This window comes from Lycorma delicatula, chromosome 1 (genome assembly GCF_047948215.1).
Source record: "Lycorma delicatula isolate Av1 chromosome 1, ASM4794821v1, whole genome shotgun sequence".
Classification (NCBI taxonomy): Eukaryota; Metazoa; Arthropoda; class Insecta; order Hemiptera; family Fulgoridae; genus Lycorma; species Lycorma delicatula.
Genome location: NC_134455.1, coordinates 335,566,949 through 335,855,306, shown reverse-complemented (window position 1 = coordinate 335,855,306; position 288,358 = coordinate 335,566,949). Strand labels below are relative to the sequence as shown.

The following is a 288,358-nucleotide window of genomic DNA, read 5'->3' as shown; positions in this document are numbered from 1 at the left end:
GCAAGAAAAAGTAAATACGTTTTGGAGGTCTACAGAATTTTGGGAATTAAAAGATGTATTAAGGGGCAGAGGACATGACCCACCAGGTTGGTCTAGTGGTGAACGCTTCTTCGCAAATCATCTGATTTCGAAGTCGAGAGTTCCAGTGTTCAAGTCCTAGTAAAGGCAGTTACTTTTATACGGATTTGACTACTAGATCATGGATACCGGTGTAATTTGGTGGTTGGGTTCCAATTAACCACACATCTCAGAAATGGTCGACTTGAGACTCTACAAGACTAAACTCATACATATCATCCTCATTCATCCTCTGAAGTATTACCTGACGGTGATTCCCGGAGGCTAAATAGGAAAAAGGAAGATGGGGCAGAGGACGGTGCAGAATTCGGAATATCAGTGCTGACAAACGGTTAGTTACTTTATATTATTGTGTACTTATACACTTGTCTGGAGTCGAGGTCATACATTATATTCAGCACCTACTCGGACAGAAGGATCGAAATGAAGCAAACAATTATACTAATGTTACCGGCTAATACAGCGCTAGGCGAAAATAGGTTGCAGCCAAATTTTACAGATAATTTTAAAGAGAGAGCCGTTTAAATAGAAAGAAGTAATGTTAAAATTGTTAAATAATATCTCTGAAAACGAGTTATTTTCAATTGACCCTACTTTATCAATAATTTTTCTATTATAAATTTAATTTCTCTTCTGCAAAAATTACTGATGTGTATAATCATAACGTCATCTCGTTTATGGACTTTATTGACATTGTTATGTGAAAGTTTAATTGGATAAGTTAGTTAAACGAGACTGAGAATGGGGAACAATAATGGAAAATTAGAGTGAATAAGGGGAATGATAATGGAAAATTAATATTTGATGTTACTTGTAGCATAATTAATTACAATTTGAGAGCTTTTCAAAAAAAAAACCTTTTTTGTGGACTTTTTCGACTGCTTTCTGATAGCCACTAAAAATTCTAAACCTTTGATATATATATATATTGAAGGCGGCTGTCAGAAAGCTGTAAAGAAATCGATTAAAAAAATTCTTTCTTTTGGAAAACTCAAATTATAACTAATTATGCTACAAGTAACATAATGTATTACTTTTCCTTTATTATATATATATATAATATGGCGTTAATAGAGTGTGGTGAAAATTAATTTTAAATGATAGACCTGCCTCGACTAAGTGGCAAGTTAATAGTGCATATAGAGAGCCAGCTACTTTATCGTACCGGCGCAGCTGTGGTTAATAAGAAAGGGAAGACCTAGAAAGTTTTCTAAGATTTACCAACATTATGTATATTGATTATACGTGGATTATATATTGTAACTGGAAAGTAATGTAGGTGTTGTACTGTTATACTAGACTGCAAAGCTAAATTCTAATTACATTATTTATTGATTAATCTACTCAAAAATAGATTTCCGCCAAGAATTTCCTCTCTCTTCATCGATCAAAATTTGATTGGAACAAATATTGGATGGACTCTATTGGATGCTCAGAAGGATTACAAAAAAGTATTAAGATATCGTATTATTTAAAATAGGAGTAGTTAAACAATTAAGTATGAGTTAGGGGCAATAGGCGAAGTGATAGGGACTATGATTATTTAAATAATTGCAACAACAGGAATTTTTTTTAATGCCATTTTTAGGATAAATTTAATACCACTTAATTTCAAGTCAGGAGGGGAAGCCATAAGGGTGTAGCAGTGTTAATTGTGAAATTAATTGAGAAAGGAGAAGATATTTCTCATTTTTAAATAGTTGTAAGACTGTAAATAAATAATGAGGTTTACGTTCTAATTTAGAAATGTTGAAAATTACAATAGTGGTAAAGATTTTTAATGGGAAAATTTTAAAATTTTAAGGATTACTCTTAAATTACAGGATCGGCATTAAATTACTATAGCTTAGCATTGGAATTTTACTACTACGAACTTAGGTGTTGGTTCATGTGTTTTGGTGTTAATCTGTGTTGCTATTATTACTTTTATTCTGTTACTATTTCATTCCTACTACGATGACAGTAGAATGAGTGATTGTGTGTGTGTATGTGTTCTAGCTACATGGTCTATACGAAGATGATTTTTGAATAAAGTAATGCTGAATAAGAATGATGTTGGGATAATTATTGCTAAGTTATATATGTATATATTATTTACATATAAACATAATATATACACAAACATAATTTTTTCTTTGTTTTTTATAATTTTATTTTCCCTACCACGTTATGAGCTGCATAACTTAAGTAATCCTAGATCATTTTTTGTTTTTTTGTTAGTTTTAATTTGAATTACTTAATTGGCAATCACGTAATTCATGTTTCCTTTTTAATATTAATTACTGGATCACATATTCCATTACAAGATACCAAGCAATTCAGTTTATGTGGCTTATTATCTACCAGATTAATTTTATTAATGCGTTAATTTATTTTGTTTCTATACTTCCTTTTCATTAATATTAATTTTTTATATTTATTTGATATTATATTTTTACTGCACATTCCACGGGTGTAGTATTATGTGTCTGTGTGTGTTATATCTGTAAATAATAATTTTAATACTGACCCGGGTGGCGAACTTGTCCAAACTAAAGAATTAAGAAATATTGAATACGAAGTGATCTGAAATTTTATTAAATGTGTTGTATAGTATGTAAATATGTTTATCTACTCACAGCATACCCAAAGGGAGACAGCCCTGTGCACCCGACTAAGAATTGGATGGAGGATGAGGAATTTTCAGGAAGTTTGTGTGGACTGACGAGGTGCAATTCAAACTTAACGGTACTGTGAACCGCCACAATTGTGAGTACTGGGCTCCTCACCTTTGGATGACAGGGCGGTGAATCTATCGGGGGTTACTATGTGGTGTGTTCTATCAGTGTGTTTTTGGATTGGTCCCTTCTTCTTCGACGGTACCGTAACTGGTGAGGCGTATCTTGATATGCTAAAAACAAGGATTATGCCTGCCATTCAAAACCTGTATGGTGATGAACTTTTTTACGCGCAACAAGACGGAGTCCCGCCTCACTACCATCGAGATGTCAGGCTGTACCTCGATAAAACGCTATTCGGACGGTGGGTGGGTCGAAGAGGTGCTGTTGACTACCCACCTCGGTTTCTTGATTTGACACCAAATCAAGAAACCGAGAAACTCAGAGAACCGTCAAGACCTCTGAGGGACCTAATATGAAATAAACGTGCAATAACTCGTGTAAATTAGCAAACTTCATTTAAATAATATTTCGTTTCTATAAATTTTTTAAGAAGAAATCGCTTGATAGATATTGCATAAATATATACGCAGTGATAATATTTCCAAATCCAAAAGAAATGGATAGTATTCTATTTATTAGTATCGATTAAGCGCGTCATCGAGTTTAGATTTATAAAACCATATTAAAATTAACTAACAGAGATGTTTATAAAATATTAACTCGATGACCATAGTTTACAATTACGTATTAACAATTTAAAGTTATTCTTATCGTGATGGTGCTTCGCTTAGAAAATAATTAATATAAATAACTATAGAATATAGATCGAAACGGGTTTTATCCAGGAATTAAAATTTATTTCCAGCGGTTTTATTTATTAGTAAAAGAAACTTTCCATTAAATCTAATCTCCTTCGGGATACGGTATTCACATCTTTTCATCTCCCTTCGACGTTTTTAGAAATTTAGTTGAATTGACTATTCTAAGACACACCCGTCCTTATCAAGTATCGCGATAGTAGCTTAAACCGTTCTTAAAATTCATACGAAAGGTTAAATACATACCAACGTACAACTATTTTTATAAACTCTTTGTAATTAAGATTTTTTTACTATTTTGTTCAAGACTACCACAACTACCCACTTCTGCTGTCATTAAAGCTATGACTGTCTTATTTATTTGCCACTGCTTCAACAGTTTTATATCTTACCAGTTGAAAATATCGACTAGGATGTGATATAGATGAAGAGAACATAAACTGTAAAGAAGGCCCATTCTAGATGAGCTTTCCGCAGCCTTCACTGAGGCAAATGTATCGTCGCATTGGGCACACTAAGTTCACCGAAGTGCGAGTGATATTCAGTTTAAAGTAACATCTTACCTATTCACTTAAGAAACTGCCAGAATAATGAATATCATTATGCGGCAATAATTTTAAGTAATTATTTTAAATTACTGTCAGAAAAAGAAATTTAGATAGTGTCTGTTACACCTCAGATTCTTTAGGTGTGGAAGATCGGGATGCTTAGAGTATAGACGTGAATTATTGTACTCCTTTTTATCGAGAAGTAACACATTATGTACATTATCTTTACTCATTACGGGATAATTATTTCATAGAAGTAAAATTCTTGCTACTATCAAATATAGTTCGAGGAAGTGATTTTTCAAAATATTTCTAAGGGGGTCTTTCAAACTGAGCAAAAAATTGAGAGATGCGATGGCGACATTGATTTTATTTTTTTAATCTTTCAAGCGTAATTTGCTTTTTGTAGTTGATGACAAATCATCACGGAACGCTATAACCCTCAACAACCTTTATAAATCATAAAAGTTTATTATCGAAATATGTAATAGGTTACAGCAAAGCATTGTGCACAATATTTATGGTGTACATTCAGAGAAAAGCACGATTGATATTTTGATTAAAACATTTAAGAAAATTTTCTCTATACGGAAACACCACCGATTCACAAAAAAGTTCAAGGAGTCAAGAGAATATTGTTGCTATTAGTGCAAGTGTTAGTGAGAATCAAAATTTATCGGTTTAACATCGTTCACAAGAATTGGATCTTTCTTCAAAACATCACGGCGAATTTTGCGTCAAGATTTTGGGTCTATACCCATAAATAATTACATTTCCCTTCTACGTTTATTATTTACTGTATTAGCATCTCCCAACAAAATAAAAAATAAAAAATAAAAAAAAATAATTTGTCGGGATGAATACGTTTCAGTTAACTCAAGAATTAAAGCCACGTAAAGATTTTGCTGATGGGACTCTAGAGCAGCTCGAACTGAATACAAACTTTCATAAAAATAATCATTTTTCAGATGAGGCTCATTTTTGGCTTGATGGTTTTTTAAACAAGCAGAATTGCCGTATTTGGGATGATTCTGATTTTACAAATGATTCAACAGCAACCATTGCATCCAAAAAATCTGATGTGGACACCACATAACTTCCTTGTTCGCCTATTAAATTATATATACACATTTTTTTTTTTTTTAGAATGAAAAGTACATAAACTTTTATTTCATTAATAAATTCTGATATTTTTTCATTTTATTTTTATTGTTACTGTTTATTGTAATTTTTTAAATAATCAGAGGTTAATAGTTATTAATATATCAATATATTTAAATTAAAAAAAAAAAGGAGATGAAGTCTGATTCGAACCGATGTGCCTTCCCCTTACAGATCCAAATATTTCAGTAATTAAAATTTAATCTGGCTATAACTCTGAAACCAATGAAAACAAGTTACGATATATCGTTGAAAAGATCTCAATGAGGGATTATTACTGCAATTAAGAAAAAGTCTAAAATCCAAATTTTTGGGGATTTTGGGCTTTTTTGGACACTTTGGTTCAGCCGATTGCAACCAAAAGGGGAGGTGCATAACTAGATGTTACAACAGTCCTAAATATAAAATTTCAACATTCTACAGCTAATGGTTTTTGAGTTATACGAGATACATACGTATGTACAAACGTCATGCCGAAACTAGCCAAAATGGATTCAGGGATGGTCAGAATGGATATTTCCGTTGAAATCTGAAAACTGAATTTTTCACGATCACAATACTTCCTTTACTTTGTACAAGGAAGTAAAAATCACTGTTTGGCGTGGATTATGACCTGGTGACATCATTGTGGCATTTTCTTTTCGAAAATTGGCAAGGAGATGCTAATACAGTAAATAATAAACGCTATCGAACTATGATTTGTGATTTTTTGTTTCAAAATTTGAAAAATTTTATTTGAATGAGATGTGATTTCAAAAGGACGCCACATTCCACACAGCTGTTGAAACCATTCAATTATTGCGTCAAAAGTTTGGTGATCGATAATTTCAATAAATGGTCATTTCAATTTTGGCCATCGAGATCGTGTGATTTGATCTGACTCCCTTTTTTCTCTATCACACCGGGTTTGTTAAGTGGTGAACGCGTCTTCCCAAATCAGCTGATTTGGAAGTCGAGAGTTACAGCGTTCAAGTCCTAGTAAAACCACTTATTTTTACACGGATTTGAATACTAGATCTTGGATACCGGTGTTTTTTGGTGGTTGGGTTTCAATTAACCACACAGCTCAGGATTGGTAGAAGTGAGAATGTACAAGAATACACTTCATTTACACTCATACATGTCATCCTCATTCATCCTCTGTATTACCTAAGCGGTAGTTACCGGAGGCTAAACAGGAAAAAGGAAGACGTTTTTCTCTGGGGTTATATTAAGTGAAAGTCTACAGCAACAAACCGCTAACGATTGATGAATTAAAAGCAGATATTCGACGAGATATTAGTGGAATTCAAGCTGATTTTTGCGAAAAAGTTACGCAAAGTTTTGTTGATAGACTTGGCTATATCAAACCAAGCGATCGAGGCCATATGAATGATATTGTTTTTCGAACTAATGTAAAGATATGTTCGAAAATAAATAAAAAATTGGTTGATATTATGCATACTTTTTATTTTATTGCAATTTTACTTTTTGCACTGAAAATGCCAAATCCTTACAAGGAGTAGTGCTTTGCAGTAGAAACTTTTTTCTTTAGGAATTCCTGAAAGGAAACGGGTGTTGTTTTCAGAAATGTATAGCAGAAGGATATTGAAAATTTTAATAAAATTGAAAAATTTAATAAATTTTGAAATGAACTACTGGTCTTATGAGTAAAACAGAACCATTTGTAACAGTTCTTATAAAGTACACTATCGTTCACCATTGAATGGTTTTACCTGTGACAGTAAAGTAGCTGTTACAGACGTTTAGGAAAAATTAATTTGATAATGGAAAAAAACATTGTAGAAGGAGATAGCCAGCTGAACAGATGTATTAAATAAATAAATAATGTAGCTATTTGTTAAAGTGAAAGATTATCTAGGACAGAAAAGGATGAATATCTTCAAATTACTTTAATTACTGATGACAGAAAAATATTAAAATAGTATTGAAACTAAGTGAAATACAATTTTATCTTATTTGTACAGTTCACTATAGAATTAAATTGTGTTTTTGAAGTACTCTTCGTGAATTTCATTTAATTTTTTAAAAAGAAATTATTGAATGAATCTGTTACGGAAGGGATGATTATTGTTATCATTATTGCAGTGGGAATAATAACAGATGATTACTTTTTTAAAGTAAAGAAATTACATTTCAAAAAAAAAATTAACTTAGTCAACCGCTGAAGTATTTTACTGATGACAGGCAGCAACTTTTATATGGCGAAGTCATTAGTTGACAATAGAAGTATAAGAAAGCTGTTATTTAATGGGACTAAAGGTGTCAAATTTCGTTGTGATTTCATATAAGCAGCAATTCTTACACGGATAATAACAGAATATTCCAAATCGTGCCTCAGTTTAGCCTTTATCTAAAATTTATTTTATTTTTAATGATACAAACTTAACCTCGTCTTGAATTATTTTTAATTTCTTTAATTACAAGTAAGTAGTAAATCAATAAATACTTTTTATTCTTTTAATTATATTATTTTTCATTATATTTTTTAATTCGGAGAATAGTTCTAGTAATGGTTGAGCATTGAGTTAGAAAATTGAATGTAACAGTTTTTTGAAGGTTTTTAACGGAAGTTATATTTTTCCGATCGTTGTTAATAAATTGCATTTTGGATCCCGTTTGGCTCAACTTCATGCTTTCTTTTTCTTTTTTTTTTGTTTTTGGGCGAAAAACACCTGGGCGTTATCATCGCCCGGGATTTTATTAATAAAAGGTTAAAACTGAAAACTAATATCGCAGACGAAGTCTTTAAAATATAAAAGTTAAAATAATAGAATAAAGAAACTATATAAAACTTACCTAATTCCGATGGGTTGTGCAAAAGGCTCCCGAATAATAAAATTAAAATTTTATTATCCGTGAAGGGATAATTTCAATCAAAATTGAAAGTAAAGATTAAAAATTATCAAAAACTCTTCTAGCATTAAAATATATAGGATAATCTTAAATTTTTTGCAGTATCCTGGTACTAAAAACTAACCTTTTTACTTAATTGTACGAAGTAAAGGAAGTATTGTGATCGAAAAAATTTTCGGTTTTCAGATCTCAACGGAAATATCCATTTTGACCATCCCTGAATTCATTTTGACTAGTTTCGGCGTGATGTCTATATGTACATACGTATTTATGCATGCATTTACGTATCTCGCATAACTCAAAAACGATTAGCCGTAGTATGTTGAAATTTTGGATTTAGGACTGTTATAACATCTAGTTGTCGACTTCCCCTTTTGATTGCAATCGACTGAACCAAAAGTGCCCAAAAAAGCCCAAAATCCCCATTTTTTTTTTGTCTTCAGTCATTTGACTGGTTTGATGCAACCCTCCAAGATTCCTTATCTAGTGCTAGTCGTTTCATTTCGGTATACCCCCATCCCACATCCTACATCCCTAACAATTTGTTTTACAAATCCCCATACAAATTGAATTTTTTACTTTTTCTTAACTGCAGTAACAAGCTCTAATTGGGAGCTTTTCAACGATATATAAAGTGGTACTTATTTTCATTGGTTCCTATGTTAGAGCCAAATGAAATTTTAATTAATGAAATAGTTGGATCTATAAGGGGAAGGCACATCGGTTCGCATCAGACCTCATCTCCTTTTTTTAACCTTTTTTTTATAATTTACTTTTTTAACATTTCTTTTTCTTTAAATGAAGTATATTGATTTATTAATAATTATTAACCCATGATTGTAAATAAAGTTTTACTATAAATAATTATTCAATAATAACAATAAAAAAAAAAAATGAAATAAATCAGAAGTTATTAGTGAAATAAATTTTATATACTTTTAAAAATGAGAATATGTAATTTAATAGGCATTATTAGGTAAGTGTTACCTAATAGAGTTGGTGAAACATCATGGCATGGCATTTTAACACGCGCTACAAATCATTCATCTTATCCTCTGAAGCAATACCTAATGGTGGTCCCGGAGGTTAAAAAAAGAAAAAAAATCTGGTGAAATATCTGATTATTTAATATTAATTGAAAATTAAAATTTAGAATCGTATTATTTTTGGAAAGAAAGGTTAACAAATGAAAAAGAAAGTGTAATTAGAGTGGTACAAGAGATACATTTAATAAATTTAAATAATAGTCAAATATTGTATAAGGATAGGACACTACAGTATATGATTAAAAGTTATGGGGTTCCTAAATTTATTGACGTAAAAAAATTGAATATGTGCACACTGAATTATCAATAGACGTTAAGAAGTTAGAATTAAAAAAAATAAATTTAAACAATTTGTCGATGGTCAGGAAAAATAATATGGTCACAGGTGACATGCCGATTTGGGTAATAATATTATATTGTATATTAATTGTAATTGTTATTGTTGTACAATATATTGAAATATTTATAGGAAAACATACCTGTGCCTGATAATCAACCCCACAGCGTTTTATTTGGGGATGGGGGAGTTATGTTACAGTAAAATCCTGACGCACTGCATTCCATAAGCCACGTGTGCTTCATATCACTTAATATTGATGGAATAGAGGGCCCGGCAGGGGTCCTCTGAAGAAGAAGACTTCTCACCAGACAGTCTGGGGAGTCTTATTTACCAGCTTGGTATAGCTATGCTCTCCTTAAAACAACATATGGGGCCAGGTTTGGCCAAGTATATAGGAACTCATGAACAAGAGTTGAAAAAGATCTATGAGGGACTAAATGCTCTTACTGAGCTGTCATCCCCTCTTGAAAAAATCACACAGGCCACACAGACAGACATAGTGGTCGCGGAGAGTGATTTAGAGCAAATACTGGCCAAAGAGTTAGAAGAGGAAGAATTATTAGACTTTTTACCAAGAAAATGGCCTAACTTCTTGAGAGAAAATCTGAAATCTGTTACAGAGTTGCCCTCAGAGGTGGGTGACACATGTAGTATTAGCGATATAAATAAAATGAATACAGGAGAAGATACTGAAACACGGAGGCCAAGATATAAAGCTGGCGAAATCCTTCGTGATGAATTAACAATTATAGGTGACAATTTGTTCGATGTAAGAAAATGCAAATATAAAATTTTTTACGATTCATCAGACTCTGATAAAGTCACAATGGGTGTTGTTTTAAGAGCCATAAAAAAGATTATTGCACAATCAAGCAATGTATCATTTATATTGCCTAATAATAATATAGTCAATTATGCTAAAAAGATAATTTCTTACTTAGCAAGGGACAGACAAGAACCAGTTAAAGTACTGACTATGCACACGGTTGGCAGGGTGGCACAAACTAGGCCCGGCCAAAGTCAAATTAAAAGGGCTACTCCTCCGGCGGAGGACAGCCGTACAGTTGTAGTTAAGGCTGCTGGAAAGTCTTATGCAGAATTATTAAGAACTATGAAGTCTGCTGTAGACAGTGATGAGGCGAAGGACGTCATATCATTAAGAAAAGGTAGAAACGAAGAACTATATGTGAGGATTCAGGGCGCACAAAAGGCAGCAGACTTCACTAATATTCTTCGTGACAAGGCGGCGGATATGCAGGTTGATCTCAGGAGACGTGCAGGCAGACGCACTGTGGTTCACATTAGAGACATAGAACATGATATGTCTGAAGATGAGATATTGGCAGCGGTTATGGCCAGAGTTGAAGATAAAGATCAGACGAGGATCTCATCTGTTAGGCCAGGTTATGCGGAAACGTAAAATGTGACAGTTGTGACAACGCACAGGTCTGCCTGCAAACTAGTTGAACAAAGAATACGTATTGGCTGGGTCAACTGCAGAGCCTTTATTAGGGAAGAAGAAGGTTTTCGATGCTGGGGTTCAGGCCATCGTAGGCAAGACTGTAAGGGCCCTGATAGGATGGACCTCTGTTTTAACTGTGGAGGGAGGGGTCACAAAATAGTGGACTGTCGGAAACCCAAAAACTGCCTGAACTGTGGCAGTCAGGACCACAGAGAACGGAAGCCTGGGCATGCACTAGTAACAGTAATGCTTAAAGTACTTCTAGCAAACACAAACAGGAGCTCGTTGTCCCTTGACTTGATAAATGAACTGGCTATAGAACAAAGTATAGATATAATAATAATTACGGAGCCTAATATCTACGAAGCAGCCAAAACCGGTTGGATGGCTGACACTGTTGGAGATGTAATAAAAAATATGAGTGGGAGATTGGCATTGAGCTTCAAAACAAGAACAGAGGGATTTGTAGTGGCAGAGACGGACTCCACAATTATAGCAGGAGCATATGTATCACCCAACATAAGTATTGGAGATTACGTGAAGTATCTGGATAGTATTCATAGAATAATATCTTGTGATAGTAAGAAGGTCATAATGATGGGTGATTTCAACTGTAAATCGAGGTTAGCTGGTAGCTCCTATAATAACCGGAGAGGAGAGTTACTTGCAGATTTAATGGGGTCCCTTGGATACTATTGTATAAATGATAATACTCTGACGTTTGAAGCTCGAGGCCATTGCTCAGTATTGGACTTGGTCATCATTGATGGCAGATGGGGAAGTGATCAATATGAGTGGCGTGTATTAGATCAGGACATTGCAAGCGATCACTTTGCTGTTAAGTTAATAATGAAGGATGGAGTATTTGTAACCATGGTTAGACAGCTTCCAATAAGACCTTCGGCACAACAGATTGAAAGCATAGTAGAAAGGGTCGCATATAGGCTCAGTAATATATTAGAGGCAACATCTGATACTCTAACGACGATCATACAGCAGGAAATGGACAAGGAAATTAGAGCCACCAATCGCAGGGGACAAGTATACTGGTGGTCTGATGAAATAGCGGGCTACCGGAGAGCATTAAAAAAAGCTAGAAGAAAAAAACAAAGGCTTAGAATTAGAGGTGGTCAGGAATATGACATGGCAGTCCACTCATATGTTCAAACGAGAAGATTGCTAAACAGGTCCATCAAAAAGTCGAAGAGGGATCATTGGATGAGATTGTGTGAGGACTTGGACAAGGATCCCTGGGGCCAAGCCTACAAAATAGTGATGAAGAAATTAGGCAGGCGTCTACCAACACTCAGTAAACGTCAAGCAGAGGTTCAGTTTAAAGAAATTTTTCCATGTGAAGAAGAAATTGGAGTTATTTTACCAGAGTTTGAACCTAGACGATTTACGCCTGCCGAGTTGGCTTGTGCAATTGGACAGCTAGGTGATAAGAAGAGCCCTGGCATCGAAGGCATAACAGCAGCTATACTGAAAGGCTTAATAAAGAAGTTGCCTTGCGAAATGACGGACTTGGCCAGTTATGGGCTTGAAAGGGATTCTTTTCCCAGATGTTGGAGGGAGGCCAGAGTGGTCTTCCTCCCAAAAAGTAATGATGAACAAGGTCAAGTGAAGTATAGACCACTTAGTCTATTGAACAATGAAAAAATGTTGGCCGCTAGAATTACTAGAAAAGTCGAAGAAGGTGAAGGGATTAGCCCAAATCAATTTGGTTTTTGGAGGGGACGCTTCACCGTATTAGCTGCCAACAAGGTAATAAATTGGGCCCTTGCGGTAAAAAGCGGTACATGGAGAACTAGAAGAATTCCGCTTCTTGTCTCCTTAGATGTTAGAAATGCTTTCGGCACAGTAAAGTGGAGTCAGATTCATAGGGCATTACAGGCAAAAAACATCAGCCTGTACATGAGGAGACAGGTGGCGAAATACCTTTCAGAAAGGACTTGTACAGTGAATTCACAAGAAGGAGAATTGATATTCAATATATACGGTGGAGTTTCCCAAGGTTCGGTTTTGGGTCCTCTTTTGTGGGTCCTCACCTTTCATGATGTTCTACAATTGGACTATCCGCCTGGTGTGGAAACAATAGCCTATGCAGATGATTTGGCAGTCCTTGTACAGGGCAAGACGGGATTGGAGGTGCAGGAGAAGGCCAATATGGCGCTTGCAAAGATACATGAATGGTTGCAAGAAAAGGGACTTATGTTATCAATTAATAAATGTAAGTTCATCACGTTTACTGGTAGAAGAGTTATAGAACGTCTGAACATTGTTGTGAATGGACAGGAAATAATGGAGACAAGCTGCCTGAAATATCTGGGAATTCTCTTTCAGAGAAATTTTCTCTTTTCTGAACATATTAATAGTATATGCAATAAAGCGGACAACATGATAAAAGGTTAAATATGATCATGTCAACAAAGAAGGCTCCTAGAGCGTCCAAAAGAAAGGTGACAGCATCGGCAGTTGTATAATCTTTATTTTATGCAGTGCCTGTATGGTGGACTTCATTACGAATCAAGAAAAACAAAAATAGACTTGTGAGAACGCATAGGAGGCTGTTGCTGGGAGTGGTTTCCGCTTACAGAACAGTCTCCTATGAGGCACTTTGCGTTTTGGCAGCAGTACCTCCAATTAATGGCCCATTACAGGGTAGAGATATCGCAAGGAATGGAAACTCAGGAGGCTAAGTATAAGCTGATAACTAGGTGGAAAGAAAGGTGGAGAGAGGTAGGACCTGCTAGCAGGACAAAACAGCTAATCACTGACCTTGAGAGTTGGATCAATAGGAAACACGGGGAGGTGGACTTCTTTTTGTCGCAGTACTTTACGGGCCACGGTAATTTTAATTATTACCTTCACAGGGTTGGGAGAAGACAAACGCCGGCCTGTATGTACTGCGGCATTGAGGACGATGCAGACCATACCTTCAAGGAATGCATCAGATGGATACAAAATAGACGGCACTCAAATTTATCAACGATGAGACCTGAGGAGATTACGAGTAACATGCTATATAGTGAGGACAATTGGAAAAGAATTGAAGGAACTATCAGGAATATCTTAACAGTAAAAAACGAAGACGAGAGGAAACTGGGCTTCTGAGTGAATAGATTAGGGTAGGGTGGATAGCCCCAGTGGTGAGGGCTGGCATGCTTAGGTGTGTCAGTTCCAAGGATCCACTGGGGACTCCGAGGGAGAATAGGTCTATACAAGTGTAAAAGACCCATCGATGCGTCACGACTTTCCAAGGTATGGCGTAGCGATACAGAAGGGCAAATGAGACTCACAAGACCTGACCGGTGGGCCGACCTGCCTTGCCGGACATACAGCCGGTAGGTGGGGAGGCCCATTAGAGTATAACAGGCACTCCCCTGGGTGGCGTAATACCAACCAGTCGGACCGGCCCAGGGGAGCATTAAAAAAAAAAAAAAAAAAAAAAAACTATTGATGCAATGCAATGCAGCTGCATTCTGTAGCAAGTGTACAGAATAATTATTCAGTTCTGAATGGACTCTCGTCGAGTAAAGAGTATTCGTTCGACGCACTTCATCGTCCTATTTAATTCATCATTAATATATACGCAAAATGATGTTAAAATTTAATTATTTACAGTTAATGTATACCGCTTGTAATAATGTTAATTGTATAAATAAAGTTCACGTTTGATTTATTAATAATTATTATCCTCTGATTGTAAAAAAATTACGATAAATTAGAATTCAATAAGTTATTAATAAAATAAAATTTTATGTAGTTTTCATTTTTTTAAATGTGTATGTGTAATTTAATAGTCGTACAGGGAAGTCATGTGGTTCCACATCAGATTTACTGTGAATACTGCGGAGAAAAAATCATTGCCTGGATCAGCGTTGAAAGAAATTTTCAAATATTTTTAAATCTCCATGCAGGTAACTATTGTGATGGTGTGAAGGTCTAAAACCGATTGCTCTTTTTAAAAAATAAATTAGAGTTTATATTTTTTAGATTTAAAAAAAATATATACTTCCTATTGTTACACTTCCAAATCAAAGATCAATTTTCATCGGCGCAGATTAACTCCAACCTTACTACATTTATCTAAGTAAGATTATCTCTCGTGGAGGTTAAAAGATTGCAGCTTCTATTAACATTTTAACAAAAATACTAAAATTAAAAAAATCTCGTAAAACATTTTGTGATGTAAACAATCTGAATAAAAAAGGATCCCGCTCATTTTGTTGAAATAAATTTTTTGTGTTAACGTGCAGCTTTTTATACAAACTTTTTTTTAAGTATTAATTATTTAGTTTAATTTTCTTCACTTAGAGGAAAAATTCTTTGTATAAACAAACTACTATATTTCATTTCTTATTTTTTTTTTAGATCGTATAATTATTTTAACTAAGTTAACGAAATAAATACAAAAATTATACTTTTATATAAAAATATTTTTAAATCTAATTTATGATTATTTGGTTTGTTTTTCAGCCTTTGCTGGCAATCTAGAGTTTTCTTGAGAGATTTCGGTAATCTAAAGTGACTGTAAAACAATGGATAATTATTTCCATTTTTTTAAAACTTAAATGTGGCTTTTAATTTTCTATGTATGGATTTTTATTTACTTGCTGTGAGTAACAATTTTGTTATGATTTTCTTTTTTTTTTTAGCTTGTGATAAATTAAATAAAATTTACTATAATTTTGTTGAATAATATGATAAAATCTTAACAATTTGGGACATTATTGCGTGTTGTACCAATGTCAGTTTGATATATTCTTGCTTTATTGGAAGTAGACAAGCAAATTTTATGAATAAATCTATAGAATTTTAAATAAACAATATTTTAAAGAAAAAAATGAAGTTTTATAACATTGTTATTATTATAAAAATTTGTTCATTTATTAGCTTATTATTATTTATTTCAAAAATTCTAAAGGTTATTTGGTATCGGCTTTAACGTAAACGGATCAAAGTTTTAGTTGAGCCTTGCCACGTGAAGTGAATTAAGCGCATGTAAAAGTTCTATGAGATCAAAGTTTTTATTAGTATAATCAAAAGCTGATCGTTCTAGGTTTTTTATTCTTTTAATTTACATGAGTACTAAGAACTTTTAAATATTACGTTTCACTTAGTTTTTTTAAACTGATATTCCAGTCTGCGAAGTCAACTTTTAAATGATTAACTTTTTTATGTAAAAAATATTAATAAATGCAAATTAAACAAAAAATTTTATTTTTTTTGTAAATAAAAATCTGATGTGAACACCACATGACTTCCATGTACGCCTATTGAATTACATTTATTGTTGCGCTTCATTTGAAAGTGAGATACGATCCTCCAATTCTTTAGTAAAGTGAAGTTATACAATCGCTAAAACTATTAGTTTTTATTAACATAAAATATTTATACAGCTATTAATTCAACAATCTTACATTAAATATTAGGATAGAGTAAAAGTCTCTTTATTACTCTTTAAATATATTTAAGCCTTATATCTATCTAATACTATGTTTTTACATTATTATGATGTAACCAAAAAAAAATAATGAAAACAAAAACGAAACAGGAGAAGGTTACTAAAGTTGATAGCGATATTTATTATAAGTAGACTGAAACAAATGCATAAATAAATTAAAAAAATATGTATTTATACAGGAGAAATGGAGAACCAAGTAAGTGTTACCTATTCTCACGCACATAATATTTCATCATCATAGTTTCTATATATAAATATATATATATATATATATATATATATATAGTAAATATCGTTTATAGTAATCTCCAAGGAACCGATGATTTTAGGTCATTATAACCTATTGTCACAATAACCGATGTTTAGGTAACTTAGTGGTACTACTTTAATATGCCATCTACATATATTGTAATACAGCAAAATAATAATCGTTAAAAATAATAATAATTTATTTCCGTAATAAAATAATATAAAAAAACAAAAATATGCCATAATAAATACAAATACGGTAGAGTAAAAGAAGATAGAGAAAATTTGTAAAAATTACTTTCTCTGTAAAAAGTCGGTTATTTTACTTTGCTTCAAACATTTCGTGCTGTAACACAGTTTTTGAAGGTTCTTTTCTAAATCAAAAAAACACTCTTTGTTTCTTCATTAGAAACTTCTGTGAAACTGAGAAACCGCCAAACGGTTTTCATTGCCGCTAAAACTTCTGAAAGATTTGCCGAATTGATTTCATCGTTGTCGCTATCGTTACCTTCGTTGTCATTACCTACAACCTCGTCTATTTCTGCTAGTACTGAAGCCACTGCATCATCATCTGTTACAGTTTCATGCGTTTCTAAATCTTTGTCAACCTCTTGATAATCTTCAAACAATGCATATGACAATGACTGGTTTTGCAGACTATTGCCCCACTCCGCTAAAGATTCTTCTTTGTTTTCGACGTCAGTAACTTCGCCACCTGTGGAAGAAATCCTGCATGTCGAAAGCAATTTTTTAAGTCAGCGGAAAACCTCGTTCCATGATCTTTCTAACGTAATTATAGCATCCAGAATAGTTATTTGTGTTCCTTTTTTTGATCTAAATCCTGTTTTTTTTTTTGTTTTTTTTGTCTTCAGTCATTTGACTGGTTTGATGCAGCTCTCCAAGATTCCCTATCTAGTGCTAGTCGTTTCATTTCAGTATACCCTCTACATCCTACATCCCTAACAATTTGTTTTACATATTCCAAACGTGGCCTGCCTACACAATTTTTCCCTTCTACCTGTCCTTCCAAAATTAAAGCGACTATTCCAGGATGCCTTAGTATGTGGCCTATAAGTCTGTCTCTTCTTTTAACTATATTTTTCCAAATGCTTCTTTCTTCATCTATTTGCCGCAATACCTCCTCATTTGTCACTTTATCCACCCATCTGATTTTTAACATTCTCCTATAGCACCACATTTCAAAAGCTTCTAACCTTTTCTTCTCAGATACTCCGATTGTCCAAGTTTCACTTCCATATAAAGCGACACTCCAAACATACACTTTCAAAAATCTTTTCCTGACATTTAAATTAATTTTTGATGTAAACAACTTATATTTCTTACTGAAGGCTCGTTTAGCTTGTGCTATTCGGCATTTTATATCGCTCCTGCTTCGTCCATCTTTAGTAATTCTACTTCCCAAATAACAAAATTCTTCTACCTCCATAATCTTTTCTCCTCCTATTTTCACATTCAGTGGTCCATCTTTGTTATTTCTACTACATTTCATTACTTTTGTTTTGTTCTTGTTTATTTTCATGCGATAGTTCTTGCGTAGGACTTCATCTATGCCGTTCATTGTTTCTTCTAAATCCTTTTTATTCTCGGCTAGAATTACTATATCATCAGCAAATCGTAGCATCTTTATCTTTTCACCTTGTACTGTTACTCCGAATCTAAATTGTTCTTTAACATCATTAACTGCTAGTTCCATGTAAAGATTAAAAAGTAACGGAGATAGAGAACATCCTTGTCGGACTCCCTTTCTTATTATGGCTTCTTTCTTATGTTCTTCAATTGCTACTGTTGCTGTTTGGTTCCTGTACATGTTAGCAATTGTTCTTCTATCTCTGTATTTGAACCCTAATTTTTTTAAAATGCTGAACATTTTATTCCAGTCTACGTTATCGAATGCCTTTTCTAGGTCTATAAACGCCAAGTATGTTGGTTTGTTTTTCTTTAATCTTCCTTCTACTATTAATCTGAGGCCTAAAATTGCTTCCCTTGTCCCTATACTTTTCCTGAAACCAAATTGGTCTTCTCCTAACACTTCCTCCACTCTCCTCTCAATTCTTCTGTATAGAATTCTAGTTAAGATTTTTGATGCATGACTAGTTAAACTAATTGTTCTGTATTCTTCACATTTATCTGCCCCTGATTTCTTTGGTATCATTACTATAACACTTTTTTTGAAGTCTGACGGAAATTCCCCTTTTTCATAAATATTACACACCAGTTTGTATAATCTATCAATCGCCTCCTCCCCTGCACTGCGCAGTAATTCTACAGGTATTCCGTCTATTCCAGGAGCCTTTCTGCCATTTAAATCTTTTAATGCTCTCTTAAATTCAGATCTCAGTATTGTTTCTCCCATTTCATCCTCCTCAACTTCCTCTTCTTCCTCTATAAAACCATTTTCTAATTCATTTCCTCCGTATAACTCTTCAATATATTCCACCCATCTATCGACTTTACCTTTCGTATTATATATAGGTGTACCATCTTTGTTTAACACATTATTAGATTTTAATTTATGTACCCCAAAATTTTCCTTAACTTTCCTGTATGCTCCGTCTATTTTACCAATGTTCATTTCTCTTTCCACTTCTGAACACTTTTCTTTAATCCACTCTTCTTTCGCCAGTTTGCACTTCCTGTTTATAGCATTTCTTAATTGCCGATAGTTCCTTTTACTTTCTTCATCACTAGCATTCTTATATTTTCTACGTTCATCCATCAGCTGCAATATATCGTCTGAAACCCAAGGTTTTCTACCAGTTCTCTTTATTCCGCCTAAGTTCGCTTCTGCTGATTTAAGAATTTCCTTTTTAACATTCTCCCATTCTTCTTCTACATTTTCTATCTTATCTTTTTTACTCAGACCTCTAGCGATGTCCTCCTCAAAAATCTTCTTTACCTCCTCTTCCTCAAGCTTCTCTAAATTCCACCGATCCATCTGACACCTTTTCTTCAGGTTTTTAAATCCCAATCTACATTTCATTATCACCAAATTATGGTCGCTATCAATGTCTGCTCCAGGGTAAGTTTTGCAGTCCACGAGTTGATTTCTAAATCTTTGCTTAACCATGATATAATCTATCTGATACCTTGCAGTATCGCCTGGCTTTTTCCAAGTGTATATTCTTCTATTATGATTTTTAAATTGGGTGTTGGCAATTACTAAATTATACTTCGTGCAAAACTGTATAAGTCGGTCCCCACTTTCATTCCTTTTGCCCAGCCCGTATTCACCCACTATATTTCCTTCCTTGCCTTTTCCAATGCTTGCATTCCAATCTCCAACTATTATTAAATTTTCATCTCCTTTTACGTGTTTAATTGCTTCATCAATCTCTTCGTATACACATTCTACCTCATCATCATCATGGGCGCTTGTAGGCATATAGACGTTAACAATCGTTGTCGGTTTAGGTTTTGAATTTATCCTTATTACAATGACTCTATCGCTATGCGTCTTGAAATACTCCACTCTCCTCCCTATTTTCTTGTTCATCACGAAACCTACTCCTGCCTGCCCATTATTTGACGCTAAGTTAATTACTCTAAAGTCACCCGACCAAAAGTCGCCTTCCTCTTCCCACCGAACCTCACTAATTCCTACTATATCCACGTTTACCCTATCCATTTCCCTTTTTAAATTCTCTAGCCTACCAACCTTTTTTAAGCTTCTAACATTCCACGCTCCGACTCGTAGAATGTTATTTTTAACTTTTCTGGTGACCCCTTCCTTAGTAGTCCCCACCCGGAGATCCGAACGGGGGACTATTTTACCTCCGGAATATTTTACCAAGGAAGGCGCCTCCATTATTGCTTTTGAAAATGCAGAGCCACATTTTCTTGGAAAAAAAAACAGCTGTAGTTTTCCATTGCTTTCAGCTGCGCAGTACTCAGAGGACTGAGTGATGTTGATACGGCCGTTTAAGTCGTCCTGACTCACGCCCCTAACAACTACTGAAAGAGCTGCTGCCCTCTTTCAGGAATCATTCCTTAGTCTGGCTCTCAACAGATACCTCTCCGATATGGTTGCACCTTCGGTCCAGCTATTCTGTATCCCTGAGCACTCAAGCCCCCTCACCAACGGCAAGGTCTCATGATTCATAGAGGAGGCTAAATCCTGTATCGTTAGTAAAATTAGGTGATTTTGTAGTGGACCTTTACCGACATTGTTCACGCCTTGATCTAAGGGCTGCAAGACTGCTGTTATTTTCAGTGGTAAGAACACTAACTTTATTCACGAAAGATTTCCATCGTGTGGATGAGCCCGTCAGTTGTCAACGAGCAGCAGTATTTTGACATTTTCAATCTTTAATTCACGGTCCCATTTTCGAAACCAAGACGTAAAAATATCACTTGTCATCCAAGCTTTCTTGTTACGGAAGCGATTTAAAATTTTAAAAACGTCGGGGTTTAGCGCTTTTCCCTATAACCAGAAGTTTTTTTTGTCAGTTCCAGTGATGTTTAGCAGTTATATTTGTTCAGCAGTCATATTTGTAGCACTTAGTACTGTTAGTCTTTCTTTTGATAATTTTCCTCCGCAACACGTTTCGCCTTTAAACCGAAGGATTATTTCTGGCGTCAGTTTAAAAACAAGACCGGATTCATCAGGATTATAGGTTTTTTCGTCCGATAGTCCTCTTTTAATTTTGGCCAAATGGTTTCTAGCCGTTTTTCTGACACACCGGTTGGAACTGCTGCGGTCTCGCCGCTTATCCTCCCCGACACAATATAGTGACGCTGACGTAACCGTTGTATCCAAGCTGAAGTTATTTCACGTGGTTTACCGAATTTTTCAGAAAAATCTTTCGGCTTAGTTTGTAATATAAGGCTGCTAATACGGATATCATTAGCCCTCTGATATTTAAACCGTTTAACAGTGCTTGGTCTACATCATTATGTTGACTAGGTCGTGATTTTTTTTAATTTCGTTGAATTTGTTTCAAATTTTTTCTAAAATCTTCACGGTTCTTCCATAAAATCTCCGATATTGTCGAATGACCTACGCCTGATTCTTGAGCAATGTCCTTATTAGTTTCACCATTCTCTAACCGCCAGACAATGTGCGCCTTTTCCTCTATCGTGAATATTTTTCACGAAGTCATAACTAAATCGCTATTAAATGAATTACAAAGGATACGTAAAATAAAATAATGTACCCGCACGATATGATACGCTTACAGCAAAAGATTAATAGCAACTGAATGTGGCTGCTTCAGTTTACAATAATCTGGTACAGGAAGAAGGTAAGAAAAACAAGAACAATATTACATATGCAGGTAAAAAGGAAAAGATGACTCATTTTAACCGTCAAAATATCTCTGTAGCTACAATGCAGATGTACGCGTTACTGACGAATCACTTCCGTCCGTCATTATAAGCGATAAAATGTTGCATCGCAGTAGAAAAAATAAGTCATAATAACCGATATCTGGCTACAACCGATGTGATTATAAATAATATACCTACTGTATTTATGTATTAACAGCATATCAAATCAACCAAGAGACAAGTTTTTGGTCACTATATCCGATTTGTCATTGTATCCGATGTATGTACATATATCCGATGTACATTCGTTATGTACATATATCCGTTACATTGTATCCGATGTACTGTGTGCATATATATATATTTTTCATTAAATTCAATGAAAATAAAAAAAAAATCTGGAAAAGGTTACTAAATTTTTAGTTTACATTTTTAATGTTTTAACTGGGTTTAAAGTGAGTATGGTATTGCAGGGTTTTTGTCTTTGTATATTTATTCTGAATTTATAACACTTGTTACTTCAGTTTGTGAATTTTCAGTAGGTCTCACATCTTGTCTACACAAATCATTTTTATTATAAATGAAAATAATTTTTCCATGAATACAAATATTTAAAAAGTTATTTGAATTCAAATGTAAACGGTAATTAATAAAATCATTTTCAACAATCACTTTAAATTGAATTCAATTAAAAAATGTATAGTTAATACCAACAAAACATTGTATTTTATTGTTCTTTCAAATAATTAAATAAAATTATTTTTTTTAAATAATATATAATTTTTAGAAGATTTTGCTAAGAAAATCCAAAAATAATGCGATTCTAATTTATAATATTCAATTAATATTAAATAATCAAATATAATATTACACATGGTTATTACCAACATAACATTCAATTATTCTAAATTTCGATTGCAATCAAAAAGAGAGGTGCACAACATCTACTTGTGCACCTCTCTTTTTGATTGTCCTCTCTTTTAGGACAATAGTCCTAAATAAATAATTTCAATATTCTACGGGTAATCGTTTTTGAGAATATGTAAAAGGTAAAATAAGTAGGCCCTCGGAATAAAATTATTCTAATGTAAAAAACTTAAAATTAAATTTAAAAAAACAAACGAAAAAAATTTTTAATTAAAAAAAATATATTTATTTATTTATTAAATTATTAAACTGATTCGCCAGATTATTTATTATTATTTTTTTAATTATTTATTTTATTAAATTTATTTTTATTTTAATTTAAAATTATTATTATTTTATTTAACATTTTTAATTTTGAATTTAAAAAATTAAAATTATTCTAATATAATATCATGCTTAACGTTAAAAAAATTGTTTTTCGTAAGAAAATTATTTCTAATTCTCAAAGGAAATAACTATAGTTACCTTTTACTATAAAAGGTTAAGTCAGCATAACGCATCTAAGATCCGTATCACTGAAGCTATCAAGGGGAAGGCACGGGCTTCGGGACACCGATTTGAACCACATTGCGTGTGTGAATAGTACACCGTTTACGTGTCTTCATCATAAAATACTAACACGCAATATTCAATTATACTCAAGAAAAATGGCCCTAAAAATTTCCTTATCATTTTGTATTAGTTTATTTATTACTTTTGTTTCACGTCGCTCAAGTAGATATGTGGTGTACGTGAGAACGTATCGCATTCGTAACCACACATCGGTTCGAATCCGAATCCTTCATATACATATATTTTTTTTACTTTTTTTAAATTTAAATATATTGATTTATTAATAATTATTAACCTCTGTAAAGATAATTTAATTAAAAATAAAAGCACATCAAATTTTATTTCACTAATAAATTCTGATTTTTTCATTTTTTGTATTATTATTGAATTATTATTTATTGTTAAAAGTTATTTTACAATAAGAGGTTAATAATTAATTATTAATAAATCAATATATTTAAATTAAAAAAAAAGTTAAAAAAAATATATATGTATATGAAGTCGAATTCGAACCGATATGCCTTCCCCTTGTAAGATCCAAATATTTCATTAATTAAAATTTCATTTGGCTATAACTCCGGAACCAATGAAAATAAGTACTAATGATAAGCGTTAAAAAGCTCTCAATCAGGGCTTATTACTGCAGTTAAGAAAAAGTCTAAAATAAATGTTTCAAAATTGAAACCCCGCTTTATTTAGAGGTCTCTCTATACCCACTTTTGACACAGTCAATTGCAACCAAAAGGGAGGTGCACAATTAGATATTAAAACAGTCCAAAATACAAAATTTCAACATTCTACGTCTAATCGTTTTGAGTTATGCGAGATACAGACGTCACGCCGAAACTAGTCAAAATGAATTCAGGGATGATTAAAATGAATATTTCCGTTGAAATCTGAAAACCGAAAATTTTCCCGATTACGATACTTCCTTTACTTCGTACAAAAATCACGGTGGTTTTCCACCGTGGAAAAGAAATTCTTGCATGAAAGAGAGTAAATTACATCCCAAATCTGCCAGTATGGGTTTTCGAAATAGGTGATAAAGATTTTAAAAATATTATAGAAATACTTAAAGAAACAACCACCCAGTTATGGTGCCAATCAATCAATATCTTGTATAAGCATTTTTATATGGATCATGACACAAATAAAGAATAGAAGAAAATAATAAAAAATCTGATGCGGACAACTCATGATTTCCTTGTACACCTATTCAGTTACATTTACACATTTTTTAAAATTAAAAATACATCAAATTTTATTTCATTAAAAACGTCTGATATATTTTTGAGAGGTTAATATGGTTATATTGGTTTAAAGGATTATATTGGATTTGGATTACATGATTATAATGGATGAGAGGTAAATAATTATTAATAAATCGATATATTTAAATTAACAAAAAAAAAAGTTAAAAAAAAAAGAGATTAAATCTGATTCGAACTGATGTGCCTTCCCCCTGAAATCTAAATATTTCATTAATTAAACTTTTATTTGGCTATAACTCTGGAACCAATGAAAGTACTACTTATGATATATCGTTGAAAATCTCTCGATGAGTGCTTGATACTGTAGTTAAAAAAAGTCCAAAATCCTATTTTTTGGGGGGATTTGGGCTTTGTGGACAATTTTGGTTCAGTCGATTGCAATCAAAAGAGGAGGTGCACACCTAGATGTTATAACAGTCCTAAATCCAAAATTTCAACATCCTGAAGCTAATCGTTTTTCAGCTATATGAACGAGATCCATACATACGTACGGATCTCGTTCGTATAGCTCAAGATCTAGTTCGTAAACCAGTCAAAATGGATTCAGGGATAGTCAAAATGGATATTTCCGTTAAAATATGGAAACCGACATTTTTACTTTTGACGATCACAGTACTTCTTTACTTGGTACAAGGAAGTAAAATTATGATAATGTATTTATATACAAAGATTCAATGTACTTCGGTGTGCTCTTATGTTAATTTTCAATATTATATATTCAAAAACTATATTTTTTATATATGTTTTATATATATATACATGTTTTATATATTCAAAAACTATTATTATATGTTTTTAAAGATTGAAAAAATTACTTTACTTTTTTCTTTTAAATAATAATCATAATTATAGGAATGGATATATATATAATTGAATTTAGTCTCTTTGGCCCAACATCACAACCACACATCTCAGGAATGGTCTACCTGAGACTGTACAAGAGTATACTTCATTTACATTCATACATATCATCCTCATTCATCCTCTGAAATAATACCTTACGGTGGTTCCGGAGGGTAAACATAAAAAGAAAGAAAAAATTTGGTTTATTAAGTCTATTTATACTTATATAAAATATATTTAGTATATTGATTTAGTTACTAAGTAGTGTTAAAATAAAATTAAACTAATTTATCAAGGTAATTTTGATTAGTTCTGAGCCAAGTAATTACGTCCTTCTGTGGACTTTGGTCTTACTCTTCTGTTCATAGTTTAATGAATACTTTACGTAAATTTATTAGTTAACGAGGCAATATCAATAATAATATCAACAATTTCTGATGTAATAGAAATAACATAAAATTATTTTTCGAACACACCATAATTTCTTAAAAACTGTTCATTGGATTAACATAGTTTTTTACGAGGTTGTTCCTTAATATTTCTCAGAAGCAACTCAATAAATACATTTAAAAAAAGGTTAACAAGTTTTAGTTAGGGGACAGTATGTAAATAAGATATGTAAAAATGTTTAACGTAGCATGGAGAGGTCAAACAGAAAACCGTTTGATCGTTAGAAAAAACAATGTGTATGATGCAGATGAATTATAAAAGAATCCTAATTAGGTTTTCTGTAAAATCAATAATTGAAATTGAACATTCCCGAGCTCGATTGAAAGTATTAAGTTACTGTGAAAATATTCAGTGACAGATTACCGTGTATAAACTCGCTAATCGTAGGTTCTTTGTTAATAAATATTGTGTTTAGTAACGTTCATATTTTTTATTTATTTATTGCTTTACGATGTGATTGGTATAAATTAAATTTTGTTAACAAGATAATTCATTATCATCTTTGTTACTAGAGGTCTTTAATTACTAAGAGTCTTCTCTAATTAATTTACTGCGGGAACGTTATATGATGAATGGTCTAAAAATAAATATACATTCCTGGCCGATTCATTATTGTTTTAGCCCACTTCTGCTTGATGTGTTATATACATCGGTTAATGAATACGATAATACAATGAAATAATTTCGGCCTAGCCTCCAAAACATTTTCGTAAAATGTTACGAAAGGTAGACCAGTTATTAAAGTGAAGGAATTCACTGAGATTGCAAAAGAAGAGACGAATTATTTAATCGATAAAAATAATAGATCGAATGAAAACAGTCACATTTTTAACGATCTGCTAAAATAAAAAAATTGCTATGTAATACTACTAGCTGTTAAAAGTGTGATCTTAACCCGTGGAATTGCGTTGTGTACAGTGTAGCAAACGGTTCAAAAAAGGAATAAATAATTACTTCGTTACAGATAATAACATTATACAGATCATTTTATTAACAATGAATTTGCTAATACCCGGGTAATAACAAAGAACTGCTCTAATATTTTTCTGAAAAGATCAAGAGAAACGTACAGAAATCTTATTCAGAGCAGCTTACCAAATACAAAATTGTAAATAAAATAGAGAAGTGTGTAACCGATACAAAAAATTAATTATGAAGTAATTGTAATGCAATTATGCAAAGGTATAAACAAGTTAAACTGATACATAATAAGGAAACAATTCTAAGGGTGTTAATTTTCAAATACTAGAATACACATTTAAGTAAAATTTGACGGTCATGTAAAAAATTAAGGTTTATCTAATTAAATTACTACTACATCAACACTTACCAAAGTAATATTATTTATTGGTTCTGTAAAATATATCTGTTAATTTAATTTTAAATAAATAATTCAGAGATCTTTTACATCGTTACGTAATTTATTAAGTATAGAAACTGAGAATAAAATGGTCCATTCTCATATCCCGTTGTATTATGCTGTAAAACAAAAAAAAAATAGTTCTATTGTGTAATTTAATGCAAGTGAAGAGTGTTACTTTTATTCTAGAAATAAACCTCATAGATTTTTTTTCAGCAAACTTTGCATATTCGTAAATACAAACGCGTGAAAATATGAGAATTTGTAGATGGCGAAAACTCCATAGATCTCGTGCTGTATTCTGCGAAATTTCACAAAATAAGATTACTTTTTGTACAGAAATTGTTGGGAAGCTACGTTTTATTTAACCAAAAACCAAGCTTTTGATTTTATTTCGATTCCAACACTACATCTGTGTATATGTACGTACAGGTCCGACAATTTCTTATTATTATAAATATATTTTACAGTGAGGATTTAGTATTTTAAAAATTAAAGCGCTGATAAATATGTAACTTCAATATATAAAAAAAGTCATTGTTTATGGTATATAGAATAAATTAATTTTACAGGATAATTTACTTACTTATTAATACCGCAAAACCTTTGCAGGACTAAAGTAATGAATAGATGTAGCGGAAATTCCGAGGCAATAATATTCGTTCATTTCCCCTTTATTCATTAGCTGCTCTAGAATTCTCTCTTCATAAACTTCCTGTATAAATCATGACTGTTCGTTGTATATAGAAAAACCTCACCCTTAATATTAATAGTTTAAAGGAATGAATAATGATGTAAAATGCATCTCACAAAAATAAAAAAATAATTATTGACTATATTAAATTTTCGATAACTAAGGACAAAAAGTCGTGTTAAAACCATTGTGATAAATTTTAAATTTAATTATACACTTCATAAATGTAACTACATTTATAAAAAGTCGTAAGAAGTCCTATTTCGTTACTTTTCTGCAAATGCCAGAAATTCTACTTTATTTTTACAATTTGTAGCAAAAAATTGAAGCGGTATCAACGAAGTCAAAATTAATTTCAATATGATGAATCAAGGGTAATCGGAAATTTTCAAACGGAGCTCTAATTGTTTAAAACGTTAAAAAGTCTACTATAAGTGTTTTTTTATTTGTTTGTGCGACTTTTTTATTATGCGAGTATAAACGGAAAAAATAAACTGAAGTGCATTAACAATTGATTACGAGTAAACAGTGCGTGTCATTATTGTTACAGAAACAACTTCTGTTTGCTAGTAGTGTAAAACATTCTCGTCAGTGAAAATGCTAATGTACCTTAATATAAGTTAATGTAATGCATCTTAATTTTCCTTTTGAAAATTCGCTTTGTCGGCACGGTAATGATAGTGATTTTCAATTGACTTATTTAGCTGATGTAAATAACCGTGAAAGATGATGTTATTTTTTTCAACTATCTTCAATCATTTCAATAATTACTACCGACCTAAATCAGTAGTCCAAAAACAATATTCAATTTTCAGCGGAGATTACTAGAAAAAAATGATCGATTAATAAACAATTAATATGCAACTACTACAAAGAGGAACATAGAAGAAAAATCGACGTAAACATAAAAACTCTTTTGAATAGTGAATTTTTCAGAAACTTGAATAGAATTAAACGTAGTACTTTTTAAATATCCGATGAGTTAATAATCCCATCTTCTTAAAAACGGAGATAAATGTTAAAAGAGCCAAAATGTTGTTTTCTGCAAAAAAAAAAAAAAAAAAAAAAAATTATTTCGATTTTGTCCGCTTAAAAGACCAGGTATCAACCTTCAATTGTCTTTCTTTTGTCTTTTTAATGTTTTCCACATTTAAAAACATTTTTCCTTTATTTTACAAGTCAAATATTCTCTTTTGATGTATTATTATTGTTATTATTCATTCTATAATTGTAGTCGTAACATTGGAGTCAATTCCTTTTAAATGTATTAGAAAGTTTTTTGGTTTGTTCATGTAGTTTTTAAATTAGTTTTATTAAATAAAAAAAAGTAGTGGAGAGTACGGTTTTATTGCAAACTTGACCTTTAAACCCTTGTTCAGCGCAACTATACAAATCAAAAAACCGAACTATATAGTGTAATAGAAAAAGCAACCCGTTTTTGGTGTGGACGGTTCTGCGGCAAACTCGACGTTTGACCCCTGTTCAGTGCAACTAAAAAGGTTGCAGCTGTACAGGAGTACGAAGACCAAACTAGCCGTAGAATCGCAATATAACTAACAAAGATACAAAAAAATGAACGACCAAATATAAAATAAAACATTTTATACTACACGAACAAACCGTATTTGCTTTATTTTCGTTTGTCTTCTATAGTAGTATCATTTGGACTCGTTTTCGTTAGATCCTAGTCAGTTGCTGATAGTATTATAACTAACTATAAAACACCATCTCCCGTTCGCAACCGGTAGCGTTCAAGACGATGATACTTGAGTATGCTTAGGAATGTATTTAGATAGGTTATAGACAAGTTTATCTAATCCGGACGCCATAAACTGGAAAGTGTCGACATAATTTACTTTCATGTTGTCAGCGACTGTTTTACTAATTGTTATGATTAATCTCTCGATTGATTGCTATCATATCAATCTTTTGACTGTAGTAATTAAGTTCCCTGACGATGAAGTGTATGTCATAACCGGGGAGATTATGGATAAATGTCGGGATACTGGTTTGATTCCTTCTAAGTAAGTTGCAACCACCACACTGTGCAGCTCTGTGCTTTCCAGAGAGGTGGCAGTGGTATCTGTTTTTTATTATAAGTTTTTTATTTATCGGATCATTACCAAATTTCTTTTTACATTCTCACAGCATTCTGCCGTTTGAAAAACGATCTTCTGCTCTAGGGTCATATATATATTTAAATCGCCTTTACAAATTCGAATTTTTTTTCCATTCTTACACAGATAATTTTGTTTCTTTTTCCAGCGTTTTCATCGTGCTTCTCTATCGATGCTACTTGTTTAGTCCTAAAAAATCTGTTAGGAAGGCGAACTAATAATACCGGTGATGACAGTGTGAAATGCTTTAAGGTAACATATTATACATTAAAATTGGAAATATATTACATATGGAAACTCTTACGTACCGTTTACAGCTGTTACAGGCTTTAAAGCCTTCCCCTACGCTGTAAGTACCGATTTCGCAGTCGAAGCGTTGCAGCATGAAAATGACGACTTTCGTGATCGTATTATGTAGTGATGATTTAGCATTTTGTCTTAATATTAAAGGTAACGCACACAGTTTCCGTATCTGGAGAGAAAATTTCCGTGAACTATGACAACACGAAAGGATTCTCGAAAAAATTAAATGTTTCCTTTGCAATACAGCTACGATAAGTTTATGAGCCGTTTGTTTTCGATAAGCAAGCGTAACAGGAGTTGTTTGTTTAAATGTGCTGCGTTCAGGGCTCTTTCCTCAACGACAAATTGGACCAGAGAACTTTATTTGGCAACGTGATGGTGTTCCTCCTCACTGGCATAACTCTCTTGGGATAGGTTGAATGACTTTTCCTCAACGCTTGATCGCTCGGCATGAACCCGATGACAGAGTTTGTCTGCGGTAGCCTTCATGCTCATTCGATCTGATCCCATGTGATTTCCTTTGGGGTCTTATAAAGGATCTTACGTATGCCCTTCCGCTACCTACTGATCCATCCAATTGAGGCACAAGATTGAAGCAGCTTTCGCTTCCATTACTTCAGACGTGGTTAAAATAAGGAAAGAACTCTTCTATCGGTTGGATGTATACCGCGTGACAAAAAGTCCTCTCATTCAACACTTATAGGAAATAATTGTAAGAGTTACTCTTTAATTTTATTTGCGATTCATTACTGTAACTGAAAATTAAGTGGTATTAAATAGCTTTAAAACCGCGATATTCTTCTTTTGTACACTCTATATAACCGCAACTTACATCAGTTCCACTAGCCGGTTCTGTGCCCATTCTCATTTTCCGTAAATTAATGTAGAATCTAATATTTTAATCGAATTTTATATATGATATTGAAAGAAATAGATATGTTTATGAAAACCGTCCACGACTTTCGATGATAACACAACAGACCGTGGTATCTGGACCTTTCTTGTGCCGTTGAATGTTTAATTTAATTTTGTAAGTTGATGGAATGATAGTTACTAGCATCGACGATTAGCTGTTTTGATTAGGGCGCGACCAGCATTCTGCATTCTCCTCTAACAAGTAATTAATTTTACAGGATTACTGTCATCGGAACTATTTTAATTTTTGTCAGAACCGGTCAACCTGGGATCAGACAAGATCAATTACCTACCTAAAGTTGAGGTTGAATTCTATCTATAAAGAAGTTTTTTTTTTAATATCTATTAATGATTTAAAAATAATACCTTCTAATGTAAATCAATTCATTTGCAAAACAATATTTACTTTTGAACGCGTATAGTTAACTACGGAATATAATTCACGTATTCCATAGTTGCCCAAGTGCTGGGGTAATCGGCTTTTATATCTTGGTGATGAATGATGACATTTAAGATGGAAAACTGGATGATACACAAATTTCCAAACAGACTACTCTAAATTGTAAGTTTTAAAAGTTATATAACGCGTTACTTCCCGTTCCAGCTAAAATCCCTACGTTCACGTACGTCCTCTTGCTTGAAGAAATATAAATTGATCTTGTTACCAATATGAAAGAGAAATTGAGTTATCGCATTTACGAATAGCAAGTCTGTCAAATAATAACATCGAGCGAGATGAAGTAAGTAAAATGTACTTCAAATATTTTTAAGAACGTTTCATAATGTTTAAAAGTGTTTTAAATTATTTTTTAAATTCTTCAAAATTTTTTGTCTTGGTTTAAAAAAACTAATATTTAATGCAGAAATTAAAATAAGACTTTATACTACTTGCCTCGACATCTGAAAATTATAATCATTCCCAGGTCAGTTAAGAATCACATCGCAGAGCGATGTGTCTCGACCTTTCATCCGGAGGTCCTGGGTTCGAATCCAGGTCAGGCACGGCATTTTTCATACTCTACATTTCCATCATATCCCACGCACAGGCTTAAAGTTTATGTGGCGATATCATTAAGAAAAAAAATTTACATATAAAATTTACAAACATAGATATTTTCTATAATATTATTTTGGATATGCCTTTCAAACACTAATTTAATAAAAAATGTTATACGTAAACGCTAACAGCGTGAATTCGAGAGCAAAACTTTTCATTAGGGTTCCTTTTCATTAAAAGGAACCCTAATGAATGATCCTACATTTAGTGAGTATAAGACTCAATAATAACTACGCAAAAGACAAAGGCCTCAACATAATAACATTTCCTAGAATTACTGCATCTCCAGGAATACGTTCCAGTAATAGTGCTTACATGTGCTAAATATATATATATATATATTAGTATTAAAAATAAGTATACTTACTGAATAGTCATTCCTTTCTTACGTATATTTTGAAACAGTGATATTCATTTAATACCACAATTTTAATATGACAAAAAAATTAAATATTAAATTTTAATTTATTAATTTAACTTATTAAATTAATTAATTATTATTAATTTAGTTTTAATTTTTTAATTTATAGATTCTAATCTATTTAATAAATAAATTAAAAACCTTTTTATATTAATACTGATCATTTTAATATAATTTTTCAACAATATTTTCGATCTATTAGCAAACACGGAGACCTAAATAATACTCGGTTCGAACAAATTGATATCAATCCGCCAAACTAACAGGACACAGATAAGCTTGCTTCATGTATTTAAATTCTGCATCGCCTCATTTTGCACATAATTGTATTTCCTATTATAAAAAATCAATAAAACGATGTTGCAATTGACCGAGGAGGCTCGTACAAATGAATCCTCATATTATCTGCTTAAACCCAAAACAATCCATGAAATCAATCGATTAAAGTAGTCTGAAAAAACCGAATCATCTTCAGGATTGTTATCACAAAGAAATTACTTTTACTACGTTTTAGATATTCTTTTTTACGGTATTTTAAAATCCTAGTACATATTAATCAGTAAATGCCCATCGATCTATACGATGAAGTGCATAGTTACTTTTTCTAAATTACTGAATTAATTGTTTTAAGCACTGTATTTAAAATATAAAATAGAGTTGAATTATAAAGAAAAATTTACTTAAATTATCCGAGAATAACTCGACTAGAATAAGAAAAGAAACAAAAAAAAAAAAAGAAGCGAGATACAATATGAAAAGGAATGAGAGAGGAAGACGCCATTGCTTTATAATTTATATATGAAAGAAAAAAATCAATAAAGAATTTGAGAGAAAGGAAAAACTTTTAAGGGTATAGGGGAAAAAATTTACCTACGAACTATAGGTAAAGTATTTATACGCTACTAGGTTTGCAGCAGAGGTTTATTTTGCAAAAGTGACCTCAATAAGTCAACTTTGTCCATCAAATTTTACTTCAATAATAAATTTACGGGCTACGTTGAATCAGCGATACAAAACTAATTAATAATTATGGCTGAATCACTTAAGATGGCAGCAGGTGGGAATGAACACTTTTTAAATAATCTATTAAAAACGTTTTATTTATAAAATTTGTTTCGGTTATTATTAACATTTTTTTCTGGTTTTTAAATAATTAAAAATTTTTACTCGCGACAAAATCCGCATTGTTTTTACTAAAGCAATCTACGAACTATTATGAAGAACATCCAATTCTATCTATACGTTTCAATAAAAGAAGAGTCCTGTTCTGTCAATTTTCCTTTTTTAGTAGAGAATGTAATTTTAGGCATAAAGATTATTTAGTTCATGATTGTTTGGTTCACAGGAACCCTTTAGTGAGTATATATTGTCCTACAGGTTTTCATAATATTTTTATTTATACAAAAATTATATATTTAATACAATAAAAGTGCAACTTAATGCCCGAAAGCCACTAATACTTGATTTAAATTTTGATATGTTACGTCCGTAATATTTATGTTTGTATTAATCAGCACCATATGTTAGCTGCCCTAAGGCAGACCTTACTCCAAGCCCGTTCATTTCGTCTTCTTTTTTCAGCTTATGCTGATCCTTCCAATAGCGTTTATACAATCCTTCTGATTGAATTTCTTAATCTGTCATAGCGTTCATATTCTGGATTGTTCTGATTTCTAAGCTAGCCGCTTAAGCCTTTTAATGACTGAAAGTAGGCGTGTTGACTGCTAGTCCCGGTGAGAGTAGATAATTTGATTCCGTTTATTAGAACTCATGAAGGAACTCACTCCGCTCTCTCTCTCTCTCTCTCTCTCTCTCTCTCTTATTGTATCTGTATGCACGCGCGCGTGTGTGTGGATTCACTTTGAAAGCGGCCCAGACAGGAGCTTAGAATGTTTTAAATTTAAGTAAATGGTTAGTTTAAGGGAACTAATGAAGATATTTATGAAAAGGAAGAATACGTAAAATATTACGTAGATGTTTATGGAAAGGACTTCCCATTTCGCTTAACCTAGTAAAGTGATAGTAAAATACATTGAATGTATAGTGCAGTTGGAATAAGGCTTAATTAGTTGCGTTAAGTTGTATTGTAAGTGAGCTCTGGGGCTACAATAAGGGGGAGCGGGTAGTCCCTTTACGCTTGTTATGAAATTTTTAGGATAGGTACAGCTTACCTGCTATGGATCTAAAACGTCTGTGTGGGTTCCACAAAGTTCAAAGCTCAACTGTATGCGCCTTCATATCCGGTTGCTCATCAGAAACCGCACATCAGGAGTGATTATTTCAAATGCTGACCGAACAGCGACTTGGAGCTGCCTGTTGTTGACGTACTTGTGTTTTCGGATTTTTTTTTACAAAACCACAGAGTGCATTGTCAGATGCGGTGAGGTCAGGACTTCATGCTGGTCAGGGCAATGCAATGGAGCCGATAACTGTTCTGATCCATATCTCATCCAGTAATTCGTAAAAATTTCATTGAAGCGTCTGCGGACATTCAAAGCAAAATGCTCTTGAGTACCGTCTTGCTGAAACGTGATGATGTTAGCGATCCTTTTTGCCGTTAATTCTGGAAGCAACCGCTAGTCGATTATTCCCAGATAACTGTGTTGATTAACTGCGCCATCGAAAAAATAAGGACCAAGATGTTCAGCAGTCATTCCAGCACAAATTACAACATGAGGCGGATGGTGTTTGATTTCCTCAAAAACGTGAGGATTGTCTTTCGCCCAGAAAAACATTTCGGTTACCAGAACTTGATAAATCGCACAGTCGTCTGAGGATCATAACGTTCTTTTTATCGTTTGTTCTCGGAAAGAGTTCAAGCAATAACTGAAGTGCAGAAACATGTCGTCCATCAAGATTATTGTCAGTTAACTCATTAACTGTGGCCGGACAAAACATTTAATTTCCAAGTTTTTCCGCATATGGTCTCGCATTGTCGATCTTGGAATGTCTAACTCTGCAGAACGTTTGCGCGTTGATTTCATCAGTGATCGTTGAATCGGTACCCCCACAGCAGCACAGGTCTCAGCCCGAGTGCTTGGCCTCCCACTGCGCATCAAGAACACTTTCCGATGTCACTTCTCTCATGTCAGTAACGTTTGTCGTGATGGTGACGATTTCCCAAAACGCACAAAGAAATCATTCATAACATTCTCCAATGTTTTACCAGTGTGTGGACTTTCGTGGACCCACACACAAACTAAAAAAACGCTCTTCGACAGTGAATCGACTCGTATCCGCTTTCGTTCCACACAGATTACGCTAAGATTATCCCACCACAAATGAACACACTGGACGATCTTCATCACCGCTTATCCTCCCCACCTTTTCCAGCAGCAGTGAGCGATATCAGCGGTGAGAATTGGCAGCAGTAGAGCCTGATTAAGTTGGGTTTATTAAAAGGTAAAGGGACTTCCTTTCATACCTAGGTCAAAATTCATCGCTGTTTCATAAAAACACGAATTGTATGAACACAAATGAAGCATGTGTTGTATGAATTTGAGGCCAAATGTTTGGTTAGATATCACGATATCAGGAATATCTAATTAATTTAAGGTTAAAAATTAATTTAATTCTTGAAGATTTAGCAAGTTTTATTATAGAATTCTTAGTGTACTGTATATAGAGTTATGTTCCTGCTTCCGCGGACACGGTTAGTATTTGTGAGAGGAGCGGTGTAAGAAAGAACAGAGAAGTTGTTCGAAAAGCCTAAGCTAAGACAAAAGCATTAATCGTTGATTAATTCAATTAAAACATGATTTATCTACACAAATAAATGTATGCTCAAAATAATGTTCAATAATGCCTTCTGAATGGAGGACTACTTTGTAATTATTTTTTAAGAATTTACTTTAACGTTATTTCATGTGTTTGCGTTTAAATAATTATATGAAGTTTAATCCATTTATTTTTATGTTGTAATTTGTTTTTGTATTTATAATTAATCTATCTTATAATAAAATGTATTATTATGTAATGTATGTAATGCATTATTATTTAGCTATCAAAACAAAAAGTTTATTTATTTGAAACATTGTCATTTACAAACCTTATTCAATTTATTCCCCTTCCTCCTACGCTGATTTACTAATCTTTTCCTAAAGTATATTTGATCATATTTTTACTGTACATACTAAAATTGAAGATTGGTAGAACCCTTTCCTTATTTTGTTCCTGGATCAAACCAATAAGTTTGGACATCCTTCATTTTCACACCCATTTCCTGACTCGGATACGATTCTTTAATTAATCTTCAAATATTTTAATATATTCTTGGCTTCTTAATATTACCATTAGTTTATCCCATTAGGTGGTCAAATACTTTTCCCATATCAGTAAAAACCACTCTTATTTCTTGACTTTTTCCTACATTTCTCTCTGATTTGTTAGAGGAAACCTATAATAGAGGAAGAAGTCATGGATTTTAATTTCTAGTTCAATCACATACCTTGTCCGCCTTCTCTTCCTGAATCTTATCGTTCTTCTATTTGTTCAATTTCTTTACTTCGTTTCCTGTTCAAAATTCATAGAAGAATTTTTCTTGATTATGAAATTAAACCAATTATTCTGTGATCTATACTCCTTATTGCATTGTATTTTTAGAATTGGAATCATGTTTATTTTAAGTATAGTTCAGACCATGCCCCACTGTAGATCATATTATTCAATTTCGCCATCTCTTATAATTCTTCCACATTAAAATACTTAATTATTTCTGGCTTCTAATGGCAATTTCATTCTTCATTTTTTTTTATTGTTTATATAACTTCCACTTTTAAAATTCTTCCTCTTACTTCATTCTCTTACATTTCATGCTGATCTTCTATGGGAAGATCATTTAGTTTTCTGCCAGGTTGAGTTAGATTCTAATGTATTCCTTCCATCTTTTGAATATCTTTACTTTTTTGTATTACACTATCATCACAACTGACAATTTCTTCAGTGCTTGTTTTTATCCCGTGTTACTGATTTTACTCTTTTATACTTTTATTATAAGTCTTCTATGTACTTGAAAAATTACTACATTCTTAGAACTCTTATTTCTCTTTGCAGAAAGATAGAGAAATATACTTTTTATCTGTGCACAATAAGTGAAGTGAATACAAAGGAATAAATATTATGTAGCATTTAATTTATGCTTTAAAAAAGTGGAGTGAATAAATAAATGCTAGTGCTAAGTACAATAAAAGGAAAAAGAAAATCTGAAAAAACTGAATTTAAAATTGCAAGAAACTGAATAACGTCCTAGAACAGTAAGTACTATTCTGGTTAGAACATTATCTTAAAGCTCTAAACAGTAATGTTGAGATTTGTTTCCTTTTCTTTCCATTCATCTCTCCTCATTATGTAGAAATCAACTGTTCTTTGCCGTTCATGTTACATCACTTGCCATAGTTAAGTCGCTTGGTTAATTGTTTTCTATACTAAAAAAAATAACAATATTGTAAAAAGTCATCAAACGATGAAGAAGCTGATGTTGAAAAAAATTTCCGATTGATCATTCTTTGTTCATTTGATTTCTGAACAACCGATCTTGATTGAAGAATTGATAGTTTGTAAGTAACCGCTTTAAAAAGAAATCACAGTAGTAAATATCAGAACAGTTTCACGTGATTGGAATAGAAGTTACTTTTGTAAAAAGCATATATTTAAAGATACTTCTGTCACACATACCTTGCTTATTAATACATAACATTCATTGTGATTTACATATTCATCACTGAAGAATGATATATACTTTGTTTTTATTTGGGTATAGTTTAAGGCACTTATTACAGTTTGCATTTTCCCACAAAATTTTTCCATTACTTATTTTTACTGTGATCTAGGAAAATGAATCCATTAAAGCAGTTTTTCAGAAATCTGGTCCACAACTAAATTCACTGTTTTATAGACCGTTGATATATCAACGCATCGACCACATGATCTGTAAATCAGAATCACCAACAGAATGTAAAAATTCTCCATTCACTCTTCCGGTGACAGACTTCTCCTCATGATATAATATGATATAATATCATGATATAAGTGTAAATTAAAAACTTTAAACTTTTGAAACCACACAAGTTCTTTATATTTATGAACTTTCCTTTGCTCATGATGCATTCTTCTTTCACGAAAGTATATGAACATCATAATATTGGAGTCTATCAAAAATTCTACATCTTCTGTAGGCTCGAACTTAATGAAATACTTAACTACATCTAAATAGTACTTAGTAGTCTTCACTACAAATTGAAATAAATACTTCTGTTATTATTTCCTTTTTTAACAGCTAATGAAGTATTTACTAAGAAATAAAGTAGTAGTGGCAAATACTACATTTTCCCAATTTACTGAATAAATGTCCTTAAACTTAATCTGATATGTGTGAATGCAATTCATTATGGTACTGCATAAATGCTATTGAAATTGCCATTATGAAACTATTGAAAATGTCAGTACAAGATTGTCATGAAGAAATGATCCTTTGTGATTTGCAGTGCACTAGACAAAAAAATTACAAATGTGAATTGATTTTCATTATGTACCCAATATTCTCATTTCATGTCATTGTGCAGCAGTAAGCTCATTGTGTAATTATGAGACATTTCTTCAAATCTTGCACTTACAACCAGTGGTACAAATTCCAGTTAACATAAATATATAAGGATATTTGAGTGAGGGTGTAGATAAAATAGTTAAAGATAAACATTTTGGAATTAGTAGTATCTACTAATGAGGTGGTCTAGTGGTGAACTTAACATCGCAAATCAGCTGACTTCAAAGTCAAGAGTTCTAAGGTTAAACCTTAGAACCTTACTTTTACTAGTAAACCTAGTTACCTTTACTAGTAAAGGTAAAATTTGATAGTTTGTAAGTAACTGCCAAGTAAAGGCTTTATTTAGATTTGAGTACTGGATCATGGATACCAGTGTTCTTTGGTGGTTGGATTTCAATTAAGCCCACATATCAGGAACGGTCAACCTGAAATGGTACAAGACTACAGTTCATTTACATTCATACATATCATCCTCATTTATCTTCTGAAGTAATACCTTACGGTGGTTCCTGATGCTAAACAGAAAAGAAAGTATAATATGATACTTTCATATTATAAAATACTTCTTATTACTAATGAAATACTTTCATATTATTACTTTCTGAGTTATGAAAGTATAATATGATACTATACTATGAAGAGGCATTTTATTTGTTATCTATAATGATAATAACATTGATTTAAAATTTTTATTCAGCTGGAAACTCATTTCATTCTTGTCTTAATAACTTATTTTTAATATTTATTGTTTTTTTATCACGATGAATAAATTTAATTACTATTTGTGATTCTAATAATCGTATAGTTAATATAATCTATTTTTCAGTACGTCTCATTTCTGTATATAGCATTTATTATCACTTCTGGCAAAATCTTTACTTACGTTGTGCTGCTTAAATGAATTCTGTTTTGTGTGGACGTTTGCTGAATAGCTTGTTTTCTTTTTTAAATCTTCAGGCAATAATTATCAACACGGTGTTATCAACATGGGTCTTCTTTAAGTGTAAAATTAGTTTTTCTTTGTGTTTTATAGAAATATTTTATAGGTCTATGCATTGACGCTTGTAGAAAGAGTTGTATTATTTATGGGTATGTTAAATAAAGTGGAAAATATATTGTATAATAGACCATAAAATCGACTAATTTTTATGAGACGATAAAAAATAACATCGCTCCTGTAAAAGCTGTACAGGTACTGTACATGTAAACAACTTACATTTCTTAAGGTTGATCCTTTTTCAATACTTCAGGGATCGTAATAACTCCTTTCTTTATTTCATCAAAAGATTGTTAGTTATGTATGTGTTTATACTTTATCAGTAATAAAATATCATGAATACGAATTACCTATTAAAGTATAATTACTTCGGGTAGTCGTAAATAGCAATAATCTTTTTTTTTCTTGTTTAACCTACGGGACCACCGTTAGGTATTGCTTCAGAGGATGAGATGAATGATTTTTAGCGTGTGTGAAAAATGCCATGCCTGACCGGGATTTAAACCCGGGACCTTCGGATGAAAGACCGAGACGCTACCACTCGCGCCACGGAGGCCGGCAAATTGCAATAACCTACATTTGCCAGACCGCACAATCGGATTATTTCCAAAACAAATACTTTGTTTTTATTTATGTATAATTATTCATTTTTCTTTGTAAAGAATTTTCAACTTTTACATAATTCCATGCAGGACATAAAAATGCACGATCAGATTATACAATGCGACTGCAACGTGTAAATTGTAACAGAAAAACATCCTGATCTCTGTAGTGACTTCCGCTTTGTAACGATCCCGGTCGCCACGTCACTCTCTCCATTAGTAGCTCTGATGGGCTTTACCGGAGGTCGTCTTTTAGACTCTCTAAACTTGATAACATGCACAACCTACTACCGCTGTCGTACAGCCTCTTCCAACCACGACCACCTACCATAACTTACAACCCTCAACTATCAAATTAACCGATATAGCGGAAGCGCGATCCCCGCGCTATCCTCTTACACTGAAGGTTTTAACAAAAAAAGAAGCCAAAAACTAAACTGTACGTTAAAGAGTGATAACGTACAGAGTCCGTAGACTGCACTACATAATTAAAGTAATCGATCTTCATTTTAATCGTATACATTTATCATTATTTTCGTGTATCTACATGGAATGTTTAAAATAAATTACTTTTTTATATTTTATTCAGGTGGATTGCTAAAATGAAAAAAGTATCTTTATCTAAACATTCATATCGGCCTCGATGGGGTCGTATACTTAGAATTCGTGAAATTACAAAAAAAGAAAAGGAAGAAACTCTCGGAGATAGATCAAAGTTTATAAAAGTATTTCTTAAGGATCTGTGCGACCACTGTTCTCTTCACGGCCTTGCTCATATCGCACACGATGGGAGAAAGCCGTACGAAAGGTAAAAACAATTTTTTTTTCTTTTTATTATTGAATATTATTTTGGTTAGTGATCGTGGTCATATTTGCAGCCGGGTTTTAAAGATTACGATGAAAGATAAATGTACTCGCTCATCTGTCGACTTGGTCGTTAAAGATCAAGCCGTTTCTTCAACAGTTGTATTAATTATAGCTTAAAATCCATTTTAAATTTGAAAGCTCTAACCAAATCAGAGTGGGATCGATCGTATAAACTACTTAATCAGGTCCTTTACGCCTAATCTCTACGTGATATGAGGGTGATAAAATAAACTGATCAACGACCGCGGTGGTGCACTCAAACTCTATTGCAACATTGCGAGCAAGTTTTATGTACGTATTTACTCGCACTGATTTATACCAATTTGAGTAAATCATTTTTGATTATTTAGTTTTCAATAGGAAAATTAATATTTAATAATCAGAAAAATAATTATTGGACCTATTAATTTTTTAGATATAAAGATATTTAATTTTTAGGTATGAAGAGAGTTAATAAACGTTTATGTCACCAGTTACGGGTAAATAATAAAACTGTTAATAGTACAAAAGAATAATTTTTTTTTTAGAATAATTAAACCTCTTCATTAAAATTCTATTTTTGGTTAATAATGTCAACTAGACCGTAAGTTTATGACAATATTACATAGCAATAAAATCTACACGTGAACAATTACTAGAGACCTCTTTAAGCCGCATATTCATTCTGATACAATAGCAACATATTTCTATTTAAAACTTCAGACATTTATCGATTTTACTCTCTAACCAATACGATATTTTAAGAATTAACAAAATTAAACAAACAAAAGGAACTAAAACAACTCTTAAATTAAATTTTTTTTATTATTCAAATGAGTTCTTTTAACGATAAAGATGTGGACTTAGATGAAAATAAAAGGAAAAAGATATACGACAAAGAAGAAATGGCTAGAAGAGATAAAGAAACGTGAATAGTTTAGATAATATCTAGGAAGACGGAAAGAAAACTGTGAAGTTTTAAACAGGTGTGGTTTAATGGATGAAGAAGGTGAAGCCTTTACCCTCAACACAAAGATTGATTTTTAAAACGGGAAAAATAACAACGTAGCAATTAATTTTCAAGGCTCGTTAATTTATACAACGGTCTTATATCTGTTTTACTTAAGCTTTACGCGTGAAAAAATTATGAATAAATATTAGGTTAAAAATTTAATCATAATAAGAATATTTTACATTTTTCAATCTCCTGATTGTCATAATATGTGAATGTGAATTAAAAAAACGATCGATTACTGTTAGAACAAAATATTATTTATCTTTATTTCGTTATTCGTTAATTAACATAAACGACAAGAAAAAAAATATAATTCTTTGTAAATGACAGTAAAATATGTCTACTTTACTACGGCATAAACAGCAGCAGTTTTTACTACTGTACATTAAAAATTATGTAAATTATAAAGAATATTATTTTACCCCGTCAAATTATTAACTACCTCGTAAAAACAGAAAATTTTAATATAAAATGAAGTGAAAAAAGAACAAAAGTTTGAAACGCCACTGTAACTTGTTAGTATAAGTGTTACAAACTTTATTTTCACATATTTTACACGGAAAAAGTAAGAACCAAGAATTTTATACGCAATGCTTTATGTCTTACAAATATGAGCTTGAAACTAATAATCCAGTTACTGGTTTGTTTATTTTACGGGAACGTAACAAGATTTTGTTAAAATAAACTACTTCATTATAATTATGTGCAATCAGTGCTCCTAATTTTATCGTTCTTACATTTTAAAAACAATGTGGAATATTAGTAAAATATTTATAAAACTGAGTAGGTAATAATATTTACTGATAATAAAGAGATCGGTCAATAAAAATAGATGTTGAAGAACCAATTTTTAAATAACGATAGAATTGCACATTAAAAAACTTCAGATCTTATTAAGATAACCCGAAAATATTTTTTTACAACTGATTACTGAAGAAATTTGACTGCTACAAAACATTTTAGTGATATGAATTAATAACATTTTTACTTTCCCATCTAGATAGCGCTATAGAAGAGCTGTAGCTCTACAAGGGAAAGTATTGTAATCGGCCCAATTTGGGCATATACAGTTTTCACCGGATCTTGACTTTTTCACACCTAAGAACCCCAAAAATCAAAAAACCAGATGGAAATTTTCCGGATGTTAATGTTCGTATGTATGTGTGTCTGTTTTCGGTGTTGAACTCAGAATCACCTTATATCTCCAGAACTACGGAACCGATTTTGATCAAACCTAGTCAGATTACATCTATATATGGGGCATTGATAACATTAAATTTTCAACTTAAAAGTTCAAGGGGGCTGTAGAACAAGGTTACCCTCAATATCTTAAGATTTCGTATAATTAAGACCATATTTTTCTTAGGCACATTTGTTAACAATTAAAAAATAACAATCAAAATCGCACCCCCACCCCAAAAAATCTGCTATGTTGTGATGTCAGAGGTGAGCGGTAGAATTAAATAAATAATATTTAAAATGTAAAAACGTAACTCCGCCTGGTTGAATCTCAAACTTGATCGCCTGGTTGACTCGGTACCTGGTGGGTTAAACATCGCGGCTACACCAGTCTGTCGACAGTAGAAGTGAACTTTGTTCTACGAAAATTTTGAAATTACATTAGCTTAGTTAGTGCCGACCATCACCGCTAGTACCGCCACACCTGCGCGAATGAAATACGGTATGCGCGTGCTCTTTAGTTACATCATTGAATTAAATAAAAGAAAAAAATATTATATTTAAATAAAGTAATAAATATTTTAAATTAAGTTGTGTGTGTGTAAGCCGTGCATCAGAAATAATCCACAGTTGTCAGCTTTTTACTTCCTTGTACGAAATAAAGGAAGTATTGTGATGGCGAAAAATTTGGGTTCTCATATTTTAACGGAAATATCCATTTTGACCATCCCTGAATCCATTTTGCTAGTTTCGGCGTGAGGTCTGTACGTACGTATGTATCTCGCATAACTCAAAACGATTAGCCGTAGGATGTTGAAATTTTGGGTTTAGGACTGTTGTAACATCTAGTTGTGCACTTCCCTTTTTGATTGCAATCGACTGAACCAAAAGTGTCCAAAAAAACCCAAAATCCAAAACAATTTGGATTTTTGAACAAGTTGGAATTTTTTTTTTAACTGCAGCAATAAGCCTTCATTGAGAGCTTTTCAACGATATATCATATGTGGTATTTATTTTCATTGGTTTCAGAATTATGTCAAATAAAATTTTAATTAATGAACTATCTGGATCTTACAAGGGACGGCACATCGGTTGGAATCAGACTTCATCTCCTTTTTTTTTTAATTTTTTTTTAAATTAATTTTTTTGTTTAATCTTCTCTACATTACAGTTAACTACAGAGTGACTGAAAAATAGACCCTCACAAGAACAACATATACACTGAGGCATATATGCCCGATCTTTAATAAATTGCAAAAAACTCTTATCTTTTAGTTCATTACTAAAAGAACATTCTCTTGTAGCAATATACATTCTCCTGTAGCACCACATAATGTGATGCTACAAGAGAATGTTAAAAATCAGAAGGGTGGATAAAGTGACAAATAAAGAGTTGTTGCGGCAAATTGTTGAAGAAAGAAAGATTTGTAAAAATATAGTTAAAAGAAGAGACAGACTTAAAAACCACATATTAAGGCATCCTGGAATAGTCGCTTTAATATTGTTGGGAGAGGTAGAAGGAAAACATTTTACAGGCAGGCAACGTTTGGAATGTAAAACAAATTGTTAGGGATGTAGGATGTAGGAGGTATACTGAAATGAAACGACTAGCACTAGATAGGGAATCTTTGAGAGCTGCATCAAACCAGACAAATGACTGAAGATAAAAAAAAATTCATTACTCCTCTGATATTGTCGAACAATATTCTTCCTAAGTCGGAGTTGATCATCATTTCGTTTATTTGATTTTTGTTGTCAGTCATTTATTCGCTCTTTGGTTTGATATAATTCTTCTGATATTATTTTGTGTACACGTTATCCGGTTTCAGTAATTGTCTAACTGTCGACTTTATTAAAGAATTGGAGTATCGTATCTCATTTTCAAATGAATTAAATTTAAATGAAGAGCAGAAAAAATGTGTATATATAATTTAATAGGCGTACAAGGAAGTCACGTGATGTCCACATAAGATTTTTTTAATTTTTGGTTAAAGTAATCGTCGTTAAGCTGAATATTTTCATTCAAACAAAGTAAAATTAAAAAAAAATTAAATTGCGTTTAACTAATCCTTTCAATTATTCTTCTTGATTATCTGAAATTTATATCTCCAGTAATTTTTATGTTTCTAATTAAAAAATTATTTACTCACACACTTATGGGTGTACGAACTTCTACACTGAATTGTGTGTTTAATCCCTTGCGAAAAATGAATTCTCTGTTATTTTATGGAAACTAATTATTATCAGAGTGTAGCTAATGCAAAAGTTTTGTTCTTAAAGAACCGAGTAAATGAATTTCTTTAGTTAAGCAACAACCTTTCTGAAGTTATTAAATCAAAAATTGTAGAGCCTGTATTATGCGTCAGCGTAGGGGATAACAATTTTAATTAAATTTTTCAGATATTTAATGGTATATTTAATTTCAATAGATCCTGTTTTAAGAAAACTTGAGACAAGAGTTTACTAGTAATAATTTTTCATATTCAGTAAAACTTCTGTTATCTTCAAAACTGATTATTGAACATCGGTTATATAAAATAAACGGTTATATAAATTAGATACTTTCAGGATGTTTTTAAAAGGACTTATGGTGATTCCGAATCTTAACGAAATACAAAATGTAGGACGAATAGTAAACATTGCAGTTATCGTAAAATGGAGAAGAGTAAAAAAGGACGGTAAAACTTTTAAATAATCAAAATATTCTAGACCTTATGGGTTTGTTTACGAAGGCGTTTTTACAAAATTGAAAACAGAGACTTGCTAAATACTTTACTTTCTTATTGCTTTCAGTAAGAAAGTTCTATTATTATTATTAGAAAAATTATTGCTCGTTTATTTTTAGAAGACGTGCGGTTTTCTAATAACAAAAAAGCTAAACGTAGTGTACGCAGAAATAGACACAAATTAAAGCACTTCCTATAATTGAAGACAGTTGCCTAATACATTAGCAGAGATCGAAATCCAAAAATGGACTCATCTACATAGTAACAACAATGTACCGTTTGTTAAGATCGAATCAACTTACACGTCTTCTTTGATTCCATAATAAAATTATTAAGTTGAAAAGCTCTTTTCTCCTTCTCATCCTGATCCTTTTACAAACATATTCAACGCAGTATAAAGTTGCATCCATACCATACTCATCCTTACAGCTGTTTTAAAGCAGGCTTTTTAAAAAAGAACAATCCTCAATACCAAGTGAAAAGCGTCCGTTCAAAAAAATAAAAAATAAAAAAATAAAGCAGTTTAGTGTTACGATAATAAATATAAGTGATTTTTGTATATATTTTTTTCAATTTTTAGTTTTTGTGAGTGTGAGTACTACGAATTTAAACAAGTTTTATTCGACTTGAGTTTAAGTTTTCATTAAATTGTTCGGCGCGTTAATGATTTAGGAGTACAATATTAATATTTTGATCGTGAATTTAAGTACAAAAGAAAAGAAAGAGTCCTTTTTGCAAGTATTTGTTGTAATTATAAACAAATCCTGTTCACCCGATTAAGATACGATTTTATGCAGGATGGATAAAAGTTTTATCAGAAATTTTATCAGTAATAGAATTTTTTTTCACCAATCCAAGTAACGGATATTCCCGGAAGGAAATGTTTTGAGATCCTAGAAACCCATGTTTAACCACTATGAGTCTTGCTAATGACTTTATATCATTCGTTCACAAAAATCTTGTTATCTAAATAGAATGTCCAAATCGAATAATAATAATAATCTTTTATGGCCTCCACATTCTTGTTTTGACCATCCACATTCATTTATTTAATAATTAATTCTGGGAAGCTGAATGATCTAAATAGTAAGTGTAACAGAACAGCGTATATTTTAATATGTTGTGCAAAAAAAAATATATATATATCGCTTATCTGAAAAAGAACTCCGTGGTTTTAAATTAAATTTACTTTATTACAATTAGAATGACAAATGTATGAGTTATATTTACACGAAAGTACAAACTCTAAAGTTATTTTACATCTTAATATATTTTCATTTGAGCAGTATGAGTATCATTTACCTCAACTCCTGAAAACATTTAATCATAGATCGCAATAAAGTGCAAGAATTAGACTAAAAAAGGAATAAAAATTATAAATCTGGAAATAGAAAGAATATATTTATGAAAATAAACGCAATCAGAAAAATTTTACATATATTTGATAGTGTCGTTATAAAAGCGCTTTTATTCAAAGGCATACAATTTGAAAAGAAGCCTAGTTAATTCTAACGAAAGATGAACATCAAATTATGATACGTAGGTAGAGAAATAAATATTTTAGGACGTAGTGGGTCTTTGGAGATAATTTAAGAGGAAAATTACATCGAGAAGTAATGAGAAATAACTTTATTCAAACTTCTGATGATTTAAATCTTTTTTTAATGTAAAAAAAAAAAAAACTTAAATTTATATTTAGACTTTTTCTGTCTTTTAAGACATTTTTAATATTTTGTAAACCGCAAAAAATTCGTCTCATTTTATACAGGTTTACTCTCGAGAAGAAGTGATATTTGTATCGTGAATAAATTTTATCAAAATAAAAGCTGATAAAAAAGTTATTATTACAATTACAACGATTTAAACAAAATATATACGATTACAATAAAATTTTTAAAACATTTTTCATGGGAGAATTAAGAGAAACTAGTTACTAGATTACGTTTCCATATAAAATTAACCTTACATTAGCGTTTGAGTAAAACCCCGTTACCCGTAAAGCTTAAATTTTCCATGTCTGTTCCGTAAAATAGTCTTCTATTCTCTACACTCTACCCTCTCTCCTTTTACAACATTTTATTATGAAAAATAATTCCCATAATCTTCTTCTAAATTGGACAAATTAATTGCATTTATAATAATTAAAAATATATTTCTAAAAGCTTCCTTTTTTTTTTTCTTTGTACGTAATATTTTATAACAGAAAAAAATAATATTTTTAATTCTTTTTCTTTTATCCCCAATTAAATTCATCGCAATCGTGCTAGTGATATATAAATTTTTATTTATTTAAATTAATTGATACAATCGATTACCAGATAATTTCTATAAAGTTCTAATAACCTTTTAAAATGGAACTGGTAGAAAAAATATATTTTTAAGTGAGAGCAATAAATAAGGTGTTATCATGTAGTGAACATTTTTCGTCACTATATTTTATTGACTTACATCCTAGAGGGATATTACCGAAACAATTCTGCAATTAAATGTCTTACTTTATAATATAGTCAGGTAGAAGAACCGAGAAAAAATGCAAAATTTGTTCAGTATCTAGGATGGCAGCCAAACTTAATCGTACTTGTAGCTATCAAACCGAGTATGTACGATATGGCTAAAATCATGATAAAAAAATCCCTTTCGGCACGCCGAAGGCGGAGGTAGATTTCACCGGTGCTAAGTAAGGAACAAAAAAATTTCCACCTTAAAGTTAAGAAAAGCTTCAAATTTACTCAATACGACAACGGTTGCATGTCTAAAAAGTTCACATATTTAGCATACAAGCCCCACCTCACAATTCAAGCAACATTTTGGTTATACCTTGCCGTAAGAGTTGGTCATATCAGAAATCATTTCAGACGAAAGTTTTAGGTAATGTTTAGCGGACTAACAACCACTTTAAACCGATTCGATACTGTGCCTATTGAGGGAGGTATGATTTTGTTTGTCTTTGAAATCCCTGTTTTTTCCACCTCCTGGGCCAGTGGTTGGTTGTATCAAAAAACTTTATTTACATAAGTTTTAAGCCCTTATTCAAAGAGTAGTAGGAACTTTAAAGGAATTCGATATTTTACTTAATAAGAAAGTTATAGCGATTTTTTTTCGAAAAATTACCCCCTTCCATGATTCAATATCGATCGAACTCTATCGATATTTTGGATCGTTATATTTTATGTATCGATTTAAAAGTGATGGCGCAAAATTACGGTAGTTATAGTGTTCACAAGAGAAAAAAATATGTATGTATATATATATATATATATATATACATACATATTTTTTTATATATATATAATATAATAATAATTTTATATATATATATTGTTTATATATATATATATATATATATATAAACTTTTGAACTGACGGTGGTTTTGTTAGCTTTCTTATGAAATCTACCTAAAAATATTTTTTTTTTTGTCTTAAGTCATTTGACTGGTTTGATGCAACTCTCCAAGATTCCTTATCTAGTGCTAGTCGTTTCATTTCGGTATACCCCCTACATCCTACATCCCTAACAATTTGTTTTACATATTCCAAACGTTGCCTGCCTACACAATTTTTTCCTTCTATCTGTCCCTCCAATATTAAAGCGACTATTCCAGGATGGCTTAATATGTGGCCTATAAGTCTGTCCCTTCTTTTAAATATATTTTTCCAAATGCTTCTTTCTTCTTCTATTTGCCGCAACACCTCTTCATTTGTCACTTTATCCATCCATCTGATTTTTAACATTCTCCTAAGATAAGTTAATTTTTGATGTAAAAAAGTTATATTTCTGACTGAAGGCTCGTTTCGCCTGTGCTATTTGGCATTTTATATCGCTCCTGCTTCGTCCATCTTTAATAATTCTACTTCCCAAATAACAAAATTCCTCTACCTCCATAATCTTTTCTCCTCCTATTTTTACATTCAGTGGTCTTAAACAATTAAGACAACTTAAATACTTGAACAGCGGGAAAAAGTATACCGACCATCTTTACTGCTTTTTTCTCAAACAACTTCAACTTTCAGGTGGAGTAGTAGCGTGTCAGCCTTTCATCTGGAATTCTTGGATTCGAATCTCGGTGACGCATGGCGTTTTTCATACGCTTCAAAATTTCTATTAAATATTCCCATGCACATCTTTAAGCTTATATCATCGTCAATTAATCATAAAAAAAGAAACTTCAACAGCTTTCAAAAGTATTCACCATCTTCTGCAACAACTTAAAATTAATCTTTGGAATATTTACCAGCGCTCACTAGAAATGTTTGACACCCATTATCTTACAAAGAAAACCGATATAGCCAGCAGCATCCGACTATCACATCATCAAATCTAATTTTTAGATCACCATTACTCAATAACAAATAATATTCAAATATTCAAATTGTTTTCATGTTCGGTAGTAAAGCGATTTAATTGCTATCATTTCATTCGTAATCACAGCACACATCAGCTGTCAAAGAAATCGACTCGGGTACTACTTCATTAAGGGATATATATAGTCTACTACAATCTCTGCTCCGACCCCTTTTAGGATCTTATCACACAATTCAGACTTTTGTTAATCACTATGAAAACTAATCTTCTAAAAGATAATTATTTTCAAATATTATTATTGAAAAGAGTTCACCGGGTTGTCTACTTTATCACGTTTTTGTACACACTTCATATTCATCCCGTTTATATTATTGTATACAAAAATAAATAAATATGGAAAGAGCGAATAAATGTGTGTCTTTGATAAAATACCCGTACCTAGCTTTGGTTTCTACTAGGATACACACGAAAGTTTGATGCCACATTTATATTAAAAAAATTGATAAGAAAATATTCTCTACGTTATAAGTAACTCCTCATCTTAATTTCATATCAATAATCCTCCGGATAAAAGATGAAATGACAGAATTCCTCTACGGGACTTCATAAAAATACTTGGTTGATGTGATCGACCACGTTGTGGAGGTTGTATGTGGTGCGTGTGCAAGACTGTATAAAGTTTTTTCTATCAAATATTCCTTTTCTAATTGTGGTAATATTAATTTAGTTTGAAATCTTTTAACTTACGGATCCAAAAAGTTGAATTTAAACTGGAGGAAGAAACGAAATATTTGTTTTTCAAGTAAATTTCCCTCAGGCAAAAGTTTATCTTGATTTAAAGGAATGCTAAATTTCTTGAAATAAACTGATGTCTTAAAAAATTCTGTGAACTCGAAACAAGTTTGTTTTTCCAAAAAAAATTTCACGTCCGTTTTTCACTTTTGCGAAATTTTAAAGGGTTATATAGGTTTTATTGTTTAAAAGCAAACGAAAAAGTTCATTAAAAATTGAGGTGATATTAGTTTTTCCAATTTTATTAGTTAAGAAATTATTTTTTCTAGAAAAATGTTTGGTGCTACTTTAAACAGGCGTCACTTACCAATTGTTTTAATAAAAAATATTACAATCGATTCAGTAATATTTTTTGTCATGTAGTTTAAGACGTAGAAATAAGTTAAGCATATATATAATAACGGTATTATGATTTATCGTGTAGATATCTTGGTTAGACCTTTGCTCCAAAAAGCCTTTCGTACTGTGTTCACCTACAAAATGTAAAAACCGTGAGATGCGGACTACACTATTTCACCAATTCTGAGTCGTTAGATAATAAAATTTTAATTACTAAAAATTATGATCGTAAAGAATCCAGGTAATAGATAAATAAGAAGCTCACAAAACAGATTAAATGAGTCGAGAGGGTGTAATATAAATACTTTAATACTAAGGAAAACATAAAACTAAACAACAGAAATAAATTTAAAATAAAATAGACGAAGAAATGGAAGTAAAAGGTTTAAGCTTTATAAAAATACTTTCAGAACGTTTATAAAAATCTTTTATTCATAGAATCTATATTGCACAATATTGGAAAACAGTTTATAATTCTCTTTATATTATTACAGCAAAGAAATTGTAATTTCTGATCGAGTTAAATTTTTATTTAAATCCGATTAGTGATCGAGTTAAAATTAATTTTTTCCCGATTCTTTTTAAATTGATTAATTCGGCTATGATAACATATTAATTAATGTAAAGGGAAAATCAAATTTTCACGATAGATTTTATTTAAGTGATTATTTCTTTTTTTGAATTACCTATCATCGTTTTTAGTATCACCAAGACTGCCGATGAACAAACCTCGTTTACATATTGCATTATATCTAATTTTGACGGAAAATAAAAACTGTCACAACCCATCAGGTTGGTCTAGTGGTAAACTCGTCGTTGTAAATCAACTGATTTCGAGTCGAAGTTCTCAGGTTCAAATCCTAATAAATCCTAATCCTGAAATGGGCAACAAATTTTAAACTTTCAATATCACTGGCTTCCAAGAAAAATGGCACTTTAAGGAAAGAAGCGATTAGGTATTCAAAAGTTTCAGTTTTAAATTAAAGGAAGCCAGACGTCCTCAGAAGGCAAGTACATCTTTATATTTTTGTCGAAGTTCTCAGGTTCAAATCCTAATAAAGGTAGTAACTTTTATTCAGATTTAAATACTATGTCGTGTCTATTCTTTGGTGGTTGGGTTTTAATTAACCACACGTCTCAGGAGTAGTCGACCTGAGTTTGATCAAAACTAAACATTTACCGGTACAATTACATTACACTGATAAGTCGCTAATAACTTTAATTGTTGATGCGACTACAAATAGAACTATTAAAAAAGAAAAAAACTGTTACATTATTCACAAATAACATTCAATTAAGGATAAAACAAACAATTTTTCATTTAATAAATTTATCTTAATTGTTTTATCTGATTGTTGATTTCTGTTTATTTAGAGTGATCTGGGTGTTGCTGACAGCGCTAGCTACAGTAGGAGCATACACTTTTTCTGCAGACGTGTGGGAAAAATACAAAACGAGCACGACCGAAACCGTGGTAGAAACGACCCAGCACGGCTATGCGAATGTAGCTTTTCCATCTGTTACTATTTGTGATGTCAGCCGGGTCGACTGGGCAAGGGTTTTAAAACTGACTCCCAGGTTTGTTTTTACAAAAATTTATTAAATGACTTCTTGATTTATAAATCGATTTATGTTATATTGTTGCCCAGAAAAAAATTAATTACAATTTCCAGTTATTTCTTCCGTAAAAATAAGATATTCGTAAAAATAACAATTTCGTGCGTTTTTATTTACTTCGTATTTCTGTATCGTAAATCCGATTTATGAAACCCACATAAAAGAGAATTCTTCCAAATATTCGAAATTTAAAGCATTTTCTTGTTCAATGTATATCTATGCGTGAAAAGTAAGATGAAGAGTTAGGTGGTTAAGTAACTCGTTAGATTAATCTCTTTATAATTAATCATAAATAATAATGAATGGAGATATCATCAATGTGATCTAAATTAATTGCATTTTAATTCATATTTGTAAACCTATTACTTTGGCTCACTTAATCTTAAGCATTGCGTACATTGTAATTATACTCTCTCTTTCTGTTTAGCCTCTGGAACCACCGTAAGTTATTACTTCAGAGGATGAATGTAGATGATATGTATGCATGAAAATGAAGTGTAGTCCTGTACAGTCTCAGGTTGACTATTTCTGAGATGTGTGGTTAATTGAAACCCACCGTCCAAAGAACACCGGTATCCACGACCTAGTATTCAAATCCGTGTAAAAATAACTGACTTTACTAGGAGATTATTGAAACCAGTTAAAATCGATCGTTACAAAAGGTTTTCAACAGATATGGCAACCATAAGTGACTTATTTTAATTACTAAATTGGTCGGTCTAATGAAATTTGATGAAAAAAACAATTGGTTTTATCATCAGAAAATAAACCATATTTCTTATGGTTTACTTAAGAAGATGGGACGGGGTAAACGTGGAGATTACTGCACGATCAATCTCCTGCGGTAGGAATTACAAAAAAGCCACAAAAAACTACATTCATTATTACTTAGCAGTTATTGTATTATCGAATATTTGTTGCAGTGATGTTCCTGTGGCAAATAATGATTCCATGTGGAAGGTGCGTTTACTTTTAGAGGCTTTATCAGTAATCACATTCGGTGATTTTGATGAAATGGTTCCCCTTAATAGTTTAAATGAGACAATGGAAGACCTGAAAGATATTAACATCACCGGACTTCTTTATAAGGTCAGATTTTTTTAAAGGAACCTCACGTGAATTAATCTAGTTTACCTAATTTACAAAGTTATTTGTAAATATTAATACCAATCAAAGCCTTCTTAAACAACATAGCACAAAACAATTAATATAAGCAGTTAATTGCAAACAGGAAATAAACTAATTTTTAACAATTACGAGATAAATCTTTATTAACATTAAAACTTTTCTCACTAGAAGTATTAATTTAAAAAATATATATTACCTTTAGCTTATCAATAATTGATTTCTGAAATAAAACAAAAATCTGTGATCACTGTATGCTAGAGTTTTACCAATCTGGTATGAACTTTTTACGATATTTTTTTTTGTTACAAACATTTTACAATTCCACCTTTCTTATGCAGTAGTCGGAGTATTACAATACAATAGCACAGGAAATGAATATTGTGTAGACGTCAGAGCTCTATTCATGTGAGTATTAGGATTGTAGAAGTCAGATAAATTCAACACAGTGTCTTTTAAGTTAATATTTGATTTCTCAAATTAAATCTCCTGGAGATTTAATAAATAAAAGCCTTTAAAAAAATAAAAAAAGTATATATATATGATTAATCTAATAATCAAGGTTGGCAATCATATTATTTATTTTTGTTAGGTAATGAGACCATGCTCAGAAGTATTCTTATATTTATGCTGGTGGCGCAATAAGGAATTCAATTGCTGTGATATATTTGAGATTCAGAAGACCGAGTTCGGATTCTGTCATGCCTTCAACTCGGATGTTTCAGAACAATCCATACAGTAAGTAGAACATGTATTTTTAAATTATAATCATAAAATATAGTAGCAGGTATATAAATATAAATACAGTTCAATAATGTGAGATGATATTCACCTCTAAGTTCTGAATATTGCAAGCGGGTAGATCTCACTTCATAAAGAGGATGTTTGTTTTTATATAAGTAAGTAAACACTTTATCCAAATCAGAATATAATCGTCATTATATAGATTATGTTAGGAATCTGACATGTGATATTTTACAGATTAACATAAAATGTGCTCTGGCATATGTCTGGAAGAATCAAAGGAAGCTTTTATTTCAGTGGTATTGCTCGAATAAAATCTCTGTGAAATAAAAAATCAATGGCTAAAACAGGTAAGTAGCTAAAATTCACATCGATACATAAATACATTAATTACACGAAATAACAATGGTGAAATCGAGTGAAGGTGCACATGACTAAAATTGTCGCATAATAAAATATCTATTTTTTCAGAAGTTAGTTGATAAACATTAAATTATGTTAAAGTACACGTAAAATTATCATGCAAAAAATTTAGATTTTTCTAATTAGTATCATTAAAAACCTCATCGACTCAGTAACATCTTTTTTTTTGCAAAAGGAAATCTTTAATTTAATTATCAGTAAATCGATTGAAGGACTTTTTAGAACTTCATGAATTACACATTAAAAATAGATACCGAAGAGTAACAAAGTCTTTCTCAGAGGCAGAAATATTATGTTGCATAAGAGAAACTTCTTTCGTTTGATAAAAGTGACATTTGCTATTTTACAGCAATAAATAATACTTTTTTCAACAGAGGTTGAGATTTTTAAACTTTAATGTAAGAAATTTCAAAATTTTAACTTACAAAAAATAAGCCTACACGAATTGTTTTTACCATCACCAAAAACAAGATCTTGACAACCCATTTTTTGAATCCTGGAAATTATTTTAATCCTGGAAACTCGTTCTGAGCGAGGGCCAAGTAGCCTTAATTTATAATATAATTTTAGAAGGAAGTACACCTAAGCGTAATAAATATCAAATAATAAAAAAAAGAAGCTATCTGTTGGATTAAGATGCTTCATATCAAAATATTATTAATTTTTTTCAATCGAGATGAATTTGGTCATCTGACGAAAATTTATCATCAAACAAGGAGCCAATGATTTTACCCTATAGACAGTAAGTTTTACCATTGTAGTTAATGAAAGTATTATGTACACATCCAATTTATTAGCATCTTCTTCTTCTTCTTCTTCTTCTTAATCCCGACTTCTCCTCGAGCATAGTGTCTCCACTGTTCCTCTCCTCCTGTTCCTCCACCTCACTCCCAATTATTTCCTCAAGCACTTTATTGACATATACTTGAAGCTTTCTTCTGATCATTCTAGTCAGTTTACAGGATTCACAACCGTACAACACACTCTTCATATTTGAGTTGAAAATCCTTATCTTACTCTTTCAGAAAAACTATTTGATAACCATATCTTACTCAACATACTGATTGCTCCAAAGGTTTTAATTATTCTCATTCTTAAATCACACTTGTACCCTCCTCTCCTGACCACAACACTCCCCAAGTAAACAAACTCCTCCACCACCTCCTGTTCAACTCTTATCATATCTCTTCCCTCAACATTCACTCTTTGTCTTCCCCCTATTTATCCTGATTCCCACCTTCCTGGCCTCTTCACTAAGCTTTTCTGCTTTTTGTTGTAATTGTTGTCTCATTTCTGGTATCAAGCATACATCATTCGCAAACTCAAGATCCTCAAGCTGTTCAAAAACTCTCCAAGAAATTCCTCTGATATCTTCCTCTGATATACTCTCCTTCAACATGTGAATTATGGCAATAAGAAACAGTGTCCTGACAATGAACATCCCTGCTTCAACCCACTGCTGCATTGAAAACTTCCCGACAACATTTCCTCATGCAGCGCTTTCACTGGCAAATCCCTGTGCAGTACCCTCACCATTCTCACTATCTTCTGCGGCATCCCACATACCCTCTCAACAATCTCTACAATTCACACTTTACTCTATTGAAGGCCTTCTTTAAGTCAAAAAAAAAAACAAGCGCAGTCTATTTCTGAACTCTACTGACTGCTCAGTGATAATCTGTAATGTTATTTCATCAGTACAGCTAATATTCTCTCTGAAACCAGCTTGATTCCTTCTTAAAACCCCTTTGGGAGAACCCTTGATTCTCTTCAGTAATACTTTAGGAGATATTTTATTTGCTGTGCTCTGGAATGTAATGCCTCGCCAGTGACCACACTGTGCCAAGTCACCTTTTTTTATGCAACTTGATTAATTAACATTCTCCAGTCATCAGATATCTCTTCCTCGTCCTATGTTCTACTGAGGAACTTATGCATCATTTTAGCCATGATCAACAAGCTACTTTTGAATAATTTAGCTGATATTCCATCTACCTCTGTCTTGTTTTTCTTCATTTCCTTTATAACTTTTTTAATTTCCTGCTCTGTTACTTTTCAATTCTCCACTCCTAACTCAGGCATTACTTCCTAAACTTCAACTTGAAGTTATTAGCATACATCTAACAGGTAATATGACTGTATCCATATCAACATTATTATTAGTGCATGTAAAATAAACATTTATATTCTGAGACTTAGTCAATTATATTTCTTTGTAATATATTCATATAATTCTCAATTACAATTAACTAATCTCTCTTCTGGAACTTGTCAAATTTCAAGTAGTAATGTTTTACACCTTAAGCCTCTGGCCCTCAAGTTACACGCAAATAGAAAAACTACTGGTTGACTTTAAAACCAATTTCTTTTTAAATTGGATCAAAACAAGTTTATCGGTTATAGCGATCTAATTTGCATTTAAAATCTACTTTTTCTACTTTATTTTCATATGGGATACTAATATGCTATCGATTTTGAATTCTTTTCAAAAGAAACGATTTTAAACTCAGAGCCTTGTAGCATTTTAGAATTTTAAAGTTCCTCAGAATTGTGAGGTCTAATAAGAACATGGAAATGTAAATGAAAAGATTAATTAAATATAAAAACCGTGGAATCAATAGTAAGTATAAACAGTCATTGATGGAATGCTGATATACCTAATAGTTAATTTGTAAAACGTTCCTGAAAAATTTAATATTGGGCTTAGCATCAACATAATGTGGGGTCGTGCAGAGCCTGTCTTAACGATGACTGACCGAAATAATTATCACTAACTTTTCATCATATAACCATTGCTTAATAAAACAAAAAGAAGATCCTTAAGATGACACTTTAATAACATACTACATCGAAAACTTAATAATGAGGTAAGTGTTTTTAAAAGTTTTGATATAAAAATTTTAAATTTTTTATCATATTTAAACTTAACATAGCAAAAAGATATCTTTACTAATTTCCTACTAAAATGTGAAAAACTAAAAAAATGAATTTTTCGGTTTTTTAATTGATTTCTGAAAACATAATCAGAAAAATTTTTAATTTACTCCAAAACAAAGGGATTATTATATCACATCTGAGAATAGATAGAATTCATTTAAAACTAAAATGATTGTAATCTGTTAGGCACAATACCTCCTTGTGCAGATAGAAAAATATTCTTACTATAGTGGCAAAAGAAAGTGAGAATGTGTTAAACATGTAAATGAAATGCATTTCTATAACTTATAAACAAGCATTATAGGTTATGCACAGTTTATCTTTGATTTGGATTTCTCATTGTAAAAAGTCTGCTGTTTTTACAACCTATTTGAAAAAAGAGAACAAATTTTTCAGTTTTATTATTTGTATTTTATGCTCCATAATAGAAACAAACATTGGTAATAGAAATGAATAAACACCCACATACTCATATTCATTGTTTGTTAAGTTAATTCAATTTAGATTTTAATTAAAATATGAAATAACCTCAATTAAATTATCGTGAACATAAAATACAATTGGAAATTCCATTACAATTCCGTTACAAATCTTTTCGTTAAGGTATAATAATTTACTGAATATTTACTGAGTGTCTGGAGCTTTTTTAAAATGGACATCTTAATTTTTAAAGATTAGTATTAACTAATACTAATTGAAAACATTAAAAATAATTTTTAATTCAGCTTTATTAACAATATAAAAGAATCTCATGACCAGATATTTTTTACTAAAAATGTTTTGTTAATTAGTACACAAAGTAAAAAGAATAAAAACTTTTTAAATTTACTTATATTTACGTATTGAGAATTCATAACTGAATACATTGTTTATTCTGTGATAAACGCATAATTTTTTCTCTTCAGTCATTTGACTGGTTTGATGCAGCTCTCCAAGATTCTATCTAGTGCCAGTCATTTCATTTCGGTATACCCCCCTACATCCTACATCCCTAACAATTTGTTTTACATATTCCAAATGTTCTGCCTCCACAATTTTTCCCATCTACACTACCCTCCAATATTAAAGCAACTGTTTCAGCCTTGATATGAAGCCTATAAGCTTGATATGAGGCCTATAAGTCTGTCCTTTTAACTATATTTTTCCAAATTCTTTCTTCATCAGTTTGCCGCAATAGCTCTTTGTTAGTCACTTTATTCACCCATCTGATTTTTAACACTCTAGTATAGCACCACATTTCAAAAGCTTCTAATTTTTTCTTCTCAGTTACTCCAATCGTCCAAGTTTCTTCATTTTCATATAAAAGCTATGCTCTAAACATATACTTTCAAAAGTGTTTTTCTGATGTTTAAATTAATTTCTGACGTAAGCAAATTATATTTCTGACTGCAAAGTCATTTCACCTGTGCTATTCTGCATTTTATATTGCTCCTGCTTCATTCAACTTTAGTAATTCTACTTCACAAATAACAGAATTCTTCTATCTCCATAATATCATCACCAAATCGTAGCATCTTTATCTTTTCACCTTGCATTATTACTCGGGATTTAAATTGTTCTTTAACATCATTAACTGCTAGTTCTATGTAAAGATTAAAAAGTAACAGGGATAGGGAAGATCCTTATTGGACCTCCTCTTTTATTACGGCTTCTTTTTTATGTTCTTTCATTATTACTGTTGCAGTTTGGTTCCTGTAAATCTTAACAATTGTTCTTTATCTCTATACTTGAACCCTAAAGTTTTTAAAATGCTGAATATTTTATTCCAGTCTACGTTATCAAGTGCCTTTTCTAAGTCTATAAATGCTATGTATGCTGGGTTGTTTTTCTTTAATCTTCTTTCTGTTATTAATCTAAGTGCTAAAATTGCTTCCTTTGTTCCTATACTTTTCCTGAAACCAAATTGGTCATCTCCTAACACGTCTTCCACTCTCCTCTCAATTCTTCTGTACAGAATTCTAGTTAAGATTTTTGATGCATGAGTAGTTAGGCTATGTTTTGTATTCTTCACATTTATGTGCTCCTGCTTTCTTCGGTATCATAACAATAACACTTTTTTTGAAGTCTGACGGAACTTCCTCTTTTTTGTAATTATTACAAAATATTACATACACCAATTTATAATCTATCAATCGCTTCCTCACCTGCACTGCACAGTAATTCTGCAGGTATCCCGTCTATCCCAGGAGCATTTCTGCCATTCAAATCTTTTAATGCACTCTTAAATTTAGATCTCAATATTATATCTCCCTTTTCATCCCCTTTGACCTTCTTCTTCTTACTCTATAACACCAGCTTCTAATTCATTTCCTTCGTATAACTCTTCAATATATTTCACCCACATATCGACCTTTTCTTTCATATTATAAAACGGTGTACCATCTTTGTTTAACACATCATTAGATTAAAATTTATGTACCACAAAATTTTCCTTAACTTGTAAGCTCTGCCTATTTTACCAATCATCATTATTTCTCTTTTCACTTCTGAAAACTTTTCTTTAATCCACTCTTCTTTTGCTAATTTTCACTTCCTGTTTATAGTATTTCTTAATTGTCAATAGTTCCTTTTACCTTCTTCATCACCAGCATTCTTATACTTTCTATGTTCATCCATTAGTATAATAAAACCAACACGTACATATAAGTAGAATTAATTAAAAGTACAAAAAAATAAAATAAAAATAAAAATATACTATTATTAAAAATGCTTAATTATTTAACATAAATTATTATTTTTTTTTAAAATAAAAAAATGCCATAATCATTACATACGAAGTACAAAATTTTTATTATATAACTAAATAATTTTTTCTAATTTTTATCGGAACAAAATAATTAATAGACAAAAAATATTATTACTTTATGCATTTTTTAAAATTTGAACAAGGAAAAAAATTGACTACAAAAAAATATTGATCATTTAAATTTAAAAAAAAAACAAGAACATTTTTATTTAAAGTATTTTAATATAAAATAAAAGTTTAAAAAGTATTAAAATATGAGCTATTTAAATATTATACAAATTGTAACCACAATCTCAAATTTATACTACAAAAAAGTTAAACAAATTTTAGAAGTTTATAATAATGGAAGAAGTAAAATTATTCATATATTCTTTTACAACCATATAACTGGGATTTGATTCTTATCTAATTACATAAAACTTTTTATAGTACATCTATGTTTTTATTTATTTATTATTTTTTTTATTTATGATCGATGACAAAATATTTCAAATAAAACAATTTTGTGAATTCATCTACTCATAAGATTAGTTTGAAATTTCAGTATGCCAAAATAAGTAGAAAAACTAACTGCAAAAGTGTGCAATAGTAATGTAGCATGACGTAAAAAATTGGTGTACCTAAACGAAAAGATATCCCTACCTGGTGATTAAAAAACACAAGGACATCAAACTATCTACAAATTAAAATGAAAAAGACCATTAACTAATACGAATAGTATTGTTGATGTCTGCTAATGTTTACTTGCAGAGTACTGGGTTTCACTCAGCTAGTGATCACTCATAGAAGGGGTAATTGTTATTGTTCTCGGAAAAGTTTATACTTTAAAAAAAAAAAAAAAGTTAGTAAAAGTTTTACTTTTAATATGAGCAGGAGGAGTTGAACAACTCTAGACTGAGGAATGACCTCCCGTATAAGCTTTATATTAAAATATAGAATATACCTCAGTCATGCCTTATGGTTACCTTCCTGAGGAAAATTTATTATATCGTAACTGGAACTGCTTCTGAATTAATGTAATTAGAAAAACAGCAGTAAATTAATGATTCTGTTTGCATCAAGTTATTTTCTAAACTCTAAGATATGAAAAGACCAAACCGATGGAAATGTGTGTACAGAAGTTAATTTTATTTTGGGTAATTAAGTATTCATTTTTTCAACTAGAATTATTAAGCAAGTACTATCAAAATTTCGTAACTGAAATCTGCGAGGGAAAAAGATCCTGGAGGACCTCAGATCCAGGATTTTACTCGTTCCAAAAAAGACGAATTAGAAAATTGTGAGAGCGTCAAAATATTACTTATATTTCCATAATTTGATGTCTGTAAATAATTTAAATTCAATTTTAATTAATTCAAGGATCAAGTTGACAAGGAATTTGACGTGCTTATCACTGAGATTTGTCGTTATTGAAAATCGTTGAAGGTTAAAGTCATAGAATTTCTTTTTTTTTTCTTTCTTGAAAGTCCTGTGTATGACTAATTATGGATTGTTCAAAATCCGAATTGCATGAAATAAATAAAAAATAAATAAATGTTCATAATTCAGACAACAAACGTATTTATTTAAACAATGTGTGGACTGTAAAAAGAGTAAAATACGAATTTATAAGTATTCATAAAGAGACTTGCTTTGAAATGAAAATAAGTTATATAAAGATTACAACAAATAAGATATACAATTGTTAATGATGCCGCTAGACGGGCGAGTTGCGTACATGGCTGATATTCTTTTCTTTCTCTTTCTCTTTTTTCCTGTTTAACCTCCGGTAATTAATACTTCAGAGGATGAATGAGGATGATATGTATGAGTGTAAATGAAGTGTAATCTTGTACGGTCTCAGTTCGACCGTTCCTGAGATGTGTGGTTAATTGAAACCCAATCGCCAAAGAACACCGGTATCCACGAACTAGTATTCAAATCCGTATAAAAATAACTGACTTTACTAGGACTTGAACACTGGAATTCTCGACTTCCACATCAGCTGATTTGGGAAGACGCGTTCACCACTAGGCCAAGCCGGTGGGTTACGTGACTGATATTGCGCGACGACTGCCTGGTCGAGCTAGCCGGCGCGCATACCCCCACTACTTGATTGACAGTACGAGCGCAACCATCCTGAAATGGGCAACAAATTTTTAACTTTCAATATCACTGGCTTCCAAGAAAAATGGCACTTTAAGGAAAGAAGCGATTAGGTATTCAAAAGTTTCAGTTTTAAATTAAAGGAAGCCAGACGTCCTCAGAAGGCAAGCACATCTTTATATTTTTGTCGAATGATAGAACGCTTTATATATATGAAAAAAATTCATATTTCATATCTGTTAAGTTAGGGTATGAAATCTTTAGAGAGAAAGAAGGTATGAAACTCTAATTCTCCTTTATGAGATTAATTATTTTTTGAGGTTACGATATACTTCGAAAAAGATCGGTTAAAATACAAAAATACTTAATATTTATAAAATTTAGAAGGCCGAAAGTAAAGATATGTGGGTTCCCGTTTGAACTTGTCGGTCTACATTATGATGACCGAGATACCGAATACATCTATTTTTTTTTTTGGATGGTAGAACGTATTTTGAAAAAACTATCGGACTACGATCGTATGTAGTTCAAGTATCATTAGTTGAGGGATGTAGGATACAATTACTTTTTTTAGGGGGCATGAAAAGCGTGATCACATTAAAAATTATTGTTACTTTCTTTAAATGTAGAACGCATTTTGAGAAAGAAAAATTCGATTATCGCAATAATTCTTTTATTAATTTAGGAGCTAGAAAAGAGTAAAGCCGGTGGAGGTAAAGTAATCAGAAAGCCATAGGCATCGTAACGTGTTTTAATTTTTTTCTTAAGTAGTAGACCGTGTTTTGAAATACTGAATCGGGTTAGGTTAATAATAAAAACAGATAAACGTATAGAAAGTAAATAAGTTGATACGATTAAGGAATACAGTCAGAGCAAGAATGTAGTATATGAAACATAATATTTTACAAGTTTATAATATTTTAGTGAATCCAATATTATTATAAATATTAACATAAAACCGGATAAGTATTAATATTAAGTTAAAATAAGTAATTTAATTATTCTATTTATAACATTTACAATTACTTAATATTTTTTACTATTTTTTTAAATTTATCAAACCACTGCGTAATAATAATAAATCAACAGCTTAAAAAAAGGGTCATGGTCCACGTAGACATACGGGATCGTAATCATATTTACGATAAAAACGGGTAGTATTCTAGGTAGCAAATTCCCCCAAAAAAAAGTTACATAACAATATAAATAATGGGGAAAATTTATCAGTAACTATTCAGCCTCTAATGCTTTGTAAGAGATACAAAATCTACTCATTGGTTTTATTCATTCGTTATCTTAAATATACAATCTTAAAATAAGCATACAGAAAAAAATTTAACTTAACAAATAACATACCATCATTTAGTATTTTCTTCTATCGTTAATCACGCATTTAAATTTTTCATTATTACTCAATTTGTATAAAAATTCAAGTCCCTAAAAATTTAATTTTTCATTTACAGTACGTTTCCTTCTTTTTTTAAGGAAACACTCTCAATAGAGTAAAATTCTCTCGTTTTATTATTCGATACCAATCTGTATTTTATATCCTCTAACCAACTCACCCAAGATCCAGAACCGATTCCTATATGGACAGGATCCACAGAAATTGGTACTTATATTTCGTATTTTAAGGATAGAGATAGATGAATTTGCATCCTAAATTAGAGGATGTATAGACTATATGTCTAATAAAACAAGAGCAAATATGTTAGGCTACATGATAGTGATGAGTGAACGACCTGACTCACAGGACCCTTTAAATTGGCGTGATGTTAGAGTTGGCTAAGTCATTAGGGACTTACACGGATTTGAATACTAGATCGTGGATACCGGTGTTCTTTGGTGGTTGGGTTTCAATTAACCACACATCTCAGGTATGGTCGAACTGAGAATGTACAAGACTACACTTCATTCACACTCATACACATCATCCTCATTCATCCTCTGAAGTATTATCTAAACGTTAGTTACCGGAGGCTAAACAGGAAAAAGAAAGTAAGTCATTAGGGACGCCGGCCTTCCTGGCGCGAGTGGTAGCGTCTCGGTCTTTCATCCGGAGGTCCTGGGTTTGAATCCCAGGCATGGCATCTTCAGACGCTACAGAAATTGTCATTCATCTCATCCTCTGAAGCAACACCTAAGGGTGGTCCCGGAGTTTAAAAAAAATCATTAGGGACGCATAGTGAGGCGATACGACTTGCTCATTCATGACGGCTGAAACAAGAAAACGAGTTATTTTATATTTAATCAGGATAGATATATCTCAATTTATCACCCATCTCCCATATCAACCGTTGAAAATCACTCGAACGCGAAGACACCGAGGAGCAGAGACGTATAGAAAAAAACTCTGGGTGAATCGAAGCCTGCGATCGCTGAGACGATGAGACGAGACGATAAAGATTCAACCAAATGCATTCAATTTACTTTGAATTTCCTCACCGATTTTATATATACATATACACGACTACAAATCAAAGAGATATCCCCAACCGTGAAAAAAATTTAAGGGAGAGGACAACCGTGTTTACTGTTCCTAGAACATACCGATTTTATGTCGATCACCGTTATACTTGTTCTATGCCGTCTTTTATGATATTTGTTTGATGTTCTTATGCGATCTCCTTGGTGGAGTGTCAGTGTCTTAGCCTTTCATCCGAAAACTCCCGGATTCGAGACCTTCAGTCCGATACGGCAATATTAGTTGGCTAAAATATTTCCGTTCAACGTTCGAGGTTACGCGGTGAATTATTCATCGACAAAAAAAATATGCGTGATATGTAACACTGCACACAAATCTCGTTTTACATGATATGTATTTATTCTAGTCAGTTTTCATATTAATTTTTTTCTTTTTAATCTTACAGAAATAAAATTTAGGGGAAATTAGTAATTAAATAATTATTGTTTATGATCGAATTAGTTTAGCCGTAATAAGAAAGGGAGTCCGACAAGGATGTTCCCTATCTCCGTTACTTTTTAATCTTTACATGGAACTAGCAGTTAATGATGTTAAAGAACAATTTAGATTCGGAGTAACAGTACAAGGTGAAAAGATAAAGATGCTACGATTTGCTGATGATCTAGTAATTCTAGCCGAGAGTAAAAAGGATTTAGAAGAAACAATGAACGGCATAGATGAAGTCCTACGCAAGAACTATCGCATGAAAATAAACAAGACCAAAACAAAAGTAATGAAATGTAGTAGAAATAACAAAGATGGACTACTGAATGGAAAATAGGAGGAGAAAAGATTATGGAGGTAGAAGAATTTTGTTATTTGGGAAGTAGAATTACTAAAGATGGACGAAGCAGGAGCGATATAAAATGCCGAATAGCACAAGCTAAACGAGCCTTCAGTAAGAAATATAATTTGTTTACATCAAAAATTAATTTAAATGTCAGGAAAAGATTTTTGAAAGTGTATGTTTGGAGTATCGCTTTATATGGAAGTGAAACTTGGACCATCGGAGTATCTGAGAAGAAAAGATTAGAAGCTTTTGAAATGTGGTGCTAAAGGAGAATGTTAAAAATCAGATGGGTGGATAAAGTGACAAATGAAGAGGTGTTGCGGCAAATAGATGAAGAAAGAAGCATTTGGAAAAATATAGTTAAAAGAAGAGACAGACTTATAGGCAACATACTAAGGCATCCTGGAATAGTCGCTTTAATATTGGAGGGACAGGTAGAGGGGAAAAATTGTGTAGGCAGGCCACGTTTGGAATATGTAAAACAAATTGTTAGGGATGTAGGATGTAGAGGGTATACTGAAATGAAACGAATCTTAGAGAGCTGCATCAAACCACTGGACTAAAAAAAAAAAAAATGATCGAATTTAAAACGAACCGTGATTTAAACAATTTAAAACCGAATTGATTTTTTCTAACTTGTATCGATATATTAAAAAAGATGTTAATTATTCAACAATAATTTAGTTCGAATATAAATTACTCCGTTTTCTATCGATAGTTTCTGAATGATTAGTATATGAATTCCCGGTATTATATTTTAATGAGCTCCGTAGTTCTGCAGCCACAGAGTGGCAGAGTCTGTCTGGGGAATTCCTGTACAAATTACCTCTCATACACAGAGAAAACAGCATATTACCGTCTAATTTTCATATTCTGAATTTTTTTAGAAAATTCGGTCTCATGTTCCTTTCGAAAAGTAAAAAATAAATTCATCTACAAATTACATTAGTACGAGTATTTGTAACTAAATATTAATAATAAATAATAAAAGTGACTAAAACATAATAAACAATATTATTATTATGTTATTTATTGTAAGACAATTTTTTGCCATAGTTATTTGTGTAATTAGGCAAACTTGTCATTAAAAACAATGTGATTTTTTAATAAAAATATAGTACAATTTCATTTTAAAAATTTTAATTTATAATCGGTTACATAAACCGATAGGTTAGTATTAGATAAACAATTTCAATACTGTTTAATTTGTTAATTTAGGACACCATAACTTAGATAATAAATTGTACTTTTAAATTAATCCTGTAAACCCTTTATCCAAATTAATTTACACAGCTGTTTGTAACATTGTTTTTAGTACTTTTTAATCATAATAACCGCATGACCGACTGATTATTTTTATACGGATCTTAGACCAATATTCGGTAACGACTAAGCCGAACTAAACCATTTTTTCCTCTTCATTTACTGAATTTTGAAAAAGGCTTTAAGAAAAAAAATTATAAAAATAATAAAGGTATTAGACGAGCAGATTTATTCAACTGAGAGGATATATTATTTTACAGACGTTTTAATGCAACAATTTGCTAAGTTAAACTTTTTTCTCAGAGAAAGAGAAAATCACCTTGCAAATCAAATTTAGAAAATTGACTGATTTTTATTTTGGTATTTCATTTACCAAAATAAATTAAACTGCACTTGGGGTAACAGCAGTTAAAAAGAAAATTTTATTTTTTTACACTTTTCTAGGTAGGGGAATGACGTAATTTTTCGCAGCTGATATATTTATACACTTAAAGTTATATCATAAATCGGTAAGAATTGCTTTATTAAAACTTATCTTTATGTTTCATACTTAAGGAAATTCAAGTTATTTCAACTGTTTATTTATTTATTTGTTTGTTATTTCTGTTTAAATTGAATTATAATCGAACCAAAATCTAATCCAACGAAATATTGGTTTAACATATTCTTAGCAAACACAGAAAATTTACAATATTAAAATCCTAGACCTTTCAAGATTAAAATCATTCGAAATATTTATCTATGGAACCCCTTTTAACGAAAAAAGTTTAAAGTTTTAAAACAAAAGTTTAAGAGTCACTTAAAAAAGTCAATAAAAAAGAGGTCATAGAACAAAAAATATGCCAACTCCCGTTATGATGATTTTTATAAATTTTTACGCACAAGATTTTTACAGAACCCTCCGCTGATCGATATAATTCTTAACAAAACTTTCCTTGAATTGAATTTTTGATTTCTAACAAGGTGGTAGCTTGTTTTTAGTGAAACCATTTTACATATTATATTTGTTGAAAATAGTTTTAGGGACACATTTCGAACGCTGAAAATTATAACAGTTTCATACAAAGGTTTTTGAGATTTCTTTGCATATCTTAGAGAATTTTTAAAATTACAAACCAGGTGTATATTTTAATAAAACTATTCACCGATGGTAAGTATTAAATAAAATAAATTTTAAAACAATTTTGGTACGAAACATTTGTCGGAATCTTTAGACTGAAAATTCCCATCTGTTAAACAAATAATTTATAGGTAGATACGTTATCCATCTATAATAAACGGTTTGTAGATATTACACCCAACAGGTACCAGGAGAATTTTGGATTATTCTGTATGTAACTGGATAATTTTGGCATTTGTAAATAATATTATATTTTTGTAAATTGTTGTTCGTTAAAAATTACTAGCTAACAATTACTATAGTATTTGATAAAATAAAAGATAAACCCTGCCTTTGAATCACTTATCTCATCCGCGGGGTCAGAAAATCATGGATCATTCAGATTTAAAACTTTCTTTTTTTTAAATTAATTAATTTGCAATGCCGTAATAAAAATGGATCGGGCCGTACTCCAACAGTTCATAAAAAAATTACTCGATTTTTAGTTATTCTTCCCCGTAATTCTAATTTCAGAATACGTAACTTATACAATTAATCCATTAGTCCATCGAAGTTATCCTTCGCTAACAGAAATCCCCGTATTATCATTTTAATATATCAAGTTAATTATAATCTTATCGAAAAAAAAAGGCATAACAATTCTAAAAACTAAATCGCACAGTTTTACGAATATCAGTAATTTATTATAATCGTGTATACATTTGTTTAGATTTAGATTATGTTTATTTTACTACCTTACCTTTACTTTCGAATGTTATCACACAATAGAAAAAATAAATTAATTACTGATTTTACTGGATTTTTTCAGTTCTAAATATATTCCAAATTTTTTATTTCACGTAAAATGACATCTAACAATTTTCTTGTTATGAATTGGGCACTGTCGTCTACAAATCTAAAAATTAGGTATTTGTACGTTATTATTTTTTTGTAAACACATTAAGGGAAGAAAAACGGGTTTAACTGATTAAAGGATAAAGTAACCTTAGATAACAATTAAGTAATTTTCTGTAGTTGAAGAGAGTAGATTAAACTAAGAAATTATCGTTTTTAGAGAGTTAAAGATACTTAACTGCCTTGTAGTTGTTCTGTATAAATTTAAACACTAACTGAAAAATAAGATTACACTTAAAACCGACAAAATAACTTTTAATAAAAATAAAAGTAAATGAGCTATTTCGGTTGTTAAACAATCATCATCAGTAGATTCTGAGTAAAAGGTTACCCGTAAGAAAATACATAAATAGATAAAAAAAAAATAAAAATAATAACAGGTTATGCCTTCTTTTAAACCACGCGTCAGACCGATGATATAATTACACCGAGTGCCTTGTTAATACTTTACTGTTTTAAATGCGCTGTAAAGAGGTAATCACAGAGAAGATGTAATATTTTAATTTATTATAAACAAAACTTTTTCAACTATTTAACTGTATATTTTTTATCCCTTATTTCAATAACGTATTTTAGTTCTGTTGTTCTGCTGATAATAGGTGCGATGTAGTTATAGTGAATTATATTTTGGGATTATTTTCATACGAGTATAAAAATATGTTTAAAAAAAATTATTGTGGTTGTAGTTACGGCCGTAACTTTTGACGCACACATTTTACACGTAATAAGGTGGTCTTCGTGCGAAAAAAATGAAAATCTTTTTGTCGGGCGTAATTCGTTTAATGGTGGTAATTTATTTTTCACGATCCTATCTTCTTCAAATTTTTAGGGATAAATCACCCGGATAGGATTTAATGAGCTGTTCATATACCCTGGCTATCTACCGCTGCGTAGCGTTTAACCGCAGACATTACGGACCGAGACCGTTGTTAAGCCTCACTTCACCTAAGGCAGATCGAGAGAATGACTACATTTGGACGGTTCTATAATATCTCAGGGATCACAAAGATTTGATACACGAGATACGTGAACACATTAATAAACAGTCGAGTAAATAACACCTAGCAGTAGAATATAATTATTTACCGTAATTAATGTTCATTCACTTACTACTTAATCAATTATTATCGCTGCTTCCTCAAAACGTATTTTTAATCCGATTCAAATATTGGATTAAAAACTTGTATGAAAGTTAAAATACGGAGAGGTATGCTTACCAACTTTGTTATTGATGTAAGATCAATGATATACTTCAATGATTCAGATCTCTCCGAAAGCGCTCGACGAAGTGAAAAGAAAACGATGTACGAAGCAGTAAATAAATAATAATTAATTTTCACAAACACCGATCAACTATTAATCTTCTACGAAATAAGATAATATGTAAGTAGATAGTTTCAAAGTATAAAAATCTTAATTTAAATTTTTCACTGTTGGGCGTATCTGTGTAGTACCAATTGACCTCATAGAAACGAGAGAGAGACTTTGGTGAAGACCAAAAATCATTTTTCACAAGACATTTACAAATTCCGTATACACATCACACGTTCGTACTGAATTTGAGCTAAATTTATTGAAACGGGATATAAAATAAGTTCATTCACGGCGACCTTAGACTGTTTTTAATAATCTTCTGTTGAATGAAGTACCAAACCATTATAAGAAAGGTTTTAATAATGAAAGGATTATTGAAAAAAACTTTATACCGTATTTAATGATACTATTAATCACTGCATAAAAATTTACATACGATATTTGCCATTAGGAAATGTAAATATGATATATACGTAAAAAATGCGCATATAAAAGTATAACAAAGTGACAACTAGAATATTTGCAATTCAGCGGTAAAAATTGAATTTATGAAACTGAATAGGGGAACGTTTTTATTATGATGTAGATGAAACTATTAGTAATTATTGTTTTTCTGTCAAGTACCATAACCGTACGTTAAGGTAACCTGACATGCGACACAAGTAATTTACGAAAATTAGATAAAAATTCTCAAGAATAACAAGCATTATTACTTAAGCTTACCAGTTAAAGTAATTTGTGTTGGGTTTTACATTGCATTTCTTGAGACGGAAGGTAAGCGACAGAAATTTTTCCGATTGCTTGACATAGCAAGTTCTTCGGAATGCTGGAGATTTTCAGCCCTGCAAGTGACAACATCACTCTGTTCAACAGGAACCTGTTGCAAGTAAAATATCATTTCGATTATAGAAAACGATTGTGATATCTTTTGTTCCTTAACCGGGTTGCATATGTTATACTATACCAAGACTCGAAAATTTAGCGTAAATACTCAGTAATGCTTTCAAACAAATTATTTCCATACACTACCAGCTACCTCTATTCTACCTATACACAATTCTTTAGAGCTTTAAGAGGGGGGAATAAGTTGTAACGTATTTTATACATGACGATGAACAAGTCGAGGACAACTTGTTAGTCGCATTTTATATTTCCGGTGATGTGCTCATGGAAATTATATATTCATACATATATATATGAGGTCTGTAAATAAAGTAATGAGACTACATTTTTTTGGCAACCAAGGTGGCAACACTGTAAAGTTACTAGTAAAAATATGGTTACATGAACAGCTAATTTATATTAGGTACTAATATTTTTAGTCTTTATTTCCACGTGAGACGTAAACAAACTTTTTGTGAAATGAGTTTTTGTTATGCGTGACAAAAATGAGTGATACTAATTATGAGCAACATTGTGTAATCAAGTTTTGCGTTAAAATTTGTGAAAATACTAATAATTTTTTTCAAATTTGAAAAGGGCGTATGGAGATGACGCTCTGTCACGAACCCAAGCTTTTAGGTGGTTTAAAGCATTTACAGATGGCTGAGAATCAGTTGCGGACGATCCATGCTCTGGAAGACCGTTAACATCAAACAGTGACGACAATGTTGAGCTAATCAGAGACTTTTGGAGTTGTCTACAGGACAGACTGTAAATCAATATGTTTACCGAGAAATTCTTGAAAGACTGCGGAAAAGAGTTGCTCCCGTTAGACCAGCCATCAAAGACAACTGGATGCTGCATCATGACAATGCACCTTTTCACACTGCACTCTCAATCGATGAGTTTTTGGCAAAGAAAAACATTACTGTAATTCCTCAACCGACTTATTCACCTGACTTGAGTCCCTGCAACGTTTTCCTGTTTCCGACTTTAAAAAACACCTCAAAGAACACCACTTTGGAACAGTAGAAAACATTAAAAGAAATGTAACCGACCGTCTGAGGGATATTCCGGTTTCTGAGTTCCACTGCTATGATGAGTGGGAAAACCGTTAGAAGCGTTGCGCGGCCTCCCAAGGAAACTATTTCGAAGATGATAAAGTCCATGTATAAATGGATTGTAAAATGTTTTTTCTGAACCAGCCTTTTTATTTATAGACCTTTATTACTTTACTTTATTTGCAGACCTCGTAGATATGTGACAGAGGAAGATACCACGTTACTCAAGATTGGCAGTCGGGCTATTCTTAAAAGAACCAATATTTTATTGTATTTCTCTCCATAGTTAAAAGCAACATTTACTACCGTTCTAGGGACTACTTTAAGCACACTGCACTGTAGATTAGTCATATGTAAAAATAATTAAATTCTTATATTATGATGTTTAGGATTTCTAGAAGTAGCAGTTTTAATTACAAGTACAACTATTCTTCATTAATTAACTGTAATTGCAATTATAATGGCTTACATTTTTCACGACTAGTGTAACTTATTATCGTCTATTATTTCATTTTTGTGTATACAGTAATTTAAAGTTTACGTATCTCTTTTTTTTAAATTTAGTTTTAGCAACAACTACGGACTCGATAGTGACCCTCCGTACTGGCTATCTCCCAACGGTGAGTTGAGACCTCGTAGAACTGCAGGAGCGGGTCCGTGGACTGGACTGCGTGTAACTATAAACGTTCCAAAACGGCAGGAACTGCCTCCAGATATTGTTGTAAAACCTGGAGTACTGGTAGTAAACTATTGTTAGATCTCTCTTACTTTAAATTAATTTTAGTACTGATATCCAAATATTTACTATTTATTCTGGATCGTACAGTTATTTGCAAGGCAAACAAATATTACATAAATTAGAAAATCAGAAAAACTAAGAGAGGAAAGTGAAAATGATTGGAATTAACTGCAGAAATTTATTTATCTTGTAAAGTGAAGTTTAACTCTCACTTTAAAACGTTCCTTGGATTATTAAATACAATTAGTATATTTTCTTGATATGTATTAATCTGCATTATAATTGAAATTATTTAAAAATTTTAAGACATTTATTAGGCATTAATAAAAACGGATACTTCCTGAAATAAAATGTAAAATATATCCGATCTAAAAATATTGAATAAAATAAAACTGAAAACTGGAAACAATTAACTCTGAAATAAAAAAATAAAAAAACACATGAAATACTCTCGCCTATTTTTATTCCCTCAAATAGAAAATTAATGGGTATTTACTCAGTGAATAGGGAACATATTTTTACACGTAATAGGAAACAGAAAAAAAAACCGTCATGTACTTTAAATGTATCTAAGATGATATTTTTTAATTAACAATAACTTTCTCCTGATAAGAACATCAAACAATTCAACAAATTTGTTCTGTAGCATATTTCATCACAAATAATTACTCTTTAAAGCGGTTGTATTATTTGATAGTATTTCAATAAACCATGAGTAAAAGTAAAACCATTAATAAAAATTAATAATATTAAAGGCTTAACTATTATATTTAAGACTATTACTATATTTTACCATTATTTATAGTCACGATAATCCGAACTTCGATAATTTCAATTTCTATAAAAAAAAGGAAATGTACACTATTAAAAAAATATATTTTTATAGGCCTATTGTAAACTTTGATTCCCATCGTTTGCTGTACAGGCCTAACTAAAATTTAATTTTATTGCAAAGGCTATTTAAAACCCTGTTGCTAAATAGAATTTTCTCAGTGTCTATCCGAACTTACTGAAGGAAATGAGTCGACCAAACTCATTTATGTTATTTTTTAGTAAAAGACATTTATTTCTGAGAAATTTTATAAAATTTCTCAGAAGTGATTTTATTATGGCGTTCGGTCAGTGACACGATTAATGCCGCTTGATTGTGTTCTTTACCATATCACTGATGCACCGCATGTTGTTCGTTGGATGCAATTAAATGTACGTTCAGCTTTATTTACGCTTTTTTATGAGTGTTTTATTGTGTACTGTACGGCCATAAATAAATTTAAATTCAACATTTTTTGTCTATATTGGAACTTAACGTAAAATGAGTTCAAAGAGAAGACGTGTTATTGCCGATAAATGTAAAATTTGACACATTCAAAGGTATAGATAATAGAAAAACATTTAACGCTAAGAAACATTTATTGTCTAAGATCTTGGAATAAATCCCGTAATTGTAGGTGACTGGAGACGCAAACGAATAAAATTAGAATAATTCGAAACGATTTCAGAAAACGATCGCGTCTAGATCGCGAATAAAGGAGAGTGAATTTGAAAAAAATAAGCGAAGCATTATACGTTTTCTTCGGTTCATAAAAAATACTGGCCAATTTTTGGGCCGTATAAAAAGGATCCATATTTTCAATACCAACTTCAGGATGGTAAAAGTTTCGCTTCCGGGATCGCTTGGTAAGACAAGAGGAAAAAGAAATATATGGCATTAGGCAGTTACTTATTGTGGAGAAAGATCTTCTGCAAATAGCGAAAGAGCCGATTCATTTATGAGAAAAATTAAAAATTAATAGATGAAGAACAGTGCTCTCCAGATGAAATCTACAGTTGTGTTCGAAACGGATCTGAATTTTTATAATGCTTCCAAACAAACTTTAAGCTCACTCAAAAGAAAATAGAGCGCCGGATTTTAAAAATGTAAAAAAACGAATTACATTTAGCCTTACTTAAGCACATCAGAGAGTTGACCGAGTTGAAAATTACGGCTTCTTGTACTAGGGAAATGTAGAAAATCAGGGATTTCAAAATATTGTTGTTTAAGAATAATATATAGGCTTCTTATTTCGGTCAGAAAAGTGTCTGGATAGATCGAAATATTTTTAAGGCCTGTTTTATCGATGAATTTGAGGTAGAAGTTAAACGGTATCTAAATTAAAGAAAACTATTTCAGAAGTCATTACTTTTAACTGATAATGTTCCATCACATCTAGATATTGAAGTACTGTGAAGCGGCGATATTAAATATAAATTTTTCCCATAATAGTCCATATTTTTCCCATTATATAATTTCTCCCATAATAGTGCAGACTACGGATTAAGGGATCTTTAAAACAATAAAGATCTACAAACGAAATATGATTACGTATATCCTGGGAGAAGAGAGTCAAAACAAGTAAAGTGATCGGATTTTGAGAAACAAAAATTAACGTAAAAGATGTCATTTGTTGGATAACATATGACTGGTGTGAAATTAAGATAAGTACTAAAAAAACATGGAAAAATATTATTTCTTTTGAAGAGACGAATTAAATTTTCGTGAAGATAGTTGATAAATAAATCGAATAGAGCTCGTTATTTTAGTTCAAAAAATATCAGATTGAAAAATTTAAGTGAAAAATAAATTAAGGAGTACCTAGATCCGACGGCAAAGAAGAAATTACTGACAACGACGTAATAAGTATGGTATATCACCGGGCAACAAGCAACGCAGATAGTAAAGAGGAAGATGAAAATGACCGTTAACAAAAATTCGGACAGGCGTAGTCATACTCAACCCACCGGGTTGGTCTAGTGGTGAAGCGTCTTTCCAAATCAGCTGATTTGGAAGTCCAGAGTTCCAGCTTTCAAGTCCTTGTAAAGGCAGTTATTTTAATACGTATTGGAATACTAGATTGTGGATACCAGTGTTCTTTGGTGGTTGGGTTTCAATTAACCACACATCTCAGGAATGGTCGAACTGAGACTGTACAAGACTACTACACTTCATTTACACTCATGCATATTATCCTCATTCATCCTCTTTCAGGAAGTAATACCTGAATGGTAATTCCCGGGGCTAAACAGGAAAAGAAAGACGTAGTCATTTTCGTATGTTTGTTTTGGAAAGCGTTCTACATTGCATAGTAGTGCAACTCAAATTAATGCCACGTGAAATTTTATTTCTTAAAAACTGGAGTCATGTTGAAGAAAAAGATTATATTTTTTCCAAACAAATAAGCAAATATAGTGGTAGCAAAAAAAATAAGGTATCCTTAAGTTTATAATTTTATTTATATAACATAATATAGTTTACGATCGTCAAAAACATTAATAATATTATTTATTATAAGGTTAATTAAGTCCGCCTTTCGTATGATTACATAGTATCTTCATATTTTCCGTAATCCGAGAGGCCTGCGGTCATTAACTCGTATTTTCGAGACTGTACTACACTGGATAAAAGTAAATAAATAGAAGTAACTGTAACGGTTAATTCGGATTTAAAACTTTGGAATTTTTGCTCGTATCGTAACAAAGAATATTTGGGTGAATGAAAAATCCTAGATATGCAGATCCTAGTGGGCGGGAAAGGATCTCAAGGTCAGCTGAATTAGAAACCAACTTGTTATATATTTTAAACTGTATATATTTTTAAAAATTTTGAATTCCAGAAAAATTCTCGCTTGTTTCTGTTGTTTATAAAAAAACCCAAACCCAAAAGGTAAATAACCCAAATGGTGTCATTTACTTGAGATCTTACATGTTTTGGTGCATCTTTGGGAAAAAAATCCCTTTCGGCACGTCGGAAGGCGGAGGTAGATTTCACCGGTGCTAAGTAGGGGATAAAAAAGATTTCCACCTTAAAGTTGAGAAAAACATCAAATATACTCAATACGACAACGATTGCATGTGAAAAAAGTTTCACATGTTTAACAAACGACAAGCCCCATCTTCTTACAGTTCCAGCAGCATTTTGGTCATCTCTTGCCGTAATGGTTAGTCATATTAAAATGCGTTTCAGATAAAAGTTTTAGGTCATGTTTAGAAGACTAACGACCAATTTAAATCGATTCGATACTGTGCCTGTTAGGGAGGTATGATTTTTTTGTCTTCGAAACCCCATTTTTTCCACCCTGTGAGCCAACGGTTAGTTATATCAGAAAACTTTACTTAGATAAGTTTTAGGCCCTTATCCAAAAAGTAGTAGAAACTTTAAATGAATTCGATATTTTACTTGATAAGAAAATTATAGCGATATTTTTTTTTCGATAAAGCTCCTCCATTTCCATCCCCATGGTCCGATTTTGCCCATTAACGAACTCGATCGATATTTTGAGTCGTTATATTTTATGTATCAATTTGAAAGTGATTGGCGCAAAATTACGGCAGTTATCGTGTTAACGATAAAGTGATATATATATATATATATATATATATATATATATATATTGAACTGACGGTGGTTTTGGAGTCTGGGGCATGTGAAACGCGAAGACATATCGGAATTTTCCGGAAGTCGTATCATAATATTCATTACAATAGGTATTTCATTATGAAATCTACCTAAAATTATACGTTCGCACAAAAGACTTATGTTTATTTACGCAAAACTATGTATAATAACACACTGCTTACATTCCTAGACAGAATATAAAAAAACACAAACCGATCAAAACAAAACATATATTACACAAAATTTTAAGTGAAAATTCTGAAAAATAATCTGATAATTGATAAAATATAAAATCAGGAAAAGGTAGTTTTCAGACTAAAACAAGATAAACTTTCGCACACAAAACGATGTAGATTAAAATTTTTAATTTAAAAAATTATATTATTATTATTTTTATTTGTCTTTAATTTTTTTTAACGTACATTGCTCAGCTAAAATCTTTTAATTCTTACTTCTCCAGAATTTGTGAATCTGTGTAATTTATAAAGTGACGTAGTAATTTAGCGTTATATGTAGTTATGTGTAGCTTACTGAAACTTTTTATGTACATATCTGATACGTTTTCAAACTAATAAATTAATATGAGTTGTTGTTTAATTATTTTACAAATAATTATTTGACTCCAGGTTATGGTGGGTGATCCGAAAGCTTTTCCGAGCGGAAGAAGCATGGTAGTAACAGCCGGAACATTCGCTGATATAAATGTATGGGGAGATGCGAAATACCCTACACCAAGAGTTCGAAAACTTGCTCCATCAGTACGCCGCTGCCTTTACTCTTTTGAGAAAAAGAGCCTAGAAAATTCACGATATGTTAATAAGAACTGTCAACAAGATTGTTGGCAAGATCATGCGGTACGCTTCTGTAACTGCTCTCCTGACTTCCTTTTCATTTCCAAGGGTAAATACACAAGTATTTATTTTAAAAAACAAGTAAACAATTTGTCACATCGGTTTGATCTATAATCACACGCATGAATTTATTTTTTTAAGAGTAAGTAAATACTTTTCACTAATATCTGCGGTTTGTTTTTTGTCATAGATCCAACAGAATATCCACCGTGTGATGTCGACGGCCTTATTTGCCTCAACGACTATAACGGTTAGTATAATAAGTGCAAAAAGTTATATATAGGCTCTGTGTAACATTATATTCTCCGATCGGACAGTAGGAACTTGGCCGAAAGATTTGTTTTTCATTCGGATACGACCCCATGTAATAAGATTTCAGAGGTAACAAAAGTGTTTCCATAGGAACTCTGATCTTGCTCTCAAATGGCTATTTACGGGAGGTTATCTCAAAGTAAAGACCGTTTCATTCTAAAAAGGTTTTTCTGAAAACTTGATAAATATTTTTTAAATCTCTTTAACTACATACCTTACACTACTTCTCTATATAATCGCCACATGAATTAAACATTTATCGTAGCGATACACCAGCTTCAATATACCCTTGTCGTATTCTTCTGCCGCCAGTCTATTTAGCCACTGATTAACAGCATTTTCAAGTTCATCGTCACCCGCGAATCGATTACCACTCAAAACTTCTTTCAATTTCCTAAACAAATGGTAATCAAAAGGAGCTAAGTTCGGACTATATGGCGAGTGAACGTAAATATCCTATCCAAATGTTCTCAGTAAATCACGTGTCGGACCCGCAACATGTGGACATGCATTATTGTACAGCAGGACGACGCTGTTGGTCAGCCGTCCACGTCGCAGATTTTGAATGGCGTATTCAAAATGGCCTATGGCCATTCAAAATCTGCGACGTGGACGGCTGACCAACGGCGTCGTATGGTCAAATATGACCATAAAATATTCAGTACCTTTAACGGTATGCTTTTTTATTTAAAGGTGTAATGTTTTTTCTACTTGATTTTACGGTAAACTCACCACATACATAATAAAAGGCATCCACATTGTTTACACAATTTCTAGGCATTTTGACACTGCACTGTTAGCAAACTTAAGACTGCAGTAAGACTGAACAAAATTAATTCATTTCTAAATCCAGTGCTTAACACAACAACACACAGCTGTGTTTTCAGCTACATGTTTTGACCTGCACAGACATGACTAATCTTGTCCATGAAGGCTCATTCTTCAATATTAGATATGATGTCGTAATGTGTGATTAAAAATGAGCTAACAAAATACAATATAGGAGCTTAAATTGCTAACTATACATTGAAAAAAAAATTTAATTAAAATTAAAAAATTTTTCAAAAATGGTGGGTGATAGAAAGATTGTGAGTTCATATTCGTTTTCATCATAAAAAAAAAACAGATTAAAATGATATATCGCATGTTAGGAAACAAAAATTATGTTTATCAGTGTAATTTTTAAATGTTAGAACTGGTAACATTTCGTTTGATGCCGTTTATTTTTTGGGTTCATCAATCTTTAAACTACACACATCAATTTTATACACACCAAAATATAAAATGCAAATAAAAAAAACTTGAAACTGTTATTCCAGCAGTACTCCTAAACATACTGGGAATGTATATAATAGCTGATTCTAAAAAAATATTCATGAAATATAAATAAAAACGATATAACCAATGGGTTACTTTCATAAAAAGCAGAATTATTATTAAAAAAAAATATTATTGATTTATCACACAGAGTTAATACTCATAAACAGAATGAAATGTGAAATAAACACGGTAAGCGATTGTAATCCTCAAAAACTGTATTCCATAAAATATTCATTACCTATACATTGCAAAAAGTAGGCGTAACTGAATCCAATTAACTTTCATCTCCATCAACATGGAACTTTTGTGAAGAATAACAAAACTGAATTGTCCAGATAAGTCGGGATACGCCTATTTCTAACCGATCACAATATATTATTTTTTATCTAACATTAATGAAAGCATTTGACCAATCACAGCAATGATTTTTTTTTGTGTTCAGTTAGAGTGCGCTAGATTCCGGCTAATCATACGAATGAAAGCTTCGGATAAATCGGAATACACAAACCCCAGACCGATCACAATACGTAATTATTTTAACCAATCGCAATACTGAACGGTGCTGATACCATATTTTAAAGTAATATTACCTTCATTTTTATCATTCATAAGATTGTGTACATATAATCACTCAGAAAACGATCAGTTTTGCCTTACCAATATACAGAATTACTTTTAATACCATTAAATACAATTTTCCGATAAGGCTGAATGAAGTGTTAAAATACTTATAATTAACGCTTATAATTAGAACGAATTATACATGTACTTTGGTTTTTTTTCAGTACGACTTTATTATTATAAAATCTGCTACCTCTACAGGTTGAGTTCCTTTTGTTATTTATAAATTAGATGTTATTTTATCTTCGATCTTAATTAAGTCTTTAGGCGGTTTGATTTTGTTTATGCTCACAACCTGTATACAGAAATGTACAAATTGTTTTTTGCATTTATGTAAGTTTTTGAAAGCTATTTTTGTTTTCTCGCTTGGTTTCGTGTATATCTTTATATATATGTCGGAGAATAAAGTACAGTGGAGTATCTTCCGACAAAACGATGAGAATATTCTTTAGAATATCTGTATTTTTAGTAGTTTTAAGAAATGTACTATTACTTGTAATATTTTGTAAAATAAGGTTTAAATTGTTTTATTGCGGTAGGCTTAGGCCTAGGTAGGCACATGGTTGTCAACGTAGTCGGGATCCCAGGACGATAGGGGTATCATAAAATTAATAAGGAAAAGGAAATATGCAGTAGGCATATTATTTGAGAATATTGAGAAAAGGCAGTCTTGCTTTGGAACCCAGATCGAACAGACGTCCTGGTGATCGCGAATTCGTTATTTCCCTGAGCCTCGGTCTATCGCAAGTTGTTTTAATATTATTTGAATTCTAAATTAAATTAATCTTATATTATAATTCGTGTACTACTGAGTTATTGATAAGTGATAATTATCATTTGTAATTATTTCATTGTACGAGTTATCTACTCATTTTTATTAATTGAACTTTATTATAATCTTATATATTCTCCACTTGTAATAATAAAAATGAGTGAAACACAAAACGTTGAATCCCTGACAAATCTCCTCGCCTCTCCGACATCAGAAGTGGGATCGTCTCCATCTGGTCCATCACCTGATCAGTGGAATACATTGTTTGAGTTTATGAAGTGTTGTATGCAAAAGCCATTATCGACAAAGAAAAGTGTTGCGTTACCACGATTTAATCCAGAGAGTGCGGGATCGGATTCTGTTGCTTGGTGCTTTGCAGCAGAACTGTGTCTATTAGAAAATCCTCTTCAAGGCAGTGAATTGATATCTGCGCTTAGTAAAGCTTTGGAAGGCTTAGCAGCTCAGTGGCTATCCCAAGTGGCAATTCCGGGTATACAGTGGCCTCAATTAAAAGAACTTTTGTGTCACGCTTCGGGGGACAAGAAACTGCGACAGCGGTTGTGCTGAAAATTCATCAGGAGGCACCAACCAAGGATGAAGTGTCGGCGCCTTTGGCATTCGACTTCGATCATCGCTAAAGGCCCGCTGGAGGTCTTTAACAGTTGACGAAATAGTTAATGCGGTTGTGCTTGCGCGATTGACCCATATTGATAATCGAGTGGAGCGCGTAGCATTAACTAGCGACATCAAAACGGAAGCCGAATTTTTGAGCGAAATGCGAGGCTTTTCCTACACCCGAAAAAGACCAATATCAGCTTCAGATAACTCATCTACATCCGATTTGAAGCGTTTTAAGCCAGCAGCTTCAGGGAAGTGCTATTTCTGTGGGGAAATAGGTCACAAAAAGTTTGAGTGTCCTAAACTTAAGAAGAAGCAAGCGGAGCAAAGCAGTAACCATCGTGGCTCCAAAGAATCATCCTCTTCATCGCGCAATGTGACGTGTTTCAAATGTGGGGTAGCTGGTCATATTGCGCCAAACTGTACGGCTCCAGGTAGCAGCCGTAGCGGTCCAGGGAACAACAAGGAGAATGGTAGCGTCGAACGCCGTGTGAATCTTTGCACAGTTGCAGCTCCTACTGGTATTCTAAACCATCTTGGTGAGTCGTTTCCATATTGTTTTGATTCAGGAGCGGAATGCTCATTAATAAAGGAATCGATAGCGATTAAGTTTTCTGGACGTAGAATTAATGAATTAATAATTTTGAAAGGCATCGGAAATGTTGTAGTAAATTGTAGCATGCAAATTTTATCTATTGTAATTATGGATTTGTTTACATTAGAGATCCTTTTTCACGTTGTCCCAGATGAATATTTGAGTTATAATATTTTAATTGGTCGAGAAATTTTGAGCTTGGGTTTTGAAGTAAATATTTCTCAAAATAATTTTAAAATCTGTAAATCTAAAGTAGTAAATGAATGTAGTAAATTCGAAATTATAAATTTTGATAATGTTGATACAGATGTTGATAAAAATGATAAAATAAGATTAGTTTCAATCTTAAAAGAGTATGAAAGTTCTTTTATTACGGGTTTTCCTCGTACTCGCGTCAACAGTGGTGAACTTGACATACGTTTAATAGATACAAACGTTACGGTACAGAGAAGACCATATAGACTTAGTGTAGAAGAGAGACAAATAGTTAGAGAAAGAATAAATGAGTTACTTGAAGCTAATGTTATTCGTCCTAGCAATTCACCGTTTGCTAGTCCTATCTTACTAGTCAAGAAAAAGGACGGATCGGATCGTTTATGTGTCGATTATCGTGAATTAAATAAAAATACAGTTGCAGACAAATTTCCTTTGCCACTTATTTTAGATCAAATACCGAGACTTAGAAAGGCTAAATTCTACATTAGTTTAGATATGGCCAGTGGTTTCCATCAAATTCCTATACATTCGGAATCTATAGAACGTACGGCATTTGTTACTCCTGATGGTCAATTTGAATTTTTAACAATGCCATTCGGCTTGAAAAATGCTCCTTCGGTTTTTCAAAGAGCAATTTTAAAGGCATTGGGTGAGCTCGCGTACACTTTCGTTGTAGTTTATCTAGACGATGTACTGATAATTGCAGATACGATAGAAGAAGCGTTTGAAAGACTTCGAGTGGTATTAAAAATTCTTATAGATGCGGGATTCTCATTTAATTTTTCAAAATGTTCTTTTCTCAAAACATCTGTTTCATACCTTGGGTATGAGATTCAAGAAGGACAAGTTCGTCCAAACCCTCGTAAAATAAACTCTTTAACAATGTTACCCGCTGCAAGGACCGTTACTCAGCTTAGACAGTTTATTGGCCTTCGAGTGGTATTAAAAATTCTTATAGATGCGGGATTCTCATTTAATTTTTCAAAATGTTCTTTTCTCAAAACATCTGTTTCATACCTTGGGTATGAGATTCAAGAAGGACAAGTTCGTCCAAACCCTCGTAAAATAAACTCTTTAACAATGTTACCCGCTGCAAGGACCGTTACTCAGCTTAGACAGTTTATTGGCCTTGCATCTTATTTCCGACGGTTTGTCCCTAAGTTTTCACAAATCATGAAACCATTATATGCTCTTACCTCAGGTAAAAAATATATTGAGTGGACTGAGACACATGAAAACGCCCGACAAAAAGTAATTCATACTTTGACCAACGAACCCGTCTTAATTATCTTTGACCCGGATTATCCTATAGAACTGCATACCGATGCTAGTTCCGATGGGTACGGAGCAATACTCATGCATAAAGTAGACGGTAAAAATAAAGTTATTGAATACTTTAGTAAAAGGACAAGCCCAGCCGAGTCCAGGTATCATTCTTACGAACTCGAAACTATGGCCGTTGTTAAATCTATTAAACATTTTCGGCATTACTTGCATGGACGACAATTTACTGTTGTAACTGATTGTAATTCATTGAAATCTTCTCAAAATAAGATTGATCTTAATGATAGAGTCCATAGGTGGTGGGCTTATTTACAGGCTTTTCAGTTCGATATAGTTTATAGAGAAGGCAAACGTATGTCGCACGCGGATTTCTTCTCTCGAAACCCTTTGTCCGATTTACCAAAACAGGTTAATAAAATTGAAGAGAAACGCGTTAACCTCGCGGAAATATCGGTTGATTGGCTTCTTGCTGAACAACAGCGTGACTCGGAAATTTCGGAAATAGTCACCAAATTGCAAAGCGATGAGCTATCGGAAGATCTCTTAAAATCTTATGAAATTAAAGCCGGTACGCTATAACGGAAAATACAGAGAAAAGGCGAAACCCTTTGTTTGCCGATTGTACCCAGAGCATTTCGGTGGTCCGTCATTAACCATGTACATGAATCTGTTATGCACTTAGGTTGGGATAAAACACTCGATAAGGTTTATGAGTATTACTGGTTTGAAGGTATGTCTAAATACGTACGTAAATTTGTTGACAATTGTATTACTTGTAAACTCTCTAAAGCTCAGTCAGGTAAAATTCAAGCTGAATTACATCCCATCCCTAAGACCCGCATACCTTGGCATACTGTGCATATAGATATTACAGGTAAATTGAGCGGTAAAAATAATACTAAAGAATACATTATTGTTATTATAGATGGTTTTACCAAATATGTTTATTTACATCACACCAGAAAAATTGACTGTAATAGTGTTATTAAAGCTTTAAAGGCTTCAATATTTATATTGGGAGTTCCCGCTCGTGTAATTGCCGATCAAGGTAGATGTTTTACTGGGAAAGATTTTAAAGACTTTTGTAAATCTTTAAATATTAATTTACATTTAATAGCTACAGGTACTAGTAGGGCAAATGGTCAAGTAGAGCGTGTAATGAGTACGTTAAAAAATATGTTCACTGCTGTTGAGTCTAATAATCGTCCATGGAAAGACGCCATTGGTGAAGTTCAGCTAGCTTTAAACTCAACCGCGAATCGTATTACCAAATCTAGTGCGTTAGAATTATTAATTGGTAAGAAGGCAAGACCTTACGGGTTGTTAGTTGATGACAACGAAAATGAAATTGATATCTCTAATGTAAGACAACGAGCGATTGAAAGTATAGAGGAAAATGCTAATTATGAGAAGATTAGATTTGATAAAAATAAAGCGAAGGTTAATAAGTTTAAAATAGGAGATCACGTTTTGATTAAGAACGAAGAACGTAATCAAACGAAACTCGATAGGAAATTTAGAGGTCCATTCGTAGTAACAGAATTACTTGATAACGACAGGTACACACTAAAATCTTTAAGTAGTAGTAGAAGTTATAAGTATAGTCATGATAAGTTGAGAGAAATGCCTGAGAATTATATTCCTAATGAGTTGGATGTTTCCTCGGACAATGAAAGTTGTGCCGAGGAGACTGTTGATGTTGGTCCTGAAACAGGGACTATGGTTTAAAAAGAGACCACCAATGACGCAATGCACTAATGGCTGGCAGCAGGTCGTGGACCTGGCATTTTTATTTTTCGCACATGCATCAGTGTGTAGTCGTAACTGCAAACTAAATTAGTGGCTAATGTTAGTTTGATCAGGGCGCGATGGGCACCTGATGATGTGTCGGGCAGGTAGTTGTGGCAACTACAGAATATGTATGATACTGTATGTGGCATACAGGGTAGCCTAGAGATAGTGCAGAGGTCTATTGGTGGAGGAAATAAAATCTTATTTGACAGTTAAATGATAAGGAATAATGATTGACGGCTTTTCGATCTCTTGAGTACTGTACGATGACTCTTTAGGATAATGAATAATTAATGGATTTCTGTTACTCGAGAGGACTTCTGAATCTATCTTTTGTACTTTAACTATTGTAAAATGGTTTATAATGACAGAGGTCAGTTGAAAACAAAAATTAAAATACCACTGTAACTCAATGTTTTAGATACACCCGAGGGCGTGTGATTGTCAGAATGGCCGTGTCGGAGAATAAAGTACAGTGGAGTATCTTCCGACAAAACGATGAGAATATTCTTTAGAATATCTGTATTTTTAGTAGTTTTAAGAAATGTACTATTACTTGTAATATTTTGTAAAATAAGGTTTAAATTGTTTTATTGCGGTAGGCTTAGGCCTAGGTAGGCACATGGTTGTCAACGTAGTCGGGATCCCAGGACGATAGGGGTATCATAAAATTAATAAGGAAAAGGAAATATGCAGTAGGCATATTATTTGAGACTATTGAGAAAAGGCAGTCTTGCTTTGGAACCCAGATCGAACAGACGTCCTGGTGATCACGAATTCGTTATTTCCCTGAGCCTCGGTCTATCGCAAGTTGTTTTAATATTATTTGAATTCTAAATTAAATTAATCTTATATTATAATTCGTGTACTACTGAGTTATTGATAAGTGATAATTATCATTTGTAATTATTTCATTGTACGAGTTACCTACTCATTTTTATTAATTGAACTTTATTATAATCTTATATACTCTCCACTTGTAATAATAAAAATGAGTGAAACACAAAACGTTGAATCCCTGACAAATCTCCTCGCCTCTCCGACATATATATATATATATATATATATATATATATTTCTTGTGTGCGTGTGTATGAAAGTGAACTCCTCCTAAACGGCTGGACTGATTTTGATGAAATTTTGTGTATGTTCAAGGGGATTCGAGAATGATTTAGATTCACAATTTGGTGCACTGGAAAATGTTTTTTTAAATTAATTTTTATTTATAAGTAGTTGTTGATTTTGGAATGTTTTACATTGGATCCGGCAGACTGCACTACCATCGCAGTATCGAGCATTCAATAATATTCTGTTTTAATTTTAGTTTGTCCCGACAGTTGGTGCTGCGATCAAATTGAGAAAAATATTTCGTAATTTTATGTTATTATTGTGTTACAAAAAATCGCGTGAAAACAGTTTTTTAATAAATAAGAGGCTAATAAATCAAATGGAAATGTAAACAAAGGAAAACCAATCAGATCAATGCAAGATGGCCGCTGTCAAACACAACGACCAATCACAAAGAGCCCGTATGGCCGTTGCCAATGTAAACAAAATCACTACTGATTAAGTAACAAGTAGGCAGCACTGCGATCGCGTTTAGAATTGTGCGTGTATAGAGAAATATTATATTACTATTTATTGGAATAACGTTTTAAAGTGTAAATAAAAAAATATACATTGTGCAAATTTGTAAGGTACAGTATTGAAGTGAAAATGTTTTTTTAAATTTATTTATGTGTTGCTGATCTTGGTATGGTTAAGGTTCACAATTGGGTCCGGTAGGCAGAGCTGCGATCGCGTTTTAGAAGTTTTTTTTTAATTTTTGGTTTATCAGTCAAACCCGGTAGTTGGTGCTGCGATCGGATTCTAGGAATTTTTTTTATTTTGTTGCTTTTTTGCATATCAGTTACTTGCATCGTAGCTTAGTGTTGTTTTTACGTTAAAATTCGTATTTAGAGAATAGTTGGAATTAAATCCGATAGGTAGTGCTGTTCTGACAATTGGATTTATTTACATTCTGAATTTTATAAAGTTAAAGGTGAAATTTTATAAGGTTCCGTAATGTTCAGTATTGATTGTAATGATTTTGCAGCCACAACACTTTTCGTTAAAAAAAAATTATTTTCCACCGAATACTGTGATTAGAGAGTGGTGTGAATTAAATCCGATAGGTAGTGCTGTTGTTTTGCCATTTGGATTTATTTACATTCTGACTTTTATAAAGTGAAAGGTTAAATTTAGTTAAATTGCTAATGTTCAGTTTTTTAAGGTTTTATGAAACTTTCAATTGTTGTCATTTAATCTGTATGTATACTCAGATCTAGAAATAGTGAAGCATTGCCGAGTCTGCTAGAATTGCGCGCTTATTGAGAATATTATATTATATTATATTATTATTTATTGAAATAACGTTATAAAGTTTAATTAAAAAATGTACATTCTGCAAATTTGTAAGGTGCAGTATTGAAGTGAGTATTTTACATGATTTTTCATGAATTGTAATGATGTATACACGTGCATTCAATAACAATCAACTTAACCTACAAATTTAAATTGTCAGTTCTCATTTGATTCTATGCAACTTATGAAGTATTGAACGGCTCTTTGAAAATAAAAATTTACAATTATCTAAAATTTGGTAAAATAGATGTTAAAATAAAGAACGAGAAAAATGATAAAAATTTCTACTAAAATTTTAACTACGTTGCTTTTTTACAGTGCTTCAATTTTTTTATTAATTGATTAATTAAGCTGTTACATGATTATGAAACATCAAAATTATTAAATAAAAAAAAAATATGTAGGAGGTACTTTTTTAGAATGATGTTAAGTGAAAATTAGAAGCAATGTGGATGAAAATTACACCAATTACACCGATTATTAATTTTACGACGTTTGAATTTTTAAATCAATTTTTATCGGACATCTCAATATTTAGTGAAAATAAATATTAACCATACTACACATAATTAATCAATAAACCCATTACAATAATACAACAATCACAAACTGATAATAACATACTAATAAGTCATTTTAATGAAATTTAGAACACATTCCTGCTAATTTTAACTTAATTAAGTTACTTATATTTATGTGTGTGCATTTATTACAGAATAATGCCGCGTCAGGACAACGTCTGTCGGGTCCGCTAGTCTATCTATAGATTGCTGCTATTCAAACTGAGCTGAGAGTACGTTTTAGTGATACAATATTAAATTTGCCATTTTTTGTCTCAATTCCATGTCGTTTTGTCGAAATCGGAGAATTTTTCCTGTACTAGTCATATGCAAAGTCAAATCTAACAATAGCGAAGCATTGCCGGGTCTGCTAGTTATAAAATATAACTCAGTGTGTTTTAAGTAAAAATTGGTTTGGATGTAAATTTTCTGCATGCTATTGGCATTTTTAGAAGCTATCGATCACAACGGTTCATGACACTTAAACTTTATTACTAAATAAAAAACACACTAAATGATTCTGCCTAGGTCAAAGACCTCCATTTTCCATTTTCAATATTTCCCCTTTCTTATTTTTCTGTGTTTCCCCTTTTCCCCGCACGTAAATTGGTCCAGTAGTTTTTAGTCTATAGCGGACACATATACGAACATTGCCTTTTATATACATAGAAGAAAAAGTCCTGTATATTTATTTGTTTGTTTCATAAATATCTTTACACCGGTGCCACCTAGCGGGTATAGTTTTTGCAAATATTTTTCTTTTCACGTAATTAATACATATTTTGAATATAAGCCAAATCAGTCCGTAAATACTATTTTTCTAAATATCTTAACTCCAGCGCCATATGTAATCTTGTATAAGATTACATATTTTAAATAAAAACTAAATTATAATTTTTTTTTTATGTGTTCTACTGGTTATCTCATGATAATTTCTAACAGAAAAGGAAAATCAATTTTTTGAGTTAAACTGTTTTTTTTTGTTTTTTTTTATTTTGTATACAAATTAGCGATATATTTTTTCTAAACGTATACAGAAAAAGTTTACTTAAACTTTTTTCTTCTGTAAAATTAACCCTGCAACAATCCTTCAAATGGCCCACTTCATACGTGAGAAGATTCAAATACAAAATTTAATGGAAATAGTCAGGACACAATATACAAAATAAAAATTGTGCATAATAATTATTGCATTTTAGGATAAAAATCCAATGAGCACTCCAATCGTTAGGCTTATAATCCAAAAAATAATAAGAAAACAGAGTTCTTGTATTCGCATAGATCAGTTCTCACCTGATGGCCACAAGGACACCCCAGTACCATAGGTCCTGTCAGTGATCTTAACATTGACCCGATCCAAACGCAAAGCATCAATACTGGGTGAAAAGGGATCAAGGATGAGGAAACTAGGTTCGATGATAAAAAAGAAAAATTTCTTCATAAAATTTCGCAGAAATTTTATGTTGTTTTTTGTTGTTTGTTGAGACAAACAACATTTTCCACCACAATTTCATTATCTACAGCCCTAATATGGAAGATAATATATTTTTATGTGATGTCTATGAGTCAATGGATAGATTTTCTGAATATAATATGTTCTCCTTGAAACGATACTTTTTGTAAAAAAATTTCCCATTAATACTAAAAATAGAACACTTCGAAGATGAATATCTACTCCTTTCAGCAGGCGCTCATATTTTGTACAACCCCTTGGGAGATCATGATATTTTTTCAGGTGGAGTAGGCAACATCGATTATTAAATTGATGATCTTGGTTTTTGTGTGGAACGGATTAACACAGCTGTAACACAGCCGACATCTTCTCGTAATTTTCCCAGCAGTCTTTACTTTTAGAGATATGCCTAAATTCACAATAAAATTGTGAATTCTAGTGTAAATGTCAGCGTAATTAGGATGGAAAAATTCTGCTGGTGACAATTTCTTTGCATATGACTAGTACAGGAAAAATTCTCCGATTTCGACAAAACGACATGGAATTGAGACAAAAAATGGCAAATTTAATATTGTATCACTAAAACGTACTCTCAGCTCAGTTTGAATAGCAGCAATCTATAGATAGACTAGCGGACCCGACAGACGTTGTCCTGACGCGGCATTATTCTGTAATAAATGCACACACATAAATATAAGTAACTTAATTAAGTTAAAATTAGCAGGAATGTGTTCTAAATTTCATTAAAATGACTTATTAGTATGTTATTATCAGTTTGTGATTGTTGTATTATTGTAATGGGTTTATTGATTAATTATGTGTAGTATGGTTAATATTTATTTTCACTAAATATTGAGATGTCCGATAAAAATTGAATTAAAAAATTCAAACGTCGTAAAATTAATAATCGGTGTAATTGGTGTAATTTTCATCCACATTGCTTCTAATTTTCACTTAACATCATTCTAAAAAAGTACCTCCTACATATTTTTTTTTTATTTAATAATTTTGATGTTTCATAATCATGTAACAGCTTAATTAATCAATTAATAAAAAAATTGAAGCACTGTAAAAAAGCAACGTAGTTAAAATTTTAGTAGAAATTTTTATCATTTTTCTCGTTCTTTATTTTAACATCTATTTTACCAAATTTTAGATAATTGTAAATTTTTATTTTCAAAGAGCCGTTCAATACTTCATAAGTTGCATAGAATCAAATGAGAACTGACAATTTAAATTTGTAGGTTAAGTTGATTGTTATTGAATGCACGTGTATACATCATTACAATTCATGAAAAATCATGTAAAATACTCACTTCAATACTGCACCTTACAAATTTGCAGAATGTACATTTTTTAATTAAACTTTATAACGTTATTTCAATAAATAATAATATAATATAATATAATATTCTCAATAAGCGCGCAATTCTAGCAGACTCGGCAATGCTTCACTATTTCTAGATCTGAGTATACATACAGATTAAATGACAACAATTGAAAGTTTCATAAAACCTTAAAAAACTGAACATTAGCAATTTAACAAAATTTAACCTTTCACTTTATAAAAGTCAGAATGTAAATAAATCCAAATGGCAAAACAACAGCACTACCTATCGGATTTAATTCACACCACTCTCTAATCACAGTATTCGGTGGAAAATAATTTTTTTTTTAACGAAAAGTGTTGTGGCTGCAAAATCATTACAATCAATACTGAACATTACGGAACCTTATAAAATTTCACCTTTAACTTTATAAAATTCAGAATGTAAATAAATCCAATTGTCAGAACAGCACTACCTATCGGATTTAATTCCAACTATTCTCTAAATACGAATTTTAACGTAAAAACAACACTAAGCTACGATGCAAGTAACTGATATGCAAAAAAGCAACAAAATAAAAAAAATTCCTAGAATCCGATCGCAGCACCAACTACCGGGTTTGACTGATAAACCAAAAATTAAAAAAAAACTTCTAAAACGCGATCGCAGCTCTGCCTACCGGACCCAATTGTGAACCTTAACCATACCAAGATCAGCAACACATAAATAAATTTAAAAAAACATTTTCACTTCAATACTGTACCTTACAAATTTGCACAATGTATATTTTTTTATTTACACTTTAAAACGTTATTCCAATAAATAGTAATATAATATTTCTCTATACACGCACAATTCTAAACGCGATCGCAGTGCTGCCTACTTGTTACTTAATCAGTAGTGATTTTGTTTACATTGGCAACGGCCATACGGGCTCTTTGTGATTGGTCGTTGTGTTTGACAGCGGCCATCTTGCATTGATCTGATTGGTTTTCCTTTGTTTACATTTCCATTTGATTTATTAGCCTCTTATTTATTAAAAAACTGTTTTCACGCGATTTTTTGTAACACAATAATAACATAAAATTACGAAATATTTTTCTCAATTTGATCGCAGCACCAACTGTCGGGACAAACTAAAATTAAAACAGAATATTATTGAATGCTCGATACTGCGATGGTAGTGCAGTCTGCCGGATCCAATGTAAAACATTCCAAAATCAACAACTACTTATAAATAAAAATTAATTTAAAAAAACATTTTCCAGTGCACCAAATTGTGAATCTAAATCATTCTCGAATCCCCTTGAACATACACAAAATTTCATCAAAATCAGTCCAGCCGTTTAGGAGGAGTTCACTTTCATACACACGCACACAAGAAACATATATATATATATATATATATATATATATATATATATGTCGGAGAGGCGAGGAGATTTGTCAGGGATTCAACGTTTTGTGTTTCACTCATTTTTATTATTACAAGTGGAGAATATATAAGATTATAATAAAGTTCAATTAATAAAAATGAGTAGGTAACTCGTACAATGAAATAATTACAAATGATAATTATCACTTATCAATAACTCAGTAGTACACGAATTATAATATAAGATTAATTTAATTTAGAATTCAAATAATATTAAAACAACTTGCGATAGACCGAGGCTCAGGGAAATAACGAATTCGCGATCACCAGGACGTCTGTTCGATCTGGGTTCCAAAGCAAGACTGCCTTTTCTCAATATTCTCAAATAATATGCCTACTGCATATTTCCTTTTCCTTATTAATTTTATGATACCCCTATCGTCCTGGGATCCCGACTACGTTGACAACCATGTGCCTACCTAGGCCTAAGCCTACCGCAATAAAACAATTTAAACCTTATTTTACAAAATATTACAAGTAATAGTACATTTCTTAAAACTACTAAAAATACAGATATTCTAAAGAATATTCTCATCGTTTTGTCGGAAGATACTCCACTGTACTTTATTCTCCGACATATATATAAAGATATACACGAAACCAAGCGAGAAAACAAAAATAGCTTTCAAAAACTTACATAAATGCAAAAAACAATTTGTACATTTCTGTATAAAGGTTGTGAGCATAAACAAAATCAAACCGCCTAAAGACTTAATTAAGATCGAAGATAAAATAACATCTAATTTATAAATAACAAAAGGAACTCAACCTGTAGAGGTAGCAGATTTTATAATAATAAAGTCGTACTGAAAAAAAAAACCAAAGTACATGTATAATTCGTTCTAATTATAAGCGTTAATTATAAGTATTTTAACACTTCATTCAGCCTTATCGGAAAATTGTATTTAATGGTATTAAAAGTAATTCTGTATATTGGTAAGGCAAAACTGATCGTTTATCTGAGTGATTATATGTACACAATCTTATGAATGATAAAAATGAAGGTAATATTACTTTAAAATATGGTATCAGCACGGTTCAGTATTGCGATTGGTTAAAATAATTACGTATTGTGATCGGTCTGGGGTTTGTGTATTCCGATTTAAACGAAGCTTTCATTCTTATGATTAGCCGGAATCTAGCGCACTCTAACTGAACACAAAAAAATCCTTGCTGTGATTGGTCAAATGCTTTCATTAATGTTAGATAAAAAATAAGATATTGTGATCGGTTAGAAATAGGCGTATCCCGACTTATCTGGAAAATTCAGTTTTGTTATTCTTCACAAAAGTTCCATTTTGATGGAGATGAAAGTTAATTGGATTCAGTTACGCCTACTTTTTGCAATGTATAGGTAATGAATATTTTATGGAATACAGTTTTGAGGATTACAATCGCTTACCGTGTTTATTTCACATTTCATTCTCTTCATGAGTATTAACTCGGTGTGATAAATCAATAATATTTTTTTTTTATAATAATTCTGCTTTTTATGAAAGTAACCCATTGGTTATATCGTTTTTATTTATATTTCATGAATATTTTTTTAGAATCAGCTATTATATACATTCCCAGTATGTTTAGGAGTACTGCTGGAATAACAGTTTCAAGTTTTTTTTATTTGCATTTTATATTTTGGTGTGTATAAAATTAATGTGTGTAGTTTAAAGATTTATGAACCCAAAAAATAAACGGCATCAAACGAAATTTTACCAGTTCTAACATTTAAAAATTACACTGATAAATATAATTTTTGTTTCCTAACATGCGATATATCATTTTAATCTGTTTTTTTTATGATGAAAACGAATATGAACTCACAATCTTTCTATTACCCACCATTTTTGAAATTTTTTTTAATTTTAATTAAATTTTTTTTTCAATGTATAGGTAGCATTTTAAGCTCCTATATTGTATTTTGTTAGCTCATTTTTTATTGTTTAACTTTGTTAACATAATTTGTAACCTACAAATAAAAAATACTAGAAACAGAATTAAATCATATCATAATCACACATTACGACATCATATCTAATATTGAAGAATGAGCCTTCATGGACAAGATTAATCATGTCTGTGCAGGTCAAAACATGTAGCTGAAAACACAGCTGTGTGTTGTTGTATTAAGCACTGGATTTAGAAATGAATTAATTTTGTTCAGTCTTACTGCAGTCTTAAGTTTGCTAACAGTGCAGTGTCAAAATGCCTAGAAATTGTGTAAACGATGTGGATGCCTTTTATTATGTATGTGGTGAGTTTACCGTAAAATCAAGAAGAAAAAACATTACACCTTTAAATAAAAAAGCATATCGTTTGTACTTACAGTGTAGAATTGGTGATCAGGATAAGACGTGGGCTCCTCATTTAGTATGCACTAATTGTTCTGTATATTTAAGATAATAGCTGAAAGGTACACGGAAGGCTTTGCCATTTGATGTTCCTATGATTTGGCGTGAATCAAAGGATCACGTAACCGATTGTTACTTTTGTTTAACAAGTGTGTCTGGAATTTCTAGAAAATCTAAACATACTGTAAAATATCCTTCATTGCAATCTGATCAGGCCTGTACCTCACAGTGAAATTATTCCAGTTCCTTAGCCACCTGTCAATGTATGTTTCGAAAGCAGCTATGAAGAATCAGGCAATACTGAAGAAGACACAACGATTTTGATTTTGAATTATCTACCAAAAAGCCACATCTTGTATCACAAGATGGATTAAATGACTTGGTTAGGGATTTAAATTTATCAAAAAATCAAGCTGAACTGTTAGGATCAAGACTGCAATGTTGGAATTTATTCTAAAAAAATAGAAAAATTTCGGGCTTTCGAAGCCGACAAAAAGAACTTTCTCAGTTCTTTATTGATGAAAATAATTTGGTTTATTGCACAAATATTGATGAGCTTATGTTGCACTTATGCCAAGTTCATAAAACTCAGGACTGGCTTCTTTTTATAGATTTGTCCAAGTATAGTTTAAAGTGGTTCTACTACACAACGGTAACAAATATACTTCGATACCAATCGTTTATGGTATTAATTTGAAAGAGACATATGATGTGATAAAAGACGTTCTTGAAAAAAAAATTGTAAAAAACATAGCTGGGACTTATGTGGTGATTTGAAAATTGTAGCTATTTTGTTATGCATGCAGTTTTCTGAATTCATAACAAAAAATACACGTTATACATGTGAAAACACAAGTTGTACATGTGTTTTCTTTGCGAATGGAACAGCCGAGCTACTGATAAACATTATGTTACCAAATAGTGGAAGAAACGAGACAAAACTACAATTGGGAAAAATATTATTCATGAGCCATTAGTTGAATCCAAAAAAAAGTTTACCCGCTCTCCATATCAAGCTAGGACTACTGAAAAATTTTGTAAAAGCAACGAAGAAGGACAGTCCCGGATTTTTGTACATCAATCAGAAATTTCCGAATGCAGTAAAGGAAAAATTAAAAAAGGAATATTTGTTGGTCCACAAATAAGAGAGTTGGTCAAAGATGATGTATTTAACTGAATGTTAAATAATGCAGAAACGGTAGCTTGGGCTACATTTAAAGACGGTTGCAAAGGTTTTCTCGACAAGCAAAAATCCGACAATTACCGCGATATTGTTAATCACCTTCTTATTTCAAACAGAGCTATGGAATGTAATAAGTCTTTGAAAATACATTTCCTTCACTCTCATCTGGATTTTTCCCGGACAACCTCGGAGACGTAAGTGACAAACACGGTGAATGTTTCCACCAAGACATTCGGTGATGGAAAGCCGCTATAAAGGGAAATGGAATACTAACATGCTAGCCGATTACTGTTGGACATTAATTCGGGATTTTCCTGAGGCTATTTATAAAAGAAAAGCATCAGCAAAATCATTCTAATACAAGTATGACCATGCAAAATTACGAATTTTACAAATTTGAACTATATTTTCCCTTAATTTTTTTTGAAGCGTAATTTATTTAAAACTAAGGGTGATAGAAAAATTTTATTTAAAGATCTGTAATGTACGCAAAAAAGCAATTCAAGAAATGGTATCACACTTAGAAAAACATCAAAAAAACATTTTTTGTCTATCAGTGTTATTCTTTATTATTATATTAAAAATGGAAATATGAATATATTTGCGCAAAACTGAGGTATAGCTGAACCAATGTGTTTTCATGCTTGTGTTGAATGTATGTGCGCGCGCGCGCGCGTGTATATATATCTCAAAGTGCGCGTGCGCGCGTTTGTGAAGGATTTATTAATTTTAACCAAAAAAAGCTGATATCAGTATAAAAAATACATAAATTATACATAAATAAAATTCGAATTTTTCTAACTTTCCTTTGTTTTATACCATATTGTTCAGAATTAAATTCTCTACAAGTTTTTTTTTATAAGTTTTATGTATTTATTACCCCTAACAGAGTTATTGTACGTCAAACTTAAAAAACAGGGTTTTTTACCCCAATTTATTAATCACTTATTTTGATCTGTTCATAAGAAAGTATTATATTACTGCAACGAAATTAATACATTTCTTTTTTATAACAAATTTATTATAGTTTATAAAATAACTGGCGCATTTGGCGTAATACCTCAAAAATTAATGAATTAATTTTTCATTTTTGTTAGTGAAACGGTCGGAACCAAAAGAATCTTTTATTATCAACCATCTTCATCATTTCGTCGTTTCATCGTCTTCTTCGTCATCGTCATTGTCATCAACATTTTTATAGTTACTATTATGGAAAGAACATTATATCACTTAAAATTTTAAGACTTTAAGAATCAAGACTCCATTTTTAACTGAATATTTAAAAAAAGAAAATAGTACAAAAAATAATAATATTAAAAAAAGTGTTAGGTAAAAATAAAAAATGAATATTTAGGTATGATACCTGAATTTTTAGGGTAATAAACAATTTAAATTGATTTATTTGTATTTATGTTAAGATAGTAGTTAATTTTCCATTATCATTAAATCTGATGATTTTCAAAAAGAATATTTACTTAGACAATTTTAATTAATATAAAGGTGCCGGCTACTGAACTGACAACTAGTGTTAATACTTAACCTTGACCAAATATTAGGAGAATATAGTTAACTAACTATTTAGACAAAAAGAGACAGTTTTTGTTGAAACACCATTTCTATTTTATTAGAGAACTGAGAAACTATTGAATTTATAAATTCATATTTTGTTAATAAAGAACTAGTTCACGCTGATACATTATATGGATATGGGCAGAGATTAGCTTTAAGAGTTTTATTAAGAAGTCTCTACGAAGTACTATTCTGTAATAAAAACGAAAAATCGTGTTACTTACAAGAAAGTTAATAAGTTAACCGATGATCTCCATTTTAAAATAAGTAATAGGGGTGCACAATTTATTTAATAAGAGCAACATCACTCCTAACGGTCAAAATAATTTTGGTTCACGATCCCAGAATTTAAATAAATCACGAAATTTTAATCGAATTAAATTCCTTTTTAACCGACAGCAAGAAAACTTATTAATAAATACCAGATTTCTTTATTTTACATTTCTTTATAATTTATCCAAATTTCTTTATATTCAGTTCCTAATCTACGGTTAACCTCAGGAAAGTAAGATTCACCGTTCTATCAATAATAGCAACGGTAAACCTAGACGTTAATCACCCCAAACCCTAATCCTACGAGTACTCGAATGAGAGGGTAGGAGAATATACAAGTATGGAACTTAGATGGTGATAACACAGGGAACATATTTTCTGGAGCGTGTCAAATGGCCGATTCAAATACAAACGATTCAGGTACTCGTAATGATTTCAGCACACTGACGAAAACCTTGAACGGGATTTTCTGAACGATCTGAGGGAAAATTTTTGTTTTACTGTAAACGAGCCTGCAAACCGATTTCGATCATGAATTTACAAGTAGATAGAAAGTAAAACAAAAAATAAACCAAGTATATATATTTTTGACTCGACCACCAATTTTAAAATTTTAATAGATATCGATAGTTCTATAAGAAAACGAATTTTTTGAAAGGCTTTGGAAAACAAATTTCAGAATATAATTAGACAAAACGGAGTTTCTTAAAAAGGAAATAGAATATCTAGGTCACTTAGGACGGTGTTAAACCAAACCCGGAAAAAGTAAGGGTAATTAAATGCTACTCTATTCGAAAGGAAATAAAATAATTTTTCAGATATTCGGACTAATGTGAAAAATTTCGCTAATGTTATTAAACGTACAATGAAAAAAAAGATCCCAAAATTGTTATAAATGATTCAGAATACGTGAATTGTTTTAAAACCTGAAAAAACTATTCTATCAAATGAATCCCTATTGAAATACCAAGAATCAAAAAGAGATTTGGTTTAATTACTGATGCAAGTAATTTTCGCAATCTTGACCGTATTTAGAAAAAAGAATGGAGCGAACCATTCGATCGAACATTTAATAACAATACGACAAATTATTTAACAATAGAAAAGTAAATACCTGCAGTTGTTTGGGTAGTTAGGAAGTTTAAAATATTTATCAATCAAGTCATAACAATGGTTGTTGTGAATTGAGAAACCAGAATCAAAACTCTTAGCTTGGAGACTAAAATTAGAAGAGTAAAACCATGAAATACGAAAAGGAAAAATGAATCAGAACACCGATGCACTTACAAGAATACAGTTAAACCTCAACGATAACAATAAAAAAAAAAATATTCGATACCGAAATACAGTACCTGGATAATACGATATCTGGACGTACAATTGAAGAAGAGGTAAACGAGTCAGTGAACTTGTACTTTCCTGAGTTAGAAGACCGGTCCATAGTAGCCTATGTAGACGACATGGAAAACCACAGCGGTGACGTTGGAGCGATAAAGAAGACAATGATCTAAGAACGGTATGCGGTAGCGAAAATACCAATTTTTAGATGAGCGATTAATTTCGGGAAATGTCAAGTAATATCATTCCTAATGAAATATAACTCGAAAAATTCAAATTCAAAAGTTATCTAATAGAAGCAAAAGAGAAGGTAGAAATTATCCGGAAAAAATTCAATAGCGATATAACACCAAAAACGTATCGTTTTTACTTTAAGAAAGACTTTTAAGAGAGGTTTGTGACAATCGTACCTTAAAAGTACGCTTCAGCGGTTAGTTAGGTGCACAAAGAATTCATTAGTTGTAGCTGGGGAAGACGACGAGGTAGAAGAAATTATTAAATAATTTATCAAATAGAGAAAAATAATCGTGGAAATTAAAAAAACACATGAACATATTAAAAGAAGGTGCTGTTCGAAATTAAGAGTCTATCTAAAAATTCATCAGAGGGTACATGTTCGAAGCATAATATGAGAGGTTATCATTAGACTTAGAAGTGGATTTAACACCAAAAGTCTCAAGTTAAAGCCATTACAAATTTATACGTTGTGTGACTTTCGATAACAAAAAAATCCTAATTATAATTGCTATCTTCACAACGTGCGAAATGGCGATCGTACAAGAAGCGGAAACAATCGATAAAATTTTGAATTATTTTTCTCATTACAAGATTCGGACGTCCTGACCCCGTAGGGGAAGACACCCTCCATGTGGCAGTTTCTTCGGTCGTCACGCCACCTTCTCCGTACCTAGCCTTTATGGGCTTTATCGGAGGTCATCTTCATAACCTCGGCAAAAGGCATCTCTCAGCCTTGTTCTTGCCTCGGTCAGGATCCTACCGATTCGAATATCACATGTGGTATTCCCATCGGTGTACTGCTAGGAAATGAACTCTTTAAAACAAAATACATCTATGTCGAGTCTTCAACAAGGCTGAGTGACATGAAGGAACTGAAATTAAATCCCAACTACCTACCTGATAGGTTAGAAGTTGAGTTCAATACGCAACCGTAACATAACACAAAACGAAAAATAAAAATAAAACTCAATAAACAAAACACTACAAAAACATCAGACCTTATTATAACACAAGAACAAGAAAACCAAAACACAGGAAAAACCAGGCGGAACCCTAAATTCCCTCGGCAATTTGTTCTCTTGAACAGAGAGAATCATCTTGATTTCATCTTCACCAGATGAAATTTTCAACGATTACCCATTCGGCTAGGTTTTTCCAATTCTCATGGAGATCTAATGTCAACCCGAAAAATAATCTCCGCGCGTAGAAGTTTGTATTGTCATCTAGTTGTCCACAATCTGGGCACACACCTGAATCCACCGGACCAATTCGCTGGAGCCTGGCTTGGAAGGCGCCATGACCTGAAAGAAATTGCGTCACATACTTGTTAGGATGAACCCAAGAGGCGCCCCGCAAACCAGCAACGTCTGGAGAGAGACATCCCAAACCCCGTAGAGGAACTCACCTTGTGACGATTCCGATCGCCACACACACACGGCGATTCCGATCGCCGTTCCTAGCCCTGTTGGGCTTTAACGGAAGTCGTCTTTTGACCCTCTAACTGCTTCAGTCATCAGCCAGGCGTCGGTTGAGATGTCAAATTTATCTGCGAAAAATTAACATATTAAGAGTTGTTTATCGGTACTAGATTTTTTAGCATGAATTATAAGTAAAAGTACTGAATATCTTAAGAAACAATTATATCGTAATAAATTAACAGATATAGTGTGCATTATTTTAAATTTATCAGTCATATTTGAGCTGTAATTAAAGAAAAATTAGAAATTAGCCACAACTTAAGAAATATAAGAAGTATTACTGATGCTCTAGGATCGGCTATAAAGTTTGTTACTGGAAATCTAGATTCGTTTTACAATTAAAGATACACAAAATATTTGAGACCGTGCAAAAAAAACAATCAAGGAAATAGCGTAAGTCAAATGAACTCTCACAACTTATTGTACGTAGAATAACACTTGTTATATAAAGAAACTATTGTAGAATATCATTAACAGTGAATGCAGATGAAGATATTTTTTGCCCAATTAAAACGTAAGGTCTCACAAATAAATAAAATATTAAATGATTTTGTAGAACTAGAAAAACTTTTTAAACCTATTAAACCTATTAAACCTATTAAACCTATTACAGATAGGCCTATTAAACCTATTACAGATTCGGTATAATATTTTGTTTAAGTTTATTAAGACAGAAAACTATTTTACATTTTGTAAGCTCTGAATACTTCATCCTAGTATATAATTTCCACTAAAGAATTACGCATCGAAATTGAATCTAGTTACCGCGGTAATCAATTGTTAGAACTGAAAATTGAAAATATTTTGAATTTTGAAACCTTAATAAAAGGGAGTAAGTAGCAAAATTAGTATTAAGGAAATAGCGTGCTTTCTAAGATTATGTATGGATCGTTATAGAGACAAATATTAATTTTTACAAATTGTGCCCGGTACCGACAAAATTTGATTCACGCTACATAATAATCATTTCTGAAGTTAAATATTTATTAAAATCAGATTTTAAAATTAGGCAGTTAAGTATCGAATATTTAGATGATACTCGTAATAAAATACATTAAAATTTCTTTTCCCCTTTTCAAGGTAAGGTAAGGCCTACCTTGGTAAGGTAGGGTTCAAGGTAAGGTGTCTTTTAATCTTACCTTTACTTTATTTTCCAAATTCTGTAATCTTCGAACCTCGAAAACACTATTTGAGAATCAGGTACTCTAATACATTGTTTTCATTTAAAATAATACAGATGGCTCCATATTTGATTCTGCAATTGTCGCTCCGTAACGGCTGAGAGAGAAAAATAGCCAAGAATAAAAATATCTTAAAATAATATTTTCTACTTAAAATGAAATAAAAACATGGGAGTTTCTATTTAAAATAATGAATTTGACCGCAATATTGGAAAAAGGGAGATTTCAAAAATTATAACACTGCATTTTTAATGTAGGGGAAAATCTAGGGAAGGTTCTCCATTTAAAGTTTCTCATAAAAGTTATAGTTTATGAAATCCCAATGGTGGCCATCTTGAATTAATCATATTAGTACTTTGTAATATTAGATTACTAGTCCAGATAATTTTTATTACTTATTAATCTTATTGTTCCATACACCATTTATTTTAACTCGCTTCTCCATTACTTATGCCTTGTTGCCGCATACATGACGAGCTTCAGATCGGCGAATGCAACACTAGCCATTCAGATGTCAACGGGAGTACAGTATACATAAGCGCCTGCACAGGCGCCACTTCTACTAAACCAGCTGACGGCGCAACACATCCCACCACAGCGGCACGGCCCCCATCACGCTCCGGCCGCCTATATAAGATGGTGTCAATACTTCGGCGAGGAACCTTTCTTCAGGTTCTACGATTAGTAGGAAGGTACAAATTCTTCCGCGATCCTTGCGTTCCGTTTCGTTCCAAGACGACCATCGCCTGGAGAAGAAGCAGAAAAAAAGAAGTTCCCTGGCCGAATGTGGGACCTCCCGGCGGATGCAACATCCCCGCCGGAGTAGCATGCCTGGCCGGCCCGTGGGGGAGCCGCTGGGCGCGAACGCAACCTTCTCGTCCAAGCTTGACGGGATTCAAGCGCCCTGGCTGGCGGGCCGATCAGGGCCTTCTCAGAGCTACCTCGCAAAACATAAAACGGCCCTTTTCAGGACCATCCCTCCAAAAGCCGCAAACTGCCTTTTTCAGGGCTACCATAAGGTGCTCATGTCGTCGAAGCCATTCGGCGTCAGCCTAAATATTCCTCTATAAACCAATTATATTGTATTTTACAACATAGATAATTTCAATCAATTATCATATTATATTGCACATTGTATCGGTAAAGTATTATCATTATTTATTCGGTAATGAATTAACATCTATAGAAATTTAGTACTACAAAAAATTGACTAAAAATTATTCTTAAATTTAAAACCTGAAAATCCAGTTGTACCCAAACAGAATATGGAGAGAAACAAGAATACATAATTTATTTAATTGCTAATTTATGAATAGACTAAATTAACTTGCCGCTTCTCTAGATTAAAACTTGAAATCAACGGAATTTTTTTTGTATCGTTTAGGAACAAGGATAAGGGATAAAATTAAGAAAGAAATCTATTGGTAATTATATGAATGTAATGATTAGATTTTTTTTTAAAGTATAACAATTTTCAAGTTTACAACAAAAAAAATTATTTTCTAAAATTATAAAAAAGTCTTCATTTTATGACGGAGGTTATAAAAATTTTATGATTTACCAATCTTTTCTGTAAGATTATAGAAACTTTTTGATAAGGCCTATTGGCTCCCCAAATTTAATAAAACATGTCTTCACATCTTTTAAAAAATAAAAAATAATTTTTTTTTAAATAACTAAAACAGGTCATAATAAAAGTCGCTTCTGCAAAATGTAAAGTTTTAAACAATCCTTTTTGACACATACCTTTTTTTTTGTATTTATCTCTTTTTTTCTATCCTTTTTATATGTCATGCCAAAACAGTGGTAAGTAGGTTTGTAATTCATATAGCTTCAGAAAACTATCACCTTCAAGTCCCCATTACAGAAAAATCAGAATTTTAGTCTTATTTACTTCGTTCAATCACGTAATGTTTGTAAGTAAAAATTATTTTCGATCGAAAAAAATCATGTAACATATAAAGACTGAAAGATTCAGCTTTTCGTGAGGCCTTTTTTAAACTTAGAGATTTCCATATTCTTTGTCCGTTTTTCTTCATTTATGACAAAGATGCACGAGTTACAGACATATAAAGGTCTTTCACTTCATAAAAATAAAAACACAAACGTCCGTCCAGTACTTTTTCAATTCGACTTATGAAACATACCCAGAATATTTCACGTGTTTATTACGTTAATCAGAATCCTCAGAAATATATCTGTATTAAAAATAATTTTTTATCGACTTACTTCAAAAAATGCGTCTAAATTCAGGTAACCTTCCAAGACATTAATAGGGTGCATTCATTATAAAATAAAATGAAACTACTTCGATCCAAAAATCTACCTCAACGTTCTCATGCATTTTATTTTAGATCAGCGATACCTTTTTAGTTGTAAGTGACGGATTTTAACCCAATACTGTTTTTACTTTTTTGTCGTTTGTGTTCTTCTTTATTACAGAGGTATTTAACTATGAAATACCAGTAACGACACAAAAGGAATTTTATAATGACTTTGGAAAAGGAATGAATTGTGATTGCCTTGCTGACTGCACATCCCAACAATATCTCACTGAAGTTACCACCTCACAGAATGTGTAAGTATACGTAGTATTACATGCATAAATCACTTAAAACATTTTTTTTTATAGATTTAGTTTTGAGCGGTAATACAAACATTGAAGAAAGTTTTTTGTAAGTGTAAAGTATCACACAATGAAAATAATTTGAGTTGAAACTAGAAAATTTTACAACTTTTTCTTTTCACTAACTATAATTTGTAATTACATAACAACTGTAGATAGGTTATGAATAGGTTTACCATATGTGCGGGATTGGCCCGGACGTATTGTAAGCCTATGTATAAGCAATGTGTTTATGTTGTTTTCATGTGTGAAGTAACTACAGGTTTTTGATCATTTTATCTTTATTCATATTTTGTCTCATCATTTAGCTACGGGCAAAAGAAAATGTGTGTTTAATGTTAACCTGCAACAGGAAAACAAATTTTTGAAATTGTGTAATGACAGTAACAATCAACGTTTTTATTGCACACTATGTACTGGAGAATTTTCTGCTGCACATAAAGAAAAGGGTGATACTGAAGACCACGTGAAAACAGCTAAACATAGGAGTGCTATTAATGCTACTGCTTCGGCAAACATAAGAGATTTTTTTAAAGCCATAGGTAAGAATAACAATAACAGTGATCTGGAGTGTGCTGCTAAAGAAGCTGCATTTTCAAACCACACTGCTAGACACGAACTCAGTTTCAAAACATCAGACTGCACATCTAAACTGGTTAAAAAGTTATATGATCCAAAATTTTCATCTGCTAAAACCAAAACAGAGGCAATTTTAGTTACGAGTTAACGTTATTTCGCCATTTACTCATGTATATTTGATAATGAGTTGCATTATTTGGAAAACAATTATGTAACAGTAATGATGGATAGCTCAAACAGAAGTGAAGTAAAACTTGTTCTGATTTTTGTAAGATATTTCAGTCTGGAGAAGGGAGTTAAACTTTTAAATATTGATGAAGTGTCCAGTGAAAATGCTCAAATTTAGACTCAGTATTTTTTGCATTGTGTGAAAAATACAAACTTGAAGAAAAAGTTGGTTTGTTATACTGCTGATTATATTAATAGTAGTAATTTTGGTGGTGTGAAGAGAAAGGGGAATGAAAATGTGTTCAGAAAAGTTCAAGGTGATAGACCTATTTTAGAAATTGGTTGCTTAGCCCAAATTGTACACAATTCAGTACAAACAGCATGTTATTCTCTACCCCTGGCATAGAAGTTACTGTTATAAAAATTTATAAATATTTTGACATATAGACAGTACGAGCAACGAAACTTAAAGAGTTCTGTGAATTTGTGGAAACAGATTACAAAAAAGTATTATCTCATAGCAGCACAAGGTTCCTTAGTTTGTTACCTGCAATTAAAAGAATTCTTTCCATTTTTAATGGCTTAAAATCATACTTCTTATCTTATGACAAATTCCCAAAATTATTTGATTTTTTTGAAAATCTAGAAAGTTAACTGTTTTTGACATTTTTATATGGTACTCTTATTTAATAATGTAGTTCTGAAATTTGAAGCTAATTCTATCAAAACAACAGAAGAATTTCAGACATATTCTGAATTAATTTCTGAACTTCAGGAAAGAAAAACCCACATATTTATACCATCTTCTCCCAAAGAATTAATATGGACTCTAAAAGAAAATAATGATGTTCAAGATCAAAATTCTTCTCAAGAGTAGACAATTTTTATAATTCTAGTATCCAATACTTGTATTCAACACTTGAGTTGTTGAGAACCAGTTTTGATAAAGTTAGTAAGTTTCAGTGGATAATTTTATGAACTGAAATTGCCTGGTCTGATTTAGAAGGGATGCACAAGTAGTTAATGAAATTACAAAAGATTCCATAAATATTGATGACCTATTTGATGAATGAACATTGTTGAACCAGATAATTCAAAACCAAAGGGTAGGTTGTGGTTCAAGTTCTGAAAAAGTACCAGATACTGTTGAAGAGAGAAGTGGAAAGCAATTTTTAAGGTGTTTCAAAAGACTGATATTTCATGTTGCAATATTTATAAAATGGTTGAGTTTGCGATGTTTTTTCCTGTGACATCTGCTCCAGTTGAGATAGTTTTTTCAATTATGGGAAACATATGCAATTATCTGCAGAAAGGGTTAGACTTTCAGTATCTACTGTTAAATATCTGCTCAATGTAAAAATTAATTCCGAACTTTCGTGTTGTGAATTTTATGATGTAATTAAAACAAACAAACCATTTCTGAAAAAAGTTATGTGTAGTGAAAAATACAACTGAATAAAATGTTTCAGTGAAATGTTTCAATGTAATGTTTCAGTAAACTTTTAAGTAATTTCAAAAATATGTCTTGGGTTGGACCCAAAAAAATGTGGTAAGCCTAGTAATGAAGTACTTTTGATTGAATGATGCCAAGATAAGCATTTTTCTGGTGCATAGTTAAGGTGATGAGTTGGGAGTGATGAGAAGTGTCGAGTCAAATTAATACAGGATTTTCCAAATATAAGCCAACTGCTTTATAAACTGAATTACTTGGGTAACTTAATTCATAAGACTTTGTTTAGTATAATATTCATTAGTAGATAGATAGATATTGCTCTCAGGATTATGAAAATAAAGTGTACTTTGATTTAAAAATATATACATATATATATTCATTCAAATAGCTCATAACAAGATCATAAGAAAATTGGAATTTTTCTGTATTCTGGGTAATATATATTCTAATAATATATATTACCCACATATATTACCTATTAATATATATTGTAATATATATTCTGGGTAATATATACTCTACGACAATTAATATGTCAAAAATGACGAAACCATTTCCAAATTTTCTACTAAGTTAGTCTTCAGAATATCTTTTTATCAAGATCAGAATAAGGTAAATTCTTTTCCTGGCTAATCTGGTCAAAAAATTAGGTTTATACTTCTTTCTTGGGAGAGTGAAGGGTAAAATCTTGCAATTCAGATTGAATGGACTACTCTAGTAACAGTTGTCCTAAATCATTAAGGGATTAGAATATTGTGGGATTCTAGAATTCAGTTTTTTAATTGACCACAATGAACAAAGACACACAGAAACAACTGAACATGCCAAGATATAAAAATGAATCCAGCTGGCAGCAGAGTAAGGGCTGGTTCTTCTATTTTGCTCTATCCCTCATATTTTACTTGGAGTTTTATTTTTAACTTGCACTTTTGTTTCTGAGATATAATTTCTGTACTTCAGAAATAAAAATTAAAATCTTAAATAAAATTTAGGTAAAGTATGAAGAATGCTGAATCAAATCTGGGTGCTACACATCAAACTCTCAAAACTGGAATTTCCAAAGCTTAATATTTCCTTTAGTCCCTTCTCTTCTTTTCCAAAATTTTAGAACCTCCATATTCTTTAAAAGAGAAATTGTTTCCTCACCACAGCATGTTTTAGCCTTGAATTATTATGTGGAATAGTTTAGAAAGTAAACTTAAAGAGGTAAAACACAGTAAAGTAGACACACACATGAATAAACTCCTTTTGATGAAGATTAATTTTACTTTCATAGTTTCCTTGTTAAGAGCAGAAAAATGTGAAGAATACAGAACAATTAGCTAACTACTCATGCATCAAAATTCTTAACTACAATTCTGTACAGAAGAATTGAGAGGAGAGTGGAAGAAGTGTTACGAGACGACCAATTTGGTTTCAGGAAAAGTATAGGGCCAAAGGAAGCAATTTTAGCATTCAGATTAATAGTAGAAGGAAGATTACAGAAAACCTAACTGACATACTGGCATTTGATAACGTAGACTGGAATAAGATGTTCTACATTTTAACAAGTTTACGGTTAAAGTATAGAGATAGAAAAGAACAACTGGTAACATTTACTGAAACCAAACTGTAATGATCGAAGAGCATAAGAAAGAAGGAGTAATAAAAAAGGGAGTCCAACAAGGATGTTCCCTATGTCCGTTACTTTTTAATCTTTACATTGAACTAGCTGTTAATGATGTTAAAGAACAATTTAGATCCAGAGTAACAGTACAAGGTTTAGAAAGATATAGCTAAAAGAAGAGGCAGACTTACAGGCCACATCTTAAGGCATTCTGGAATAGTCACTTTGATATTGGAGTAACAGGTAGATAAGAAAAATTGTGCAGGCAGACAACGTTTGGAATGTGTAAAATAAATTGTTAGGGATGTAGGATGTAGGGGGTATACTGAAATGAGATGACTGGCACTAGGTAGGGAATCTTGGTGAGTTGCATCAGTCAATGACTGAAAACAAAAAAAGTTTCCTTGTCACATACTCATACTTTAAGGTTTGTGTTTCACTGCCATAGCAAGTTGAATGAGGTCTTTCAACTCCCAAATTTATTTTAAGTTTGCAAGAATTTGTTACTAATTTGCAAATAATTTTGAAAGTAATGTGTACTTTGTAAAAGATGAGAATAAAATTATTATTGTAGTATTTCTTTTTTCTCAGAAATTCTACTAAGGAAGTTCAATTAGATGTCCATTTTCGAACTCACTATTGTATATTGTATCGTTCAGACACTGAGTTTGGTTGGCTGGAACTGACAGGTAAATTTGTCTCATTAGGTAACATTTTGCAGCTTAAAGAAAGATTTCTGTATTTATAAACATGAATTTCATCCAATTGATCAGTTGGTTCTTGTATGATGCTGTTGTAAACAAACAGACAGACAGACAACTTTCACATTTATATAAGATTATGCAATAGTTGTTTGTTAAAATGTGATTTCAGCTGTCATCATAGGTATAGGTGTTTTTTATTTCAGATGACTCATACTATTTAGAGATGAAATACTGTCTATAAACTACTAACTACTCTCTACTATCTTCTAAACAATGTTAAAAAAAAAAATTATCATTTAAATTAGTTTTCACTTACGACTCTCATGAACGTCTGAATCTTAAAAAGAAACATTTTTTATTAAAATTGCAGTACATTTTTAAATTATTCAGGACAAATTTTTAAAGAGCTTGCCATTTATTAACATTTCGGATAAAACCGGAAAAAGATTTGCGTATTAAAAAAAAAAAAAATATTAAGTTAAAAGTGTTAAAATTAATTTTAAATAAACAGAAAATGTACTCGAACTGTGAGTATAATCAAAATGAATACATCAATAAAAGATATGAGTTACAGTTACCCCAACGAATCTACGAGCTTGTGACGTCACGTGCTGGCATCTCATATTTTTGTTTTCAAAACGTTATTTTTCCGCTTAATTTTTTTTTTCATTTTTCGACTTACAAACAACATAGCCGCCCAAACAATGCATTTATGCTGTTGTGTGTTCAATTCTTTCCATTTGAATTGATTATATGTATAAACATGCTTAATGACTCAATCGTGTAAACAATAACAATTCCTTAACCAATAACTAATGCTCTGGTTGGTATTATGTACAGGCCTATAAAAGTTTATACATGCAGGTAGAAATGATGTCTTTCGTCACGATCATTTAGATCCGTCATCCGTAGTACAGAATGTATGTACAAAGAAATAAACTTTACTCCGGTTTATATCGTGTTAAGTGAAGGTATTTGGATATGCGTTTTTATGCGATTATTTTATAATTACTTCTTTTTAGAAAATTTTTTGTAATATATTATTTTTTGCTTTATTTTTGTTCGTGCATTATCAGTGCAGTTTGTTATGGCAGAATTTAAATCCGTAAAGAAAAAAAAAATTAGGCGTCAAGAATGTAAAATTATTAATAATATTAATGATTTTATGAAAAAAGAAGCTGTAAAAGTAGGTAAATTAACTGACGACAAACATGTAATTGGCATTCAAAAATGTGAAGAAAGAACTGCTGCTACTTGGTGGGATATGAAGAACACATGTTTAAAAACTCGGAGGAGAAAAAAAAGACATGATTCTTCAATCAACATCCCAATCGTGTTCTTTCAGCACGCCGAAAAAGTATAAACGACGTTCGAAACCTGTCGGTGAGTTGGACAGTTTTGATTTAGCTGTAGTTAAAAGAACAGTTAATGAATTTCATTCAAAGAAGAATGAATTATCTACTTTTTAAAAAATAAGGCAAGAACTTCAATCATTTGTTGATTTTGAAGGCATTGAATCAACGTTAGCTGTTATTTTGAAAAAGGTAGGTTTCAAATGGCGTAAAACTGAAAATAACAGAAAACATTTAATTGAGAAATCCGATATCAGGTGGAAGAGAATTGGATATTTCCAGGCAATAACTAATCACAGACAAGGCAATGCTACGATTGTTTATTTGATAAAACGTACGTTTTAAGTTCGCATTGTTCGACAAAGTCGTGGTCTGACGATATTGAAGGACTTCATGTGCCGATTAATAAAGGTGACCGTTTAATAGTAATTCATGCTGGAGGAGAAATCGGTTTTATTCCGAACGCATTACTAAGTTGGAAAGCCGGTTCGAAAAGTAGCCACTACCATGACAACATGAATACAAACAATTTCATGAAATGGGCGCGTGAAAAATGGATTCCAAATTTTCTTCTAATGTCAGTAGTAGTTGCTGATAACGCCCCTTATCAGAGTACAGGTATTAATAAAGTGCCAAATTCTAACTCCAGAAGGAAAGATATGACCGACTGGCTGGAGGAACCCATATTCCGTGTAGTTCAAAAATGCTGAAACCAGTTAAATGAATTAGTTAGTAAAATCACATACAACTAAAGTACAAAAATATCACTTGGATGAACTTTTGAAAAAAACATGGGCATCGTGTGTTCTTAGACTTCCACTGTACCATCCTGACTTAAATCTGATCGAGATGGTATAGTCAGCCGTAAAAAGACATGTGGCGAGTAATAACACAATATTTTCTTTCACAAATGTTGAAAAATTAACTAAGGAGAAAATTAATTCCATGAGTGAAGACGACTGGAAACCCTACTGTGAAAAACTAAAAAAAAAAAAAATATTAAAAGAGAGTGTGAAAAAGTGAAACCACTGATAGATAAAATGACAGAACCGTTATATTATACGTGTAGACTCTGATAGTGAAAATGAAAGTGACAGTGATAGTGATTTGTTTAGCAAGGATGGTAAACTTGCTAGAAGTTTGAATTAGATGCACGAAAAAAATCCCAGTAAGCTTTTGTTTATTATTAAAAATCGATAATTTAGTACAAAGAAAGGTTATAAAAGAATTAATTACCTATTATTTATAATTAGTTAATGTAAATATGATAGTAATTACCGTGTACAATATGATAATAAGTAAAACTTCGATTTGATACGCGGAGTTGATGTTTTCAGGCCGAGTAGTAATACGCAGTCTACACGTGACGTCACAAGCTCATACATTGGCCGAGACTAGTATACTTCTTAATTTTGTGATTTCATAATGCTGTTTTAGAACTAGTAATGCGTGTAATTTATTACTATTATTTATTTTTCCGATATTTTGCAATCTTTTGAAAAAGTAAAAAAAATATAGTTTGTAAAGAAACAAAATAAAGAGTGACTACCATTAAAAAAAAACCGTTTTATCATGCGGTCTTTTATTTCTACTGTGACCGTTTTAAAGAAATGTTACTCGTTTTACATATGAAACATTTTATAAAATAAGTACGATTACTGGTATAAATTAAACAATTTTCCTGTGTGATGTTCAAGGTAGTAAATGAAAAGTTTCATAACATGAACGTTTTGAAACCTGATTTTCCACTTATTTAAAATATTTATTCTTACATACCAAGTCTAATTGATCAATTTTCCATCGCTAAAGAGATTTATTAACCATCAGAGAGTTTTAACACTTATTTCAAACCGATTTTTCTAGTTCGTAAAAAATATTTGGTTACATATTGTTATATTCACGTAGTGTGTTGGTACTCACTTTACACTGCTTGTGCAGAACAATCCACTCAATGGAAATTAAAGTAACGTACGTAAAGTTTATTAATGAGATGAACAGAAAATATGTGCAATAACAATTTTTAATGATATTTAACAGTACATATTGAGTGTTTTCGTAATCGTAACGTACAAAAATGATGAACTATACAAAAATGTTTGACAAAAAAGCGTTTTTACAAACTGTAATACATTATCTTTTTAATTATAACCGACGGAAAAAAAATGTCGTCTCTGGTTTATATTTCAGCATCACTAATATTATATATTTAAAACATGTCGAATTTGCAACTTCATATCAATTTTGTTTAAATAATTTCTTTAAATTTATTAGCTTGTTTAAAACAGTTTGTATTGCAATACTTTATCAAAATGGCATTTTATACTAAATGTACTTAAGCAAGAATAGGCACGATGTTGTCAGTGCCAACTCTGGCGTGTTTTTATCCGACGTTAATATATGGCAAAAAATACGAATGGATATTACATATTTTTATTTTTACTTTTTTTTTTAACCTCCGGATCCACCGTTAGGCATTCTTCAGAGGGATGAGATGAATGATTTGTAGCGTGTGTGTAAATGCCATGCCTGACCGGGATTCGAACCCGGTACCTCCGGATGAAAGGCCGAGACGCTACCACTCGCGCCACGGAGGCCGGCTGGATATTGCATAATTAAGTAATTATATGACCACTCCTATATAAAATAACAACCTATATGACCACTCCTATATAAAATAACAAATACTATTAAAGCAGCGAAAACGTAAATGACAGTTAAACTCTATATAATGAAAAACATAATAGCAGATCAAATAAGTTAAGCTGACATGTTTGTGCTGTAAAATTTTTCAAAACTCGTAGATTAAATACGTAGTAATGGTATTATTTCATTAATAAATTTAATAAAGTTTTGAATTCAATTGAATTTAGATTTAATCATTAGGTGTTTTACATGAAAAAGGTAATTCACCAAAAAATTGCATTTAAACTGTGAATTATAAATACTGTAAGTATAATAAACAACCTATTAAAGATTTTACTGAACTTTCTAAATGTTGGGACAGAAATTAAAATCATACAATTTTTTTTATAAAAATGAGATCATTTTGACCTTGTAACCTAAACCATTATTTTATTTTACATTAGTTAACTTGATTCGTAAAAAAATAATTAACAATGATGTAGTTTTTTGATAATCATTAAAAAATTATCTTAATTCAGGAAACGTCAATGCTGTGCTAAAATGATGATATCAAAAACACATCAAATGATAGCTTCTTTGAATATTACAAAAAAAAGAGTTTTAAAAAACTATCATTTTTTAAAACTTTAAACATAATTAACTTTTTGAAAAATTAACACTAGTCCTCTATTAATTTATACATAAAAATGAGGTTTTGAAAACATTTTCTAAAAAAATAATCCATGGCTCTCAAGAAATTAAAATGGCCCAAAAACTTTGTTCCATTTTATAAAATGGAACAAAGTTTTTGGGCCATTTGTTGAAGGGACCTAGTTAATTGATTATAGAAGGACATATTGAGGATAAATATACCTAAAAAAGAAGGAAAATGCTTTAGAATACGAACAGAAAAATAATCTTGTAGTATAATAATTGACCGCGTTTTATTGAGAAAAAAAGATTAATGCAAAATATACTAAAATAATGATGAAAAGTTGTAAAATCAACCAAGATCTAAGAAATTTTGGTTGATTTACAGTTTTTGAAAGGATTTTGATGAGGTTCTTGAAATCTTTCTAGTTATATAACTTTTTGAGTGATGTTCGTCAGGTATTTCAAGTGGAATATGTTATTGTATAACATTTGAAAGAGTATAATTATATTAAAGGAAGAGAAGGATCAAAACTTAGAAACAATTTACCATATTTAGTTTAACAAAAGCACTTAGTCCTTGATAAAAGCTCCACAACTGCATAGAATGTAAAACGTCCCATTCAGTACAAAACAGACATAAAAACTTATATCCGGAAGAGATGCTTTCTAAAATTAAATTTAAATACTGTAAAAGAGACCTGCTGCATAAAGAAAACACAACAGGGCTCTAACTGCACATTCTTCGTTTCTGAAAATGTATTTTATTCTCCCTATTCTAAATTGACGACGCAGATCTTCATACATGATACAATCTCCAAGAAAGTGTTTGACCGTCAATGGTTCTTGACACTCCTCACAAACTGATTGATTGTCGCCAGTTAACAAATAACTCGATGTTAGGTTCGTATGTCCTATTTGTAGACTTGTTATAACAACTTATTCTCTTCTCTTGATCATAGAGGGACTCTTCCACTTGCGAGGAGAATCCTTCACGGCGTTGAGTTTCATTGTTAACTCTCTCCAAACACGTCATTCACGTCTGACACAATCAGATACGTGACACTTAACATCGCTAGGTCTGACGGAAATCTCCTCGGGCTCAGGCGCGTCAGCAGCCCTCGAGCTGCCTCGTTTTCAGCAATGTCGGAATGTCTCGGGATCCACATCAGTGGGCACTGTTGCCCCTTGTTGGTTAGCACTCGGAGCACCAAGAAGTCCGTTGAGCACGCATCCTGCAGTGCCTGAAGACCACTCATAGAGTCGCTGTAGATCAAAGAGGATGCTACATGATACTGCTCGCAATACCTTAGATCTTGCCAAATGGCATACAACTCCGCAGTATAAACAGATGCAACAGCCGGCAAGGACCACGAATGACTAACGCCTACACAATGTAAGGTACTGCCAATCCCGTGCGCCGTCTTAGAGCTATCCGTGTATAAAACCAGTTCCTGGTCATGCTCACTCACAATCTCTCGAAAACAATGAATTATCCCCGAGAATTACGTCGCTAAAATGGTGCTAAATCCAATCGACAAAGGGTCGACGGATGTAGCCACGGTGGTGATTCACACGATTCAACAACTCTGGGAAGTAAGATATCGTACTTATCCATCAATTCTCGAGCTCTGATTCTGTCCGGCCCGGTATTGGTCTGACGCCGGTTGTAAGCTTCTCGGAAAGGATGCCTTGTAAACGTTGGTCCATTTACATGGTGCGATGATGATGATGTGACATTACCGCATAGCGCAATACCAGGATGTCTCTTCGAAAACGTAGCGGAGACAATTCTGATTCACATATAAGGCTATCGAAAGGACTGGTGCGAAAAGCTCCAGTCACATATCGTATTCCGGCGTTTTGTACGACATATAGGCTTTCAGACAGCTCTTTCTAGCCGAGGAATAAAAAACGTAGCCATAGTCGATTCTTGTGTCAATGAGGTATACAGACGTAGAAGAACTTCTCCATCCGATTCCCAATTGATATTCGACATACTTTTGATTATGTTTAATGTTGGTTTGCATTTCACTGCTAATTGACGTATATGAGGACGGCATGTAAGGCCTTTATTGAAGATTAGTCCCAAAAATTTGACTTCTTTAAAAATGAAACTTCATTACCCTTTATTGATAGTCGAGGACTAGGGAGTGCTCCTCTAAAGCGACAGAAATGTACAGTGCATGACTTTTCGGTTGAGAACCTGAAACCAGACCTTTCAGCAGTATCAACGATATCATTGATTACTCGTTGCAACTTATACCGGACCATTGCAGTTTTCGTACTGGCATAGAAAATCGCCAGATCGTTAACATACAAACATTTACCAACGTCCATTAGTATTGTTTGTAGAATCCTATTGACGGCAATTGTAAACAGGGCACCGCTGAGAGATGATCCCTGCGGAATTCCATTTTGTAACTGACTAATTGTCGAATAGATGTTGCTGACCCGTACTTTTACAGTTCGCTGGGTTAAATAGCTGGCGATAGTCATGGGGAGATTTTCACGTAGGCACCATTCATGCATTTGTTATAAGATTCCATGCTTCCAGGTCATATCAAATGCTCTTTCAAGAACGAAAAATACGCCTACGAGGTGCTTCTTTTTAATAAAAACATTCTGTATAGCGTTCTCAAGAATTATCATATTATCAGTCGTAGAACGATACTTTCTATAGCTGGTTTGATACGATGAAAGAATTTGCTTGTTATTACAATTATTATTATCCCTTCCCGGCCTGTGGCCCCGCACACTTACAGTGATTTTTCGAGACGCTTGACATTATTTCTACTCTTGCAGTTATTTTTTAGATTTTTGCGTTATTTGCTTTTTTTAGGTTTCCTCTAGGTTTTCTTAGGCCATTTTTCATCTGCTGTTGGTGTGTCTTACCTTTAAAGTAAGCTGTGCTGTACACTGGGATTTTCCGGTCTGCTAACTCAGCCGGTCGGGGCCGAGCAACTGTCTGAGAATTTTCCTGGTTGGACTAGCTGATCTGAGCTTTTTGCCCATTCCAGCTAAAAGGGCCAATGTTTCTGTGGGTTCGACTTTTTCATCCCATTACTTTTTCTGAAATTTCATCTTTTTGCAAGCTTGACCTGTTCTCTTTTTCAGTGAATTTACATCGTCCCCGTTAGTTCTTACCTGTAACATCTTCCCTTTTAGAGGTAAGTTGTGAGATTAAACCTTTCTAGATTTGAGGCAGGTCAAGGAAGCAATCCCTTTTTCTGCTTGCCATTAGCCAAAGACATTCAGTCTCTTTTTTCAGATACTACAGCAATTGATGGCGCCGGAAGTTTTTAACTTTTATCTTGACATCTTCTCTGTGGTTAGTTTTTAATTTATATTATTTTAGGTTTAATAATTTTGGACAGGATGACTCCAATGGCTCCTAAATGTCCAAAATGCAAGAAGGGAATCTACAAATGGCAGAATCATCTTCCTTGTAAGATGTGTGAAGAGGTATACCATGCTTCTTCCGTTAAAATGAAGAATGAAGAACTTAGTCTCCTCTTCGACGACGAGGGTAACTTGAGGTACACGTGTGAGATTTGCTTGAAGAAGCCAAAGGGACGATTTTAACTCCTTTACCGTAAGAGACAACTTTTCCTGAATATTAGAACCACTACTTTTCAGGTTAACAAGATTTGTAAGTAAATCAGTTTGAAAAAGACTGGGTTCAGACATTACTAGGTTGTTGTTGATATATTTGCATAAAGAGATCTAGAAATAAATTTATCTACTTCCATAAAGGAATTATTTGATTTGTATTATATATAAGTATATTAAGTACTAGTTATTTCTAAACCAAGTTCCTATTTTATCTGCCAACATTAACCTTTGCATATCCATAAATAATCTTATAAGACAACCCAAACACATGTTCAATTCTTATGATCAGTTGAAATAGATCCCTCTGATAAATCCCAATAAGGACTCATGGGAAAACTGCAGACTAATCCACTGCAAGGAAGAGTCTTTTGGTGAAGCCTTTGTATTAAAACTTAGTTTGTAAATGTCTGTAAGACAGCACTCAATGATCACCCTTCCCACCTATTTATTATGACCAGTTAGTGTACTGAAAATTTTTAATGTAATTTTTTTTTCAGTAGGCATAGGTGGAATAGCAGGTCTGTTTCTGGGAGGTTCTTTATTAAGTGGAGCTGAACTTATCTATTTTTTGACTATTAGGTTTTTCTATCACTGGCAGAGTCAGCGTCACATTGAAAGGGTTCCAAGAGAAGCTAAAAGAAAGCTTGTGTTTTATATAATGAAACGACCTTTTTAAATTTTGGTTTCATTTTTCATTAAAAACTATTTTATTTTCTAAAAGATAAATTTTTTAAAACTCAATTAAAGGTTTACATTTATTTTTATGTTTAACTACATTATTATTAAGTTAGCATTACTTTTTAAGGAAGTATTTTATTGTGTGTATGAAGATAAAATCACATGTTAAACTTAAGTTTACAGTATCAAACACATGACAACTAAAACAATTTTGCAATACAAAGGTTACCATAACCTTTGTATTGTAAAATTAAATTGTTAAATTACAAGTAGCAGTTGAGATAATGGTTATCTCAACTGCTACTTGTAATTAATTGTGAATATAGTTCTGCCATCTAATGTATAGTCTAATGTAAAATTTACCATGTGTTAGTTATACTTTCTGAGAGTTTTGAAACCCCTGATTTTATTGGAAGAAAAATTTAATTATCAACAACATTGAGTTGAATTGTATATAAAAAGTGTTAACTGAAATATACCATTACAGAATTTTTTGTTACTTTACTTAATTTACTGCACTGAAATCAGAATCTAATCATCTACAAGCAACGTGTTAAATTTTTATATTTTTTAACATAAATTATCATATCTAAATTAAATAATTTCATTACTGTAGCTGTAATTTTTGTTTTAAATGTTGGTAATTTTGGATGTACAATTTATCTAACTGCAATGTACCTTAAATATTTGTATATTAAATAAAAGTTTCTTTCACTTTAAAAAAAATGGTGTTTTTTTGTAATTTTTATATCCTGTTACTGAAATGATCCTATATTTTATTAATAAAAAATGAATTTTAAACATTATGTGGCTTACACAAATATTTGTAAAGATTAAGTAAACGGCTACTAAAGATTTTTCCAAATTTTTGAATAAAACATTTATAATTTTATTGCACAGCCCTAGTTTCTTCAAACCCACAAAATAATATGAATTTGCATTTTTGTAGTAATGGTACATCCTAAATCTCATAAAATGATTATCAACTTTACTTTATTATTAACCAACTGTGACTGCCATAAGATCTTTGATTGGTGACATCTTTACTCTATAATAAGTTTGTTGTTGTTTTCTTCAACCAGTTTTCCAGCTACTGACAGATTTGGATGTGTGACTATAGGCAAATGCAATTACCACTACCTGCTTGCCAGGCCTGACGTAGCTGCAGACATAGTCCAAGGTAAGTGTAAATGTACCGGTAAACATATAGTCTAGAGCAGATTCAGGTCAACCATCCTGAGATGTCTGGTTAACTGAAACCCAGCCATCAAAGAACAACAGTATCCACAGTCTAGCATTTAAATCCATATAAAACCAACTGTCTTTACAAGAAATTGAACCTTAGAACTCTCAACTTCAAAAATTGAAGGATTATATTGTCTTTTATTTTGTAATGATGAGTTTAACCAGTATAAATTTAAATCTTTCATAAAAACACATTATAAAAACAGCCATAATAATTTTCTTATGAATTTTTATTTCACTTTTATATCATTGTAGTCAGATATTATACAAATCCAGTATTTTCTTTCATAGCAAAAATCATGAAAAACATTTTCGTTTCTCTAAACCCTTATATTGCTTGGATCAAAAGAAGTGCTAACATCCAATTTCAGCCTAGTAGAGATCTGAAAGTCATTAGAGGCTATCTGGATTTTTAATGTCTGAATAGGAGGCAAGTTTTTTCCACTCAAGGAAATCCTTTCTAAAATACAAGTAGGGATATTATTACACTCTTATATACATTACTGCATTATAAAGTAAAAAAAAATAAAAGCAAGTATTGACTGAAAAATTGCACAATGCCATTTTAAGCAGTACAGTCAAAAGCTAAGAGTTTACTTAAAAGTAAGTAAATTTGAGTAGGCTGATAAAGTGGATTCGGTAGGGTGCAGACGTGTTTGCTAAAGCTCCTGTACCACGACCGCGATTTGTTGTTGTTTGTAGTGTTTTTGCGTTTCATTTTTGTTGGTTAATTTACTTTTTTTCGTTTTTTCAATCTTAATATAGCGTTGCTAGGGGTTGTTTGTTTTGGTAACCACTATTTTTTTTATTAACCTCCAGGACAACCTTAGGTATTGCTTCAGAGGATGAGATGAACGATTTGTAGCGTGTGTGGGAATGCCGTGCCTGAACGAAATCTTTCCCGGGACCTCCAGATGAAAGAACGAGACGCTACCACTCGTGCTACGGAGGCCGGCTGATAATCATTTATACATACATTTGTTTACGTCTTGACGATGTTTTTTTAATAGAGAAGCCGAAAGCACGCAAAAAACGTCCGAAATCGCGATCTCCACCGTTGTCTGGCCCAAAAAGGAAACTTCGAACGGAAGAGGGTGCTGTGGCTGGGTCAGACAGGGGATCTGGTGTTTCGTTGGCTGGATCTTGCAGCATCATGTGAAGAGAAAGCCCAAATGTTCTGGTGCTGTGGTGGCTTTACGTTAACTATTTGGTGCAGAGGTATATGGCCTCGCATAGGAGTGCCCAAACGGGAGAACAAAGATGCCTTGGAACAGATGTTAGTAATGGAGAGGAGACTGTCCCGCTTGGCTTGGACGTCCCTGTTAGAGGCTTCTTCGGGGAGTTGGTGCTCCTGCTTCGCCACGTGTTGATGTGGCTACTCAAACCCCCCAGGGAACATGAGCTAAAAGACATCTTATCCCGGTTCCTGTCTGACAAGGAAATGCTAGAAATGGTGAACAGGTCTGACCGCATAGTGTAATGGCCCAGGTGACTTGAAATCGGGTGGCCGAGAAATCAATTGCCATGATGGATGCGTGCCGATTTGTTGATTTTTCGTCCGCGAGAATGGTGAGCGTTACCCTGGAGCGTCTGTGGGAGACATCAAAGAAGACTGTTCCCGCTTTTTAGGCCGGGAGAAATCTGTGCCATCTCCACAACATCTCACCGTATTCTATGATGCCAAGACTGAAGAGGAAGCGTTTATTGTACCGATTTTGAGTGCGCTGAGGAACACTGGACGTGAATCAATTGAACCAGTCTTTATTCTCCCACCTGATAAACATGGAAAATGTGTCGAACGGCTGATCTTATTTGGAATGGGTCTACTGCCAAGGTGGTGGAGCATCAAGTTGTTACTGGGAGGCGTGACGTAGTCGCTCCTCCAATACGTCGTTCCACGTCGGCCGAGAAGGAGAGTGGTCCAGTTATCGTTCGATCCGCTGGTCATTCGTATGTCGGCCTAGTAAAACAAGTCAAACAATCCGTGGAAGATCAAGATGTTGGTGATATACTTTCCCTACGACGTGGCAGCGGGGGTAAACTACGCATACGGGTACGAGGTGCCGAGAAGGCTGCAGGACTGAAGACAATCATACGGGTAGTACACTGAGTTTGAAGGTATTTTTCTGATATTGCTCTCTCAACTCTAGATTTGACTCTTATATAGAGTTGGGCATGGATCTCATGCAGCCGTGAGGTGTAGCGGCTTCTCGACGGTGGTTGGAAGCAAGTAAATGATACGCGGAACCTGCGATGGAGCTGAGTGGGAGTAGGAGGTTTGTCCGCCTCTCCCTAGTAGACCAGACCGGAGTCCGTAATTAACCAAGTCTGGGGTATGAACTGAAGTTAGTATTAAGGGAATTAGGACTAGTTGTTGCGAACATTTTTGGTGGTATGTTGTTGTTAAATTGCCTCGAATTCGTGACATTTACTAGAATTGGCTCAAAAAAGTAGTACTAGGCGCGGGGTTCGTGCTTCCACGAGCTCGGTTAGCTAGTTCAGAGGGAAACGATGTAGGGCACTCAAGATGTCCGGACGAGGCCTACAGCGAAGGAAAAGCTAAGCTATAGATCACTGATGTCTACCAAGGCATTCACATCGGTAGCATCCCAACGAGGCCTGGCTTATTACTGTGAAATGTAAAAAAGTAAGAGGGCGAAAGACGACTCATCAGGGCTATGAACGGGGGGAGATGTGGCGACCGGACACGTTGGAAATGGTCCTTCCGTTGGGTAAATGCTGATACACTAAAGAAAAAAAATTTTCGTATTTGGAATCCGCTTTCCAGGAAATCTCTCCTGATATTCACGTCAAGCAGCTTCAGAATTTCCGTTACAAAATCCATAAACAAAAATGACATACTCCTCTTAAGGAAATTGAACCAGCATTTTTGCAGTATGACATAATAACACCACACTTCCTTTATCTGTATGATAATTTATGATAACTGATTCAAACGAAGAACTCTCTGTTCATTCTAAGAAGGAGATATCACATAAACACGCTACAGACGATGGAGCGCTTTGGAACAATGTGCCTAAAAAATAATGCAATATTAAACTTAAGAGTTTTTTGTAATTTCTCACAAAATTTTATACTCACTTCACACTTAATTTAATTTATTTATTTAATTATAATTATTATAATTCTAATTACTATTATAATCTATTTAATTATGTATTTAACTATAATTACTTACTTAATTTATACAGAGTTATCATAAAAGAAGGTGTGGTTTCAGTAATTCATAAGAAGATTGTAGAGAAATTTCTAGATGTTATATTGGTATCCCTGAAAGCCTCCAACCCAAACATTTGTTTATCAGCAGTTGTAACCACAACGTCAGTTCTTGTATTGTTGTTGCGGTGAGTTTAGTGAGTTACTATGTTCTCGGTTAAAGAAAAGCAAAGTGTATTTTATTGATGGCTGAATTAAAATCCGTAATTTTAGTTCAACGTGCGTTTCGACGTGATTCGGAAGAGATCCACCGCACAAAAATAACATAACACGTTGGTTCAAACAATTCGAAGAAACTGGATCGGTTAAGAAATAGAAATCAACCGGCAGACCAAGTGTACCAGACGAAACGGTTGAACTAATTAGACAATCGAGAATTAGAAGTCCTGGGAAGTCCATCCCCCGTCGAAGCGTCGAATTCGGTATTCCCAACAGTTCACAATGTTTTACATAAAAAACTGAAATTACACGCTTATAAAATCCAGATACTGCAGGAATTGAAACCCGATGATGGTGTAAAACGTTACAATTTCGCTGTTGAAATGTTGAACAGAATAAGTGAAAACAAATAATTTTTAGATGATATAATTTTTACAGACGAAGCTACATTCCATGTGAATGGATGTGTTAACAGACACAATTCACGAATATGGGGCTCTGAAAACCCACACGCAATTATTGAGAAACAACGCGATTCGCCTAAAGTTAATTTTTGGTGTGGTGTGATGAAAAATCGTGTAATAGGGCCTTTCTCCTTTGCTGAAAAAACAATTAATGGAGTTGTGTATCTTGACATTTTAACCGATTATTGCATTTCCTCAGCTGGATGAACTCGAAAACATTCATCGACCATTTCCAACAAGATGGTGCTCCCCCGCACAAAAACGAGTAATTCCCCTCTAAAAATCCATTTTCATTGCCAATATGAACCACAATTAATCGCTTTCCTTTATTTTTTGGAGGTTGCAGGCTCCTCTTAATCCTGACAGAAATGCTATTTTTACCGATGTAACTGTCGTATCACACCAAATTCTATAAGTAGTGTGGCCTTCATTTACCCACGTCTCATCTAAATAAAGTATATTTCCAGTGACGGAAAACAAGCAGCTGCTTGAGGCCTCACTTTGACAGGGGACTCGAAGTAAAAAATTTTGAAAAATAAAAGTAAAATTAACAAAAAATAAAGAATATATTTATGATACTTTATGTATTACTTTTATAACTTATGTATAATTGTAATTGATCTTCAATTATGTAAAAGCTTCATTTATATTTATAGTATAGATTATAATGACAGTATATTTTAAAATTGGTTTGTCATGCAAACCATTTTTCCCGCGCGTCATTTTCATGTGTATAACAGAAAAAAGGCGCCTTGGTCAAACGTTTTGTTCGTCTTTGTCTAAACCGGCAGAGATTCTTGAAGCATCTTGTTTCGTTGCTTGAGTCAAAGATACAAGGTATTCGAATCAACTATTTAAAAATTCAAACGAAAAATTAAGGTCAATAAAATTCATTAAAAAATGTATCAGGTTGTGTCTGATTATTTCTGTTATCATAACCTATACGTTTGAAATTTTGTAGGATAATAGGCAATTGGAACTTCCAAACTTTCAAAAATATCGATTTGCTTAGGGTCTCGTCCAAGGTAAATCCGGCACTATATATTTCTACCCGTTTTTCTATAATCTGCTATTTTTTTTAAATAATTATGCCGCCAAATTATAATCTCCTCTCGATCAACAATTAGAATAAAATCAACAATAATTTGTATAAACTAGTGCGTTCAATCTTTGGTAAACTCTTGTCACAATTTATCACAGCCAGCAGTTTTTTAAGATGTTATTTCATTTCGAAAAAAGAAAATTATGTACAGTCTTACTACATTTTCGTCAAATTCATCCCATTTTCCTAGCACAGGTTTTTCACGTTTTCTACTTTTAACAGGAGTTTCTACCTTCCCTTTCCTATTTATTTCAGTCCGTAATCTAGTAATAGCACTAACCGACACACCAGTTAATTCAGAAGCAAGTTTCTCTATTTCATTTTTAACCAACGTAAGATTTTTCTCCAGCAATTTATTGAATACGTTTAATTTTTTTTTCACCACTTCGCAAATCTTTCCCTTTTCTGTGCTTATTAAAAGATGTTCCTGAATTATCAGCCATATCGATAAACTATTCGAATACACAGATAAATAGGCTAACCACACTATCAAATCTCACAATAACCGAATATACACACAAACACACTCACGCGTACAAAAAAAGTACTGAAACACAGAACTACAATTAAAAGAAAATAAAAAATATCCAGAATGGAATTAGAGAATTTATATTCCAATTTTGAAACTAGTGATAAACAATGATGTTTGTTTATAAACATCAATTACAAATTTCAGCGCGTACACTAGTGTGCTGTATATACACGCACTACCAGTTAGTTTATTTCATATCAGAACAGAATACACTTTTCATTGTTGACCAGCTGTTACTATTGCCAACTACACAAGATTTTTTAAAAAATATTTCTAAAGTAACATAATTTTAATACAGTATTTTACGTGTAATTATTTCGTTTTACCTGTGTAAATTATTGAATATACACAGCTAAAATATTGTTTTATAAATTTTGTATTTCTTTTTTCAAATTATTTTCAATAATTAGCGTCTTTGTTTTTAAAAAAATGTTGATTATGTACGAAGGAATAAGACCACTTTCTGCCGATTTTTCGTCTGTTTTGTTTCAACAAAAAATTGATTCTTAAAGGTTTAATTTAGTTTTTTATTGGCTGTATTTATTTACTTTAATTTTCTCAGATTAAATTCTCTACAAGCTTTGTTATTAAATCTTCCGCATTTATTAGTAATTTAACAAAGCTACTATTGTTTTACAAACTAAAAAAAACTTGATTTTCAACACCGAACTTTGTGTTTTATATTAGATATCTTAAAACCTACTGGAGTTTCAGTTCTGTGACCTATTTTATCCTATCTAGCAGCTCAAATTACATTAGAAATCACCATTTTACTCCTTAATTTGGGCCCCAAAAATTACAGTAGGACTTTTTATTAGAAGAGCTGAAATCTAGGCGAAATCTTTTTCTAGAAACCCCGAAAACAAAGCGTATGCATGAACCTATGTTTTATATATGAACTTGTTTCATTATTTTCACTAGTAGAACATGTCCTGAAAGTTTCTCCATGGAACACTTCTATATATATATATATATATATATATATATATATATATATATATTAAAGGACGTAAAAAGTGAATTGACTATTGCAATAAAATAGTTTTTCTCAAATAATGATTTACACAAATAACGTTACTATGCGCATATTTAAATATATTACGTTACTGCCATATTTTAAGAAATCAGTTGGTAAGGGTAACACAACAGTTATTTGCTTGGCGTAGAGAGGTTATTGTTCGTTTACGACTGACGATGGGGCTTCAGCTTATGAATGGTTTTATATCTAGGATTAATCCCATTTCTGGATTTTGCCGACATCTGTTGAGTGCTAGGTATAAATCACCGTTCCATTTTCATGAAATAATTGTATTAGTAAAATTGTGACTTTCATGAGGCCTAACCTATGTATAAGGTTATGTTTAGGTTATTAGCCGATTTATCTTATTCTTTATACGTTTTGTGTCGTAGACATTTGAATATGATTTATGTATACTATTAAACTGGATTACTTTACTGGGTTGTATATTCTGCAACCTTAAAAAATTATACGTCTGGTATACTGCGCTGAAGGAGCACATTTTAAACTTATGTTATAATGAATGGTTAAGTCATTCATTAAACTTTTTTTATATTTAGTTCAATTATCTACCTTTCTTAGCTTCGTCATAACTAAATCATATGTTGAGCGTTTCGGATATATTCAAGTTTCAAAACTCGCTTTACTGAAAATTATTTAAAGTACAGCGAGTGGTAAAAAATTCACTAGAGTACAGCAAGTGTTGAAAATGTAACATATCCGAAACGCATCAACATATGATTTAGTTATGACGAAGCAGTGAAAAAAGCAGGTAATTGTACTTTATATAAAAATTATGATGATCTTGGCAGAAAATATGTGTGTGTGTGTGTATGTATATATATATATATATATACACACACATATATATATATATATATATAATTATATATAATTTTCTTTCATTAATTTACCTTTTAGATGTCTACCTGAATTTTAATGCTTGTTTTAGTGTAGGGGATGGATTTCATGCAACAATACTTAAAAAGTATTGTGTTGAAATGATCTGAACCTTGAATTGCTGTTTATTATTGGAATCCCTTCCAGAGGCGTTTTTTTCTATTAGGAAGATAAGAGTTGCATGAAATTCATGGTAGCCTAAGGGAAACAGTAATGTATATTTTATATATATATATTTTTTTAGTCTACTAATATTTACAATGTTGTCAATCACCTTAGTTCAAATTTTGGATGATTTATAGATTATGTACTTTTTCTAACCACTATTTTTTTATAGTTATTTCTCTGCAGAATTTTTAGAATGTTTTCTTGTAAGACAGAAAAACATTCTGTTTTTGAGTTGAAGCCAATAATTAGCTTCATTATAGTTAACCCACAATTATTACTTAAACATGCTAGCACAATTACATTTAAGTAGATATAGATATTAAATATCTGAAAACATAACAAAAGCTAATAGTTAAAAATGGAAGAATGACATTACGTCAGAGGTAATAGGATTGATCATGTATTGTGCTGTACTTGCATAGATAGTACAGCCTTCAGTTATGTGTTAAGCAAGTAGGATTTTAAATACGCCACAGGTTGGCTTAATTGCTAAGAGTGTTGGTCAAAGCATATAGACCTGTTATTAAATACTCACATAAACCTCTAAAGCATAATCTTAATTTTGTTATGTGCTGTGTTTTTAAAACTGCACGGAATATTGTGCTGAATAGTTAATGCATTATTGCCCACAAATCATATGAATACATATGATTCAATAACATAATTAATGTGTGATCATTATGCTTGTAATAACAGTATTGTAATTTTTATAATAATAATACTGTTCATTAAAATGAATTTCTAAGCAGAAGTTATGATAATTTTAATTTAGAAATATTTATTTTAAGTTCATTAAGAACAATTTTTGTTGGTTCTTTTTTATTTGTTCTTTATTTTAGCCATCATTCTTTTTTATTTTGTTGTACACTATTTATATATAATACAAAACTTATTTTTTACTGTAACTATGTATTTTATTTATATATGGAATTATACTTTTTAAATAATGTTATTTATATTGAAAATAAATAAATAATCCATTACATATAACCAATATAGGGAAGGAAGTTTATATTGTTTTACTTTGACATATACCACAGGTCAATAAAAATAAAAAATAATTTGTAACCGAGATAAAATTAGATGAATTATAATGTATTTTTTATGCTGAATCTTAAAATGAAATCAGTTTTTCTTCATTACCCTCAGATTTTTAGTTGTGAACCTTTAAAATATTGAGAAACTTCTTAAATAATAGAATTCAAAAATAATAATTACAGTTAAAATTCCTACCTCTATTTTACAGACATTTACGTTTATCTTAATTTATTTTTTCTGACTTTACTTTTGTGTTCAGTGAAGTCTTCTCTTTTTATCATCAAACAGTAATCAGTTATATATTCAAAACATATGCCTTTATAACGTTGTTCCATCAGCAATATATCTTTGTGAAACCTTTCTCCTTGTTTGTTGCTGATGTCACCCAAGTTTAAAGGGAAAAAGTCTAAATGAGAATGTAAAAAATGAATTTTCAATGACATTCAGCAGCCTAAAATTTTGTAGTTCTCTAAGAGTTCATTTATAAGCTGATTTACAGCTTTTTTTGGTTTTCAGCTTTTTTGTTTCCAAGAAAGTCAGTAATGACATCTTTGAATATCTTTCATGCTGCTAGTTGTTAAGGATTCAGTTTGCTGTCAAATATATTTTCACAAATTAATTTTCTTATTTGTGGCTCTCTTTTAATTTGACTTTACTTAATCATGATAAAACCCCAGCTAAATTTTTAAAGCTGCCTCCATCTTTATCTAATGCTTTTACCAAATTCTTCATCAGGCCTAGTTTTATGTGTAGAGGTAGGACAAATTAAACCATCTCTTCTAAATTATTGTTTCGATTTCTATATACTGTAATTTTAGTATCCCTGTTTAATAAATTCCATTCTTTAAGACTTGAACCTGGGAGTTCTACATGTTGTTTTGACAAATACAAGTCATGAATTAGGTTGCTCAGTTCTGTTTGTGTGATGAGGTGAGGTTCAGTATTTGATTCTTCTGGAATGTAACTAATATCTACTAAAGTTCGGTAGATATTAGCAGAAGGCATTGGTTGAGCCTTCTGGGGAATCAGAAATTTCTTTTCAAGAAGTCGGAGCAATCAGAATCGGTAAATCAACACCATGCACTACTGGTCTCATAACTGAACGAACATTTGGGTATGCAATACTGCTTTTATTGTTTGAATTGAAACCAGTAAAATTTGTTAAGCAAAAATAGCAGTCGTATAACGGATAGTAGGCTCTCGCCAAATCATAGATACACCAAAAGGAAAATGCTCTTTTTTTCCTTTTAGCCACTAGGTTAGTTTAGTTAGTGAGGTAAATCCTGAAACCCAGGATTTACTTTGGTCTCCCGAGAATTAGTCAAAATAATGTTTGTAAGCAGTTTTCAGCAGATTTGATGCTGGTTTTTTTTACTTTTCATGGTGGATTCTCTGCAAACATAACAAAAACTTTTTGGAGAGTTTATACAAGCCCAATTTTTATTCATTGTAAAATTCAAAATGTTTTAATGAATGAAAGTAAACTGAAATATTACAGAAATACTTAATTACTTAAAACACTTCATAAAATTGTTTCACCATGGAGTACAATAAAACACACCATGAAAAAACAAATACAGCAAATCTTGATTTTCAATAAAATAATACCAAAAGTTGTTCTGTCATAAAAATCTCTCACTAAATTTTTGGCATCACTTATAAAACAATTCTTATATTGTGCATATAATAAAACCACTACTACAACTAAAGAACACAGCAAGTCATACCAACAGCTGAATCAAACTGAAGAAAATTTCATCATATTGAATTACTCATTACTTGACTCGCTGAATGTCTATACATGCATGAAATGACATCGTTCGTATCAAATATAGGTCTACAGCATGCATCACAGTATAAATCAGATGTGAATAAGCAAACATACAGACTTACAGGGTATGTGCACACTCAAAACTCACATTTATGGTCTGCCAACCTACATGTGTTATTTACAGGAGATGGTGCACTTGTACCTTGTTAGACGCAGATTGTATAGTGCTGTGTACGGGATAGATTGATGGAAAGGACACTTGACAGGGGGTCAGTCCTTAGACCAACCCTCTGGAACCTTGCCTATGACGGCATATTTTGGGTGGCTGTACCATGAGATGTTAAAATAATGGGCTATGCTGACGACATGGGCCTGGTCGATGAAGCGGGAACATGACGTTAGGCCATGAAAAAGATTGGCAACTCCTATATGGCTATAAGGGAATGGATGGCTGGAGCAGGGTTGACTCTGGCCCCAGAAAAGACAGAGGCGATGGTAATCTCCTCTGCCAAACGGAGGTGGCTGATCATGCTTGTGATAGAAAGTAGAACTGCCTCCAAGCTGGCAATCAAATATCTCGGAGTCTGGATAGACTCCAGACTTAGATTCGGCGTACAAGCTATAGAAGCTTGCAGCAGGGCTAAGAAGATGATGAGATTGATCACCGGCCTACTTCCAAACATTGGTGGGCCGACACAGCAGTGGAGGATACTACTGGCCAAGATGGCGTACTCCATCTTGCTGTATGGTGTGAAGCTCTGGGCAGGTGCAGTTACATATGCCAGTTCGTGGCAGACTGGAGGCGTTGCACAGGAGGTGCTGCAGCAGGATAATATCGGGATATTGAGCAGTCTCTATAGAGGTTGCAGAGGTTTTAGCGGGTCACCTCCCAATTGACCTTACGATATCGTTGTGGAGCAGATTGAGGGAACAGGGGACTCTGCCACCTGTGGAAAAAAAACGGCTAGCCAATGACATAGAAGAAGAGCTAATGGACGAATGGTAGGAGTTTGGGATCGGTCCATGAAGGGATGGTAGATGCACAGGCTCATCAGGGATGTTCAAGGGTTAGTATAAGAGATTGCATGGCTAGCTGGGTTACAGTCTCAATCAGTTTCTGGCGGCCGTGGTGAATTTAGGGCATACCTGTTCTGATATGGTCTAGACCACACTGATCTCTGTCCAGAGTGTGGAAAGGAGGAGAGCCCCTGCATGTCTACTTTAGATGTCCACGTTTTAGGGAAGAGCAAATGGAGTTATTAGATACCCTGGGCTATGGAAATATTTTCCAGCCAGAAGACATTCAGCAAATATTAAAAAGTAGAGAGGAAGAGTGGACTGCGGTGGATCAATATGCTAGGAAGGTGTCAGACAAGTTCCATCTATGGGAGGAGTTCCGGCAGAGAAGAAGATGTCTGGGGTGCCAGGCTGGACAGGTCTGCAGCTGAGTGCCTAGGGGCCCCTGCGAGCATACAGGGGTCACTTTGGTGCAGTGAGGCCATGGATACTCCGTTCCTGGTGCTTGAATCTGTTGCCCTCATCACTGAAGCTACGATTGATAGCTATTATGGGTAAGACGTGAGTTGAGTTCATTATTGCTAGGCGTGTGTGTGCATGGTGAGTGCATGTGTGGTTGATGGGTACCTCTTTCAATGCCTTTCGTGCTTGGTGTTTCTCTCCCACTTGACTTCTTTGCTGTGTCTGTGTGTTGGTGAGGTCTGTACCTATGTGTGTGTGTGTGTGTTCACAGAGTTCTCATGTGCCTGTTGGGAGTATGGTGCTTGGTTGGAACTATGTTCGATATCTTTCAAGAAAATGGCATCACTGCACATACAGCCAGATAGTCGAAGTTAGGGTCTGCAAGAGTGTTTTGGAGAGTGAATCATTTCTAAGGGTTTGTGGCCTCTTTATTCTCTGGACTTAAACCCACCAGATTTTATTTTTGATGATATTCAAAAAGTAATGTTTATCGAGAAAACTCCCTCCACAGCTTTTGGGAACTTCAAACTGCTATTAGTGATTTACCAAAATATTCCTTATGAACAACTTGTGAGAGTCCTCAAGATCAAGAAGAAATGTGCTCAGATATATCTGGATGTTCATGGGGACCATTTCCAACAACTAATATTATAAGAAATAACCAATATGTAATTCAAAGTTATGTACTGTTTACTAGTACATGACAGGCTTATAGTTACTTGTGTAATAATGCATGTGTATATATATTTATATATATCTGAGCTATATTACATAACAGATACTTTCTTTATAAATCATAAATGAAATGTGAGCACTGAAAAAATAAACAGCAGTGTTGTATTTTGTACTGTGAGAGTTAGTGAAGTGTCCATTCAAATTTAATATGTAAACATTAAAAAAAAAGTATATACGCTTAGAATTTTCTATTTTTATTTTATTTAGTTTCTAATTAAGACTAAGCAATATTCTTTATTTTAAGAGGTTCCTAGAATTCTTGTTTACTCTAGTTTTAAAGATTGCAATTAGTTTGCTGACATCTGTTGTTGAATAAATTTAAAATGCAGATTTTGCCTTATTACATTAGTATTTGCTGCTAAATAGAAACTATCATCAGATAGTAAAAAAATTGTTGTGAAATATTACTTTTTACTCACATGGTGCTTATTTGTGTCACCATGGTGCTGTAATCTAGGAATTATATAACATTATATATTTTATAGCTTTCAAGGCTTCCCAGTAGAATATAACAAAATACCCAAAAAACTATGATAACCTATATTGTTTTCAGGTTCAAATTGCCTCTTCACATCGATGAGAAAGGAGTAAAACAATCAGTTGATAAGTTAAATCTACCTGTTAAACCAAAAAAACCATTAAGTCCTTTCTTCAAGTTTATGCTGCAAATTCGTCCTAAATTAAAAGAAGAAAATCCTAATTGTTCTATCGGTGGTATGTATTAATGTTTTCTTGGTAACATATTTACATCCTTGAATTTGTTACAGATTATACTGCAGTGAAATCAGTTTTCAGTCTTATATTATCATCTTGGTTCTGGTTGAGCTGATATTCATTAAACATTCTGAATCTTTACCCTGTAAACGCATCTTGGTTTTTTTACTTATGCTAGGAGTCATTTACCGCCTGACATGTTATTTAATATTCTGATTATTTTTATTAAAACTTGTAAGTATGATATACTAATAAAAACTTCCAATAAAACCTCATTTATACATCCCTAATTTTTAAGATAAGTACACCACAAATATTTTTTTAGTACTGGAGAATTCCTTATAATCTCCCATTATATATTTTTCAAACCCGTTTGATGTTACTTGATCAAAATTTATCATCATCCTCCTGGATAAAGTTAGAATTTTAGAATATCCTTGCAACTTTTCAGTTATTTATTTTGAAAACTGTTGGAAGTTATTCCTACATGTAGAGTCTTAGTGATACATTGAATGACCTAGATATCAAATAATTATTTGATTTGTTATTTATTTAATTATTTTATTTATTTATTTTGGATTTTAAATTGATTATAGTTCTAAAATAAAAATAAAATTAAATCAATATTTGTATTTATTTCTTCTGATCTATGGCTCCATACTTCTGTCTTGTCTTGTACAATTGCTCCTAATTTGTTACGGAATTTATTGGAGTACCCCCGTATATTTTCACTGTAGAATAATGTTAAACCTTCTTACTTAAACGTAACTATCCATTTAATCTATTCCACAATCAGATTGTACACCCAAGTTGACATTTCTTGCATCAGTGTGCAAGAAATGGTAGGAGAAACCCATAGATGTTACTCCCTCTGTTTCATGACATGAAAAGGAAAGGATGTCGTGATTATATGAATAGAAATTAAACTGTAACTTATTAAAGATGTTATTGTACAGGAGTCTACAAAAAAATGTTTTTTAAATATCCAAAATTACAAAGTATAGTTTTTCAAACCAAACATGCAAACAAAAAAATTGTAATTAATCAACTCTATTAAGGTAGGACATTGAACATTCCTAATAAAGGCAGTTGTTTAAAGAAACGTTTGCTTAAATTTAACTGCCGACTATTGGTAATTTCATAGTTGGCTGGAAAATTGTAATATTGGCTTGGCTAACTTAAGTGTTGTATGTCTGGTGAAAGTGCGCTCATATCTAATATTCTCATTGATAATATAATTATAAAGTTTAATTCTGTTTGTATTATTCTAAGTATTTTTGTGTTGGAGGAAATTTATTTTATTTTACAATTTATTTTTTTAATTTTATTTATCATTCTACTACATATTTATTTTCCTTTAATGAGACTAGTTTCTACTCTCATTGTTTGGGTGTTTTTCAATATTTTTATGTATATATAAATTAGATGGGACTGTTTTGGAATGAATAAAAGTCTGGATAATCTAAAAATGTCACAGTGTATTAAGACCAAAATAAGTAAGTGTGAATGTAAAATACAAAAATTTATTTGAAATCATTTTGAATAAATTTGAAGAAAAATTCATACTCTGCGTTAGTTAGATCTTAACACAATAAAGTATGGATAATATATCTGTTACTAGTATACTTAGGTATTAACACAAAACATACGAGAACCGATTATTAATTTGTGGTTTTATGATCCATAGTCCTTAATTTATTACCATTCTGTGATAATTTCAGTTAAATGAGTTGTCTATCTACATTTTTTTTTATATTGGCACTATATTCCTATTAGGTTATGTGACATTTTTTATATAGTATGTTAAAAAAAAAAATCATAATAAATAAATAATATGACGTAAGAAGTTGGATGTAGAAAAATATATACACATCTAAATGTGACATGGTTGGTTCTTTTTCAACAATGACATTGGTCATTGTTGAATGACCAATGACCACCTTATTATTATTTTAGTAGAAGGTCTTGTATTAATAGAAAGTTTACGGTTCAACAATCTGATTTATTTTTAAATATAATGTCATAGAGAAATACTCAAGTAAGATTTACAAAAAAAAGAAAGAAATTCCCTTTTTGTATTATGATCTTGGACATCCTTTACAAATATTTTCACAAGAAAGATGATTTGGATGGAATTCATAGTGAAAAAAAAAATGTCAGACTTTACTGAAGGTTGGACGCAGGACCAGTTAGTAATCTACAAGCCTGCATTATAACCTGTAGAAGTGTACTCTATTACTAGATGCGAAGAAAGCTTTAAATTATTAAACATTTACTGAAATGAATTGGAGAGCAAGAAGGTGCTTAAAACCATTTACAAAAAATGTTTAAAATCTTAAATTAGATTTCCATTTTTATTGTTAAAGAATTGTCATCAGCAGTTACTGAGGAATCAATACATAAAAAAGTAGTAAATAAACAAAGGAAAAAAGTCTCAAAACGCTGAAAAATAAAAATTTCATTGTTTACATAATAAAAGTAAATTAAAATAAACTGTAATCGATTTAGATAATTTCTGTCAACAGTTAAAAATTTTCTAAACCAACTGAATGTGCCAACTCAGATTGCCCATCATGACCTAATACAAGGGCACTTATAAATGTTTAAATAAGGTAGGAATTTGTCACAAGAAAAATAGAGATAGACAACTTATAATTTGGTCTTCTTGCATAATATTTGCTGTGAGACTGACTTGTTTAAATATACATATGATAACGTTTGAACACGTCATGCTTTCAGTAGTTTAAACGAGATGTAAGGGATTGCAGAACGTCAGTTTAGTTTTGAATGCGAATGATTCATCTGGTGCTTTTATTTAAGTTTTTAAAAGCTTAGTTTCATTGAAAATAATAAATAAGGTTTCGGTTTTTTAGTGTATGGTCAAACAATGAAACTGTTTTTTTTCCCAATTAGATTCTTATACAAAATAGAAATTTGTGAAAAACCAAAGTACGCCATCTATGTCTGGAGAATTGATTGGTAAAAAGACAAGATTATACAATGAAAGTTATTTAAATTATGATTTTACCTAATTGGATGGAAAGCCACATTGTATTGTTTGTTTTCAAGTCATCTCCAATGAAAGCATGAAGCCATCAAAATTAATTAGATACTTGGAAACTATACATCCGCATCATAAAAGCAAACCCTTGGAATCTTCCAAAAGAAAATTATATATCTGAGCAATCAACAAGCTTCTATTTGTAAATCAAGCCATACTGATAAAAGTACACTTGAAGCATCTTATCTCATAGCATTAAGAGTAGCTAAGATGTCCAAACCTCATACAATCATCGCAGGAAACCTTGATATTGCCTGCTGCAATTGATATGATCAGTATTTTAATGGGCATGGAAGAATTAAAAATAAATTCTGCTTTTTAATGACAGTATAAAGGTGAATCGATGAAATAGCAACCGATGTTTGTGATCAGATAATTCAGCAAGTGAGTTCAAGTGAATTTTTTATATTCAATCTGATGAATCAACAGATGTGGCAAACATTTCTTAGTTCTTATTGTGAGATATAAATGCGATAGGGGCAGATCAATCAAAGAAAATATGTTGTTTTGTTAATCAGTACCTTATCATGCAACAGAGGATATCTTTTTGATGTTTTGTTTGAAGCTGCTAAAAACTATAACATAGATTGGACAAAATGTATTGCAGGGTGTACTGATGGTGCAAGGACAATAACAGGAAAGAACCGTGGATTTCTGAAAAAATAAGACTTATACCAAGGACAGAATGGACACACTGCTTACTTCACAAACATGTCAGAAAATGTCAAACAAATTTTTTGTTAAGGTGTGAAAATGGCTAATTTTATTAAAGTCAACCATTACAGAATGTGCTATTTGCTAAACTATGTGATGAAATGGAAAAAATATCCCTTCTTTTCCCTATAGAAGTTATTGCATGAGAAAGTATTAATCTTGTTATTGAAATTGCAAGATGAATTAATATTTTTCCAGTAAAAACAAATGCCATTCTCAATGTTTTTACAGAATAATAAGTTAATGTTGCTGTTGACTTACTTAGTTGATATATTTTCGCATTTAAATGATTTGAATGTGAATTTATTAGGACATGATAAAAATATTTTATTGACGTACAAAGTTCATGCCTTCATTAAAAAGCTTGAACAGATTATTCAAAAAAATATGTTGTTTTGCAAATCATTACCGGGTCATGCAACAGGACAATGTCTTATTGATGTTTTGTATAAAGCTTCTAAATACTATAACATAGATTGGATGAAATGTATTACAGACACACAGTGTGTCTGTAATTATCTGGATTATTCGCCTTCAAAGCAAAATTTTGATATGTTTCAACTCACTTCAGATTATATTGACAAAAATTTTGATGAAGCCACATTATTCACTACAGTTTGGATAGCGTGAAGATGCCTTTGCATGAACTAAACATTTAGCTGGCAGTGTATTACCCAGAAGATAAAAATGATTTCTCAAAGATGTAGGTACTGAATCCATTTAGTGAAAATGTTGCAGATGTGAAGTTACCAATTGAGATTCATAGCCAACTCATCAAAATGTGTGCTAATAAAACAACTATGATTCAGATCTGAAGATCTAGATATGTTTTGGCTTGCTTGTTAGAAGTGAATGTGGAAATTTAGTCACAGAAGCATTGAAAATATTAATCCCTTTTGCCATGTTTTAACTCTTTGAAAGGGGTTTTTGTGTATGGTTGTGCTGAAAACTAAATATAGTAATCTATCTTTCATCTTTTGAAAACAATTTGTTTTTATTTGTTATAGAAAAACTTTTAAATAAACAACAAACACTACCATCTCATTAATTTATTTTCTTTACTTGTGTACTTATAAATGTAAATAAAATGTTTATAATATTTTTTTTCATTGTTGTCTATGTGTAAAGTTGTAGGCTAATTTTGCAATCCCCTTTTCATATCACTGCAACTCCCAGGTTGAAAAACACTGCTATAGAGTAAAGCTATCTTGGAGGAAACGCCAAGCCAAATGCCGTATGCCCTTCATTATTGGTTAATGTTTCGTTTAATTAAGAGATAACTTAATTTTGTAATCCTTATTTTAATCTTGATCTTTTATTTTATCTCTGAAATTTTTTTTTAATACTGTAATAAAAACTTCAAAACAAGACTTCAGTTAGGGTTTAAGATCTGAAGTCAGGTGCCTGACAAAAGATATAAACCAGTTTACTTTGAATCATGATTTTTACAGTCATACACTTCACATAGCATCGTACTGCTTCATTTACATGAATAAAAATCATTTTCTGTTTCTCCAGATTTTTGGGATTTTCATGTAAAACCTGTTTACAGGATATGTAGCATTTTAATATCAGATAGTTTTGTTGGATGTTATGTTTTTTATTTTTTGTGCAGGTGTTTGCTGTTATGTGCTGACTCTTAAACCAAATCGTATATTTTTTAAACTTGAATTCATGAAAATTAAAAATAATTTCACATTGATATAGTCATAGATAGTTGTTTCCTTTTTAATATAAAAAAATCATAAATTTGGGATTTCATGAACCTAGAGATACATTTACACATCTTATGTTTCCTTACCTCTACAAGAAGTGATTATTTATACATTCATCAAAGGATTAACTTGTTAAGGTTTATTTATCAGCTTGTTGCCGTAATGCTAACTGTGTAACTAATTACTTCATTTATATTTCTAATTAATTATTTTTTTAAACTGAATATGTTTTATTTACCAGCAGACCTGGCAATGCTTTGTTATTGCTAGATTTTAGTGTTTATATAGATTAAATGAACACAATTGAAAGTTTGATAAAACATTAACAAAATGCACATTACGGAACTTCACAAAATTAACCTTTCCCTTTTACCCATTCCCCATTTTCCTTTTTCCCATATGGCTGTTCCCCTTTCACTCTTTTCTTCCCCCATCTCCTTACCTTCCCTGTTTATCTTTCCCTTTCCCCTTTTTATTTTTCCTTCTTTCCATTTCCTTTTCCCCTTTTTTCTCTTTTCCATTTTCTCCTTCTTTCCTTTTTACCTTTTTCAATTTTTCGCTGTATGATATTTCCCTTTCTTTCTTTTTCTTCACGTGTAAATCGGTCCAATAGTTTTTTAGTTTATAGCAGACAAACATATTGGAAGCATTGAAATGGAATCATAAAATTATTAGTATAGCATGTGTTGAGTTTACGTGCAACAGATAGCGCTGTTTTTTTTAAAAAAAACATGTTTTTACCTGTCACAGGTGTGACATCTTAGGTATATAAATTAAATAGTAGTATACCTGACCTGCAGTCAGTGTACCCATATTTATGTACGGGTATATAAATAGTAAACACACACGTATTCGAATGCAACGTTATATCAAAATTTCAAAGCAATCAGTGAAGAACTTTGATTGATTTAAGATTTTGAACAAACGAACATTTACATTTTTATTTATATAGATGATTTTTTTTTTTTACAGAAATTTCAAAAAAGATTTCTTCACGTTGGGAAAAAATTGATCCTGTTGAACGAAGTAATTTTGAAGTACAATATCAGCAGGAAAAAGAAGAATATGAAAAAGCAAAATTAACATATGAAAATAGCTTAACTAATGACCAAAAAGCTGCCTTGCAAGAAGAAAAAATGAGAATTCTAGAAGAAAGGGCCAAGAAAAAATTGAGAAATGTATCTATTTTTAAAGAATGTTTAATTACAGTTAATTATTCTAAGACTAGTTATTACTTTATAAAATTTGACGTTTTAAAAATAAAAAATAAATTAATATATTTTTTACGTTAAAATAATCAAATTTGCCAAGAATTAAAACATTCATAATAGGAATTTGAAAAAGAAAACTCATAAAAAACTTTGATCATCACTAATTTTTTTATTGTTCTTATTCTTTAATAATTATTCTTCCAATTTAAAGCAAACTACTCCCTAACATCATGCACAAGCTGTAACTGACAAAAATACTTCCTTTCCATAACTTGTAATGTTATAAAATCTCTGTAAAGGGTTTTCAAAATTAACAAACAAATAACATTATTTAACATAATCAACTTCTCAAACAGATTCATGTGGTCTTCAGTACTTACTACAAAGCTATAAGCCAACTTATAAGTTGAGGTTTTCTCAACTTTGGTTTCTTTGTGAACTTGCTTATTATTTTGATTTGTTCTGTAATGATGAGCTACATTGCCACTATAGAATATCATTTAGTTCTGAAGCACTGTAATTTTATATCTGGTGTTTAATTTTTGTTTAATACAGTAAATTATGCATGTACAATTTTTTTATTTTACGAATACATAAAGAAAATCTTTTATTCTGATTGGTTCGTAATAATAGATATTATAGAATACGATTATAAGGTAAATTGTAAATAATAACATATAATTTAGAAGATAAAAATAATTGTAATTAAAATCCATATTATGTATTTAAAATACAAGTACAAACATATGATAAAAAATAATTCATGTTTCAGAAGGCGTTATTAAAAATTATTTTGAGCACATTTACATGCACATTGAATAGGATGCAGAAAATTAAAATTTTATTAGATTAACATTTTTTAATTAATATTATTTTAAAAATTCATTCAGTGTTACTTCTTTAAAAGAAAAACTTTAAATAAATTTTAGTGAAAAGTTTTTAAAATAGTGTAGTAATTTATTAAAAATAACAAAATAGTGTAGTTATAAAAAAGGAGTTGCTTTGTCCACTTTGGTAGAAAAGGATATTGTTATTGTATTAAGAATAACTCCTACTCTGAATCATAAGACCTTGCCGATGGTGAGGGGGCTTGAGTGCTCAGTGATACAGAGTAGCTGGACCGAAGTTGCAATCATATCAGAGAGATATCTGTTGAGAGCCAGGCTAAGGAACGATTCCTGAAAGAGGGCAGCAGCTCTTTTAGTAGTTGTTAAGGACGTAGGTTAGGAGGACTTAAGCGACCATATCAACATCACTCAATCTTCTGAGTACTGTGCAGCTAAAAGCAATGGAAAACTATAGCTGCTTTTTTTTCCAAGAAAATGTAACTCTCTGCATTTTCAGACAACAAAGATGGAGGTGCCTTCCTTGGTAAAGTATTCTGGAGGTAAACTAGACCCCCGTTCAGATCTCCAGTTGGGGACTACTAAGGAAGGGGTCACCAGAAAATTAAAAAATAATACTCTATGAATCAGAGCGTTGAGTGTAAAAAAGGTTGGTAGGTTAGAAAATTTAAAGAGGGAAATGGGTAGATTAAATGTAGATGTAGTAGGAATTACCGAAGTTTGGTGGAAAGAGGAAAACGACTTTTGGTCAGGTGATTTTAGAATAATTAACCCAATTTTAAATAAAGGGCGGGCAGGAGTAGGTTTTATAATGAACAAGAAGATAGGGATGAGAGTAGACTATTTCAAAATGCATAGCGACAGAATAATTGTAATAAAGATTAAATCAAAACCTAAGCCGACAATGATTGTTAACATCTATTTGCCTACAAGTGCCCATGATGATGATGAGGTAGAGTATGTAATGAAGAAATTGATGAATTAATTAAACGCATAAAAGGGGATGAAAATTTAATAATAATCATTGGAATGCAAGAATTGGAAAAAGCAAGGAAGAAATATTGTGGGTGAATATGGGCTGAGCAAAAGAAATGAAAGCGGAAACTAACTTATTGAGTTTTGCACTAAATATAATTTAGTAATTGCCAACACCCAATTTAAAAATCATAATAGAAGAATAAATATACACATGGAAAAAGCCAGGCGATACTGCAAGATATCAGATAGATTATATCACGGTTAAGCAAAGATTTAGAAATTAACTCGTTGACTACAAAGCTTACTCTGGAGCAGACATTGATAGCAACCATAATTTAGTGATAATGAAATGTAAACGGGTTTAAAAACCTGAAGAAAAGGTGTCAGATGAACCAATGGAATTTAGAGTAGCTTGAGGAAGAGGAGATAAAGAAGATTTTTAGGAGGACATCACAAGATGTCTGAGCAAAAACGATAAGGTAGAAAATGTAGAAGAAGAATGGCAAAATGTTAAAAAGGAAATTCTTAAATCAGCAGGAGCAAACTTAGGCAGAACTAAGAGAACTGGTAGAAAACCTTGGATGTCAGAAGATATATTGCAGCTGATGGATGAACGTAGAAAATATAAGAATGTTAATGATGAAGAAAGTAAAAGGAACTATCGACAATTAAGAAATACTATAAATAGGAAGTGCAAATTAGCAAAAGAAGAGTGGCTTAAAAGTGTTCAGAAGTGGAAAGAGAAATGATCACTGGTAAAGTAGACTGAGCGTACAGGAAAGTTAGAGAAAATTTTATGTGCGTAAATTAAAATCTAATAATGTGTTAAATAAAGATGGTACACCAATTTATTATATGAAAGGAAAGTTCAATAGGTGGGTGGAATACATTGAAAGTTATGCGGAGGAAATTAATTAGAAAATGGTGTTATAGAGGAAGTAGAGAAAGTCAAGGAGGATGAAAGGGGAGAAACAATGCTGAGATCTGAAGTCAAGAGTGCATTAAAACACTTAAATGGCAGAAAGGCTCCTGGAATAGATGGCATACCTGGAGAATTATTGTGCAGTGCAGACGAGGATGCGATAGATAGATCATTCAAATTTTGGTGTTTAATATTTACAAAAAAGGGGAAGTTCCATCAGACTTCAAAAGGAGTGTTATAGTCATGATACCAAAGAAAGCTGGAGCAGATAAATGTGAAGAATACAGAACAATTAGCTTAACTAGTCGTGCATAAAAAATCATAACTAGAATTCTGCATAGAAGAATTGACAGGAGAGTGGAAGAAGTGTTAGGAGAAGACCAATTTGGTTTCAGGAAAAGTATAGGGACAATTGAAGCAATTTCAGCACTCAGATTAATAGTAGAAGGAAGATTAAAGAAAAACAAACCAATAAACTTGGCATTTGTAGACCTAGAAAAGGCATTCGATAACATAGACTGAAATAAAATTTTCAGAATTTAAACAAAGAATAGGGTTCAAATACAGAGATGGAAGTACAATTGCTAACATTTACAGGAACCAAACAGCAACAGTAATAATTGAAAAACATAAGCCGAAATAAAAAGGAGTCTGACAAGGTTGTTCCCTATCACCATTACTTTTTAATCTTTACATAGAACTACATGTTAATGATGTTAAAGAACAATTTTGATTCTGAGTAACAGTACAAAGTGAAAAGATAAAGATCCTATGATTTGCTGATGATATAGTAATTCTAGCTGAAAGTAAAAAAGATTTAGAAGAAACAATGAATAGCAGGGATGAAGTCCAACGCAAGAACTACCGCATGAAAATAAAGAAGAACAAAATGAAAATAATGAAATGTAGTAGAAATAATGATGATTGAAAAGATTACAGAGGTAGAAGAAATTTGTTATTTAGGAAGTAGAATAACTAAAGATGGATGAAGCAGGAGCAATATAAAATGCCTAATAGCACCGGAAAAATGAGCCTTCAATCAGAAATATAATTTGTTTACATCAGAAATTAATTTAAATGTTAGGAAAACATTTTTGAAAGTATATGTTTGGAGCATAGCTTTAATTTTATATAGAAGTGAAACTTGTACAATCGTAGTACCTGAGAAGAAAAGATTAGAAGCTTTTGAAATGTGGTGCTATATGAGAATGTTAAAAATCAGATGGGTGGATAAAGTGACAAATGAAGAGGTGTTGCAGCAAATTTATAAAAAAAAGTATTTGGAAAAATATAGTTAGAAAAAGAGACAGACTTATAGGCCACATATTAAGCCATCCTGAAATAGTCGCCTTAATTTTGGAGGGACAGATAGAAGGGAAAAATTGTGCAGGCAGGCAATGTTTGGAATATGTAAAACAAGTTTTTAAGGATGTAGGATGTTGAGGGTATACTGAAATGAAACGACTAGCACTAAATAGGAAATGTTGGAGAGCTGCATCAAACCAGCAAATGACTGAAGACAAAAAAAGAAAAAAAAATTAAGAATAAGTGACTATTCTTAGCAGAGACTGCACATTCATAAATATAAACACAAGGATTAGTGAAAATATTTAATTCTCTAAATTTTTATCTACACAGTTCATACCTTGTGTGCTAAGCAATGATGTGACAGCACGTTTTTTGTCTTAATAGATGACATTATACTTTAGACAGAAATATTTGTAAGCATAATAAATATTTTATAATGTGAAAAGCTTAGCATTTTATTAAGGTGCTTTACAGCAAAATATGTAGTTTGATTTCGTCAGATTTTACAGATGATAGAAAAAATATCATTACTGTTAATGGAAATTCAGTTATATTATATATATCCCAGAAGCACAATGCAACTGTTTTTCTCCCAATTAAAGTTATACAGTTACAAAGCATCCAGTGAATAATTTTTTGAACTGCTGCCTTAGAATTATTAATTTATTTTAAATAATTATCTTCAGATATAGATACATATTTGTTGTCTGTGAAGATGGTTCAATGAATAGTTTAAAATATTTAAAAATGGGTTATTAATAAACTATAAATAAAGCAAGGGGCTTGGAACAGTTCTCTGAGGCATTATATGTTCCTTATAAAGTAAAACACAGTGTGGCACTACATGTTCCTTATTAAGTGAAAATTTACATATGTAATAAAATATGAAATTTTAGTTACTTGTTTACTACTGGTAAGGTATAACTTTAACCAATTGTATGCAGTTCCTCTGATACCATGACTTTTTTCATCAGTAAAAAATGTGGAACTAAATTGAATGCTTTACTGAGATCGCAAAAAATTGAAAATGGAATCTTTTTATATTTACAGAATTTAAAATGTTTTCCAAAAACTGGAAAATGACTGTGTTGGTTGACAATTTTTTTTCTAAAGCCATGCCGGAAATTTGTTAAAATAGTATGCTTTTCAAAAAATGCTAAATGTGTATTTTTCATAATTTTTTCAAGTACCTAATGTAGACAGAAAATATTTTGTAATTGTGTAAATTAAGTGCTGAACCTTTCTTAACAGCATCCTACACCAGGGTTGTAAGGGGTAGTGAGAAGTTTCCTGTTGCCTTCTTCAATAAGACAAATATTCTGTTAACAAATCACTTTTCCAAACTCAATGAAATGTAATATTAAATCCTTAGTGACACCTTCACTCTATTGAACACAGAGACTGACTATAATGAATATCCTTTTCGTAAGAGGAAGGAGAACTGCTGGTATTACTTTATCTCAAATGCTTTATATACATCACAGCCATAACAAATACTTTATACTTTACAAAAAAAAGCAACAAATTCTGATTTTATTTTATTTTTATTTTGTTGGAAACCAATAATCTTTATGCACTGCCTCTAATTGCTAGTAGAAGATAGTATTATAATGATAACACTGATCAACATGATTTTTGTCTCAATACCAATTTGTGTACTTAATGCAGTTTCTTTATCCTATTTTCAAATATGTATTCGAATTTCTCCATCACCCACAGTTTTTTGTTATTTTAATTTTTTTAAATATGTTAAAACGTTTTTTCATCCATTTGTCCATTGTCAAGTAAAAGCCCCTAGAGCATTATAAAGAAACCAAATGAGCTAACTCAAAGGATAGCGTTGCTACTGTTGTACAGGTTCAGACATGTACAAATGTGACCTAGTGCAGCACACTTTCATCAGAACGATGCCAGTTGTGTAGTAGTGAACCAATAAACACATCATTGTGAGTGCTTTGTGTGTCTGAATTATTGTGTATTACATATTTACAACTTTATTTCTTTTAATTAGTCGTTAGTTACAAAATCCTAGAGTTTGTTTAAATTATCCTAACAGTTTTTGTTATGGAAGTGGTGAAGTGATGCTCAACTCCCAAAGGTGAAACCTTACTCCATTAGTAAAAAAAGTATTATGAACTTTATTTTGGGTGTAAAATCGGGGACCAAACAAGGGCCTGGGCCCCACTATATCTGTTGTTTATCGTGTTCTATGCTTCTCACTGCATGGAAAAATGGTATATGTCGCATGTCATTTGCTATCCCTATGATTTGGAGGGAACAAAGATCACTCTTCTGACTGTTAATTCTACTTAACAAACATTAATGGGATTATGTCAAAATCTAAACGTACGGTGGTGTACCCCAACATGCAATCTGCAATGAGGCCAGTTCCATACTGCGAAGACTTGCCCATACCAAAGCACCCAGAACATATGACATTAGATGAAGAACGATAGTTCAGAGACTGATGGAAGTAAAAAAGAGAAAGAAACAGATTCTGGCAATACAACTTTTGAACAAAGCAGTCTATCTGAGTTTCATTTACTGACTCAAGAAAATCTTAATGATAACATACAAGATTTAAAATTATCCAAAAAACAGTCTGAAGTGCTTGCTTTCCAGCTAAAAGGAAGGAATCTTCTTCAAAAGAATACAAAGATATGTACTACTTATCTTAATCGTCATTCTGAATTTAAAATCTATTTTTCTGAAGAAAATGGCTTAGTATTTTGTAGTGACATTTCTTCTCTTATGAAGACACTTTGTGACATAAACATAATCCAACAGAATGGCGCTTGTTCATTGATTCCTCTAAAGTTAGTTTAAAAGTTATACTTCTGCATAATGGCAATAAATTCCCATTAGTACCTGTGGTTCATTCTGCTAGTATGAAAGAAACATATGAAAACTTTAAATTTATGTTGGAAAAGCTTCAATATAGTGAGTATGAGTGGAAAACTTTTGGTGATTTGAAGGTAATTGCACTTATTGTTGGTCTGCAGCTTGGTTACACAAAGTGCTGTTGTTTTTTATTTGAATGGGACAGTAGAGACAGAAGTACCCATTTCATTAGAAAAGAATGGCCTAAATGTGAATCACTCATTTCTGAACAGAAAAATGTGAAACATGACCCTTTGTGTGATCCTGAAAATGTGTATATACCTTTGTTACTTATCAAACTAGAATTAATGGAGAATTTTGTTAAGGCCATGGACAATACTCCTGGTTTCATGTATTTAAAACAGAAATTTCTTAAAATTAGTGATACAAAAGAAGTACATACATACATTGTGGGTCCACAAATACAATCACTGATGCATGATGAAAAGTTTGAGGACCTATAGAATCCAGTGGAGAAAGCAGCTTGTGAAGCATTCAAAGATGTTACTCAGAGTTGTTTGGGAAATCAAAAGGTGAAAAATTACCGTGTTATTGTCAACGATCTTATAACAGCTTATAAAAATTTGGGTTGTAATATGTCCTTAAAAGTATACTTTGTGCACTCACACCTAGATTTCTTCTCGGAAAATCTTGGTGCAGTGAGTGATCAGCACAGGGAACAATTTCATCAGGAGATTTCAGCTATGGAAAAGAGGTATCAAAGCAAATGGAATTCTATTATGTTGGACCATCAAGAGGGATCTCCACAGTCAAAATGTAGCAGAAAATTCAGTTCTTACTTTATAGGCGATTCAAATTCGAATATTGTGTAGTTAAGAATGCAGAAAGTATTAAAATGTTTGAAATTATAAATGCCTGTCTCTTGGAAAACTTGCATGATGGGGAAAAACCGATATCGTATTTGAATTCAGGAGAAAAAATACTATCAGAATCACATATTTTTCTTTCCGAGACAAAAAAAAATTCTTTTTTGTTTACCCGTGTAATCAATGAGAAAGTTATAAAATTAGAAGGATTTAGACTTATTAGAATATATGACTCTAAATCAATCAACTAGCATCAATTAACTGGTTAAAACTGCTATTTCTAACAGTTATAACTTTCAAATTAGTTAAATTAATATGTGTAATATTTGTCATGTTTCAGAAAGCTAAAGATTTTGAACGTCCAAAGAAACCTCCATCTTCATATATATTATACTCACTGTCTAGAATAAACGCCAGAGGAGACACTTCCTTAACAGTAAGTTTATTTATACTACTGATATTGAATATTATTTTTAATATATAAAATTATTAAACATTTCATAATTGATAGTGTAAATTTTGTACAAGTGTTCAAGGATTTTAAGCTGGTGATATTTTCACAGTTCTACATTCCATTTTAAGATGACATTCAGCAGAATGAAACTTTGTCATATACGAGGTCTGTTCAAAAAATACATAGACTAATGTCATAAAACAAAATGTACTTTATTTAGAAGTTACTTGTCTGGGTCCCCTTCAAAGTACTCTCCTCCCGGACGCACACACTTATCCCAACAGTGTTTCCACTTTAGGAAACAACCCTGGAACGCTTCTTTTGTGATGTTCTTTAGTTCCTTCGTCGCATTTGTCTCAATCTTGGGAATTGTTCTTCCTTTCAAAGGTCTTTTGAGTTTGAGGAAAAAGAAGAAGTCACAAGGAGCAAGGTCAGGTGAGTAGGGTGGGTGTGGAAGAACAGTGATCAAGTATTTGGCCAAAAACTCACAAGTTCTGAGGGCTAAATGGGCTGGAGTGTTGTGATGAAAAAATCGGTCACCACTGTTCCACATTTCTGGTCTTTTCTGTTGGATAGCATCCCGCAGACGTTTGGGAACTTGAATGTAGTAAGTCTGGTTCACTTTGGAGTTTTGGAGGAGGTACTCATGGTGACTACGCCCTGAGCATAAAAAACAACTGTCAATGGCACCTTCACATTGGAACAAACTTGGGAAGCTTTTTTTGGTCTGGGAGATGATTGAACCTTTGTTTCAATAACCCAACATTTATCACCTGTTATGATCCTCGACAAGAACTTTTCATCTTCTTCTGAACGTTTAAGCAATTCTTGACGAGCCTGGACGCAATGGGCTTTTTGGTTGTCTGTCATCAGGCGTGGAACAAATTTCACAGCAACGTCAAAATCTTGTAACAAGATCCAACTGATCCTACACTCTTCAGCAACCTTTCTGATGGTCAGACATCAATTTGCCCAAACCAGGGTGTTGATTTTGTCTATGTGTGAGTCGTCAGTTGACGTGGAAGGACGTCCAGGACGCTCATCATCTTCAATCGACTACCGACCATACCACTTAAAAAATTTTGCACGCTTCATAGCAACATCACCGTAAGCCGTCTTGAACATATCAAAAGTTTTACTCGCAGATTTTTTGAGTTTAACACAAAATTTCACAGCAACTCTGCTCATTCAAGTCACTCATTCTAAGAGCCGCCAAATGAAAAAAACCCACTTCACAAACAACCGCATAGCTGAGCAACTAATAATGATGTTTGCAATCAAAAAACTGCATTGTAATTAGCTGATCTATACGAACATGGTGACGCCAAGTGGATTTGACTGGAACCAGCTGGACCCGAGCAATTCAAACAGTCTACGTATTTCTTAAACAGACCTCGTACTTTGATTCTCATTCTTTTTTCATGATAAATAATATTTTTTTGTATTTACATTTTTTTTTAATATTTTAATTAATAAATGTTACACCTCCATTAATGATATGAAATTTATTCTGTCAGATTAACTATGATGTAAGTGTACTTTTTGATACAGTTTTAATAAATAACTTCAGAATCTCATTTTTATTTAAAATTATTAATATTTATCTCTTAGTGATTGTAGTATGTATGTTGGGGAAAGTTAACAAAAATAAAATGACACACAGCTCGTATTTGCCAAAAGAAATTGGACTTTAATTAGAGGAAAAACAACTTAACCTTATCTTAAATCATAACCTTAAAAAAACTGAATGAAATTACAAAATAAACATAACTTAATTCTATACAGAAATTATACAAGAAATATCAGCTGAAATCAACATATCAATTGTAATAATACATGACAAATAGAGTGTGTGTAAAAGACAAGCGGTGTGTGCATGTATTGTAAGGGAACGATAGAAAAAGGGGTGTGTGGAAAGAAAGCAATAAATAATAATACAATAATAATATCAATAATATCAACAATAATGTAAGATATGAGTATGTGGACACTATAGATGACAGAAATAGACAGTCTGGTGGTCACCAGGAGTGTCGAAAACGAAAACAAAAACCAAAGCAAGCCTATTATAAAAGTACAAATGACAAGCCCATATGAATGAGAGCAATAAAATTTACCAAGTCTGTAACAGCAAGACCCAACTCTAACTTTGAATTCATTGGAATAAACGCAACTTTACGTAATGACGTAAACAATGTATAAACTTAATAGTATATACAAATGTGATTTTAAATTAATCTAAAGTTAACAACTCAAAAGTAAATATTGGTAAGATATAAAATTATGAAAATATGGTATTAAAACAAATTTGACATACTGATTTAAAATAGTATAGTTAACATTCCCTCAAAATTAAGTTATCAAAGGACAACATTTATATTGCCACCTCAGATGCCTTCTTATTTTTTTTTTTTTTTTTGAAAATTGTAGGATTGGCTTGCAGTTTATCTCTAGTCTTCCCAATTTTCAGTAAATCGTTTTAATTCGCTACAGGTACCACATCCCATGTCTTTATAATTTGATTAACATACTTGAGCCTTGGTCTTCCACTATCATTCTTTCCTTCTACTACACTTTCAAATATTGTTTCAGTCAACCATCTCATTAATCACTTTGTGTATCTACCAGATGTTATTTAAATATTACCTTTTTTTAAAAGTGTTTTTTTTTTTGGTGCTATACAATGTATTTAACCAAAAAACGTTTTTCATAGAAATCTATAAAGCTATATACAAAATATTCAGCCTTGAATTTAATTCTACAAACTATTGGTACCACTGTGGATGTGGTTGATGACAGTGGTCTATGTGATTGATGCTGAAGATTATCCTTCAACAGATAAATCTGTAGTCTTTGATACGGTTGAGACCAGAAAGAGGAAAGGGAAAGTACTTAAACATACTGACTGTTCATTCCAGCAAAAAAATAATTATTAATGTGGCAATAATAATTATTATTGTGCGAAAGCATATTTATGAAGAGTTAATAATTCCATGAATATTCCGATATCAGATTTTTGTTCAAAATATTCTCTTTTAAGTTTTATAAAAATATTGTAATAAAAACCTATCTTGTAAGTAATATATATATATATATATATATATATATATATATATATATATATATATGCACCGGTAGTGGTAGAATGTAAAGTATAAAATGTGGCACATAATTGAATGTCTATTTGAGTTTCTTTGTTATGTGGTCTGTTTTGAATGACAGTGCCATCAGCAAAATAAAAAGCACTATTAGAAAGTTGAGTATTCGCATTTGGATTTCTACATGTTGTAGGATTGAAGATTTTTTGAACTGATCACTCATAAAGCAAGAAGTCATTATCATCATCTGAACATCTGCTAATTTGTGTGGTGATAATAATATTTTTGGTTGTTTGGCTTTGAAAAAAGTCAACATTTTCAAATTAGCAAAACTACCAAAATAACTGCTCTGTTTTGGAATAACTAGTTTGGTTATATCATTTAATAGATGCCACTTCTAGGGTTTATTTTATTTATTTGTACCTAAGACCTTTAGCATCAATGAATACTGAAATTACATTTCATAAGTATGAAATTTACCACTCATCCAGGTAGTGGGATTCTTATCTTCCTTTATTTTACTCACAATAATTATAAAATATTGCTTCTCTTTTCTAATTAGTATTTTATTTGCATATATATATTTTCATTCAATTTCTACAATTAATAATAATTTCTCTTATTTAATTATTTGTTGTTGCTATTAATATATATTATCTCTAATATTTAGTGAATTGATAGATTTTAATTATTAGTTAGAAGGAGATGAAAAGAGAGTTACAAGTTTTGTTTGTTGTGATGTACATTTAATTTTTCAATTATAAAATTTTTCTTAGGAATGGCAGAAGATGTTAAGTAAAGAGTGGAGTATTATGCATGAATCGCAGAAAGAGAAATATGTTAATGAAGCAAAACGTCTGAAGTTAAATTATTTAGATAATCTAAAAAAATGGGAAGAGAAAATGATTAGTCTTGGACATGTAGATCTTGTTCGCACAGAGGTTCTTGTACCAAAAACAAAACTAAGGAAATAGGTGAGTTAAATGAAAAACTTTCTAGTACTACTTTTATTCATTCTTTGATTAAATGATGTTTTAAGGATCTTTAGCCACTGTATTCAAGATGTTGTGATACAGTGTAAGCTGCATTATTATAGGGAATACTTTATTTACAACAGTAAGTTAAAAAATATAATCCTGCACTTCATTTTAACTTATTACATTTTAAAGTGAGATACAATCCTCCAATTCTTTAATAAGTGGACAGTTACACAATTGCTGAAATATTAGTCTTTATTAACATCAAATATTTATACAATTATTAATTCAACAATCTTACATGAGATATTAGGATAGAGTAAAAGTCCCATTATTACTCATATTACTAGATCAGTGTTATTCATATCTTCACGAATTGCTGATAAACTAAAGTTTCAGATTTCTGGTGTGTCATATAAATAAAAGTTAAAAATAATTAAACTATTCTGTTTAGTGAACTCCTGTATACTGGTTATAAATATTAATTTTGACCTTATGGTGTAAAATATTCAGTTATTATTGGATTATTTGGTGAATAATCAAAAATGAAAAACAAACAATCACACAGGAAAAAGAAAGATACACGAAGAAATATATCTCAAAAAAGAAATGACAAGAAGACGAATATGAAGAGGAAGAAAATTTTAAGAACAAGGGAAGAATAAAAAAAAATTAGAGAAGATTATAGATATAAAGAGGAAGAAAATGTTAAAACCAAAGAAATATAAAAAGATTAAGAAAAGATGATAAATATAAAAAGGAAGAAAATGTTAAGACCAGTGAAAGAATAAAAAGATAAGGAAAGAAAAAATTTGAAAACTAGAGAACGTGTATACAAATTAAGATCAGAAGAATTATATCAAACCAAAGAGTGATTAAATTATTGGCAACAAAAAACAAATAAATGAAGTGATGATAAACTCTGACTTAGGTAGTATATTGTCCAACAATACCAGAGGAGTAATGAACTAAAAGATAAGAATTTCTTGTAATTTATTAAAGATTGGGCATGTATGCCTCAGTGTATATGTTGTTCTTGTGAGTGTCTATTTTTCAGTCACTCTGTAGTTAACATTAATGTAAATAAAATTAAACAGAAATTCCAGAATTAAAAAAATCTGATGTGGACACCATATAACAACAGTTTGAAATCCAAAATTTCAACATCCTACGGCTAATCGTTTTTGAGTTATGCGAGATACGAGGTGCTACCCAAAAGTTCAGAAAATTTTACCATAAAAATAAAATAACTTACCATGACTTATAATTTCCACTGTCTCCTTCGAAGTAATCCCCTTGGGCATTGATACAGTGATTCTAGTGTTTTTCCCATGATTCCATGCATCCCTGGAAGTCTGCAAGTGTAAGTGTTCGAAGCATGTTCTGCGTTTCTGCCTGAATCTCCTCAATTGTGTTAAATTGACGTCCTTCCAATTAAAATTTTATTTTCGGAAAGAGAAAAAAGTCGCACGTGGCGAATAGGGTGGGTGGGAAATCACTATCGTCTTTTTGGAAGCTAAGAAATTTTGAACGGCTAGTGATGTATGCGCGGGCGCGCGTTGTCATGGTGCAAAACCCAGCTGTTGTTACCCCACAGATCTGAACGTTAGCGCCTAATGCTTTCACGTAACCGCTTCAAAACTTCACAATAGAACATCCCGTTAACAGTTTGACCACAAGGAACCAATTCCTTATGGATAATGCCTTTGATGTCGAAAAAATAATCATCATGGACTTCAAGTTGCTGCGAACTTGGCGTGCTTTTTTTGGCCGCAGTGAACTTTGCAACTTCCACTGCAACGACTGCTGCTTAGTTTCAGGGTCATACCTGTAAAACCATGTCTCATCACCAGTTATGATGTTGGAGATGAAGTTAGGGTCATCTCTTGCTGAATTTTTCAATTCACTACAGACAGCTGCGCGATTTTGTTTCTGGTCGCTGTTCAACAGTCTGGGTATGAATTTTGCAGCAATGCATCTCATGTTCAAATTGTCCGACAAGATAACGTTGCACGGACCCATATGACATTTGTACAATTGCACAAACATCATGGATTGTTTGTCTACGGTCTGCAACAATAGCCTCTCGCACATTCGCGATGTTTTCCGGTGTAGCGCTTGTTGATGGTCTTCCTGAACACTCATCGTCATCGATTGTTGTTCGTCCATTTTTGAATCGTTTGTACCACAAAAAAGTTTTACTTTTACTCATAGCATTGTCACCAAATGCTTCCACAAGCATGTGATGGGTGTGTGCACCATTTTTTTAAGCATGAAGCAAAATTTGATGCAGGTTCTCTGCTCTTTAAAATTTGCCATTTAGAACTTCGCCGAAGCAGTAAATCACAACGTTACATAACCACATGAAAGTCAATAATGTAGCCTCTCACTGTCACAGCTGTTGGAACACTGATTCACAAAGAGTACTGTTAGCCACATCTAGCGGCAGCAGGTCGTACCAGCAATGGTTCGTGTGCGAAATTACTCAAATTACTCAAACTTTTGGGTATATATGTACGTAGAGACATCATGCTGAAACTAGTCTCGATTCAGGAATGGTCAATATGGATATTTCCATTGAAATCTGAAAACCGAAATTTTTCGTGATCACAGTACTTCTTCATTTACTTCATACAAGGAAGTAAAAATGAATAAATAAAGCGTGCATTCTCCAACTGAATTCTGGTTTTCTTCAAATGTATTGTCAGTAACTGAATTGTTCTTGTTAATTCATTATTGTAATTTTTTTATTTAAAGAAAGCCTCTCATTCTTGGAAAAACAAGATCTGTATGTAAGTTTTACTTAGCCTTTATTACCAGTTATATACTAACATGTTTAGCTAGTAGTATCTAAATAATACTTTATCCTCAATTTCTCTTATGTTATATATGAAGGTCATTAAAATGGAAACTGTAATTTTTTTTCATAGCTTTATTGAAGTTAATTATTACCTTATTTTTTTATATAGTTTCCTTCAACAAATTATTGTAATTATCTAAAAAAAAAAAAGTAAAGATGTTGCGACTTAATTGAGTATTTTTTTATTCTATAATTTTAGTAAAACTTGTTTTTATTTCCACACATCCTTTGCTTTATTATTAATTTAATTCTTTAAATATTCTATTAACAAATAACAATATGAAACACTTTCTATTACCTAAAATTAATATAGTTCAGAAGTGCAGTAACTTACAATAATACAAAAAACAATTCCTTGTCATATTAATTGGAAAATACTTATAGTGAGAAATTCATTAATCGTAAAATAATAAAAATAAGAATGTAGATGATGTAAAAGGTTGTTAATGAAGAACGAATATCAACTGCAATAAGCATTAACTTTTATTATTGATTAAATGAATAAGACATGTTTTTCTTACGACTACTACAGCATATGACACTAACCAACAATTTAAAATAAATTGAACTGTATATCAAGAGGTACTAATTCTCTTTATTGATATTATACAGTATTGATATACTAACACCAATACTTCCCCTCAATTGATAATTTGTTTACAGTTATTAAATTATTAATTGAACAGGAATAATAAGTAAATAAGTATTTGTATACATACAAATCTTAGCTTAAAATACATAACCTACAAAAACACAAAAAAAATTGTAACTACCTTCTAATTCAAACTCATTGAACTGAAACTTGTCTAATTAACAAAGGCCATTTTATTAATGTTTCAGGTAGTGTACTGATTAACAGTTTAATAACTATAGTGAAAGTCTTGATCAATAAAAAACTTAACCTAAACCTTTTTTAACAATCAATTTACAATACCAGTAATTTAATCATGATTGAGAACAGCTTTTCCTATGTTTAATAATTTTTTCTTTACACAGGGGTTTTGTCATTACATCAACCACATAATGGTAACTTTCTACATACTCAATACCTATAAATGTTCTTTGCATATAAGTCTTGACATAAAGTGCATTTTAATATCTGTATGCTTAGCATGTTTTGAGTTTTAAAACATTTTTACCATTGAAGTAGCGCAGTTATCTTACTTTAACTATAAAACTTTCACTATGTGATTCATTAAATTCACATAACACTCCCTTTAAATTTACTAGTTCTTGAACTGCAACAGATACTGCACAGTATTATGCCTCCATATTAGAGATTGTTATGCAAGACTGTTTTTTATAAAACCATCTAATAAGATTTACACCATCAAAAGCTATAAAACCTTAGCTTTTCCTTGATGTTTTATCATTTCTGCAATCAGAATTGGAATAAATAAATATTCTTCCTTCACTCTTTTTAAATTTCAATCCTAGATTGCTGTTAGCACTTAAGGACGCACTTCGTTGCTTGCTAAGTTTGACTGGTAGCCTTGTGCAAAACACAATTCAACAGAGAAACTATAAATGACAAATCTGATCATGTCATTGCAGCTATATACAATAGAGTACTCGCTTGCCAACAATAAGGAATAGTAGTAATATTCAATTCTGATTCTTCAATTTGAAATCTAATCTCCATTGTGTAGCTAAGCTTTGACAATTTTCCATATTAAATTCCCTTATTAACTTGTTAATTAATTATCTTGCTTTTTACTTCAGTTAAACAATAATTTGCTCTACTGAAGTGCATTCCTAAGAAACACTCGACGGTAAATTTGTTATATCATGGTCATCAACCAATTCTGCACGTGCTCCTCGACATCTTCATTGTTTCTAAATCATTCTCCTCCAAGCGATTCTTTCAAGGGCACAAACAAAAAACAGTTACAAGGGGACAAATCTGAACTGTAGGGAGAGTGTTGAGGGTTTCCCAGTGTATTTTTTCAAATTTATTCCTTGCCAAAATTTTGGCGTTGTCTTGGAGAAGGATGACATCTCTGATGGGCATACCCTGTCTTTTGTTGACTGTAGCTGCTGGCAGTAGTAATCCGCATTCACCATTCATCGATTGTGAAGAAAATCAATGAGTAAAACATCCCTTGAGTAAAAAAAAATCATTGCAAGAACTTTTCCGGCTGACTAAGACAGGTTATGGCCTTCACTGGACAGTCTTCATCCTTCGTTTGCCACTTCTTACTCACCATTTTTGACTCCAGAGTGTAATGATGGACCCATGTCTCATCACATGTGACAGTGCACCTCAAAAAATCATCCTCTTCTTGTCGAAATCGATTCAGAAGACTCTCACAGATCTCCAACCTGACCTGTTTTTGATTTTCAGTCAAAACCTTGAAACCCATCAAGCACTAATTTTTATAAAGCCAAGATGATCAGTGATAATGGATTGAGTATTCCCATAACTGATTCTCACTTCTGACACGATTTCTTCAATAGTGAACTGGCGATCACTTTTGATAAGCTCTTAAACAGCAGGGATGTTGTCAGCTGTGAGACTTGACCTTGGGAGTCGATCATGACTTTCATTGTCTACACTTTCTCACTGCCCTTAAATTGTCTGGCCCATATATACACTCGGTTCTGTGGCAGTGCAATGTCCCCAAAACTGTACCTTTAAACGAGTTAGAATTTCCACAGGTTTAACCCCTTCATTTGTTAAAAACCTTTATGATTATATGTTGTGTAACAGATGACGGAACCTCTTGCTCACTCATGGCTGTACTGGCAACAGAACAGAGCAGAGAAGCTAACCAAGCTCCCTCTCTAACACACCGAACATTAACCCCCCACTCTCCCATCCAGCTCAGAACTGCTTGCTGCGTAGAAACTCAAAATTACTGTTTAAATTTGATTCACGCTCATACCAAGCTTTTTTCAAAATCTAGTTCATTTCTAATAGCAGTTTTCCAATCAGATAGCAGCATCTTCATAAGTGATAACAGGCAGTATGTCATGTACAGTTTATAGTCATACAGATAACTGGCATTGCTACCTTTCTTCCAGATCTTGTAACATGTGTTACAACCAAGTATTCTTATTTTTATCTTGTCATCCATTCCACAGAAGAGATAGAGTAAAACACCCTTTGCTAGAACTGATGAAGGGGATCTTTAGTTCCTATACACTGCATCTTAATGCATCACCTCACAAAAATTTAGAAACACCTGAGTCTTATCAATGTAGTGTTAACCATGTTAAGTAGGGTCTGATTCATTCATTCAGACTTCCTATTCATATGTGGGCTGTAACTCTTATTTTATTCTAATGTAATACCTTTAGACCTGGCATAACTTTTAAAAGAATAACTGAACTCACCACCATTGTCCATTCTAATCAATTAAGTTTGTTTCTTCTTCATTAGATGACCAATTGCAAATTGAGTCGTTAACAGTGACTTAAAAATATTTTTTCATCATTTTATGTTAGTAGATTGACAGATCCATAAATATCAGAATGTATTAATACTCCAATATGTTTAGTTATTTATCTTTCCTGTAAAAAGGAAGCCTAGTTGATTTACCTTCCAAACACCATACATTTTTCATTTTTGAAAAGCAGTTCCATCTAGCAGTCTTCATAATTTAAATGCTCCAAACGATGATGCCAGACATTTTCTTTGAATGATACAACGCGATACTGTCTTTCTGTTTTCAAGATATTGTTGTCTTTTAATGCATATGCCTTTTACATAGTTACAAAATATTTTTTAATTAAATCCATTTAACATATAATTTTTGTCAAATATCAACTGATAATTCTTTGACGGCAACTTACTGAAAGAAAACAGATTATGCTTTAGATCAAGTAATCGATACGTCTATGGTTATAATTTTGTTTTCACAGGAAATTGTTAGTTTACCATTGTCAGTGGCTTTCATCACTTCACCATTTGTACGCACTATAAATAGTTACTTGTTGATTCACCATTTGTATGCACTATAAATAGTTACTTTTTGATCTAATGTTCCTATATCAAGCATTTCATCTTTGAGCTCCTTTTCAACATATACTTGACTCTGAATTTATAATGAATACACAAATGATCCAATATTTTCTTTACTAGCTATAAAAGATATTTCAGACAAATTTTGTGCAAAGTTTGTTACTCTACTTTTGCCACTTCTATATTGCCCACTATGACGACCACCTACATAATGAACCCCCTAACACTTCTTTTAACTTCAAGAATATTTTTCGTTGGACACTGGACCACATAGTGTTTTCTACCACCACAATCGTACAACAATTACTATTACTACATGCTTTGAAGCTTACTTTAGAATCTGATCTTAATTTGAAGAGGACTTTGCTTTTAATTTTATCTCATCTGATAAACTTGCTTTTACAAAATCAATTTTTGTCTCTTTAAAGCTGTTATTTCTGTATTGTATTCTTTTGATAATGAAAGCAACAGATGACACCTTATCCGATTCATTAATCTTGGAATCCAACTTTTTCGTTCAAACTTGTGTTATCAAACCTTAGAAAATAATCTTTTAAATTATCTTTATGACTATGCTTTAAATTTTTCAATTTTCTGTACAAAGTCAGTTTACTAAATGCACTTAAAAGAACAAATATCGACTATAGAGTCAACACCATTTCTTTTGTCGTATTAGTGTTCTTAATTATATCCAAATGTTTTTCAGTAACACCTTATATTACTCTGACCTTCGCTTTCAAATCTTAAATGAGAAAATCCTTTTTCTTAGTTATATCCATTGGATGTCTTCATCCAACATCCATTCAACTTATTCTTTTTTCTAATAGTGATTAGATCTCAACTTCTGTTAAAATTAGTTTTTGAAAAACGGGTATGTTAATATTCACACTTGATATTATTCTGACTATGAAACAAATGACCTGACACTTTATAGATTATTTGCTTGGTCTTATTTTTATCTAAAAACATCACCTTCTTATAATAATTGTTCAGGCATATCTGGGCCCATAACCTGTAAAAGGTTGTTCATGAACAGCGAATATCAGCAGCAATAAGCATTAACTTTTATTATTTACAATTTTCTTATGACTACTACAACATATGACATTAATCAACGACTTAAAATACCATGAACTATATTTCAAGAGGTATTCATTCGCTTTATTGATATCATAACAGTATCAATAAACTAACAACAGATGATAGAAAATGGCAATCCAGCTTTTCAAAATAAACACAGATATAAACTTTATTATGAATACACTGAAGTGCACAGATATCAGATGTGATCTTAGAAACCTGTGTCAGATTATAACATATTTCAAAGTGTGTTTGAGAAGTGTATTCATAAATAAAGAAGGCTTTTTTTAACATATATCTTTCAAGTCTATATTCTTAGCCAAAAAATGTTTAAGTTTTTTGATCCCATCCATCAAGTATAATTTATCCAGTTTTCAAAATCAATATTTCTGCAATAACATCATCATTTTGTGCACATTTCTTTCTAACAACCTACTTGTTCATATACTGTATGTCTGAAAAGTTGCTGAACTAAATTAAATAAAAATACAGATTTAAAGATAAACAAATTTTATTTACTCACATATGCCCCCTACATAGAACCCTTCTGTAGTTATACACTCATTGCAGCACTGGTAGAGCCCATCAGACGCTCTGGAGAAATCTCTGTCACTGTGGGATTGCATTCAACTGCTTGATGCAAGCCCTTTGGATGGCGGGAATGTCATAAAAAAAGCGGTCATTTATCTTCAACTTGAGTTTCAGGAACAGAAAATAGCCTGCTGGAGCTAAGTTGGATGAATAGGGCGAGTGGGATAAGACAGTGATTCTTGACCAACTGGTTTGACCAGTTGGGACAAATTCATGATGAATCAGGCCCTTTGAGTTGAAGAATGCAATCAACATTGTTTGCACTATTGATTTTTTCTGCCTGACTTTTGCCGGTCTTTGTGCTCCAGGACTCAACCAAGCAGAACATTGATGCTTCGTTTGCAAATCATACAAGATGCACCAGCTTTCATCCCCTGTTACAATTATTTTCAAAAATTCCGGTCGCTATCAGCAGTTTGAACAAAGTCTTGAGTGCAAGAAAGATGCACCTGTTTTTGTTCTTCAGTCAAGAAGAGTGGAACGAAATGAGATCACACCTTTTGGCGTTTCATTTTTTCTCTTAGAATTGTATGTACTACATCTTTACCAATGTGTAGCTGTTCTGCTATGGCCCGAAGGGTAAGATGAAGTTGTTTGAGCAGGAACACACACATTTTTGGAACGTTTTTGTCATGAACAACTGTTGATGGCCGCTTGGCTCGTTGTTATCCAACAACTCTGTCATCTTTAAATCACTTCCTCCACATTGTATGTTGTAGTATGAGATGCGGCTTAAAAGATTTTTGAAATCTAAAACAAAATTTTATTGTGCTTCTCTGTTCCACAAGGTCACACGAACACAACATATGTGGCTGAATATAACTAAAGACTGGAGTGACGAAATATGATGAAATTTTGTACACACTCATCACACATAGTACTACATAGTTCTTTAGTTTTCCAGGAGATAATGCTACTTGTATCGACTATAGAAGTTTAGTTTGGGAAATTTTCAGACCTACTATGTACAGTTTAATGGTTTGAAGTTGTTAGCACTGGCAAACAGGCTGGATGTGGAAGAATTTTTTAGCGAATTGAACAGTTTTGCTGTCACAGTCACAGAAGGTATACCTGGTGTATTGCCTTTGTGAAAAAGAATCTTCTTTTTCATAAAATATGATCATTTTCCCTTTAACTCCTCATTTAGAAATCCAGTAAAGGTGCATACTGTTGTTCAGTTATCATTTTCCCTCTCTGCAGAAAGTCAATGAGAAGAATACCTCAAGCATCCCAAAGAACTGTAGCCATCATCTTCCTGCTGATGGAATGTTTTTTGCCTTCTTTGAATCGAGTTCCTGGATTACAACCCACTGTTGTGATTGTTACTTGATTTCAGGTTGGTAGTGATGTATGCAAGTTACTAGGTGCAAAAAACCTCCCAAAAGTTACTAGGTTGTGGCAACACCTCCTAACCCAACTTCTCAAGTGTTTCTCCCATTCTCTTGACCAATGTGGGGGCACGCATTTTCATGCAAGAGAATCACACCTTTTGAGAGAGCACCTTGACATTTTCACCTTATCACGAGTCTCACTTTCAATTGGAGCATGTTAGTATTCACTGTTCACGGTACATTGTTCTTCTAAATAGTCATTAATAATTGGGCCTTGCGAATCCTACAAGACCGTCAACATCACTATCAGCTGACGTGTGAGTTTCAAATTTATTTTGGTGGTTGAATCTGACTGTTTCCACTCAAGACTTTACTATTTGGATTTGGGCTCGAAATGGTGTATCCATGTTTCATCACAGGTTATTGTAAAATCTAGAAAGTCATTCACCTTCCGCTTCAAACCGTTCTTTGAGCTCAGATAAAATGCGAATCCAGGTGTCTTTATGGGTTTGAGTCAACTGTCTTGGAACCCATCTCGAACACATTTTGCGATAATTCAGCACATCATATGTAATTGAATGTACGATTCCTATACTAATATTGAAACTAGCAATTTGGGAAATTTTGACTTCACAAATAAGATTAGTTATGTGATTTTGCAGTGTGGTAGTCAAAACTTTAGCTGGTCTTCCAGGGCAATGGAGATCAGTCACACTTCTTCTGTCTGAATTTAACTCATCCACCCACTTATACATGTTATTGTAGTTTAAATACTTTTCATATACTGTTTCAACATTCTTGAGTAAATTTCTGCCAGTATCACCTGATAGCAAAAATTTTATCAGTGAACATTGCTCTTCTGGCGTACACGTTTCAGATGGAGCTTAATTCTGAAATCAGCAAAGAGGTTATGTTTAGATTAATTATGATCAAACAGCAGATTAAATGTGTTCCCAAGGTTGCCAACTTAACCCTCAAAAAGTTTCATTGTCATTGAATGAACAGTTTTTTCTCCACATCAGTTTGTCTCAATTATAATTAATTAACTAGGGATGTTCAATAAATATTGAATGCTCTCATATATTAGCTGTCTCACAGTTTCAATCTTATTATCTATCAGCATATCAGCATCGATCATGCTCATATGACCACACTGAAAATAACCAAATCACTTGTGAACTATTTTAATCAATGGAGAATTTTTGTTCAAAATTCTCTCCTCCATTTTTGATAAATCACAATACTAATTCAACTCAAAATATTGCCAGCAACAGAATTATCAATATGTCTTGACTGAAACTTGGTTTCCCACTTGTTCCAGGTGGAAATGTAGGAAACTAAAAATGATCTCAACATTATACTACAAGCACTATCTCTTGATTTTGTACGGACTTATCAAACATCCCTTGCACAATTGATAGAAAGTCCCAGTTATAACAAAGTCTTGGTATGTAACTGTGTTTATTTCATTATTTCTAGATGAGAAAATAATGGAAAAAATCCATTTAATAATATGAATTAAATATGTAACATTAAATAAAAGAATTACATGTTTAAAAAATAATTTAATATATGTAACATAACCACGAAAACACAGTAATTAAATAAGTTAAACTTACCGTATTAATTTCCAATGACTAGTTTTTGCGGTATCCACATCTTCATTTGGTATTAAATTCTGTATCTGTTACACTATAACATAATTTACATATATGCAAAATTTACAAATATGCTCATCATGTTATTTAAAATTTCAAAATATAAAACATAATTTCAAATAAAATTGCAAAAAATTAAAAGAATATGTCTTAATGTAATAGATAGTTTAGTACAAGCTGAAGATGCAAGATATCGAGAAAACTAGTTATTTGAAATTAATGTGGTAAATTTAACTTATCTAATTACTATGTATATAGTATATATATATATAGTTTTTCTTGACTTTTTTTGGGGGATTTTTAGAATCTCCCTAATCTTTTTCAGCTGTATTAGTTTCACCATAAGTTACAAACTAGTTCAATTCTCAGACATGGCCAGTGAGTGCATAAAGTGACCAAAAAAAAATAATAAAAACTAGACCTATGAGAGTAACAACTAATGGGATTGTTATCAAAATTAATGCAGTTATCATACTTGAACCATAAATATAATTTTAACATTTTGAATATTTTTTTAATTCTTATAACATTTACAGAAAATTTTGATAATTAGTAAAAGAGGGATTATCCTGTTCACTTTCAGTTTCTTCTTCTTCTTCACGTTCACTATTGTTGTCAATAGTTGATTCTGTAACTGTACTGATCAGGATGGAAATCTACAACACCTCCATAATTTACTCTATATTCCCAATAAATAAAGTATATTCAGAAATTTACTGTACTGAATTTCAAAAATACAGTAAGTGCATTAAACAAATCAAGAAATAAATAGGAACTTTTTTAAAAATAAGATTTTTCTTTTCTAATAGAAATTGCATAAATTCTAATCAAATTTTATTTTGAAATTCTAATGAAATAGTATAAGATTTATCTGAATGCTTGTATGAATTTTCAGTAGCTGTTTGATTTGATATCAGGATAATCTTGTAGGAAATAAAAAGTGACTCTAAAAGCCATCATGAGGTCATCACTGCTTCTTTTGATGTATGCTATTGATTAGCTCCTTGCAGTAGTCTATTTTACTCAAGAAATTAGCTATGTTATTTTCTGTGATAATCCACCATATTTTCTAACCATCCAGCTGCCTGAAGAATGTCTTTTCAACAAATCTTGCTGTGTTATATTACCATTATGTTGGATATTAAGTGTGTGAAAATCAACTTACAGTATATTTGTTAAAACACTTTTATGATGCTTTTGCCGAGTATTTGGGATAAAGCATCATCATTAGGCAGGAAAAATATTAGCTAAATGTTTAGCTTTGATCATGGTTAAGAACTAGCATTATTAATGAAGAACGGTGTTCTGTGGTTTTTATTTTGCATTAATCAATCAGTTTTTTCAAGCCATGTGTGATCATTAATTCCTTTGCCATCCATGATTTTTATTGCTTCCATTTAACTTGAAGCTTATTGATAGCTAGTCCTTTAAAATACTTAGGTCTAACCAAAGACATTACTAAAGACCAATTTTTCTCCAGTCATGCCAGTATAAAAAAAAAATTGTTTGTACTTCCTTTGTATCGGTACAACTTTAGTTTTTCAAATGATGGTTTTTCTGGCAAAAGCTGAATAAAAAGACCAGTTTCAAAAAATTAAATGGTGATAAGAATGATGTTATAATTTTTAAAACTTAAAAATCTAAACTAAAGGTAAGTAACAAATAAAAAGTATTACTGAAGGCTTTTAGGTGATTGACTGTTGCATCTATTCTTTTGTTTCAGGATAAGGTGTGCCCTGGTTCAGAGTGTCAAGCTCCTAACCGGGGCACTAGTGACACAACAAATACTATTGTATCCCACCAAACATCTTATGTTTCCTCTGAAGATGGAAAAATACCACAAGCATTCATATACCAGGATTCACCTCCTTGTAATCCATCTTCATTAACCAAAACAGAAGGATTAAATAAAGAAGTTAATTCTGTTCCTAAACAAAAATCTGAATTTCATAACAGTATACAAACTGACAGGAACGTGATTGTATTTTCTGTTATTGTACTGATATGTGCTGCAATTTATTTAAAAACAAGTTCTTGATTTATTATGCTACTATATTGTGTTGTGTTAGGATATAAATTAAGTGATAAATTTTATTTGTGAATTCTACTTTGTAGTTATTTAATTTATTAAGACTCGTAATTCTAACTAACAGTTTTCCCGTTAGAATGAATAAATAATTAGATTACAAAAGAAAAATTCATTAATATTACTTTATTACTTTAAATTACTATTGATGCCTTTTTTCAGTCTCTTGATGTAATTTTATGAAATGCTATTATTTTTTAAAGTCATTAGTACTCTAAATTGTGAAGTAAAACGAATGGTTAATATTTGTAAGATGCGAATGGAGTAATAGTAATATTTAAATTGTTATAGAATGTTCATTTTTAAATCAAATGTTTTATGATTCTTATATTTACAGTAACATTATTTCAAAATGGAATTTTAATAACTATAATTATTTATATTATTATTGGTTTCATTTGTGTGTGTGTGTGTGTATATATATATATATATATATATATATATATATATATATATATATATATATATTTCAGGGAACAAGTGCTTCCATGTTATATCTTTTTTCAAGATTACTGTGGTTGTTACAGATTTACAGTGCTTGTGTGCAGTAGAGTAGAAGTTAAATTGATTTTTTTCTTTTTACTTCATTGTTTTATTAGAGAGATTTGAATATTACTAAATAATATTTTCTGACTGTAGTGCTGCTATGTATTTGAAGCAACTTTGTATTTATCATACAACTTGTAGTTGTTTGATGAAAATTAGTAGTCTGATAAGTAGTTTTTGTATGATTGTGGAATTATTGATATAATTTTGATTTTTTTGTTTTTTGTTTATCAATAAAGATTTTATTAAAATATTTAAAATTACAATTGGGTGCTATTCCATGGTTTTGTCAGTCTATACCACATTGCTAAATAAGATTTTTTTCTTATTTTTTGAATGTTTATTTATTTATTTTTTTAAAATAAGTTAATGTAGAGATAACTCTTTAGAACTGTAAATAAATGTTTTTTCATTTATTAATTATTTTATTTATATTTGTTGAAACTTATAGTTTCCTCTTTAAACAAAAAGTGCTTCTGATTTTTCTGTTGATGTGAATGATTTGCCCAATGTGCTATTTGTATTTAATGACTACTGTTAATAATTATGCTTTTAAAAAAGACATCATTATCCTTTTTAGCGAATTTCCAAAGAACTTCTAGAGATCCCCCTACTGCGCCCAGTCAGATTTTGTAAGGGTGTGTTGGAGGGGATAGGAGGACCAACGTTTCTTTACGTTTTGGAGTCTCCTGAACATGATTCTACAGTCTTTTTGTATATATATGTATAAGATCTTTTCATCCACTCTACAGAATGCAGATGATTTTGAAAAAAGTTGATAAGGTTATGAAAACTTATTGGGAGTAGAGCCTTACTGATTTTCAAGTGGATAAGTTCATAGGAACCAGTGTTAGAGCCAAAAAACAGGGTTTTTGGGTACACTTCTGCTTTTTTTGTTCTAGTGAGCACAATTTTGATGAAACTTAGTAGGACGATGTAAACCTAACCAGCAAATCAGTTTACAGGAACTGGAGTAAGAAGCGAAAAACTGGGTTTTTGGGTACATTTTCAGCTTTTTTTTATTCTAGTGGGTGCAGTTTTTAGCCATTTTTGATGAAACTTGGTAGGGTGATGTAAACCTAATAGAAAAAGTACTTTATTAATTTTCAAGCAAATCAGTTTACACCAACTGGAGTTAGAGGCAAAAACTGTGTTTTTGGTTATGTTTTCATGTTATAACTTGAAGGTTGACATGTTGGAAAACCAAAATTAGATTTTGCAAGCACCACTAGGAGTGAGCTGGTTTCTCAATGGACCCAGAACGTCACATTTGTACTCAAATGAATCAGATTTTTGCGAGCATCGCAAGATATGAGCTGGTTTTACAATGATTGAAAAGGAGGAAGAAAAAAACCACAAATATACTATTATAACGTATTTATGGGAGCAATACACAGTATGTTGCAGTATTATAAAAGAACACATGATTCTAAAATATAAAATGAAATACAAAAAAACACTGAAAGCAATATTATTTTCAAAAATCATTACAGCAGTATTCATTACAGCAAGTTATGGTTAGTGAAAGAGCTCCCCTGGTGAAATTAGGTCATACTGAAATTTTTAGGACGTTAATTAAGGGGTTGAGTTAGTGATTTCTTTTGGTTTTTGACCTGAAAAATTGAATAAAATAAGTCCTAGAATCATATCTGCAGTGTTTTTGAGAAATTTTTGGGTTGAAAACCAATAAATTGGGTTAAAAATTCCTGTTTTTTATGTTTGACGGACAATAACTTTGTTAAATTGGTAATAAACATGTAAAACTTTTAGCGAATTTATTTCTGAACAAAATTGTTTAGGATAAATTGAATAAAACAAAGAAAAGTTAGAAAAATTCAAATTTTATTTAGAAACAGTACATTTCTGCATCCGTCAGAAAAGTACTTTACTACAATTGTAAAATAAAACTAATTACATAATAATCTTTTTATTAATGACAGAAATACAATAAATTATTTCAAAAATTATTATTTCAAAGTTGGCAATAAAATAACATCAGCTGATCAACAGTGCGTAATTTGTGTTATTGTGTAAATCATTCTGTAAGCTACACCAAGTTATTTGGTACTGTGAACTGTGCTGTTAGCAAAGGTTTTCTGTGAATTTTAGTTAGAACGTGATCGGTTTGCCATTGAAGTAATCCCATACTTATTTATAACAGAGGAATATGCTGATTTGGTATTCATTTTGGATTTGTGTAACGGTAACGATACAGTTGCTGCAGTAGAATATGAAACACCTTTTCCGAATCACAAAATTCCACATCCCAAAACAATTAGTGTGGCTTTTCACAATCTTTGGGAAACAAGTTCACTACCTAGTATTCATACCAGCTAAGAATGATCTGTCCTACCTGATGCTATTATTATTGATGCAGTTCAGGCGTCAGTACATGAAGCCTAAAAGTGGACATTTAGTAAATTAAATAATTTTCATAACACCTAATAATAAAAAATGTGTTAGTTAAGAATAACATACTAAATTTTACCTTGAATAAAAGTTTCATCTCAACACAAACATCTGCACATTGAACATGTAGATGTCTTGATATCTCAGTTCAAACATTTGAATGGAAAAAGTTCTTTCTGCATATTAATCATGGAACGAGAATTCTGCTGTGTTCTTCCATGAAATTAAAATTTAATAAAAAATTATGATTTCCTCTCAGAATTAGTTTTACTTACTCACTAGTAGCAATTGTAATATCGATTAGAGTATGTATTTCACATTTTAGATACCTCCATAAAAATAAATTTGGGATTTGAAGCCAAGAATTGTTACCATTCTTGGAAATTAACAAACAATGCAGCTTATCATTATTGTTTTTCTAATATTCAATGATATTCTGTAACAGAAAATTGCAATAATTTAAATAAATCTATAGCTACTGTATACATTTACTACATTGTCGATTTGTATGTTTTTTTTTCTTGTTTATTATATTTATTCTAGAATTCAATATATTTGTCTTTTCTAGATATAACATTAGTTTATTTCTATGTAGATATTCATGGGATTGGATTGGCATTAATGAATGCGATAACATAGTAAGGAAATATAAACTTTTGGCTGGACAGATAAGTAATGACATAATTTGCATATGTAATAAATAATACTACCTTATATTAAATTATTTTTTGATTATTTATGTAAATGTAAAATGAAATGTGACAACTGATAATATGGGACATCTAGTTCTGTCCCAACAAACCCTGAAATCTGTCTTAATTTCATCTAATGCCTCAACATTCTGTTTACTGAACTAAATCTCAGATACCTAAGTTTGGTATCTGTAGCTCTAACTGCTTTTAATTTTTCTCATATATTCAGAATGTATATTGTAGTTAGACACGTAAGTTCATAAAGTACAGATAATATTTTTGTTTATTATCTAAACCTTAAGATAACAGTGTTGTTAAGTTTTCTTTTCTGAAACTATGGTGCACATTCACTAATTTTTTTTTTTTGGTGTGAATTTATTTTGATTTCATGCTCTTCTCCACTCCGTTCTAATTCTCAGACAGAATACACCCACCCCAAAAAGACAAGCACACAAAAAAAATTCTATGACATACATTATATTGAGTTAAATGATAAATTATGACCAATTTCTCATTATGTCCTTTCTCTCAAATTTTGTTACATTTATTTAAAATTTTTTTTTCTTTCGAACAGAATTTCTCCCCAGAAATGAACTTTTACCATTCATTATTTCTAACTTATTTGTAGTTTTAGCCAGAATTACAATGTAATCAGTAATTTTTTAACATCATTTACATATTAATACTAGCTGGTCTGGATTTGCTTCACTCGCCCAACTGTCTAGCCAGGGGGCTCTAATTCTTGGACCCTCGACATGTTCGTACGCTCATGTTTGTGAGTATTAAGTATTTTACTGAAATATTTTAAGAAAATAAATATTATCATTTTGCCGCAATGAACTTATTGTAGTGAGTTTTAGCTACAGCTCCATTTATTGATCTGCAACTTATGCTCTGTATTTATCGCTCCATCTAGCTTTTCAGCCAGGCATCGCTTCTCTCTGCTCTTTGGGGCATAAAAGGAGATCAGTTTTTGAAAACTGATTTATTTATTGTAATCGTGTAAAAATACATAACTTTAACTTTAGATATAAAATTCACTAAAATTTTACAAAATAATTGTAACTGTTTTCCACACAACCCATAAGGTACCAGCCAAATGTATGTTGTTTTTAGTCTTGAAAATTTTTTCAAGACATGATTCATTTTTATCACAAAATATCACATATTTTACACAAAATATTACTGTAATTAACAGATTTTTACTATTTGCTTTTCTGGTACTTCAATTATTCATTTCGATTTCTATTTCATAATTTTAACGTTAGCCCTTGTACTGCTAGCAAATATGCTGTTTGAATTTTTAAAATTAGTTTTACTGTTCCACAGCTATAACTGAATTTTGGAATACGAGAATAACCAGACAACTGGATCATTGAGAGTTTATATTTTGTATGCACATGTTAGCCCTTGTATCTGTTAGCAAATACGCTGTTTGAATTTTTTAAATTTGTCATACCGTTCCAGAGATATAAGTAAATTTCGGAAAAATAACACGTAACTGAATGATCCAGTGTACATCTTTTTTATGCAAACGTTAGTACTCAACATGGTAAAAAATAAGCCATTTGAAATTTTAAATTGGTCATACTGTATGGTAGATACAGGTGAATTTCAGAATAAGAGAATGACTGGACAACCGAATAATTTTAACGTTAGCCCTTGTACTGCTAGCAAATATGCCGTTTGAATTTTTAAAATTAGTCTTACTACAGAGATGTAACTGAATTTTGGAATGAGAAAATGACTGGATAACCAGACAACTGTATAATCAAGAGCATAAAAGAAAAACCACTCTTGCAGTAAATAGAAGCTTTTTGCCAAATTAGATTTTTTGTAATCTTACATTTCATATTTTTGAATATATAGATAGATGTATTCTTGTTTGATTATTACTTCATCTTCAAATTATTCTTCCGTTTACAAAATGTAAGTCAAGGGGTTAGGGTACATATTTTCCAAACTAATTTATGAACTGTTGCTTGCTTGTCCTTATTTTCTAATCTTATTAGCAACTGGTTCTTATAAAATTATAAGTAATGCTTCTTTTTCTAAATTAAAATCCAAATTTTCTTAAATCCTCAACTATTTCCCCATTCTGTATTATTATAGATAAACCTTGATCTATAACTTTTGTATATGTAACTTTGGTTTTTTTTTCACTGTCATAAAATTAATCTGAGTATTGTAATTACTTCTTATGTGTTACAATGCTTTTTCTGAAAATATATTGGTCTCTACATCTAATTCATTTTCCACCTCCCATTCTATAAATAGCTCTTACTCAGATATTTTTTATTTAGATAATTTAATAGTCTGTCTAATAATATATTATAAAATAACATCTAATTACTGACTTCAGATGTCTTCCTTTAGAAACTGAGTAAGTTTTTGGCTAATTTTAGTTGACTAGGAAATTCATATTTCTACTAAACATTTTTTTGCAATTTTTAGATACAGTACTATCATGGAGGTACATGCCACCTAAACCGAATAATTACTATTTTTTTTATTTTTATAGAAAATGTATAATAGATTACATTTTATCTCATGATGAAATTTCATCTAATTACTCTTATAAATTAGGATTTTGCACCTGAGTTTGGTTTAGTAAATTTTAAGATAAGTTAAAATTAAATACTTTATTAAAAGTTGGAATTAAGAAGATCACCATAAATATATACATTGTATCCTAAATAGAATTAGAATAGTTATTTCTCTTCTCGGGTTCAAAAAAAAAAAAAGGGTTGTAAAAAAAGATTAAATTTCTTATGTTCTAGGGTGTTTAGAGATAGTTTACTGATAAAATTTATTTTAAAGTTGTGGCACTGTAACTGTGAATTCTCAATTTGTAAGAATGGTTTTGAGTGTCTTATCTGAAATTTTATTTTGCTAAGATGCTAATCCTACTTGATCCTGTCCAGTTATATATTAATGGTTTAGTCTACTGTATGCATTCCTAAAAGTGCGTGGCTGAATATTCAAAGAAAATAATATTAAGTCTATCATTCTAAAATGTTAATATAAGTGTGTAGTAGAAGGAACAGTTACCATGAACGATTCATTTTCAAGGAACATTCTTTAGCATGGAGGGAACTTCTTGCACGATTAGATTTAGCATTCTGCCATCCATTAATCAATATGATGTAACTATAATTCCTCTCATTCTTGTATAGCGATTGATTAATTATAGAAGTAGTTTTCACCTTAAAACAGATTGAAGCCAATTAAACAAGATTAGACAGTAACTTTTGTCATCCCAGAACAGGAAACAATCATTTCTTCATTTTAGTAATCAATTAACAGGTTGTAGATAATGATATTTAAAGTTTGGTAATAGATTTGTTATGATCACTGAGAAAACTACTTATAAAGATATTAATAAATTATACAATATGCTATTTAAGCAGTGTTAAAATTTTATCTTGGAGTCTTACTAGTGCTAAAGAATTGGAAGCCAGTGAAGTAAAGAAGAAAGCCAGTTTCAAGTAAAGAAATATTTGGGGTTTATTCAAAAGTAAATAATCAAGTAAGTAATATGTGATGCTGGTCAACAGTAAGCTTTTTTACATGTGTAAAGGGCCAGGATGCTAATATCATAAGCCAGTCATCAAATTCCCATGCAGGAAAATCAATTAGAAAGTGTATTTGTTCTTCAATAATATGTAGCAAATAATCTTTATAGTAAAAGGAGAATTGTACGTATTTAGCTGGTGATGTAGATTAACTATCAATGAATGAAATAAAAGAATGGGTTGGTTACAATACAGATTATCTAATAGTTAAACTCTGGTAAAGACTCTGCCTTTCATCCAGAAGGTTCTGGGCGCAAAACTGGTAAACGTTTGCATTTGGTATGCATTTGGTAAGTATGTAGTGGAAGCACACCAGCTCACCTGTCCAAAAGAAATTCAATTCGCAAGCATCAGCAGGAAAAGTCATGTTGACCATCTTTTGAAATGTCCAGGGTGTGGTCTTTTGTGATTATTTGGAAAATCGGCGTACAGTAAACAGTGTCTACTACTCAGACATACTGATGAAAAAAGTAAAGCCAGCAATGAGAAAAAAACGTGGATCTCGAAGAAAAAGTGTGATGATATTGCTATATGACAATGCTTGCCCTCACACTGCCCAGCTGACCCAAGAAATCATTGGAAAAATGGGTTGGGAGATAATACCATATACTTTCTACAATCCAGATTTGGCTCCCTCAGATTTTCATTCGTTTGGTCCACTCAAGGAGGCATTACGTGGAAAAAAGTTCAGCAACAATGAGGAGGTCAAAGAATTTGTGGAAAGTGGCTCAAACAAGACAAAGACTTCTTTGCATCAGGTATAAAAAAAACTAGTTTATTGCTGGGACAAGTATATTGATATTGGTGGGGATTATGTTGAGAAGTAGTAAAAGTCTCATTTTGTAAAAATACAGTTTTTTCTACATCAACTTGTCTCTTTAATTATTGAATGTCCCTCGTATAAATTTAATATTCATACCTCTATATAACAAAATGGTGAAATACTGCATATTAATGTAATACAGTATGTAGTAACATACAGTAAATTTTACAAAATTTACTGTTTGTTAAATTCCCTCTATTGTTCAGTGCATACATACAGTTCAGCAATAATTTTTCCTGGGATTCATTCAGTTGGTCTCTGTCTTTGGATTACATTACAAGAGTTATACAATACTGTTTCTTTAGTGTGCCCTACATCATGTCAAAACAGAAGTGCCTTAGCGTTTTGGGAAAAATTAGCATTAAACATGACATTGACAAAGGTGTTAAAAAAGATATCGCACAAAAATTTGGAATCCCACCATGTTCATTGTCAGCAATTAAAAAAAATTGGAATATGATACTACAAGAACTAGACCAGCATGAAGAAAATCTAGTGGGAAAAAATTAAAAGGTAACATCATATCGATGAAGCCATTTTAAAATGGATGACACTGATGCGCGAAAAAAGCTTCCATTATCTGGAGCATTAATAAAGAAAAAGCACTGAAATTTGCAGTCGCATTAGGACACAAATTTCCAGGCCAGCACTGGGTGGTTAGAGAAGTTTAAAAAATGACACTGTGTTATTCATACAGTAATTAATGGAGAAAACAACTGCCAACGTAAATGACTGTGAAACCTGGAAGCAGACTGTTAAAACCGATTTTAGAAAAATATTCATGAAAAGACATTTTCAATGCGGACAAAACAGGTCTATTTTTCAAATGTTTACCCAACAAAACATTAACTTTTAAAAATGATCCATGTAAACTAAGAATTATGGTGTTAGTGGCTGCAAACACTAGGGGCTGAAAAACTTAAGCTGTTGGTAACTAGCAAAAGTAAAACTCTGTTGTTTTCAAGGAGTTAAATTTTTAGAGGTGGACTACACATTTAACAAAAAGGCATGGATGACTACAGAGATTTTTATAGATTGAGTAAATAGCTGGACAAACAGATTACCAGACAAAAAAGAAAAATTTTATTTTTTATTGATAAATGTACGGCACATCCTCAAGACATTAATTCTGAATTAAATAACGCAAAAGTCGTATTTTTCCCACCAATCTTAACGTCAATTACACATTCTCTATAAACAAATTTTCCTGGGATTCTCAGTTTCACTATATAGAGGTTCAACTGTATATATAAAAATAGTGCCATCTGACGAATCTCTCTTTAAAAGCACAATCAAAACTTTATTTAATAGCTGCGTGTTATAAAAAACAATAAGATACAATACAAGGAAAAAAAAAGAATATCAGGGTTTTAATTTGCATATCTCTTGGATGAGATGTAAGTGTTGATTTAAGCTGATCTACCCCCATGTGATTTTTCTTTGATTTTATAAAGGCTCTTTGTAAGTGTCTCCACTACCTACTGATCTTCTCACTTTGAGGCACAAGATTGAAGCAGTTACTTCCATTACTACAGACATACTGGTTAAAGTATGACATGAACTCTCCTATCAATTAAATGTGTGTCATGTACTGACAATGAACACTGATAAGGAAAACTGTAAGAGTAACTCTTTCAATTTATTTGTGATTCATTACTGCAAGCCAAAATTAAGATACCTTAACTTCAAAGTTTATTATCAAAGTTAAGATATTAAATCGTTTTAAAACCCAAACATTTTTTTTTCTATACTCTATATTACTTATCTGAGTTGATTATTTGTAATTAAATGATAAATACAGGTAGCAATAAACAATACTGTTTTATGGCTCCTATAAGAAAGAATTGTGCAATTAATTTTTTTTTTTAAATATCTTGTAATAATGATAGTTGATCGTCATAATGAACAAGCTAATAAAAAAAAATTATTTCAAATTTTATATGTTTTTATTAACAATTAAAAATTTTCTAAAGCAAAATAAAATAACATAATATTCTGCAAAATATAACAGTTATATAATATTCATCAACATATACCTTGTAGATGAAATATTAATTACGATTAATGGTATAGTACAAATATTTACAATTTATTATATCTCATGCCACTTGTACAGAATAATTATTCAGATAATTTCAAAAACAAATTTATTGTTAATTATACTACTGATATCAAATTCAATCTTTTACAGCATTCATTTGAAAGTGTAAGAAAAAACAAATAACAATCAGAAGGTAACTAACTAGTGTGGATATTCTTTCTAGTGGTAAGAGGAATAATAAGGTTATTATTACAAGCATATATTAAATTTCATATGATAGGTTACACTGTAAACTTAATATTTTACATGTTTATCTGTACACATCCAGTTATGTTTACAACATTTAAAATCATTATTTTAAAAACAAAAAATTATTTCTATTACAAATGGAACACTCATTAATAAGTTAGCACATATAAGAAAAAATAAAAAAATTTATTTACCATGTCATATAAAACATAAATAATTGAGGGTTATGTGGTTTCAGCACCTCTGTCTTAGGTGATAGCACTTTAACATTTTCTGCTTTGAACAAACAAATATGCATCATTTAGTGCTCAAATGCGAATTACAGATTAACTAAAATTTCTATCGAACAGTAAAAGTCACAATAACAGACAAATAAACTTTATTCTTCTTCTATTATATACATACAACTTATGTATTGTGTTTACCTATGTACATTATATACACATATATATTTTTTTTTATGTAAACATATCACAATGTATAAACATTTTAAAATAAATTTGATTTTGAGTTTCATAGCATCACATCACTTATTTATGTTTCATAGTCATATAAAAATGTTTCCTAATAAAATTATAAATTAATGAAATATTTATAAATTCAAAGTATATTTTGAAACTTTTGTTTTGATCAATTACTTTCACATATGGATTATCATACAAACATCATAAGAAAAATTGTTTAAAACGTTAGACATATATATTACAGTATAAGGTAGTTAAATAATATTTATCTATATAAGAACTATAATACTTCTTTTAACTATGAATAATTCAATCTATTAATGACTGATAAGAAGGAAAAATGTAAAGATAATTAAGTTATAAATGGATTCAAACAACATTAATATTACTGCAGTTTCTCTTGTAATGTTAATTTCTTAAAATAAAACAATCAAATAATGATAACTTAATATGCATGATGGTGCTAATTCTTGCAGACCTATGATGCCATATTTTCTTAAATCTTAATTATTATCTATAATGTTCTTTATAAAATTAAAACAATTTAATTTTATTTTGTTTACTTATTTCATACTTTCCTAAATAAAACGTGTCATTTTGTTAATGTTATTCAACAAAATTATAATCATACTAACCTGACTGTAAAACAATTATATAATTATACACGTATAATAAATAGCTATTTTTCCAAAATATACAAATATCATCTTAAAAATTTAATGGATCTCAGACTTGGTGCCATCGCTGCTAGAGATAACTGTTTAATTGTTTCTTATGAGAACTTTAAATAATGACAATAAAAAAAACAATAAAACTAACTATAAGAGATTATATCAACATTATAAAATACACTGTTTATAAAAATAAAAAATAGTCATCCTTCTAAATCTCATATTTTCTGTTCCTCTCATATATACATATATGTATGTGCACGCACAAAATTTCTCTCTGATTATCGCTTCAAAAACAAATTTCAAAATTGAAATATATTAAATTTAATTAATTATTTAAACAATTGTTGATTTCAATGAAATACTTGCAAATAAGAGAATTTGGACCCTGTAACAATAAGTTTTTGGTGTGATCATTCATTAGTTGGGAGAGCTTAATTTTTTCAGCAATATTATTGACTACCAACCAACTTTGCTTCTCAGAAAAAATCCCACCAAAAGAAAGTCAAAATGTTATCAAATTTCCAAACTGTTTCGAACAAAAGCTGTTGAAAATATATCACTTTCGGTTTTAGTGATCATTTTTTTATGTCCTCTTTGACCTTTATAAGAAAATATCAAAACTTTTTTTCACAAAATTTTTTGTAATACTCGTAGAATTAAAGATTAAAAAAAAGATTTAGCTAGCATCTTTAATTTTTATTCTCAAAGCCTTACTGCTTAATAAGATAATTTTTTTTTTTCACAAGAGGAGTTGAAAGTCTAGAAAAATTTTAAGATCAGCTGTGCTTTGAATTTAACCCACATAAAGTAACAGCATTGTAAAATTTTTTATTTAGTCAGTAACTTAAAGAAAAAACAAATGACCAGGCATGTAAGAATTAAAAGCTGAATGAGATCACATCTAACAGTGAGAAACCTAGAAATAAAAATTGTTATAGATTTTTAATATATAGGAACACATCAAATTTTTATAAACCATTGATTTATATTTTTGATTTATTTTTGTAAAATCTGAAAAACTGCCATTGCAGTTGGTACCAAATTGTGTCTGAAGCCTATAATGAATGTTCAGGATAGAAGTGGATGAAGCTAAGTATTCTCTACAAGTAATGCTTATTGCCTAAGTGTCCATAGGTATTATGACAAGTGACTAACTGCAGGGTTGTGAGTGGAGAGGGAGGAGAGGAAAAATGAGGAAGGAAGAACTAAAGTTGACAAGAAGAATTTAACATCAGTGACAGTGAAAAAGAAATAATACTTGTGTGATGGAAAAAAAGATTATGGTTTTAGAACTGAATAAAAAAAAACAAAGTAGAGGGTGTACATTATACTGGAGTGGAAGGCAAGTGGGAAGAAATGAAATGGGGGGGGGGGGATTAGGAGTTAGTAAAATGGTAAAAATCAAGCAGAAGAAATAAAGTATATAAATGACAGATTATTAAAAGTAAGTGTGTGTAGCAAGTATGTAAAGAAAAGCTTATTTCAGGTATATACTCCCCAAACTTGGAAGATAATGAGGAGTTTCTTAAAGCAGTAGAAAGAGACAAAGATAATGTATAAATGGGCATGGAGACATTAGGGTATAACAAATAATGGATCCTTGTTGATATGAAACAAGTAGGAAAGAATACTCGCAAGAGTTTTTGTGAGGGAAATCTGGAACGGACTGATTGTGGGTTAACATGATTTAGAAAGAAAAAGTCAAAGTGATATGGAAGACAATGCCACGGAGTAAGAGGAGAACAGTGCTGTTGATCATTTTTGGTTGACTGTAATTAAAGATGGGACTGTGATGCCTGCCAGATATTAAGTTTGGATGATCATGGACAATGGTGACTGAGCTTAGGCTTGAAATTATAATGATGAGTAAGGAAATAAATGGGACAAAGATAGAATTCTGGAAGATGATAAGAGGAAAAATTTCAAGTTAATAGTGCTAAAAAGGTGTATAACAGAACTGGTGGCTAAGAGAGAGAAGGATATGGCATGATAAAAGAGAGTAAGTCTTGTCTTACTATCTGAAATCGATTTTAAATTCAAGTGTTTAATCTTTTTACTCTAACTCTTATCATAAAAGAATTTACAGATGTAAATAAATTTAAAATAAAGCTAAGACTCGATGAATTAAACCACATTACAAACATGCAATGTAAGCAATATCCTTTTTCAATTATTCAAAATGGGTAGTTGGTAAATGGAAAAATAGAGGATAGTCGATAAATTAGGATTTTCAAATTTCACATGAACATGGTGCTTCTAGTACAACAAAACTGAATCCAAAAATGGTGAGTGGGATCTCACTTGGCACCATTCATAGTTTCAAAATCCATTTTAAATGAAACTGTAATGGTACCTTTTTTTAGAAATCATTATTTACATTTTTTTTTTAATTTTTATCGCATTTAGTGGAGCAAAAAACAAACACAACTTTAACTTAATATAGTTATTTCTATTAAAATTTTAATTTAAATATTTTTATGAATAATTTATCTATAAAATAATATAAATAATGGTGGTATTAGGCAATCCCTACTTATGACAATTTATTTATATAAAATAGATTATGTTGCATGAAAAAAAAAAACATAAATAAAACCATATATTAGGTCATCCTAACCCACAACTACACATTTTACATCAAATCAATCACTTCCATTCATTATGTCACAGACAAAATACTATAATCAAAAGCAATGGTAGGTTGAAAAAAAAAACAATAAAAGTGAAGTTATTGCAATAAAAAATTCATAAGCACCCAACCAATACACTTGATTAAAATATATTTACAATTTTGATTTTTACATACATAATATGTTTAAGTTAATCAAACGAAACAGTACACTTATGGGCACTTAATAACGGTGAACAATTTACAACAGATTTGCAAAAATGTATTGAATCCTAGAGATAAATAGTTTTATGACTATACAATTTTGTAACATATATATATATTATAATTATAAAATGCTTTTTATTAATTTAATAGTTTGGTCTTGATTAAATAAATAAACTATCTGGTTAACAATATTGTTACATCACTATGGAGGCAATTATAAAACATCAAAATAAAATATAACAGTAATTGCAATGCAATTCTGAACAGTTCTTCTTATATTAACAATTTATACTTATGTAACACTTTTCCCCATAATTGTGCTAACAGCAAACCATTTAAACTAGGAAACTATACCAGCAAGTTATGTAGTGTAATCTTTATTTTCAATAAATAAAATTTCATTAAAAATAAAAAATTATTATGTTTTTTAAGAGAAATATAATTATCAAATACTACACATAACAACATAACGCTTTTACCTTAATTTGAAATGTAAGTATTGAAATGACAAGCCACATCCATCATAAAAGCATTACAGATTTTAGCAAATTTGATTTTATAATAAAATTTAAATTCAGAAAATATAAAGTAAGCAGTAATAATATTAATCATGAAATTAGGAAATAAAAATTAATTCAACTGCAAATTTGCCATACGTTTCTCACATAGAACATTGCAAATTGTTGCGATATAAATGTGCAAAAACAACAGAATATAAGTCTATAAAATAATATATACTAAGCACTAATCACAGCTATAATTATCACAATTTAAGCCAAATAAAAATAATGCTCCTGAATACAATAAAAAAATTAATTTCAATCAAGTTGTACTTGTTCATTTAGAATTTTATACAAATCAGTTTATTACAGAGCTGTATAAACACATGAGGAAATTCAGTATACCTCATTTCGGTTTGGATTTTTTTCTACGTTGATCAGGAGCTAGATGCCTTCGAGCAGATTCTCCAATAGATTTCTTTTCTAATCTACCAACAGATCTCCATGCAACAATTACATCCTCAGCTTGGCTTTTATTCCACACTTTAGTTTTAGGATCTTCAGAAATTTTAATTCTCTTTGGTCCTTTCTTAACGATGATGTCATCTCTATTTGTTTTAACTTTGCGAAGAGGATTAGTTTTAGATCCGCTAGCCATAGCATTGACAGCAGAACATTTGGCACGCACCTGCAGAACACCAGTGCCCGATCCGCTAACACAAAGTTTACTTCGTTGCTTACCTCCAGAGCTTGAGTTCTCCTTTTTTTCTGAGGGTTGTTTGGCTTCAAGTGGGGCAAGACGATGCATTCGAACTGGTGGAACTGGCATAGAGATCGAAGCAGGTGTGGGCTTCACCTTCAAATACAACATATCTCAGTCTTCATGCAATTTAATTGAAAAAGGTATACATATAAAATGAAATTAGATTTTTAGACGTATGGAAAGGATTAGTATTCCAGGAGTAAGGAAAAATGTGTAATGATATTTTAAACTATCAAGAGCAGAAAATACAAAGATAACATATAAAATAATAAAAATGAATAATGCACAATCTTACAAAAAAAAGGAATCACGTGTACTACATATACTGTAAAAAAAAGAAAATTAACAAAAAAGTGAAAAATAAATGCAAATTACAAAAACACAATTATTTACTAAAATAATTCAGAATTAAATTCACCTGAACACACCTATATTTTTTAAAAATAATTCCTAAAAAAAAGTGAAACAAAAAATTCTGCAGAAATTATAAAACATTTTTTAAACCTTACATAAAATTAAACTTCTGAATAGATATATTTTATGCATTCACCACAAACATTTTGTCTTTGTCTAGTCAAAAATAAATACGTAATGTACCAATGAACATCAAACAAGTCCCATTTTTAAAACGTAATCTTATCTATTTCTTTGTGAAAGTAAATCTTAAATATATAATTATATTCAAATTACCACAAAAGATTTTAAAAAAGAAAGAAAATGGGCAGAAAATGATATAATGTCATCTCAAAATTGAAAAATCTAATTTAGACAAATCAACAACAAAAAAAAATTAACCTTTTTCTAATTTACATTTGCAGAACCAATGTTCTTGGTTCAAATACAACACAGTTTTTCCAAGATTCAAAAATTTATTATATGAGAAAATCAAAACTTTAATTTAGTGTTTTGGAAAATGTAGTAATATTAACAAAAAATAACTGTAAATGATGTAGGAAATAAAAAATAAAAACAAATTCAATTTCAGAAAACATTAATTTAGAAAAAAATATTTAATTAAATATTTAGAAACATTTTAATTTGAAGGCATATTAATTATACTGATGGCTGCGTATTCATTTACTTAACAAGCACATGGAATGTATTTAATGGATGCAAACCATCTATTTGTAAAAAAACTTTCAAACATGTTTTTGATGCAGATTTTTAGGCATTGATCTCCGATTTTTACTTTTTACATAACTGTAAAATAGATAGATGCTTTGTTTGAAATTAAATTTTCTAGTTGACAGGTGATATAAGTCATTTGAATGAATTTTATCTCTATTATAATAAGCGTTTTATCTTCAGCTGTACTTCATGTACATATTATCATCCGTAGCTAGTGTTCATAATACTTAAATTCAGCTTCCAATCTCTATAACTTATTCACTTATAGGCACGGGCAGGTCCCAAAATCTTTTTTATATACCATGATGATGATGATAAAATAAAAAAATAAAACGCTCGGATTCTTGCAGCAAGTTAAACCCAAATCAGATAATTGGGAAGTTTTTCCACAAACTCATTAATCAATATTGATAAATATTGCATTATCATGACTATAGAGAAAAAAACAGACTGACTGATGATAAATTGATGGTAAATATAGAACAAATAATCAAGTGGCAGGATTTTAGTAATAGTTCAATGCTAACAGAAATTAATGAAATTGATGAATAAAAATTTTGTAACCTTAAAAATAATAAAGATATTTGTAATCAAATAAATACAGGCAATAATTAAATTAAACATCATACCAGCTTCATAGTAAATTATCTAAACATTATTAATAACAAAGTAAATAGGGCTAAGTATTTGGGCATTAAATTTGGTTCTCATATGCACTGGACCCAACGTATTGGAAAAAATGCTGCTAAATTAAGAATTTGCTAAACTATGGGAAATCCTCAATAAAAAACAGATTTATCAAATTTACTTTGGGCTCATACACTCAATAATACAATATGAAATAGTTGCTTGAGGTGGAGATACAAAAAGTTCTATAAACATGTTAAATGTAATACATAAAAAAATTGTTATTTTGTAATTGGAGATTCCCCTCTAACTGTATCAATCAGCTCAATTATATAGTATTAGAAAAATATTTTGTAACATTGCAGTCAAAACTGTAATAAAAAAAAAGTTTGAATTTCATGGACATGCAGTAAGGCAGTGTTTCTCTGGAGATAAACAAACAAATATTACCGTCCACCTAAAATAAATTAGTTGAATTAATTATACTCTTACGCACAACAGATGGTGACACTGAGCGATTCATTTTGATGAATTAAATTATACTTACACCCGGCAGATGACATTACAGCCTATCCCTCACAAGCATTCCTCAGGTATGATTCAGTACACTTGGTTCCTCATGAACACTCCTGAGACTTCGGCAGAGCATATAAAAGCAACGAGTTCTCCAGACACTTTAACCTTTGTTTTTATATAGTTGTTTAACAGTGTTTTACTATGGATAAGTTCATTCCTAAATGTAAACTCTAGGATAGTGAAAGTGAATAGTCGACTCCTATGGCTTGCTTTAAGCCAAACTTTAGAGTTTTTCCCGTACTATTAACTTAAAAACATTACGATGGAAACAAACAAAAGACAAAAGAAAGAAAAGAACATACCTGTACAATTACTAAGTATATAGATTTTCTTGGAATAACAATTTAGAAGGATCCTCTCTCTGTGTGTTTGTGGGGAAACACTTAGCATCAGGCCACAGTACCTAGCAAACTTAAGCAAAATCTTATGACAAAGCATCATAGTATGTCACAGAAAAGTTTATCATATTTTTCATCTGTACTAGAAGAGAAGAAGAAAGCAGCACTGCGAATGGTTAAGAAGGTTACTGTAACTGAAACTGCTATTGAAGCATCATTTAAAATAGCAGAACTTATAGCTAAAAAAATGAAACCTCAAACTCACGTGAGAGGAAATCACTGGCTCTGCATGTAACATTATGGCTGAAACACTACTTAGCGAAGGAGCAGCTGGTCCAGTTTCTTAAGTTCCTCTCTCCAAAAATACAATTAGCCACAAGATATGTGAAATGTCATCCAATGTAAATGAAAAAGTAAGAAGAAAATAAAATCTCATACAAAATTTACTTTGCAAGTAGATGAAAGTACTGATATTGGTGACAACCCACACTCCTTGTTTTTATCAGATATATTGATGATAAAGACATTTTATTTATTTATTATTTTTTTTTTTAAACTCCCCCAAGACGACCAGCCCATGCTAAAAGGCTTAACACAGTCGCCTCAGGGTTTCATGGCAGCGCAGTCTGCCCTCCCTAGCTCGTCCGAACTCGGACATCCCATCGGGGTTTCTCGTGCCTCCTCGAAAACATACTAATCACCTCTTCCGGTGATCAGAATTTTTCTCCGCAGGAGAGCACCCTTCCAGTCACTATTGTACCTGATCAAGACATACATTTCGTTTGTCCTTCACAGTTACGCGTCCCCCCATGCACACCTCGAGGGTCCCCCATGCCATCATCGGGGAGCTCTGACCCACCCACTCTTGCGCGTGAGTAGGCCCGAACACCCTAGGCATAGAGGCTGCCTCCCTGGCCCCTACACGCATCAGATGGACTAGTTTCTGTCCTCGATCACCCACGCATTCCCATGACCCCTCAATTACTTGTTGCGCCATGCCTCCTTCACTGTCAGTGGTAGAGCACCGCACACAATATCCCCCCAGATGATAAAGACATCAGTAAGCGTTTTCTGTTCTGTAGACCGCTAGAAACTACATCCACAAGCCTTTATGGTTTTGTTTCTACTTCCTATTTCAATAACCATGATCTTTCATGGAAAGACTTGTGGTACGTGTACAGAAGGTGCACCATCTACAGGTGGGAAATTTAAAGGTTTTACTTCCACAGCTGTCAATAAAAATACATTATTATAACTCGCTGTTTTTTGTACAGAGGCATTAATTGTGAAAGCATATGATGAAGAGTTTACTGCAGTTTTTAACTAAGATGTGAAAATGGTGAACTACATCAAATCTCGATATTTGAAGTGCAGGTCTTTTAAACAGTTATGTTGTGAAACGGATGTAGCTCATACCTCTTTGTTATTTCACACAGAAGAGGTGAAAACTTTTTTTAAGAATGAAAATAAAATAAAGACACATTTCATGAACTGTTATTAAATGATTCATGGTAATTGTCATTTCTGGCATTTCATAAGCTGAATGAACTAAATGTTTCAATGCTATTTAACAGGAAACAATAATTTCCTCAACCAATAAAATGAAAAGAAAACCAAATCTGCTGAACTGCAGTTCAAAATGGAGATCTGTCGAACTTTCCATCTCTTCTTATCTGGCAGGCAATAAATATCTGGGTAGGATGAAAGACCTCATTGGTGATAACTTATCAAGAAAGATTGCAAGATGCAATAGATGTGTACTTTCCATCTCTTTCCACTGAGAATCTTGACTAGGTTGTCTCACCATTTGATTTCGCAGACAGTGTGGAGGAAATAGAGTTCGCAAATTGCAAATAAAATTAATTTATTCACCTTTGAGCTGATTACACTCAAGATAAGTTCATCTAGAGTGAGGTGTTCGTGGCTGCTTTTTGGCTTGGACTGACAGAGGAGTATCCTAACTGAAGAAAGCAATGAATACACTTTTGCCGTTTTCAACATCACATCTATGCAAGCAAGCCTTCTCTACTAAGGTGTCAATAAAACTGAAGGCAAGAAACAGACTGCAAGTTCTTGAGGATGATATGTGTGTTTCATTGTCAACTGTACGGCATGATATCAAGTATCTGTGCTCTAAGCATCAATCACAAGCTTCATATTAATGATTAATTGAACAAAACTCTACTGATGTATTTTTATTCAACGATTTTCATTATAGTAAACTGTATTCTACTATGATGTATGTTAATTATATTACCTTTCAATAAATGAATAAACTGGCGCCTCCAACCGAATGCTAGTAAAACAGAGGTGTCATGCTTCCATCTGAGTAACAAGTTTGCTAATAGGGAGCTTAAAATTCTATTTGAGGATACATGGCTCTTTCATAATAAGACACTGAAATACCTAGGCATGACACTTGATAGAACGCTTTCATTTAAGGAGCACCTAATGAAAACTGCAGGGAAATTGAGAGTGAGAAACAACATTATACATAAGCTCTGTGGAACGACGTGGGGAGCATCGGCTTCCTTTTTGTGCACATCGGCTCTGAACTTGGTCTTCTCAGCTGCTGAATATTGTGCGCCAATGTGGCTTAACAGCCCTTATGTTCATAGAATTGATGCTCAACTTAATAACACTATGAGAATAATTTCCGGGGTTATCAGGTCTACTCCTGTGGAATAGCTCCCGGTATTGAGCCACATACCACCCCCGAACCTGCGCCGTATGAACGCTCTTATAAGAGAGTACAAGATTATGGACAAACAAAACCTGCCAATACATGAGGGCATTGAGGATGCCAATCGTGGTTGCCTTCGATCTAGAAAGCCACCTATCCAAACAACAATTGCTGCCACAGAGGACGGATTTAACCTAACTGATGCCTGGCATCGAGAATGGGCCATAAAGCAGAATAACCAAATCCCATGTATTACTCAAAGGCCGCCGGGTTTTGACTTGCCACGTAAGACATGGTCAACGCTAGACAGAATACGGACTCAGCATGGCAGGTGCGCCTATTTCCTGTATAAATGGGATAAAACACCAACGCCCCTTTGTGAGTGTGGTGAAAATCAAACTGTCAGACACGTCACAGAAGTTTGCCCTACGACAGCTTATGAAGGGAATCCTGAAGATTTCCAGATGGCAACTCTGGAATCAGTAGCATATATTAGTTTGTTAAATCTTTGTTTGTAATTTTGATTGTAATTGGTGTTATGTTTTGGTGCCATACACTAAATAAATAAATGAATAAAATTACTGGAATAGCTATTTATTTGAAAAATGATTTAACATCTCCTGGAAACACACTACAATTCAATCTAAAATTAATTTTTTTAAAATTTAACGCAGGTTGCCCCAAATTTTTAATTTTATTCCCAAGGGTGCTGTGAACTTCAAAAAGTTGGAAATGACTGCACTAAGGTCTAACAATGGATATCTGTTTAAAATACCTGAAACAGCCAAAGAAATTGGCAAGAGGAGCTAAATATATAAAAATTATGCTTATGCCAAATAAATCAGTTGAACAGTAAAAAAAAAAAAAAAAAAAAAAAATTAACAAAAAAGAAATAAATAAATGGTAAAAAAAGTACTTCAAAAACAATTAAAAGAAATAACAGTTATGAAATCAAAAGTCAATCTAACTTAAGGGTCAACCTATTTGAACTGTCCCAAAAAAAAACATAAGCTAGTTGCTTGACCAATTAAAAAAAAATTGAAACTTACCCATTTGTTTCCTACAAGTAACAGGACCTTAAAACTATTTTTTTAATTTTTTTCTTTACGCAGTTTACCTGTGACGGCCATTTTTGTTATGGTGCACACACCTATTTTTGTGATTGTAAGGGTTTATGGAAAATATCATAACTAAAAAAATTATTGCTCCTGTAAGGATAAAACAGAATGCAATCTAATCATATTTTCTCAAGGTAAAAGATTGGTCTAGATGTTTATTTACCTATCTCTCTTCTTTCTACGATAAATTACCAATAAATTTGAACATGAAAATGAAATTTCACTTTTGGTAAGTTTTTCAAGAGAAGGGATGGCATACACAGTTTGAATTATTTTTTTATATGTAGGTATATGTTAGTAGTTTTACCACAAATAATATTAATACTTACCCCTAAAATTTTATGAATTTTTGAAAACTAGTATGCTTTCAAAAATTCAAATTTTGGCTTCAAATAACTCTGTTGAGGCTGGTGATAAAAATGTCAAATTTGCATAACTTAGAGTATTTTTTTAGATATGGTAAATAAAAAAATTCTTGTATATTGTACTAATAAAAAAAGTTATAACCTCTCAAAAATCATGAAAAACCTGTTAAAAGTGATACCATTTTGACTAACTAAATAAGTGCTCCAAGGGGTTTCTTGTCATCTTGCCACTTTCATATTTTTATACTTATTACTATAGTTGAAATAGACTTGTTTGAACCATTCAACTACAGTGTTCATGTTATAACAGGAGCTTGAAGTCATTTCCAGTCGTCAGGCAAATTCATGTTGCAACATGCTCATTTATGCTTGTTGTATCATTTAGCTTTGCAGCTGCAGACTGGTCAATCTGACATTAGTCAGTGACCTGTTCACATCTTACTATGTTTATAAATTTCTTCCTATGTTTGGAAGTGTTTATTAAACAAATAAGTTTTACTTAATATTATATTTACAAATTTTAAAATCAGTTAAATTTTTACATTATTTTCAAGCAATTTCAAATAAAAAAATGGAAGAACAATGTTCCATAGAAATTTATGTGGATGAAAAGTATCATAAAACAGTGTATGGTACACTGCTAAAAAGAACTCATTAAAATTTGTAAATTTAGTGATGAAAACCACCAACTTATTTTTTTACATATTAATTCAGATATCACTATAGTTTGTAAATATCATGAAAAAAGGTTTTTGTCAAAATTCAGTCATCTGTATGAACAGTTCTGTTATGACCCTTTGAGAACTCAAAAAAAAACTATTAAGAAAAACTTAAAACAAATAACATCAGATCAAGCTATTAAAGAACACATTTTTCCAAATTTAAATTTAGTTCCTGGAAAATCTCTTTGTGTTGACCATTTCAACAGTATTTTTTCTCAGCAGAACAATGAACTATATAAATCATTTCATTTATCCACCCAGCTGGATCACATACATCATTTCAAAAGTCTCAACAAGACAAAGTGTGGATACCAATATGCAAAGTTCTGAGAAAGTTGACATCACTTGAACTACAGTGACAGGTCATTCTAACACAATTTCAAGAGAATTATCAAAATAGATATCACAGCTGTTGGTTAACTAAACTAAATAAACTTTCATTGCTATAAAAACAGGCTATTTCACTGAAGAATAATTAAAATTTTGCTACAATTTATTTTTTCTTTGATAGTGTTTACAAAAATAAACCAATATAAAAATAAAAATGAATTCTTGAAAAAAGATGTAGGCTACTCATTGAAATCTCAGTTTGGGTAAGTTTTATAAGAATTTTTGAATTAAAATTGTATTAGGTTGCTGGTATTGGTTAAGTTATCATTAAATTACAACCCATCATTGATAATTTTAAAGAAACTATTTTAAAAATATAGAAAACATCAACTTTAACAACGTAAAGGCTAAATATAAAAAATATAAAGTGCAAAGACAAGAAAGCCCCTTGGAACACTTATTTAGTTAGTCAAAATGGTATCGCTTTTAACAGGATTTTCATGATTTTTGATTAGTTATAACTTTTTTATTAGTAAACTACATACAAAAAAAAAAATTAGTAAAATACATACAAAAAATACAATTTTTTTAATTTTCAATAGACATTTACAAAAACACTGTGAATTGTGAAAATTTGAGATTTTTATCACCAGCCCCAACAGAGTTATTTGAAGCCAAAATTTGAATTGTTAAAAAATGCTATTTTTCGAAAATTCATAAAAGTTTAGGGGTAAGTATTAATATTATTTATGGTAAAACTACTAACATATACCAACATATAAAAAAAATTATTCTAACTGTGTATGTCATCCCTACCTCCTGAAAAAAAATACCAAACACCGTTTTTTATGTTACTTTATTGGGAATTTTCTCATAGAAAGGTAAATAAACCACTGAACCAATCTTTTACCTTGAGAAAATATGAATATATTGTTTTTTGTTTAATCCTTACAGGACCAATAGTTCTTTAGTTATGATTTTTTCCATAAACCCTTACAATCACAAAAATAGGTGTAATAACAAAAATGGTCGTCAAGAGGTACACTACTTAAATAAAAAATTTGAAAAAATTGTTTTTAGATCCTGAGACATGTTAGAAACAAGTGGATAAGTTAAAATTTTTTGGAATTGGTCAAGCAGCCACCCTTGGGTCATTTCAAATAGTTTGACCCTTAATGGAAAAAAGTACTGATTTATTTTAGCTGTACGTTTGAAATTAAGCTCATAGTTTTTAAGCAAATATTCTATTTAATTTTTATAATAGCAGGAGGTGGACAAGAGAAAAAAAGCACTTATGCTTTTGTAGATTATAATGTTCACCTATATAACATTATTCCAAACACGTAAACAACGGGTGTTTCAAAAGGGTGGAACAATTACAAGGAGGATATAAAATCTACAAATGTGTATATAGTTTTATGTTATACTATTTGTCAAGAATGCAATACCTAGTCAAGGTTAGACATGTGTTACAGTTGAAACAACCAGATCTGCACTAATGTCATTTCACAATCATTATACATATTTAAAATTGTGAAGGTGGTGAGTAATCTTTTGCCACCATGTAATAGGTCCTTTACTGTTTACTTTTCTTTTTATAAAACACTAGATGGTGAAGTTTACTGTAACTTAATTCAATAGTTTATTGAAATTTAGAGAAAAAAAGGAATGGGAATTTTGTTTTACTGCCAATGAAATAACCAAGCAAAATATTTTGGTCTTCATTTGATCTCAAAGATAAGAGGCTGCCAAGATTTCAATACCTTTCACCACTAGATTTTTACTTTGGATACATTTAAAAAGTACAGTTTTGGAGGATGATCCTGATATGCTTCAGAAATCAGAAAGTACCATTGAAAGTGAGATTTCACTAAGTGAAATCAACATTAATAAAAAGTGGCTGCAAGTATCTAAAATGAATAAGACTTGCATTGAGATTACAAGAAATCACCTTTAACATCTACTGTAATATCAAAGTAGTGCGATTTAAATATTTTTGTAATTTGAGTCTATGTTATGGAAAAATAGTTCAAATATGTTATGAACGTGCATGAAATTAAGCATATGTAACTCCTAAAATAAGCATCACCATCTTACAACAACAACCATGCTATGTCAGACTTACTAAGGAAACTGAGGACTGAATTGCCTTCTTTACTAAGCCAAACATAGTGTTGCACATCAGCATACCAGATTACCAAAACGCTGAACATGTTTAGCTCTACAAATAAACCTTCAGTCTATTCATACACATCAGCTATATGGTTTAATCATTATTTTTAGAGAAAAAGTAATTCTGACTAATGAGCCACAGCCATCAGATACCTGTGAGAGCCACAGTCACAGATATTTTTGAAACACGTTCAAAGACACAATAATATATTATAAAAATTTGGGTTGAGTCTTTTGAGAAACACCCTGTATAAAATTATATCAAAAGGCCCTATTGTCCTGTATAAAATTATTTCAAAAGGCCCTATTGTCCTGTATAAAATTATTTCAAACGGCCCTATTGTATGTGAGAGCTAAATTAATACAAAAATTTCCCAATATCAGAGATGGCTGTAAAAATGAAAACTTGTTTAAAAAATTACTAAATTATTTTAAATTGATAAAGAAAAAGCTCCAATTTATAATTCCTTTCCTGAAAAAAAAGACAATTTTGATTGGATTAGGTAATTCATGTCATTATTCTTGAGTAATAATAAGGTGTAACATTTAATTTCTGGATGTTTTATGACACTCTTCAACATTTCTTGGCTAGTGAATGTTTTCTATCTCCAAAATGATATATTAAGTTAACGGTGCTGAAGAGATTTTATTTTTAAATATTAACAAAACATTAAAATATAATAAAAGATTGATAGAGAAACAATGATTAAAAAATACACTTTAGTATTTTAATGATTAAAAAATATGTAAAATTCATTTCAATATAAAGAATGGAAAAACTTTTAAAGTGTTACAGATCTGACTGCATCAAGCCCTAGTTAGCTGAAGTAATCGCTGTTAGAATGAGAATGAATGTGTTGAAAACTCTATGATGGAGCTGCTGCAGTGTGGAAAATATAAGCAATGACTTCATTTTCAAAAGCTGACCATAGCAGAGAGAGTATCTCCCAGCTCTGCTCCGCTTTTGGGTGCGTTTTCATTAGAATCTTATTAAATTAATGAATCTGTTTCTTGTTTTTTTTTTTAGTAAATCAAGAGGACTTTGAGTAAACTGAACTGCATGACAAAATAGTTGTTGCAATTAACATTTGTTTTGTTGCTGTGAGAAGAGTATTTTTGGTGTTAAAAGGGCTCAATCAAGTAATGATCTGAATGCACAATCTAATTGAAGTTAGATATGTAAAGAGTTTGTGTAAAACCTTTGGCATTAGAGTAAAGCATGGGAATCGTGCTTCCATGAATAGTTTAATTTGATAGCTGAGGGTTGTAAATTTTAGCAGGTGGTTGTGGTAGGAAGAAGCCATATGAAGGCAATAGAAAGTTGTTAGATGTATAAGTACACTGATGGAAATGTCTGTTGAGGCATTTGCATTCGTGGCATCTTGATAATAGTGAAAATGATGACTATGATGCGTTACAAGTTTGAAGGGTCTAAAAGACAACCTCCACTACAGCACATCAGGACTAGGAACAGAGGGGGTGTTGTGGCGACTGGGATTGTCACAGGCAGGTGTCTTCCCTAGCAGGGGTCAGGATGTAAATTGAGTTAGCATCTCATAATGAGAATTCTCTGCAAGACGCTTCCACTTATTTGCAAAGTGCCATAATCAAATGACTAGATAATCCAGAAAATTGACTAAGCCCAGAAAATTTTAGTCTATATTTGATCCTACAAGAGACACTCTTTTGTGGTGTCAGAAAAAGTATCCAATAAAATATCCCATAACTGAGCACTGTTTATCACAGGAATTTTTTATACAGTGAATGCAATTATCTTCAGAGAAAGAACATGAGACTGATGCCTCTAGGATTTCAAATATTTTACATGACCACTAGCAAAAGAAAGAATTGAATGGATTGTGTAAATTAGTAAATTTGTCTATCCCCTTCTGTCTAGAAAGAATGTGACATGTACGCTATCTTACTCTCTAGGATAAAGAATTCTATGTAAGACTTGAAAATACAAAATATTTCGTAAAATAAAAATAAAGAACGGCATTCATTATCAATTGGGAACTATAATATTTTTCATGAAAAAAAGATTGTGAATGAAGCAAAATAATGAATAATAAAAATAGTAAAATAATAAAAATAGTAAAATAATAAATTTGCAAACAGAAATAATCAGTTCTGAAAAGTAAAGAAAAATAAATACATTAACCTACACAATCATAAAATCTTTTAAAAATTCATTAATCTATTTTTTCTAAACCTGGTAGTAAATTGAGATAAAAATTAAACTTTAACTTCCAGAAATCAATTATGTATTTTCAATTTACCATAATATAAAGTTCATTTATAATTATATTTATTTAATAACTAATATATATGTATTTTTTTTTTTTTGGTAAATGAAATAACTTTTAATGCCTAATAATATTTTACAATCTGTGCACTATAGTACTTTTTTTATCATAAAACCCAAACTAAATCACTTTTTACAGCACAATTAAATATTTCATGTAGTACATAAGAACACATGAAAGGAGAATGATGAGAGGAAGCCAAATATGTAAACCCTGAAACAATGTAAAAATTATTTTAGGCTAACATATTTTACAAATACTGTTTAAAGGAAAAATTTTTCTTTTCAAGTTTTTTTTACAAATAATCTGAAAATAAAATGTATGGCAATTTTACATGTCCGCATATATGATCAACTATTGCAAAGAAACTATAACACTACAAAATAGCTACTTACAGTAATAATATGCTATTTACAATAAATGAAATACTGTACAAACAAAAGAAGGGCAATTACTGTAGGCTACAGTAATACAACGAGCAGTTGCAATTAATAACTCATGATTTCTTATAATCTTATAGCATTCCATTTAAGTAAAAGAAAAATTTCATAAATTAACAGAGATGTTACAGATTTCTGTTTTAGTGATCTAATATTACATTTACAACTCAAAAACAACATAGCATATTTATTTCTATAGTACAAGTGAAATAAAATAGATAAATTTATTGAACTGTAATTAAAAAAAAAAAAACTACAGCATAAATTATAAACTGCTTTATTTTAAAAGTGCAGATTTGACTCAAGGTTATAAAAAAATAAAATTAACATTAAGCCAAATTATGAAAACAAAAGATTCTATCATGCAATAAAAAAGTTTATTTTTTGAAGTAAAGTATAGGGCAAAAATAAATAAGTCTTATCTCTGCTAACAGACAAATTTTTAACGAGTAATGACCACTCTTAATTGCTTATAAGGGCAATTCACTTTTAATGTGCAACACAATCATTGAAACAAAAAAACAATTTCCTTGATAGAAGATGCAATTCTATCTCTAAAAATAGTCCTGTCAGATATTACTTAACTATGATTAAGCTAAAATAAATACAGCCATCTACAGTATTTCTATTCATCATTCAACCATTTACACATTTTTTTCACATCTTTTAAAATTCATTTCATGACGTAAACTGAACAAACACTTTAATTTTTCATTAAAGATTTGCATATCATGGACATACTTAAAATAAAAATCTTGTGTGGACACCACATGACTTTCTTGTACGCCTATTAAATTACATTACACATTTTTGCTGCATTTCATTTGATAACAAGATACAATCCTCCAATTTTTTTAATAAAAGTGGATAGTTACACAATTGCTAAAATATTGGTTTTTATTAACATCAAATATTTATACAACTATTAATTCAACAATCTTACCTGAAATATTAGGTTAGAGTAAAAGTTCCTTTATTACTCTTTAAATAAATGTAAGTCTTATTATGTATCCAATACTATGTTTTTTAAATTATTATGATGTAACTATCAACAAAATGAAAAAAAAACGAAAGAGCAGAAGGTTACTAAGTTTTATAGCGATATTTATTATCAAGTAGACTGAAACAAATGCATAAATAAAAATAATATGATTCTAAATTATAATTTTCAATTAATATTAAATAATCAATGTTTCACCAAATCTGATGTGGAGACCACATGACTTCCTTGTATGCCTATTAAATTATATATACATATTTTTAAAAGTACATAAAATTTTATTTCACTATTAACTTATGATTTTTTTTTTTATTGCTGTTATTGAATTATTATTTATTGTAATTTTTTTTTTTTACAATCAGGTTAATAATTATTAACATATCAATATATTTAAAAAAAAAAAAAAATCTGAAATGAAGTCAGTCAGATTCGAACCGATGTGGCTTCCCCTTGTAAGATCCAAATATTTCATTAATTAAAATGTATTTATTTGGCTATAACTCTGAAGCCAATGAAAATAAGTACCAATTATGATACATCGTTGAAAAGCTCTCAATGAGGGCTTATTACTGCAGTTAAGAAAAAGTCCAAAATCCAATTTTTTTGATTTTGTGTTTTTTGGACACTTTTGGTCCAGTCAATTGCAATCAAAAAGGGAGGTGCCCAACTAGATGTTACAACAGTCCTAAATACAAAATTTCAACACACTGCAACTAATTGTTTTTCAGTTATGTAAGATACATACATATATACGCACAAAGGTATGTATGTACACATGTCACACGGAAACTAGTCAAAATGGATTCAGGGATGGTCAAAATGGATATTTCTTGAAATCTGAATACTGAAATTTTTGCAATCACAATACTTCCTTTAATTCATGCAAGGAAGTAAAAATCAGTGAAATTATATAGATATAAAGCTCCTTCAACAAAGAGCTGAAGACCCCTTCTGCCCCTAATGTCAGGAGTTAGACACACCGGAACAAGTAATATTCCAGTGCCCGTGATGGGATGAGGAATGCCGTGACTGTACTGTCGTAACTGGCATCTTGAGGTGGGGACCATCGTTGTAAAAGTTTCTCTTACTTGACCCACAACTTCTTTGAAGGCAGAAGGTCTGCCAGCACCTTTTTTGTGTACTACACTTCCAGTATCCTTAAACTGCTGATACTAACAATTATAGTCTTATTAGGAGGATCATGGCCATACTCTAAATGAAACGACTATGAACAGTATTTACAATCACTTTCATGAAACCACAGTATGCACATTGTTTTCTCCTGCATGATAGACATTCCTCAATCGACAATCCCACCACTTGTTACATTATTCTGGTGTGTTCAGTCATGGTCATCAGTAACTCTAATACCTACACTAATGTTTGAAAATAATCAGACAAGTGCTACACTGCTTTGTTCATTTTTTATTAACCCCTAAAATGCGCTGAATAATTTATGTTCAGCTGTATAATCGTAGTATCATGGTGCAGATAAATAACTTTCTGTTTCCCACCTAATTTGAGACTTGGCTAAACAAGTTTTATCTTAATCCTAATAGATTCTTAATACTGATCCCAACCCCAATTCTGTTGTTGGATTCTAATCAACAACATACCCTTGCCAGGTAACTCATATGTAACAAGTTATAGATACTCGCATTAAACACAACTGCCGATAGGTCCTGAACCAAGAAAACCAAACTAGATAACTGAAGATTTCCAAAATACTATAAAAATCAATCGATCAATCAATCACTATACAAATCAAGTGTAACAGTTGCTAACTGAATATTAATGCCAACCATGAAAATACTTTAGTAATGTACAATGAAGTACAAACTTGAATTAAACAAATGGTTGTTTCTAAAACTAAACAGTTGTTTTCATCATTTTATTTAATCTTGTGATATATATAAAAAACATCTTAACAAATCTTAGAAAAGGTTTTACTGTAATACAGTTAGTAAATTTTTAAATATAAACGACTTACATAAATGGTCTTATTTAAGTATACATAAACAGAATAATTATTTTTTTTTTAGAACTCAGTTTACCTGTTTAAAGCTAATATAAATATTTATCCACTACAGTATATGCAGTTAAGGAAAAAAGCATCATTTTTCTAGAAAACTGAAAGGCCAACAGATCTTCAGAAATTTTAGAATTGTTTCTGTAATCATCTATGACAATTACTTCAGAATAAAAATTAAGTAAATGAAGCCAAAACTTTTATCAGTGTTTTATAGTTGTAAAGAAATCTCAAACTGATGAAAAATTTGATAAGACTTTATACTGTTCTTAATTAACAGGTACCTTTTAAAGAATAGCACAATGTTTAAGGGATTTTATCATTAATTCAAAACTTGTAATTAATTATATTAAATGGTTATTAGTGTAAAATATATATATTATTATAAAAGTTTCTTACCCACATTACTAATATTTTAAATACTAATATAATTTATTTAATTTAATTATACATTATAAATATTATTCGGCACACTTTATACATGCTAGTTACAATGCTAAGCCATAAGGAAGGATTAAAAGGTACATAGTCTTGAGTAATTAAGCAAAATAATTTATGATTTTTACTAGTTGGCAAAAGGTTCTTACATAATGGCTGTAATGGTGAGACTGATAGCACTGTTTTTACCCGTGAAACAACTGCTGAACTAAACACAAATTCTTGAAATAATTGTTCACATGCCTCACACCAGTCAAAATAACCATCCAAAGCAAAGTAACTATTTCTTGTGAATGAGAAATCTTATGTAAAATGAATTATATTAAAAAAATTCCAAATTATACATAATGAAATCAGTGTTAGTGAATGATGTAGCCAAAAGAAACGCTGAAAGATGCAATTGTTTTCCTGCATTCCAACATTATACAAAAACCTTTTCAGAAATTAAAATAGGAAACATATCTCTTATAGAGTTTTTTGTTGCCCTGTATCTTTCATCTCTTTGTTCAAGTAACAAATAATTATTGATAACACTTGAAAAAAATTTAAATGGAACAAGGTAATGGAAAATTTTAGAATAGACAAATACATAAAAAAAGGCTTGTAACAGTTTACAGTTTTCATTGATGAAATGTATAAAAACAATATTAAGTTTTAAACAAGAATGCAACATTATTGCATTTATGATATATAAATGCAATAACAGTTACATTTTATTAAATACAAACAATCAAAATTGAAATGTTTGTTAATGCTATGGTATAATTTATTACATAATGATACAAATGATACTACATGTTCTCTTAACAGAACTAAAATATAATCATCATTATTTAATGTTTGTTATTCCTATTTATATTCCTGTCTAAAATATAAACATCTCTCTTGGGGCTCCACCACATCTGAACGAGTTTTTAAGATTCAGAAATGGGCTTACATCAGTTTGATGCCCATAAATATGAATCTTATAGACCAATATTTAGTAAATTATAATTATTACATATTCATTTGTTTACAAATGTGCAACCTTTACAAAAAATAATACTCATTTATTTTTAACAAATAACAATATGTACCTCTCAAACCAGAAAACAGAACTTTTTATGTATATCTGAAGAGAATATTTGCCTTAAGAAAAAAGTCACAATATTCTTCAATTGTCATTTTTAATGTACTACTAACCAATCTAAAAAAAATCTTCCCACCAATTTTTTAAAACAAAATTAAAAATTTTTTTTACAGAGGCAATATTAGTCCGTAAATGAGTTTATAAAAAAAATTGATTTTGATACACCTCTGTTTAATATGAATATAAATAAATATATGCTCAAATAATTTCCACTAAAACCTTCGGAACTGTTGTTTTTTATAACTAGTTTATATAATTAGTAATTTCACATTTTTAATTTACCATTATTATTCCATGTACAAGTAGTTATATTTCTAATTTTTAATAAGCACTTTAATCACTTCTGTTTTCTTATTTTATAATTTATTGTTGATTTTTTGATGCTGCTCCAATTAGCTTTTACCACAGTGTCACTTGATTTTTGCAAACGTGGGGCAATTACTTTTTTTAGCCGTGGATGGTATTCCTACCCATTACTTCCTTGACTATTCAGTATATTAATATTTACTGATCACAATTATGTATTTATTTATTATAGGGCAAATATAAATAAACAGCATGCCAAACCCAATAAATAAACTTTTTTATGGAATGTGGTTTCTTTTTTGCTGGCTTAAAATTTAGCTCTCAGCTTTGTGAGAGTTGAGTCGATTGAAACACATATTAGGATTGGTTGTTTGTATGTATTTTTGAATATTCATGTTTTGAATTGGTGTTAAATTTATAAAATTAAAACAAACAAGATTAATTAGAGTAATTTTAAATTTACTACAAAAATAATTTTAACCAAAGATGTGTAGTTAAAATCAAAATGTAATGGTAACAAATAATAATAAAATCAGCTTACCGATAGCAAAATCTCAATTTTTATATTCACCCATTTGCTCTTCTTTGGTGGGGGAGGGGGAGTGTGAATAACACTGGATAATAATTTAATTAATGTGTGATTGTTTTTAGATAATACAGAAAAGTAAATTTAGGGACTGAAAAACTTTAAAAGACAGCAAAGAGTGTTAAAGTAAGGTGGATATGGTGAAGGTAAATTAACAGTTTAATTTGCAGATTTTAATAGGTTGCTTCAACAATTCAAAATTATGTGAAAAAATAATGGGATTAAAAACGAGGAAAAATCAGAAGGCCTATTTTTCTTGAAGAACTTCAGAATGACTTAATAAAACATCATCTTACTGCAAAAAAATTCACAATCTGCGGTGTCAGTTATATTAAACTAATGGTTTATAAATTGTACATTAAAAAAAAATCTTACACATAAATTTTCAGAGAAGATAAAAACAACAGAATGTGTTAAAAATTTTCTACAGTGATGTAAAAGAAATTGGTGTCACAGCCATGCAACATATGTCTATGAAAGTTAAAATGGGCAGAAAGAAGAAGACAAGTTTGCTATCTATGAGTACACTGAAACAAAGCTCTAGAATCTGCTATTTTATTTTATTCAACAATCCTGTTCTAGTATAGAAAAAATACAGACTTACATTCTAACACGGGACAATTCAATTCCCGTAGCACAAACCTTTAACTTCAGTACTACTAATGCTTGACATTGCTTCTACTATATACGTAAAAATTCATTCAAAGAGCATCATAATCTACTATCATATTTTTAAGCATGATATGATCATAGCAACAGAGTGATGATCTTTTCCTACCCTCCTCCCATGCTGTTAAATACTGAAACCAATCAATGTAACAGTACATATATTTTAAAGCTGTTAATAAGTTCAACAGTTACTGGAAATCTTATCCAGGTTATGTGCTTATATGCTCACTATCTAGTGGCTTCCTTAAAACCAAACAACAGCATACATTTAGATTGCAAAAATTGAAATGGTAGTTAATCAAAAATGTTGGTAATAAATGTTTCAAGTAAAGAGAAAACTTTTCTGCATATATTTTAGTGAAGCTGATTTTTTTTGCAAGTGTGAAAAATACTGTCACTGGAACACTCTAAGCCTTATCAGAATTGGACTTCTGAAAATGGAGTCCTCCATTCAACCTATGGTCTGTTTCAGATTTCAACAAACCCAATACATGTATAAATCAATAATTTCATAAAAATTATTTTCTCATAAATTAATGAACCCAATATGAAGGAGAATAAAGAAAAAAGACTTAGAAAAATAGTAAAATAATAAACCCCAGTAAAAACCTACTATCCAGGAGCAGTTAAATTGAAGGACTTCAATTTAGATTGAACTGAGAAATAGATTACTGAGAAATCTATTTCTCAGTAATCTACATGTCTATGGTTGATGAAAATAGTAGAAATAATGTTGAATATTCATAATGCATTGGGAGGTTAATGCACTTCATTCCCATAACAAATCTGTTCATAAAATTATTAAGATAAACAGTGAGATTTTGTTTATTTGGATAATCAGGATCAATTTTGCCTAGGATATTTAAAATACATACATTATTTATCTTTTATGAACCTTTTTTCATAATTTTGATTTGATCTTTTAATTTTGTTAGTTTATATACAACCATAAGCTGTTGTAATCACAACAGTGTATTAAACTCATCCACATCTCAATCAAGAAATATGACTAATAAATTGTATAATCCTATTTTCTTTTAAATTATCTAAGATTTAAATTTACTGTTAAATATGTATTTAAAAATGATTCTGATTGATTTTTATTTTACATTTACAGTGAACTTGAAAAAACATAGTCCAATTGAAAAGATTATAATCTATTGAATTTAAAAATCAAGGCAAGATTAAAATGATTCATGCACAAAAACGTTCATCAAAATGTTTTTTGATGAGCTTGGATTCTGCAATTACAGATTGTTAGTCTGGAGATTTGTTTTTTCTTCTGCAAGATTTTACAGTAATATTAAATAGCTTACTTCATCAATGCTTTTCATAATTGTTATTACCTCTGATCAACTTTTATGTCTACTGGTCCCAACTTAAGAGAAAAATTGTTGCATCCTTCCTATAATTACCGATGTGTGATCTTTCATTGCAATAAATTCTGAGATATCCATTCTGATTGATGAACACTGAACAATCATTGCCATCTTCTTAAGAATACAACATGAATCTAATCAACACACTGATATCTTTCACTATTAGTCCCCAGTTAATGAGTTCTGGTTAACAGATTAAGCAAAATTCCATTTTTGAAAGGAATTTCTGGCACTGTAAGTTGGTAAAATTCCCTGTTCAGTACCGTATCATTACTTTCATATCATAGTTTAGTTTGCCACGTTGAGCTTACCTGTGGATAACTGTTTTGATAAATATTTATTTACTTGTATTAGTAATGGCTACACAATCTAGTTTAGCATGTAGTTCGGTTGTTTTAATGCACCATGAAGCACTATTTTTTAATGGATATCAGAGATTAAAGAAGATTCTATTGTAAAACAGCCATTTCAAAATAAACCTGTTTATACAAAGATAAATGCCATTTGTTTGTTAGACGTAGTCACTGTAACTCCAAGGAGATTATTAAGCAAGTTGGCTCAGAACCTGTCAATATTTACTATTTTCAGGATACTTAAGATAATTTATTTTAAGTATCCTTAAAACTTTCATCCCAGCAGTATTCAGATAGCTGAGTCATAATAAATAAATATTAACATAAAGAGATCAAGTCCAATTAATTCTGTTACAAAATGACCCAGAAATATCAAGCAACCTTTTTTTGTTTTACATTTTCAATTTGGTAGATTACAAGCAGAATTGTTGCTACTTAGCAGTAAAAAATCCATATAAGCTTCATAAGTAGCCTTTGTGTAGTTCACAGTTTGCTGCTAAGCTTTGTCATCCCTTAAAAAGTAGAGCCTTCTTTGATCATGACTGGGGCTCAGTGAAAGTGAACACAGATCGCTGTTGATATAAATACTTCTTTGACTCAGAGATCACTGTAACATTTGAATTTTTATTGCAGAAAGGTGGAGGCTATAGTGTTGAGTGAGTGATTATGACTCTCATGCAAAACTGTTTGAAGGGCATTTTGTGACTTGGACTAGATACCTTACTCTGCTATAGCTTTTTATCTGTAAGGTTTTTGAAAGAAATTTTTAACAGACATAAAAGTTTTAAGAAAAAGTAATTTTCATTGCTTATAAAAATCTTCCCTCTTTATAGACTATTATTACACCAATTATAGTCATGTCTACAAAAACATGATAAAAATAATACACCATCAAATATATGCAGTATTTGAACAGAATTTAAGTAAAGAACAATTCATTTTGATAAATAATATGGTATTAAGAGATTCTATTTAGCTTTCAGATGTTACACCAAAAATGTAAACGACAAAGAAATGGCATGTCAAAAAAAAATTCCTTTATATATACCTGTCCTTCCTTTATATAAAGAAAGTTGTTCCTTCTATAAAATTAAAGAATCAGCTGAGTTGTATTCTTACATAATTTTGCTCAACTTGTATATGGGCCAGATGTATCAATGAGCACTTTGGTCATGATCTGATTATATAGCAAAGATCAAAGATCAAGGAGACTGTGGTAAGTAGTTTATAACATACAAATAATAAGTTGGGAAAAGTTTATACTATTAATTGTTAGGAATGCAACTTGGAACCCATAAAATATGTTGTTCAACTTAATCGTTTTTGATTTGGTATTTTTCATGTAATCAATCATCTCTTCATTCCCAAAAGTAATAAATAACTAAGTATATTTATTATAGTATAATTCTTCACAACAGGTTATAATTATAAAACAAAATGTTAGAAAAATAAAAGATGATGTTGCAATGATACTAACATACTAGTCACTGCTAGAAAGGAGGTTCATGAAAATTTATTTTTAAATAATGGCTCCTCGACAATAATATTCATTAATTCAAAAAAAAAGTTTCTGATATTTAAGTATTACATTATAATATGATAAAATAAACTGTTCTATTACCAGGCTACACTTCTAAAAATATGTAACATGTGGCAACACACCAGTTTCACCACACAACCATGAGACTAGGTAATTACCATACTTCATAAATCTGGTTTGTTGTGATTGATTTCTACTCCCACTCACAATCTTTTTAATAAAATAACATTTGGTGGCTGGTGGGATCAATATTGATGGGTGTTTGACATTGGCTTACTCAAATGAGAAGGAACCCCAGAAAGCCAATAACCAAAACTATTAATGCTATAATGAATGCAAAATGCTTCAAATGGTCAAGAAAACACAAATCCTATATATAACACGAGGGGAAAATTACTATTTTTTCAGAAAAAACAGATTTTATAGTGCAAGACTCAATTTCCTGAAGTCCTGGGGAACTAGTTGAACTGAGGAATATACAGAAAAGTAAACATCATAAAAAAACATTTTGGGGCTTTTCCAATTCTAGTAAACCAATAGAATTTCTTGTGAATGAAATTAAGAATAACAGTAAATACATAAACATTATGGATCACAAATTTTTATAATTGAATGAATGAATTCCACAAACAGAAAAAACTTTTCAACACGACCTTGCTCCATGGTACACACTACACACTGTAAACATTAATTTTTGTGCTCAAATTATTTTAATAAAACAGTACAAACGTACTCCACTGGACTGACTATTCATTTTTCAGATCTAAATCTGATGGAAACTTCTGGATAATCATCAAAATAAAAGAGCTTCTAGTGAAAAATATTATATCACCGCAAAATCAAATTAGTGTACTGTTAACTGCTAATAAATGAATTTTTTTTTGTAAACGTACAGTGAATCCGTGTTTTTTTAATTCTATTTAATATATTTTTAAAAATTGGTATATTATTTTCTTTCTCACAGTTTTATATAAAATTATAAATAATAAAACAAGTAAGATGGTTAAAACAAATTAAAAGGTTAATGTAGTAAAATAAAAAGAAATAAAACTAAAAACAAAATGAACAGAAGTAAATATAACAATGTATCTCAAGTTGTCAATTACACTGTTGAAATCTTAACGATATGTAATTCTAAGAATATCACCTAAAAGGCTTAATTTCACTTTGAGTGATAGTAAATAATAAACTATTAATGGAAAAGACCTAGCAACCATTTTGTATGTAAAGGTATTTTATTTCAACACATTATTAGACATAAAAAATCTACATCCAAGTTTTATGTCTATATTTATCATGAAATGAAAGATCTGATGACAAATATGGGTAAGGAAGTTTTAACTATTTAATACTTCTTATTTTAAATAAACTAATAATGTTCAAGAGGAGATGAACCATTTAACTTTAAATAGACAACATCAAAGATGTATTCTGGTTTATTTTCTGAATACCTGTATTAAAACAAAATAACTTAAAACTTCTCTCCTCAAAGGTGCTGATGGCAGCACCTGCGCATATATGCATATGGTTTCAACATTTTTATGTGTAATGACATATCTGGAGTGAAGGATCACTTATTTTGGCGAGTACCTCTGTTACTTTCTTTCACCCTAATTTATCATGGAAAGTATTTTCTGGGCTGAAATATAACGATCTTTAACAAATGTGTAGTTATATATTAATATATGTAATTGAACTTTGTAAGCTTAAATATATTATTCTGTATTACAACTACCATAAATGTTTCTTCAGGTCTTAATATGATGTAAAATTATCCCCCTCTTGGGACAATGATTAAACCTCTGTATAAGAAAAATGATCAAAATTAGATAAGTTTCTCTCTTTAGAGAGCATTTACAAAAAGACTGATTTAGTTCTTTGGGGAAAAATAGATCCAGTGGATGAAAGGATAAAAACTTAAGGCTATAAGTAAATTATTAACTGGCTGTATATATAAATAATATTATTTCTAAAGGCAGACTCAATCATAAATTATCATAACTTAAGTAGACAATGCCAAAAATTCGGTATCTTTTCTTAAATAGAACTTATGCCAGTGATTTTTGACTGGACCTGACCAATCCACTGAACGCCTCTCAAGTGTTCAGTTAGAGCATCAGGGATGCTCCATTCTGTTTCTCCATTATATCTATAACTTCTTCTATGACTCTTAGTAATTAAAATATATTTTTAATTTGTGAAAATAAAAATATCAACATACATTTAAATTGTAACATAAATAACAGAAAATCACAACAAAATATTAATAACAAATATGATACTGCATTTATTTCTCATCTCAAGAAACAGTTACGCTTTCTCTTTTTCCATTACATTTTTCTATTTCACACAAATAAAATTATTAAGATAGTGCCTTTGAAAAGTGTATTTTTAAATGTGATAAGATTCTAACAGATATACTGCAGTTTCAAATTATATTTTTGGAAACAGGAGAATTTAAAGATTATTCTCAAAAAAAAATGCAGCAGTACAATAGTAGGGAAAACCACTATAAATTGTAAATAAACACCTTTTTTAGCTCTTAAAATCCCAGGAATTCACAAACACATACATATATTTTAACAAGGAGAATGCTTAAATGAGTTGACAACTAAAAAAGCTGATCTTGTTGGTAATTTCATCTGACTACAAATTAAGAAACCAGCATGCTGACTACTAAACCAGCAGGGCAGTCTATAATTGTTTCATTAGCTGTTTACAAAGTCACAAATGTAGGGGGGAAAGGGATCAAAACAAGTTTCAAGTTATGTAGAATTTGAAAATGCTTTTACAGGATGTATAGAGTGGGAAAAATTAATATTTCTTTTAATTTATTTAATAAAGCAAGTTTTCAATATGGCTAAGATATGTGGACTTGTATTTGTACATAGGTGTTCAAAGGTTACAATTGTGTAAGCAGTGGTCTGTCTATAGCAGCTGTGAAAACATTTGTTTGTAAGACAGAAATAAAAATCTAATGTGGTGGACACCACATAACGTCCTTGTACGCCTATTAAATTACATATACATACACACTTTTTAAAATAACATAAAATTTTATTTTACAAAGTACATAAAATTATACAGCTATTGTACATAAAATGGATAGTTAAGTTCTCCGAGTTGTATGTTTATATCCATGTAGGAAGATGTGGATGGAATTAGAGCGACTGATTCTAAGGAGCATAATAAACATTTCCTTTTTTTTTCAACTAATAGAAAACTTTTATGGACACTTGTGAAATAATAAAACAAGCTATACAAGTTTTAAGAAACTGTTTATGGAATTTAGGTCAACTGACAGTCAACAAATAACTGGTTTTAAAATAGCCTTCAAAGTTATCTTACATTGCTCATGTAACATGAAATCAAACTGTGTATTCCAATCATCAATTGGCAGTGCAGGAAAAAGCAGAAGAGCACATCTCTACCTTAACACAAAGATTTATCTCTTAACATTTTAACAAACCACTAAGATGTAGTAGCTCCAAAGTTTATCTTATCGTATGACTGCTTATACAGAATTAGAGAAACTATAATGTTGCCATCAGCCGACCACTTTTGAAATATGCTAATGCTACGACTCAAAACTTTTTGGAAAAAGAATTTCATTAGGCAATGAATCACAATTTATTGATATAATGAAAAACTACAACTTTTGTAACTTTTATGAAGTTGTAATTTTTATAAAAACTTTGTAATTGTTTGTATGTAGGAAAACCCTTTTTGATGTTTATTAACACCAAAAACTTTGTTGGTGCCAAACATCATAACTTCTTACCTGTAGAAAAACTATGAATCCCTCGTAGATATCAAAGTGCTAAAACATCCGAAAAATAATGTCAGGAGAAAAATCCTGAAATGTGAATAAATAACTTCTGATTCTATCATCTTAACAATACATTAACACATTCACTACAGATTCAATTTTTTTGGCCATAGATAGTATAGCCATAACCGTGCTTTCTCAGCGGCCTTACTCACCCGATATGATTTTGGTAGACTTTATCCTCTTTCTCCTATTACTACTTTGAATGTACAGTAATTTCAGATTATCTACAATCTTAAGAAAGTTCATTGACAGACCTATAAGCCATCCTAAAAGAGGTTACATCAAGACTGTTCTGAGAAGTAATATTGTCAGGAACCAAGTACAGGAAGTATTTTGAAGGAGTAACGACTTATCAAGTTACAATATATGTTTAACTGTAAACCAACTTCTAAAACTTTTGCAAATTGAAATCATAGGTCCTAATATGAGCACAAATACTTTAGCGATATCAGCCCACCATGTTTAATCTTTTCTAATATTGGAAAATATAATCTTTCGGGCTGGACTTAGTCAGGCAAACTTAGTCATACTTTAGGCCGACAGACGAACACATTTTTAAAGTATTTTCTGAACATCATAACAACCCTACAAACAGACACACTGTTAGGTGTGCCTTTACATATTCACTTTTTAATAAAAGGTTTTTACAGTACCTTTGTTATATAACTTTAGTTATGAATTGGCCAAATACCAAATTTTAGATCTTGATATTAGTCATAATTTTATTCATATTATGATTAAGATTTTACAAACTAAAATGTTCAAGTTTTTCTGTTGATTTTATTACATTTAGTTTTGTGTTTTTTTTTTAACATCTTTACATCTTTTTGCTATATAGCAAAACCTGTGAGTCACTGAAAAATAGCCAATAAGAGTACTAATACTCCTACATATACATTACATTATTTTGAATATTCAGTAACTCATAGTACATTTAAAACAGCATTACAATGTAGGAAATCAACATTTTGTCTGAGACTGCCCAGTTACAGCAAAACAATAATGGATCTTCCTCTTAAATAATATATTATTTCTATACCCAGTTGAGCTTCAATGATACTTTTCTGAAATTAAAAAATTATGCTATTGAAAGTGCATCTTTCTAATGTACTAACAGCACGGTCTAGAATAACAAAACTGCAGAAACTTTTTTAAATTAAAAATCCAAAGCTTCCAGTAAATTTGCTAATATTTTTAATGTAACCAATACACAACTTGATATATGTTACAGATTATTAACAAAGTTGCTAAAAATGAACAAATAACTCGTACTATATAAAGATTAGTAAGTTCGTGGTCTTATTTCAAAATATGACAAAGTGCTGACAGACAACTACTGACACAAACACATTATAATTATTTTTATTTACAAAATACCACTTTAAATTTTGAAGATGTGATTATTTTTATGAAACTACATTTACTGCTCAGTGTCGAGCACTTTTACTGCTACATCCATTACAAAGATTTTTTTAAAAATTGCAACAAGGACACACTCACCCATTTTTTCTGCAACCAAGGGAGGCACTGTATTACCCACAAAATTTCTCTTTGAATATGACTATTATAAAAATAAAATTCTAAATTTTGTAATCTCATAAATGTAGGGTATATTTTAGAGAAATCATGTAACACAAAATAAATGCTCAATTCTTTCAAAACAAGTAAAAAGAAATCTGGCTATGGAATGATTGAAATTTTCATTAATAAACACAATAACATTACCTAATGAATAAACCAATTAAAAGGTTTACTCACTTTTAGCAAGACTAATATTAAGAGTATGTTATCATTTATTTTAATATTAAGAGCATTTCCAAGTTTTAAATTGTACCTAAAATAAGTGGTAATAAATATTATAAAACTATCTACACACATGTACATACTTTCTATTTTTATATAGCACATTTCACATGCTTGTAATTAGATATATATTCTTGGATTTTATTTGATTTTCTTTTTGTATTAATGTACATTATTCATATACGACAGTTGCAAATGAACTACTAAATAAATAAATGGATAATTCAATTTAAAGAATTAGATTATTTATGCTATATTTTCAAATTATTAAATTAATATTATATTTTAAATATAGATATATATTAAATATTATATTTTAAACTGATTATATTTTTAATTAATTTACATTTAAAAGCAAGAACAGAAGATTACATCTAGGCTGACTCAGCTGGGCTCAGATTGTGAAAAATTACAGAGCAAACAGAAATTTATTTGTTTCAACAAAGGTGAATAATTCTGAAAGAATTAATCCTGTCCTAGAACTCCAATTAGATGTATAACAGCAGTTTTATATTTCATTAATCTTTTAAAATACATACCTAGTCTGTCGAAGGATAATTTAGGAAAAGGAATAAATTGTTATCAAATTTCAATTAATAATAAATGCATGGAAAACCATATGCAGTGTATATTATTTATATATAAACACATGATAAAAGTATATGCACAACTTTCTAAATGTATTCATAGCTTTAGTTACAACACTATTAAAATTTTCTTTTAAAACAATGTTACTAATTTGTAAAAAAAAATTTAACTTCATAAGTTTAAGACTTAAGAATGTCTTATCTATTTCTGATACTTCCACCTTTAAAGGATGTTAAAAAAAGCTTTGCCAAATTAGAAAGCAAGGTTATATTAAAAAAAAAATAATAAGCTCTAAAAATACAAAATAAAGTTAATCAAATTTTAGCTTCATTATTTTTTGTTAGAAATGATATTACAAACTAACAAACCCTGCTCTTCAATATGCACATGCCATTCTACGCATTCAAATATTAAAATTATCATCACAGCAATGTACTAGATTAAGTGTTCAACGAGAAACTTATGAAAGAAAAATTCCTGTGATTATAAAAGCTATGTTTGAAGCAAATATTTAAAAATAAAGATACTATTATCGATAATAAAAATTTAGTTCACATCATAAGAAAGAAAAATTACCTCAGGAATGGTAAGATTTCTCAGATTCAGCAATATGATAGCATTCTGTGATACAGGGAGGGTTCTTGGTTTCCATTTGGTCTAAAAATCATAGACAAGTTTCAATAAAGTATAATATAATAAAATAGAGAAAAAAATAGTAAATTCCTAAATAAAACCTTTCTGTCTATATTTTTCAATCAACTAATAAAGAAATACTGAATAACATAAGATAAAAAAATAAACTTTTCCATTTTTGATTTAAACATCTCTTTTACTGTAATAAATTTTTAAAGTGATTTAATAGACACATTTTGACCAGCGAAAATAATCGTTAGCTTCCCAAACTTACCGCGCTGCTCCTAGACCATTTTCAATCAGCAGGATAACTAAACACTTATCATTATTTACTAGATTCCATAACTGCTCTATCTTTGTTAAGGTATTGTCTGATGAAATGGTGGATAATATATTACATGATTAACAATTTTTAGAAAATTATAGTTAAGCATATAGTATTAATTTAACATTATTATAGGTATCATAAGCATCATTATTATAGGATATCATAGGCATCATTATAGGTATTATATAGCATTATAGTATTAAGTTATAACTTAATTAATAACCATATAATCTCTACAAAAATTAGTAATCATGAGCAATTTAGAGATAAAGATAGTGACCAATTTACAGATGTAATTACAGGGTGTTGGGTGAGGAGAAATGATCATATAATCTGACAGAAAGTTAGTGAATTGACTGTACACAAACGATAAGATATACGAGGTCTGTTCAAGAAATACGTAGACTGTTTGAATTGCTCAGGTCCAGTTGGTTCCAGTCAAATCTGCTTGGCGTTGCATGTTCATACAGATCAGCTGATTACAACGCAGTTTTTTGATTGCAAATATCATTATTGGTTGCTTAGCTACGCGGTTGTTTGTGAAGTGTGTTTTTTTGTTTGGTGGATTTTAGAATGAGTAACTTGAACGAGCAAAGAGTTGCTGTGAAATTTTGTGTTAAACTCGGAAAATCTGCAAGTGAAACTTTTGATAAGCTCAAGACAGCTTACAGCGACATTGCTATGAAGCGTGTGACATGTTTTAAGTGGCATGGACATTTTAAAGATGGTCACAGTCGATAAATATCCTGGACATCCTTCCACATCAAAGGACAACTCACACGTAGGCAAAATCAACACCCTGGTTCGGGCAAATCGACATCTGACCATCAGAGAGCTTGTTGAAGAGTGTAGGATATCAGTTGGATCATGTTATGAGATTTTGACCAAAAAATTGAAGATGCACCGCGTTGCTGCAAAATTTGTTCCACGCCTGATGACAGATGATCAAAAAGCCCATCGCATCCAGGCTTGTCAAGAATTGCTTGAATGTTCAGAAGATGAAAAGTTCTTGTCGAGGATCATAACAGGTGATGGATCTTGGGTGTACGGTTATGACATCGAAACAAAGGTTCAATCATCCCAGTAGGTGGGTGAAACACCTCCCATACCAAAAAAAGCTCACCGAGTTCGTTTCAATGTGAAGGTGATGTTAACAGTTTTTTTGATGCTCTGGGCGTAGTCCACCTCGAGTACATCCCCCAAGGCTCCACACAATGAATCAGACTTACTGCATTGAAGTTCTCAACATCAGTGGGAAGCTATCTGGTGAGTAAGGCCAGAAATGTGGAAGAGTGGTGACTGGTTTTTTCATCACGACAATACTTCAACCCATTCAGCCCTCAGAACTCATGAGTTTTTGGCCAAACACTCGATCACTGTTGTTCTTCCCACCCACCCAACTCACCTGACCTCGCTCCTTGTGACTTCTTCTTGTTCCCCAAACTCAAAAGACCTTTGAAAGTTAGAAGATTTGAGACGATTCCTGAGATTGAGGCTTATGTGACGAAGGAACTGAAGAACATCATAAAAGAAGCGTTCCAGAAATGTTTCTAAAAGTGGAAACACCGTTGGGATCAGTGTGTGCATTGGGGAGGAGAGTACTTTGAAGGGGACCCAGACAAGTAACTTCTAAATAATGTACACTTTGTTTTATGACATTAGTCTATGTATTTTTTGAACAGACCTCGTAATTTTGGGAGTAATCTGTGAACTTACAGACACTTCACAGTAATGTTTTTATTTTTAAAGAGCCTTTATTTTTTCTAAAATTTTCTCTGTAATAAAAGGTTAATTATATAAACAGGAATTTTGCAGCTATAATTTACTATTAGTTCAATGCAGCAATTAACACATTATTCAATAAAATCTAGTCAGTTCAATGTACTTCTTCCAGCGCTTGGAAAGCTTCTTGATCCTAGCAAAGTTTCTGGTGCACACAGAACCACCCTTTTACAATATGACTAACCTCATTTGAGTTTTAATTTCTTCCATATTAAAAATTCTGCCAAGATGGAGTAGTCGTATGGCTGATACGTATATATATTTTAATTATTTTGTTTCTCTAATCAGCTATTACCTTCCCATTCATACTATATTTTATCATTTTTATAAACTAAAATTTGTAATAATTTTAGTTTTAATAATAAATTAAATTTATTTTTAATTAATATTAATATTTTTACAAAACATTACAATTATTATTTTTAAATAGTTAGGACTCAGAAAGTTACTTCAGCTCTAGTTCTTCTAGTTCTAGAACTAAGAACTAACTAGTTCTAGTTTTTCTAGTTATTTACTTCAGAAAAGTAACTATCTGATCTGTGGTTATTTGGCATTCCAGATTATTTAACATGAGTTTTAAAAATGATTGATTTAATACTTATAATTTAAAATGTAAGAGTAATGTGCATGGTTGGAAATTTAAAAGAATCCAACAATTTTGTTGGACTCTTTTAAATTTTGTTGTGGTCCATGACAGTCACACCCAATACTTTTGTCACTGTTATTACTTTTGTGCACTTTATTAGAAACCAAAACTGTTCCAAGAGAGAAATAATAGTTTTTAAAAAATGGTCATTAACCCTAGAATTATAATCTTTTTTTTTTTTGACACTAAATCATAATCATTCATCTGCAGGATTACTTGGGTTAAAAAACTTGTGAAAAATACATTTAAAAAAATTTTTATTGTTAATAATATTAAATTGAAGGACATACAATAAACTTTTATTTGTGATGGTTTTTGAGGCCTAAATTGACTTTTCAAACATGTTATAGGTTTTTTCTTGAAAGCCAAAAGAAAACAACCGGGTTTTGCTATACAAATTTTTAAAAAATTATTTTTTTATAAATTTTTTTGTTTTTTGTTAATGTAAAGTATATGAATGCTGAATTCCAGCACAAAAGTTGTAACTCAAAATTATAGAAAATTTCTAATAGTTTGAAGTTATGAAAAAATCTTAAATTTCTCACATTGTTCTGTGTCCCTTACTGGTGTTACCAAGTTCCTTACTTTTGCCACTTGAAGCCATTAAGGACAGTTTACACCACAATAAATAAAGTTGAACAGTATTTCTTCGTTGAATTCTACCTTACCTTGGCCTGTACTTAAATGACCACACATAGCCATTTTTCTCCCTTGGATTCCTTGTTATTGGAAAAACAATATTATTGTGTTTTTCTAAGGAAGATAAATAAACAATATTGTCAGCATTATTTGTACAAGTTTCACTTCTGCATTGTAATTTTATGACACTAGCATCCTCTTCAGGGTCTATATCCATGTCTGAGCTTTCGTCTTTTGAGAGCTTATAGTTTGGGTCATCATCTTCTTCTGTGCTATCAATATCAAGGTGCATAATAGTAACCTGATGAGAATCACCTGCATTATTATGCAGCAAATTTATATTTTATTCACCAATCTATTGCTAGCATATGGTTGGTCAAGGTCAGAATTGAAGTTAGAAACATTAGGTGAATTTAAATCAGCTTGTGGATTTCCTATGCGTGCTGCTGTAACTTCCTCTTCACTCTCATCACTATCCCAAAGCCTCTGTTCTCACACTGGAACTGGATCGGGTTTAATATCCGAGGGGTAGTAATTCAGGTCTTGGTCAGTGTTGTCAGCTTCACTGGGATACTCTAACTCAACTTCCAAATTGTCCTCCTCTTGACTTCCTTCATCCAAATCAACATCAAAATAGATATTGTCACCTTCTGATACACCCAATTCTAGCTGTACTAAAACTTGTTCAACATCAGTATTGTCTTTCAAAAAATTACTCCTAATAACTACTGTAAAATTTAAAAATAATATGCAAAAGAATACTTTGATACACTATTTATAATTAAAAAACCACCACTTGTACTAATACTAATGTTTCATCCAGCAGACAATGCTCAAAAAACTGCACTTACACTAGCCATTATCACTCATCTCACACACTACCACAATAAAATAAGACGACATAACCTCAAAACAACAGACATTACACACTGAACTGTCATGGGGCACTGAAAGGAAGCATGAAGATATATTAGAGTGAGGATAAGGCATTCCCACTATGCTACAACACAGCTGACTGTTAATTACAGCAATCTAATGTTGTCTGTCAGACAAATGATTATGATTCTACACTAAATAATAAGGCAATAAAAAAATGCACTCATACAGCTAAACTGTTGTGGTGAGTCAACTTAAGGTTTAAAATTATCTAAATTATTTTTTTTTTATTTCAAAAACAAACTTGACATATTCTTTATGAAATGCTTTAAGTACATTTTAACAGACATTGTTAAATTAACACAGGGTGACTTACATGGCATTTTAGCTTAATCTGAACTAAAGTTCTGGTTCTTCCATCCACTTAATAAGTTACTTCCTAAATTACAGAATTTTAGTCCAGATTAAGCAAAAACTTTCATTCAAATTATTATACATTCAGTTTGTTTTGTAGCTTTTTTAAAAAATATGTTAAAAGATTTTGGACATTTTAAAAGAAATTTGAAAACAAAATAAAAAATAAAAAATTTAATGGAGGTAGTTTAAAATTTTTTGAGTCTGTTAATTTTTTCATCTGGAAAAATGACATTTTTTTCTTTCAGCAATAGAAGTAAGCTTGAATTTACCACTGCATAATTGATAATTTTGAATCTGACATGTATCTAATAAACTACATTTCATTGTAAACACTAATAACTTGTTTCTATCGGCTTCAGGTTGCTGCAGTTGTGTTTCAGCAACCTAGGCTACAAATAGCAGGGAACTCAAATAGCATGTACTTTACTAAATTTGAGATGGTCTCTTTCTATTTTTTCTGCACTTCTAAAGCTTACCTACTTTTTTTTAAGTTTTCAGAGATTTTCTTGAAAAAGGACTTCAACTTTAGTTTGAAATTCATTATTTGAGATTTCTGATCCAATAAATGCTCATCACAGGATTTATTTTCAATTCTCACCTGACCATCTCTAAATGGCTTTTTCCATTCAATTAATCTGGACTGACACTCATGTTCAAACTAATTTTTAAATTCTATATAAATCTAAGAAAGAATGATTCATTTATCAAAATAACTTTAATACTTTACTGCACAATGTCACTGTCAATTGATACATGTTGATTACAACTGATTAAGAAGGGGACAGAGCATTTAACACTACTAAATGCAGACAAATAAGTTTTATCCACTTAGTCACTTACTACTACTACTACGTTACACTCATTATAAACACAGAGCAAGAAAATTCCTGTTTATATTTGATCCTCCATTTTACATAAAATAAAAAATTTTAATCACTTATCACCTCAAATAACATGTACAATTTTATATGTACAATTATATTTTAGCATACTTACAATAATTACAATTTTAATAAAGATAATTTTTAAAAAAATAATAAATACATAACAGTTTTCTTAGTTGTAGATACTGCAATAGTACTGGGAGCAACATAAAACCAAACCCATAATGAAACTGCTACCCAACACTATTTATGAAAGACTCTCACACAACTAGTGCAACTACTGGATGAATATGTTACTACTGATTATTGCCGCCATTTGTCAGCTGGTTATATGTCAGTGCAGTATGTTTTGGCAGTACAGTGTTGTGAGTGCAGTTATGTTTGTGTAAAATGCCTTATTCAATCCAAAAGAGGATAACTACAGTTGAGGCCTATATTTGTTCTGGATCATTTGAAGAATCATGTTAAGTATTTGTAGAAAAATGTCCAAATACCTGTATCCCAGTGAAGAATAGCATTATACATGATTTAGTAAAAAAATGGCACACAACAGGTTCTGTTTCAAATGCAAAGTGAAACAGGCAACCTTCTGTTAGGACTCCACAGGCCATTGCTGATACTGAAAGCTGCCAGTCAAAAAATAAATCACTACACAAGTTATCCCAACAGTATTAAATCAGATCTCATCGTAAAATTCTTCATGAATTAAAATTGAAACCATACCACGTTACAACTGTGCAACAACTGAAGAAGACAGACAAATCAAAATGACTTTATTATTGCAATTGACTGCTCAAAAAGATTGTTGGTGGACAGATAGATCCAATGTCATACTTCAAGTCAGAAGAGGCATGATTTCCAGCCACTTTAATTCAGAGAACACCAGGTACAGGAAGGCAAGGAATCCTCACAAGATGTTCGAGCATCCACTTCACAATGAGAAAATTGGTGTTTGGTGTGCTGTTTCCGGTAATTGTATAGTGAGATCAATATTTTTTGAATGAACTGTCGAACTGTCAATACACAAATATTACATTTAATCACAAATAATACATCAATATATTTAACTGTTGGTGAACACTTCAAGGCTTATTGTGGTATATTTTTTCCCTACCCATCCTGTGACATTGAGTTCATACTAAACTCGTACTAAAAATAGTTTATTGTTTTCAAATAAAAATATAGAAAATGTTATATACATACATAAGGGCCAATGAAGTACATGCCTCAAAATTGCTTTACATCTAATGAGAAAATGCTGACTGATCCCCACTGGCTGTCACCCAATGTTTGGGCTAATGTTTGCATTAGCCAATTTTTTTTTTTTTTTTTTGAGAACTCAAATTATATTATCACAGTTAAGTTTAATCTTATAGCCTGAAATTACTAGTAGAAATAAAAGGCAACTGAAGGATTAACATTTCCAACAAACAAATGTTAGACATTAAATTAATAGAGTAATATTTATATGATGAGACTTCTTATGAAATCTAACAGTAAAATCCATTTAACTCTAGCATTCATGGGTATTCTTCCAAAGGACAGTTCATTTATTTCTATACTTAAAGAACAAACTCTTGGAAAGCTAGCCATGATTCTTTAAATATTGTAGCTCTTTTACTACTGTAGAAATATTGAGAATGTAAAATCTTGAAAAGAAATTATAATCCTACCTAATGGTCTATGCCTTTATTCAACCGAGATTGGGTATAGCTCCATTAATAATTCTTAATGAATCGACTGTATTCTAATAATTCAAATATAATATTTCCTTATTATCATGTATTACATTTATATTTAGATTATATTACTGCATTGTTTATTATTTTGCAACTTACAATTTATATTTATTTTTAAATTTGTCTTTGACAATGCTTCAAGTTGTACATACAATTTTTTTAAGCAATAAATTTAACAATGAATGTAACATCAGGAAAAATACAATAGTTTTTTGTACTGTAGTTAAAGTTTGTGAGGCTTGAGCATTTATTTTTTTATTACAATATAATTTTTTTCACAAAAAAATTACAGGATTTTCTGATACTAAAAACTGCACAGCAGCAAACATCTTAATTTGATCTTTAGAAAACAAAGGCGATAAAAAATTATTTGAAAAATGAGAAACAAATTGAAAAAATTAATCAAACTATCTGCAATTCTGTAGCTTTTGAAATTGAACATTAAAAATTGTCTAATCAATCTCACCTACTGGAATATATTTCAAGTTTTGTTTACCTAGTGATATTAAGTGATTGGACTCTACAACAACTTGGGGTAATTTATTACTTCTATTGTTTTCCAATAAAAATATAGAAAATGTTATATACATATGAGCCAATGAAGTACATGACTCAAAATTGCTTTACTTTTGATGAGAAAATGCTGACCGATCCCCACTGTCACCATCTGCATTAGCCCAACTCAAATTATACTACCACAATTAAGTTTAATTTTATAGCTTGAAATTACTGGCAGAAATAAAAGGCAACTGAATGGTTAACATTTCCAAAAAAAAAAATGTTGACATTAAATTAATAGAGTAACAATACAATATTTGCATCATATTTGAAAAAAAATATAGTAAATTACTAAAATGGCTGAAAACACATTTTCCTATATATATTTAAGAAACAATGTTTTGGGTAGATTTTTCAAATTATAGTATGTTAAAACAACACGAGAAATTCATTTTATTGCAAAAAGGGGAAAACATTTAAAAATATTCCTGAACTGAAATTTAATTGTCAACTAAGTTAAAAAATATGTTTAATGAATTCAATGCAAATATATATCTACTTTGTTTAATAAATATTTCACATAAAGTAAGTAAATATAAACACATGTTTGTTAAACTCAATCTACAAACTTAAATGATAATACTTCAACATCAAAAAAAATATATATTTTTTTAACAGAATTAAAATTTTTATTTATTTTTTTAAAATTAAAATTATAATATACATAATAAAAAATAGAACATTACATATACAAATCCATCACATGTTCATACATAAAATATTATTCAATTGATCAGATCCATTAAGTTCAAATTCAGGATTAAAGATACATAATTAATAAATGCTACTCAACATTTTCCTTAATTTTACTTCATGATATAAAATAAAACATATATTACACACGTATATATACAGTCATGCAAATCAACTGATAGAATATATAATCTACTATTAATGAACACAAAAACATGTTACTACATCAAAATAAAATGGAGTATTAAAAAGAAAATATAAGCAAAATGTGCATTATACTTTATAAAAATAAACACCCATATAAAATATAAACATTGAAAAAAATTAGATTTTTGTCAGCTGACGCCACAAACTTCGATTTTAATATCGGTCGGGCAACATACCTGCTGACTATTCTTTAGTTTCATAGCCGTTCTCTGTGCAGGACCAAGGAAGCTGTTTTCAGTTGATAAAGGATGAGTCCTCAGCCACTCTCTAACTCCAGACAGGTTCCTGAACTCTGAATTTGCCAACCTTGAATTTGGATTAGAACCAGTAAGATCTAAAATTGAACATCCCAATGCTCTGCCAATCTGAAACAAGAAAAGCAAAATTTAGTATCTAATTTTATACTTAAATAATTATTTAAAAATTTTATCTTACCACTTTAATGCTGCAAGTAGTAAAGCATTTTTCAGATATTTGAAGAATAAATATAATTTTATAAATCTACACGCGCTAATTACCAATGCGGTTGTTATTACTCAAAAAATAAATCAATAAATAAAAAAAAACTAACTACTACCTGTGTAACTAAAACTACTAAGACAGCACGAAAACTAAAAAATAATTATTAAGCAGCATTACACTAATTCAAAATAGAAAAAGAAACCAGTTGTACAAGGACCTTTAAAAACAAGAAGATATAAAGTGGACATAAAATGGTGAGATTATATTTACAAAAGACAAAAAAAAAAATAGGAAATATATAAAATAGAGCAATATATATTTACATCAACAATTCAGGCACAAATGATGAATAACTCCCATTCAAAGTTTGTTTAAATTTAATAAACGTATGTTTATTTCTTATGAATATTCTGAAAGTCTCCAAATATCCCAGGCAGCTTTTGGGATTTGGGACTTGTAGGCAGCCGCATCCTTTATCCGTGACATGCGAGCGAGGTATATTCTTGTATACACTCACGCCAACCATACCTGAGATGTAGTTAATTGAAACCAAACTACCAAAGAAGACCTGTATCCACAATCTTTTATTCAAATCATCTGAAGAAAAACAATTACCTTTATTACGATTTGAACCTGAAAACTCTCTACTATAAAATCAGCTCATTTACGATGACAAGTTTTACCATTACACCAACCCGGTGGGTTAAAAATTAAAACATAAGTTAAATTTCAATAGATAATTAAAGAGCTTTTAAAAGCTTAAAACAACTGACATACTGAAAATAAAAATCGTTAACTTCCATAGAAAAAAAGGTTTTTCCCTATTTTCCAGTGTCATAAAAATTTTAATTAAAGGAAATAGGGCTACATCCAAAATACTAAATGAACACCAAGCTATTAACGTTTAATATTTAGAAATTCAACAGGATTCAGAATGAAAAAGAACATATTGGGAATATTTACATCATATCACAAGTCCATGTCCATGTTTTCCACAATTTATAACTCAGCCCTATATCAATCTTTAGAATTAACTATTTTTTTTTACATATAATTGGTGAAACACTGTGAAAAAAAAGCTATACGTTGAACAAAATTTTTATAGTTACAGGAAACTGAGGAAAAATATATTTGTATATTGTATTTTTTTAATTTTCTTTATTTTGAATGATGAATGACAAAGCATCCAAAACTAACAGATTTTTCATTTTCTCAAGTAAATTTAGATATTACTAATATGAAATTGGAAAAAGATTTTAAAGAAAATTATTTTTCATTAGTATTTCTCTGTTCAGTACCTCCAACATTAAAAAATGATACTTTAAAAATAAAGCAGCAGTGGTTTACTACATCATAAAAAAGTGCAAGTATGTGTACAAGCTTTTACACACATTCCATCAATGAATATTGGTGATCTGGTGAAAACCATTTAATAGTGAGCTAACTGGGAGATAGCCTCTAGTACCTCTAAAAGCAAAATAAAACAGTGAAAAGAATTTTATTTGTTTTAGTTGTAAACAATAGTTATACAAGAAAAGAGCACCTGAAAAATTTACATTAACAGAATATATTTAGAAATTTAGAGCCTAATACCAGATGTTTGTACTTTTTCCACGACTATGCAGCAAAACTAAAAAGCTTTACCAAACAAGAACATCTTGCTAATTTCAGTTAAAGGGGTACCTTAACAGTAAATATGAGACAACATGGAGAGAATTTTTTACCATAAACTAGTTACAGAGTTTTCAAAAGGTGGTTTATAATAAATAATTTAATGATTTTTGTGTTTAACTGGAATTTCATTACTAGAAGTCTTCAACTGCAAAAATTATTATTGAATTAACTAAAATCAGCAAATTATTTTTTCATGATTTCTAAAATGATATCAGATAAAAGGAACATCTTTTTTTTGTTAAGTTATATATCATTATTTTTAATGTAATTAGACACACACAAACAATTTGTGATTAGAAGTTAACAACGTACACAGCATTATAAATCTATTATAATTTCTTTTCAAGGAATTGTGAAAAATAAACTAATTAACAAGAAAATATAAATACAATGAAATGTAAAAAGTCTGATGTTTCTTTGTTTCATAAGCTAAAATCATAAATAACTAAAATGTTATGTTTTCTAAAGATTGTTAGTGATAGCATATTAAAATAAAACAATCAAAATATCAATTTTAATTTACATATGTGTTATATTATTAAAATCTTGTGATACATTTAATTTATTGTAAAAATGTTAGGTCCAATATTAGAAAAAGTACATTTTTAAGTAGACTATCAATTAATTTTTATTTTTCATTCAAAAATGAGGATACGATATTGGATTCATTATTAAATAAAATTAGTATGCTTGCAATTAAACTGAAGCTGCCATTTAATTTCTCAGCATTGCTCTTACCAGCAAACACAAACCTTGAGTTAAGATCCATGAATTAATTTAAAGTCATACATAATAATCAAAATCGTTTAAAGTGTTGAATAACTTGCATGTAATCATTCATGACATCAATCAACATTTAGGAGCTGCATTTACCTTTATGTCATGAATGAAGATATATTCTTTTAAATTTACCTTTATTGAAAAATGGTTCAAGATACTTATTCTGATTTTACAGTTGTAAATATGTTGAGGTTAAAAAATTAATACAGAACAGAAAAGAATAATGGAAAACAGGATCAAAACAGCTGACTGACTGACTGATGACAAAAAAAATGTTTATATAAACAATGAGTTTACAAGTATGATTCAATTCTATAATTGGACATATCATTCATTACTTTTACATTTAACTTAGTATTTGGCATTATACAACATTCAATATACTTAGTTTTTCAAATATTTATCTTTATTATAATTATTATTAGTTTGGTTGAAAGGTTTGAAAATTATGAAATAATATTTCACCAAAAATGTTTTCACACCTATTTACTTTGTCACAAAAAAGGTTGCCAAAATTTTTAATAAACCACAAATAGTAAGCATTATACTCCAGCTGATAATGATAATAAACACCCTTGCTGATGATGATTACCAAAATTCATTTCATTGAATAATTAATAATAAATAAAAATAGCCAAGAAATACAAACAGCAAAAAAAAATTACAATTATTACATATATTGCATATGGAATTGAAAAAAATAAACTAATTAACAAGGAAATATAAATAGTGCGAAATAAAACTCTGATGTTTCTTTGTTTCATAAACATCTGAAAGGTTATGTTTTCTAAAGATTGTCAGCGACAGAATATTAAAATAAAACAAAATACCAATTTTAATTTACATATTATTATAATCTTGTGATTACATTTAATTTATTACACCAAGCAATACTACTGCTACTTCCAACTGCTAAATTTTTATATATAAGCGTAATTAATTATTATTCTTACCCTTTTAGATTTCACTTTCCTTTCATGGAAATGACAAGTTCAACAAGGTTATTGAAAATGTGAACAACAGCTATTAAATCTTAGCCCATAGGGCTAAAAATTATGTTTTATATTTATATATATATATATATATATATTATATATATATGAGAAAGAACTTCGTTACAGTGTAAAATTTTAACATATTTCTAATGGGCTGTTGGGGAGGCAGGCAAAAACTACTTCTGCAGCAAGAACTCATTAAAATCAGTTAAGACAAAAAACAAATTTTACTGTATTTTGCTTATAATATATTGCATGTCATTTTTTTGCAGATAATGTAATTCAACTCTTTTTATTAATAAAATGCAATACACAGGCATTAATATATAACACAAATTTTCCTTCTCTGATCATGGTCAATATACATTAAATTTGAAACAAGGTTAAAAAAAAAAATAATTCTGTCAACCTGATTAAAGTAAATATATATGTACATTCATGATAAATTTATTATTATTATATTTTTTTATATTATTAATAATAAATAATAATTATTATTATAATAAATAATAAAGTATAATATTATTATATTTTCTCAAGATATTTCTATTTTTCCATCATTATTAATAATTTATAGAATTTTCAAATATAAACTTCAACAACTGAATGTTTACCAGTATGTTACATAGTTTTTTTTTGCAAATTTTTAAAACTAGTTAAATTTTAAAAGTATAATAAACAGGTGTATGCTGACACATGTTTCCATTTAGTCATCTTACATTGTACCAGGAATTATAAAAAAAAGAATTAATTACATGATACCTTACTCACAAAAATGAAATTGCTATTCATTTAAGCTGTAAACAACAAATTATACATGAAAAATGTCCAAGCTGCTGGATTTTCAACTAAATTTCCTATCTACACAAGATATAATTAATTGAAACCAAGTTAACGGTTCAAACATCAGTAACAAGAAGACATTCATATCTGAATACATCAGTAACAAGAAGACATTCATATCTGAATACATCAGTAACAAGAAGACATTCATATCTGAATACAAGTAATTACACTTTAAGCAGGAATTCACCCATATATTGCAAAGTTTATAATAACAGCTGATCAACAATGATCAATACCTAACAGGTTGGATACTTAACAGTTATTAGACATGTAAAACGTAACACTGAACTTCAGGTTTCATATAACCAATTATTTTCATGATGATTAATTAAAAAAGCAAATTAATAACACCAATTATTTACAAGAGAATTTTATAGTCAATTACATAATAATAAAGTAAGAGTATTATATTTTAAAAGATGATAATTACCTCTTCAAAGACATGAGGATTATATTTTGGTGGAACTAGGACCATTGTACTGCGTCGTTCCAAGTTCTCTCTGACTGGTGGTGGTAAAATGTTAACCATACGTCCTGTATTGTAGTTGCACTCTAATGTATAACTGCGCACTAAGCCAGTTGCTTTTAGTACTGCTACTCGACCAGACCCTTCACGACTCATTCCACCATGTCTATCTCTACAAAAAAATTTAACAATAAGAAAAGTAGGTACTATATATATATATATATATATAGAGTTAATAAACTTTAATAGTAGCAAAGTATTCTTGTAAACTATCATTAAAAATTAATATTCTCTAAGCTGTAACGAAGAGTAACAATTAAGTAAAAATTAAAGTGCTGGTTGGGTTTTCATTTAGAGTTCTGTGACATAATACTTGTGTTGGTATACATTGTCTATATGAGCTACAAATACTTTCCAAAACAACAGATAATGCAAGATAAACCAAATGTGTTACACCTCTAACATCAATATATTATGTTAGCAGTATATTGTATTTATTTAATTTTTTTAAATAAAAGTATTTATAAATAAAAATATTTCATAATTATTCTGCTGGACAATGACAAGATTGTAGAAGATACTTAACTTATCAAAATTGTTAATTTATAAAATGCTTATTAGAAAATCATCATCTGATGATTTCTAACCCACCTTACCTTTTGGTTTCACCCTTACCACTATATAACGCCATGTGTTAGTTAAAATCTGTCTATTTTGCACTCTTTTGTTGCACATATTTATCAGTATTAATATGAACAGTACGGTCTTTAATATGGACTGGTTAACAGAAATATTTTTTTTTACACAGTCTTGCATGCAAGATGTTTCAACTACTAAATAAAGCTCTTTTCAGCACTTTAACAAAACTGTTATCACTATCTGTGACTGGAAGAAATCTGGCTAGAAGGATTGGTGTCAACTTTTCTTTTACCCTCTTTGAATAATCACGTATGTTCTATCTATGTTAGTCAATTGTAAAATGAATAGATTTCTATAGGGTTGAGGTATTTTAAAGTAAATCCACTTCACCCCATGCAGGTAATTTTTTAATTGAGACCACTTAAAAGTAGTAAAAAAGAAAAATAGTAGTAGAATTCCACTACTGGAATCTTGTGATTTCCAATATTTTTTTCTGTAAATGAGTGCAATGAATATAAATCTCCTCAGTATTTACAATTACCCTTCATAAGCTTTTGTCACATACTTGAGATATAAAAATCTGCAATATTGAATTTCTGGTCTTTCAATCTGTAAAGATCTACTATCTTTGTTCAACAGTAGTTAGAATTCTAAGCCAAGAAAAAACTTTTTGAGGCTAGATTTATTTTCTGTGAATATATTTTATTTCATTTCATATTTTTATGCTAGGTAATCGATTCTGGTGTCTTTTTTTAGTAAGGGTGATTCTTAATTGTTAAATTCATTAACAATTACTAAAAAAGAATTTTATTTCCAGTTTTTATTATTCTTTATTTTACAAAAATTAAAATTTAAAAAAAACCGTTACTATAAAAAATTTAATCTGAATGGTTTTTTATAATTTTTTAAGTTTTGTGGAATTTTGAGAATTTGAAGGTAAAAAAAATTGTAATAAAATTTAAATAAAAAACAATAAACTATGAATAAAACCAAACAGAACACATAAAAGAAAAGCAAACCAAATTAAAATAAATACCTAAAATTAAACTGCTTAATAAAAAAAATAATAAAGAGTTAATTATAAAAAACAATGAATGCACTCCACTAAATGTAAATGCATGCTGAAGATAACTAACTCAACCAGTTGATTTCAGAAGCTTGTCAAATCTTGGTTTTCAATTTTCTACTATTGTAACATATAGTTATTGATATGTGCATTTAGCGTATAAGTTAAACAGTAAACTTACTGTAGCCATAGATGAGGTGCCAACATAATCTGTGAAAAATAATGAAGATATAAGCACAAAAAGACAATGCTAACATGGCCAGCTAACAGCATTTTTCACTGTGGTTTTAAATATCTGTTGGATCAGGATTTTAACACTTAAAAGGATTAAATGTAATATGAAAAGACTGTAAAACAAATTCTGCAAATTTGTGATACTTTGATCTGCAAAACTGCCCAACAGAGAATACAATTTATTTATTTAAACTCAATCATTTAAAAATCATTGCTCGGGTTCATGAAAGCATTCCTGAAGATCCAAACATGTTAAAAATCATTGCTAGGGTTCATGAAAGCATTCCTGAAGATCCAAACATGTTAACTTCATGCCACTGATAGCAATTCAGCACTGTCAAGATTACCATATGTTTAATTTTAAGCAAAGATTAAATTATATTTATGTTGAATTTTAAGCAAAGATTTGACTTTTCAAGTATATATGATTCAGCTGAAACAGGAATTGAAGCTCACTGACCACAGATAACATTATACAAGGCTAAATCAAAAATAAGTGAAATTTAAAAAAAAAAAATATTTGCACTTAAATGAATGAAATATGCTTATTTTTCAACATAATCCCTCTACTTCTATGTGCTAACCAGTTTTTGAATTCCTTCTTAGAAGAAAGTTTTTAACATGTCACAAAGCTAATTTTCCACTGCTTCCATGATCTCTCATCAGAAGAATAATAATTTCTACATAACTCTTCTCTTAGTAGGCCAAAAGATGAAAATCACTTGAGCCAGATCAGAATAGTACAGTGGGTGGTCCAGCAGCAAAATTCTTGAAGTCCAAGGATTGATTTGCTGGTCATATGATGTAGAACATAACATTATCCTGAAGCAAAGTTATACCTTTTGAAAGTGTATCATGCTTTTGGACTTCATTTTTGCCTTCAGTGATTGCAGTAGCTTACAGTACTTTTCACTATTCATATTAACTTTATCTTTAAGTGTGGAGAGAATAAGAAATGAATCTTTCATATCCCCAGATTACCATAATCTTTCCTGCAGACATGTGAGTTTTGGGTATTTTTGCTACAGGAGGTATAAAGGATGCTCCTAAAGTAAATTTTTTCATTTGCTCTTGGGTTCAAAGTAATTGATCCATGTCTCACAAATGATTATTATCAGTTTCAGAAATGAGTACTCTCCTTCATTCCCATAACATTTCAAAAACTTCTGGAAGATCTTAAACGGTTATCTTTGTGAATGTCTGTCAGTTGACATGGAATCCAGTAAGTGCAGACTTTTTTAAAAAGATCATGGACAATTGACACTGAGACAATACTTTTAATGAACAAATGATACGAATTTAGGATTTATAGCAGAGCAGTCAGTGTTGTAAGCTCTGTGATCAGGAGGGAAATAAGAATGTTCTTAACTTTTTGACTTTTCCCCATGTATTTGGAAATGGAATGCTTGAAATCAAAACAGTTAACAACAAAAACCATTAGCAGGCAATTAATCCACAAGAAAATACCTCTTGATATCGTTTAGGAACTGGAAGCATTTATGGGCTTTAGTCTATTGATGGCTAAGCACTTATCAGGAATGGCAAATGATGTAATGGGATTAATCACTTTTGTGACTAAAATTGATTGATTTGAATGACATGTAGTTCCAACAAAACTGTATAGTTTAATGGACTGTGAAATAATGAATTGTTGTGAACAAAATTCAGCAGCAGAATTCTTTCATGAAAGAGTGATGTCAATTGGCCTCCAAGATTGTGCAATTTGTATTTTCTTTGGGATTATTATAAAAGGTAAGATATACACCAAAAATCTACAAATTATCCATGAACTTAAAGATGAGATCTGCTGGCTAAACTAACAAAACTGAATCACTATATTCATTTCACTGATAATTTTGATAAAAGTGTGATAGTAATTGATCAAAGTTTTATCAATTTAAACTTTGTGTATATATATAACATTCTATTAACAATTAGTACAGAAGACTATATATATTGATATATTGATGTAAAATATATCTTACCTTAATTTTATCATGTAGTACTTTGATGGGATCCTGCAATCTCAGTCATGAGAATATATGCAATATTTTTCTAATATATTTAACTTTATTTCACCATTAATTTCAAACATTTCTATTGAGCGGTATCTCTAAAGTAAAATCTGTTTCATTGTAAAAAAATTTATTCTTGAAACTTCATAAATATTTTTTTATTTCTCAAACTACATACCTTATACTACGTCTCTATATAATCACTACAAGAATTAAGACATTTTTCATAGTGATACACCAGCTTCAATAAACCCTCATCATATTGTTCTGCCACCAGTCCATTTAGCCACTGATTAACAGCATTTTTTAATTCACTGTCACCTGCAAATTGCTTACCAATCAAAAATTCTTTCAATTTCCCAAACAAATGGTAATCAGAAGGAGCTAAGTCTGGACTACAGGTGATCATAGATTTCCCACCCAAATGTTTTCAGTAGAACACATGTTGGCCCTGCAACATGTGGACGTGCATTATTGTGCAGCAGGATGATGCTGCCGGTCAGCCGCCCATGTCGCTGAATTTGAATGGTGCACTGAAACTTATGTAGACTTTCACAGTAGGCTTGTATGCCAAGCCAAAAGACTGTAGTCATCAGTTTGCGTATAAATGGCTGTGGCTTGGACCTTTGTTGATATGGTTCATTTGACTGTTGTTTTTTCTCTGGATTGTAATACGAAATCCATGTTTCACTGCCAGTATTGAATAAGGAACTCATCACCTTTTTCTGTGTAGCGCAACAAAAATTTCAAAGCAGATCCCATTCGGATTTTTTTGTGATGTTCTATTAAGACGTGCAGTACCCATCATGCACAAACCTTTCTGAAGCCTAAATGGTTATGAACAATGCGACCAATAACAGCTCTTGAAACATCAGGAAAACAATGGCCAGGTCGGAAATTGTTGAGCGATGATCTTTTCTGATTTCATCATTGACGCGTTTCAACAAGTCCTTAATGATTATCGAGGGCCTCCCCTAGCATTTTTCATCATGCGCATTAATTCTGTTATTTCTATCACAAACTCAGCAACCACCTGCCTATGAATTTCAGCCATCTTAATGTTTTGATGGTTTAAAAAACATATGGCTCCACATATGTCAGCAGCAACATCGATTTTCCTATTCATTTTATAATGTAATAACTCACATGTAATCAAAGATACTACAACGCAACAACTTACAGACAACAATGCAATGTATACATTACTAGCATGGCCATGAATGACACAGATTCGCCAACCTTAAGGAGAGAAATTTCCCAGCAGTCTTTACTTTAGAAATATCCCTCGTAGATTTGTGTCACTATCAGAAATAGAATGTTTTTATTATTTATTAGATGGTCTAGTAGTAGAAATAATATTTGTAAAAAACTATCAAAACAAAATAATAAAATAACTACCTTATAATAACCAATATATAATAAGATAAAAAGAACCGAAAACATATCCATAAAATATTATTTATACACTAATAATATCATTGAAAACATTACTAAAAATTACAATAATGAAATATTTAAACCAGCATATGAAACTAATAACCAAATAATAGAATACTTAAAAAGGAAAAATAGTAATACTAAAATAAACAATCTTTATGGAATTTATAAAATTAAATGCTACGCTTATGATTTACATTGGATAAACAAAAACCCTTTATTAAAACTAGATTTTTTGAACATTATAGAAATTACAAAAATAATAGATTAAGTTTATCTAATAAACAATAAACATTATATTTTTGATACTGATACAAATTCAGAAATATAAGAAATTAATAAAGATAACAAAAATTAAATACATTACAAAAATATTACATATTACATATCCTGTTATTTACAATAGAGTAACAAACATTATACCATATGCGTGGTTTATTTTAGTAACAAAATATTGATAATTTTTTTATATATTTATTTAATGAGCAATTTAATAAAATAAGTTCTATTATGATTGGGGATGTGGGATCTTGCAAAAGTACTATCATGATAAAATTAAGGTAAGGTAGGTGTCTTATCTCAATATTCTGAACTAGATGATTGATGTTAATAGAATTAAAAATACAATTCAATATTACAGAAAAATAATATGAATCCTAAAAAGATTAATTTCAATAAAGTTATATATATATGTATATATGACAGATGTTATTGGAAACCCATTACACAATGCTGAATTGATTTGTTATATATAAATAAAATACTTTGATTTTCTTTTCAATTTTACAGATAATTATATAATCTCATTAAAAACATAAATTTTTCATAAAAATAATTATTAATTTTACATCTTTTAAATATTAATAATTCTCAATAAATTTCTGCTTTTCGTAACAATTTTTCTTTGATGTCACTTATTTTATTAGTCCAAATATTCTTTATAACTTTTATACTCACCTATTCACAACGCAACAAAATAGCTCAAAATTTTACTTTTAGAACATTATGTTAATACCAGAAAATTTATTATTCTAAAAATTAAAATTCCAATCATTTGGCTAAGTATCTAATAGTATCTAATAATAAGTATCTAATTTGGCTAAGCTCTGATTAGGAATAATCTCTACCTGGCTAATAGCACAAAAATTAAGTTACCATAAATTGCCCACCATTTTGCCCTCTAAATGATAACTGCTGAATGGTCGATCTAAAGATATTCATCATGATGAATTTCTCTACTGAAAAACACTCATCAATATTTCAATAAACTTTGAGGATAAAGGAAATTTTCTCAGGTTTTATTGGTTAACAAGTATAAATGTTTGAACAGTAAATGCAACATAAATCTATTATCTTTTCAGCTGCCTTAGCTGCCAAAGATTATGTGTCTAAGGTTATTGATTTCCTTCCTGTCATGGACTAAGACCAATGGAGGATCATAGCTAAACTTAATGGGATGCTGCTCCAGAAAATTATTTTCTGGGCCTTTTCAAGGTCATGGTTAAAGTTTTCTGTAAAATAAAAAACCGAAAAAAAATGAATCTAATAGAATAGCTGGAACCAAGATAATAATCTAATCCTACACGTTATCACATTCAAGAATACGGTACACGGTTTTTTTAAGCACATTGTACTTAAACTGTATTTGGTATAACCGAATAAATAATAAAACGTCAATACAGATATTTTTTAGTATTATTAGATAATAAATTAATAAAATGTCTGCTTAAAAACACTATAGTCCAATGGTGCTTAATTTAAATTTCTACGTACACAGAAACAAATGCATACGATTAGTTTTTATTAATTGCCTTCTCTTTCGCCCTTCTAGAGTGTTTTTGGAGAGTTTTAGCAATCAAAGAACCTTTACTTTCCACAATCTTCTGATCCACTACTAGAAAAAACAACTAAACCACTTTCATATTCCATCCACCGACTAAACTAGAAATGGGAATGAACAAGAAACGTTTTATACACACGCAGAGTAAAAAAAAACTACCTTCCACCAGCACACCAGGGTCAGCATTACGAGAGTGACAGCGCTCTCTCTCTCTCCCTCGCAGACTCGCATATAGGTTCCTATATGCAAATGCACACAACAGCCAAACACCACACCACTGGAAATGTGAAGCGCAGTTCCATACAAAATTTTTGTAAGCTTAAGGATTATATATTGTACAAATATAAAGAAAGAAATAAAGAATAAAGGACTATTATATTAAATGTTATTGATAATATCATGTGGAAATAGGGGGTGCTGCAGTTCCACAATCCCTATACGCAAGCCACCACTGATTAAGACTGTATTACCCTGGAAGCTTCACTCTATTCTTGAAGAATAGTAACTGCATTGAGTTATACAGTTATCAATTTTCTTTTATACCAAAATATTAATTTATTTATCATAAAACCAGTGTATATCCTTTAATAAATATTTAACATTTTCATCTTTTATTTGGATATTATCAGTTTTTTCTACAAAGTACTCAATAAATAATAGATTAGTATTCAATAAATAACAAATTTTTCAAACAAAAATATAATAAGTGATAGCAATTTCCATTTCTAGCATCAAAAGAGCCTATTAGTACACTATGTTGGCCGTAGATCTTTCTGGTTATTAAATGACCAAATAATAAGGACAGCTCAATCAGGAATAGGTTGAGTTGTGCATGGGAGAATCCCCTCAATGAAGTCCATGACAACCTCCACAGATGTCTGCATCTACAGCATGAATCACCAAGCGAGGTATAATCTACATTCATAATTTTACATGAATGAGAACGTAATAAAATGTACAGCAAAATGATGAAAAGAAAACTATCCACACATTAACTGTCATACAGAAGAAAGAATTACACTTCACGGGTAGTTTGAATGCACCCTCGAGGCATTACTCTCTTTCTCTCTACGTTCCTCAGGAGATAAGGACACTTTACCCAAAAAGGGAGTAGCAAATTATAAATCTATAATTAATGAATAAACTAGCTTAAGTATATATCTAATTACAGTTGCTATTACTCAAGAATTATTCTTGAGAAATAAATTATTCTTAAGAACCATTCTATATTAGGCTCAAGCTTCCTAATAGAAAACCATCACTTTGTATTCACTGAAATACATTCTTTCGGTTAGGAGGAATATATTTCTTAAACTTGTCATTACCAAAATCTCTGACCAAGCAGCATTTTTCAATATCCTTTGAATAACAACTATATACCAAATACCAGCATTTAAATCCACCCACTAAGGAACAAATGAGCAAATTTTCTTGTAAGAGATTGAATAAAGTTTCTAATTTCTAGCCATTTAGGAAGTGGAAGAATTGCTAAACAAGTCAGTCAATCCTTATTATTCACCCTTTTAAACAATTACAATTTTCTAAGTGAAAACATTAGGCAAAATTTTAATTTCCTAGGAGTAGATTTGGGGAGTAGAAGTGACAAATTTTAAACAGTCTTAAGATGCAAGCCAGCAACCTTTGTACTCGAAAATCCCTATTCCACAATTGTGTTATGCTGAGGCCCAACTAAGACCAATGCCAATCATTAAAAATCGTTATTTTACAAATAAAACATCCCTGAAGAGAGACATTAATTTAAATGTACCAGAAGAAAAAGTCTAAAAAATATGCAAAAAAAAATGAAGTTAAACAACTAACAAATTTTTTCAGAAACAAAAAGTAATATAAATTCTACAAATATGTATGTATTTTCCTTCTACCCTATGGATGAGAAGTAATAGATGATTGTAACAGGGCCTGAATATCGGAAAGACTGCAATATGGTAAACTGCAATGAGTAATTTGAATATGCAGTTGTGGATAGGCAGTGAGGGTCTGGTAGAATACTGTCAAAGGAAAGGCAGAGAATAATTTTAAAAATACCACAAAACTAAGGGAAATAAATCTCAGGTAAGTACAGGCCACTTATAAATCAGCTGAAATATTCCTAATGCATGCATATGAAAAATATGCTGTAGGTAGTACTGTATTGTAGACATTACTTTAATGAACCAAGTGTTAATGAAGAGGCCAGGCAAAATCCATTTTAGTACATTTTAAAAGCACCAAAAACTGATTATTGACATAGCCTTTCTACCATTCCTTTCCATTTTTTTTTTTTTAGATACTGAATGTGATGACATACCCTTGTGGTAAAATACTCTAAAATGGGATCTCCAGTTTAAGAACTGTTCAAGAGGGGGTAATCAGAAAAAAACACAGCATTCTTCAATATTGAACTTGTAATATTAACATCCTAATTCTGAGCTCCAACAATTTAAAACAAGAGATGAGTATATTACAGCATGACAGAGTAAGAATTATGCAATGCAATGGAAAAATTAACATTATTTCCGTCACAGAATTGTATGATAATAAAGATCAAAAAATGGAAATTCAGGAGTAGGAATAATAATGAATACGAAAATAGGACAAGGGGTTAGTTGCAAGTAGGGAGAGAATTATTTTAGTTAAGATAGATTTAATTACAGTACAGACTGTTATGCAGTTAATTAAGGATTTTTGGCATACAGAGTAAAATGGAAAACAAATACAATGAGTGTGTAATAATGTTAAAAAAAGCATTATTTTTCAAATTATTAGTAGACCCCCAAATTATTAGTAGGGGTCAGTGATTTTTTGGATTCATTGCACATTGAGTTCAAAAAATGAAAACCCCAATAAACACTTATTCTAAGTTTTACAATCGGATCTCTGATCAATACTGAGACAACATAATTATCAAGTTTAGGGAAAAATAGATCCTAACAAAACTCTAGTTCTTTAAAGTTGTCTGTTATAACACATCAGACAGTCACAGGTCAAGTACACTATTATTCCAAAAACATCTACTAATATGTGATGAAGAGCCTTGATATCACATTTTAAATTCCATTAATCAGAATTAAGATAATATCATTTAATTAACTTATACCACAGTAATGAAAGAATTCAATAAAATTAAATTTTAACAAGTTACATGCAAGTATTAACAAGCAAAGAAACTAAATTTTTATGTAGGTGTGTGTATAAAATATTACAGTTCGTTCTTAAGTTAAATGGTAAGTTGTCTATTATAATATATCAGACAGTCAGAGGTTAATGGACATGTCAGGTTCAAGATCAATAAAATTATTATAGGTAAATTTGACTTACTCATGTAAAAGATCAATATTAAATAGAAATGTTAAAATCTTATGTAACATTATGTTTTTATTAGCAATGTTACCTGTACAACAAGTACTTTCAGCAACAGATAAATGCTTCCTATATTTACAATGACATACATTATTCAAATATAATCGTTGACATAATGTAATTGATCAAATTAGAGTAAAATAATATTTACCTCAAATACATGTTCCTTTCAGTGAAATTGCAAGCACTGAAATGAAAATTTTGGCTGTTAAGAGACATAAGTTTTGGTAGTAACATGCACTCAACATTTTCTGTTATCGTTTCAAAGTGGTTTCCGTACATAAAAATTCCTAAAAAAAAAATCAATAGCAAATAAACAAAACATTTAAGTAATAAAAATATGTTCTCAAAGTAAATATATAACTAAACTAGATAAATTTTTTTTTGTCTATGAAAACAAAAGTCAAATTACTTTTTTTACAACAAAGTTTATTGATACCCTTTTGTACGCTGGTATGACAGAGGGGTCCTCCTACTTTCCAAGCTTCCAACTTGGCTCCATTTTTTTATTAAATTCTACTTAAAAATGTTTAGAGTGGTTCAAGTGGCTTATTTGTATATTTTGTATAACTACAGTTACAAACACTGGTAGTAGCAAACTGGTGGGCAATTCAGTCTAATAAGAGTCTTGGTTCCATGTCTCAATGTTGTTTTTACTATTTTTTTCTAAAAAATATTTTTATATTATAAATTTTTTTTTTTTAGATTAGTGCATATGAGCATATGATTTTTTATTATATAGTATTTATTAGAAGCTGGGGAAAAATCTATAAAAATTTTCAAGTTTCCTAATTATAATTTTATTTATATAAAACAGCCATTTACCTAAAAATATACTAAGAAATGTAATAAAAAATACTTAACAAATAGAAAACAAAAACATTTTGTTTTATAAAACTTGAAAAAATAAAATAAATCTATTTTAATTTTCAGTATGCCTGTTACAAACTGTGGAATGACAATTATAAAGAGAAAAAACCAAACAAAATATAAATATAGTTTGATCATTTTATTGTGCACCTCATGATATTATGTACTAGGATTCCACTATGGACTATAATACAGAGATACTCACATTTGATTTCATTCAGAGACTGTAGTTATGCACAACTGATAACATCTTAAAGCAAATGTTGGAAATGTCCACAATTTTCCTGAAGCCAGATTTGTAATCTTTGCACCATATTTTTTAAGATCAATTCCATTCATCCTGATGTCCTACGAAGGATATCAAAAAATATGCGAAAGGACCTTTCTTCAGGAAAATGGTGGACATTTCCAACACTTGCTGTAAGACAGTAACAGTTGTATATAATTTCATTACATGAATCAAATGAAATGTGAGCATTTCTGTATTATATTCCAGATACTTATAAATATTATTATTATTATAAATACTATATAATAAAAACTCTGTACAATAAAATAAAGCAAAAGAAGAACGAATGCATGCTGAGAAATGAAGAAAATATGGAAAGAAACTATATTGGCATGTCCCTAGTAGACAGTTTCAAAACAAAAAATTATCTTCGCTATGTATGTGTAAGAAAATAAATAAAAATTAAAAATACTACATGGAAACTTAAACATGAGACCTCACTTTATGACCCTGGAATGCTCACTACTGCAGATATACAAATGAGGTACGTGAACTAGTGGTAAACTAGAGGAACTTTAGTGGTAAGTAGACTACTGATATAAAAATTAATTTTTAGAATAATGTTTATTTTATATAGAAATTTTCATAATTTCATTAAATTATGAAAATTTCTAGGTCATTACCTATGTAGTAAAGAAACAAAAAAAAAGTGTAAGTTTTACTTCTTACACTAATTTAACAAGAAGCATTAATGAATGTAATAATAAGTCCTGATGCATTTACAATTGAATATTATTCCTATAAAGGAAGAGGTCTACACCTCTTAAAATTGTTGATAATGTTTTAGAATTAGTCCTGCGGCCAAATTCTGTGGCAGCAAATAAAATCTGTCTTTCATCTGAAAGATTCTGAATCCAATCCAGTTAAGACAAAGCAATTTTAACATACATAACAAAATTTCAAATTTCATTCCCCCTAGTAGGTTAGCGCTAAGGACATCTAGTCATAAAAATCCTGCCAACTTATTCCCACCTCAATCCAGATAACAAATAAGAAAAAAGGTACCTCAAATTATGAAAAAAATAGTGGGGATTCAGCTGATATATTGTAAAAAAAAAAAAAAAAAAAATAGTGAGAATTTTAAAACATTTGAAAATCAGAAACCCGTCAAGAACTATTTAAACAAAAGTAAAATAAAACAACTAGTAAATATAAATATATAGCTTACTCATTTTTAGATAATTAATATTTGTTAAAAATAATGTTTAATAAAGGCACAACCACTTTATTAGCACTATTCATGGAGGTATTTCATGAAACCCTTTACACTGCCCTTATATTGGAAAAGAGCATCATATTATTCCGATTAAGTGTGTGATAAAGTATAACTGAAAGACTCTATCTCAAACAGTTACCATTAAGCAAACATTTAATCTTGACTTTACTTCAGAATAGGTAAAAATAGTAGATTTTTCCTTTCTACATCAGAAAAAATTAACAAAGAGAATAAAAGATTTGGTCATATACGAGGTCTGTAAATAAAGTAATGTGACTGGTTCAGAAAAACTTTTTATTTACAATCCAATTATACATGGATTCTATTTATTTACAATCCAATTATACGTGGACTCTAACACCTTTAAAATAGTTCCCTTGGGAAGCCATGCAACACTTCAAACAGTTTTCCTCATAGCAGTGTTGGAACTCAGAAACCGAAATATCCTTCATATGGTTGGCTGCGTCTTTTTTATGTTTTCTACTGTTCCAAAATGATGTCCTTTGAGGTGTTTTTTTAAAGTCGGGAACAGGAAAAAGTCACAGGGACTCAAGTCAGATGAATAAGGTGGTTGAGGTTGTACATAGTGTGCCAGATCAAGTAGTGACATTAATGAACCATTATGTAGCACACAAAAATTTTGCAAGCAACTTGATAAGATGATGTTACTGAATCCTAAATCATCATTCTTGTCCATATTCAACCGACAAGGTATTTAATAAAATAATATTTGCTTTAAATGTAAAGTCACACATGTTGGAAGTAATTGTAAGGGGGTTTTTTTTAATAATATTCTAAAAACAGCCAAATTATTGATTATTATTATTTATTTGTGTCAGCAATATTTATTTGTTTCTTAAAGTAACTTTAACTGTAAGTCATCTAAAAATTTAATAGTAATAATTTTAAATATTATGAATAAATGTAATATCCTGACTTTGTAGTTACCTTTGAGAAAAATTTCTTTGGTCTAGACCTACTTCTGGCATCTATTACATAACGTTCACGATAAGCCAATCAATTATCCCAAAGATGTTTGTAATGTAAGATGTTTGCAATTATCCCAAAGATGTTTGTCTAAGCATTTACTGCTAATACTTTAATTTAGTTAACTGTTTGTTGATTTATAGGTAATGTTCTAATAATTGTATTTTCAAACACCTGAATCTGTGTTTAATGAAATAGTTTAAAGCAAGAGCTATTTTTTTATTTTAATTACTGAAAAATAAAATAGTCAGAAAACAGATATTATTGTAGATGTCTAATATACATACTATTATATCTTAACATGCATTGCTTTTTTGCAATTTTCCCAACATACAGTGATAACGTACAAGTTTCATATAACATTACATTCAACATTATGAAACTCTTGAGAGTAAGTTAGAAATGAAGGGTGAACAAATTATTTGGCACCTACTGAACTAGTATTGGATTAAGTATTTTTTTTATTACAATACTTTTTATTTAATATGTTCAAAAGATACTAACGCTTACTTTTAAAGACAAGATTACCTTTCTTGGAAGCATGCCCATGTAAGTCTATATACAGAAAAAGCCCAGAATCAGAAGGTTTAATTTTTGTACTGGTAACAGATGTTTGGCTATTTGGTATCCTACATTCTCCTGGGAGTAATGGATCATTCTCTTTCCCAACTCCATCATCCAATACTAAGCATCGTCGTTCTAATTCTGGACTAGAATGAAAACTGGACCTGTGGTAACAATAAAGAGTCAACTGAATCATCTTATAATTAATTCATATTTTATTATTACATTACTCTGACAATAAAGATGAAACAAGATTTTCAAGCCGAACAATTCTTAAAAAGATAAATACAAATTATTACAGTAAACAGTAAATATACTAATTTAATTATATTTAATAGATAATGATTGCAGAACTTTAAAATTAATAAGTTAAAATCATTTATCCTATAAAAAAGTTATCAAAAAATTATCATAATTGTCCAATTATCAAAGTTGCACAGTAAGAATTCTAAAATTGCTACACACACAAGTTCATATTACACTTGTTCCTAATTGTGTTAAAGATATCAGTTGTAACTAGCATCAGTACCATATTACTGAATGATACATGGTACGATTAGGTAACCAAATTGGTTACAAAGCACAATATCTAAATAAAAGAAAAATTTAAATAAAAGTGTATAAGCTAAAATTATAGGCCAATTTTTTTTTAAACCAAAAAGAGATCAATGACTGAAAAGCAAAACGTTTGATTCATTTCTTTTAATTTTTGAAGAACCAACACCTAGAAAAAAAAACAAAACGTTTGCTTAATAAAATATAAGACATAATAGGTTAAATAAAAAGACTTGATGTTAACTGTTTTCAATAACAAAAAAAACTAATGAGACCACAAATGGAGTATTACTAAAGAAAATAAGTAAAAATGTAAAAAATTCATGTCTCAACCTGAAAAACAACTTGGAATGTAATTAATTACAACTAAATTAAGCACAGATTAGACAAAAATATGAAAATAAGATGAACTATTATAAAACTATTTGCACATACTCTGTGCAAAAGAAACATCTCTGTTAAAATATAGGAACTCTGAAAAAATTAATTATTGTTTACACAGAAATACTTAAAAAAAAAAAAAAATGAGATACAGCAATGGATTTAAATAAAAAAGGTAATAGTAGGATGCTTCAGAGAAAAAGACACAAAGAATGAATGTAAAAATCAACTTAATAAAATTGTAAAACTTCTATATTATTCTACAAAACTTATAAGAGGAGCTCTATAGAACGGATAGGAAAAAAATATATATAAATGCAAAAGTTTGTGAATCTCTGTTTGTTTGTCTGTCACAGCATAACGTGAGAGCCAACTGACCGATTACTTTCAAATTTTTAGAATACATTTGTGTTACCCCAGGGAAGGTTTTAATCCATAGATTATATAGCCCCCCTTGAAGATTACAACATTAAAAATATTAATTTAAGAAACAAATATTAATCCTTTTACTTCATTATATTTCAGTCACCACGGCCGGCAACAGAAATATAATGAAGTAAAATGGTTAATTCTTTTTTCTTTAATGAATATCTGTAAATTATTTAATATTCTAACAACCATAAGGATAACGAATACGTTGATGGTCCAGGAATGGAGCTCCCAGGCTAGACGGTTGGACAAGCGAATTGAGCCCTGACCGGCTAGTATATAACTAGTTTAATTATCAATGAAATTATATAATAAGCCAAACATTAAAAATAAAAAAATAAGAGACATAAATACAAAATTAGCTATTTCAAGGATACTAAATGTCGGAAAAGATATAATACTGCAAAGCATGTGACTGAATGCTCAGGGCACCACGCAAGATTTTTTAAATTTCCTTATGATATGTGTAAATAGGATATGTGTACATTATTCAGAATATATCAGAAACATGTACCTGGATGTTGCTTTGTAGATTTTTCATATAAAAATGAGCAAAAAAATATTATATGAAATAATTATAACTTCTTTATTCTAACTACATCCACATTTTGTGATTTTTCAAAAAAAATTTATCTCAAGATTGGACAAAGAAATCATTACAATATTTGGTACACATGTTTACACCGAATTTCTCTAATAAATAAAAAGTAAAGGCATAAACAAGTTCAGAAATTTAAGAACGATGGCCATATCAAACTTTTAATCTTTTATTTCTTGGTAATTTTTACCCAACCACCGTCCGTACCATCATCCTGTCTTCCTCTCATCTTGAGCACTGGAAGACAGTATGTTCTGCAGTATCCCACTCTCCACAATACACTGGCAGCTGTCAGACGACTGTCTCCTCCTGCTACATAGGTAATTAAAGCTACCATGCCCCAATAAAAATCTGGTTAGCTCAAATGTGAGTTCCCGTGCTCATATCTGAGCCAAGACCTGATATCTGATATTAACTTCTTCATCCAGAGACCCACCTCTGAGCAAGTCCATCTCTCCTGCCAGCACTCTTTCGTCTCCTTCCTGGCCATGCTCTTTGTCATCCCTTCTCTTCTTTGCACCTGTTCTTCCGCCAAGTGCTGAATAGGGGAAAGCAAGGCAATCACCAGAACTACCTTTGCAGAGACCATTCGGTAAGCCCTAGCAACTCCAACTGCCAGTCAGCACTGCAACCCCACAAGCCTCCGAACAGCCACTTTCATGCACAATGCCCTCCTCCACACTGGCACGGCATATAAGGCAACGGACCAAGCCACTGCTGCCAGCATCCTCCTCTTTGATGTGCTCAGCCCGCCAACTTTGCTCATGAGCCTTGAGACAGCCAACAAAGTTTTACTTGCCTTGTCGACTACCTCCATGACATGATCTTGAAAGGATCTTTCCGGCTGTCAAGCCAAACCTCCAGGTGTTTGGTTCTACTGCTGACTGGCTTGATAACTAACCTCCTTACCTGTAGCCTGACGGGGGAGAGTCGCCTTCTCCCGGCCAGTACCAGCAGCTTCGTTTTCTCTGCAACGAGGCTAAGGCTATGGCCTGCCAACCATCTATCGAACAATAGAATGGCTCGTTCATCTTTCCTGATTATCTACTCTTTTGTTCTGGCGACTAATACCGTGGAGACGTCTTCAGCAAAACCGGTAACCAAAACTCCCTCGGGATACTGCAACCTGAGGACGCCATCATATGTTAAGTTTCACAGGATTAGTCCAGTTACCAAACCCTGTGGGACACCGCGCTCCATACTGGTCGTAACCTCCTTACCCTCTGCATAACCAACTATCCTCCTGCCAATAAAGTAGTCCTGAAGGACTCGCACCAGATACACGCTGATATCTCTCCGAATCAACTCATCCATGATGCACAGCAGTGAGTTGAAAGCAATCTTGACCATCCAACGTCACCACCACTAGGATGCACCTCGTCCTCCAAGAACCCACTGCGGCCTCATCAACGTCATCACCCTAGCTATGGTATCCTCCATCGTCCGCTCTCTCTTGAATCCATATTAACATTCACTAAGGCCTCCCTTTCGTTCTACTTCATCTCGGAGACGCTCCATCAACAGCCTCTCAAAGAGTTTGCTTAGGCAACTCAACAGGTAAAGAGGTCGGTATTCAACTGGCCCTCCTACCTCTCCTCCAGCTTTCCTCAGTAGAACTAATCTGGTCTCCTTCCATTCTAGTGGCAAACAACCATCCAGGAATATTCAGTTGAAGGCCGCCAGCACTTGGTTCGCAGCAACTTCCGCCGTTGCAGCCACAACCTTGTTAGTAACCCGGTCGAGGCCAGGACTCTTTTTAGCTTTCAGCCTCCTGCCACCTGTCACAGCTCACCCATTGTGAATACAGGGATATCCACTGCAGCTATCTCTCTATAGATGGGCTGGTCACCTCTAGGAAACAAAACATCACTTTGGTTCCTAAGAATCTCCTCGGCAAGAACATGTAACACCCTACCAAATCTACCAGTTATGATTTGGAAGGTGTCACCCCATATGTCGTCCTCCAACCTGCCCAGGAGCTCTCTCCACGTCCTCTTCTTTACTGTCTGGTATTTCATTCCTGTAAGCTTTCCATTTTACATTAGAAGATGTCTTCACAATAGCCCCTTCTCATGGCTCGCTGTAGATATCTCCTGGCCCTAATACAGCACCTTCTGCCTCTGCCACCCAAGCAGTCCACCAATATACATTCTTTTTTTGATACCACCTTCGTCAGGTCGCTCGGGGAGACATTTTCCAGATGACCAACATTCTTTCACAAACTTCTTAAGCCTAGCTAGACCCTCTTTCGAACATTATCTCCTATTGTCAGCCGCCACGCTATAAGACCCACTGTCCCCAATCTCAAGCAGACACAGAAATGGTCGCTCAATGACTCCTCTTCAGTGAGTACCTCCCACCTCCATGACCCCTCTGCCAACCTCAGCGAGACAAAAAGTGACATCCACAAATGAGCATCCATTTACCCTCACCATGGTAGGCGCTGTCGCATTATTGAACTCCACCAAACCCAACTCAGCTATATACTCCTCCAGAATCTGCCCTCTACGGTCCATGACATGTTCTCTTCCTTGGTCACACCATTTTTCATTTTTTTGAGGAGGTCCGCATATGTAGCCCCCTCCGCCTTAATCACAAGTGAACTGGTGGGCTCTGTCGGCTGCGGCAGCCATTTACTCGTTGCCCTGTCCGCTATCGCTTCTATCTTTCAATTCTGTGCTGAAGATCTTCAACACTAAGCAATGGAATCAATAAAGCATACTTTTTAGGTTTAGGTAGGTTTTTGGGTTCACATGAGGTGATTACAATTATTGATCCTGCCTGGCCAACCTACCTTTAGGGAAGTAATCATCCAATCATCCTAGTGCTGGCACGCAGTGTACTGCTGAGGCACCTTTGTAGCATGAACAACATGTATGTTGTTACATTTCCAAGGGAACTACATCAAAATAATTCAGTAGGGTGTTTCCTAGGAAATTGTAAGACTCTCAGTGTTCAATGGTGCTGCTAGGAAACATGACTAATCAGTGGAATCATCAATACAATGTACTTATAGAAAATTACAGCTGAAACCCTAACAGTGTAATAGAAATAACTGGTCATTCAAATTCAGTGATCTTGTTCTTTGAGGTCTTCCTTGATCATTAGCTCTAGCAGAAAAGTTTCCAACTTCTCTACATCTCTCTTACAGAATTACAAAAACTTTTCACTTGGCAAATGATAATTAGAAAAAAATTCTGCATACAGATAGGGGAATCATTTTGAATGCTGCAATCTTCCAGTCCATAAGCTGGTCTGCCATTTGTTGTTAAACTTCCATTTTCAAAAAGTTAAGCTAATAAAGAAAAACTGGTATTAAAGAATTAAACTAATAATCAGATTAAAAAAATACATTAACAATGACAATAAAAATAACTGATACTGCTGATAGCCTATAAGTGTAATACATCAATACAACTTTATTACAATTGTACAGCTGTACAATGTGTTACTATTGTTGCTAGATTTAACTTATTAATTATTAATAAGAATAGATTAAAAACTTTTAAATTTACTAATTTAAATGACAAAATTGGGAAAGGAACATTGGACAACAATGGTGGTTTCTCTTTCACCCTATCCAGGAAACCATATTGAGAAGTGAAGTCAGGTGAAAAAGGATTCTCCTGATTCACTTTTCAGACAAACAATATAAAAAGTTAGAGCATGTGTCTGAATCAATTCTGGTCATGGTAGCAAATAAACAAGGTTATTTTTTTGTTTTTTAAGAGCGAAAAACATCTATGCGTTATCATCGCCCGGATTTTTTTTTTAATGAAAAAAAAAATAAAAGAAATTAAAACTAATCTAAAAGATAAATAATAAAACTTAAAACTAATATCACAGATAAAATCTAAAATAAAATCAAAAGTAAATACAATTTACAAAATCTGAGATGGGTGTAAAGGGCCCATTCTCGGATGACAAAAAGACTAAAAAAAAGCTAAAAAAAAACATAAAAACACTAACATAAAATTTAAAAACTAAAATAACAAAATTAAATAAACTTAAGACTAAAACAAACTATATAATAAAAAATTAAAACTCTGTTAAAAAAAAATTTGAAAAAGTGAAATAAAACTTAAAACTAATATATTTAAAGACTTACAACTAATATCACTACAGTCTTACAACTAATATCACAAATGAAGTTTTTAAAACATAAAAGCAAAAATAATAAAAAAATATATCAAATTTAACAAATTCCGATAGGGAGTGTAAAAGGCTCCCTACTCTGATAACAAAATCAAAACACAGAACCACAAAAATTAAAAATAAAAAACAAACTTATTAAAAACTCTTCCAGCACAAAAAATAAACACGACAATATTACATTTTTTGTATTAACCAGCACTATGCAAAAACAGAAACAACCGGTTTAAAAATTTATTATCATTGCACAAGACACCACAGATGTTTCTGGGTAGTTTAAATTTACGACGCATCGCCGCATAACATATGCAATCCACGCGTATGTGGCACACAGTCATGTGGCAGTTGCATCATGCGCATAGGGGTGCGTGTCCTCCTGACATCAGGTACTCATGTGTGACCCTCGTATGACCTACTCTCAATCAACAGAGGACTACTTCCTCACGCCGAGTTTTTCTGCATGAGGAGTCCCATGGCAACACAGAATCTTTAATCTGCCGGAGTTTATTATCTACGGTAGCCATCCAGTCACCTTGCCACTTTGATCTTAGAGATGGTTTAACATAATTAATAATATCACAAGTAGCAACTTGGGCGGTGAAAGAAGGTTGATTACATGCGTCTTTGGCAGCGGAATCTGAATGTTCATTACCTGGAATCCCTACGTGGCTAGGGACCCAGCAAAAACTTACTTCTGTGTTGCAATTATTCAACTCAGCAATTGTGCTGTAAATTTCAATGACAATAGGATGTCTGGAATAAAAGTTTTCAAAGCTTGGAGAGCACTACACGAGTCACTGCAAATAAGAATTTTTCTATATTTAGGGTTAATGATATTTAGAGCCTTATTTATAATGTATATTTCACCGGTAAACACACTCGTAATACCAGGTAGACCAAACATATAAGTTCTCTCATTGACAACAAATGCACAACCAATGGTATTGTTTTGTTTTGATCCAGCAGTGTATACCACCGCATCTGTGTTCATCTTGGAGAGAACACATGAAACATTTGCTGGAAGACAGTAGGTAGTGTTGATTTTTTATTGTATGTTGTAAGGTTAAACGTAAAATTTATAAGGTTTAATCCCCATGGAGGATATGAGAACAGATACCTTGGAAAGAAAGACGGTGTGTCAACATTTATATTTGCAGCAGACGTCGGGTACAGACACCAAGAGGTGCAGTACAATGTGGATGGTCCTCATACCTTCCAAAATTAGGATTTCTAAGGACTGAGTCAAAAGCCGGGTGATTTGGCTGTCCTTTGAGACAAGCAAAATAAGATAATAAAAGCTGGTCTTGTCTATCCCAAAGTGATGGTTCACCACAGTCTACAAGTAAGCTTGTGACAGGACTTGATCTAACTGCGCCTGTGGCAAGCCGAAGGAAAGCATGATGTAAACCATCCAGTATTTTAAGCACAGTATGATGAGCTAAAGAGTAGGCAACACAACCAATCACGACTAACGGGAACGAACAAAGGAATAATAAAAAAGTATCATACATGACTGATCGGCTCCCCAATTGGTGTTACTAAGGGGACTTTCATCATATCTAAGTTTGGAACATTTTGTTTTTAATTGTTTTATATGTTTGACCCAAGTAAAACAGCTATCAAAAAATAAACTTAAACACTTGACGTAAGGAGAGATAGCAATAAGCTCTCCGTTCAGAAAAACTTGTGGAATAGAAGGGTTTCGTAGCAGAGAAAAGACTACATATTTTTGTCGGATGAAAATGTGAAACCAGTAATCCTGGACCAAGCTTTAAGGTGAGATATAGTGTTCTGTAGTAGTCTCTCTGCTGTGGGTGTTGAATGGTTCACAATGTAAATAGCAAAATCGTCAACAAATAGAGAACAAGAGACAGGAGCCTGCACACAATTGGTAATACTGTTTATGGCTACAGAAAATAAGGTGGCACTTAATACACTACCTTGAGGCACTCAGTCTCCAAGATGACACTACCTGAGAGAGAATCGTCCACACGAACATGAAATGTTCGGTGATTTGAAAATCCCCGGATAAAAGCATACATATTGCCTTTGATTCCCCATTCTTTTGTGTTAAGAATACCAAGTCGCCAGGCCATGTCGTACGCCTTTATTATATCAAAGAAGACAGAGGACGAGGTGCTGGCAGGTTAGGAAAGCGTTTTGTATGGCTGTTTCCATTGACACTAAATGATCAATGGAAGATCGTCCTTGTCGGAAACCACACAGTTCTGGAGATAGAAAGCCATGTCTCTCCAAGTACCATGCAAGCCTGCAGTTTACCATTCCTTCCATTATTTTACACAAAACACTTGTTAAAGAAACAGGGCGGTAGCTTGAGGGGTTGGTTTTGCCTTTACCAGGTTTTAGTACTGGTATAATAATAAATGCCTCTGACCAGCCAAGTGGGAAGACTTGTTCGAAGAATATACCATTGTAAATATTCAAAAGATGTTGTAGTGCCGAATTAGAAAGGTGTGAAAGCATACCAAGGCGAATGTTGTCCGGTCCACGGGAAGTGTCATGTGAGTTTTTAAGTGCGTGTAACAATTCCTTAAATACGAATGGGGTGTTTAATTCACCAACCGAATCACCAATGTTTAATGATAATACTTCTATCTGTATCCTGTACCTTTGAAAATCGTTATTATATGATGAAGTGAGAGACACCGAGTGGAAAGATTTTGCTAAAGTATTTGCCACAGCTGAAGATGATGAAAGGAGTTCTCCTTCATCAATAAGAGCGAGAATAGATTGTTTCGGTGATCTGAAAATTGCACGGATTTTTTCCACACAGTAGACATGATAGTAGTGTGTGAGATAGTGTTCACGTATTTCATCCATGAACTCCTCTTAGCGTTCAAGAATACTCGATGGCATACTGCTCTAGCCCTGCGGTATAAATTTAGATGTTCAGTTGTAGGCCTACAATTAAATTTGCATAGTGCCTGACGTCGATTCCTAATAGCATATTTGCAATCATCAATCCACCATGGAACGGAGGGACGTCTAGGATTACCCAATGTTTGTGGGACATATCTGTTGGCATTCTCAAGTATCATGGACGTAAAAGAGGAACATTGGTCAAGGATGTTCGCACCATTGTCATACTGTGATTGTAAGGTTTTATAGTATCCATTCCAATCCGCCTTTTCAACAATCCATCTCCGTGGCCTTCTTTTCACCTCGTGGTCTACACCGAAACCAATAATAATTGGTCTGTGATCACTGCCATGAAAGTTAACACAAACAGACAATTAAGATGAGGGAAAAAATTCGGTGAGCATATGGAGAGATCAATGTTAGATACAGTAACAAATGATAAAGACATGAATGTGTGTGATCCATTATTCAGTAGACAAAGGTCCAAGTCTTGTCTCACTCTGTTTATCATATTTCCTTGAGTGGAGCAGAAAGTTGAGCCCCAGGAAATATGGTGGGCATTGAAGACTCCTACTATTAACGATGGAGATGGTATTTACATGAGGAGATTTGAGATATCTAGAGCATTGAACTCAGAGTTCGGTGAGAGATACAAATTGCAGATATGCAATTTAAAGGGAACTGAGACTTTTACAGCAACAGCAAGAATGTGGGTAGCAGTTGTAGCCTTGTAGCAGACATCTCATTCCGCATGAAAACAGCAACACCACCACTTTCCCTACTATCTACAAGACAGTCGTATCTCTCAGAGACATGGCCTCTGAGTGTTACTGCATCTTGCTGTAGTAGATGCGATTTTTGGAAGCACATTATTAGTGGTTCATGTGCACCCATCAACACTCTAAGATCTTCAATGTGCGGACCGAAGACCTCTAACGTTCCACTGAATAATGCTCATAAATAAAGCATATATTATGCTTCTAAGCATAATATGCTTAGAAGGATTATTGCAGGTAAATACATGAAAAAATTAGTTATAAGTGATCCGGTTTTTCTTTTTTGTGTTTCTGAGTTTAAAGAACTCCAATGATCTGGGGTCAGACGGTTCCTCAACCATATCCTCTAGTAAATGAGGTGATGGAGGTGGAGATGTTGAAGAAAGGCGAGTAGTAGATGAAATCCCAGAAACGGTTGTTATGTGGATACCCTTAGGAAGGAGCTTATTGGATGACTTACCATTAATTATGTTTACTCCTACCCTAAAAGGTAAAACTTTGGGGACAGGAGCTTTCAGAGGGATCCCGCTGTTGGTTTCGCTTCTTGCAGCTAATGACTTTCTGTTCGTTTTTGTCAGCCCTGAAATAGTGGCTGTAAGTGAAGCAACTTGATCAGAAAGCATCTGAACAAGTTTTTTAAGTTCATTGCAGGATCCGCACTGCTGATTACTAACATTTGTAGGAATTTGTTTCGATGTAGCAGTGGCAAAAGATACATGTGGTCTAACCAGGTTTCATGAGTTATTTGTCTTTTTATATTCTCTGCGTGCAGCCGGGAAAGATAGCTTCTGCTCAGTACAGATTTTGAGAATTGCCTTTTCTTCGTTAAAGGTTGGGCATTCTTGAGAGCGGGCTGTATGTGAACCACTGCAGTTCGCACATTTTTTACCTTCTTCACAGTTAGTGTCATTGTGACCTTCTTTAGCACATTGGGTACAGATCTGCGTTTTTGAGGAAGTTGTTGTAATGTGACCATATCCTTGGCATCTGAAACATCATCAAGGATTGGGTATGAATGGTCGTACCCAAACTGAGAGGTAACCCACTTTTATCTTCTCTGGTAGAATAGGGAGATTGAATGTCAGTATAAGAGATGGTGTCGGTTCTTCTGTTTCACTCTGCTGTTTCATTATATGCTTTACTTCAACATCTTGGGGACAAAGCTCATCAATTATTTCAGTGATATCCATATCTAAAAGATCTCGACAAAAAATTACTCCTCGGCTTGAATTTAACGTTTTGTGGCATTCTTCACTGATATTTATACCTACCACCCATATTACGGAGACGTAAGATAGATCAACTCTGTTCGTCATTAAATGTTTTGATCAGAATTGATCCATCTCGTAACTTTCTAATATTTTTCGGGGAACCACTTGAGGTTGATATAACATTGTTTATCAAAAAAGGTGAGACCTTTTGGAGGGAGCCACCTTCCTGATTATTGCAGAGAACAACGAAACATATGTTTTTATATTTACAATTTAATGAACTCTCTTCTACCAGGCTATTATCCTCGTCAGATAAGGTTAAACGGGGTCTTTTCACATGGTGCTTTTTCAGATGGACCATCAACCATCATAGTATTATTATTTGATACTAACATTTTGGTCCCAGAGTACCAGCGATAAAACGAACCACTCCAGCAGAGCGCATGCATACTGGAGCTAGAGCTAAATACAACTGGGTTCGCCCTGGCGCCCAAAGGACATCGTTTGAGTCTCACTATGTAGAGCCATTCACTCATCGGCACGATAGTTCCCACTTTGGGTTACGGTTACGTTTCGTAAGATGTCCAACACCACCAAGTGTAAATGTAGGAGAAAACTGTGTTGGATGTTGTTGTGTAAGGGTATATGTTGTAATTTGCATAGTGTTCTTGATGTAGTATAGGTGTATAGTGGAAAGTGTTCTGCAGCTCAGTGTATGTGGGAAGAAAAGCTGCAGAGGCGAGGCTAGGCCCGTGGGGATGCCAACTCCCAAATTCTTAAAGAATAAGACTCCCCGTCGGGGAAATAAATAAGGTGACCAGCTATTTACCAGCCAATCTGTTTGTTACTTAGCAAATGTGATTTTATATCAGTTAAAGACCACACACATTTCAACAACGTAATGTAAACAAACAATATGAGATTAACTGAATGCAAACATAGGTAACAAAATGATCATTCAAACAAGCTGAACATCAAGATGACATGGAAGAGTGTAATTCAACCCTAATTAGTTCTTGCTCCTCAGAAATAATGCTCTTGGCAGCAAACTTAAACAATACTATGTTGGATTAGCATCCAACTCTTAGCCCCTTTGAAGGTATAAGAATCAGGTGTGCATGGCATCAAGGCAGTTAGTTATCTTCTGAAGTCTTCATCAGACAAAGTCCATGTAGCAAAACTCACTATTTAATTTTCCTATAGGAAAGTGTAGAAAAGGCCACCAATCTGGAGAGTCCAATGAATTAACAGAAACTGAAATTGAACCAGAATGTGAAACTCAACCATGCCAAAGAGATAATCAAAATTTAAGTGTATACAAGTTACAGGAGAGTGAAACAGCTGGAATAGTAGGTAAGTAGGTTACTAACAACTCACCCTTTCTACTACCTTAACTATTCGAATTATAAACTAATAATTGTAGTCATTATTTAAATAGACAATTAATTAAAAGTACAAGCCATTTTAAATGGTCAACAAGTCATTTAACAATTTGTACTGTGTTAAAAATACAGATCAATAACTGTAAGTTAATTGCAGTTATTGATCTAACCTTATTGTTAGGACAGGCTTTTTTTAAAAATGAAGTTATAAGCTATAATTTTAACATATGATTTTCAATTTAGGATCCAAATAACTAATAGTAGAAACACTATTAAAATTATTATCAATCATTGGTCACAACTGCACATTACCATTTGCATAACTAATAAATACAGTTTTTATCAGAGACATAATAAATACGTAAGATGTATAAACAAGTATGTGTTACACTTTCTAAAATACCACATGAAATGTGAACAGTGTTCTGAAAGTAAAAATATAAATATAAAGATTTAAATGACCTGTAATTAAAACTTACACCATAATTTAGTGAATCATTAAAAAATTGTAAACTGCTCATTATGATTAACTTTTTTAAATTTAAAGGCTATGCGCTATTTACTAAATTTGATCTACCACATCTGGGTCTTTACAATTTTAAGAGAGCTTTTGCTAACGTAAAAAACTGATTTTCAAATCAAAATCTGAATTTTTATATCCAAACTCTCAATCAGCATAACACAAAAATATAAAATGAGGAAGAAAGCCATACTCATACCTAGTGATAAGTTAGAACAGTTTCAACAAACCTCTGGCCTGAAGAACTTTCCTCTAAATTGGGAGGTGTGTCTATAAATTCATAATTATTATTCATAATTGTTAAGAGATCTTCAGCAAGTGTTTGTGAGGAGCAATGCTCTTGTTGTCCACGTTCTAAGCTTAAGACAGAAACTCTGTCAGATATATGACCTTCCTCTAGCCACTGTTCTGCCTCATCTGGCAATTCACATCTATGATGATAATACCGTATCAATGCTCTATAAACAGAACAAACAAATTTTATTAAAATAAAAAGAATATATAAGCACCAAAAATAATTATCTAAATAAAACAAACATTCACATTACTTAAATAGTAATCATAATGTTAAAATTTAAGTTTTACAACAAACTAAGCATAAATATTAAATAAACAAAAACTTTACTGATAACCCATAATATCGTTTCTAAATATAGTATTGATGGTAACCGTATAAATTTAAAACACTAAACATGTCCTTAGCTTTTACAGTCATAAAATAGTAATCAATTCTTTCAGACAGTAAGTAAAATTGAATACAGACTACTGTTTTTCTTTCATTATAAATTTTAATGATAGGGAGTTTCTGAACTTCAATCACACAACAGAAATCAAAATCTCTGACCACTCACTGCCTGTAAAAATCCAAATATCCCTGTTCATTACCTATTAACATAAACAGAGTTTTTATAGCACTCTATCAATGTATAATGCTACTAACTAATTAAACCACAAGGCAGCACTGTGGCTATAATAGACACAATGTATGTATTATCATAAAAACATAAGGCAACAAGCAATTAAAGTTGTCTGTACGTCATCAAATAAATTAACTCAAGGACCTAATTTTGCTTAAAATTATCTTTCATTAATGGCCTCTGAAAGTCTTGACTTCTGATAAATTATATAATCATAAAAAACACCAGCAAAGTTCAGTTTTATGATAAAAATAAAAGGGATGGCAGTTTTCAGATAATAGGGTTATTCCGTGTAAAATCATCACAAAATATGCTGCTATAATCAATCCAAGCCTTCTGTATTTGGCAAAAGCTGATAGAAAGAGTCAGGAAAATAAGTAAAACTGTAAAATTTCAAGAAGTTTTAACTTCTTTGTTAATATTTAAAGGGCTCATCCCTACCCCATATGAGGAAGACACTCACCTTGTGATGTTACTGGTCACCACAATACCCCCTCCGTTCTGAGCCGAGGGACTTTACCGAAAGTCATCTTTAGACCCTCTGATTACATCTCACAGTCATCAGCCAGGCCTCAGTTGGGATGCCACTGATGTAAATGCCTCGGCAGACATTTGCATCAGTAAAATACATATCAAATTTCGCCTTCACATAGGCCTCAAATGGACATCTTCACATCCAACCTAACCTGATTCCCTCAAACTAACTGAAAATGCGGAAGCGCGTTTGTCAAATCTGTATCTGGACCAGGTGTCCAGATTTGACAGCACCATTTATGACTGTGAATTCCTCATAAAACATGAGTTGAAAGGTAAATCAGTGCTATACTCATACCAATCAAAATTATGTATTATGCAACATAGAAATTCAGACCTACACCCAAATAAGTCGACCAATTTAGGTCACCTAACAAGGGGAACGTAACCTCATTCAGGTCCTTGCAAGAGCCGAGGACAAACCTCGCACCCACACCTGATCTATTCATGACGTCTCACGTAACATTATCAAGTCACGATCATGACTGCCACCAGCAGAGGGAGCCACACCCCCGGTTGCATGGGTCACCACACTCCGACAGCACAGCCATCCCACCAGCGGGAGCCCCAAATCGAATCACAAACGATACCAATATAACTGTGGCACAATGATCCTACCACGACCAAGTACCTTGATTAAACTCCCTCTGCAGACCACTTATCTCCACTCCTATTGAACTCATCTTATAGCTCAAGAAATACCTGTTCATATGAGATACATATTATTCTATTTTGAATTTTTTTTAAACTGGTTTTCAAATTTGCATTTTAAGCTATTAAAAAAAAAAAATGAAAACAAAAAAAAGATTTCAGATTTAAGAAAAAAATTATATTCGTACAATACCTGTATGCAGATGCTTAAAGTTTACTGTACTGCACATCCAAATTTGAAAATGCGATGACATTGGGATTGGCTGCTATAGAATTTTAATAACTGGCTCCCACACTTTTACTTTCTGTATATAGTTGCAACATTTATTTCTTAATAAAAACTTTTTATTTCTTAATGAAAATATGAAATATTGCTACCAATTTTGGAGAAATATTTTGTTTTTAGAGTACATCTTAACTTTTCTTGATTATTGCATACTGTTAAAAATCAACATTTATATTTTTAAATAAATTAAAATATCAGCTTTCACCACTGATAGTAATTTTTATATTCTATGCTGGTAATTAAAAGTTTAAGTATGTTCTACAGCAGTACTTGGATTAATAGATGACTCGACTTAAGAAGCACCCAGATAGTGTAGTATTTTGCAAAAAGTATATCATGGTAAAGAACCAGCAATGGGATGCAAAAAGCTTATTTGTACTTACTCTGAAGTCAGTTTTTGTGAGAACATATCCAATCCACCTAATCCATTAAATCACCCATTTTACAAGTCCATTTATATCTTTAAGTTTTCCTCTTACAAGTTCACATAATAGTAAAGGTTTCAGAAGATGCAGAAATCTGATCAGTATCACCTATTGTTTATAAGCAATATCAACTGAATTATTTTCAAGTGATTTTTTTTTTTTTTTCAGATTATTCATGTCTAACACCACTTCAGGCATACACATTCTCCAAAAGAAAAAACCACTATTGTCCTGGTTGAATATATAATAAACAAAAATTGTTTGTACAGTAATAATCAACCATGCTTCTTGTTACAGTGTATATCTATTATTAGTGAATAACTTTAACTCAACATCCTATAAAACATACGAAGTTCTTCATTAAAAAATTAATTGAAATAAGTGTAATGCATGTTAAATGTGCAACTAATATGAGTGTAAATAAATACACTGGTCTAGTTCCCAAAAATGTTTCCATCTTATCTGTATGAGCTAAAAAACCATTATTTTTTTTTTTAATTATCTATTTAGAGAAAATTAACATGAATTAAAATAAAATCCTCAAAACTTAATGAAATAACAAAAAAGTTAATTCTTAATGTACTTGACAGACTATGATATAATCAAAGAAAATAATAAAAGGATTGATAAATTTGCAAATTTTAAAATATTTTTCACAGAATCAATGGATGAATTTAAAAAGCAAATAAAAGAATCTAATGAAAAGTGTGTAGAAATAAAAATTTTAATGAACATTAATTGATATTAAATAATATGAGAAAGGATATTTGAACAGTTAAAAATCCAACAGAATCAGGAGTTGTAATACATAACTGTGTTTTTTTCTGAGACTAGGATCCCCTCCACGCATTCCTACGTACATTACTGAGAAGCCATGCCCATCTCTATTAACCATGCCCATCTCCATTAGCCATGCATCAATGACAATAAAAATTCCGGTTTATATTTGATTCACCCTCGTATAATATGCTTATTATGAATACACATTAAGCAAAAAAAATATTCACTAATTTAATTTGATGTATATTGATATTATATACATAATTAAAATATATATACATTTAAAATATAAACAATAATACAATATGTTAAAAATTTTATATATACAGTGTTTCACTTTAATCTCCCCAGGTGATTCTCTCATAAAAAATATGTACAATATAAAAAATCCGAAACAAAAGTTACTCAGATTGGGGGACACCTCACAGTGATCTTGGATTTAACCTTGAACTTGTTCTCATTTCAAGGTTAAAATGGTTTATTTAAATGTAATGACCTATTTTTGGCCCCATTAGTCAAAGTGCAAAAACATTTACATTGGAATACATGATCACACAAATGATCTTGGAACATACAGCCATAAATTTGATTTAGGAGTTAATTTTTATTAATTTGCATTATTATTTATTATTAATAATTTTTATTACATTTAGTAGAGGAAATAAAAACAAGCAAAAAATTGCCTGCTTGCATTATGGTGTGCAAATGTACTGCCAGATTAATTGCCTGCAATAACTCTAGTGTTAATGGATTTTTGAAAGTAAGTGTCATTTTGTTCAAAATAAAATGCTTAATAAATTTTGTAGGAAGTAAAAATTTGATTAAACAAATAATTAAAGATATTGAATATTACAAAATTAAGATGGCCGCCATTTTGAAATTTTTGAAGGTGACTTTTTCAAAATATTTTTATTTCATAGAATAAGATACTAGTCTTAGATTTGCCAGGTTTAATTAAAATAGGTTTACTTGTTCCTTAGAAATAATTTTTTTTTGAAAATCACAAAATGGCAACCAGGAAAAACCAAGTAAAATAGGACTATGTCAATATGAACATTTTTGCTCATTTTGGGGTCCTGAATTAGTACCTGAAATTCAGGGAATATGTCCCAGAACAACCTTTATATACAGAGTAAGTCAAAAGTATGGAAACCCCTCAACAACTTTAAAACCATTCCAGAACTCGTCTCAACATCACGGACTGAAGTCCAGAACAGAGCCCACCAGAGATGCGTCCTGAAGGGCAGCCATACCAGAAGCGGATGAAGAGCTTCTACACAACCTCTCCTAATTTAAAACTTACATTAAGACAAATAACCCAGCAATAGCGACTCCTCCGGAAAAGGGGACGCATTGCTCCCTCCTTAGAGATAGTGCCCCGTTGTGGCGTATTCCTGCTAGCCTATTAAAGAGTTAGCACCGAAAGGACTTCAGTGAACAGTCTGAAGGGGAATTACGTCGGGAGGACAGGCTTTATAAGCCTAGCCTTCCGCGGTCGGCCCATAAAATGGGTTCGATAACGCTGGTTCAACAACGGATTGGAATGCAATTAAATCCGTCTTAAATTCACTATAATAATAATATACAAAAATTGAAAAATTAGATCCGAGATTAAAATAACCCTTTTGAAAACAAGCCCGATTAGAAAGCTCCAGCAGCAGGGGACTCTGTCCAGGTTCTGCGATAAAGTAGGGAGTAATAGACTCCTGCCAACTTTGCATTTCATTCCATTCCATTCCATTCCAGATAGAATACTGTAACTTTCAGGATAAGGTATTTCTTTCAGGTTTCAGAACTCTGTCAACTACTTTACTTTTTGATGAGAAATAGAATTTCAACCCCTTCTTGGGGGCCGGCCCAGGGGTTGTAACTCAGATATTTTAAATGGCATATATGATATTTTAAACGATATATAATTTTAAAGGTCTCTTTTAAGACAATAAAAATGGTATAAATAAAAAGCTTGTATGTCTGTATCCAAAATGATGGCGAGATAAAGTTTACATTTTGATAAAAAATTGCATTGTCTGTACCCAAAATGGTGGCATTAATATCAGTCCAGTATCGACAATTATGACAATTTATATTACCATTTTAAAAAAATGTGGCCTCATCACAAAATGTATGTTCTTTAATAAATTAGCATCTGCACAAATATTGTTCATCATAATTTTGCAGACTCAAGTATTCGTTCATAGTCATTAAGTTCTTGCACCAGACAAATTTTGAAGGACTTGAAATTTTCACTTTTTAATGTCTGAATCACTGAATTTTGGCTAATGTTAGGTTCTCGTGCTACTATTCACATCAAAGAATGAGGATTCCCAATAAATGCTTGCATAATTTCTAATGATCTGTTTTTTTGCAAATTTAGGAATTCCTAGTATTCCCCTATAATTAATGCTCAGTTTCTTCAAATCGTTTGATGGTTTTTGACACTGTACTTTTTGAATTACGGTTAAAATTATTAAATGTTGCATTGAATAATCCACAAACTTCATTATATGACCTAACTTTATCACTAAAGGGTCACATCATTTAAAGTGAGACCCTCTCCTCTTCACTAAGATATGTTGATAGTAATGTTAGCTGATAGCACAGAAAAAATTAATTCAGTAAAAATGATGAAAATAACAAAAGTGACTTATAAATGTGATAAAGGTATACAAAATCAATTAGCCAACCAGTCAATAAATTCTCATAAGAAACTAACAGTTTAGTAACCAAACACTCAAGATAGAATATTATACAACAATGGTACAAGATCATCAATGATCAGCTGAACAGTATGATTAGGTGACAATACATTATTTATTTACTTATTAAATTGTAATAAAAAACAATTTTTTAATTAAATTTTTTTTTTTTAATTTTAGTTAATCAGATTTAATTTTTATTTAATTCAGCTCTTTTTATTCGGTTCTTTTAATTAAGTTCTTTTTATTTAATTGTATTATTTGAACTTACTAAATTTAGTAAATTTCAAAATCTAAAACTTATCCCACTGCCATTTTGAGTGCAGACATGGAATCAACGTTTTACTTATACCATTTTTCTTGGCTTAAAGAGACCTTTAAAATGATGTATTACGCAAAGGATATTACCAATTAAGATATTTAAGTTATAACCCCTTGGGCTTCTTGGGGTGACCCCCCCCCCCCCCCAAGAAGGGGTTGAAATTCTATTTCTTGTCAAAAGGTAAAGTAGTTGACCACAGTATTCTATCTGGAATATAATACATATCAGCTAATATAAAAATAGCAGCTATTATTTCAAATAATATTTTAACAATATTTACATCTCTTATTGCTATTTGTTAAAGTGAGTTTAGTGACTTTCCTGTCATTATGGCTGGTAATTTAACCAATGATTAAAAAAAGAGGATGTTGAAAGAGTACTGAAAGACAGAAGATTCTAAAAAGGTTGGATAGAAGTGCTGTGTACAATTTGATACACCTCTGCCATCTATGCCAACCCTTTATACAATTTACAAATTTGATCATACACGGCCCCATCTTTATAAGCGAAAGAGTGGCCAACCAGTCATCATTCCTACTCCTGAAAATTAAATGTTAATTGTTCAGGCATTTTTTCATAACCCTAAAAATTAAAAAGGACTGTCTAGCGAGAAGGAGACTGAATGAGCTTTGAGTCTTCTTATGCAGGGTTTAGATTTGAAAATATATCTGCCAAGATTAATGCATGGATTATTAGATGATCCAGATCATTGTTTACAATTTTTCATTTGCATGCTCCATAATTATATGCCTATGTTTCCAACCTCAGGGATAAATATATAAATTCAAATAATAATTTACAGCTTTCTAATGTACTCTTTATGAGAAAAAGTACTTTAAGTCTATTAAATGTATCTAACAAGAACAAGCAGACAAATATTCTAAATCTTTATAATGATTTATTATATCACAAAAAATTAAACAAAGAATAGAATATAACTTTTTAACAACTAAAATATAAACTCACTTGAAACAGGAATATTGACTTTAGTAAAAAAAACTTGTAAAAAGAATACATAAAATAAAGCGAAACTACAGATTAATGAAAATGGTTTTTTGTAACAAAAAAACATTCTAAATTTATTAAATGTTTGATAGAAAATAGAAATACAGTAGACCGCAGAATCAGAATCACGTCATAAGAGCGTACCCACTCAGCATTCACTTATTTGCAGCATGTATAGCAATAAGTATTTAATTTAAAATGAAAAATTAAGTAACGAATAAACATTTTACTTCTTACAGACAAAAAAAAAAATAACATAAAATATAATTACAATGAAGTCATTTAAAAGAAAATCTTAACAACAGAAACTTATTAATACTACAAACCTTGCAGCATAAACAGAAGGATGGAACAAAAGTGATGGATTGTTGTAAACTCTGTTGAGATTCACGCCCCGCGTATCAGTGCGATAATGACCCCGGGCAACTCCATCAGGATTTAACATAGGAATTAACTTGAAGACATATAATCGACGCAAAGCACAACCTACTGGATCTTCTCGGGATAACAAAGTACTAAGCAATCCATTCAATACAAAACTGCTAGGTGTTTCTCCAGGATGAACCCTTGCACTTAAGAAGATAACCTAAACAATTAAAAAAAAAACTTACACGATAGCAATTTTTTTAAATCTCTAAAATAAATTATCATCTGTTTTAATAAACTTTCTCCCACAAAGCATGCATACAGGCAATACTGCAAAGGGGCAGGTAATGACTGTATAGGAACATTACTTCAATCAATTTTTATCCATTCAGGAGTCTTCTTACTTTAACATGTTTGCTGCAGCAGATAAAATAGGGAACTTAGCCATCTTGCTGTACAGGAAAATATGATGTCGTATAGTAATTACCTATTATGTATTACGATGTACATCAGCCTGTCTTGAGAATTTGTACTGTGCGTGTAGTTTTTATATGGATTTACTCTATATGCTGAACTGTTTGACCTTGTATTTTCGTTTGGCATATATTTGTGTCGTATGGAATACGGCACAAATATATGTATTGTATTCAACAATACAACATTGTTTTTTAATCTCTTTCTGACAATTTTATTTCCTTTTCATATATTTTTGTTCAATAAATTATTCAATAAAAAACATTCATAATATTACTTAATCTTATAAATGCTGGTTTTTATTTATAAATTAATTGCATTACATCTCCTAATCCATTACTCACCGTTTTGATTTGTCATCTTAATATTCCTAAGTGAAATTAATGTTGATTTATTTTTCTTTAAACAAAAAAAACATCCATTCAAATGTACATTTTAACAATACAAACACTGGACGAAACATAAAATTTATTTCCCGATAATTGGGTCTGAATCCCTTCACATAAACTGTTTATACACTGCTTATAAACATCATCCAAATTATTAAATAATTAATAAATTAATTTATTTTTGACTTAATTACTTTTTTCTCAATATAATATTTTTTCGTGATGATATCATTGTGAAAAAGACTTTTTTAAATCATAATATCAAATGTTATTTTATCATTTATGTAGTCTGAAATTCTTAATTTTATTTTTCATCTTTATTAAATAAAAATACTTTAATTATAGAACATTATAAATTTCAATAAAAAAGATTTTTACAGAAAATTTCACATTTTAATAAGAGAATGATGCTGGCCCAGAACAAACCAGCAAAATTACCCCTAATAATTATTATGAATAGACGCTAAATAAGAAGAATATGTATAAAACAACTTTTTCAACTAGTTAGTTGCATGTTTAATTAGTTACATGTTTTCTGGGAGATATCATAGAGTATAAAATCATTTTAAAAGACATTTTTAGTTATAAAAAGAAATAAAATATTCATTACATATGGCACATTATGTGCTGCAACGCACAGTCATCAAGTACAGTAAGCAACAATAAGGCCCATACAGTACAAGAGTTAGGTTATATAACTTACCATTCAGCAATGTACTGGAATTATGCAAAATACAACAAGCACACTACAACTCCCTAGTAAGGTACATATAGATGCCGTACCCCAGCGAACGTGTTAAAGAATCAAAGGTAATCTGAAGTATTTTTTATGATTTTTCACTTTTCCTGGTTAAAAATGAAAACCATGCACACAAAAATACACATGCAGAGAGAGAGAGAGAGAGAGAGATGAAATATAAGTGAGAGAGATGAAATATAATTAATTTCATAATAAATCTAATCATCTTAATTAGAATGCTGAACACCCTACAGTTTTCCAAATTCTTGAGACTATCACTGTCTAGATATTAAAAAAGCTTTTCTTAAATCATCCATTTTCTCCTACAAAAAAAAGGCAATCATATCAGGATCTATTACATCCTACTTCATTAAAACCCACCTAAACTGGTGATATTATATCCCATAACTTAAACACATCAGTTTTTCAGTTTGTTAATATCAAGCTTTTACTGGTCTTAATACTATTGACACGAAAACATTATGAACAACACCTTAAACAGCTCTTGAAAAAAAATAAACAATAAACATTAAACAAGAATTCTATATTTAACTATTATGTGGACACACACCTATTAAAATTATGAATGAGGTGATACCACAGTTATGAATATGTGCAGTGCAGAATTGCTGCAGCTGTGCACGCACACAAAAGAGCCCTCTGATTTGCTCATAGAAATTATAACCTATCAAGAGAATAAATTGCTTTTATTTCAATAATAATATCAATTCAGTTATATCTCATTCAAATAAACATAAGAAGGTAAAATCTTTTGTTCAGAATGGAAGCTAGAATTCAGAAGAGGCCAAATTTTAGCTCTCTGAAGTAGTTTTGCATAAGTTAACAGCGTTAACTTAATTGCTCAAATACATCTTTCTGCTCTTTCACCTAGCTAATATGTTATTAGCAACAAAAATAATTTGCAAAATTCTAGCAATGTTAAATTATAAAAAAAATAAAGACAAATGCCATTCACTTTGGTAGTTGTTTGAGTAAAAAGCAGTTGTGGTTAGCTGTACCCAAACCCTACACTCTGATGAAGTGTTGTAACCTGTAAGAAATTTTCCAGAATCCCTGTGAATTTCTGTTGTATCTGCAGTAACAACCAATATAAATTTTATCATTTATTTTCTGTATATATGAAAAACACTACAAAAATTATCCTAAACTATAAAGATGAACTTACTTTCAGCAACATTATCAATTATTATCCCAGTCACAACTTGCACAATTCTAACATATAAACCTGATTTACTTTTTTTAAATATCAAACAAAGAGCTTCCTAAAATATGCAAAATTTCTTTTTATAGAAGTATTTTGATAATCTAAATTTGTTCATAGTGCACTTCTTACTTCTTTTTACCATACATAACAAGCTTAATTGCAGTAATACTTAATTATATCTGTAATGATAGGTCTTAAAAAGTTATAAATGTTCTAGTACTTCTGGCAGTTTTAGGTAGATTATAAACATACATTCATGGATTTTTTCCAATGTAAGAGCAAGTAGGATGCATACCCAAAGCACTTCATAGTCTTTTCTAGTGAAAAATTGATAGGAGTTTTTTATTGGTTCTTGATTCTGACTATCATCATCTAGTACTTGCTTTGATTCACTGCCATGCCTTTTATTGGTGATTTCTTCATCTTCTAGTACTTTTCTTCAGAAAAGTCAATGTCCTATTTTCTCCTTTATCACCAAGAAATTTGTTCCATATTACATTTATTTCATTTAGGTAATGATATGCTTGGTTGGTCAGACTGTAATTAAAAAGTCTGAGTTAAAATTATGATGGCTGGCAGCTCTTATCATTGAAATAGCAAAAGAAATTAATAGAAAACAGTAATCATTGTGTGTAGGCTAACAATATAATTTCATAACATATCTCAAGTAAAATGTAAAAAAATAAATGAACAAGTGAACAAAAAACCTTGTTATAAATTGAGGAATATCAATATAAATTATAAAATATATTTAATAAGAGACATAGTCAGAGAATAAAATGTGATATACAACATCACAGAAAGTTGATTCTACTGAACAAAAGATTAACTAAATCTCTGTATTACTGGAAAATGGGACTTTCAGCTTACAAGATCTGATTACAAAGTGTCCAGATATGTGGTCTAAGTCCATAAGAGAGGTGCTGTTGTGTGAAGCTAGACAGAGACTGATACTGAACCAACCAGACATTCACCCCGAGTCACTTGAACTTTCCAGATTAGATTTCTTTTCAGTAGAGCTTAGTTCTTATGAATATGAACATCTTCATAATGTAGACAGAGTGCTAATTTTTAGGAAGAGAAAAAAATCATAGGGCAAGAGAGATCTGGTGAATAGGGTAAGGAACAGTTTTTATCCTAACTTGTCTAACTAACATGTCTGAAACATTCATGAAAATCAACTGATCTCAACCAAAATTAATAATTAAGTTTTCAGATAACTTATCAGTAATGACTACGATTTTTCAACAAGCAGTAGGTACAAATCTGATGTGATTTCCAGTTTTCTTGGTTGAAGATTAATCAAAAGGACTCATTCTTATAAATTAGCATAGAACACATACAATCCTCACCAAACACTGCCTGTAATTTGAAGTAAGACTTTTTAAGTTTTAGAGATAATCATTTTGTCAAATTAGTCTCTTTTCCCGCTATATGATGATCGTGTCATACACTTTCATACACATTAAAAAACTAAACACTACTGAAAGAAAAACCATATGAGCAAGACACACATGGCTCAAAGCACCGAGAGTAAATCAAACATCAACCTGGCTAACCACATGCAACTAAATTGCTTGGTTCCAAACATGTCATCAGTATGCTAATTCATAAATCTTTTTTTTTTCAAACGTCCCCAAGACAACCAGCCCATGCTAAAAAGCTTAACACAGTCGCCTCAGGGTGTCGTGGTAGCACAACTCATCCGAACTCGAACATCCCATCGGGGTCTCCCATGCCTCCTCGAAAACATACTAATCACTTCTTCCATTGATCAGAATGTTTCTCCGCAGGGGAGCTACCCTTCCCCTTCCTATCCTACCTGATCCAGACACGCATTTCGCTTGCTCTTCACATTTATGCCCCCCCACCACAATGCATATCTCAAGGGTCCCCTTTGTCATCCTCAGGGAGCTCCAAACCAACCCACTCTTGTGCGTGAGTAGGCCCGAACACCCTAGGCACAAAGGCTGCCTCCCTGGCCCTACACAACGACCATATTTCGGGGTGTTTTTTTTAGATGTATCCCCTTCATTATTCCCAATTTCCGTACCCCAGCCCCCGGTCCCTAGGACTTTCTCATAAAATCTTATATATCATTAACTTAACTGGTTTAATTCAGAATATATTTTAGCAATCCATAATGTTTTTATCTATCATGTGTATAGTGTTTTGAGATTTTTATATAATAAAATAAAATTTAATAATCGCATCTTTTTAAAACTCAAACATTTCTTCTATTACTTCATACTTAAGTACTCTTCAATTAAATGTATTTAATCAGCAATATTTTTATATAGGCTGTGTTTTATTAATTCATAAGTAATGAAGTATAATCAAGCACTAGTTCACTTTACTTACTTTATCCAAACTAGACTATCTAAACTAAACTATTTATACAAACTAGCTGATAGGATGTATGTCACATTACAAATAGAGGCCACATCAAACCAATGTGAATTTTGGGTGACAAACCTTATGTGTTTTTTTATGAAATGACACCTCAACTGAATCTGTAAGTTATTCCAATAAATTTATATATGCTTTTAAAGCTGTGAAGTCCTTTTTAAACTACCCAGTACAATCATTGATGCACCTCAAATGTACAGTATCCTTTCACTTATAAAATCAAATCATCTTGAGCACCTCATAGTTGGGGGAGCAACATATACACAAAATGTAAATAGTGTTGTTTCACTGACCATTGCACTGAGCAGAATAGGCAGCTGATAGATTTGTAATAAGAATATGGATTGCCGACTGCTACTGCACCAGTCATATTGTTATCAAAACCAATATATTTTCAACAGCCAATCAGAAATGAATTTTTGAATAACCCTAGTATTCTGCAAAACTTAATCTCACAATATCATCAATACTAAATATTCCCACCTTTCCCAGACATTTAAGCAAATATATTACCTACTTTTTTATCAACAAACTGGAATGGTCGTGGTGTGCTAGCATCTGGAAAAAGACTCACAAGTCTAGGCTCTCTAACTGATGTAATACCATGGTGAGAAGAAACTGTTAATAATTCAATTCTTCGTCCTTCTAATGAATAACATACCACCTCTCGGTGATAATATATATTGTCCATTTTTGGATCACTTCCTATAAAAATAAAAAAAATATATATATATATATGCTCACAAAAGATAAATACATGAATTTTTAATTTTGGGCTAAAAATATCCTTTCATAATGTAAACCGCCACTCACAGTGACCACTATTCTAATAAACTTTCATACCATAGCATAAATGAGCACACTGATGATCCCTAATATCATTTGTTTACTCATATAATTAAACTCTGCTGCATATCATTCTTTCATTAAGCAGAACAGCAAAATAGTCTCATTTTGCTTGAAAGTCATTCAATGATGCAGATAATCCATCTAACTTCATTAGCGATGAGACAATACCTGAAACTAAACTGTCTGAGGAGTCATTAATTAGGTGACAAATTCAATCAAGTATGAATCAGATTCGAACTAATATTCTTCAATTATAAGAATGGTGATTAATAATGTAGCTCTCCCACTGATTTAGACTTACTCCAAAATTTAGTTTTGTAAACTTCTATTTTCACATTTTGTTACACATCAGCATCACTCATCAAAACGACTCTAAAAATACAAACATTAACAGTCTGTATTTTATGCTATCATTTCATTACATTTATTTACTTTAATAAAGCATTTAATTTTCAATAAACATCAGTTTTACAGATCTCACAATGACAGTTAAATAGAAAAAAGAGGTAGCGCGTTTTATTTCTTGCTGGTATGAAAAAAAAACTGCAAGATATACCTGAGGAGGAAAATTTGCTACGTTGGTCAACAGTAATCTATCAAACAAGCAAGTAGCAATAAAATACTTTATGACACTTGACACTTTAATACATTTAACACTTTATGTAAAGATGTGTGACACTTTATACAATGAAAATTACATAACTTTTTTAATTCCAATTTTTTTTTATGGTTGAATGATATTTCAGTTCTTCATAAAGGTAAAATAAATTAACACAGAGCTTTGCAGATTAATCAGACAGTAACTTCATAAGCTCAATACATTTCAGGTTCAATAAATCTTATAACAAAAAAATAAATCTTATGAATTTACTAACTGTTCGTTAAATTTTGTGACTGTGACTTCATGCCTTGACTTGACTTGTAGGGGGTTGATTTAACTACTCCCAGTTAACTGTAGAATAGTCAAAACCAAATCCCAATATGTTTGCAGTTTTTTTCAAAATTATCATCTTAAGAGTAAGAGGGTATATGAATTATCAAACATCATAATGAAACTTTAATGTAAAATATGAAGTACATTTAAAAATATATATGTGTAAATAAAACATTATATATATATATATATATATATATATATATGAATGTATAAAAGTGTGTATGTGTATGCATGAATATGTGTATATCCATGTTTGTGGAGGGTCAATATCTCCAGGAAGTGGGGTACATAGTTTACTTTGGTAAATTTTCTAAAATTCTGTAAACATAATCCCACTTTATATTAAGCTTAGTACATGCGTCCATATTTATTTTACCACTTATAAAAAGAATTTGCCCTAAAATTCCCTCCCTCCTAAAAATCCTTGTTTATTTTTATAACCAATGCCAGGAAGGAAAGTATTAAAACTTTATTGTCAGCTTTTTTATTTCTATAAAGTAAACAAAAAATTGGTTCAAAATATTGCTTTGCTTCAATTACAAGGAAAATCTGCATGAAATTATTAAATTAAATAGAAAATTATAGGAAATAAATTTCCTGAACAAGAAAAATAAATAACAAGGATGTAATAAAGTTGAGACATTAACTGAACATCCATTTTCTAACAAAATCCTCCTCTTTGAACTTTATAAGAGTATCACAGATTTGGATCAGCTGTCAGTTTGTCCAGTAGCTCTTTTACCTCTCCAGAAACTGCATAAAAGACTAACAAGTAACTGAACATTCCTTTGAAATAATGTCAATCTAAAATTCTGCACTTGATCAAATATCTGATCTATGTCAAAGAAAATAATCATTAAAACTGAAATTTACATTTCACACAAAGATTATAAAATACTTACTCGCATTAGCTTCACTCATTTTCATTATTTTGGTATCCACAGCATCCAGACTAGCTTTAAGTTCTGTGTAGGAATATGGATAAGTAAATGCAAAATAAGTAGTCGCTTTCACATTTTCTAATGTTCTATATTTAAAACTCAGAGTAAACATGTTATCTTCGGTCTGTAACAGAAGTAGAGGTTACACATGAAACAAAATTCACTCATTGTGTAATTTAAGGTAATCTATACCTGTTGTTTGAAATTTATTAAAGTAAAATTTTTCTATGGGAACTCACTCTTGAACAAGAGTGAGTATATGCACAATTCTATTCCTATATTAGCAAAGTTTCATTCAATAATTCAACATTTAATAACAGACAACTAACAATACACATTACATTAAGAATTTATCTTTATAATACTGTTACCATTCTTAATTTCTTGTGGAAATACTTTCACACCATACACTATTTCATCAGTAACAAAATTAATACACAAAAAATACAAGTCATACAATTAAGAAATAAAAAGCAACAATACATGTTCTTTTATTCTAGTTTAATTTAAAGCAAAGTTAAAATTAAATCAATTTAAAACTTAAACTTGTTTTAAACTTGTCTGAAAAGAAGTATTACTGTTTCCTTTTTTTTTTTTTTTTTAACTATAATACTATTTTAATTTTTAATAACTGTTAATATATATTATTGATATTGTTGTTGATGAAGTAAATATTATAAACTAAAAAAGCAATTCAATAACAAAAATAGACCAATAGTCAATACTATAAAATTAAATTAAAGCTTTTTTCTTTTTTTGATACATTGTGATAATCATTCACTAATAAAAGCTGATTTAAATATAAAGATCATGGGGTTAGGTTTTATTCGCTCAAAAAGAAATTATCATTGCTTAAAACTGCTACTTCATTTATTAGGCTAAAAGTATTTTTATATTTACCTTTCTCAACATATATTTTACATATTTACTTTTTGTACATAGTGACATTTACCTGCTTGTATGTGGTTAAGTTAAACTTATATTTTTATTTCACTTTTACTTATGTATAGTTTTTACACATCAATTCTTTCCCTAATACCTGTGTTTCTGCTTTATTACTATTTGTAACAGTAGCAAACAGTAACTACTTTATACATTTGTAATAATGTTTTTTCTGTTAATTATTTTACATTTTTTAAAAGATTAAAAAGAAATAATTTAAATAGAGAATATGAAATACTTATTTTTAACAGTAATCAATCTTGTAAAACATGAATCTGCATGTGAATGTGTTGAAATGAGTAAGTAAAAAATTTGTAGAAAAAGAACCAAAGGGAAATCCAAGGGATAGTAAACCAACATGTTTTAAAACAACACTGAAGTTGCACCACACAATTAGTAGTAAATAACAGTTTGGATAATAACCATTAATAAATGCCAACAGTACAGAATAAACGTGAATCCAAATAATCATTTCACTTTGGTAAACTATGGGAAATGAATGAGAATAATTCAATGATAACTATCAAGTATAAAATTTTAGTAATCAGTCAAAAAAAAATTTCATACTTTGTTTATGTTGGTTTTTCTGTGCACATTAATATGGAAATTATTAGCCTAAGAAAAACAATAAAAAATTGCTGTAAATGTAAAAAAAAATTGTGATTGCTACTTTTTTTTCAGAAACAGGTATTTATCTGGTTTTTTCTGCATGATAAAAACTTTCGAAGGGGGAAGAAGGTTTTAGTTGATAAATTTTACATTTTGCTAAGGCCTTTCATCATGCGAGTTCCTTACATTTTCTTTGAAACACAAATTTCATTTTCTACACACAAATTAGGTTATACAAAATCAGAGTTCAGTTTTCTACAATTTTGCCTTTTTTGTTCTTTAAAGATAAAAAGAGACAGAGATAGACTTTTTTTGACAAATCTAATTCTTTAATCTTTATACTTGAATATAATTTTGCAACTTTTTCAATTTTCTTAAAAAAATATATATACTCCATGAAAAAAATGGATTGTGTAAAAGTTAAAACCTTAATCAATTTTTTTTTTAACACAAGGCCAATTTACATTAGTGTAATTTCACACATTTTTCAATTTTTTTTTTTCTATGCACAAAATAGTTTTAAAAGGTCAAACTGAATTCAATTTCTAACAATCTTACTTCTTTCATACTTCTACACTTACACAATTTTCCCTGAAATCTGTAGAACAGTAAACATTTTTAAAAATTGCATGATACTCAAAAAAAAAACTTCCCTTTCATTCAGTAATATATTTAATACAAAATCATTTATTTCGTATGTCAAAAACACATTTTGACCACGATCTTTTTCGCTCATTGTTGTCATAGGTTATCCACTTTTCATCAATCACTTCAATTACTTCAGAAATGGCTCAACTTTGTTACATTTCCTTAGAGATTGGCAGACACAAATTTGACGGAGTAAATTTTTCTGAGTCAAATCACATGGCACCCAAACTTTGAGCTTCTTTTTGTAGCCACCTTTCTCCAAATGATTTAATGCTGTTTAGTGATGGATGTTTAGGTCTTAGCTGATGTCATGACTGTTTACGTCCTGTTCTTCCTCAACTTTTGCCAAAATATCATTCAATTTTTCTGTAACTGGTAGTCGATTGTGAGGAGCATCTTGGACATCAAAATTTCCAGAACAAAAGTGACTAACCCATCTTTTGGCTGTTGCTTTTGATAATGTATAAGCAGCAAAAATTTTTTCATGGACCTGTACAGCATTTGTGCCTTTATCAAAATAAAATTGTAACTGTAGCGCAGTTTCGTGAAAAGTTCACTTATCTTCACAGCACAATATCTTCATCCGAGTATAAGAAATTCAACACTTCTTGCAGATTTATAAGTTTCAGCTGCCAGCTGTCAAATAATGTTTGGCCTGACTCACTACAACTCATATACCCTGAGAGATTTGGGACACTAACGCTATCGTGTGTGCAAAAGGCCAACTTTTTAGACTACTAATTATTTGTTTTTCCTATACAATTACCATCAGAATCATTACATTTAAATGTAAAAATTCCACACAGACTGTTTATTGTATTATTATTTTTGTTTTTTAAATATTTTATTATGCGATTATTAGATTTGTATTCTGGTTTAAATATTTCTTTATTGTATGTTTTAATAATGTTTTCAATGATATTATTAGTGTATAAATACTTTATATATATGCTTTAACTTTTTTTGCATGTTGTTAGGTATTGTAGTTATTTTTTTTTGTTTTGATAGTTGTTTTTTATATATATTATTAATTAAAAATAGTATCATATCCATTTTCTACCGCTATATGTTTTATGTTGTTTATTTCAACATTTAAGTTTTCTTTGTTATTGTGTATGTATTTGATTGTTTTATTAATCATATTTGTATAAGTATTAATTTTATGATCCCAATGCAACCTTTGATCAATTTTAAATCTGTCCCCTGTTATATATAAAAAGTAATAGATAAAAATCTTAGGAAAAGAATCTACCTAATACATTTAATATATAAAAATGGTTACTAATAAGTAAATAAATTAAGAAGTTAATAAATAAATAAAAACATTAAAATGTAAATAGACACTAGAATGGTTAGTTATGACATAACTAACATGTACCCTAGCATACCACAGAGATGTTCCACAGAAATAATAAAAAATAAATTAAAAAGTAACCAAGAAGATCCAAAGTTTATTAAAGATATCACCACTATTATAAGAAATATATGTCAATAAAGTTACTTTGAATTTAATAACAAATATTATACACAAAAAGTACCTTACCTATCAGATTTCCATTATCAGCAATTATGTCATCAGGATTTTGAGAATAAATAAGCCCATGAAATCACTCGGACATACAAAGTTTTAATACAGATATGACATGATGATGATATTTTCAGTACATATAACTCAGTAATAAACAATGAAACATTTAATAATAATATTAAATTCTTATAATGAAAATTTAAAATTCACATTTGAAATAGTTAATAGAATGTTAAATTATTTATATGTCAAAATTGAAATAACAAGGACAACCAAACTGAAACAACAGTTTATAGAAAACCTATATCTAATAACACAAGTCATAAAAAATTGCCTTTACTCTCATAAAATTAACACATATACAAATATGATTGATTAATAGGGCAAACAAATACACATACAATAACAAAGAAAAGTTAAATAATGAAATAAATCATAAAACATATAGCGGTTGAAAATGGATATGATAATACAATAAATGATGATATGATAATGCAATAAAGAAATATTAAACCAGTATACAAACCTTAATAACCACATAAAAATATAAAAAACAAAAATAACGATAATAAATTCTTAATGATTACAAATAAACCCTTCAGAATTATATTTCTTTAATATTATACAAATTACAAAAATCATAAATGACATTTATCTAATAGACCAAAATAAATAAACAATAAACATTATTTATATTTCTGGCATTAACAAAAATTTAGAAATATTAAAAATTAATAAAGATGACATAAAATTAAATATATTAGCAAAATGTTACATATATAAATACTAAAATAATGTCAATATTATAAACCATCAGACAGTGTTTGAGGGAGACAGTCTTACAAAAACTCCTAACAGGTAGTAGTTCTCAACCCACTGGGTTGGTCTAGTGGAGAACACGTCTTCCCAAATCAGCTGATTTGGAAGTCGAGAGTTCCAGCATTCAAGTCCTAGTAAAGTCAGTTATTTATACACGGATTTGAATACTAGATCGTGGGATACCGGTGTTCTTTGGTGGTTGGGTTTAATTAACCACACAACTCAGGAATGATCGAATTGAAACTGTACAAGACTACACTTCATTTACACTCATACATATCACTCACTGAAGTATTATCTGAAAGGTAATAATTACCAGAGGCTAAACAGGAAGAAGAAAGAAAAGTAGTAGTACTCATATATTAAATTATTATGTAATTTTCATTATTTTAGTATTTCTAATTTTTTTTTATGAAGTTTAGTTCAATCGTGATTGAGGATGCGGGATCTGACCTAAGTACTTTCATGGTAAAATTAATGTCAGTATGTGTTTCTCAATATTCTGTACTAAGTGGTTTATATAAGGTATATTAGGTATTGGGTGGTTTATAAACCACCTACCAAGGTAGTTTATATTAATAGAATTTAAAATATATTTTAACTGTACAGAGGAATAATATGAATGTTAGAAAGATTAAGTTCAGTAATAATTGTTTCTATATATATGTGTATATATATATATTATTTTATTTTTTATTTTTTTAAAGCCTCCTTTCCTTTTTTTAAGTCACCTTTCTGTAAAACAAGGAATTTCATGCAGTATAAACTAAATCTAATCCAAAAAAAAAGTAAATTAAAAAATACAAAATGATATTCAGAATCTTTTAAACACTCACACTAAAGGTTGGTTTATCCCTAACTCGCTCCCACTGATTGCGCCCTGGACTGATACGGAAAACTGGAGCCATCCCTTGGCTATACATTTTGCTTTGTCGATTTAAATTAACAATATTTAGCTTAACCAACATAAATGGAAGCCCACCTGAACAAAAATTAAATAACAGAAAATCATAAACACTACAACACAATACAAAATACAGTAACAAAGAAAGTAAAAACATTTTTTTCCACAACAGTATTTAATTCTAATACTACAACCATTAACTGCCAACTAATTCACTGTTACGCACTCCTCATGAATAATAACTATTACTCCCTGTATATTTTATTATAAATCCAATTTCTACCAACAAATTAAGTAGAATATTATACTGTGCAGTTCATTACAAAATTTAAAGGTAAAACTGAACAACATAAATTTATTTTTTCAAGAGACCCTAAAAATCATACACAGGGACAAAAATAAATACAATAACTTACAAGTTAGGAAAAAATATTATAGAGGAAAAATTATTCAAGATACCATTAGGCAATTAACTGATAATACATCATATTCAATTGAAATGAATTCCTTTCCTAATTAAATTACGTTGATTGTCTGTAATGTATTTAAAATACATTAGTATAACTGATGGTAATAGTGAATAGATATGGATAATTATCCATAAAAAATTACATTATACTTTGAAAATAATTTACTTGTTAGATATAAGTTTTTGTCTCTTTTAGTTTTTAAGATTTGCTTTTAAAATAAAAAAATGAGCCATTTTCGCTTTACAAAAAAAAAATATTTTTTTAAGTTAAAAAAGTTTTTTTAAAAATCATTTCACATTAACAAAATAATACTACCAAAACACAAGCTTGTATATGCACACAAACATATACACTTGAATTTTTATTATAAGCATATTCAAAAGATTATAATTTTTTAAAAATACACATTTCTGATGTGAAAAAATGAAAGTAAACTGAAAAATAAGATTCAAACTGTAAAACTCAATGTTTTATACTCTAAAGGAATGACACACAAAAATTTATTCATGATGTTGTTCAACTGTCCAGATTATCTTTGTTACAAAACAACACTTTTATAATACAGAGAATTTTTAAAACATACAAGGTCTGCCTTAAATTTTTCAAGCTCTGCTACAGGTAATACAGCTAACAGCATATTTAATATGCTGCGTCCAAGCAGCAGCATTAGGTAGCAGCCCAGTGAAAACTGCAATGTAACACTTCATTTAATCAACTCATTGTTGTTATTACAACTATTTGCCAATAGTCACATATGCCTTGTGATTTTTATTGCATTTAAAATGAGTATTTCTCTCAGACACAGATTAATGTGAAATTTTGTATTAAGCTAGAAAAATCCTTTACAGAAAGTTCTGAAATGTTACTAACAACATGAAGATGAAGCTTTCAGCTGGGCTCAAACGTATATGTGGGGTGACAATCTGTCAAAGTTGGTCAAACTTCAACTGATGATGATCCTTGTTCAAGTTTGTCAGTTTTGGATGCTAACGATCAGTTAGCATCCAAAACTGACAAAATTATTTGCAAAAGTAAAGGAATTCAGTCATTATAAAAGTTATCTAAATGTTCATGAGGTAGCTGAAGATGTGTAAATGTTTCAAAAAGTGAGTGCTATGAAATTATTACAGAAAAGTTAGGTATGAGTTTACAATGCAGCAAAAGTTTTGCCTCATCTTTTAACTGACAAGCAAAACATATTTAAGCTGATGTAAATGAAGAACTTCTGAATCAAGCTGAGGGTGAAAACTTTAAAATAAATATCTCTGAAGATGAGATATGGGTATGTGGATATAATGGAGAAACATCTTAATAAACACAATGAGCGTCAAAAGGATCCACACGACCAAAAAAGCAAGACAAGTGCAGTTAAATGTAAAAGGTCAGGCTAATAGTTTTTCTTGTCAGGACCATTATTCAACATGCATTTTTTTAGAAGGAAAAACCAGGAATAAGAAGATTATCCTCAATAGAAACAACTTTGTGAGGCTACTGTAAAAAAAGTCCTGAAGCTTAGAAGTCAAACCAGTGGATGTTCCAGGCTAACAAATATAACACTCAAACAGTTTTTGGCAGAACATGAGACTACAGCCCTTCTACATCCTCTTTTTATTTACCTGATCAAACACCAGACATTTTTCCATTCCTCGAATTAAAAATGTGGTTGAAAGGTTGATGTTTTCAGTCTATTAATTCTGCAGAGGAAAATTTACTAATTGAACTGCACAGTCTCTTGAATGAAGAATTCCAGAAATGTGTCAAAGGATCGAAGAAACGAGAAATAATGGGAGCAGTCTTTTAAAATGCAAGGGATTACTTTGGAGCTGATAAGGAGAACTGCTTCTAAGACAAGCAGAACATTCTTTATATAAAAGGTTTGGATATTTTAAAAAGGATACAACTGATTAATCACACCACAATTAGAATATATTTCTATGTTCTGAACAAGTGAGAAAATCTCTAAAAAATAAAAATGATGCAATGAAACAGGAAAAAAGCTAAAAGATATTTAAAAGAAAGTGTTTGTTATAAATTACTACCTAGCATTATGAGTCTCAATATTAGAGAATGGATTGATATGGTTTTATTCGATATCTCTTTACTAGGTATGTAGTAGAAGTTACACGTGACATTAGAGCTTCTGTGTAGTAGAACATTGCTTTATTTTATTTGTTAATTTAATTTAATATTTGTCTGATTAAGTTATAAACATTAAGGTTATAGATTAGAACTGTCCGGTAGGTTACATCGCTTAGGTCAGCTGTTGGTTTCCACAGCATTTAGTTGGTGGGAGTTGGCTAACTTTTAAGGTTAGCCTGCTGTAATTGGCAGCAAATTGTTCCAAGCTTGTAAACAGCTGGTTAACCAGGTTTTCCAGGTTAGCCTACTGTACTGGCAGTAAGTTGTGGTTCCTGCACTTACAAACAGTTGTTGATTTCCCAAATTACTTTTGTAAGGTTTGTTTACATTACAGACATGTAATATTTCTCATGTTTCGGTAACATGGACTCTGAAATTTCTATCTTGTTGTTCGAGGGTACTTTTCCTTACATAAATATCCACTTCCCTTTCTTCTTTTTTCAAATCCTCCACGGTCCAGCTTAATATAATGGAGGAAACACTAGGAAAAGCTATGGAGGCTGTCTCGGAGCAGATGACCCAGCAACAAGAAGGTATGGACATGGTGCCTGCGCAGACCATTACTGGAGCAGCGCTGGCAGATGCACAGGCTGTGGATCTCCCACCCAGACCTGCCTTGGAAAGCAGGAGGGAACCAAATCACTGAAGGCCAGACAGTCATCCACCAAGGAGGAGGAGGAGGAGGATACCCTTGGAACTTGAAGAACTGGTTAGGAGGTTCGAGCGTCTTGTCAAGAAACTTCATAGAAACATGGATAAAGATGTTATGAGAAACATTAAGAAGCTCGATGCTGATATAAACATCACAGTCAAAGAACTACGGAGTATGGTCAATAGTGTATTTTTGGTGCCGGTAAGAGGCAGTCGACTGAAGTGACCGTACAAACGATTGTTGTTACTAGCTGCCTGATCTCAGATGCCCTAGAAAATGGGGTACTGGCAACTCAGATTGTAGATCTGATCAAGAAGAATTGGCCAAAGAAGATATTTAAGAATATGCACGCTGGGATTTCAAACAGAAGCGACAGGATCATTAATACCTTGGCCATAGTTGACTTGCACGAACTGAAGGATGGCAAGATACTGCACACTTTAGCTGCCAGGCACCCACAGGTGACCTGGCTACTAAACAAACCCGGCATTAAAGCTGGGACTGTGTTGACAGCCGTGGTTGAGGCCAGGTTGGGTGCAGACGATGCACCAGTCACTAACATATTTTACCTGGCATATGTCAACTCTGATGATGGCACTGATTTGGCACAAGCATTGGTTGATATCTTCGAAAAAATAAGGCATAATAGCGAAGGATGCGTTGGTGCCCTCCAGGCTGAAGTATGTGGCCAGGACCGGCCATATTTCTGCACAAGATATTAGAATACAAGGGCAGGAGGATGGGATGTCAGTACCACCTCCTCAGGCCGCTGGGCAGACTTCCTGCTGCGTGGAGCTGTGCTGAACCTTCAATAGAAATGTACTAGATGAAGACCATTATAGTCAAGTTGAAGTCTTTCTATGCTGACCTGCACAAAACAGTCAGGTCGGAAGTTGCAGTCCCTGCAGCCACTGAAATTCTGTCGATTTGAAAATCCGGGGACAGGATGGAGATCAGGGTCAAGGAGGGTAAGGATACCTCTGGTGTCTTCAAACATGCAGTGACATCAGCGATCAAAGGTGGTTGTGTCCTTACAAAGACAAAAACTATCGTTTTCAGGATACGGAATGTGGAGAGTGACATACAGGCTCCAGAGATCATGCAGGGACTTATTGTGGTGACCAGATATACACTGCCGGGTGATACAAAAGTAAACATCAGGTCTGGATTTAGTGATACTGGTGTAGCGACCTGTCTGCTCCCATTTCAGTGTGTCGCTTCTACAACACAGAAGGGCAGAGTCCGAATTGGTATGGTGTCCTGCAAGGTAGACACCGTTGACCTTCCTCTATGGTGTGCTACTGCTGGTTTAAGATGGACCTCTATATCTGGGCATCTGGAGTGATGCCCAGTTGTGCTTTGAAACATCCAGATGCCCAGAGACAGACTGCTTGTTAGTGAGGCCCTCTCCACTCTCCTTTATGGTGCAGAGGTGTGGGGGAGCAGTCACAAAGTATGCCAGATGTAGGAGTGTTCGGCACAGGAGGTGCTGCCTCTGTGTGGTGTATGGTTACAGAACGGTCTCCAGGGTGGCTGCAGAGGTACTGGCAGGGCTTCCCCAAATTGACCTTGCCATAGAACACAGACGAAGGTTGCAGGAACTGGGGCCTTAACATAACTGAAAAGAGGAGTCAGTCTATGGCTCTGATGGATAAAATCATGAATTGCTGGCAGCAGAGGTGGGACAATGACGATAAAGGACAATGGACAATGCTCCTGAGTGATATCAGGTGCTTGAGAGAGAGATCCCGTGGCTCACTTGATTATTGTTTGACTTAGTTTTGACGGGCCATGGGGGATTCAGGTCCTACCTCTTTAGATTCAGGCTGGACTGTTTCGACTCCTACCCAGTAGTATGCAAACAGGAGGAGTCTGCATTCCATGTTTTTCTCATGCCACAGAAGTGAGAGAGGAATTTTAAAATAACATCGACAGAAGGAGCACGATCACCCCTGAAAAGGTGTGCTGCTGGAGTCAGAAAGCAGCTGGGATGCGGTATCTTTAATCTCAAGAAGAGTAATGGAGAACCTGCTAGTCTGGGAGAAGTCCCACAGAAGTGCGAGATGCCAGAAGGTACAGGAGGAGACAGGCCCTCTGCTGAGCAACTAGGGGGCCCTCATACGTTTGGTGGTTGCCTAGCCACAATGAGGCCGTGCTCTCATGTCTGATGGTGCCTTGATGGTAAGTATGATGTAGGTATCCCTTGTGTGTTGATCTGGATGGAAGTGTCTGTTATGAATTGCTGTGTTGTGTTGTATATGTGGCTTGTGGATGTTTCCCACTGCTGTTGGATGTTGTTGTGAGTAAGTGGTGAGGTTGCTACCTGTTAGTTCTTTGTTTTCTTTCAGGTGTGAGAACGGATGATGGCTGTGGTGTCTGACTGAGTGTGAGGGCGTAGTAACCCCTTTTCCAGGGGTGAAGGTAATACATGAGGGTAATAAATATGCATACAATTACATCTTGCAGAACCTTCTAAAAAAAAAAAATATATATATATATATATATATATAGCACTAATATGACTCAAAAACATATCAATATTAAATTTTAGGATGCTATTGATATTTCATTTTATCAAAATTGATGAAATGATACCTGATTTTATAAGTACCACTTATTAAAATACACTCAATTAATTTTAACATTTCTGATTTATAGTTCTGAATTAACATTATGCATTAAACTCATGATCAAATTCTAATTAAATTTTCACTTACTTCACTATTATATAATTTATGCCAACAAGAACTTTCCTAAAACTATTTTGCTGAATATGAATAAAAAAGTTATAAATATATCAGTAGGCTTTTTAGGTTCAAGATTCTAATACATTGAAAAAATGCTTCATTCTGTAATCAAGCAATCAACAAATGAGAATCTACCATCTTTATAATTTGTACCTCACATAATCATGCAGAAGACAGCCTACAAAAAAAAAATACAAATTACTGGTAATTTATATTTATTACTGGTCACAAAAAATATTTTCCCTGGTTTTTTCTTAGTAGAGTAAATAAAATATTACAAGGATAGTAAAGGTACTGCTTACCTTTAATACCAAAATGGAACCATGATCTGTTTCCATTCTCAAATTCTGTTCCAGCACAATCTGGATTTGTCCAAATATTAAATTCAAAATCAGGTACTTCATTGTTGTTGTTATTGGGACTGCCTAAAACAATGCATTTTAGTATTAAAAATTTATTAATGCTACTATTAAATTTTTAATTTTGCATAGATTAGAAATTTTATTTTTAATGAAAAAAGATAATCCACCTACTATATAATTTTTATCAACCCATTTGGTACACACTGAGCACTTCTAAAGCACCTATGGTTTGAATAGATGACAGGGTTAAATCTGCTTCATTCATTTTCTAAGCCAAAGCACAGGACCAGCCCTACCAATCCAACAATTGGGGAATCTTTCATTGAAAGCATGTTGAATGTCTAAGCTAATAGGTGGGAGCACACCACCTTGTTGAAACATTGCAGCAATGTTACTTTTTTGTTCAATTTAGTCAACTTGCAGGAAAACGTATTTTTGGGGAATCTCTGACATACTAAATTATTTCAATGGGTTGCTGTGATCCTCATATCCTACAATTATCCCAGTTGACACAACTACTGACATGGAAAATTGCTTCATCTGTAAACATAACACATTTTAAAGATGTTTCATCAAAGTCAATGTTATTCACAAGTAAAATTGCTAATTCAATATGTTTTGACGATCTGTAGGTTTAACTATGTTTAGGCTGAATTTTTACATGAAGGCAAAAACCCTTGTGCAACACATTTTAAATAGTTGTCTTTGAAATTCCTAACTAAACTTTGCTCGCCCATTAACTGATTTTTTAGATCTTCTTAAACAACTTTGGCGCTTACACTCAACTGCTTGGTCACTCATTTTGGGCCATACGGGGAACTTTTTCACTTCCACGTTTTCAAAACTGCTCATACTACCATGTATTGCTACTTGCATGAGAGGGATCATCGCCATAAGCTCATCAGATAATCCAATGAAGAGAACTAATTTATACTCTGCTAACCACAAAATGCACTAAAAGGTGTTGTATGTTGTGTTGTTGTGCTTATCAGCTCAAGCAGCCGCGTTTTTTTATGACCCCGTACTATAATTAGAATAAATTTGTTATGTTTTCTATAATACTACTAATCCAGGGGAATCGTGATTTTTGCAATTTATAGTATATTACTGACTGTATTGCTCAGCAAATTTAAGTTCATAACAAATAAGGAACATTTAAGTGGAATGAATGAATATCAAGAATGACTAAATACAACAAAAAGAAGAAAAGCACATTAAATGCTATGATCATGTGCAGGGCTAAATATCATAAATACTAAATGCTGTAAATCATTATTGAAGGAAAGACTAAGGGTCAAAGCAGTATTGGAAGATAAAAGCAACTGTCTTGGTTATACAACTGAAGACAACAGACTGGATTGTGTACTGTAGATGTAACATCTATAAAAGGATCAGCTGTAAATGGAATGTTTGGCTGCAAACAGTCCTTAACAGATACAAATTATTAATAAAATATTATTTCATTTATTGTTAATTTTTAAAGATTTTCCTTTGTTTCTTCTCAAGGGCTTATTAAGTACATATTAGTATCAGGTTAATATATGTGTCAGTTAAAAATTGTTTTAAAATAATACAATTTTAGTTTATAACTGAAAAAAGAATCACATTATTACTCTTCTACACTTTTACATACTTCTAATAATAAACATGACATGCACCTGATGACATAGGAACAATGAAGATATACATATATTTCATCTTTCTTTCATGAAGAAGAAAGAATCCTCAAATACAATATGTGTAATAATATTTAATTAATAATTTGTCTATATTCTCCTACAATGTTTCATTTAAATTATTGTTTCAATGAATTATTTATCTTTCAATACATTATTTCTTAATATTAGAGGATTATTTTTATTTAAGTAGTCTGTCATGCTACATTTAGAGGTTACTGATAAAAACAGTGTGATTTTAAAGTTTTGCTGATTTAAAACTGCAAGTGCTAGGCATTTTACCTATACATCCCCTCCATTTTTTTCTAACATACTGTAGAATTTTTTCATAAATCAGATAGTAGCACAACAAAATATTAATAAGATTTTTCAATAAACCTTTATTAAGTATTTGTTGACAAGTGCGCATACATGGTGATAGCAAAAGTATTGGCAACACGGGAAAAATACAGCAGTTAACAGAGAGAAGAGCTAACAAATCAAGATTTTCATAAGTTATAATGATCATTGAAACAAGTAAAATATATGTACTACATTTTTTTTCATATGCATAAAGAAGATGTACACATTAATTCACAGTTTATTTATTAATGTGGCTTTGACTACATATATTTTATCCTTATTTCAAATCCTATTATTTTCAACCTGCTAGCCTATAACACTTGTAAAACCAGTAAACCAGTATAGATTTTTCCATTTTGCCCAGGAACACATTATTAATTCAACTATGATATTATTAATTCAACTATGATATTATTTATGTTCAATTTATCTTTAAAAACACAGTGGATGATAACTTGACTCTTTGCATCTTAGGGAATAATACAGAAAATCTTTTCATGCAAGTTATCACATCCTCATAACTAAGAACAGATGTGACTAAAATAATCTTAAAAATAATAATAAATTAGATTACTTTATGATTAATGCAATAATATAAATATTACCAAAAATAAAAAAAATTCTATCAAACACATAGTACTACTTTTAATACTGAAAAACAAAACACTTTATTTAATGGCAAATACAGGCAAAAAATTATAAAAATGTATGTATACTATACAGCAAACTTTACTGGTATTTCCCATTTAAATTTTTTTTTTAAATAAAAAAATATATATAAATCTTCAGTGAATAACATAAATACCTGCATCTTTTTTGTCAACTTGTTCAACTCTTGCTAGATTTCCAGAATCAAAATCGGAAACAAATGTGAATCCACTGCACTGAATATCCATAGCTAAAGTATCTCAAAATTAAAATATATTTTTATTCCTAAAACAAACAATAATAAATATATAAATACATTTGTGCATGTATGTATGTGTGTGTGTATATATTGAAAATTTATTTTATTGGATCAACCAAAGCAAAGAAGAAGTAAAGTAGGATGACTTACCTTATGCCACTACATATGCAGGAGCGCTTTCATGATTTATTTAATTTAATTTAATTTTTGGTAAAATGTGTAAAGTGTAAATCATTAAGAAATCTTATTATATAAATGCGCTTAATAGGGTTACATGACTCCAACACTCTTTAGAAGATATCTCTAGCAGAATGTAGGCAGAACCAATGGTGTTGCCCTTTTTGATTAACTCCTTCAGTCAGACTATAATAGTTACAAGAATCAGTTACCTAAGACCAATTGGAAACAATAATAGCAGTTTGAATAAATTAAGCCAACATTATGTTCATTTGGTTAAAATAAAAAGCAAAAAATTGCATATTAACACACACATTATAAAGAAAAAACAAATTATAAATTTATACTGGTGAAGTAAAATTGTGATTTAAAAAAAATGAAAGATACTACTTTATTGACAAACATACAAATGAACTTTGTAAGTGTAAACAGAAGGTTTAAAATTTGATGAATTAGATTTGGCTGAAAACAATATGGTTTACTCAATCATAAGAAGCTAAAAAACAGTATCTGCTTCATTAATTCCACAAGAAAATAATGCACCAATCTAAAATAGAAAATATTGATATGTTAAAAATGTGCAAAATAACATTATCATTTAACCATATGAATAACCACTCCTGAAACTCAGAAGTTCACTTTATCACAAAAATTCATTCCTAAGACTAATTTAAAATGTAACAGATTAGGTATGCTACTAAACTATAAAAACATTAAATAAAACAATATAAATACAATGTCAAAAAAGTTCGATTTTTTCAACTTTCACTTCAATTTAAAACTTTCGGAAATTTCGAAAACTGCGTAAAACGAAATACAAAATCCTTTTACGTTAATAATAATACGGACCAGAAAATAATTCCACTTAACAATAATAAATAAACTACATATTTAATAAGACAAACAACAAATTCGCAGCCAAATATTGCGAGAACTATATTTTTCAAACACAACCTGAAACTAAAGAATTATTAATCACCATACGGTAATAAAAAGCTTTATTAACTTACTTGTTCCATCCATTTTATGAGACATAACTAAAAACACGTAGATCCATGACAGTCTACCTTTTAGAAACAGAGAAAGATTCTATTTACATCTAATAAATTCATTTGATATCAAAATTTTCATTTAAACACATAGTGCAGACGCCATTTTGATGAAATTGTTTTTATTTTCAGGTTTCACTTTATCATTTCGGCCACGGTCACTAGAGAGCATTACACTGTAATAAACAAATCAGCTGAAAAGAAATATGCATTGAAGCATTTTAACAGCTGGGCTAAAATTAGCGTGCGAGTTGTTTGAATTGCTGCAAATATAAAATTTTTATTCTCAACGTTAATTGAATTATATTTTTCAACGATTTTGTTGTCCAGTAAGACCGCTCGAGAAATTTATACAAAACGATTACTTTTTTATAAATAAATAAAAGTAGTAGAAATTGACGATTGTAAACAAGCAAAAAATTTCTGATTATAAGAAAAATAATTCAAAGATGCATTTAATTTATTGTTTCCTGAAGTGAAACAGAGAATAACGATTTGCTGTAAGTATAGGGCAATGTGTTATTAACATTGTTGAATGCAATACTAAGTTTCATTAATAAAAATGTAATAGTTGCGTAATATTCATATATACTACACAAATACTTCATTTTAAAAATATTACGGTTTGGTATACTTTAGTAATAGTTGTATAAGGTAGACGGTAGGGTAATAGTTGTATATTAGACGGCACACTCCATTAAATAAAACAAAAATGCTACACATAAAACGCTCAACTATAAAAAGGGACTGTGAAGATCATGTATGTAGGGACTATAAAAAGGGACTAACCATGTATAATTAAACTTAATAACGCTCCACGTGAGAAATTTTTTCATTTATTATTAATCTATTAAGGGTTAAATTTATAAAATCTGAAACTGCAGTTTCTTAAACTTTAAACGTACAATAAGTGTAGTGACCTTTATAAGTAACAACAAACTTGATTTTTTTTTTTTCTTAATGAAGATTTGAAAACTGATATGATTTTTTTTTAAATTCGCTAGAAATACATTTGTGGAAGCTGCTTTTTTTGCAAAAAACTAATTTTTATTAAAGTTCAGTTATGTCCCTAATTGTTTCTGAACGCAAACTAATTGATATCCTTGCTACGGAATTAGCAAGCCCTATATCTCTAAGAAGGTAGGCCTAACCCCAGAGCTATTCGAAAAATTGAAAGGGCCTGGAGTCTTGGCAGGTTAAGTAGAATGAATGCTTTACTGGTCGATTATACACATGGTATTTTCCCAGATGTGTCTGCGTTGTGAGCGGTTAGGTGGATTTCCCCCCAATCTGTATATAACACTTTCTGTCGGGACATGGTGCCTTTAGGGTGAGATTAGCTAGGTTTGGTTTGGTTAATTTGAGTTGCCTGGTTAACCCACCGGGTTGGTCTAGCGGTGAATGGTCTTCCCAAATCAGCTGATTTAGAAGTTGAGAGTTCCAGCGTTCAAGTCCTAGTAAAGTAAGATAATTTTACACGAATTTAAATACTAGATCGTGGATACCGGTGTTCTTTGGTGGTTGGGTTTCAATTAACCACACATCTCAGGAATGGTTGAACTGAGACTGTACAAGATTACACTCATACATATCCTCTGAAGTATTATCTGGTAATTAAAGGTAATTACCGGAGGCTAAACAGGAAAAAGAAAGAAAGGGTCTTTGCCCGGATTTAAGAGTTAATGACACTGTGGACGATGTCCTTTATGTCTGCATGTGGTACGAGACTGAGCATATCAGAGTAGGTAGGGAACTCGAGAGAGTGAATTCTTTTCTGGATCTGCAGGTTAATTGGAAAACCTGCAGAGATTGGCTGGCTTCCTTCGGTTTCTCGTCCTGTGAAGATCATCTAAGGTTGTTTAGTATGTAGTACTCTGGATGGCTAGAAATCCGTCTGGCCAGTTAATTGGCTGGAGATAGTCGCATTGGCATCGACTCTCAGTTAGTTGATTTGATTTGTTAAGTAAATGTATAGTAATGTCGTGATTGGTGGAGTGGTGTTCGCACTACCAAGAAGTGTGTTTACTGAGAGGTGTGGATACTGCCCTACCAGGAACGAACTGTTTCAATGTAACAACCCGGCAGTGGAGCTGTACTGGGAAAAAGGTCTGTCCTCAACTCCCTGGTAGACCAGACCAGAGTCCAGTAGAGTTAAATTCAAGTTAATGAATTGTGATCAAATTAAGGGAATTAAGTCTAAATTACTGTTTTTGTGAACAACACATTTCTGTGGTATGATTTAGTACTGAATTAAATATGTTACAATTAACAAAAGTTGAGACATTTACAGACACTTATAGCTAGTAGTAAGTATTGGACTAGACGCAGGGTTCATGCTTCTGTGAACTCAGTTAGCTAGTTCTGAGGGCAGTGATGTAGGACAGAAGAGAGATGTCCAAAAGAAGCATACAGCGAAGGCAAAGGCTGAGCTAAAATTCACTGAAGTTAATGTCTACCAAGGTATTTACATCAATGGCATCCCAACTGAGGCCTGGCTGATGATTGAGAGATGTAATCAGTTAAGAGTGTCAATAGACAACTTTCATTAAAGCCCATCAGAGCTACAGGTGTTTCTGAATGGATCCTTCATTAGGACATCATTATGTTTGTTCGATTATCATTTGATTTTTGATAATGGTTTCGAAATCAATGTTAACTTTTTACTGAAAATATTTCTGGGAACGTTTCATAATCGTTGTTGTTTTGTATGTGTATGTTAGGAGAAAATTGGAGTATTAGTACAGAAAGTAAAATGAAGTGATTGCACTAAATATGAAAATGAGCAAACAGGACCCTTATTCACTCACAGATACAAAGATCACATCAAATATTATTAAAAGCAACAGAAATTATATATCTTTGCATGTAAACTTATACATAAGTATATTAATTAAATATTAATATACTTATACATAAGTATATTAATTAAATATTAATATCTTAACTTAATCAAAGATTTATTTTTTTATTTTTTTTGATTGTGTCATCTAATTTGATTAAGTTAAGATTAACCATCAAAAAGTCATAAACTCACTGTTTGAATGATATAATTCATTTACAATTAAATTCATTTTCACATCAAATTTGAGAAACCAACATATTAAGTGAAAAATCTGATACTAATCATATATACTTCATGAAAACATACTTAGTTTTCTAACCTCTTTTAAATCAGCATCTTATCAACA

At 31.4% G+C, this 288,358-nt stretch overlaps 3 protein-coding genes across 8 annotated transcripts; 2 read left to right on the top strand and 1 right to left on the bottom strand.

Moving 5' to 3' along the window:
* Positions 1–30,054: 30,054 nt before the first annotated feature.
* On the top strand, positions 30,055–120,075 carry LOC142317891 (pickpocket protein 19-like). The gene is made up of 11 exons (XM_075354431.1): positions 30,055–30,092; positions 41,611–41,829; positions 53,596–53,799; positions 54,762–54,927; positions 55,556–55,701; positions 74,251–74,425; positions 79,484–79,757; positions 79,899–79,958; positions 106,466–106,601; positions 111,047–111,144; positions 119,897–120,075. The coding sequence occupies exons 1-11, from the start codon at positions 30,055–30,057 to the stop codon at positions 120,073–120,075; spliced, it is 1,695 nt and encodes a 564-aa protein (XP_075210546.1).
* Positions 120,076–127,930: 7,855 nt separating this feature from the next.
* On the top strand, positions 127,931–168,165 carry LOC142334287 (transcription factor A, mitochondrial-like). Of its 2 annotated transcripts, XR_012758820.1 has the most exons (7): positions 127,931–128,090; positions 134,479–134,639; positions 141,102–141,307; positions 149,441–149,536; positions 153,429–153,626; positions 164,777–164,902; positions 166,837–168,165. XR_012758820.1 is itself a non-coding variant. In XM_075382209.1 (6 exons), the coding sequence occupies exons 1-5, from the start codon at positions 128,011–128,013 to the stop codon at positions 153,624–153,626; spliced, it is 741 nt and encodes a 246-aa protein (XP_075238324.1). In that variant the 5' UTR covers positions 127,931–128,010; the 3' UTR covers positions 166,837–168,165. The 2 variants fall into 2 exon arrangements, 1 of the variants encoding a protein (XP_075238324.1); XM_075382209.1 differs by lacking the exon at positions 164,777–164,902.
* Positions 168,166–178,816: 10,651 nt separating this feature from the next.
* Positions 178,817–285,319, bottom strand: LOC142334286 (cytosolic carboxypeptidase-like protein 5). 5 transcript variants are annotated; one of them, XM_075382204.1, is made up of 14 exons: positions 285,132–285,319; positions 283,843–283,970; positions 280,960–281,082; positions 274,582–274,727; positions 269,161–269,323; positions 266,990–267,177; positions 261,197–261,456; positions 253,485–253,712; positions 240,335–240,534; positions 236,596–236,734; positions 225,818–226,025; positions 220,807–220,995; positions 211,805–211,885; positions 178,817–182,864 (listed from the first exon to the last, which is right to left on the bottom strand). In XM_075382204.1, exons 2-14 carry the CDS (start codon positions 283,931–283,933, stop codon positions 182,415–182,417), a joined length of 2,466 nt encoding a protein of 821 aa, XP_075238319.1. In that variant the 5' UTR covers positions 283,934–283,970; positions 285,132–285,319; the 3' UTR covers positions 178,817–182,414. The 5 variants fall into 5 exon arrangements, with proteins under 5 accessions (XP_075238319.1, XP_075238320.1, XP_075238323.1 ...); XM_075382206.1 differs by lacking the exon at positions 178,817–182,864 and adding an exon at positions 195,248–195,349 and having other exon boundaries at positions 285,132–285,316; XM_075382207.1 differs by lacking the exon at positions 178,817–182,864 and adding an exon at positions 196,565–196,621 and having other exon boundaries at positions 285,132–285,316.
* Positions 285,320–288,358: the final 3,039 nt, after the last annotated feature.

What these genes read in the sequence shown, in the direction of transcription:
- LOC142317891 (XM_075354431.1), top strand. Translation starts at nt 30,055, where the DNA reads ATGGATAAATGTCGGGATACTGGTTTGATTCCTTCTAA. An exon ending in GTTACCACCTCACAGAATGT is followed by an intron (nt 106,602 to 111,046) that starts GTAAGTATACGT and finishes CTTTTTTCTCAG; the next exon opens with AAATTCTACTAAGGAAGTTC. An exon ending in TGGTTGGCTGGAACTGACAG is followed by an intron (nt 111,145 to 119,896) that starts GTAAATTTGTCT and finishes TTTTTTTTTCAG; the next exon opens with TAGGCATAGGTGGAATAGCA.
- LOC142334286 (XM_075382204.1), bottom strand. Translation starts at nt 283,933, where the DNA reads ATGGATATTCAGTGCAGTGGATTCACATTTGTTTCCGATTTTGATTCT. An exon ending in TGGGCATGCTTCCAAGAAAG is followed by an intron (nt 236,735 to 240,334) that starts GTAATCTTGTCT and finishes TTTTTTTTTTAG; the next exon opens with GAATTTTTATGTACGGAAAC. An exon ending in ATCCTCATGTCTTTGAAGAG is followed by an intron (nt 220,996 to 225,817) that starts GTAATTATCATC and finishes TTCTTGTTTCAG; the next exon opens with ATTGGCAGAGCATTGGGATG.
- LOC142334287 (XM_075382209.1), top strand. Translation starts at nt 128,011, where the DNA reads ATGGGGCTTCAGCTTATGAATGGTTTTATATCTAGGATTAATCCCATT. An exon ending in CCAAGAAAAAATTGAGAAAT is followed by an intron (nt 141,308 to 149,440) that starts GTATCTATTTTT and finishes GTCATGTTTCAG; the next exon opens with AAAGCTAAAGATTTTGAACG. An exon ending in GAGGAGACACTTCCTTAACA is followed by an intron (nt 149,537 to 153,428) that starts GTAAGTTTATTT and finishes AATTTTTCTTAG; the next exon opens with GAATGGCAGAAGATGTTAAG.